The sequence below is a fragment of the Anopheles ziemanni genome, chromosome 2, assembly GCF_943734765.1.
Source record: "Anopheles ziemanni chromosome 2, idAnoZiCoDA_A2_x.2, whole genome shotgun sequence".
Classification (NCBI taxonomy): domain Eukaryota; kingdom Metazoa; phylum Arthropoda; class Insecta; order Diptera; family Culicidae; genus Anopheles; species Anopheles ziemanni.
The window spans coordinates 92,405,689-92,685,551 of record NC_080705.1 but is presented as its reverse complement, the minus strand read 5'-3'; the positions used below and the strand labels follow the sequence as shown (position 1 = coordinate 92,685,551).

The 279,863-nt window shown below is 46.3% G+C and overlaps 30 protein-coding genes and 4 non-coding genes across 34 annotated transcripts; 11 read left to right on the top strand and 23 right to left on the bottom strand.

The window, feature by feature from the left end:
* Window positions 1-18,598: 18,598 nt before the first annotated feature.
* LOC131294880 (SPARC-related modular calcium-binding protein 2) lies at window positions 18,599-42,120 on the top strand. The gene is made up of 10 exons (XM_058322933.1): window positions 18,599-18,694; window positions 38,263-38,419; window positions 38,481-38,741; window positions 38,815-39,020; window positions 39,088-39,202; window positions 39,886-40,272; window positions 41,132-41,247; window positions 41,311-41,582; window positions 41,652-41,786; window positions 41,868-42,120. Exons 1-10 carry the CDS (start codon window positions 18,599-18,601, stop codon window positions 42,118-42,120), a joined length of 1,998 nt encoding a protein of 665 aa, XP_058178916.1.
* Window positions 42,121-43,675: 1,555 nt separating this feature from the next.
* On the bottom strand, window positions 43,676-51,221 carry LOC131294763 (uncharacterized). Its single transcript, XM_058322807.1, has 6 exons — window positions 50,581-51,221; window positions 49,872-50,100; window positions 47,651-47,706; window positions 44,907-45,251; window positions 44,278-44,844; window positions 43,676-44,213 (listed from the first exon to the last, which is right to left on the bottom strand). The coding sequence occupies exons 1-6, from the start codon at window positions 51,219-51,221 to the stop codon at window positions 43,676-43,678; spliced, it is 2,376 nt and encodes a 791-aa protein (XP_058178790.1).
* Window positions 51,222-55,081: 3,860 nt separating this feature from the next.
* LOC131281140 (TM2 domain-containing protein CG10795) lies at window positions 55,082-56,099 on the bottom strand. The gene is made up of 2 exons (XM_058310395.1): window positions 55,693-56,099; window positions 55,082-55,623 (listed from the first exon to the last, which is right to left on the bottom strand). Exons 1-2 carry the CDS (start codon window positions 55,974-55,976, stop codon window positions 55,347-55,349), a joined length of 561 nt encoding a protein of 186 aa, XP_058166378.1. The 5' UTR covers window positions 55,977-56,099; the 3' UTR covers window positions 55,082-55,346.
* Window positions 56,100-56,327: 228 nt separating this feature from the next.
* Window positions 56,328-57,858, bottom strand: LOC131294762 (facilitated trehalose transporter Tret1-like). The gene is made up of 2 exons (XM_058322806.1): window positions 57,771-57,858; window positions 56,328-57,709 (listed from the first exon to the last, which is right to left on the bottom strand). The coding sequence occupies exons 1-2, from the start codon at window positions 57,856-57,858 to the stop codon at window positions 56,328-56,330; spliced, it is 1,470 nt and encodes a 489-aa protein (XP_058178789.1).
* Window positions 57,859-59,382: 1,524 nt separating this feature from the next.
* LOC131294761 (facilitated trehalose transporter Tret1-like) lies at window positions 59,383-61,012 on the top strand. Its single transcript, XM_058322805.1, has 2 exons — window positions 59,383-59,449; window positions 59,661-61,012. The coding sequence occupies exons 1-2, from the start codon at window positions 59,383-59,385 to the stop codon at window positions 61,010-61,012; spliced, it is 1,419 nt and encodes a 472-aa protein (XP_058178788.1).
* Window positions 61,013-61,133: 121 nt separating this feature from the next.
* On the bottom strand, window positions 61,134-63,778 carry LOC131286486 (RINT1-like protein). Its single transcript, XM_058315450.1, has 5 exons — window positions 63,546-63,778; window positions 62,662-63,480; window positions 62,361-62,586; window positions 61,475-62,264; window positions 61,134-61,402 (listed from the first exon to the last, which is right to left on the bottom strand). Exons 1-5 carry the CDS (start codon window positions 63,684-63,686, stop codon window positions 61,210-61,212), a joined length of 2,169 nt encoding a protein of 722 aa, XP_058171433.1. The 5' UTR covers window positions 63,687-63,778; the 3' UTR covers window positions 61,134-61,209.
* A 603-nt stretch (window positions 63,779-64,381) lies between these two features.
* LOC131281072 (chromatin accessibility complex protein 1) lies at window positions 64,382-65,556 on the bottom strand. The gene is made up of 2 exons (XM_058310325.1): window positions 65,348-65,556; window positions 64,382-65,280 (listed from the first exon to the last, which is right to left on the bottom strand). The coding sequence occupies exons 1-2, from the start codon at window positions 65,462-65,464 to the stop codon at window positions 64,840-64,842; spliced, it is 558 nt and encodes a 185-aa protein (XP_058166308.1). The 5' UTR covers window positions 65,465-65,556; the 3' UTR covers window positions 64,382-64,839.
* A 166-nt stretch (window positions 65,557-65,722) lies between these two features.
* LOC131293880 (probable cytochrome P450 308a1) lies at window positions 65,723-67,934 on the bottom strand. The gene is made up of 5 exons (XM_058321933.1): window positions 67,089-67,934; window positions 66,836-67,023; window positions 66,544-66,769; window positions 66,079-66,475; window positions 65,723-66,008 (listed from the first exon to the last, which is right to left on the bottom strand). The coding sequence occupies exons 1-5, from the start codon at window positions 67,608-67,610 to the stop codon at window positions 65,842-65,844; spliced, it is 1,500 nt and encodes a 499-aa protein (XP_058177916.1). The 5' UTR covers window positions 67,611-67,934; the 3' UTR covers window positions 65,723-65,841.
* A 461-nt stretch (window positions 67,935-68,395) lies between these two features.
* On the bottom strand, window positions 68,396-70,149 carry LOC131294416 (probable cytochrome P450 308a1). The gene is made up of 5 exons (XM_058322463.1): window positions 69,628-70,149; window positions 69,372-69,559; window positions 69,086-69,311; window positions 68,625-69,021; window positions 68,396-68,562 (listed from the first exon to the last, which is right to left on the bottom strand). The coding sequence occupies exons 1-5, from the start codon at window positions 70,147-70,149 to the stop codon at window positions 68,396-68,398; spliced, it is 1,500 nt and encodes a 499-aa protein (XP_058178446.1).
* A 521-nt stretch (window positions 70,150-70,670) lies between these two features.
* LOC131294759 (methylenetetrahydrofolate reductase (NADPH)) lies at window positions 70,671-71,618 on the top strand. Its single transcript, XM_058322804.1, has one exon. The coding sequence runs from the start codon at window positions 70,671-70,673 to the stop codon at window positions 71,616-71,618; it is 948 nt and encodes a 315-aa protein (XP_058178787.1).
* A 3,084-nt stretch (window positions 71,619-74,702) lies between these two features.
* Window positions 74,703-86,005, bottom strand: LOC131282296 (double-stranded RNA-binding protein Staufen homolog). Its single transcript, XM_058311711.1, has 6 exons — window positions 85,899-86,005; window positions 84,762-85,186; window positions 78,356-78,867; window positions 75,995-78,293; window positions 75,715-75,910; window positions 74,703-75,633 (listed from the first exon to the last, which is right to left on the bottom strand). Exons 2-6 carry the CDS (start codon window positions 84,887-84,889, stop codon window positions 75,391-75,393), a joined length of 3,378 nt encoding a protein of 1,125 aa, XP_058167694.1. The 5' UTR covers window positions 84,890-85,186; window positions 85,899-86,005; the 3' UTR covers window positions 74,703-75,390.
* A 586-nt stretch (window positions 86,006-86,591) lies between these two features.
* LOC131294898 (replication factor C subunit 2) lies at window positions 86,592-87,770 on the top strand. The gene is made up of 3 exons (XM_058322951.1): window positions 86,592-86,674; window positions 86,733-86,844; window positions 86,913-87,770. The coding sequence occupies exons 1-3, from the start codon at window positions 86,592-86,594 to the stop codon at window positions 87,744-87,746; spliced, it is 1,029 nt and encodes a 342-aa protein (XP_058178934.1). The 3' UTR covers window positions 87,747-87,770.
* Window positions 87,771-87,858: 88 nt separating this feature from the next.
* Window positions 87,859-88,672, top strand: LOC131282691 (EKC/KEOPS complex subunit bud32). The gene has a single exon (XM_058312217.1). It carries the CDS (start codon window positions 87,891-87,893, stop codon window positions 88,602-88,604), a length of 714 nt encoding a protein of 237 aa, XP_058168200.1. The 5' UTR covers window positions 87,859-87,890; the 3' UTR covers window positions 88,605-88,672.
* On the bottom strand, window positions 88,597-89,732 carry LOC131282689 (dehydrogenase/reductase SDR family member 4). Its single transcript, XM_058312216.1, has 3 exons — window positions 89,542-89,732; window positions 88,943-89,480; window positions 88,597-88,881 (listed from the first exon to the last, which is right to left on the bottom strand). The coding sequence occupies exons 1-3, from the start codon at window positions 89,676-89,678 to the stop codon at window positions 88,711-88,713; spliced, it is 846 nt and encodes a 281-aa protein (XP_058168199.1). The 5' UTR covers window positions 89,679-89,732; the 3' UTR covers window positions 88,597-88,710.
* A 48,800-nt stretch (window positions 89,733-138,532) lies between these two features.
* LOC131294218 (talin-2) lies at window positions 138,533-154,056 on the top strand. Its single transcript, XM_058322266.1, has 10 exons — window positions 138,533-139,379; window positions 139,449-139,952; window positions 140,219-140,310; window positions 140,572-140,660; window positions 141,100-141,763; window positions 141,841-145,881; window positions 145,941-146,131; window positions 149,644-150,285; window positions 150,950-152,064; window positions 153,104-154,056. Exons 1-10 carry the CDS (start codon window positions 138,568-138,570, stop codon window positions 153,762-153,764), a joined length of 8,811 nt encoding a protein of 2,936 aa, XP_058178249.1. The 5' UTR covers window positions 138,533-138,567; the 3' UTR covers window positions 153,765-154,056.
* Window positions 154,057-155,402: 1,346 nt separating this feature from the next.
* Window positions 155,403-162,827, bottom strand: LOC131294229 (protein melted). The gene is made up of 7 exons (XM_058322277.1): window positions 162,723-162,827; window positions 162,394-162,642; window positions 161,104-162,326; window positions 160,287-161,043; window positions 159,020-159,940; window positions 158,750-158,932; window positions 155,403-156,269 (listed from the first exon to the last, which is right to left on the bottom strand). Exons 1-7 carry the CDS (start codon window positions 162,825-162,827, stop codon window positions 156,195-156,197), a joined length of 3,513 nt encoding a protein of 1,170 aa, XP_058178260.1. The 3' UTR covers window positions 155,403-156,194.
* LOC131294273 (46 kDa FK506-binding nuclear protein) lies at window positions 157,013-158,686 on the top strand. Its single transcript, XM_058322322.1, has 3 exons — window positions 157,013-157,118; window positions 157,285-157,910; window positions 157,953-158,686. Exons 1-3 carry the CDS (start codon window positions 157,109-157,111, stop codon window positions 158,406-158,408), a joined length of 1,092 nt encoding a protein of 363 aa, XP_058178305.1. The 5' UTR covers window positions 157,013-157,108; the 3' UTR covers window positions 158,409-158,686.
* A 2,144-nt stretch (window positions 162,828-164,971) lies between the features above and the next one.
* Window positions 164,972-166,195, bottom strand: LOC131294758 (chaoptin-like). Its single transcript, XM_058322803.1, has one exon. The coding sequence runs from the start codon at window positions 166,193-166,195 to the stop codon at window positions 164,972-164,974; it is 1,224 nt and encodes a 407-aa protein (XP_058178786.1).
* A 2,733-nt stretch (window positions 166,196-168,928) lies between these two features.
* Window positions 168,929-170,248, bottom strand: LOC131294757 (chaoptin-like). The gene has a single exon (XM_058322802.1). It carries the CDS (start codon window positions 170,246-170,248, stop codon window positions 168,929-168,931), a length of 1,320 nt encoding a protein of 439 aa, XP_058178785.1.
* A 470-nt stretch (window positions 170,249-170,718) lies between these two features.
* On the bottom strand, window positions 170,719-171,924 carry LOC131294756 (leucine-rich repeat-containing protein 15-like). The gene is made up of 2 exons (XM_058322801.1): window positions 171,330-171,924; window positions 170,719-171,263 (listed from the first exon to the last, which is right to left on the bottom strand). The coding sequence occupies exons 1-2, from the start codon at window positions 171,922-171,924 to the stop codon at window positions 170,719-170,721; spliced, it is 1,140 nt and encodes a 379-aa protein (XP_058178784.1).
* Window positions 171,925-172,399: 475 nt separating this feature from the next.
* On the bottom strand, window positions 172,400-173,808 carry LOC131294755 (leucine-rich repeat-containing protein 15-like). The gene is made up of 2 exons (XM_058322800.1): window positions 173,784-173,808; window positions 172,400-173,715 (listed from the first exon to the last, which is right to left on the bottom strand). The coding sequence occupies exons 1-2, from the start codon at window positions 173,806-173,808 to the stop codon at window positions 172,400-172,402; spliced, it is 1,341 nt and encodes a 446-aa protein (XP_058178783.1).
* A 4,754-nt stretch (window positions 173,809-178,562) lies between these two features.
* LOC131294284 (acyl-CoA-binding protein homolog) lies at window positions 178,563-178,965 on the bottom strand. Its single transcript, XM_058322333.1, has 2 exons — window positions 178,957-178,965; window positions 178,563-178,863 (listed from the first exon to the last, which is right to left on the bottom strand). Exons 1-2 carry the CDS (start codon window positions 178,963-178,965, stop codon window positions 178,615-178,617), a joined length of 258 nt encoding a protein of 85 aa, XP_058178316.1. The 3' UTR covers window positions 178,563-178,614.
* Window positions 178,966-182,214: 3,249 nt separating this feature from the next.
* Window positions 182,215-184,541, bottom strand: LOC131294251 (Bardet-Biedl syndrome 1 protein homolog). The gene is made up of 4 exons (XM_058322300.1): window positions 184,531-184,541; window positions 184,131-184,399; window positions 182,587-184,061; window positions 182,215-182,283 (listed from the first exon to the last, which is right to left on the bottom strand). Exons 1-4 carry the CDS (start codon window positions 184,539-184,541, stop codon window positions 182,215-182,217), a joined length of 1,824 nt encoding a protein of 607 aa, XP_058178283.1.
* Window positions 184,542-191,944: 7,403 nt separating this feature from the next.
* On the bottom strand, window positions 191,945-193,176 carry LOC131294754 (E3 ubiquitin-protein ligase RNF126-like). The gene has a single exon (XM_058322799.1). It carries the CDS (start codon window positions 193,174-193,176, stop codon window positions 192,079-192,081), a length of 1,098 nt encoding a protein of 365 aa, XP_058178782.1. The 3' UTR covers window positions 191,945-192,078.
* Window positions 193,177-195,763: 2,587 nt separating this feature from the next.
* LOC131294753 (uncharacterized) lies at window positions 195,764-243,953 on the top strand. Its single transcript, XM_058322798.1, has 10 exons — window positions 195,764-195,812; window positions 214,357-215,037; window positions 215,089-217,683; window positions 217,843-218,497; window positions 218,585-218,664; window positions 240,088-241,950; window positions 242,018-242,870; window positions 242,951-243,113; window positions 243,184-243,388; window positions 243,474-243,953. The coding sequence occupies exons 2-10, from the start codon at window positions 214,395-214,397 to the stop codon at window positions 243,668-243,670; spliced, it is 7,254 nt and encodes a 2,417-aa protein (XP_058178781.1). The 5' UTR covers window positions 195,764-195,812; window positions 214,357-214,394; the 3' UTR covers window positions 243,671-243,953.
* Window positions 243,954-244,237: 284 nt separating this feature from the next.
* Window positions 244,238-245,500, bottom strand: LOC131294752 (leucine-rich repeat protein SHOC-2-like). Its single transcript, XM_058322796.1, has one exon. The coding sequence runs from the start codon at window positions 245,498-245,500 to the stop codon at window positions 244,238-244,240; it is 1,263 nt and encodes a 420-aa protein (XP_058178779.1).
* A 4,548-nt stretch (window positions 245,501-250,048) lies between these two features.
* Window positions 250,049-254,829, top strand: LOC131294262 (hairy/enhancer-of-split related with YRPW motif protein-like). Its single transcript, XM_058322311.1, has 3 exons — window positions 250,049-250,269; window positions 251,071-251,285; window positions 254,042-254,829. The coding sequence occupies exons 1-3, from the start codon at window positions 250,049-250,051 to the stop codon at window positions 254,827-254,829; spliced, it is 1,224 nt and encodes a 407-aa protein (XP_058178294.1).
* Window positions 254,830-254,885: 56 nt separating this feature from the next.
* Window positions 254,886-254,957, bottom strand: Trnae-uuc (transfer RNA glutamic acid (anticodon UUC)). Its single transcript has one exon. It is a non-coding gene; the product is annotated as a tRNA-Glu (tRNA).
* Window positions 254,958-256,373: 1,416 nt separating this feature from the next.
* Window positions 256,374-260,189, top strand: LOC131294240 (protein PAT1 homolog 1-like). The gene is made up of 2 exons (XM_058322288.1): window positions 256,374-257,338; window positions 257,416-260,189. Exons 1-2 carry the CDS (start codon window positions 256,878-256,880, stop codon window positions 259,886-259,888), a joined length of 2,934 nt encoding a protein of 977 aa, XP_058178271.1. The 5' UTR covers window positions 256,374-256,877; the 3' UTR covers window positions 259,889-260,189.
* An 889-nt stretch (window positions 260,190-261,078) lies between these two features.
* Trnay-gua (transfer RNA tyrosine (anticodon GUA)) lies at window positions 261,079-261,172 on the bottom strand. The gene is made up of 2 exons: window positions 261,136-261,172; window positions 261,079-261,114 (listed from the first exon to the last, which is right to left on the bottom strand). It is a non-coding gene; the product is annotated as a tRNA-Tyr (tRNA).
* Window positions 261,173-261,521: 349 nt separating this feature from the next.
* Window positions 261,522-261,613, bottom strand: Trnay-gua (transfer RNA tyrosine (anticodon GUA)). The gene is given in 2 exon segments: window positions 261,522-261,557; window positions 261,577-261,613. It is a non-coding gene; the product is annotated as a tRNA-Tyr (tRNA).
* Window positions 261,614-265,061: 3,448 nt separating this feature from the next.
* Window positions 265,062-270,134, bottom strand: LOC131294751 (leucine-rich repeat-containing protein 40-like). Its single transcript, XM_058322795.1, has 4 exons — window positions 269,347-270,134; window positions 269,046-269,148; window positions 267,570-267,700; window positions 265,062-266,265 (listed from the first exon to the last, which is right to left on the bottom strand). The coding sequence occupies exons 1-4, from the start codon at window positions 270,132-270,134 to the stop codon at window positions 265,062-265,064; spliced, it is 2,226 nt and encodes a 741-aa protein (XP_058178778.1).
* Window positions 270,135-272,268: 2,134 nt separating this feature from the next.
* On the bottom strand, window positions 272,269-272,341 carry Trnar-ucu (transfer RNA arginine (anticodon UCU)). The gene has a single exon. It is a non-coding gene; the product is annotated as a tRNA-Arg (tRNA).
* A 3,834-nt stretch (window positions 272,342-276,175) lies between these two features.
* Window positions 276,176-277,426, top strand: LOC131294750 (leucine-rich repeat transmembrane neuronal protein 2-like). Its single transcript, XM_058322794.1, has one exon. The coding sequence runs from the start codon at window positions 276,176-276,178 to the stop codon at window positions 277,424-277,426; it is 1,251 nt and encodes a 416-aa protein (XP_058178777.1).
* The last annotated feature ends 2,437 nt before the right edge of the window (window positions 277,427-279,863 follow it).

The following is a 279,863-nucleotide window of genomic DNA, read 5'->3' as shown; positions in this document are numbered from 1 at the left end:
ATACCCCAATCATAATGTTGAGTCGCCTGTCCCTAACCATGAAAAGGAGGTGGTGGTACATATTTACTATGCCTATCTCCGTATGTTTTATCCACCTTACCAAGGAAAAAATGGTGGTATACCCAAATAGTATCACATAGTATGTAAAACTCTTGAAAGCAATAAAAACTGCTTGAAAATGATCGAATCTCCTAACTAACCTATCCCTAACGACATGCATGGTACACTATCCCTGCCTAAGTAGCCATAATCACGCATCTCCTACACTTCATCTTGTGTCGCATCCCTGACTAACTATGCCCTATCAGTAATTTGATTGAAACGAGTCCTAACTAACCTAACCCTAACGAAATACATGGTACTCTGAGTAACTCTGCCCTATCAGTAATTTGTTTGAGACGAGACCTAACTAACCTAACCCTAACGAAATACATGGTACACTATCCCTGCTTAAGTAGCCATAATCACTTCTACACTTTATCTTGTGTCGCATCCCTGACTTACTATGCCCTATAACAGTGGTTGGCAAAGTTCGGTCCGTGGGCCAAATCCGGCCCGCCAACCGATTTTATCCGGCCCGTAATAAAATTTTGGTGTTTCATACAAATCACTTCTACACTTTATCTTGTGTCGCATCCCTGACTTACTATGCCCTATAACAGTGGTTGGCAAAGTTCGGTCCGTGGGCCAAATCCGGCCCGCCAACCGATTTTATCCGGCCCGTAATAAAATGTTGGTGTTTCATACAAAAACTTCAACCCATTTTTTATAAGATTTGTCCCCGATGTCAGGTTTGTTTTCTTCCCAAAAATGAAGATTAATATTGTTCAACGAGGTGTTCCTGTTATATGTTGAAAAAACCATCAAAATACAACGAAAATAAGAATTAAAATGTTTAAAAAATGTTTAATGATAAAAATTCGAATATTTTATCTTACCATTTGTGTAAGTCATTGTTTAAGGTACCCGGCCCGTAGTTTCGGTTTTCTATTAATCATCTGGCCCTTTGTCTGGCTGACTGGCTGGCTGGTACTGCAGACGTCCCTACGAAGTCATCTTATGTAGTGTCTCCTGGCTAGGCTGAAATAGATACTGAGTTAATGCAATTGTAAAATATAGTATAGGATTGCACGAGGATGGAGTAACAACCGTGTTTCAGCCGTGGGACGCTTCGAAGATGGGCTCAACTATAAACATTTCATAGTGTTGTTTGGGGCATTAAATTATGCAGACATAAAGAAGCCAAATTCTCAAAGGATACTTCAACAGGTCATCTAACAGACAGTCACCACTGTAGCCATGAGTACTACTGAACGTGCCAGGACTGAATATCTAAATATGTTTCTTGCAAGAAAAGACACTCCATCTGATTAAAGGAAGAAAGGAGGCACCTGATTAAAGGAAGAAAGACACCAGAGCAGCGAATGTTCATCAACAAGCCTTCGACAACTGATGGAAGTCAAGACACCAGATACCGCAGATTGCAAATCATAAAATGGCAATGGAATATTGAAGCTTGAAGTTACTGTTACTTAATACTGAACTTATTGAAAAGAAACTACGTTGGATTGAAAATGTTTAACGAATAATTCTCTAACTCTTTCGCCTCGTTGTAGGCGCTCATCTTCGGTGATAATGGGGCGCTCATCATCGGGAAATTTAACGTCTTCTAGAGTTGAAATATTATGGATAAATTCTGTTAATCAGTCTGCGCGGAAATTGCATTTACCGGCCGCAATTTAAAAGTTATGTAAAACAACACAAGTTGTTACAATGGGAATTTTTTTTTCTGCTGTTAAATTTTTGTCGCTCATTTTTATAATTCGGAATCGGTTGGTGATTTGGCCGAACGTACGCTCCACCACTTGCCGCGCCCGAGAAAGCCTCTTGTTAAACATACGCCGTTCTGGTGTGTCCTCAACTTTAAATGGGACCAGCATTTGTTCTGATCATTGGAATGCTTTGTCTCCAACAAGAACATACTTAGAAATTCCCTCTGGTCATGGCAAGTTAACAGGTGGTATTCGTTTCACAGCAGTTTCCAAACTACTGGATCGATAGACCCGACCGTCCGCCATCCGACCTGGAGCACCCACATTTGAAAACATAACTTCACAGTCTGCATTCACTAATGCTAGCCAAACAATACTACGAAAATGTTTATAATTTTCCAGCATCTTCTCTTCTCCTTTCCGGGCAGCCACTGGTACGTGTATTCCATCGATGGCTCCCACGCAGCATGGAAAGTCCCACTTTTCTTCAAACTTCGCTGCAATTGTGTCCCATTCATGTTGGGTTTGTGGGAACTGAAAAATGTGTTCCTTAATAAATTTGGCATGCAATACAACAAACTCGAAATGAGCACTTACGCGCAGAAATTTGTCCATTAAGGCCGTTTGGATTGCTTTGCAGCAGTTGGCGATAACTTTTGACAGCATGCGTCTTTCAATGAATGTGGACGTCGCCAAGTCTGGTACCGTTCGCCCGGTTATTAGATAACGCAAAGTAGCTGCTAATTGTTCCTGTGTGGACAATTGTATTCCACCTGATGTTTTTCGTGGAATATAAGGCGCGCAAAGATTGCACAGCAAGCCGAACACAGATGGCGACATCTTCAGATAGCTTAAAAATGTTTTCGGATAAAGACGAGCCGCCAGCTCCACGAACCGCATGTGGGACAGATGCGGCCGATGTTGAAATACCGTGGATTGTCCATTAACCTGAATGACACAAACGATATTATAATATTAAAAACAACGTAAGCCAAGTTATAGGCCTTAACACTTTGGTGACGGGGCCCGTGCACTCTCGGGGTAGCTTGGCTTAACGTTGTTTTTAAAGGAAAGTGCCCGTCAACCAAGCGTTAAGTCATGAACAATTTTGAATATGATAATTGTCGTCGAGGGAAGTGAAACCGTAGACGAGGCGCAGCGCCAGTAGGTCGGTCAGTAGGGATCGAAAAAAGCAGCCCACGAAGCGAAGCGGTTACCCGGGCAAAAACCGATAAACAAGTAAGTAACCTAGTTACAGGTTTATAATTTGTAAAAAAGCATATCGAACAAAAATAAAGTTAGTAATCTACAAGCGACAACTCGCCTCTTAGCTCCTACGTCGATGGAAGTGTCACCTGGGAGCGCATCGTGCGCAAATTTCTACAATAAATCATTCGCAGTGGCAGATTATCCTATGGGTGGAGTTGGCGGCCGCTAGGGGCCTCGCCGGTCAGAGAACCCCTTTAAACATACTACATAATTGAGAGTTAACCAAGATCGTGTGTGCAAACGACCGATAGAAGTGAAGAGTTCTCGCAATTTTTACTAGAAATTACCATATTGCTATGTTCAGTTTGGTAATTATTAGCGACATACAAGTTAATTAACAACTATAAAATCACGCAAAACAAGCGACTTAAATGAAGCGGTTTGAAAGTGGAGCAGTAAACCGTTGAAAATTAAAAAAGAAGAAGAATTTATTCATTTTCAAGAAAATGGTTTGGGTAAATTCATAAGATTTAAAATGGTTCGAACTTGGTTGACAATGAAAATGCAGACTCCTCAACCGTCTCTAGGAGCACCGGAGATCCTGGAGCCAGAAACAACTACCATGTCTTAAAGCCAACAAGAAACTGAAATAATTGTTTCAACTTCAAATTTTGATTTTGAAACTGTTGCAACATGAAAACTAATCTTTTCCGATGTTTTCATTGACCACATAATGAAAAAAAACCTGCAGATTGTGGCAACATAGAGAGTTCTAAAACCTCTTTATAAAGATGAGGATGACGTTTACTGCAGAAAGTTCAATACAGAACATTTTTGACGAAAAAACCAACGGAGCATCAGAAGAAAGCACTTGGTTGTTACTTTCGGAAACTACCAAAGGTGTTAATTATTACCCATGGATCAAAAGAACACATCACATCTATTTGTAATTTGTACAAAAGGTTTAGTATACCGTATTTTATCGAGTATGGTGCGCAGACGAGTATTGAGAAGTTCATCTTGGTTACTTGCTAATGGGTAACTTCCGAATATAGTGCGCAGATAGTATTTGATCGATCTTTTATTTGAGAAAAAATGCGCACTATATTCGATAAAATACGGTAAGCCAAACTAAAGACACAAAGTTAATAAATGAAAGGGGAAAGAAACACAATTATTGGAGAGAAGTACTAAGATCTTATAAAAAACTGAAAAAAAGAAGTAAAAAAAACAATAATTATGGATATTGCAAACTGTAGAGCATAGTCGTTTGACGTTGCAATATGTCTGCTAAATACTTGAGCCTTCGCGCAAGCATTAAGCGGAACAGTGCAGGTGCTATTAGTGGAATCACTCATAAAATTCAATTTTTAATTTTACAGCTACAAATTATAAGGCAGCAGTGCAATTTTTTCAGCTAAAACGCATTTTTACCTCTTCAACCCATCGTTGGAAAATTGTAACAAAAAAAATGAAAAAGGAAAACAATAATTCAATGACTCGGTAGTCAACTAAAGTCGACGCGATCTTAGCTTTAAAACCCAGGTTTGGAGAAATCAAAAATGCATTGCAAAAAATTTGTAACGCTAAAGATGAAAAAGCAATAACAATAGATGAAACAAACACGCTTCTACATCAAATGAGTAAATATGAGGTTGTTTTAATGGCCGTAATTTGGAACACGCTGCTTCAGAAAATAAATGCTACAAGCAAGACGCCTCAAACAGTTGAATGTGAACTATTGCAAGGATCAGTGTTGTTGCAATCGTTAGTAACATTCATCAAGAGTTTTCCCGCAGATTTTGCAAATGTAGGAATAACAGCTAACGAGTCATCTTATAGTTCAGTTCAGAAGAAAATCGTGTGCGTAAGCGAGACGAACACAAATTTTCTATCAATTAAGAATTTGTAATTAATACATTCTAGGTCATTTGTGATAATGTAAAATCTCTAACATTACAAAGGGCTAAGAAATACGAGTCAGTTTTAAAACCATTTAAATATTATATAGAATCTGTCCCCTGATGATAGAAAGAAAATTTTAAAACTTTTGACTTAAATTTATAAAATGTCATTAATCACAGCATGCTTTAATTGCAAAATATAACAATAATATAATCATACAGTAGATGTTTAATGCTGGTTAATATAATGTTATATACTAAGGTACCTTGTAAATTATACTACACAGGATGGGCAGCATGAACCAATGAGTTTGGCCGAAAAAATGAGTTTGAAACGGCGGCGCGCCCGCAGCGAGCGCAGCGAGCGGACTGCGCTAGGTCTACCGAAAAAGGGAGTTTGTTATAAATTTGTGAAATAAGGGGGGCCCGTGGGCCCCCCTCATACCGCACCCCTAGGTTGATGGCGTAGCCGAATTTTCATACAATCATGCAAGTTATGCATGAGGGAGTTTATGTAGTACATCCTTTCCAGTATAATCATCATCTTTAATTTAACGAGAATTCAATTCGAACGGTTCACACAACGGCATTTATTTCACCAATTGCATACCTTTAAGGTACATCCACTCACAAATGGTGTAGCCACGACAGCGAATTAGGCTGGGGGGGCTTCATTTGGGATTTTACCCTTATTTCTAACCCAAAACCGACAAACTAACTTCTACTGTCACTCTACTACCATCAAAACAGACAAACTAACTGCTACTATATATCTCCCAAAGGACGAACCCCTATATAGAAGTTTGGACAGAGTCAGTACGCCTCTGAATACGTGAAAGTGAACATAGTGTTCGAATCAACGTAAGAGGATATACCCCGAAATCGCAAAACAGAAGAAGAAGAAGAAGTATATGTGGAAGCCTTACAATTTCGTACAGCACTGCACGATTTAGATAAATGTGCGACACCTCAAATCGAGAGAAATAATATTGAATTTTAACTTTGAAGAACACGTTAAATATATAATTACGTGAGGCACACATGCAGAGGCGGATCATAGGGTAAGCAAACTAAGCAGCTGCTTAGGGCCCCAAGATATCGAGGGCCCCATCATTTACCCACCTTATTTTTTTTTAAATTTTAATGTTGAAATAATTTTATTATTTTTTAAAAAAAGTTGCATGTCTTATCAAATGTGTGATGAATTTGCGAATGAATTGGGCTTTGATTACGAAAAGGTGATCAAACGTCGCATTTTTGAGTTTTTTAAAGTTAACATAAAAAATACTGATGAACTAACATGTATAAAAGCGGACAGTGTAAAGATCATTTTGCAAAAGAGGATAATCCTCAGAATAGTTTGAAGATAATGCACATGGGCTAGCAAAAGTAATGCCCTGCCCCAAACATAGTTATCATACTTTGCATTGCACTAAGCTGTTATTTTACGAATTTTTTGATAAAAATATTCGGTATTCAAAAGACTCAATAACTAATTAGATTAAAATGTAACACATTAAATTATTCGTCAATTTTGTTAATAGAAAATACTATTTGTGAAAAATGATTCTCTTGGATAGTTCGCAAAGATGGTTTGGCGTGAAAAATGATTTTGAAAACAAGGCTTTTAGCATTTAAAACATGGGATAATATTGAGGAAAATGTTAGTTTGTAATGTAGTTGAAATATAATGTTGAATGTTGAATGCAATGTATGCTTTTGGGGCCTTCAACTTGTAGCTGTTTGAGGCTTCTAGAACACTTAATCCGCCTCTGCACACATGCCATATGACACCATCAGACCCCACGTGTACCACCGGCAGGCACCACGCGCAGGTAGCCTTTTGCTCTTCCAAAAGTTTCTGCTGCAGTATTTCCATTTGTTTCTCCTTTTCAGAAAGTTGTTTCTCCATCATTTTTATTTGTTTCTCCTGCTGTTTTTCTTTAGTGAGGCAGTGAAGCTGCTGCTTTTTAGTAGGCGAAGCCCCTTGTGCGGCCGAAGTGGGCACTCGCTCCTGCTGTACATTGGGAATTTCTGAAGACATATATTCTGAAAAGTAAAAAACATCATCAGAAATCCTCAAAGTGTCAAAACGTAAATTTAACAAGATAAATTTTAAGATGAAGCAACCTCGGGGGTTTAACAGATTTATGAAAAAAATTAAGGAAACATTATCACATCCAGATTAATAGTCAGTAAGTGTTAATGAGTGTGTAGAAGTTTTTAACAACACTAACGTAGGCTTATAGTTCATTTAACTAAATTATTCATCTCGAGGGGTTTTCATTCCATTTTAACCCTCATACTACCCAAAGAATGATTTTAAAAATATTATGTACCCAAGTAATTTTTATGTTTTATCATGGTTCTAAAGATGCCGAAACACTTAGTATAATTTTAAGAGTAAACATTCTTATTAAAAGCTATGATAAAATCTTTATAAATTGACCAAATATGGTTATTGATCCGATACAGAATAAGGAACCTGACATCACCATAAAACTTAAAAAGGGTTTTCACACTTTAGTTGGTGCAAATCAGCCCTAAAATGTTAAAAATGAAAAAAAACAAACGGAGAACCTTATTTACCAAAGAATTTAACTAATTCGTTTCTCGGTTTAGTACTTACAAACAACTTCCACGATTTGTCTCAGTTACATGCTTTTTCGAATTTTGATTCCGACAATCTTCCCGTTTAGGTATCCCGGATTATTCTCGGGCAGAGCTTTGAATGTTCATAGATAGCAAAATCGATTCAACTAATCTCAACTTGAGTAACATTAGTAACGTTTCCCAACTCATACTATGATAGAATTTCTCTTTAAATCTATCAATGAAGCTCATAATAAGTTCGTCCCATTAATGCACGCTGGTTATTATAACCAAATTCTTCTCAATGACATAAAAGCTAAAATTAAACTCAGAAACATGATAACAAGAAAATGGAAGAAACTTAGCTCCGAAAACCAGGCCAATAACTTCGCTAACAAAGTAAAAAATAGCATTCAAAATCAAGGAATCTAGCATGAACAACAAACTGGAAGAAAATGAACACTGACAAAAATAGCTGTAGAATTGTGAAGTTTATGAAAACAATCAAATACAACAACACAACTATCCCTACACTAATTTCAAATGATCGACCTCTGTTCATAGATAGCAAAAAAGTAGGACGTTTGTTAGCGCTTTAGCGGACGGACCATATGTTCGTTCGTAACCAAAACAGACAGGCGCGAACTTGAAAATTGACAAAGGAATGAAGGAACTTGCAACGCTAGCAATGTTGAAAAAGGCCAGAGAATGAGGAAAGAATCAAACTTAAACAACGAAAGAAAGTTAGAAAGTAAAACATGAACGATTCCTTAGAAGTTAGAAAGTAAACCACGCATCATGGCACAGTTCTATGTCAAATTCAACCCACGAAAACTATATATTATAGGTATATAAGCCGACGAAATTATTGAATAAATCATCATCTCAACCTCGACACTTGTGAGCATGACACTTGTAGCAATCCGAAAATTTAGCGGTCCCAATCCCCTCCTTACCCAAAGGACTTAGGAAATTTTGAGAGCGTCTCCTCCGGCGTAGGCATAGTCGCGGCACTGACCAAACAATCGGAAGATCCGCAAGTTCAATTCCCAACCCGGTTGCGATTTCTCCGTTGTCGGCGTAGTCACGGCACGGACCGATCGTACCGAAACAACCTTCCTATCCCAGTCCGAAGGACTCAGGAAAATTCTAGAGCGTCTCCTCCGGCGTCGGCATGGTCACGTCGCGGACCGAATTCTCGGTTATCTTCAAGTCCAGTTCTTAGCATCACACGTTGTTTTCTCCGACGCGGCATAGTCACAGCCCGGACCGAACACGTTGATACTAAAACCGAAGGAATTGAGTAGAGAGTAAAAGGTTTTCGCGTTGAAGACTACCGACGCATACCACAACGGACAACCAGCTCGTTACACGCGCGTAGGACGTTTTTAGGATGATATTTCCCGAGCTGCCTAGCGGGATCTTTCTATTATTCATCCTAAATTGCTGTTATAAAGTAAATTACTTTCCGGATGCATGGAGGAAAGCCAAAACAATACCTATTATACACTGTACGATATAGGTTCCCCATTGCGGAGCCCTATTTGAGAAGTGTCCAATCCTCGAAACTGCTGCTTTTTGCAATACACCGTAACGGACTTCATTGAAGCTGATATTAATGTAATTTATGCTTACCTCCGTGATTTTCCGAGATCCACTGTATATTCGCTCTTCGAATCAACGAAAAATTGCTCGATCGATCACTGGTGATGATAATTAATTATCTTCAAAGAATCTGCTCGTTGGAGGTTACTTCTGGTTTGGACAGCATTAACAATGCTTATGAATGAATTCATTGATAAACCGACGTTTCGTGGAGTTCACAAATACAATGAAGTATGTGCAACAGGATTGGAGTGTATGAAAATTCGGCTACGCCATCAACCTAGGGGTGCGGTATGAGGGGGGCCCACGGGCCCCCCTTATTTCACAAATTTATAACAAACTCCCTTTTTCGGTAGACCTAGCGCAGTCCGCTCGCTGCGCTCGCTGCGGGCGCGCCGCCGTTTCATACTCATTTTTTCACTCCAAATCATTGGTTTATGCTGTCCATCTTGCCCAGTTCAACCGATTAGTTCAAATTATTACAGCTTCTAACGGAAATTCAACGGTTCAAATATTCAAACTGAATTGATGTGCCACCTACTACATTACTGCCAGGCGCTAACATCGAAAAAATGATGACGATGCGGCGACTAGGGGGCCTCATTGGGGATTTTACCTTCAATTTAAATGAAATCTAGTACACCACGGTCTGGCAATAGCGCGTTAAGCGTTCTAATAGTCTCGTTGAACCGACAGAGCCGTTTTTGTAGGGAAACCAGGTCCCAATGGGACCGGCAGTACATTAAGGAGGCGTCGGGACATGAACAAAAAATTGACAAAAGTCATTATTTTACCACTTTTTTGCATTGTTCTGTTCAAACAAGGAATGTTTGAACATGCAAGCACTGCTCACTACTACCGTCGATGATCTATGACGAATTAACGACTTAACGGAAAGTAGTGAAAATGAACGGAGCGCTTAATGTGTTAATTCGGAATGTCCAGTTAGTTCACAACATAGATCGAAAGGCGTTAGAGGCAACCTTTGACGAGAAAAACGAATCGTTCGATTGCATGAGTCTACCAATGAGATAGCAAAACTTGTGGCCAGACCTAGTTTTAAAGCTCAATCGGCAATTGATCGATTCATCGTTACAAAAACATTCGACTATAAGCAACGAAAAGGTGGAGCCACGAGCTTTAACCACATAAAAAATGCAATACTGAGATGCAAACAAAGAATCTTATTTCAACGGTGAAATATGGTGAAAGTTCCGACATGGTTTGGAGTTGCATTAGTGCAGCAGGAGTGGGGCAGCTGCACTTAATTGATGGGATAAAGGATCACAAATCCTACGTTCAAATTTTGAAAGACAGTTGTATAAAAAGCGCCGAGAAGTTACGATTTCAAGTAAGATTCCTATTCCAACAAGATAACGAGCCTAAGCACACAGCCGTAAACAACTCCATTCGCTTCCCACAGAGTCCAGATATGAACCTGGTAAAACACCTATGGAAGATTTTAGATGATTCCCTTCGTAAACGGACAATCTCTAAACATGCATGGCAAGATGATTGGAACAGAATACAACCCACCGGCGGCACCGCGTGGCAAATTGTTAATAACTATTGATTCTTTCAACCGATTTTCACGATTGACCCCTTAAATGAAAGGTCTTTTCAAGTTAAAGTTGTTAAAAGCTGATCTATTCGAAAATCCTCCGTTTGGAATTTTAGGTTCCTGTCGTTTTTATTTAAAGTGGATTTGTGCCTATTGCGCTTCAATTGCAGCCTTTTTTCGTAGGAGGGCAGTTATTTTTTAAACAAATACTAGCTGATTAACCCGATTTCATCCGGGTAGAAAGAAATTCCAAACGAAAGAATGTTTTCATTCAGTATCTTGAGTTTTGTAATCTTAAATTTAGCGTTTTGGGGATAGTGGTATTTTTTTGTATTACCTTTAGCCGACGAAATCATGTTAATATACATTTTGCATTCGCTATCTTATTGTGCTTCCACCTTGGTTCAACCATTTAAAATTAATCAATTGAAGCAAGTATGAGAAATACCCCAGTAAAATCGTCACTCCACGATATGTACGCTTTTTTTTTAAATTCGTCGCTTCCGTAGTAATGTGGCATTATATTGTTTTACTTAATTTCTATCGTCCAGATGATAGAAAGTTATTGGCAGGAAGGAGGCATAAGAATGTTGGACATTTCACATTTGAAAAAATGTCTTTCTTATGATTATGTGTAGTATAAATTGATTAGACCGATTTAGTGTGATTGAGAATATATGTTACGTAAGAGAAGATAGAAGAAATCTGGGATGTCTGGGTTCGATTTAGTTCGAGAAAATGAGTTACACTCCAGCCAAGTTCGGCACAGATACACTTAGTAGATTTTGCGTTGCATACATGTGATAAGAATTAACACTTTTCATTTTGAGCTATGTTATTGATTTGCTGAAGATGAGGAGGGGGGTAGAGGGAGTTTGAGCTAAGATTGAACATTAATAGTGAGGTTATTCGGTTTAGAAACCATAAATACTGCGAAATTGATACCCATATTGCATTTTAACCATTTTTAAGGTAGGGGGTAGTATGGGAGCCGCCCTTTCCCTTTCTCCTAGAAAGATGAAATTTTAAACCATGGTATGTCCCTATGTGAGCAGTATGTGTACTAATTTTTGTGAAAACTCGTTCAATAATTGTTGAACTATAATTGTTTTTCATTAATTTTAGAGAGGAGGTGTTCGGGAGGGGTAGGGATATAATACACAGACAACGGTGACTTTTATATATTAGATTAATGTTTCTATTATGTAATAACGACGTGGGTCAAAAGACACATATGACCACATAGATTAATTATATACGTTTTCCAAACGTTTTTCATACAAAAAAAAAACGAAAACTTAAACATTCCACACTTACCACCGGTTCCGAGAATGTGACTGTTGGTGCATCTTGGCACAATATCCCGTCTGGCACACTGCTTTCACTATTGTTACAATTGCATTGCAAAGCATTCACCATTTGAGACATATTTACACCAATTAAACTTCACTTTGCTTTGAAAACGATTTACGTTACGAAACGTTAACGTTCGTCTGGCTACTACAATGGTTCGATTCTAAGAATGGCCTTTCAGGCGACAATTTTACGCTGTCACAGATGGTTTTGCGTTGTGCCAACGTGATAAAGTTGGTAGCTTTGTTGAATTGCCAGGCTGGTGAATCGTCATTGTCGTGAAATTCATTCAGACATTAAAGATTTCAAATTGAAACAACCAAGCTGCCTTATGAATGGCTGAAATAGCTAATTTGTAAATAACTTTTTAGTGGCTTGACCAATTTTAGCGCCAGACCCCTCAAATGAAAGGTCTTTTAAAGACTAATAATTCTGTGCAACAAAGACTATTCCGTAATTCTTAGTTTATGAAATTCTGAGGCGTAGGTGCAGAAACTTTGGTTGGTATTTTCTGCTGAAATAACCAATTTGCTAATAACTTTATAACTGCTGAACCGATTTGTACATACGACCCCTTAAATGAAAGGTCTGCTCAAGACACACAATTTTGTGTAACGATAGATCGTTCAATATTGTCTAGTTTTTGAGAAAGTTTATTTTTCGAAAAGCTTCGGAAATCTCCGGAACAACGTACTCAATATTTCGAATAGCCATTTAGGCAAAAAGTTGCCAATTTGTTAATAACTTTATAACTGCTGAACCGATTTGTACATGTGACCCCTCAAATGAAAGGTCTGCTCAAGACACACAACTTTAACGATAGTAAGATTTTCCAGGCTACTTAGTTTTTGCAAAATGATTTTGTATGGGAAAATGGCCGAAACAGCCAAATTGCCAATAACTTTTGATTCTGTGGACCGATTTTTACGACAGACCCCTCAAACGAAAGGTCTTTTGCAGACCAACAACTTTGTCGAAGTAAAGACCTATCCATCGTTTCCAGTTTTGGAGAAATTAATACGGCGACACATTGTAAACATGGCCCGGTCGACCGAAACTCTTCGAAAACCTCCAAATGTCATTTTCATATAATCCCTGGAAAACCCAGTTCGAAAGGTCCCGATGCGCAATCTCTCTCTTCGAAAGAGAGATTTTGCGATGTTGCGAGAGCATTTTCAATTCAGAGAATTGTGCGCATAGTGGTGGGTAGTTTCCTCGGAAATGAAATGAAACAGCTCCCCCTTGGAGCGGATAGCGATAGTGATCCAGATGGTCCTGGGGACCATTCAAAAGCTCGATTTAGCCTTTGGATCAATTCAACCATTGATTGTACAATTGTTAAAGTAACAAATAATATGAAAGATCGGTAAATTTGGTAGGCACGCATGATATGATGGATTGGGACTCGGATTCGAAGATCCGGATCTCAGAATGGATTTGAATCGAAAGATTCGAATCTCTGTAGGGATTCAGTTTTCCCATCACTACTGTGGACTGACATTTCGCGACTATTTGTTTAGTAAACAACATCAAATGTCAAACTTTGTTGCGCGCAACAGTATGAAACAGATGTAAAAAGCAAAATTTATTAAAAATAGATAAATTAATTTAAAATCGATTATAATTTATGAAAAACGGCTGGGATAATATGTTTTGTTTTAATTTTTACATTAGAAGTTGAGGACAAAAATTCTAACTCGTTTCAATCGACAGTGTTGTGTGAACAATAATTTTGATGCTGTGAATATGATTCTCCAAAAGTAGAGCAATGAAAATAAGAATTTGAAGTAATTTGGAAGCCAACAAAATGTTTCTTCACGTGCGCAAGGTAGGAACGCTCTCGGTTCATTTTAAACTAAAATTCACCGAGAAGCTGGGAGAGGAGCATGAATCCGCGGATTGAAGGAATCATCTTGCCCGAGGCAAGATCAAGGATGCTGCAACGGCAGCGAAGATCGTTCGGATTGCGAGACTCGTGGTCAGTTCGCTCCAGCGCTCGGTAGAGGATAGACGTGTAGCGACGTTCCGCAGTGAGCTTGCCGTTCAACGTGCATCGGTGCACCAACCCAACCAACCGTCAGCGGAGTATGTGCAAATCCAACGATCGTGAATAGATAGTGCCATCGTTGTGTCTCGAGGGTACGCGTGGACTTGGATTGAAGATCGTTGTGAGCGGAGCGTTGTTGTTGTGCTGCGCACCATATTGGTACATTTTGGAGGGAAGAACTAGCGTTAAATGCGCTTAACTGGCGGCACCGTTTCCGTTGCATAATTCCTTCATCTCGCGCAAACAGTACATGCGGCAAAAGTGCACCGATTTGGGAGTTTGCCGCACTTGCCCATATGGACAGTTGTTTTCTGCCGGTGGTGTTGTCGCTCCAGTGGCCCTGAAGTGTAACTGTTGTGTTTTGGAATAGCTGGCAATTAAAAAAAGGTCGACTTCGTCGTGAAGAGGTTTTGGACTGCAGTTTAAACTAAGCTGTATCATAGGTAAGTGCTTGATGTTCCGTTTTCATCTTGTAATGTGTTCATGAGCTCGGCCTATTCTTCATGATTATTTGCCAATAGATTCAGTCGCACTGTTTAAGTTCTAAGTTGCTTTACTTGAACGGAAAAAAGGGATTTTTAACAGATTCAAAAGAATTTTACGAATTCGTCGACTGCCTGAAAAGGTATCGATTTGCTTTTTAAAGTTTTAAATATGAGCCCCGATGACCTCGTAGCAGCCAAAGAGTTGCCAAAGGAGCAAAGCAAAGGAAAGTGTGCAACAACATTGGATGGCACAAAAAAAAAAAACGTCGAGTGTTTCACGCGAAAGAAGAAGGCGAAGGTGTGCCAGCATTAAATTTTTTAACTACATTTTCGGTGCTTTAGCGGTGCTTTCGACGATTTTTTAATGGATTATTTATCACCGTCAAGCGTCAAGAAGCGTGTGCGAAGAGCCGACGCCGAGGGAAAAGCTCGGCAGAACAAGATTTCGGAATGTACGCCCGGCGTGGCCGTGTTATTTTTCTTATGGTCCTTCCTTCTGCCCGAAGACGAGGCAAGGAAAAAATACACTTTTTGTGGCCGGCTTTTTCCCCCTCTTGAGCGTGTCTCCATGCATCCCGCAATAGAGCAAGGAATGGGGTGGCGGCCAATGGCAAGACGATAGTGTATTCGGGTGTTTCTTCGAATCTTCCTTCTTTAAGGCCAGCATCCAGAAAGGCCATGCCATGCTCACTCACTCATTGTGTGCCCTCCCCGATCCCTGTTTTCACCGATAGGTGCTTCACCAGGAAGTTCTTGTTCCTTCTTCAAGTGGTCCCGGTGCCCTTCGTCTTTCCGACCCCTTCCGTGTATCTTTCTTTGCATCTTGATTTTGCCGTCAAGATTCACGCCTCAGGACGGCGGATTTCAGAGCGACACCGTACGCGTAGCACAAGCTTTAAAAATTTGGCCATTTCGTGCGAAGATGTGTGTTTCCCTTCGTCATGTTCTGCCACAGCCTCCCCAAGCCCACAAGTGGTGTCCAAAGGCTGTGTTTTTATTCAAATTTCATATATTCCCCCAATCCAATTTTGCCCGATGTCGAGAAACGAAAGGGATAATAAAGCACACGTCAACTGGAATCCTCCGATACGGGCTTCCATCGCCTCCCGAAACGTGTCCCCCCGTCGCGGGAGTTGGTCCGTTTCATCGTTCGGAACGAATTGGCCCGTGGGCAGCGATTTGAGATGAACATTTTCACTACTAATTGGCCGTTAATAAGTTGGAAATTAAGTCATCATAAATTAGATCCCATTAGCGGGGCGATTTCATGTTTTCGTTTTTTGATCGTTGCGAATATTGCGATCGCGTATCTTGCGGGTCGATCATCATCAAGCCGAGTGAAATACTCGTATGGGGAAGGCAGATGGCCTAGAGCTATAAACTGTGTGACATTATGGGAATGGCACATCTTGATCCTCCAGCCACGAGGAGGCCACTGGAAATACTGCACCTTTTGGATGTGATACTTATTTTTCTTGCACCTCAATCTTGTCAGTTTACATTTTCCTGTAGAGTTTCATTCCAACATTTCCATGGAATACTGGGTATTTCAAGTAAATGCAAATGTTTTAAGAAAAGACACTAAGCCCACATAAGCCAACCATCGCGAGTTAATTTGTCACTTCCTTATAAAAACGGTCTCGTTTGGCTCCGGCGAGTTAATCCAGTTCATGCGTTGATGAGCTGTTCCTGTTGGCTATTAAAACCTTCGCTTTGTAGATCTTCATTGATTTATGGATGGTCTTAATTCAGGAATGTCGAGAAACTTTAGCCACACCATGTTAACTAATCCGAAGAGTCTCTGTCTCGTCGAGTGGACTAAATGCACTGGATAAAATGGTAACCTTGGCCATCTTTCATGTACACAACTATTTGCATGGCGAGGAGTTAAACTCCTGGTTTCGACCGACGCCACTAGATCCACTTGGAACCAAGGTGAAAGGAAAATACGTCCAAAAGTGGCATGAACTTTGCCGTGGTGGCAGCTTTGTGCCTGCGGAATCAACCAAAAACTGGTTCGCTGAAGTGAAATTATCAAAATACGAGCTCCGTCTTCGGAATAATGTTTGCCACATACGCCAGTCTCATTTTTATATTGTTGGCGTTTCATCTTCCCAGTTTGACTAAAGATCTAATGACGTTGCACATGACGTTGTGAATCGTGTTTCTGAACATCTTGTACTCTCTCAAACGAAGATCTGACAAGTTCCGACAACAAAAGTCATCCTAAGGTCATCTCCGTTTGGCGTGATGGTAGAGCCATACGTACACGCTAACGTTTGTATGCAATTCCATCTCCTAATGGCCCACCCGATCAGATATCCATCCATCCAGTGCACACGTTGGGTGCAGTTTTGCGTTGGAATCATATTTTCGGGGTCAATTCCGATGACCGATCGTCACCCGAATAAACCGCTGACTTCATCGTCTACTGCGTGGTCCACCTCTCCAGATCAAGATCGAACGTGGATGGGAAACCAAAATGCACCGTTAAATTGTTGCAGCTAATTGGTTTACGTTAGAAGTTTTCGATGGTCCATTGTGGTTCGTGCGGTGGTTGCACTTGTTGCATCACTCGGCGTACGAATCCCGGCCCGAGGTTGGAATTTATTAATTTGCCTTATTTTTTTTACCATGTTGAAGTGAACATACTGTGGTCAGAGTGTAGAGCTCGCGATAATTGAAGCAATTGAAATGGTTCGTTTTCATCTTTCGACGCGCTGGTGGCGATGAGCCTAACAATAACGGATGCCATGATCACCATACGGTTAGCTACACCGTTGCATGGAGCATTCGCTTCATCATGATCTGACTGCAGAGAGCAATGGCAGAACAGTATACCGTCTGATCTACATTCGTCGCCTGCACTTGGAAACACCACACTAAATCTGATCACTGAGCTTGTTGTGACTAATTAACTGCTAGAACTGCACTCAGCCTGTTGTTCATCAACTAATTTTCGATCAGTATACTAACAAGTTTCTCCTCTATTCTATTGCAGATGTTGGTGAATCGATCGTCGTCGGTTAGCTGTTCGGCGTAAACTTCCCCAAGCTGCTGCTGCTTGGTGTTTGATAGCTTTTGACGCGAGCACCGATTGCACACATAATCGCAGGCCGTAAACGGTACGGCGCGGTGCATCGCGTTATCAAATCAGGTCAATTTATATCAAAAAGCTATAACTTCTCCACTTTGCTATCAGACCAACAGCGAGCCGGTCCGTTTCGCGAGCCGCGATTGTGAGCCGCATCCGTTTGTTTCTCTCCGTTTTGCAGATAAGTGAGGTTGTGTTGTCGCAACGCAAATCGAACGGCCACAAGTGTTCATTGTTAGTGCCCAGCAAAGTGTGGTGTATTTCAGAGTTCTAGTGGATTAGTACACCTGTAAAGTGTGTGTTTGTGTTTGTACTATGTGTGTGTGAACGCTTGAGGGTATTAACGGTCACGATCGATCGCGATCGTTCAAACTTTCTTCGAACCAGACTCTTACTAATTTGAGTCCGTGGCTGTTGAAAAGAAGCAAACGAAACGGAGAAGGGTGATCGGTAAACCTGAGCTACCAATTTCCTCTCCCCACTCCTACCCCCTGCCTGTTTGCTAGACGGCGCTGGCGCCAGGCGAAAACCGCAAACGACACCACCGGAGGCACCGGCAGCAACCTGTTCCGGCGAATCCCGGCAAAGCGGTCGCGATCTTTCACACCGTAACTACCGTAAACAACAAGCTCCAGCTCTCCGGACTGTGAAACTGGACACCACGGGGCATCATTTTCACCCTTACCCCCATCCGCCCATCGGTTTCGGCACCCTGGCCGTACAAGAGGCCGTGAATCAAGGCGCATTAGAACCGACGGACACGACACGGTTCGGCGTTCGATTGGAAAACTCGATCTCCGCTTGGCTCCAGCCTGGGGCCATCCGTAGTCGTTTGCATTCGTAGAAAGTACGGCGGGTTTGTCTTTTTTCGCGTCAGTCCGCGCCCAACAACGTGTTTCGGTGTTGTCGTTTCGACGAACGGCAAAGGTTGAGGTTGTTGTAGAAACAAAAGAAAAAAGAACTCAGTAGCACAAACATGTGGATGACATCGGTCTGCTGTCTGGCGATGTGTGTCCTGCTGGCCGGCAGTTTCCAATCGGCCGCGGCCATTACACCGAAATCGGAACCTACGGTAAGTGATTCCTGGAGAACGATTCGATTTTTTTCCGGAAACGGAACACAGTTGACACAGTTTATTAACCTTTTGCAGTGTGTGTAGTTCATTGATTGGTCAAGGTTCAACTCACCGTTGAATCATATCTGTCAGTTTTAAGCTGTAGTCTATTTAAGTATCGAAATGAAACAGTTAACCGAAATCGTGGATTTTGTACATCCTCAACAGGAAATTACGCGAGGATCACCCGAACCTCATTTATACTCTGCAATTTATCCCCAAAACGAGGAACTCTTTCGGATGGATTCATTTTGGATGGATTCATGAAAAGGAAACCAAGATTCAGAGCACCATAGGGATGAAACGATCCAACCCCCCCTGAATTCGTCCGCCATGATTGATCGATCGATTTTTGCGTTTTCTCAAAAACGTTTCCGCGAGATCGATAGCTTTTTTTTCGCGGCGATCATCATCATTCCATGGACCGTTGGTACATGTGGGAAAATTAATGCAAACCGTCCTCCGTACGATCACTCGACGGGAAGGTAAGGTGCGTTTTGAAGCAGTTAAAAGCTTCGATCGAAACTTCCCTTCATCGCGCATAATGTGAAGGGGATCTTTCGCCGGTTGTTTTTTTGTTTTGTCTTGACTCTTATGCTGGTCTGGTAGTAATGTCTTGTCCGTCGATGTCGATGCTGCCCAGCGTATCGTGTTTCCTTTTTCTTCTTTTTGGCGTTAAACATGTCGTAATTTGTTGCGGCCTCAAGTGGTTTTTCGCACCTTCCGTGCATGGCTGTGTAGAATGTTCACTTTTAACACTACCTGCGTTTTCGCTTTTCGGGGTTTGTTTCGGTGTGGGACCCTTTTGGTTTTTCATTATGGCACTACAACACCGCTTCAGAAGCACCTCGATGTATGCTGGTATCCTGACCGGACGTGTCCTGCCTTGACGTATTCTTCTGTTGTTCCTCTGACTTCTTGGGAATCATTATGTTCTGTGTGCGTGTGTTTGGGCTCGAGTGTATGGGCCTTCCATTTGATGCTTCGACGCGTCAGACTGTCTGGAGAGAACTGTTACGATCTTTTCGATTTTTAGCTCGTCCGTGAAAATGGACTGACCCGGAGGAGGTGGAGGTTTTCGGGATTCCTTTTTGGTTTCCACTTATAGAACGGTGGCTTTTGGACCCGACCGACCACTCCATACATAACTCAAGTGCCGAGTTCAGTCGTCGTCATCATCATCATCATTATCATCACCGGTCGAACCGGCACACAAACCCTCCCGGCAGCCTATTTCTCTTCTTGGCCCGCGCTCGTGGCCGCTACGTTTTGCAGCTCCTTTCCTCCGACTGCCGATCCCGGCGACCCATGGTCGATTTATAATTGTTTGGCAGTGCCCGCCCCGCGGGGCTCAGCATTTGTCTAACAGGCCGTTCTTCGTTTCTAGATGATGATCTTCGGCGCGTCCGCGCACTTATGCTCCGAGGCACGAAGGCCAGCGTCGAGGAGAAACCATGCGGGGAGGGAAGAAAAAAGGTTCGACGAATGATGCACGTGAGAAGCAAATGGCAAACAGAGGTGTCCGCCTTCGGAACGAGATCACTTTCGAGGATCACTTTAAAACCCGGGATCCTCCGCTTGGTATTGGCTCAGGGCTTGAGTGGTTGGAAGTGCCGGCATCATCACGGTGCCTTCATGTCTGCAACGTTCTGTTGATTCAGGGTTTGTACAGAATCAATTACGTATGTGCCTATTGCTATACAAGTGTTGTAATGCACAAGGATTGACTGAAAGATCTTTGAAGAACCCTTTGATAGGTCAAAGTTGTTGATAAAATTAATATTTTTAATGGTTCACTAAATTCTTAGAGTAGCTAGAAATAAAACAAATCACATCCAAGGAGCCTCTGTTCTGAAAAGGTCTTCAGGAGTTGGGAGTCGCTCGGTAGAGCGTTCCAACCAAGATCGCGCGGAACATCGAGTGGTGTTAAATGGAGGCACCCTTCGGAAAAGAACATCGTACCATCCAGCTGGTGGTGGTAGGTTTGGCGGGCGGAAAGGCAAGAAGATGAAGATCTGAACTCTCCCAGCAGGGAGTGGCGACGGTTTGTCTGGTTCGGTCTGGCCGTCGGGTACGATCTCTGGTGGTCGCCGCATGAAGGGTGGGAAGAGGCGAGGGTTCCGGCGAAAGGGACTCCTCCGTGTTGCGCGCTGTTACAAATGGAGCGAAGAAAAGGGAAGATCCAGCAACAGCAACAACGAAACACAAAAAACAACATCAAAGAACATACATATTCCTCTTGATCGGTTTCGCTTCTCGATCGACCGCTCTCGATCGTTGTTATGTTGGGAAGAGCGGAAAATAAGAAAACACAAAGAGGTGGCCTACAAGAAGTGTGGAAGGAAAAGAATGGGTTTTCTCGCCCTTTTTTCCTACGGCGATCGGCACGGGAGAACGGCTCCTTAGCCCACGGGAAAGGCAACAAGCACCACCGAGTCTCCCAGAATGTGGTGCAGGCCCTTCGCGCGAGGTTTTCGATGCGAAGTTTTCGAACGCTTTGAAGTTTTGCGCTTCGCCTCGTGCACGTTCCTCCCGTTCCTCCAGCCCCGGGGGAGGGGTTTTCTCTTCAGTTTCCTTTTCGCCTGCCACAACGGCGAAAAGGCGAAGATGAATAGTTTAACACCAATTTTCTTCACGACGCCCGCTTGTTCTTGGTGGTTCCACCGTCCTGGATGTTGTGAAACGCATACAGCATACGAGCTCTAACGAGGGTTCCGGGGGACGCAGGTTGAAACCCAGGTGAAGTAGGGCGTTGGGAATCATGAATCTTTTACCTCGAAGGTTTGGTGTGGGACAGACGGTGCGCGTTCGGTTTTTGGACCGAATGAACCGAAGAGTGGCGTAAAAGATCGATTTGGTGTGGTTCGAAGGTGGACGGGGCCCACAAGGGGGGGCCCCGGAGGCAACGGTGTCAATTGGGCGGGAGTCAATGGGGGTAAACGATGCTAAGGGTTCGCCGCGCCCTGCTTTCGTGGGGATGGTTTGATTTATTTGGTCAATAATTTGTTCAATTCGTTCGGTCATTCGTTCGTTCGTTCGATTCCGGAAAATTGGAGACCCAGCAGTCGCTTGTGTTGATCTTCGCCTGCCCGTTGTCGGTGCTGTAAGGCGTGGCTAGGTGTCTCCCCCATGGAAACACTCCATTCGGGTTGGCCATAAACGGCTAGACATACTGACGACAGAATGCAATGCAGCTGAGTGGAAGCGAACGTAATATACATCGTCTGTGGATCGCTTCTGAAATGGGAAAAAATGAAAACAAATTAAACCCCGTGTTCCGATAGCAAACGAACACAAGACGAGGGATTTTTTTTGTTCGTTTGCTTTCCCAAAACCTGTAACTAGCTCCCAACGATTCCAACGATGCACGGAAGCTGCTTATGTGGTTTTACTGTTTACAAAACATATCTTGTTTTCAAGCATCTGTAAACAAGTAAATAAACAAACAAACACATGCCCGACAGGGCAAACAAATGCGCGTCGGCTTGGAGTGTGGAGGTCTCTTGAGGTAGCGAGGGGCAACAGAGGAGTAACCTCGTAGGTTCCCCAAAAGATATGTATGTCAGGACAACTGGGGGTTCCACGATCAACGCAGTCGGGGTGTGTTTGCTCTTCGGGGAGTCGTTCCCTCTTGTCCTATAGGTGGGAGACATTCTGGCACCACGGGCAAAGCGTGCATTGCATGCAGCCCAGTGGTGGGTTCCCGGTGCGTCTGTTTATAGTCCCTGCCACACACTGAACGTAGGCTTTCCGTGGATCCTCCATGTGGCTTACGGAAAGCACATGAATCAGCGTGGTGTTGGTAGCATATCTTGCAATGTTCCTTCCGATCGAAGGTCAAACATTGGGTTCATGTTGGCAGCAGTGGAAAGCATGAATGCCTACGAAAGGCGGAGACGGAGACATGATGTCTAGCATTGCCAGCTGCCCTTAGCCTGGCTACCGGGTTTCTATCCATGTGTGAAGTAACCCCTGCTGTGCGACAACACAAGGAAAAACAAAGAACGGAATCGTGTGGTTCAAACTTTGGGATGCTCTTGGGAATTCGTACTGTTTACAAACAACTGATTGACTTCGGGTTCCTGTTTCTAAAAAAAAAATAAATTAGAAAAAGTAGAATATTCACTGTACTATACAAAATACTCTTCTCCTGAACAACAATTCATTGTTTGCTTCTGCTTTGGAATGAACACAACATTTACGACGTAAGTAACACCGTCCAATTATCCCTCGCCAGGACCGTACTTATCCAGCATACGAGAATTTGCGTCTGGCAATTTCTCGTCCCATGAAGTGACCGGCCATACCGAATGCCTCAACCTCCCCGAATTCTCGAAGATTCTCGAGCTGCCCGGGGGAGTGCTGCCCAAATTGAGCAAATGAAGTGGGCAAGTCCTGGCTCAGGTCGCCGTCTGGAGCGTCCGTCGTACGTCCGTCTTTGCAATCGTCAGCCGACGCAGCTCCGGAGCAGCATGATTAAACGTTACTAAACGAAACATTTCCTTTTGTCATAAAATATTAATAAAGAACAATAACGCTGGTAATGAAGGCTTGCGAATGGATATGGTGACTTTTTCGTCCGCAAGGGAAGGACTGATGACGGACGGTCGTCTGACATACTGAAACCCTGCCCGTCCAACATCGCAAAAGATGTTTTCGGAGAGATTATCAGCGCTGCAACATGGAAGGTCTGAAGAGGTCATGAAACGAGATGAATACAAAAATACCCAAATGGACATGCACTGGAACATGTCTGGCCGTTGGAAATTGCAGACCGTTCACTTTACATTGCATTTGTCACACTGTGGCCTACGTTCGAAATTGGTTTCCCCCCGGCAAGACACCGTGGAGTGGAATGCAAAGAGGTAAAACTGAATGCTGAATATGAAGAATGGCGCCTAAATGGAACCCAACACGCGACCCCTACTCTTGCGCTCACGCGTTACAATTATTGCGCAGCGTGAAAATCGCGTACGCACGTCAACGGCCAGCCCCGGATAATCATTCTCGGTTGCGGAACCTGCACATCACCTCTTCGGCGGTGAACGGCTGGAGAAAGGCGATCATCCCTTCCTCCTCGGCTTTCGGTCAGGCTCAGATTGGATTTGATTGGAGAGAATTGAGGTTTACGATGCTGAAGTGCCATTTCGATGATGAACCCTTCCTCCAAACGAGGGTTGGGTACGGGTTGTATAACGAGTGCCCCCCCGGCCAGCCCCCGAAATAGTCTTGCTGCGTAGAGTCGAATTAGGTTGGCGAATTCTTATGAAAAGGTTACATTTTTTATGTTTCCTTTATTGCGTACACTACAACGTGCCACGTGGTTTTGCAGAGGGAATTTTTGGATAGCATGAAGTACGGATTAGAGCTGGTAACTTTTTTATATCTCTGGTGAGTCCTGGACATTCTGTAGACAATAAACCTGTTCGTACACCTTTCATAAGTGCACAAGTCCAAAGTTGTCTTTTAAGTAACTTATTTAAGACAAATATATGGTAGCAAAGAAGTGGCCAGAAGAAAAAGAATATAAAAAAAAACTAATTTCTAAAAATTAAAAATTCCGTTACTAGTTAAAAATCTAAGAAAACTACATAATACTTCGTATCACCAGACGAACCACTAAACATCTTGGCTTCGGATTGCATAAATTTGAATCCAATTATGAACCATTAGACGCCCCACAAATGAATCATAAACATCAAACGGCGATAAATTTGGCCCAAATGGGAATGGACCATATGGTGTGAAATCTTTGGCCCGCTTCGAAAGCCCCTGGAGCGACAGCTTTTCGGCTAGCTGTGGAATCCCCGAAAGTCGTCGGTTTGGTGAAGATACTGCGTCGAGTCTATCGGGTTTTGGTTTTTTTTTTGTGTGTGTGGTCGCTATAGTCAAGGACTAGGCGAACGAGAAATTTAATGGAGTGAGAGATGTGGTGAATGTGGTGAATCTTCTAGGTGGATCTTGATTTAGTGCTAGATGCGTGGAAATCCCCTTCATTTGGAGATCGAAAATCTGTAGCTGCACAGAAGATACAGCACTCAAGCCTGTCTTTTTCAGGTATTATTGAGCCGTGATTCTTGATATGTTCATCAGTGATCGTAAATTTGCAGCTAAAGAGATCCTGCGTGATTCAATCGATAGAGTAAAAGAACTCAACATCGGAAGAACGTCCTCTACCGTTCTGTTGTATCGTTCCGCATCTGTGCGATCGAGTAAACCACACCTTAAGATGTGTGATTCTTTTTGCTACGACTTAAGGGAGATGATTCTCTGATGTTAGAACGTGCACTTGTCCCTGAGAGTGTCGGGGGGCATAAATCATCATAACCACAGGAGTAGTCAGCGCTCTCCACCTAATCGCTTGTTGCCAGTTTGTCACCCTCGAGAATGTGGTGCTCGTGGTTCGCCAGTTGGTGTTGGCGGATTGGGAGACCTATTTATCATCGACCCTGTCCGCGGCTCAATGATCGAAACACGCAGAAAACTTCCTGGCGAGACAATCTCAGGTCATAGAGTGGGTGCGTCATAGAGCGAACGAAGCATCTGTATTTCAGCTTACAGTTCCTCGAACAGAATGGTGGAACCCGAGTGATTGTTGTATAGGAATAGGGTGTAAGGAATTTTGATTGATAGAGAATTGATGTACAACTCGAAATGAAGAAATCAATCATATATGATCGGATAAAAGTGTTGTTGGAGCTAGTCCAACCACCCCGATTTGGCCCGATTGATACTACGGAAGGAACTCCTGATATGTGGAGTGTCTTGAGGTGCTTGTCTATGGCAAATTTACTCAACACCAACACGCCAAAAATGAAGTTCAAAACGAAGCTTGCCCACCAGCAGGTAGCACCAGGGTTTTTGTGCATATAGCGCCGATGATCTCACTAAGGCCTGGAACTTTTAAATATTTGTTTCGGACAGCACAGCTTGCCTACTGGAGTGTGTACGAAATATGTCCACCTACCGGGGCGCGCGAGATAATCAATATTGTCTCAAATTCCACGAGACGCCAGAAAATCGGAATAAAATTGAATAATGATCTGCCATCAACACACCACGTCCAGACATCCCACTTGTCAGCTTTTGATGAAATTAAAATTGGAAAGACACCTCCCAAGGGGGAAAAAAAAGCGATAACAAACATAAAGATGGAGGCGAGAAACACCCTCCACCCAGGTGGTGGGATCCCTTCCGACCGGTTCGGGGAGCAGGAGGCAGTATGGCGAAGATGGGGGGGGGGGGGGGGGCCTAATCCTGTCGTTCAACCTCTGGGTCCCTGGGTGAACGAATCAATACTCAGAAAAATCACCATCGATCTTCAACAATGGCGCGGCGTCAAACGGTAGCGTCGTTCGCCGTTGTGTCTCCATCATTATTGGCCCGCTTTGGTGGATCCACAAAACACAACCCCCCTCCCCGTCAAGAAAAAGCCACGAGAGCAGCTTACCCATCCTCTACCCTTTTCCCCCCCACGGAGGGGGAACCAGATTTGCAAGAAGGTGAAGGCGCCACCAATGCCCCAAACTCTCTGGTACGTCGTGGTGTCGCTCCGTGGAGCTGGTAATTTTTTAACGGCGCCAATAAATCTCTCAGCCCGGCCGGAGATGACCGGCGCCGCCGGGTGGTCAAGTGCTAAACCGGTCCCGACTAAAACCGGCCATCGACACTCCGGGCCGGAACTCCCGCCCGGAGCCGGCTCTCTGTATATGTTCCCGAGGATGGAATTCCAGGGTACCACATCATCATCATCACCACACTGGCGTCTGATTTTTTTTTTTTACTCTCATCTCGCATTTTTTACTCAGCTAACTTTTTGACGGCTCGTGCTGATTGTTTTTGTCGATTTCGAGCGAAAATAACGAGGCGAAAATATTGCCACAACCCTCGTCACCCCGTCGGTGTTGTGGAAAAAAAAACCGTCGAAAACGCTGATCCAACGGGCCGGGGGGCAAGGGGGGGGGGGGGGGGGGAAATAAAGATAAATAAACCATCCCAACCTCCCTCGTCGCACCCCTATGCCAAATGCAAACACACTACTAACGATCGATCGAGACATTCAACCGACCCCAACGATGGTGTCAATGCTAATGGCCGGCGGGGTGAACATAAAAAACCGAGTTTACACCGGCGATGGCTGGTCATTTGCATGCGACAATCTTCTTAAGCTGGTTGGAGGGGGGGAAGGGATCGTGGTCGGATGGCCGAAAGATCCATAAAAGTGCGACAACTCCGCTATCAGCCGGGTTTAGGCGCTACATGGCGTTATATGGCGACAGATTTCGCTGGCATATTTTGCCTGATTATGTGTGTGTGTTTTCATCATTGCCGAATCTTTGACCGAATGTGAAGGAATGTTGTAGCAAAGAGGAGGCCCCCTGTAGCCTCTGGCTCCAGGCTCTGTGTGGAGCCGGAACTGGGACACTTTCCGGAGGCAAGTATGTGTGGCATACAATGTGTGCATTTGTGCAAGTTTGGAAAGCAAATCAGACTGCTATGCTTATGAACTCCGGGGGTGATCATCTCGGTTCCAATCTCGACTTTTCGCATTCCACCAGGGGGGTAACGTGCCACATGAGCTCCAACATAAATAACCACTAAAAGGAACTATAACACCAGAGTAAAACATAGCAGGCGTCGTGTGATCGTATTTTCTTCAGTGAAAAATGAACAATTCCCATCCAATGGTCCAGCCTTTTGCAAACCTCATGTACCTGTTACGGCAACCTGTCAAACAAAACGGCGAATCTTGCGAAATCACGCACAAGAGATACACAAAACAAGAAACACCGATCGTGTCCAGGGGATGAGGATGTACGGGATGATCGAAAACCGGCACACTAATAGCATACAGAGCTAGCGCCATCGGACTATGCATATACGTATGCAAATCTGCCCGTAAATCAAGCTTTGTGGAGGATGTGCATGCACAACCCTTAGCGAAGGAGTGGTGTAGACCGGGGGGGGGGGGGGGGGGGGGGGGGGGGGAAGGAATTAACTGCATGTTTGGACAACGGCATCTCCATTAGAGAAACTAGAGTGTGTGCACTAAATGGTCCGCGAGAAATCGAAGATCCAAGAATAGAAGGAAAGTTATCAACTCGTGCTTGAAGGAGGTGGGAGGAAGGGGGGTCCGTACAGTTCCTCGAGGTTATGTCTGGCGCCTCGCTGTTGGGTGTGGAATGTGAAAATAAAAAGTTAAGCAACGAGGGAACAACTCCTCTCGCTGGCGCAAACGTAACGTAAACAATCGCAGGAACTGTTCAGCGTTGGGTACAAACATTTTTTTTATGTTATTGCAAAAATGCAAAAAAAATGGCTCATACTACTCGGTCGATGTACACTGTGCCAATCGGTAAGTGGGACGGTCAAAAAAAGAACACTTGTCTGACTTTGCGATCAATTTTAGGGTACTTAGAATTGATAACAATGAATTTCGCTTATCACATCTTCTTTGTCTATCTTTCTACGAAGCATGTGCAAAAAAAGAGAGTAAAAATCGGTCACCAAGCGGCGCAATGATCGAAAAAGTGCAAAAAGTCATAATTTTGCCAGCCAAACGTAAAGTTGGACACTTGCTTTTCAGGTTTAATACGTGGTTTGTTGAACTATATCCAGAAGTTTTTGGTATTTAATGTTATTTCTGTTATAGTCGATGACTGTTTGTTGATGCTTGACAACAGTTTTATCTAACTTTATTGGACATTTCTGCTTAAATTTTTTCCTATTGCTGTGTTGTTACCAATTTATACTATACAGTGTTTGTAACATAGTATACTGTACAATTTTACTCAAATTGACTATTGGATTTCATACTAAAGACTCAGAAAGATTCTTCTTAACTTTGAGGCTGATTTAGAGTAGTAACTTTTGTGTTATTCGTAGCTTATAGTGAGTATAGTTAACCTGGCGGAACTCTTAATCTTGGAATAGTCAAACTATATCAACAACATCTGTCATAATTTTCTTCATCATATGAACGTTGTGATGTGTACTTATCGTACTTTAATTAAAAACAAGTTTTTCAGTTCATTCTGATCACATAAACACCTACAACATTAACAAATGACCTCCAAGGAATAGAAGTTAAAACAAATTTTTTTTTAAAACTCGTCAGCTCCGTTTTACGAAAACTGCCTGCCTTTCTAACCAAAAGTGTATATGTTTGCTTCATATGTAAGTCATACTTACTGTGACGACAATTACCACATTAAATTAATGGATTTGAGCGAGATAGGAAGAGTACCTTTCAATATAATCTAAAATCATCGTCTATATAAAGTTTTGGAAAGTAAAGGCGTTGTTTGCGGGTTCTGCGGGTATGTTCTGGAAATAGTTTGGAACCTTCTTAATGCTTTCATTATTTTATTAAATTCTTAGACATCTATAATTGAGGAAAAGTCTTCAATTCAGTTGGTTTTTTGATGAATCTCACATCATCGTCCTTTAAGTTTATTGTAAGATGACCCATTTCAAGTTATATTTTTGACAATATGGGCTTTTTTATCGTTAGTGTATCGCATTTTATAGTTAGTGTATCGCAAAACAGTAACTTTGGTTAAATTGATAAAACTCGATAACTTTTGGCATTTTTAATCGATTTATATGATAAAAAAGATAATATTTCATTCCTTGCAGTGGTGTAACATATTTCAACCACAAAGTGTAAATAATTTATCAAAACTCATCTTTTTTATACATATAACAATAATTTAGTATATCATAGATCATCAGAAAATGATTTTACGTGCCTAAGCTAGCTTCTATAACACTTCAGCCGCAGACATTCTTAGGAATCCCAAGTGTCCAACTTTACGTTTGGCTGACAAAATTTTGACTTTTTGCACTTTTTCGATCATTGCGCCGCTTGGTGACCGATTTTTACTCTCTCTTTTTGCACATGCTTCGTAGAAAGATAGACAAAAAAGATGTGATAAGCGAAATTCATTGTTATCAATTCTAAGTACCCTAAAATTGATCGCAAAGTCAGACAAGTGTTCTTTTTTTGACCGTCCCACTTACCGATTGGCACAGTGTATGTGTGTTTGCAAATTGGTCAGGAATTTCCGCACTCGAAAGAGTATCTCAATCTTCTTCTCCAAACCGAATCGAGGCTACTTCAAGAAAATAGAACTACATCAAGAAGAAGGCAGATGATTCCGTATAGCGCCAACCAAAAAAAACTAAAAAAGCGCCACACGACTCTGGTCAATGTTTCCATTCTGAGATGTGTTCGAAAAAAAAGGCAATGGAAGTTACGGGCAAAAGTGAAGTGTTAGCCACAGTCGCCTTCCGTTGCACCAGTGTGTAGAGACGGTAGAGAGAGGAGGCGGGAGGAAAAGGAAGTGGAGTCAAGATCGGCATCGTCAAATTGGCGACGTCCCGGCGTCTCTGTCGCCTGTCAAGCGACGGCGGGGGGTTCGCGGGGGCGTCGTCGTGCTGCGAAAATGAACGCATTCGAAACAAGCGAATTGATTATTGTTATTATTACTCGCTCTTGCAATTAAAAACATTACCGACAGCATGTTAAACAAACACGCTGACTCGTGGCGTCCTGCGTACGGTTTCGTGGGAGGAATAAGATGCAAAAAAACAAACCTCCCTCCCTCCCCCGGACCGGGTGGATGGGTTGGTTCTGGAGTCTGGCGTTGGAAATACGGTCACTTTTTTAACACGCTCCCCGCGACCGCAAGCAAGTGAAAGGTTGGTACCGTTGCAGTGCGAGACGCTGTCCAGATACTTAACTGTGGCACATTTAGCTACAGATGATGCCATGGCTACAGAATTCCCCTTGTACGTGTTTCTTTGTCCTCTCTTCGAAGCTGTGGGAGGAGGATAAGAAAAAGTGATATGCAAAACAGACGCATGTAGTAACCTAATTTAGTAATTATTTGAAATATTAAACATTTTTAATATGGTAAACATTGAATTTGATCTTATTGAAAGCTTTATAGAACAAATGTTGGGATGGCAATATTTTTCGTATAAAAAACAAACCAAATTTATCGTTCAGAAGAAATAATTGTAATTTGTATAACGACATTGAGCAACAATAATCAACTTGATTAGTTGAAAGCAGGTTAGACGGTTAAGAAAAAGAAATTTAAACGGTTAAGAAATTGTTATTCTTATTTCTGTTTAGCTCTTTCATAATCCTGGTTTATGCTGGTTCAAACAAATTGTGTTGTTGGTATATTTAAAAGATTAAATTGATGTTTTGTATAGCAATTGAAACACAAAAAGTTTCAATAATTTTCTTATATTTTGTTCTTTTTGAAAGGGAAATCCGCTTATTATTGTAGTTTTTGGAATACTACATATGCAGTATGATTATGAAGTTGCGCTTGTTTTTTAACCAACAATGATTTATTATATACTTACCCCGTTATGTCGTAAATGTGTAATGTGGTTTACATTATATGTTTCGTTTCACCCACCCGTTTCTCTATCCTTCCACCGGTGGGGTTGAAGATAATTTGATTTGTTCTGTTTTTATTTCCCATTCGGATACGATGCTCTCTTCCTGCCCACGATGGGCTTTCCCGGGCATCCCTTCGGCAGGAGGCCCTTTGCGGGAACTTCACTCCGTCTCACTCACGGACCAAAAGTGGCCTGGGAACCTACCCTACCGAGGTACACGTGTTCCGGTTATTGACTTTCCCCGCCGCCAGCGACTCGACCACTTTATTAGTGGAAAGGCAAATTCGGTATTCCGTTGGAGTTTTTCACGTATCTTGTGGCCTGACTGCTGGCGGCAGTGTAAGTGACTAATGGATTGAAAACTCACCCCTGCCTAGGCACAGACAATGGTAATATGTACCGCCATGTTTACGCCAGTTGCTAGGATCGCCGTGGCCTCGGTTAATCAAATACATGGCCTACTACACACGGCAATCGCCAAGGCAACCGTCCGCTAGAGGGCGCATTTGCGTTTCGTCTAGCAGTTTGTTTATTCCGCGGGCGTCCTATGGTCCCTTTTTTCTAGCGCTCAAGTTCCGCATTTGCAAGAGGAGTCCTCATTAATCCGCACGGGGAAAAAGCACAAAACTGCATGTGCTGGCGGCTGAGCATGTGGGAAAGTGGGAACAGTGAGGTTGTTGGCTTGTGGAATAAAAAAAGGAGACAACTATCACCTGATTTCCTGAAGTCTGTGCAGAGAGGGTGCAGCAGGGGGCTGCAGGTGCCCACCAGAGCGTGTTCAGCCCGTGTAGTGTGTGGCGTGTCAAAAAAGAAAACGGAACGGAGTTCCGAGAACCGGAGCTGATCAGGTATATAACGTAAGCATAATTGCTACTATGTGGCATCATTGTTTCCATTTAATGATATGAAACAATCAACCCAACCCTTTAACCCTACGTAGGACATCCATTTTGTCGCGGGGTCGTGGGGCGACGCGGTTGACCCGGAGGGTCCCCCCCTCATCGACCTCTTCTCGTCGAAGGAAGGCATAGGACTCTGCATAGGACAACGAACGCAACGACGAATCAGTTCGCCACGGGCGCATCACAAAGATGGTAGCATAAAACGGTTTCCGTGTTCTCTCCCTCGGTAGACCCTACTTTAAATCCTTCGTCTAGCTAACGCCGCGATCTAACCCGGTTAGCTTGGAAGAGTCCTTGAGCTCCAATCACTCTCCTAGGCGACATTGGTCACGGCGCACAGACTGACCTAGTGCTAATCTCAAAACCTACTTTTTATCCGTCATATCATAGTGATCCCTTTGTGTCTGTGTGTGTATGCAATTTGTGGGTGCATTTCTATCTATTTATTCTACTGGTGTTCTTTGTACTGGTGTTTTGTCTTGTTCGAACCTTAAACACCGCGCTGGTTGCAGAGCCCTAAGAAGAAAATGTCGAAGAAAGAACGCGCCCGGCTGGAGGCCGAACAGGCCGAACATCACCGGATGGAGCTGGAAAAGGAGCGTCAGCGTAAGGTGGAGGAGGAGAAGATGCGGAAGGTGCGCGAGAAGGAGGAGGCCGAGCGAAAGCAGGTCCAGGAGATCGTGGCCAACAAGCTGCGTAAGGTGCAGCTGGAGGAAAGCTACACCTATCTGGCAAGCATCCGCGATGAGGTTCGAAAGGTGCTGGCGGAAGCGAAGAAGGAACGAGAGGTAAGGGTGGCCAAGGTGTGATGGAGTACCTATGGAAGGATACATCCCGTACGTTACCTTTCCAGTGGGAGCAGTACATGCGTTGCAACGGTCTGCCGAACGCGTTCGATCCATCCGATTTGCGGAAGTATCTGCACATCTGGTGCCAAAGTATTCGGCAGGCGAACGAAGACGAACGTAACTGGCTACTGCAGACTAACGAGCAGAGCATACTGACGCAGAACGTCAACGTGGCAAACCTGTCGATGGAGAGTCTCAAACTGCAGCAGCCTCAGATTGGGAAAGCGTACGCGGAAAAGGCGGTGGAAGTGTTGGGCATCCTGGATGAAATCGATGACGCACTGCACGATTCGGATGTGCGGCCTTCCATGGCGGAGGATTTGAATGAGGTTAAGATCCGCCAAAACCCCTCCCTCCACGCTACCATGGAACTAAACTGAAAGCCTTCGTTTTGCAGCTAAAGATGGAGTTTCGCAATGTTTTGGCCGATTACATCGATGAGTTTGCGTACAAGATTTTGAGCAACATCAATCGCGATATGGAACTCAACGGACTGCTGGAGGTCTCGCACAAGTTCGAATCGGAAGTCTTCAAAGCACACCTCTTTGGGTTGCGGGACATGCCGACGCCTCAATTGTAATGCACTCTCTCGTGGAACTCTCTCGTGAAGTAGACTCTTGATTTCGTTTCCTTTCTGTTTGTGTAATCAGAAATCCTAAAGAAAGAGCCAAAGAAGACAGCAAGCACACCAGTATCGACTTTCCAAGCCTAGGGTTTCATCTCACGCTCCCAGCAGCCGTCAAGTGTCACCGCGCAGCTATTCGTGGGCTATGGATCAGCTACGATCACTTCAGTGACTACTGCCCAAGCTACGATATGCCCTACCGGCAGGAACAATTGGCTGGTATGGTGTTCAACTAATTCGGTGGCATTAGGTTTCCTACGAGTAGTAGTAACTATGGGTCCATTTTCCGATGACAGATTTGCGCATCATTAGCCGCATCGAGTGGAAAAAGCGGAAAGAAATTCTGAAGGCCGTGTACGAGGAACCGAAGGAGAAAAAAACCGACTCGGACGAGGAGGAACAAACACCGCAGGATATTGACGTAGACAAGATCTACACGGAGCATGCGGACGAGCTGATGAAGAAGGAACGCTCCAAGAAGGGCACGAAAACGCTGAATCTGGCGGAGTATGATGTGAACATGCGCAGTCATCGTATTGTGGCCGGTGTGTACGCCATCGACTACCTCGAGCAGCCGATGCAGGATATTAAAATTGCCAAGAAAACGCTCCTGAGAACAGGTATTGTTCAAATTTTGTATGCAGTGTGGGGCAATTTGATTTCATAGCAGTTACTCTCATTCCTCTTTGGCTCTTTGATAGTACCACAACCGGGAAAACTTAAGCGCAAGAAGTTTTACCAACCATATCGTCCTCCTCCGGCACCCCAGCCTGGCGTTCGTCGACTACCGGAGGAGATTGAGGCAGAAATCAAACAAATGGAGGAGAACTTGGACAAACTAGCTCTGGTGACCGTTCAGCTGCCGGAGAATGTGTTCTGGTTCGAACCACCGATCGTTTGTCGGTGGGAGCTGAAGGAGGAAACGTTAGAGTCTGATCCCGGGTTCTCTAAGTATCTCGATCGACACGAAAAAGTGCTGCAGGCCGCTAAAGAACGCAACGAACGATCCAACCTGGACCGACGCACCAAGTACGTGGAGGACTTCAACATCCTCGACGTACCGCAGCACATTCCGCTGCGTGCGATCGTGACGGACTTCATCCTACCGAAGTTACCGGACAGCTGTAGTATCAAAGTGGTGGTAGCCGAGGATAAACGGCGCGCAACGCCTTCATCCGGTGGAAAACGATCATCGAAGCAAAAGCGGCGCCTGCACAAGATGCCTTCGAGTGTGTCCTTGGGGAGCATCGTGTACGAGACTAAGATCCCGGATTTTCTATTTGCTACTCGCGTGCCACGGCGCGTGCTGAAGGTGCTGGATCGTCGAAACCGACAGTGCTATCCATACACGGCCACCTCGGACAGTGACGATCTAGACGATTACGACGAGTCGGATAACGATGTCACCCAGAATCGCTCCTCTCGCCGCAAAGTGTACATGTTTTCCAGCTTCATGAAAGATTTGGACGAATTCCTGGAGTCCAAGTCACCGAAAGTCCAGGCCAAGCTGGAGCAAGAAGCAGCGGCAGGTTCTACCCAGGGTCCGGGTGGAACCGGAAAGCAATCGCTGCAGGTAGTCCGCTCCGAGGACACACGGTCCTCGCGGGGCGATAAGGGCGAGAAGGGCAAAAAACCGGCGAAAAGTAAGTTTGACTCCGACGACGAAGAGGTCGACTATGGGAACATACTGGAGGTGGGCAACTACAGTATGGTGGAGAACGAAAAGCGCTACATTGGCAAGTGGTCGACGAGGGACGTGCATGACGTGAAGTTCAACGAGGACAAGCTGACGATACAGTTTCGCATCGGACGGTTGGGATCGTTCGCGTTCGCCGCCAATCGCTACAGCAATGTACCCTATCAGTCGTGGGAGTTGAAGCCAGACATAAAGAAGTATAACTTTCGAGTCGCAACGTTTAAGTTCTCTTGCGTTTGTAGGCTAGATGTTATAGTTTAATAGTGTTTGAAAAATTAGTAGATTAGAGAAAAAAGGTTTAATTTGATAAGGAACGATTTCGTTCCAGTCCTGGCACGGTCATCTTCTCACTGACCGCCTCGGTAGTGAGCACCGAAATGGCCATAACGGAGGCGGGCTTTCGCGTCAACTCACTGCAAGGTGGTCCAACACAAGCCCTCCAGGAAATTCTCGGCCAAACGCTGTCCCTTCGTCGGTTGGTGAAAACGTTACGTCTCGCTGCGGTCGACCTGTTTCCGGAGGATGACGCCTTCAACTACACCGAAGGTACCTGCGAGAAGAATCCTATGATGGAGTCGCACCTGTACGACTGTATGGGCCTGCTGGCGTTGACGCACAACTTTTCCTGGTCCCGCTGGAACCTGCTCTCTGGCTGTCGGATGTGTGTGCTGTTGATGCGCGAAATCGTTGAACATCGACGACTGCCGAACCACTCAACGCTGCTCGTGACGCCACTGAAGGCGAGCGTCATCGACACGGTGGAAGTGTCACCCGTTTTCAACCCGAACCCAGTCGAGGGAATGAATGTAACAAGCTCCGTCCGTTCTATCGCCAATGACTGAAACTGATATCTTGTAATGTTTCCGTACTTTACAGCACTATGCCGATCTCTACCATCTGGGACGTGATCAGTCACAGCCATCATCGAAAATCAAGCACGAAAAGATGAGTCCCATACTGCGAGACCATGTTGTCCAGCTGCTAAAGCTTGTACGACCATTAAGCTTTTCCTAGTTTCGCCAAACAATGTATTGGTATAGACCAATTAAGGATGATAATAAACCAGAAAACTCTCCAATCTTCTGTTTTACTTTGAAACTAATATTTAACTACTCCGAGTGATCATACTACCTATTTAATTAAACAAGATGATGTGAGAAATATTAGGTCCATTGAAGCTTCTTTGATCAAATCTGAAGGTCTAATCCTATCCTAGAATTCAATCGCACAGTCTTTTAATGGACTCAGATCAGCTTCAATAAACCACGAATACGACGATGCAATTATCGGCTTAAATTATTAGCCATCCTAATGTTGTGATTTGCAAACGCTGTCAGTCAATGTAGCTCATAAACGCACTAACGAGCAACAATGTTAGAACTGGTACCGCCTTTATCTTATTTAAATTGCCCTTTCTCGAGGACCCTAACAAGATACTCACTTACCCTTCGATTTCCCCATCCGTTCCAACCATCGGATAGGTCTATCGAATCAATAAACGGCGCTCAATTAATAGGACAAGATCGTAAAACCATTTGCGAGCACTTTACGGAAGCGAACGACTCCTCGACGACGGTGGGTGGGTGGTGTTGCGGGGAACAAGAGCCCTTCCCGCACCCCTTGACGCATCTCCACCTGGTGGTTGTTTTTGTTGTTATTTTTTTTGCAACTTCCACAAACACTGCACACCAATGCGTAATGCGAACACGCCAGAACAAACAAACCAAACCCCACCGGAGCGCCACCAACATCGGTGGATGCCCGGGCTGGTCAGTAATCACTTCTTATGAGCCATTACGCGGCAAAAGGGGATTTTAAATAGGTGGCGCTTACATTCGCCTCCGCATGATGGTGGAGCCCAGGGAGGAGGAGGGAGTAAGAGGGTATCAGCTGATACGGTTGTTCGTCCGGAACGCCCGGAACTCTTCCACGGTCCACAGTGTGTTGTATAGCGTTGTCGGCTGGGAGCAGCAGATTATTGAGTTGTTGTGTATAGCAAAATAAAATGGAACATAACACCAACCCGGTGCCAATTGGACGGCATTATTGCAGCCCGGCGAGTATGGCCGGAGGCGCGGGGGGGCGGTGGGGTACAACGATCGATTGAACGATCACTCGTGTGCTAGAGTTGGTTGAAAAATCACAAAAATTAACGACCATACGCCCGGGGAGTCGGTCGCGGCTCAACTCCACATCTGGGAGTCTGGGAAGGGAGGGCTGGCGGCTGAGGGTGGAGAGTAGTAGCACTTGCTAATACATATTCTCACTAATGCGGAACAACATTCGCTGGCGAACGGCTGGACCCCTCGGTTTGAACTCGCGCGCGCGTCGATAACGATGGCGCCGCCTGCTAGGTTTCTTTTTTTAGCCTACAAAATCCGCGAACGTGGACGGGCGTGTGTTTGTTTCGCTCCGCATCGTGTGAAGCGGACGGCGGCGACTTGCAAGAGAATGACGTTGGCCAACCGCCAAATGCCGCCAAGGTAAACGCCCGTTAGGTGTTAAGGTCCCGATGAAAACTTATGGAAATGGCGGGGAGAAATTAGCCTGGAGAAATGGGAGGAACGTAATAAATTGTTTATCCCGTTAGTCATCTTCCAGTTTCAGATTTGAGGCTTTCGTTCCGATGTTTGGTGTTAGATTCGCATTACTTCACTCATTAATCACCATCCTCGATCCATTATAAACTCAACATCAAACTAGGATTTATGTAAGGTTTAAAGGTGTAGCTTCTATATTCTTTACTATAAACCTTTTCCTTCCACACTCTGGATAAAACTCTCTCTGCTACAGCTCGTCGCTCCTTTTTATATCCTACCATTTCTATTTCCATGTCTACTCGATTACTTTTTCGCCCCAATCACATTTATTCCTATATTTCTTGGAAAAGGAACGAAATTGTGTCTTCCAATATTCGTCCGAAACCATGGTTAGGACTTAAAGCAAGTCAATAGAATTTTCGGTTCAGAAATCGCTTAGGAATCAAAAAGATTCACGAATTTAAATGTATTTGTTAATTTTCTCTTTGCTCACAGATATCGGAATGTGCTGCCAAAGGAGGTGAATGTGACGAGAGTAAAGGGCGACCGGTGTGTGGCAGCGATAATAAGACCTATCCGACCCGCTGCCATCTGATCCGGGCGCAATGCAGCGGGCATCAGGTCACCTTCAAGCATCGCGGATCCTGCAAGGGTAAGGGAACGTCCCAAATCGGGCCATCTGCATCGAACTCACCAGCTTTGGTTCCCCTCAGATGTGTGCATCGCTTCGCGGACCTACGCCCTGCAGCAGCGGGCAAATGCTCCCTACACGATCAAGTACGTGCCCCGCTGCCGGGAGGATGGAACCTACGCCCCGGTGCAGTGCATCGATGGCGGTGGTTGCTGGTGCGTCAACGGTCAGGGTAAGCAGCTACCGAACACGATGGTCCAGCACGGGAAACCCATTTGCGTGAAGAAGGGCAAGTCGAACCAGCGTCGCTCGTCGCCTCGCAATCCGATCAGGAACAAGCGCAGTAAGTATTGTCCTTTTCACAACACCAAGTTCTCATGTCGCTGAGTGCTTCATGGACATGTCTCTCGCTTCAGGTTGCAGTGGAATCGATCGCGCCGTGTTCAACACGAACCTTCTGAAGCTTTTCCAGAACGAGCACGTGCGCGTCAACCAGCACAACCTTACCGGGCCGATCAACGAAAGAACCGTGTTGGACTGGAAGTTCAACATGATGGACCTGAACGGGAATGACCTGCTGGACAAAACGGAATACCGCACGATGAAGCGACTCATCAAGAAGGTAGGTTAGACGAACCTCCGCATAGAGAATTGGGACTAAATGCTCTCTCACACCCCGTTTTGGGTAGGTCGTGAAACCGAAGCGCTGTGGCAGATCGTTCGGAAAGAACTGTGACGCCGACCAGGACGATCGACTGTCGCGTAACGAATGGTACAACTGTTTAGCAAAGGACGACGTCACACGTGAGTAGCGCTCCTTGTTCTTGTACGCTGTATTCTTTTTAACGCTAAATTTACGAATTGCCGGAAGGGAGTCTGCTTTCGACCTCTCCCAATTCGATTAACCTTTTGGTAACAGAAAACGGTAACTAACGTTTAATATAAAATCACACACACTGGAGGTAATTAACATCAGGTATTTAGGTTTATTTCAGATTAAATATGGAGATGAGTTAACTGGAGGTTGAACGATTGCAAAAACAATCATGAACATATTGACAAACCCTTAAAGCAAACTGGATTTTTACGAGCTAAACTTCTAGATCTTTTCGTTGAATGATTTCTCAGTTCGTGTTCCCATTAAGAAACTGTTTCTCTACCATCTTTAATATTTGTCCAAATGATCTTGCGTTTTGCAAAATTCAGCTCTCTAGCACTAGCACACCGACGAAACGTTGTTTTGTAATTAATATTATTCTAGCTGTACTTACAACGGTTGTATTTTTCTTCTCTTTGTTTTCTCCTAACCATCCACCACCTCCTTTTCACTAATGCATCAATCACGCTCTCCATTATGGCCACCGTTTTGTTTTTTTTTTAATCGGGTCCGTTAATATTGGTTCCCTTGTTACACAAAATCATCCCTTTTGCAATCCATTCCGCACCTCTCACCCCTCACGAAAAACCCACACAACATTCGTCTCTAGATCACAACCCGTCGTCACCATCATCATCATCATCACCAATCGCTAGTTCCTCTTCCGGTGGTTCTGGTGGACACTACACTGTCCCACAACATCAACAACAACATCCTCAACAACATCATCATCATCAACATCATCATCATCCTAGCACTATCGGGGGTCTGCAGGTGCGCGGCAGTGTTGGTGGTGGTGGTGGGGTCCGCGGCGGTGGTGGCCATTTTCTGCGCGCCGACGACGACGGCGACTCACAGAATCTGTCGAACGATTTCACTGACGATGACGATGACGATCATTCAGAGAATGAGTACGATTCGGACGAACTGCCCGACAGTGATAATGCACTACTGAACGGATTGCAGTTGCCCGTTAACGGATTGCAGCCATACCTGTGTATGTATATTCTTTCTCTCTTGAGCCCTTTACTCAACCCGAAATCGATCACCACCTTCCCCATATCCTGCTACATTCTCCAATTCTCCAATCCCGTATTCCCTGTCTTTCTCTCGATGTATTTCTTGATCTGCGGTGCAGATATAAATCGAACCTGTCCCTTACAACACGTGGTGGAAGTTGAAGCGGATGCTGCGGATGACATTTTGATTCTTTGATACTTACCGATATTGTATCGTTGTGTGCGCGCGTTCATGTTGATTCCCGTGTTTGTGAACCTTAGTAGTAACGTAAAGTAACATCATTCAAACTGGCAAGCGTGGAAGCACCTGGTAAGAGAAAATCGCACCAACCTGCACCAGTAAAGTAGAAGTAAATACACACATACCTTCTCTCGAAATCATACGCACAATTAGCACAATTCGCACAGCTTTTTCAGCCTTCAAACAGTCCTGCTCTCTGCCAGCGAAACGTGTCCGTAAGCGACGGGTCATCGGGCCGTCATTAATAAGTAATTCATTTTCGAACTAGATTTCGGTTTTGGCTTCGTAACACAAAATTAAACAAATATTTATGTTTCGGTTTGGACATACACACCCCAACACACACACTTTTATTTCGTAATGGTTTGGCGTTCTGTATGCGAAAAGGTGCGCCCTAAGGGTGGAAGCCTTTTCGTGGCAGTTCAAAATTAATCCCCAACAAATTCTTTACAAACAAAAAACCATTCCAAACAGCTCTTGTTTTCCGGTAAATACTACAGTCCTTTCTCCTGCTCCTTCCTTTTTTTTTTCCGAAAACCAATACCGAGCATTATCTGAGTGTAACGGGAGATTTCTTTTTTCCTCCTCCGAGACAGTGCTGCAAGGACCGACGATGGTCGACCCGAAAGGTGAAGATGATAACATCTTCAAAGATAGTGAGGCCGACTCGGACTGCTTGAGCGATCGCAAGTACGCACTGGACGAGCAGAAGGTAAGTGTGTGGGGAGGGCTCAGGGTTCGATGGTTTCGTAATTTAACTTACTTTCTTTTCCAGTACGGCACGAACGCACTGTACGTCCCAGAGTGCACGGCCGATGGGCGATACCAACGCATCCAGTGCTACCGGTCGACGGGTTACTGCTGGTGCGTCAACGAGGACACCGGCAAGAACATCCCGGGCACGTCGACGAAGGACGAGAAACCGGTCTGCGATCAGTACGCTTCGTCGGCGCGTCCGATGAAGGGATGCCCGGAGGAGAAGAAGGTCGAGTTCCTGAAGGACCTGAAGGCGTTCCTAAGCAAGCAGGTTACCACGTCCTTTGCTGGGTAAGTACGGTTCGATTTGGGGAGGCCAAACGAGATCCATCCTTCCTTATCGATCGCTTCCTATTGCAGCAAAATCATACCCGTGTGGAACACGGAAGAGGAAAAGATCGCCATCCTTAGCTTCGTTCTGCTGGACAAGAACCAGAACAAGCAGCTGGAGCGTAAAGAGTGGAAAGCTTTCCGGGAGCTTGTGACCTCCACAAGGTAAGACGCTTCCTCGAGTTTTCCCCTCAACTGCTGTGACTAACCCAAGCTCCCTTATGTTGTCCCTGTTATTCCCGCCAGGCAACTGCGCAAATGTGGCAAGAAGATGCCACGCTACTGTGACGTAAACAGTGACCGAAAGATTACGCTGTCGGAGTGGATGAGCTGCCTGGATGGCAAGCGGAACAGTTCGGTCGATGTGGCCGCGATGAGTGCGCCATTGGTGCAAGCCGAAGCGAAAGCCCCCGGCAGAAGTGGCAGCCCGGCGCCGGCCGCCACCAGCTCTAAGTTTAAGGGCCAGAATCCGTTGGAGTTTGTACTGAAAAGCGACTAGACGGGAGAGAGAGAGGCCGGAAACAGGGTGGGCAGTCAGAGCAACAAAAACCGAGAGACTTAAATCGAATCTAATCCGAATGCGCATGCGAATATCAACCTTGAAATAACGATCTTCCTGCTGGCGCTTTCTTGCTGGAGAGCGCGTTCTAATGTGCCAATGCAGCGTGGATTTCTATCTCCAACATCTTTCCACACTATACCTGTTAATCGTTCCAGTATTTTTGCGTTCCCTTCGATCCGGGAAAGCATCATGATTTTGATTTTATTTGTTCAACAGAACGTCATTTAGTTTATTTTTTTATTTTTGCCAGCAAGAATATCCAGTGATAGTCGTAGGAAGAACGATGTAGATTTGTTCAATTTCAATCATCCTCTGTCGTGATGGTGGTGTGTGTTTCGGTGGTTTGGCAAACGCAAAGCAGTCTTTTGCGGATGGCAAAGTTCAGTATTAGCAAAATCGTGATTGGTGGAGCCGAAACGAGTTCCAGCCGGAAAGGATACGATACACGGATGATCGTACACACCCTCGAAGTGTTTCGCCCCTCCGTTTCGCTCCACCGAGCAGTGACTTTCTTCTTGTGCCTAACGAAGTTTGCTAAACAAAAAGTGCGTGTGATATATGTTATTCGTTTCTAATGTGTTTATATTTAAGTAAAGCCTCATAACAGAAGAGCATACCTTATTTCTTTCATCTCAGACTACTAGCGATTTGCGCATACAAGATAACTAAAAGAAATGAGGACATGCAGTGCAGAGAGTTGAACAATTATTCTTAGTGTACAAATAACAATATCATCTAAGCAGCAGCTTAAGAATATATCAATATTTTCCCTCAAAAAAGCAAAAAAAAAGGTTGAAAGGAATGAAACGTCAACCATAGACGGTATCGCTATTTAAACGTTTCAATCTCGTAAAGTATATTCAAGTGCGGGAGCAGGTGGTCAGAGATTTACACAAAATTCTAATCTAAGAACCGAACATAAAACTCATAGGAAAGGGAAGGAATGTTGTTAGTCTTAACTGGTTGCAGGAAGTAAGGCAGTTTGTTCTTGCAAATATAAAGAACGGCTTATACAGGTTAGTTTAAACTATGTCCATCTACGCATGTTCTGATTCAGAATGAAAGAAATCGTAATTAAGGACAAACATCGGTAAAGGAGAGTAAAGCATGTCCGTTTTATAGTTTCATTTGTTGCTAATTTTATTAGTGCGTTTGTTTCTAGTGCTGCTACACTTGATGATTTCGAAATCCGTTTAAGAACCGGTTTAGCGGTCTTTGCAACACCATTGTCGATAACCAATTTTTATGTACGCACGAATATTCTTTCTCTCTTGCTCTTGCTCTATAAACCAACCAAATTTAACATGAAACATTCCATTAAACTCTGTTCAGTACCAACGAAACATAGAAGCGATAAATCACATCAAATCATTCCACACACGCACGCAGGTCCTTTCCTATCACAGTTCCTCCTAATCGCTCGAACTAGAAATTAACCGTTCGTTCGTAAAAGATTTATAAAATGCTTCGACAAGCCATTGCATGCATTGGTTTAGGAAGTGTTTTCTTCGTCTTCAGTGCCACTTTCCTTGTCATCGCACGGGTCGGGTGAGGTTGGCTGCGGTAAAAGTGGCTCATCCTGCGCCTGCGGTTGTGAGTTGCGATCGAAGTTAAGCTCCTTCAATCCTCGCAACTCTTCGAAGGTCATTCCCTCGGCACCGTTCTCCGGGGAAGACTCTTCGGGAACGCCACCACCATTTTCCTCGGCACCGTTGTTTCGCTGTTCCCGGCTTTTCTTCTTCTGCAGCACGCGAAGCTCGGTCGGTGTGAGCATCCCGCGCAGGATTGTGTCGTACGAGACGGCGAGACCCTTCTTGGACATCTTCAGGAACAGTCGGTAGCATTCCTGTTCCTTTGGCGTCTGCAGATCACCGTTGGACGCGGCCGCACTGCCGGTGGAAGTGGATTTGTTCGAATCGGGTTTGCTTGCACCGGTGCTGGACACCGATGTTGTCTGATTTTCCGCGCTCGAGTTGTCCTTGTCCTTGGTCGCTCGGTCGTGCTTTTCTTCACCGCCATCTTTTTCCGTACTAAAAGTAACATACTGTCCAGTTTAAAAGCAATCATAGGATGTGTGTTCGTTGCCATAGATACCTCTTGTCTTTGTCCTTCAGCTGGAATGCGTTCAACGTGCTCACCAGCTGCTGCGTACGGCGCAACCGGTTGGCCACCATCGGCTGGAACGTCGGTTTCCGGTAGTCCCGGTTGAGTCCGGCCGTAGCGACCGACGGTTTGAGGTCGGTCTCCTGAAACGACACCGACTTGCCCGCCTTCTTCAGCATCGGAGCGCGTCCCTTCGTAGGGAAGTGAGCCGACGGAAACTGTTGCTGCTGCTGCTGCAGCTGGCGAAACGTAGGTGGGCCTGTGGTCGGCGAAGGGCTGCCGGTTGTACCGGGGGAGGACGCTTGCGTCGCTTCCTGTTCCTTCTCGGAATCACTACCACCGGAGCTGAGCAGTGAAACAAGCGTCTCGATGTCGCAGGCTCCACCTAACACGGAACGGGATCGCATCGGCAGACCGGCTGGAAACGGTTTGCCGGCTGCGGCGGCTGCTGCTGCTGCCCCGATAAAGTTCGAAGTTCCGCCACTACCATTGCTCGTTCTGCTATCCCCCTCATCACTGAACTCGTCCTCTTCACAGATGTTGTACTCGTCTTTTTCTCTAGGGGAAGATGTAATAAGTTGGCCTGTGGTAGACTCGAACGTTGGAAGATCTTCCCTTACCTAAGTACTTTCCGTCGGCGTGGTTTCTTCTTGCCCTGCAGGAACTTTGAGGTGTCCGGGTCGGCTGGGCGAATCGGCGCGGATAACGCTCTCACCAGTGGCGGATGGCGTCGGTCGTGCGCTTCCGAGTTCTGTCGGTTCGCCTGGAACTGGGCACGGCGCTGCGCCAGCGAGGAATTACGTCCACCAGAATTACCAACGTTTCCGTTGCCGTTCGGGCCCGTACTTACGCCACCGGCTGAAGTTCCGCCGTGAGCCGTACTCGGTTGGCCGTTGTTGGAAGCGCTCGTTGAAGTACCGTTGGTGGGTTTCAATTTCCCCAAACCTGCCGTAGAGGAAACGCTTGTTTCGGTGGGCTGCAAGCAAAACGCAAACGGCACACTTTTTAATTAACCCTCAACGGCCTGTAATGGTGTTAACACATTGAGAGGATTAACTTGTTCATTGAAATTACAAAGGGTCAAATTTAAGGATTTTCATAATTCCCCCCTGTCATTAACAAACATATTGTAAACTTTGTTATATCCCCTACTGGATTAATCGAAGAGATGGACATAATGTTTCAAAATTATAAAAAAATTGGATAACCTTTTTTGGTATAACACTTTTCTATTTTCTTTAGAATTAAATTCAAGCTTTATTTGTTAACCTCGAAAAGAATATTTGAAAAAAACTCATTAAAATAACCCTTCCCTAATGCAATGACTTCATGTTGAACTGTTCACTGTAAGTGAATGTTTTGTTTCCAAAACTGTTCTTTTAAGGGTTAAATCGATCGAAAGTGAAACCAAAAGCCGGCTGTAGTTCGAAGACAACATGTAAAGTCCTACAAGGGCGAATTTCCCCACGTCGCAGAGCATTTTCACTTTTCTTGGTGTTTGGCAAAAACCCCAAATAAAACACAAACTGCATTGAAGCGCACTCTGAAAAATGCATTGACGCAATTCCGGTGTTGGAGAGGAACACTTTGCCGCACAAAGTTTGTTCCTTTCGGAAATACGGAAAGGGCCACGTGTGCAACGGCATCCAGGCGCGTTGGCGTTCGCTGTCACATGTAATGGACGTGTAATTGAACGCCTCCAGTGTGCCATGGCGTGCCGGGAATTAGTGGGAGAGTGGGTTTCCTGACTGTTTTCCGAAACGAACACCATTGTCAATCACGTTAAAACCGATCGACAGCATTCCAAGACACCGTCGATGCACCGGTGTTTAATGGAACGCTACACTTTGTAGCAATATTTCGTAAACAAATTGAACCGATGTTTAACATTCCCAAACCTGTCTACGGATTGTCCGATGGATTCGAGGCCGCGTGATTCTTTCACCCACACCCACGGGGCTTGCATTCCTGAGCGATTTCGTAACTTGTCAGTCATTTTTGGCGTATGCCGGCGATATCGCTACTGCATTCCTCAGCCGCAAAAAAACGGTCTAGGATGATGCATGCAGATTTCAAATTAATCGAACATCAAAAACCCCTTTCCAAACATTCAACTCATCCAGCGCTCTCTATCTCTCTCCCCCCCCTGCCCAGGGTGCTATCTGTTTTGAATCTTTAGGTAATTTAGTTCCAATTCCTGCTCGCTACTTCGATTTATCTCTTACGCGACTGATAAGATTTACTGTGGCAGCTTCAACAGGGACAAGTAGTAGGAAGCAAGGCATTCTTTGCCGGGGGGAGAGGAGGACTATCAAACCGGCCACTGATAATTTATCTCCTAGCTGAATTTGCATGGCCACGGAAGCCAGAAGGTAGTTGTTCCCGAAGTCGATACCCAGGAGCGTTAGTAGCTGTTCGGAAGAGGCACAGTTTGGACGTCTGGAACTACGTTAGAGACTGTGACTGTGAAATGGGTCGTGCCGGGATTTACGCTGTTGTTTTGTGCCTTTTAGTCGCCGGAGGTAAGTCATCTGTTTGTGCTTAGTTCTTTGCCAAATTCCTTGACATTCTACTTTTTCTTTTGATGCTACTCGATCTTCAGTTCAATCGCAGATGGTCTGCTACCGGTGTAATGATTGCTCCGCCTATCCTCTGGATGCCGTCATCTGTGGCCCAGGGGCATCGGGAGGTATCGGGCCCACACTCCCAACCTCTCCAGCACCGACGGTGGCTACCTCAACCTATCCTCCGTGGCTGACGACCTACAACCCTACCCTAGCCACCATTCCACCATGGCCACGGGCTTACGGATACCTGTGCTACCGCGTGGAGCGTTACCGTACGTCACGGAAGCTGTGCCTTCTACCCCCATCCGACTGATGCCCCTCCTCCTATTTGCCCTTCCATTTCCAGTTCCCTACGAGGGCCGCTATGTGCTGGATCGTGGTTGCGCCCTGCAGCTGGCAACCTACGAGACAACGTGTAACAGCGTGACCGGATATCAGGGCTACCGCAACTGCCAGTTCTGTGATTCACAGCTGTGCAACTTGTAAATCTCCTCGTGGACGACCACATCTGGAAGAAGCTGGACCCAATTCATCAATCATATTTCGAAGAACGTGACTAAGCCTCGTCTGAAGGTCGCCGTGGCGGGGATTTTTGGCAGATACTTCTTATCAGTGTTTCCCTGTGTCCCTTGGTGAATAAATCAAATCAATAACTACAAACCCTGCCGTAAATAACTTAATTGCGGCCAGTAGAGTTCGTCGACGAAGGAAAAAGTTCCAAGTGGAATTGCATTCTTGTGTATTCGGGTTCGAAGTCATAAGCACATTGTCTACAGATATTTTAAAATTGACCAAATGATAAATTAGTTGATGCTAAATCACGGAAACGAACTAGAAAACACTTTTCAGTGCACTAAGTGTATCCCATAAAGACACAATTTTAATTTCTCACCTTTTAATTACACACATTAGTTGATGTCAGAGCGCTTTACGTGTCTCGACTGAGTTATTTTTTCGATTATGTTTTCAACGCACGTGTTGTCCACGATTAACGCGATTGTTAGGCAACATTACAGCTATGCATGCACATTGCACTACCCAAAGTGAGAAATGGAATGCATTCCCGGGAACTGAAATATTTGTGTACCTTCTCCTCAGGGGGTCTTTTGTGTACCTTTAAAGTTTATCATTTACATGCATTCCGGAAGGTCCCAGGTCCGATACCCTTTTGCCGGTGAAGTCGAGTTGGGGTTACCCACCTACCGTGCGAACCGTTCCTTAAAGTATGCAAATGCACTCTGGAGTTGCGTGTGAACAACAATTGCAACACAATAACGATCAACGGGTTGCGGGGTTTGAGACGGAGGCAGTAAGCACACGTGAGGTTCCAGAAGTGACTCAAATGTTTGAGGAGCAAGAATCGTTGTTTAATTAGGTCCAACGATGCACTTTGCACAGGCCGGAACGGAATTTGGCGCGGCTTTCCTTCTACCGTAGGCCGATTGCACTTAATTTTAACATTTCTTTTAAGCTCTACTGAAAGGATCCGCAGCTTTTGGTGTCTCTATTTGTATATCTTAGAGTAGCGAATAGTTGTATAGAAAAAGGCACGCTCGTTTTCCCGTCTCTCGGTGGTCACTTGGTTCGGTGGAAAACAACAAGGCTTTTGGGGCGGGTGGTTTGCACTCACGGAACACGTGAACTCCGCTTGGTTGTGCCTTGCCTCACCGTTGGGCAGCAACTGGCACATGGTGCCGTCGGTGGATTTGGCCACGAGTACCCAGTACCGGGTTCCTGGCCTCCAAAAGCACAACTTCCTCTACTAGTATCGGGTGCTGCTGCATGCAACCTGATACTGCTATTCCACAAGAGGGCTGGCAAAGGGAACGGGAAGGGAGCTACGGTTTGCGATTGGATTCCACTCCAATTCGCCGCGAGTTCGATTTATGCTGCCTAATGAGTGCACGAGAGGCAAAAGTTGGGTGGAACAAATCGGAAGCAGTCACGAAGCGGTGTTGGAGTGCATGGCTGCACTTTTAATCAACCCACCGCCCTAGTTGTGCTTCGGGGACGAAGGATATCAGGACCGGGTCGTTGGATTTCGACTCGAACTGACAGCTCGGAAGACACAACAACCGCGCTACGAAACAATGGCCACGATTTGAAGCGGTTCAAACAGAGATCCCTAGAGGATTGATAATAGCTTAAGCGCTCCTAAAACTCCTAAAAAGATAGCCATATTCTGTAGACTATCCTTTGAAATAGATGAAGATAAGTTCCGACGACATAACAAAATCCTTAACTATATGGATTAATAGGAATGCAATACTTTTCCAAGAATCGTAAAGGACACTCAAACCTTGGCAAAAAACAACTGCAGACTGTCAACCATTGGGAAATAATCAAAATGTATTACAAGGTCTGTTCTTGTTGGTATAGAATGATTTTTCACAGTGTTTTTGAATCTTCCGAGCCAACAAAAATATAACACAAATTGAGGCTTTTCCATTTTCATTCCAATTCCTTCCCTCCTATCTCCCGGATCTACCTCAAGCCCCGACTTTGTGGAAGGCATTGGCCTAAGGCTGGTTTAATTGCGCATCGCCTTTTGAAGGGTGTTTGGAAAATCGTGTGGAAACAATCCCTTCCCCCCCATGATCAAGTTCGAACCACTGAATGGAGCCGCCTGGTGGCCCACTTTCTCGTATGGGGTGGGGAACAACCCCCATCGGCGAAGGGCGCTAACCTCATTCTGTCGGTGTTTCTTTCTTGTCTGCAGTAGGCTGGGGTTTGTTTTTGCCTTCCAGTCTGGATTCGTTCCAGTTTCGAACGAATCAATTTTTTGGCAACCAACGTTGTGCATCCAAGCAGTCCTGATTTTCCACCCGTTCGCGATCGATGGCGTCGACCCCGGGGCGTAACACCGGGTGCAGTGGAATGAATTGAAATAATTTCCCCAACCGGTGATTTGAGCTCGTGCTTTTCGGGGGGGGAAAAAGCCGTAATTTAACTTTGATGTAATCGGGAAGAAAATCCCACGCCACGTTCGTCACCTTTCGCCTGCCGGAGGATACTTACCGCGTTCGACGGAGCTGGCATTCCGGCGGGCTTCGGTCCGTGCGAAACATTGTGCTGGTGCATTGTTGGCCCGCCGGGAGTCGTGCCTTCCGTGTCACTGACGCCGGTGTCGGACGAGTCCTGCTGCTGTACCGTTTGGCCGAGGAAGATTTTAATGTTGATACGCGAATCCTTGCCACCACCGCCACCGCCAGTTTTCAGTCCCTTTTTGCATCCCGCGAGTTCGGCACTGTGGCAAGGTGAGAAAACAAAATTGGTTCAAATTGAAACGAAAACTACACTTCTGAAAAAAAACTTTCTTTTCCGAAATACTGATCAAAAGTTGGATAGCGAAAAGTGTTTTTAGAAAACCACTAAATTTTGAAACACACAGTGTGTCCTTTCGGTTTAGCAAACTATCTTTAACTGTCTTTTAAAAAGGGAAACAACTGATTCCCTTAGTTGTTTTTACACAAATTTTCGAGTGAGTATTCGGTTACTTGATATTTTGTCATACAAGTAACTATAATGCGTGCCGATGAATTTTCATCGTATTTGGAAAAATAATTAATCTATCGAATGAATAGCAAAAAAACCAACTTCGCACAAATTAGGATCAACACTACACTACACTAGAGGCAAACTCAATTGTCTTTGGACACATTTCACTTTCTACTTCCGCAAGCGAAAAGATAAAAATCACCCAACCGGAATGCAGATATATACGCACTCAGTTTTGATTCCAGCACCGACGCGTTGCTGCTGCTTCCGGTTGAAGCCGCTCCAGGCCGATCGCTCGCCAACATCACCGACCAACAGTGCCGCTTCCACGCCTTGTTCACTGCCACCACCACCACCACCGGAGGCAACGGTCGCCATGCCGGAAGCGAACGATGACTGCACCAGGATGCTCTGGTCGAGCGAAAGCTGCTTGCACAGCACTGCACCCCGGCTTCGGTCCGGCTGACTGGCCACGGCGGTCCTGGCCTGACCCACGCTGGCACTCGCCGGACGACGAAGCTGACCGCCGGCCGCGTCCGAGACGATGGTCCGCTGCCGCACCAGGGAAGCACTGCCGCCTCGTCGAGCCTGATCGTATGTGTGATAATTTTGAAAACGGTTCGTGTGAATGATCGCACCGGTGACGAGGAACTGGTGGCAGAAGTCTTCCGGCCCGGGCAGGGACGCGGTTCGCCCGAGACGCCCTGTTTGGGCACTGCTTACCGATGCCGGCGAGGCGGGCGTCGGCGCGGGGTAGTACGCTGGCGACGGGGACGACGACGGTTCGACGCTGCACGACACCTGCTTCCGGAGCGCCGGATGCCTTCCCGGTGGCGGTCGGGACCAGTTTAAGCAGCGGGCACTAGACATGATCTTGTTTTAAACGAAAAACCGCAACGACCAGAACCAGCACCGGGGGAGAGGTGTCAGGGATGGGTAGAGCCAGGTTCGGCCAACGTCGTAGTGTGTCGGTGTCGTAGTGCCACTGCGATGTTCTTGGTACCTTGACGAGCGTGGAGGAAGAAAAAAGAAACAGAAAAAATAGACAATATAAGTAAGAGTGACTAGATCGGGGTTTTTGCGGTTGCAATTGATTGAACCTTCAACCAACCACCATCACGACCACGACCGAAAAAGCGAAAACACCAACCAGATCGAGCCGATGCCGTTCGGCTTTGACCCTTTTTTTCCCAGCCTGTCACTAACTTCCCCCTTGTTGACGGTGGTCCTAAGGCCTCAAAAAACACAACCGAATGCAACCGAACGAGAACTCCCATTCTCGGGGAGAAAGCCCTTTCCTTTCTGTCACTAGGCTGGGATAAGGAGGGTGCCAGGAGAACATCTAACCGTCCATCCATCCATCCACTGAAGACCCCCCCCGGACGAAGGAGGGGTCCCGTAGCTCGGCTCCACCCTTGTATAAAGTATATATTATCGAAAACGGATTGACAGGATTCACGCACCTTCAGCTATGGAATGGTCGTAGCGTTGACACGCGACACCACGGCGTACACGCGACACACCATCCGCTGCCCGCGTTGGGTTCCTGGTCCTCCGCCTGGCAGGTGGCAGTCACGACTTCTGGAGCTGGAGCTTCGCACTGTTCTGCACACAACACTGCGCTGCGGCTGCGAAACGCCAGCCAGCCGAGTCCCAAGTGAAGCCCCAGGCGACTTCGCGAGTCGAACCTTGCGAGTGCCAATGCCCTTTTACGACTGTACCCCGCGAGCCGTGCCGAAAGGGAAGGGGGAAGGAAGCGGGTGGCTTGCACTAGGGGGGGGGGGGGGGGGGGGAGGGTAAATGGAGCTTACTACTACTACCACCACCACCACCACCAACAATACTAATACTTCGCAACTTCTTGGACTTACCGTGGGCGTTTGCTATCTTCCTCCAACGCTGAGGTTTCCCGTAAGGGAGCCCCAACAAACACCAAGCTCCAAAAAGGGTTTGGTATCCACAGGAAACGCGGTGGTACGCGGGAAGCTTGCGGTGGTTACACCTACCCCGATTCTACGCCATCGTTGCCCCCAAGAACTCCAATCCGGAGAGTAAAACCCGTTGGCAGGAGCAGCCAATAACTGGAGAGACTTAGGTTAGGGGTTTTTCCTTTTTCCTATTCACTAGCGAGTATTCATTCACGGAAACCTCAAAACTTACTCCTGAATCGTTCGGAGTGTACTCCGTGACTCGATTTCTAAAGAGGAAAAGGGATGGATCGAGAGTACGAAAGGAGATGCTCCAGTGGCAGCCGTCCTACTGCCGAAAAGTACTGACGATGTTGATGGTGGTGATGATGAGGATATGTCTACAGTATTTCATACCGATGGAAAGGAAGTTCTGGGAGTCCGCCATGACCTCCGCAAGAACTTCATAGTATGAAATCGGTGTAAGGCTATGATCATTCGTGGAACCTTATAGCTATACGAATACACTATTCATTTATCCTATCCAAGTAGACATACTACATTGGATAAACTAAACTTCCGAGGTGTGTAATGGGAATTTCCCCGAAAAGGAAGTCACAATTTCTCCAAACATGACTTATCATTTTGTTATTTAAATTTTTGTTAGCTTATTTGGAGGCTCTTTAGAGCTTGTGCAAGGTTCAGTAAATTTTAAGGAAGACGCAGGTTTCTGTTGATCATATACTTAAAGGTTATTGTGAGAGAGGTAGACGATCAACAAAATTGGTTCGGCTTCAGGTCAGGCATGTTTCCACTCCTGTTCCTCCTTCTTCTGCTGCTCTGCAGCAAACGCAGGAAAGTTTTACCGAAATGACACGCGAAAAGTGAAACGATTTAGTTTAAGGGCTCACGTTGTCCTGCCCTCCTCGCTGCCACGCGGTATTGCCCCCCTGGAACCATCTTTGAGGGACTCGCAACCACAAAGCACACTTGGCGGAGTTGTTTCGAAGGTATCACGACGGTGGCGGCATAGATACATAATTTTTGCCCACAAAGGTGGAAGCTATTGGTTTCGCCATTTTTCCTCCCAATGGCCGTAATGGGACAAATTTCGGATGGAAACGAAGGCATGGAAACAGGGAATGTTTGGCAAGTTCTTGACACACATAAATTTGTTCTTTTGCCTCTCTTCTTCTCCCATCCGGTTTGAATGCTTTGTTTATCAATACCTGGCCAGGGGAAGGATTAAACTTGGAATTTCACAACGTTACCTTTACAAGTTCACAGTTCTTTGTCGAAGGTTAGGATTTTTCAATTTATGTTCCTAACCCAGAGCAAGACATTTAATAAAAATGATTTTGGTGTGTTTTCTTGTTGTAAATTGGACCGTAGAAATATGTTCATCCATACTATCAACTCCCAAAAAGTGTTTCAAAATAAAATATGACCCATAGTCTTATTGCATACAATCATCGAATATACATTTCAATTTCATTTATTGAACCAAAGCTTCACTTGGTCTTCCTTCCACCTTCCTCTTATCCTGCCACGTTCCAGGATGATGGTGGGAAAATTAAAATATATCCGGCATTAAACATATTGCCTTTCGATGCCCTACCGAAATGTCCTTGATCGTGTTTGGTCGTAAAATGTATGAAAAATCACGGCCTGTCTATAAGTCTGTGTCCCATTTTGATTGGCAGCCAATTTCCTGCCGACGTTATTCCAGGACAGGCTTGTGCAACACCCTTCGGCTCAAGGACATTGGCATTATCCAGGGAATCATTGCAGACTTTCGATGAACAATAGGACTTAAACTCTTCTTTCCGTTCCCCAAGAAAATTACGAATAAATGGAGCATTATTGAAATGTTGTTTCCTATATCATGATTGTTCGACACCCCTGAACTAATGCGAAATGATTGAACGGTTTAACATTGCTTGTCGACATTGTGCCCTTATTCGCGGGACAGAAATTGTAATGGAATCTCATCGATTCTTTTACGGTTCGCCAAAACGCTGGTCACATTCTTTTTGGCCATCGGCGGCGTCCACCGAAAGGAGGTACACCGAGTGAAAGCGATTCGGCACATCACTCATCCATGTTTAGTTGCATTCAGTGCGCGGATAATCCACCACCTTTCCGAACCTGGCCGGTATGGATCAAACCTGGCGAGCAGTAACAGTCTGCTTTCAAAGTCATCGTAAATCGCGTCAAGCGAAGGAACAATTCGATTCTGTTTGAGGTAAAAAAAACAAAAATGCTTAAGAGAACATCGTAAATTCGATTCGCGAACAAGTTGGCAACCGCAACACGGCATCGATACACGCAGTCCTCAATTCGAGGATGGCATTTCGCGTTCGAACGGTTTTCCCCAGGAAGGCCGTATATTGAACAGTTCGCTTTTGCTTTTTTCTGATGAACGAAAAAAAAACAAACCAAAAAACCACCTTGACGAGAATCGTAAAAAGAACTGTTTCCCCGGCCGCATAAACTGATGAGATATAACCGTTACCATCCATAAAATAATAGTCGACCAGAGACTGGAGGTCCGTATTGATCCTTTTATTTGGTAACAACCTTCAGGCGAGCTTTAATTTAACACACACTTTTAACAAGCAATATTTTAGGATATCAAAAGTTCGATTTAATGCTATTCCAAGGAACACAACGAGGAAGAGAAATAAAAATGTCATATTCTTTCCTATTCATTGTTATTTTTAAATCAAGCAGTACAGTTTGTGGCATGCTTTGATGTTATCAGTCAAATTTTCCTAGTAGTTCGTTTTTCTTTGTAAAACATATATCTTAACGTTTTTCGAATATTATTTTATTTGTTTCTTTGTAACATTAGTGTTTTTTTTTCTAGCGATGTTTTGTGTAAGTTTCTACTACAAACGAAACTAAATAACTTCCATTCGTATCACATTTCCTTACTTTCCTCCACAAAGGGAAAACTAAGGTGTCTCACCAGGACAATATTCGAAAGATGGATGCTCGAACAAACTATCCACAAGGCAAGGGCATTTTGTGTAGCCTAGTTCCTCGTTCTTGGCCATCGGGGCAGCCGGAACACGTTTGCCAGCAATCACCAGTTGTCCTGCGGTAGTCGGTAGGTCCAATTGTCGCTCCGCACGACCGTAATGACGGGGCCGTAGTAGGGAATAATGTAGGCCGATCCGTCGGCTGGTCCAACGACTTGCGTCGCTATGAGAATAACGTCCACCAGCTGGCCGAGGAACATGAAGCCAAGGGTGCAGAATTTCAGTAACCCCAAAGCCGGATACCCCAGGTAAAACCGATCCGCACCGAACATGCCGAGGAACACCGACAACAGTAGGGCCGTATCGAAGTGGTAACCATTGCTGGGGAGGAGAAAAAGCGGAGGATTAACTATATATTTGAAAGAAACAAGGGTAGATTCGCGAACTTACGTCCACTTGCATGGCAATTCCCGTGTAAAACTGTTGTTCTTCGTCTCACTGCATATGATGCCCTCGGAGGCGATACACCAAACCCGGGCCTTGTTTTCCCGCGTACAACCCCGTAGTTGTTGGGTTTTGGGATCGATTTGACGCAGCGATGGATTAGGACAGATGAACTGACCCATCCGGAGGGTATTGCAATCGGTTTCATCGGAGGACGTTGGCACCAGGAGCATGAAAACCAGCACCAACAGGGTTGGCGTAAGTGGATGTGGTAACCGAACTAATGGCATTTTGTGATGAGATTATGGTGGCACTAACTACTTGGGCAATACAATTTCACTGTTCTACCAAACCGTAGGTGAAAAACGCACAATAAAACCGCTAAAGAAACAGCTGAAGAGGATCGTGTTTATGTTTACGTTTGACGCATCCGTCATTGTTGATCCGTCAAACTCGTGCGACAAACAATACGACCCATGCAACAAATAGAAAGCGCGCGGATTAAGATGAAGCTCGCGTGGATGACATGCCCGAGACCAGCACGTGGTTGATTTAAAATTTAAATCTTTGAATGAAAATTTTAAAAAATGTAGTTTTACACAATTATATTTATTGTTCTAATATCTTATAAAATGGAATACTTAACAAAGAAGAGGGCGTTTCTTGATCCGCTCATCCGGCATTATGTTCGTTCTACCGTGCTGCATTATCTCCTGAATACGCTCAAACGATTGTCCCTTCGTTTCGGGGATTATGAAATATATCAAAACCCCCGTCACGGTCGTGCAGACAGTAAAAATCCAGAACGATACGTACGTTCCAGCCCCGTCGGAGATGACTTGGAACAGCTTGACCACGGAGAACACGACCACCGAAGAGATGACGGCAAACACTGCATTTGCTGCCGCCTTGATGTGCTTCGGAAATACTTCACCCAGAATGGCAAACGGCACTGTAGCCAACCCGATGGCGAAGGAGATGATAAAAAGTAGCACTCCAGCGAATGGTACCCAACCGTGGGCCGCTCCCGGTTCCGTCGAGAGCACGTCGGAGGTGGTCTCGTCCAGGGTGAAATAAATGGCACAGGTGATCAATCCGAGCATGGATCCGGCCGTTGAGAAAAGAAGAAGAGGTCGCCGGCCAGCTCGATCGACTAGGAATGTGGGTAAAAGTACAGATGCAAGTTGAACGAGGGCGAGAACGATCGACAATTCGGCGGCACTGAGAGGAAGCGCAAGTCGGGAGAAAATGGTCTGCGAATATCCAAGGATGGCGTTGATTCCGGTCAGCTGCATGCCGAGCGAGAGGAGTAGGATGATTGCCAGACTTTTCCTATTAGATGATGCGCACAACAGTTGATTCAGTGGATTACCCTCACGTTTGCTATCCAGCAGGAGTTTGCTCATCCGGCAAAGTTCCTCCTCAACTTGAACGCCGTCCGACCGACGTAACCACTGGAGACTTTCCCGTGCGGCACGTTCGTTTCCCTGTGTGAGTAGAAAATATGGCGTCTCGGGCATCCAGAAAAACACTACACAAAACACAACCGGAAGTGCGAGCGAAATCCAGGCCAGCGCACGGAATCCAACGTACGGACCAACAACGTACTCGAACAAGAAGGCCAGTTTGGCCATCACCGTAACGAGCACACCCGTTGACCCACGGATGGCATCAGAAGATATTTCCCCGAGGTAGATTGGCGTCACGGAGTATGCAAGACCGTAGCCAATGCCGTGTAACAATCGGGCAGCATATAACATTCCGACGGACTGGGCAAACGCAATCATCAGCCATCCAGCCGCGATTGGTAGCGCACTGCTGAGCAGCACCTTTCGCCTTCCGAAGCGATCGACGAAAAGGCCACAGATGACGGGTCCAAACAGAGATCCGATCGACAGGAGCGACACTATCCAGGACCCTTCATCTGGAGACACGGGAACGGGTGAGTTTGGTCCACGAAGTGCCGGAAGAGCTGGTGAAGACCAACCGGCACAAGCCACCGAGGCTACCAATGATGAGGTCGCTGCAAACAAGAAGAGTAAGTAAGGAAATAACTCCTCCTGAACATATCTTTGTATACTCACCAGCAAATGCAGCGAAATACTCATTCCGATACTGTCCTCCTCTGAACCCCTTCGAAACGGCACTCTTGCCCACTGAGTTTTTCTTCATCGTCAATACTCTGTCTCAAGCTGACCACTGCTGGAAACGGAATGACCGTGTCTTCCGTTAGACTGGGCCCCAATTAGACGGGGAACCATTACAAAGCGTCATTCCATTGCGCTTGATATGTTTTATGATGCACCCAATTGGACAACTCAAACAAAACCCCGTACCTCATCGTGGGAAAAGTGCGGCACAGTTGCTATCACTATACTGTCTACCATAAACCATCATTTACCTGCCGTCGAAACATCGTCCTCTCTATTGCTGCGGGATGTGGCTTGGAAGATGTTGCCTTGTTCCAATCTGATTACAGAGGGTGGCCATGCTCGGGGTAAGATAGGAGCAAGATGTGGGTTTCGATTGTATAGAAGTCTACTAGGCGGTCATTGCGATGGAACCAAGCAATAGTTACAAGCAATAGTTATCGAGACATTAACAGATGAAAGAGATGTGGTTCGAAGAATAGATTTAATATCTGCGGAATCTAAATTGTTGCAAAAAGGGGTAGAAACTTTCCATCTAATTCTTAAAACAACCTGACAACGTTATCTACAGACTGGGTTCGTTGCTAAAGGCGAAAGTTATTGCGGCAATATGATACCTAGTCTAGTGAACGAATGGATTTATTATAGTTCGTTCACCTCAAATGCAATTAACATCTTTATATTACAGTTGCCATAGTTTAGATGACAACGTTTTACGTAGATTTTCTTTGCATGCTATGTTAAAAAATGAGCAGGAACTTTCTACGAACAGCAAGGTTGGCACATTAATCGGTGGTAAACGGTGTGATAATTGATAAATTATTTCATCACGTGTATTCGTTATCGGTAAACATAATCCAATCCGGACTGCAACGCATGTTATCTTCATATTCATGAGTCGATATTGGCAATAAAATTATCGAAGGCCTGATAAAGCGACTCCCTATTGCCCCCAGGATCGAATGAAGACACATACAAATGGTCCCGTAGCACTACGTCATAGCAGCGATAACCAACCTCGGTGTCGCGTGTCACACCGAAATGATCGGAGAGGATTGGAACGCCCATCCGTTACAAGGGGGTGAGGTTTATCAAGCTCGTCATCCGATGTTTAGGGGCTCTTCTTATCCGAAATACCTCTTGCCAGGGTATCGGGGACCATAAATACAGAAGGCTCGCATCCCTTCAGAGAAGATATGACGGTATCAAGCATCTTCCACACCAACACCAATTGTCCAGACGATTGAGGGGGCGGCCAGTCCGGGAGTAATCGATCACCGTCCGTCGGCATATCGTAATCAAGTTGAAAATCGTCTACCTTTATTGAGCCGGTCTGTCCTGTCCTGACCAGCGAAAAAGATGATTGCCCGCAATCGATTGCCCTGCGAAACCCTGGACGAACAGTTCACTCTCGTCTGTTGTAAAGAGTGGGAGCAAAAGTTTGTCTTAAATCGTCCGGCCGGTGTACGGGTGAAACCTTTTCGGTGTAGATTAATTACTGTCCATCGATTGTGAAACCGTCCTCCGACGTTAAAATAACAGCACGATGGGAACTTGGGATACTGTGAAAGATTTTCGAAAATATGCCAATCAATACTTGGCTGCCTTCACAGGTAAGATCAACTCACCATTGGGATAAGTAGGCTACGATCTTGCTGTTTTGCATTTGCATACTAACATGCATTAGTGCAGGCGCCCAGTCAAACTTATCTTATCGGCCGTCCAATTGTACCCCGTCATTGATTCACTCGTTGGCCATTTTTGTTTGATGAGTTCAAAAAATTGTATCACCTGTTTCGATCAACTCTTACCGTATTTTCCCAGGTACTCTTCTTATGCTCTCGGTGGCCGCATCCTACGGCTGGACGTCACCAACGCTGCCACTTTTGTTGTCCGATGACTCCCCGGTGCCAATCACGCCAGACGAAAGCTCCTGGATCGTGTCGATCCTGGTGCTAACGTCGATTGCCGGCCCTGTCGCCTCCGCTTGGCTAATAGATGGTTTCGGGCGTAAGATTGCCCTCCTGGTGGCGGTTATTCCTAGCATTGTTGGCTGGATACTTATCGGTGTTGGAGAATCTGTGGCGGTGCTGTTTGTTTCCCGTGCACTCAGTGGAATCTCGTACGGTATGGCCTACTCTTCGATGTCAGTTTATCTCGGTGAGATCGCTTCCGATGGGATACGCGGCTCGATCGGAACGCTGCTCACGGTGATGGCCAAAACGGGCATCCTGCTGGAGTACGCCATCGGCCCTTACGTGGGCTTCCGCACGCTGGCATGGATTTCGCTTGGCTTCCCGAGCGCCTTCTTCGTGCTATTCCTATGGCTTCCCGAGTCGCCTTACTTCTTGCTGTCCAAGCAGCGCCCGGAACAGGCGGAGAAGAATCTAAGATGGCTGCGCCGGTCTAGCAACGTGCAAAGCGAATTGAAGATGATGCAGGCTGCCGTTGAGCGATCGCAGCAAAATCGAGGAACTTTCCGGGATCTGTTAACGCGAGGCAATAGACGCAGTTTGATCATCATTCTGGGACTTGGTGCACTGCAGCAGCTGTGCGGAAGCCAGGCGATCATCGCTTACTCGCAGCAAATCTTCGACCAGGTCAACAGTGGGCTTAAAGCTCACGAATCGTCTATCATTATGGCCGTCATACAGCTTGTCACAGCGGCCCTCTCATCCTCGATCGTCGATCGCGTTGGACGCCGACCGTTGCTGCTCCTGTCCACCATCGGCTGCGCCGTGGGCACGTTCATCGTCGGGCTTTATTTCTTCCTCGTGCACCAAGAGGTCGATGTGGACGGAATAGGCTGGATACCACTCGTCGTCATCATGGTGTACATCGTGTTCTACACCGTGGGCCTCGCGACGGTGCCGTTCGCCATTCTGGGCGAAATTTTCCCCACCAACGTAAAGGCCGTCGCAGCGGCCATATACACGATGTTTGCCGGATCGGTGGGCTTTGGCGTGTCGAAGCTATACCAGCTCATTTCCGACGAAGCGGGCACGTATGTTTCCTTCTGGATATTTGCCGCCTGCTCGGCAGTGTTCGTTGTATTCGTGTTTGCGCTAGTGCCCGAGACAAAGGGCAAACCTCTCGATCAAATACTGATCGAAATGCACACCTCGACCAGTCGAAGCATCAACTGTTGCCGCGGGAAGAAGCAACAACCTGTCTAAGCGCTGTGTTCATTATCATTCCTAGAAGTATTATTTGTAAAATCATCTTTACTCTCACTACAAGCCGCAGAATAATGTCATCAAAACCATTGAAAACTAATGACTTGCGATTTACCTTTAATGTGCCCAACACCGAAAAAGTGAAGGAACGTTTAACGTTTGGTTTTAATGCAGAGTTTTTTCTTTTCTTTTGCTGCTCAACCATTTCTCGGCATATCCACTCGTCGGTCAAGCACTTCCAGGGCGGCAGTTTTGTTAAAAATAGTCATACCCACTTCTCGCAAGGCTTGCGTTGCATCGTCGTCATCCGTCGTTTCACGTAGAAGCGTTTCCCGTAACAGCATAGCCGATCCAATCGGTAACGTAAGCAGTATACATGCATCATTTATCCTATAGGAATTAATAAGAGAAGAGCGTTAGATTTATTCAGTATCGAAAGTCTCCTCCCATTACACTGCATACTTTTTAAAGTACACATTCGGCTTTGGCGCGTACTGCCCGAACATGCAGAACAGGTTGCGTGTCATATCGAATTGAAATTGCTGTGCACCACCGGGGGAAAACTTTGTGTTCATCACCATGTCCGCTATCATCCACTGGTCCAGCAGTGCCGCGACCATGCGCAGCACAATCGTAAACACGTTCTCCGACAGCTCGTGGTGCATGTCGTGCAGGTGGCTGATTGTCGTCTGAAACATTTCGCTTGCCGTCGGGGACATCATGAGCGTTTCCTTGGCGTCCTGCACGATCTTCATCGTTGGCCACAGGTCGTGGCGGTACGGACGCGAACGTGCCGTTATTTCGTGCACAATCCACGTCACTAGCCCGTTCACCAGCGTTCGCTGCCAGTGATCGAGCTCTTCAATCACGCCATCGAACACCGAGTTTACCTGATCGGCATCCGGATCGAAAGTGGCAACGTGCAGGTGAAGGTAGTGAACGTTTTCACCCCACTCGAGCAGCACGGAACCGAGATAATTGATGGCGTTGAGAATCTTAGTCGCATTAACACCATCGTTGTACAGTTGGACCAGGCGTCGCCGAAAGTTATCGATCAATTTTAACTGGAGATCGAGAAACTGCAACTGCTGCCTCGGTTGGGGTAGATTGCAGTAGCGTTCTTTAATTGCGTCCAACAATCGTATGAACTGATCGGCACACTTGGGAATCTTCAGTTCGTCCAGGTTCGCTGGATCTAGCAACTCGAAGGGATCATGCGTATCAAGCATGGCATCCATCTTATCAGTAGTGACTGTTAAAGAAAGGATTGTACATGCGCATAAGGAAAACGTCAATATATCAACCCGATTCAGTCAAACCGGATTAATCGGCAAGGAGTTGCACTCACATTTTTCCTCGATCGCCATCCATTTGATAAAGTAAACCGGTTGAAGCAAAACGGAGACAACGCTTGCGTAACTGTTCGGATACCCTAGCGTGGTTTTCAATTCTTGCTCGAACGTAAGCACCTCATCGATGAGATGCGCAAAAAGTGCCTCATCCGTCGCTATCTGCTCAATGTCCACAATCAACTTTTCCACCGCCAGCTGCACTACCCCCCGTACGAATTGTAGCTGCAATAAAGGAAAATATTGTTTTGTAGTGTTCTCTCGCTTTGGATCTCGCTATGGCCATTTCGCCTCTCTTACCCTCACACTGCTGTCGGATATGCCGGCCCGGAGTGCAGGTGACTGAAAGTGTTGCCCAACAAACATGTGGTTTTCCTTGGCCCAAGAAAGCACCTGTGTTAGGTACCACTCTGGTCGGTCCAAACGGTTCGTTTGCTTGTTGCCGGTAAAGTGAAACTGAAATCGCTGTCGGAATGGTTTGACGAACAACTCGACCGGTGCTGAATAGGGCGGACAGATGATCCATGGCGTTAGCTTCACGCTCAGCAGATCCTGCTCGCCGGGCAGTTTAAGCAAAAACAAGTATTCCGCCAGCACGACCAGTTTGTTGATGTGATCTTTCGATGGATTAAATTGTTCAAGCGTTTGATTTAGATTAGGCCACTTGATCGTTTTCAACAACGCCTCGAATTCGGCCGAATACTTCGCCTTCAACACGTCGTGCCAATGGAATGCGGTATTGCGTGCGTACATAGTCAGGTTCGGTGCATCGAGACCCTGTATCCGATCAAGAATACTGTTTGGGCCAGAAAGTGCAACGTACAGTGCGATTGGTTTACTATCGTCTTTTGCGTTCGTCGACGATTCCAGCTCTTGGCTGATGTTTTCGATGTCCTTTACAAGCGCCAGATAGTCTCGCACAGTCTGTAGTTCTCGAATTTTCTTCATCTTTTCACCGACCATCTCCATCAACTTATCGTGGGTTTCGATGCGGTGAGTAATTTCCTGTTCAAATTCGTCCACGCTGGCTTCCTTGGTGTCCAGTTCCACCAACTTGTTACGACTGACTTCGATCATACTTTTTACACTTGGAATACAGCCCGTTGAGGTAACTGTTATCTGTAATATCAAGCATACATTATGCATACTGTTAACTTCGACACCAATCCACTGGTGGACTATACCTTCTCTCGCAGGTCTTCCAACTCGGACCGGTAGAACTTGACTAAATCTGCACATTTGTGCATATTTTGCAAATTTGGGCCGAGCTCTCGATTAAACCGGGCGATTAGTCGCTCATCTACTTCACTTTTAGCGGAATTCATTTTGGTAAGGTGTGGACTTTTAATACACTGCGTCACTACAATTTTATATTTACATAAATCTACACATCGACTGCGGTGGATGAATTGGTAATTTTTTCAGACCACACGAAAGTCGAAGAAAACCGTACAACACATCAGCAACAACAACTTTTTCCGATGTAGTTTGTTTTGACATTTTTCGGTTAGTTGGCCCATGCGATATGACAACACGAAACACTAGGTTGATTGCCAGTTCCAGTTCGGCAGTGAATCAGAGCGGAGGTTAGCAGTGCACAAGTTTCCTGAAAGGGTTAGCGGAAAAGTAAGGTTACGGCACGACCGCGTGGTCACGCCGAGCTGGAGCTCAGGTCAGAAAAATCCTAGCTGCCGCACATCTCGTGCTGTTTGAGTCAATCAAGCGGACCACGAGTTCTTGTGTCCTGACAACGGAAGGAATTATCCCTCCCGTGGACGGCGGGTGGAAATATGGCTTTTATAGCCGATCCTAAAGGACGAGCCCCTTCATAGGAGTTCGGACAGAGTCGGTACGCCTCTGATTACGAGTAAGGGAACAAACGTTCGACTTAGCGTAGGAGGATATACCCCGACTCGCATAGCGAAAGAAGAAGAAGGTTGATTGCAATGGCCAAATTGGTCAAAATTTTGAATTTTACTTTCAGAAAAAAAAAATTGATAAAAGTTTGTTGAAATATGGAATTTAAAATGATTCACTTTATTTTTTAATCGTTTGATTGGAGGCAGGATGTTTTGTGGTCAATGTCGTTAGAGATTTGTGGGTTTCAGAACATGCGGTTTCTTATGGGGTTAATAATAAATATACCACCAGGTTCCACTGAATTCAGTACAAATAGCAGTTGATCGAGATGCATGCACCTCTCGGGGATGTAACACGAACCATACTAATCGTTTTTTCAAAATGTTGTTACCAAAAGCTTAAAGGGACCTTACACCCCTGTTGGCTTCTTCTAACCCTTGTTAATTTAAAATTTAAAAAATGTATATCATGTTTGCTATCTAAGTGGAATTATTCACTCTTAATAAAAGGTCTGCATTACACTGCTTACACTTCAAAAATGATTAGCTAACGTATCCTTACTAGCACTACTCGATAGAGTTACCCACATCGATGGCCGAATATGAGTTTGCCGCTTCTTTACGGCGAATCTCCAGTTTTGTGTTTCATTTGTAGCTTTTTGTTAGTGACGTTTTTGGAGTTTTCCTTTTCGTCCGAGCTAGAATCAATCGATATGACACTATTGCTTTCACCACTGGACGATGCGGAATCTTCACTGTCGGCATCCTCCTTCTTTTTATCATCGTCATCTTCCACTGTTATCACCTCTTCCTCCTCCTCCACCTCCGCCTCTTCGTCGCCGCCAGCCTCTTCCTCTTCTTCACTTTCCGTGTCACTATCCGGATTCCTTTTCTTGGCCATCAACTCTCGGTACTGTTTGACGGTGATCTTTACCGGAAGAATCTGTTGCAGGAACTCAAGGTTATCGTTCTTTTGCACGTACTCTGCTAAATCTTTGTAATCTAGTGATTTGCTCCCAGCCTTGTGTGATCCCTTGGCCATGTGTTCGATGAACATCTCCTAAGGATTCGCAGAGAAAGCCATTAGTGGAAGGGTCTAGTCTCCGTCACCGCCACCGGATGCTTACCGCTGAACGGCACATTAGGAACAGTGCCTCCTGGTTGATAATTCCCATGTCCGGCGATGTCTTCATCACCGTCCGTATTCTGGCCATTGGAAGTTGAGTCAAGCGTTCCTGTTCCATGGTAACAGCAATTATATAGTACCTTAATTTCAACTATTTATACACAGAACCAAAAGCAAGCGTGATCAGAAACAAAAACGACGCCGAATCAAAAGCTTGCAACCGTAAACAACGACTGACAGATGCTGCCCCCGCGCGTTTTGCTATGCCACCAAACGTCAAACCGGCAGGGCCGAACATTCCAAACACAGTTCCTTTTTTAATTTCGGCCCACGTGAAAGGATAATTTTAGAATCAATCAAACCAGTTCTGTAGCGAAATCATTTCGTAAGGATTTTATTATTTGTCAACAAGTTACTACTTGAAACATTAGAAGTGCACTATTAACTACGACAACGGGTGCGTAAAATCATATTTTGTGAAGCAGGATGTACCGTCTACTTTCTGTCTTCAAAGTTAAGCCAAATGCCCGACTTCGATTGGAGCAGGAAGGAATTTCTGGCAAACTCTAGAGGCAGCTCCTGCTTCGGCGACAGCTTGACACGATAGTTCTTAAGGAGTGTTGCAATTCCAATCTTGCTTTGATGCAATGCAAATTTCATGCCTAAAACGATCCAATGTATTTTTGTTAATATTCGATTGAATGCAACATACAATTGCTACGAAATACTCACCCACGCATATACGAGGTCCTTCCCCGAATCCGAGGAATGAGTATCGGTGGCGCGTTTTGCGATTCTCTTCCAGAAAACGATCCGGATCAAAGACGTTCGGCTTTGGATAGATTTCGGGATCGTAGTGGATCGCAAAAACTGGTATCACGACTGACGTACCACGCTGTATGGTAACTTGCTTCGTTTCATTGGGAAATTGAGGAGGAAGTTGGAAGTCCTTCGTGCAAACACGTGGCAACGTAAACACAGGACTGTGCATGCGAAGGGTTTCCATCATTGCAGCCTCCATGTACACCAGCTTGTGCAGACTTGGTTCCGTTAATTTACCATCGGTTTCTTTAAGAACCGATCTTAGCTCTTCCACAATGCGGTCTTGAATCGTGGGGTTTACTGCAAGCTTTAGTTGTGAAGAATAATAAAACATGATATAGATTTTGCATAGGTCAAACAGTTATTTAAACTTACTTCGTAGAGTAAATAGCTCATCATAGTACTGGAGGTTTCGAATCCTTCCGTAAGGAACGTAACCGAATGACCAACCACTTGGTTTTCGTTAACATCAATTGTTCCATTTTCGGACAGATTATCATATAGGGCTTGAAACAGATCTTGCCGTTTGCAATCTTTTCGCTGACGAATCACCTCTTTGACCATGTTACGGAACCATTGATCAACATATTGGGGTACAAATCTAAAAGATTATAAAATAGAACATGGTTAGTCAAACAATTTGGAAGGCCGCACCAACCCGACTTACCCCACGCGCAGGAGCTTCGCCAAACCTGGAGCAAATAAAGCCAAATGCGATCGGATTGCAGTCTTCCATGTAGGAGTAAACAAGGCATTACCCATGCGTGGAAACTCTGCATCAGGGTTCGTGAATGATTCTGCATCTAGTCCAAAGGCAACACTTGCCACAACATTAACTGTATACTTGGCACAAATCTGAAATTGAACGAAGAAACAGATTCACAAACTCTGTTCGTAATTTAAAATACTGCAATACTTACATCCTTCGCCTCGAAATGACTATTGGTCTTTCGTGTGGTGTCGATGTATTGCACAAAATCATCAGCTACCAGCTGGACCAGCGGAAATGTTGGCCGAATTCGATTGCTCGTAAAGATCGTGCTCATTTGACCGCGCCGTTCCCTCCACCGTTCACCAGATTGGGCAAACGGATTGAACGCCACCAGTGGATCGACCGTTTCATCGACATGGAAATCATTTTCGTTGAACGAAGAAAAGTTGCTCACCAGCACATCACGCACAAGGTCAAGATCACGCACGACGATCGCCGGTTGGTTGGCCATCTTGTAGAATCCGACCCAGCTGGCCTGCGGAAACGACCGGTACATCTCCTCGAAGATTTCCCCAAAGTGTTTCTGGCCGGTGAACTGTTCCAGGAGATTTCCGAACATCGGGAGTGGCTTCGGACCGGCAACATTTCCCACTCGGTGCCAATAACTTAGTCTCCATTTAAAGTACAGGCATATCGCCAGCACCGCAAGGGCCACGTACAGCCCAAACATTACGTTCTAATACACCTCGTTGCCTCAACAACTGAATGGGAACTGGTGCATCTACACCGCGACAGCGGGCACCTTTCGGTCGTCGTTGATAACGCCGTCGATACTGCCGGCTACAACCAGTTCACGAAGACAGCTTGTTGCCGAATCGGTGAAATCCAATTGAGCAGAATTGAGTGTGATTAAATACAATAGGGTTGGCGGTCGAAACTCGCGCGTCCGTAACTTCGAAAATATTAGTTCTTATCTGAAATGATACCCTACTGTGCGCACTTTACGCAACATTTGGTCGTTTTTAGACCGCACGAATACGCTTCTCGCGTAGAAAAGTTTACAAACCACTGTCAACAACTCATCGATTGCTTTGTTTGTTTATTTTCTCCAGCTATTTAAAGATGACGTCTTTAGGGTAAACGATACGTTGAAGGAAAGTGAATTTAAAACGTGCGCATTTAAAATATGATGTTCCCTCAAGATCGGTGTGATCAGTATGTTCATACTCGTTGATATTCTCCCCCATTGCATCACAAGCAAGCACATGTGAAAAAAAAAAATCTTCATCTCATGGGTATGCATAATTTTGGCACGCACCAATGTGTTTCTGACAAAGTGTGGAAATTAGTTATTCAAATGAACGTTTATTTTTATTCACAGTTTTGCCGTGGCGTCTGCTTATCTTATCATGCATTCGCAGAGCACCACAAGCACGAACCCCACTACACTTCATTAGTAAGTCAACCGCAGATAGCTGCCGGGGTTCTATTGCGCAAAATTATTACTTTCCGCCGTCATTCTCGATCTTCGAAATTTAGCCATATTCCCGACTTAGGTTGCAGAAGGAACGTATTTTTCGCAAACTCTAGTGGCAGCTCCTGCTTCGGAGAAAGCTTGACACGATAGTTGTTCAGGAGTGTCGCAATCCCAATTTTGGTCTGGTGCATTGCAAATTTCATCCCTAGAAGAAGCAATCAATGTTGTATGATGGAGAGGTTTGATGATTGAGCTTCCAATACATACCCAAACACATTCGAGGTCCTTCCCCGAATCCGAGGAATGCGTACCGGTGGCGTGTTTTGCGATTCTCCTCCAGAAAACGGTCCGGATCAAAGACGTTCGGCTTTGGATAGATTTCGGGATCGTAGTGGATCGCATGAACCGGAATCACGACGGACGTACCCGGCCGTACCGTAACTTGCTTTGTGTCGTTGGGAAACTGCGGTGGAAGTTGGAAGTCCTTCGTACAAACTCGTGGCAACGTAAAAACTGAACTGTGCATGCGAAGGGTTTCCATCATTGCAGCCTCCATGTACACCAGCTTGTGAAGACTTGCTTCCACTAATGTTCCTTCCGTTTCCTTAAGAACTGATCGCAGCTCATTCACTACTCGATCCTGAATAGTTGGATTCATTGCTAGCTGGAATTATGAAGTAGATGGATTCTGAGCAATGGATTCTGGCATTACGAATATCTAAACTTACTTGGAAGAGCAAATAACTCATCAAAGAGCTGGAGGTTTCGAATCCTTCTGTTAGAAATGTTACCGAATGGCCAACCGCGTGGTTTTCATCGATCTCGATCATTCCGTTTTCGGACAAATTATCGTACATAGCTTGAAACAAGTCTTGCCTTTTCGTATTTTTTCGTTGAAGAATTGCTTGTTTTACCATCTTACGGAACCATTGTTCAACGTAAGCGGGGACAAACCTACATTAACAAACAATAATAATAATAATTTCATCTCCATAATATGGTGATAGAACTTACGGTATACGTAGAAGCTTCGCTAAGCCTGGAGCAAACATGGCTAAATGTGTTCGCATGGCCGTTTGCCACGTTGGAGTAAATAATGCATTGCCCATTCGGGAAAACTCTGCATTGGGATTCGTGAATGATTCTCCATCGATACCGAAGGCAACTCCTGCCACTACATTGATTGTATACTTGGCGAAGATCTAAAGTCATTGAAAATAATTAAAAATTAGCGACTTTTCAATTAAGTACTGCTTCGAAACAAACTCACATCTTTTGCCTCGAAATGGTGATCGGTTTTTCGTGTGGTGTTAATGTATCGTAGAAAATCATTGGCAATTTCCTGTACTAACGGAAAGGTTGGTCTGATGCGATTCTGGGTGAGAATCATGCTCATCTGAGCACGTCGCTCCTTCCATCGATCTCCGGCTTGTACAAACGGGTTGGCCGCCATCAGTGGATCGACCGTTTCATCGACATGGAAATCGTTTTCGTTGAACGAAGAAAAGTTGCTCACCAGCACATCACGCACAAGGTCAAGATCACGCACGACGATCGCCGGTTGATTGGCCATCTTGTAGAATCCGACCCAGCTGGCCTGCGGAAACGACCGGTACATCTCCTCGAAGATTTCCCCAAAGTGTTTCTGGCCGGTGAACTGTTCCAGTAGATTTCCGAACATCGGAAGCGGCTTCGGACCGGCTATATTTCCCACTCGGTGCCAGTAACTTAACTTCCATTTAAAGTACAGGCATATCGCCAGCACCGCAAGGGCCACGTACAGCCCAAACATAATGTCCTTTTGCACCTGTGGTTGCCTCAGTTGCCAGAGAGGAACTAAATTGTCTGTCCGAAAAGCAAGCACCTTAATTATTCTTAGATTACAGTAAAGATAGGCACCCCATCAAGCATTAAACGGCTTGTTTCTATGGCGTAGCCTAACTACGATAAATAAATATAATCTTATCAAATATATTCTTCCGACTATGAACGTTAACCAAAATTGGTCCTAGTATGATTCGGTTCCTTTTGTTAGAAACCTATTTCAAGTTCAATGAATATAAGCACATTAGCTCATCAAGTTTTTTGGTTCAGATTTGATTGTGTGGGGAAGTATAGAAACAATTTGTTATTAATTTTCGCTTCTTCTCCTCTCAAGCTCTTATCTTATCGGACGTTCCCATAGCCGCGAACCGCAAACATTACTCGAGTTGAGCATCCCCGGACACATACAAGCTATCATTTCCTCCGAGAGCACGAACAATAAATTGCGTGTTCATCATCGCTCAGTCGTTCAGCACATCAGCGTTCGCGATGGCTTCACTTACACCGGCTAACGAGGCGGAAGAACAAGTCGAAAATTTGCATACTAAATTGGCGACTATTTTCGGCTCGCCGTCCGAAACTGTTTCATCCGTGTGCTATTCAATCGAAATATCGGCCAAAGATGACTTCGATATGGAACTGTTGGAGCAGCTATCGCCTCAGCCAATTTTCTGCTCCTTTCCCTGGATTTCCGACGAAACGCTACGGTACGAGGATAACTTTCCTCAGGCTCCATCCCTACGGTTGAGCAAAGAGCTCCAGAAAGCCCGATACACCGTAGTAAACCATCTGTCCTGCTACAACCTAACGGAGCAGCAGGTGGAAAAGTTTTTAGCTACGGGCGTGCGGAATCTTTTCATCATTCGCGGTGATACCGTAACGCCCGGGCAGCGGTTCCGGAACGCGGCCAACTTGGTGCAGCATCTGCGGGATCGTGAGCAAGCGAACGGCGGTGGCGTCAAACTGACGATCGGAGTTGGTGGCTATCCCTACGGCCATTCGCAGTCCCGATCGGACACGGAAGAGCTGCAATATCTTCAGGCAAAGGTTGCGATCGGAGTCGATTTTCTGCTCACCCAAACGCTGTACGACGCGGACTCCTTCTTCCGGTATCGGGAGCGTTGCCGGCAGGTCGGCATAACCATCCCGATTATTCCCGGCATCTATGTTCCTCACTCGTACCAGCACCTACAAGCCATGCTGAAGATCACGAACATAACGTTGCCGCCACTTTTACGTGCCTCCTTCGACTCACACGCCGACGACACACCGGACCAGTTCGAGGCGTTTGTGGTGGACCATTTCGTTGGGGTCGTGCGGAACTTGTTGCAACCAAACGTTGCCACGAACGAACCCGTTCGTTTAGTTCACTTTTTCACCTTCAACAAGTTAAGACTGCTTCAACAGGTTCTCTTTAAACTGAAAAATATATTGTGATAATAAAGAAAAAAGAACAGATTTTATTAGTTAAAAATCAAAGTGGGTTGAACTGAATCCATACTTATATACTTTCATATTGTTTGTAGGATAGATTCTTTATTCATTCCATAGATTTCTTTTTGCTTGTACAAATATGACGTTTACAGAGGGGTGTCTCGTTAGACTACTAGATCTACACATTTTACTTGCCTTGTTCTTTTTACGAGCACGTGGTTCGCACACGTTGTATTTTCAAATACACACATAGCTCCCTGGTGTTACATTCTCTGGGCCATCCATGTTTCTTCTTGAGCCACCTCTATTATAATAATGTTTTAACGTTGGAATTGCGTATCTTTTCTCCTTCACAGCTGTTCCAATAGCTACACACTGCGAGATAGAAACTTTTCATATTCAGGCATATAGCTAGTGTAAAACAAAAACAACAGGTCATGTGTTCACTTGGTTTGCCCCGTTGGATTTTGGGATGGTTTGAGGAGTGTGTTTCTTTTCTATTGGTTCTGGGTGATGCACTCGATCGTGATTTGATGGGTAATGAAAATATTACAAACGTTTCTTTTACTGGTCTTGGCATCCGCTCCGTTAAAATTTCCCAAAACAGTTTAACGACTTTGTTTTCTTTTCCTTTTTTAAAAATGATTATTTTTGTAGTTTCTTCCTGCCAGTAAATGTTTGCTTTCGGTCGATAATATTGGTAACAGTACTGTTAGCTTTTAGTTCTCTTTTTCTTTTGCTTCAGAGTAAGTAAACATCCCCCAAAAGACGCACAGCGTATTCTGCGGTCTACGGGTTGAAAAACAGGTTCGGAATGCAACGGCAGTGGTAAGAAAACGGATGCAATCTCGGTCCAAGTAGGATGGCAGTATCGTGTTCAGCTAGATCCAGCGTTGAAGTATCAATACGATTAAAAACTTAACAAGTTTTCAAAACATTTTAAACCTAATCCTTGTAAAGCCTATACACAACAACAGCTACACCTACCGATAGATGGGAATCGAAAATTCCATCGCAAAAATTCGTACTGAGCAACATTACTTCACTTATCAAGTTTAGCTAGTTTACCTCGTTAGTTCCCTAGGGAAAGTAATGTGAAGCAAATGAATTATTAAAACCGCATCTATAGGAGACGTTCAAATAAACGTTGAATGACGATAAATAAATAAGTGAATTCCAACAAAAAAATTACAAACTGCCGGAGAAATTATACAAATCAAATACGACACGACACAAGCAGTTACATCGGTGGTACGTTCCATCATACTATGGGAGAGATAAACCCCGTTTCCTATCGCTACCAACTGTTGCATTACCGAATTCCTGCATTATTTTATCTTTATCACGAGCAACAATAATAAATTATTTATCTTTTTCTTCCACAAAAACGGCTTTCAAATCTATCTGGAGTTTTCTTCCGTTGCACCACCATTAATTACCATATGCCTAATGGGAGTTTTTGCTTTTTCCGTCGTAGGCTTTTTCCGCTCCGTTGGCCACTACCATAACTCATCATGCTGCCGGGGGTGTAATACGTTTATGTTCTAGTGAAGCCATACGTGCGCTTACTAGCTTTTACATCGACGACGGACTTAAATAAAATGTGTTTCCGAACAGTTCCTTCCTTCCGCTCTCTCTCTCTTCAGTGACACTTCTTTATCCTTCGGTTCTTCCTACTAGTACTGGGAAAGAATGTATTTTTTGTTTTGTTTTGCCGGATCGTGAAACGGTGATTAGCAGTTGAAGGCTATTGAATGGATGCAACATGAAGCTGCACTGACGTGGCTATTGTTATGTCCTTATGCAATAGGAATGTTTCCTGATTGCATGAGATTGTGTGTGTGTGAGTATGGTTGAATGGGATGGAGTTTAAACTACTGATTCTATGCCATACGATGTTAAATCCTGGCCCGTGTTTTAATAGCGAAAAAATACATTATTTCTTACAGTTATATACGTGTACATGAACACTAGCAGAAACACACTTAAATTTATCAATGCATGGGCGGCTGCCACCCCACGAATCTCTGAACGACATTTGCAAAAATGGCTCGAGTCTCCAACAAGGTGGTGCCACACACTGTGCATTGTAAGTAATTGATATTCCTTAACACGTTTGCGCTCAATATCGACTCCTTTCCAAACGACGTTCTTTACTGGAGCGATATAGTTAATATTGAACTCGAACGCGCTCGTCGGTAAGCGTTGGAACATAGTAAAATCTCGATGCGCCTTGCTTTTACTTAACCAACCGACCACACACCTCTAGTCTGGCCAGTCGGGATTTTACTGCATTCCTCGGCCTTTTTCCGCACATTGAAAAGTAGATTGATGAAGGTTATCAAACGAAATACATGGACTACAAATACTACTCGCCGATGCCCGATGGAGTGTTGCCTCCCGGACAGCGTAGGGTAGATGCTATTGATCAGCTGACTCACTCCTCTGCATTGTCCCCAGTCAGCGATCAAGAATCTCCGGTCTACGACGAAATATTTTTACACTAAGATCCAACACACAGAGGTCCACAATAATAGACGCTTTCCTCTCATCAGCGATGGTCGTGTGTGTGTGTGTTGGCACAGCTGCTATTTAATATGCTTGCAATTTACTCGTGATTCAAGAACCTTCAAACACTCTTCTTTAAATCGATTCTTCGCTCGATATCCACGGGTAATCGGATCAAACGTAAAGTGTTGCTTTTGACCGTTTGTCTGTATGATGAAACTCTTCACTTAGGTAAATGGTAATCAATTCTGCCGTCGCCAGCTCGAACGACGCAGTGCTGTAGCGAGTTGCACGATCTCTTTAACCTTTTTCTTGCTCTGCCATAATGCCACATCCTGTTCCGCTATTCGGCTCGGTACGACGGAGCACACTTCGATCACGAGTATGCACCACAAACACTCACATACGGCTAGTACTGCAGCTTTTTCAAATTATCCTGTGAAACGTGAGTAGAATTCTAACGCATCCTGCCTATCCTACAATGTCTTTAAAGCTTTTTTTGTTTTTGTATCAGTTGTAGAGGAATCTAAATCCTTTCCAAAACACTTTTTTTCCCTGTTGCTCTATCTTTTCTCCCTTCAGCACATTTGATAGATACATGTCCACACATCTATCTAACCACCGGGAAGTTGGACCATCGCGTTGTCCTTCTTTCGAACGGTCACATTACATAGCACTTGATAAAAGGGCAAGCTTCCAGCACTCTGTATCGTATTGGTGGTACAATCGTGTCATCGCGTCCGTTCGTCCAGTACGAACGCGCTTTGTGGTTGGCATACACATCAAAGTAGGCAAATGTTCCGATGGAAACTCAAACAAAACGTAACAAATGTGGGGCCGTGGGAAAATTGATATCCCTGGCCCTGTTGGGTGAGAGTTGTAGAAGCTCTCGTTGGCGCGTGTTTTCACACCGATTACGGTATTTTTTTTTTCTTTTTTACAGTAGATTGCCGCCGGTCGACCTAGTTTGCCGGAAAAGTTTGTTGTTATTTAGGCGCTGCTGTCCTCCTATCGTTTTTGTTTGTTCTCTCTAAATTGTCTAATGCTTCCGGGGGTCACGCTTTTCTCAACCTTCCACCTGGCTTTCTTTTAACTTTCGCTTTTGTTTGTTACAGTTGCAATCCGGTTGCATCAATGCATTTAGTTAACATAAAGAACGTTTTAACTCACACGCACACACAAACACATACGCGCCCCCTGCTCTTGATGGCCCTTCACCACCAAAAGTCTTGTTACACACACACACAGCTGGTAATACTTTTGTGCTCTATTTACCACCCGCCACATCCGTCGTGTCCGTTGCGGTGTTGCTGCTCGGTGTCGCCGCCTTGGGTTTCACGTTGTCCAGCCCAATTTTGGACAGTATTTCCAAGGCGCCACGTGCCGCCTCATCGTGGGACTCTTTTAGGCTGGCGCCGCTGCCGTGGCACAGTTGCGGTGGTTCGGTGGAAAGGATCACCAGCGTAAGGTATTCGCCGTGGTTGCCCTTTGGAAAGTCGGAAAATTGTACCTGCGGGAAAGAGAGCGCGAGAGGGTTAGACCATGTGAGAGAGGGGGGGACACAAAGTGATATAAGGAGTGCACAACAAACCTCGAATTTCAACAGTTGGGCCAAGTACAGCAGTTGCTCCTTCTTGCGGCCTATGTCCGGATTCGACGGGGCACTTGGAGATGATGATACGGTGGTTAATGCTGGGACCGAGGAGGCACTGGAGACGCCGGAGCTGTTGGTGGCCATGCTATCGTTCGATGCCGTGCTGTCATTCATCGCGTCCCTGGATGTATCACTTTTCGCGTGATGTGGTGCGGCTGCGAAAAAAAGTGTTGGCAACAAAATTCATCCGTAAGTATCGGGGTTTACGCCCACCCACCCCCGCCGTAACTTACCTTGATTTGCACCACCTAAAGGTGACCGTGAATCCGTTCCGTTGGTTGTTGTTTTTAACGCAACATTTTCTGACCCTTCGGTGAACGTTACCTTCCGACCGCCGCTTGCCATCGCCACCGTCGGTGCCTCGTTAGCCGCTCCGGATTGGTTTTCTTTGTTTGCCGTTCCATTCGCGGCGGCCGGCGATTTTGTGGCCGTTGGCATCGTCGTCGTCGCGGTGGCGTATCCAAGATCCACCAGCAACGCTTCCGCCGCATTCCATTTGGCTGCCTTTTTCGTCATCCCGACCCCGGTGGCTTTCTTGCCGGCGGCATAGACCTCGATCGTGAACTGACGGCGCCGCCCGACGTTTGGCCGCTCGTTCTCGACCACCACGTATACCGGTTGCTTCTCCTTGCGCGCCTGCTGGATCTGCATTAGCCGCGAGATGGGGTTTTCTTTTTCTCCCGCCACATCGCCACCGGTCACCGACTTCTCCTTGATCAGATTGCGTGCCTTCTTTTTGGCCGTGACGACGCCCGCTTCTAACTGGGATGCGTTAGCCGCCGCCGCAGCCGCAGCCGACGACTTGGAGTGGGTCTTTCGTTTCTCACAGGCGCCATCCCCTCCGCCCCAACCCGCACTAGAGTGCTGCTGTTCGGCCTTCTGCAGCTTGCGCAGTTCCTCGAGCATCTTTTCGGCGGCGCGCTTCTTCGACGGCTTCTTGCCCGTCCCTTCGCCCTCGGTAACGATCGTGCCGACCTTGCACTGCGTTACGAACACGGTCATGTGTGGCGGGCCTTTTTCGCTGATCACCTCAAACACGACCGGCACGTTGCGCTGCACGGCCATCTCGTGTACGAGCGATATTGGTGACTTTAGTTCCGCGTTCGGGTCACCATCGCTTCCTGCATCGTCCCCATTCGCCTCACCGTCACCACCACCGGCGATCGTCGCTTTGCCTTTGCCATCGTTGGCCGCTGCCTCGGCCGTCAGCGGCTTTAGTACCTCCAACGCTCGGGCTGCTGCATCGTGTCTGGCCGCTTGCGGTGAATGTCCTTCCCCGAGGAACGTACGCTCACCAACGCGCAGCGTTGCCATGTAGAACTCCTGCGCCGGCATAACACTGCTGCCGCCGCCCGGCGGATGACCGCCGGCCGGACCTTCATGATGATGGTGCGCATGATGATGCAGCTGATTTGGGTGAAGGCGGACAAGGTAGAGTCCGTGATGTTGTTCATCTGATCCACCAGCAGTGCGCGGATGATGCGGCGGATGCTGTTGCTGCTGATGTCCCGGATGAAATCCACCCATACCTCCGCGTCCGCCAACACCAGCAACAACTCCGACCATACCTCCAGGAGCTCCACGGCCCCAATCGCCACCACCGTTCGGGTGAACGTGTCTACCACCATAGCCCACGCCTAACCCCTGCGCGGCCTGTGGTGGTAGTTTATCGGGACGGCGTCCTGGCCCTCCCGCCACCACACCCGTCCCCGGCATTCCGCCGGGATTGGCGGAAGGATACTTCGGCATCGGCAACGGTACCGCCTTCACCTGGTACACGGTCGGTTCGCCGCGCTTCATGGCCAGTGCGTTCAGCTCAACCGTCGGCGTGAAGCTGCTCACGTTGCCCCGCGGCCCCGTCTTCGCGCGTGGTTTAGTCCGAGCCGGCGGATGCTTGTACTTCGTCTCGGCGATCGCATCACCGGCCGCCTTGTGCTGCGCCTTCTTGATGCTCGCCCCCTCGGCCGTGTACTCCTCGTCGCCGAGCTTCAGTGTGACGGTGAAGCGCTTCTTATGCGCCGGCCCGGACTCGCCCGTCAGCCGGTACTGGTGTTGGATCTTGTTGTAACGCGCCAGCTCGTTAACTAAACACATTGTCGTTTTCTCTTTAATGTTTGCCAAGGTTTCTAGAGAGTTGGATGATGAAAGTGTGGTTGGATGTGTGGCCGACGCCGCCGTGCCATCCACTCCCTGTGGTGTCGTAGGTGTCGTCGTCGCACCGTTCGTTGATACACTTGTAGTGGTCGCAGCTGATGCTGTAGCACCAACCTCTACCGAAGGAGTCGACGGAACTGGGGCTGCCGTTGTCACATCCTTCGCCGGGTGTGCAGAATCCGTTGCCTTTAACATCTGCTGGCTACTCGGGTGTGCCTGCTGTTGCTGGTGTCTATTGCTTCCCACTTTGGGCTTATCCATCGGCTGATGGTGCATCATGGTACCCTTTGAACCTGGGCCACTACTTCCGCCTCCTCCATTCGACTGCATCGAGTGTTGACTCGAGTGATGGTGGATTTTATCTTGAAGTAACAAGAGAGAACAATTAGCCGGTGAACTTATGTCTGTTCTGCGCGATACCTACGGTCCGTACTCGAAGGTATGTGGCGTGTCTTCGTGCCAGCCGGGGTCGCCGCAGACACCACGGGTATTGGTGCTTGTACAGGTGGGGCCATCGCAACCGAATGATGCACGGAAACCGGCGGTTGATGTGGTGGTTGCTGTTGCTGCTGCTGCTGCTGCTGCATTGGCTTCCCTCCTCCGTGCGGTCCCATACCACCCATCCCATACGGTAGCTTTCCACCAACCACCGACTGCAGGGGCATCGGGCCAGACGGATGTGGCTGCGGCTGGCCAACGCTCATGCCGGGTGGAGGCGGAGGTGGCGGATGCATGTGGGCCGCCGTCATGGGCAGCGGTTTGGGTAGCCCCCCACCGTGGATGCCCCCGTTCGCGTAATATGTTGGACCCGGCGGCTTCCTAGGGTTCTGTGATTGATGGGGCGGTGGTGGCACTTGCATCGGAAGGTGCGGTGCCATGCCGCCGGCCGTCTGATGGTCTACGCCGCGCGGATGATGATGCCGGGCGGTATTCAGTCTGAAAGCAAACGAAAACAACGGAGCACAGTAAGTTCCTGGATGCAAGAATGAGTAACTTTTGTGACAGTGAAGGAAATATTTGAACGATCTGATGGATCGTTCCGGGGACAAATGGTGTCGAATGGTGGTTGTCGTCTTCACTGCTTTCCGCGTATATCTGCTGTCCTGTAGCATGATGGAGTGGCCCACGGGCAAAAGTTGGCCACACGTTCACGCACCGAACTGATCCGAAACACCGTTAGCGACGGACTAAGCCAAACTAAAGGACGTACATTGTATTTTCGAGAGCAAGTGTGCTTACACACATACAGAAACTTGAACGTACAAGCGATGTGTGGTCCAACAATCCGCGGTCTAATGCTTTTCAGTCGGTCAACATTGCTTTTGATTGCCCTTCAAAACCAAACGCACACACACACACACACACGCACATAGTTGGTTACGAGACAGGACACTCGATTTCGGTGCCAAGCCAAGTCAAAGGGATATGCGGTGAGTATGGGATCGAGTAACCGCAATCTGATTTACCCTATTTACACACTGTGTCATATATTATTAACATGTACAGCACTGTCTTTCCCAGCGCCGACCTGTTGCTGCATGTCTGCATGGGGTGATTTTCAATTCGTCCTTTTTCTGCTCGTCTTCCTTTCTTTCTAGCCTTTCTTGACATTGGCATATTTCCTCTTGCGACCGTTTGAAAGTGAATGCTGTCCATTCCAGTGGATGTCTCTTCCCCTTTTTTCGGTCCGCAAAATGCAGAACGGCAAAGTTAACCCATTCCTCAACGATTCGAGGTGCGTGTGCGTGTTTGAAAGGACTCTACTGCGCTTGGTGACAGAATGCCGAAGAGTGGCATCACTCGGCGGGCAGTGGGTTTTATTGGCCGGGAAGGATGCTCGTGCGAGCCACCGGTTTTCCGATGTTACCATCACCGGATTACGGAAAGAAGGATGCGCTGCTGCTATGGTAACCAACTCTGCTTCGCCGTGTGTTTTGCCATCGGGTGCATATATTTAAAGGCTGCCATCGTTGGGGAGGGGGGTTTCCATTCCTGGATCAACTTGACAGTGTAAAGCGGACACTTCTCCTTCTCCTCGCCCTGACGACATCCTGACACACGGCGAGGTGAGAAAAGGATTTACGACCATTTACCGAATAAAACAAATAAATAATGCTAGCATTTGGAAGATGCCGCCTGCTGTGATGCTTCTGTACGGTCTTGCCCGAAAGTATTTGACCGTTTCCATACTTATTATGAGAAGGAAAATGTCAACGGGAAATATTTTGGCATCTGCCGTTTCGGGCAAAAAGAAATACTTTCAAAACGAAACAGCTTTGTGCCAAGAGACGCAAAATACCCAAAATTATCTTAACTAACTAACTACCGAAGTCGTCAAAGTTAAACGATCGTTAACAGATAAATAACTCGGTGATGCATTGCACAAACGATTCTCATGAACGAACCTGCAAGCTGTCAAATTAATTGTAATGTGAATTTTTATCAATCGTGTGATTTGATTACAAGCCAGTAAGTACAAAACGTAGAACCGTGTCGAGCTTGTCAATTTAAAATATGTTTCCGGGTTGGAATTCGTATTTAACCGTGAATACAATGACGCAAGTGATATGTATGCTGTGAGCTTGTGCGGAGTTACCTGGAATTGAACATTAGGTATAATAAAAAAAAATGAAATAGAAATCTAATGAAATTGTTTTGAATTCTCGTAATTTAATAATTAATTCTTATCTTTAATTATACATTCGCAATGCAATACATAATTAGTACATTATGTTGTCGAAGATAATTATTGTTTTTTCAAATATTCCAAAATTGCACCATGAAAACTTTTTGTTTCCTCCACATGCTTTTTGGCGCTGTCGGCTATGTCACTTAAGAATTTTATAATTGCATCATTTTGGCGGATCAATATTTCCATTTTATCGTCATCATGATGCTGAGCTGATGTTGATTGGCTAGCTTGCTTTATATCCTGTTGGTTTGTAGCTTCGGTATTCGATGGCCCTTCTTCCTCTTTATCGTTTAAACCTTTGGTGTTCGATGGCTCTCCTTCCTCTTTCCTTGAATCGATTGAATCTTCGGTGTCAGATGACTCTGTTTCCTTTTCAAGTTTGACTGCTATTTGTTCAGCTTGTACATAAATGCATTCCGGTACTCCTATTGCGTTTTTCAGATGGGTAACCGATAATACGCGCTCATCGATATCATCTAATAACATCTCTTTCGCTATTCCACCACCGCCACCCATCTTATTCATCTTTTTTTTGTTAAAGCTCATTTTTCTTTTAGCGTTATATTTCTTCTCTATCCAAACCTAAAAAAAAAGGTTAATTGGAATTAATATTCATGTTGGTTTTACGAAATATTTAAATGTAAACTTACTCTCCTCCATGAAGTAGGTTCTTTGTATGGCGGACCTATCGAATTGAGTTTCTTGGTCACCTCCTTCCAAAATCCGATTTGGTTTTTCCTAAGACCGCATGCAACGTCAGGGTTTTGCTCCATTAATTCAACCATCATCTTTTGCTGTCGTTTTGTTGTGCGAGTGCCGCTAAAAAAATATTTTTGATTACTTTATGCACACACGTAAAAGCAAACACTGAAATGAGTTGTTTTATGCAGTTACCCTTGTACTCACACTTTTTTTTTATCCATCATTTATAATAAAATTTTTGCTTAAAACTTCACTAATCAATTTGATGCGTTACCCTATCCGGGTTCACACGTATTACAATGCGTTTTCGGATTTGCGTTATCGACTAGTTCTTGCCGCGATAAATTAACGATCGTCATCACTGCTATTACGCTTATGTGATACCAAACTATCGTAAAGTCAACTCCACGAAAAATTTACTTACAAATGACAAGACTTAAACTACTGAATTGACGACGATTGGATTCTTGTTGTATCAGTGTTAATTTTTTTCAGAAGCTCTAGTGTTCTCGTCTGTTGGCTTCTTTGTATTTCATGTTCGTCGTAAAAGATAATTTTAAATTTATCCCCTAAATAATTAAATTCTTTTCTAGTAGAGCGTGTATTGCCCATTGTTTTATATTAGCATTTAGTAATTCTGTATTTTATAAGGTTCCAGAATGTTCCGTAATGTGGCGTTCCATATGAAAAACATGGAAGAAAATCGGCAAATATAAAATCGAAGCAAATCGAAGAAGTTGAAATCGATATGGTGCGTAATGTTCTTAGCACCTCTCTGTTTTGCAGCTCATGAAAGTAAAGGGTACATCCGGGCTAATTAATAAGCTCCCTGCACGCTGCAACAGACCTGCTTGCATTTTCAAACGTTTTTCTTCTTCGTGTACGGAACCTTTTGTGCAGCATAGTATAATTATTGGTGGGATAAAATGCAGTTGAATGTTGCTGCAGCTGAATGGTGAACATGTTTAAAACGAGAATTCATCGTTTTAACAAGACCGCTAGCTAGGGCACTGGTATAAAAAGCAGTAGCAGCAGGATGCAGTATAATCCTCTCTTAACTTTGACTGTGTTTATGCAAATAATTGCATCAATGAATGCACATCCTACCGTGACTGACGTGGAATACCATTCCTTAAGTCCGCACTTTTCCGTGCCATTCGTTCGCCAGTTTTCATTGGTTTTTCCCCTCGCTTAAACTGCCATTCATCCAATCGAATTGGCCAGCGAAGAAACGGTGATGATGGAATCGATCTTTTTGCATAATTATAAAAGAGTGCACCGATTTCTTCCCCTCCCTTCTTTGCTTGAGAACTAGAAACCCTCCAGACTGTGGTGCATATTATTCTGCTCGTTCTTTTTTTCCATTCCATAACGCGCGCCGCATGGGATGCAATTGATCTTTCTATTTTTTTTTTTTCGTTTTGTTTGGGCTACGTTACTCTGCTACAAAATGTGCATTTTATTGCACTTTTTATTGGTCACCATTCCGCACACATAAGGTGTTCTCTACATAATATGCTTGGCAGAGGACCATTTTCCCTGGACGTGTGCGAATGTGCAATTTATTTTATACGTTCATCAAGTCTGGTGAACATTGTGCATCACTCTATTTCGCTCTGGGTTCTCCCTTTCGGTCCAATGACACCTAATTTGCAATTCGCTTTTCACCCTATGTTTATTCTTTTGGCTGCCCATGCTGGTCCCTGCTGCTCCTGCTGCTGTCCTTAATGTTTTTGAATAAAGGAGCATTCTACACCGACCCACAAAGATTTCCCCTATGGGGGGAACTGTGAATGCGAAAACCCTGCAGAAGAATAAAAAGAATACTTCTTAGGGAGGGAACGGCGAGCAGCATCCGGGATTCAACCCGTTAGGACCAAAGCATTCGGATATTTAAAGAGCTCTCATTGCTTCCTCCTTGGCCTTTCGTATCGGTTCCGGTAGCAGCTTCTTCTAAGCCAAGGCTTAATTCTTAAAAATGAAATATACAAAAAAAAAATCCTTCAAAACACTTAAACAGATCATTCGTTTCAACTAAACATTTCGCATTGGAACATATCATTACTTTCTTTGTACAATAAAATATGTTATCCATGGACGAAATAATGTAATAGTGTTAAAAAAATCCAGACAGACATAAGGAATGCAGTTTGTTGCATTTTTTTTACCGAGTATGGATGGCAAGACAGTTATCGAGATTTTTATGTGCACCATGTTTCATCGAACCCTGTCTGTTTGACGTCAATGCCGTGGAAATGGTAACAAATTGAAAATCAAATCTGTTGCTGTCCGGACATAGTGGAGGCTCACGTGTGGATTATATTTTTCCGTCGTGCATGACTTATTCTCAAAGGAATCGTTAAAAAGATCCGATATCCACTGTAAAGGAATAAAACTGAAGCTTTTCTGTACTTTGGGAAGTAACGCCGGGCTCGTAACTGTATTTTCCAATTGTATTGAAAAAAAAGAGCAACCAAACGAACCAGCGTGTTGCATTTTCCAGTTGGTGAAATTATCGATTTCTCTCCCCCACGCGGCTGCATTTAAGCAAGCGTAATCAAGCTGCTTTAGGGGACTTTATGTATTTATTTTTGCTATCGTCATATCCTGCAACAATCGTGTGTTTGGATGCATAACATGCGACACGCATCATTTTCATCTGTCAGCCCATCGTTGCCTCAACATGTTAAGCCAGACAAAACATGCTTGATGACGGAGAGAGATTGGAACTGGCGATCATGGCCCGGGGAATTTCAAAGTAAAAAGTATGTTGTGCCCTGTAAAAGGGTGAAGGGAGGAAGAGCGCGCAGCCTAAATCCACAGAAGAGGAATGTAATATGGCGAAGAGTGCACTTCTACTATCCGTTCTACCATCAGTTCTCTCGGAGCCGTGCTTCTTCTACCGTTGTTTGTCGGCCATGCAATTCGTTTTTATGTGACACACTACGCAGATGACGTTCTATGCTCTTTTACCTAAGCTTTCACCCGATCCCGACTGCCCACAAACCACCGAACGGGTGTGGAGGTGGAACATATATTCCGGGGATGACATAAAGTTCCACTTGCGAGGCCGATTACGGGGGAGAAAGGTGTATGGCCCGCAGTTATTTATTTATTTCTCTTCCGCTACCCCTCAATGGGTTTATCCCACTTTTCTCCTATTTATAGAGTTGTTTAATTACGCCAATTTCAACTACAATCGATTGCACCGCGCCATAGATAGGGGGTTTAGCAAATCGAAATGTGTTGTAAACACAGATGAATCTTTTCCACCTGAACTCACACTTTTCTCTCATTCGTAGGAAAAACGTTTCATATTTTCAATTCAAAGCGTGTTAATTAATTTACACAAATTGATAATGTTCGTTCAGAAACGATAATATATGGCAAAGATAATAAAAAGGCATATAATTCCTGAAATAATAAATGGTCTTACCGGCTTGCATGATGCTCGCGCGGGATGCTGTGGGGCGGTAGGTTGGCTAGATGCGTCAAATGCGGAGGTGGCTGATGGTGACTGGCCGGATGCATCCCCGGATGCTGTTGTGGCAAGTGTCCGTGCATTGTGTCGTAAAGGATCGTTGGTTTTTTGGGGGGATGTTGAACGAGGAATAAAACAGTGAATCTTCAACGGCGCTCGCAGAAGAAAATGCACAATATTTTCACGCGCCAATGATACGCTTGACGCGCACACACACACAGACACACAACACCCGTAGGTCGGTCACAAGTTTCACACCGGAGATTGCACGTGACGGCACGGGAAGATGTTACACCAAGCACTTTTTCTTTATCAACGTGCGTTTTGATAGGACTGGAGTTTTAGATGTGGGCGTCTTCTTGTAAAGGCGGTGGAATTATCTGCAAAAAAATAAGGATACAACGGTAAATTATTACGTTCTGCATATATATTTAATTAAATTGTGTGGTACGAAACGATCATCCAACAAAAATTGAGTCTCTGTACCGAAAACAATTAAAAGGCCAACAGAAGGGTAATCAGCTGTTCGTAAGAATACAGCTCTGTTTTTTTGCTAGGCATTCTTGGATTGAAAGGAGCGCATCGGGCATGTGCAACAAGCTGCGAGGCTACTCGTAAGGAAGGTTCTCCGGCCCTTCGGTATGAATGAAATAACGATCGATCGAACGACCGAAGGGAAAGTTGTTGCGTCTTCGCTGACGTCGGCGACGGTCGAGTCCTTCTGCGTCGTGCAGACACATCTGTCTCCCTATGGGAGGGGAAAGAGAGAGACTCCAGAGGGCTTCAGAGGCATTTGCCTGCTTCATGACATCTTTTTCCCTTTTTTCACGCTTGTTTCTGTTGATTTTTCCGCCTGTCTTATTGTTCGCATTTTACATCCTCTGGCGTTTTTCCCTCAATTGCAGGACGAAGGAAACTCAAACCAAAAAAGGTATCCATTTGGGTGCATCAAATCGGAGTGCCTTTGCTGTGGCGATATATTAATGGCGCTTATGTCATTTCCAACTCAATGCAGATGGAAAATGCAACCAGATGGACGCACGTTTCTTTTACCGCTCGAAAGCAGGATGCCTATTTTTGTGTTACATTTACCTTTTCCGGACAGCTTTTGATGGTACAATTCTTCGACAACCAAGCAAAGGACCATAGATGTCCTGTGTTTTGTTGGTTCGATACAATATTGCGCTCCTGCTGTAATCGGCGATTGTGATCAAACGATGATTTTCGTTGCCACTAGCTAGTCAAACCTTGCTTTGTCACCAAATTTCAACCCAGCAACTCCATACTTTTCCTCGGCACACAGTGACCAAAACGGAGGGACACAGAAAAATCACATACGCACTAGCGCTTCGAGCACTTTTTCCCTTCGTCGGTCCGAACTGCGGAGCACTTTTATGGCTTTGTTTTGACCCGTCTCGCAACACCACTTACAACTTAAAACATTTCGGCGTCACTACGTGATCAGAATCGTCGGCAAACAGTAAAGAAAAAGGTTTTCTTTACGGTGGATTTTCCGGAGAGGAAAACTTTCGGAAATTATCTAAACATTTGCCTGCCTGCTTGCTACTGCTGTGGGCTAAGAAGAAAACTGAAGCATCTCGAAGACAGCTCGGTGCTTGTTCGATCTTTTATCTCGCTCTATCCCGCGATGTCTATTTTTGACAACTCGATGACAGTACAGTTGTCAAGTTGTCGGCGCGAAATACGGCTGGTGTTTTTGTTTGATGCCGGAACACACCGGAGAAATTTATTTTGCAGTTAAATTGTATCAAAATTTCGCTTAAAATGCCGGAAGAAGTAGCATCGACGTCCTCTGCTTCCGCTCGGAAGGATGCCCCTGCTGAGAATAAGAAGAAAAATCTGCCATGGTAGGTAGAACATCCATGGTCCATGTAGAACACCATTGTATTGTTGTGTTTCTTGTAGGATCGAAAAATATCGACCGCAGCGGTTCGAAGAAATCGTCGGCAACGAAGAAACCGTAGCGCGACTAGGTATATTTGCGTCGCAGGGAAATGCCCCCAACATTATTATTGCGGTAAGCTTTTCCGTAAAAAGGGTTTCGACCGAAGAGTGCATCGTTCAACTTATCGTTCCTTTCGATAGGGTCCTCCGGGTGTGGGTAAGACAACAACCATCCTTTGCTTGGCTCGAATTCTCCTGGGGTCAAACTTTCGCGAAGCAGTCCTAGAATTGAATGCTTCCAACGAGCGTGGCATTGATGTGGTACGTAACAAGATAAAGATGTTTGCCCAGCAAAAGGTTACGCTGCCTCGTGGACGCCACAAGATTGTAATCCTCGACGAGGCGGATAGTATGACCGAAGGAGCCCAGCAAGCCCTTCGCAGAACGATGGAAATCTATAGCAACACAACTCGATTCGCTTTGGCGTGTAATACCAGCGAGAAGATCATCGAACCTATCCAGTCGCGTTGTGCGATGCTACGCTTTTCAAAACTCTCTGACGCACAGGTTCTTGCAAAAGTGGTTGAAGTGTGCCAGCGAGAAAATCTCAACTATGAAGAGGACGGCTTGGAGGCGATCGTCTTCACTGCACAGGGTGATATGCGTCAAGCGCTGAACAATCTACAATCCACTGCCAACGGTTTCGGGCACATCAGTGGTGTGAACGTTTTCAAGGTTTGCGACGAACCCCACCCATTGCTCGTGCAGGATATGCTTCAATATTGCATCAAAGGGGACATTCACAAGGCGTACAAGATTATGAACAAACTGTGGAGGCTGGGATACGCAGCGGAAGATATCATAGGGAACATATTCCGCGTCTGCCGCCGAATGGACATGAATGAAAAGCTGAAGCTATATTTTATACGCGAGATCGGCGAAACTCATATGAAAATTGTCGATGGGCTCAATTCGCTGTTGCAAATGTCCGGACTGTTGGCTCGCATGTGCGAAGCATCATATGAACATGCATAATTTAATTTGTTCTTTTCATGGAAAATAAACTAAAATATTTTTAAAAGTAGAGCTTGGTTTGGCAACACTGCTCCGAATGTCAACATACATTATTATCAAAACAATTGCCGAATTGTGACAGTGCCGGCGGAGTAAAATTGTAAAATGGGAGGTGAAAATGAAGGCAAAGTAAAGGAAAATCTATTAAAACAGGGAGCTGAAGGTAAACTTTATATCGGCACCTACAAGGATAAGCAGTGTTTGGTGAAGGAACGGTTCGAAAAGAAATACCGGCATCCGGCACTCGATCGGCAGCTTACGCGCCAGCGGATCAAGGCGGAACAGAAAGCATTTCAGCGATGTGCCACGGCCGGCGTCGTAACTCCCGCTTTATACGGGGTCGATTTGGAGCAAAGAAAGATCTACATGGAATATCTCGATAAGGCGAAAACTGCGAAGGATTTCATCGATGAACTGACCGGTTCACCGGGTTCGGGGGCAGAAGAATCACCACAATTGAAAAAGCTCGCCGAACAGATTGGCCAGATGGTGGGTGTTTTGCACAAGAACAACATTGTGCACGGTGATTTGACCACGTCGAACATGCTGCTAGATCCGGTAGATACTGAGGATACGCTGCCATATCGTCTGGTGACGATCGACTTTGGATTATCCCACTCGAGCGACAACACCGAAAATAAAGGTGTGGATCTGTACGTGCTTGAGCGAGCCATTCTAAGCGCCCACAGTCAGCTTCCGAAACTTTTTGGGATGATTTTGAAAACTTATTGTGAACATAATACGAATCGTTGTGATGAAACCATTGCCAAATATGAAGAAGTTCGGGCACGTGGTAGAAAACGTACTATGGTTGGATGAACAAGAACACTTTATTTATAGAAAATAAGTTGAAATAAAGGTACATAACCACCAACAGAATAACAACATGTTTATGGAAGACAGAAGATTGCGCTTATTCAGCTAATTACAAACGCGAAGGCATTCCACCGGAAGCCACTATTGTTTCACCCGTAATGTAACTGGCATCGTCCGACACCAGGAATGCACAAACTCCAGATATTTCCTTAGGCTGTGCAATCCGTCCCATCGGAATCCGTGAAAGAGTCTCCTCTTTAGCCGCATCTGATTCTTGCAACTGTGGGGGAAAAGGGCATTATTATTCTGGCTTCATTCGATTATGAATCAGTGTTACTTACAGCTCCGGCAAACTTTGTCTGCACAACACCTGGAGCAATGCAATTGACGCGAATATTCTCCGCAGCCAGATCTTGGCTTGCGGCTTTTGTAAGTCCGAACAACGCAGTCTTGCTAACCGAGTAAGCACCGAGCAGTTGGAATGGTTGAAAGCCGGCAATGGATGAAATGAATACAATGCTTCCTCCCTTGCGTTGCCGAATGAAAGGAAGTACTTCTTTGGCCAGAAGATAGGAGCACTTTAGGTTGACGTCGAAAATTTTATCCCACGCCGATTCGCTGCACTCCAGCACACCTCCCACTTCCGGGTTCACCGCTGCGTTCGAGACCAGAATATCGATACCACCGAACTTTTGAGCGGCATGGTCAAAGAGCGCCTTCCGGTCAGTGGCGTTGGCAACGTGACACTTGATCCCGGTCACTTCCAGGCCTCCCTTCCGTAGGTCATCGACAGCACGGTCAACATTCTGCTGCTTACGACTGCTTATCACCACTTTGGCACCTTCCTGTCCTAATCGTTGCGCAATGGCATAGCCAATTCTATGTGAACGGGATGAACACGTTAGGGTTGGATAAAACTAGATGAAATTAGTATATTTACCCTTCCGTTGAAGCGGTTACCACGGCCACCTTTCCGGTAAGTCTTTTAGCGGCCACTTCCGAGCTGCTGCACAAATTTCGTTCCATCGTAACACGCGCTGTTTGCAAGAATGTGCGACCGCCGAACATTCGCAACATTTTCGACTGTGATAGCTGGACTTTGAATCTGGGGTCGATGATAACAAAACTGTTTTGTCATGGCGTCTGTTGTTTGTTTACTATGTTGACAGAATCGGGATTCGGAGGACTCCTAAAATAACTAATTTGTTAATAACCATTGATTCTTTCCATCGATTTTCACGATTGACCCTTTAAATGAAAGGTCTTTTCAAGACACACAATTTTGTAAAAGTTAATATTTTTATATCCTTTTTAATTTTTGGAAATTTATTTCAATACGTTTGGACAAATATTCCTGTTAGTGAAATGTTTCAATTATGCTGTGGAATATTACATTCCATATTCTAGACATGAAATATTACACGCTTTCAATTGTTTAAAATCCCGTTATATTCAACCGTTACTGTATTGTAGTCATTAGCTCATGTCTTGCCTTTTGTAAAAATAAGAATGTAATAGTTGAGCATAAACAGTTTTTTCTCTGAACAAAGAATAGAATTAGGTGTCTTTGAATCAAATGACGGTCAGTTGAGTAAATGTGAACTCAACATAATTCTATTTCAATTTTGATGTAGGTAAACATAATGGAATAAAGTATTGAGTATCGTAACACTAGTATACTCTCAAACGCTGTTACCAAATTCCGAATACTTAAGCGACCATCATGGACTAGAAAAGATTCAAGGCTGTTCAGAATGAATCATTCAGTATTACAAAGATCTTTTAAATCGTACGTACTTAATCATTCGTTCCATGCTTTGATAACAAGCGTCACATGTTTCAATCAACATTGTTCGTCGTTCAGAATCACTGAGCCATAGAAAGCTATGATACTTTATCGTTCATCTTTTCGTTACCCACCTAAAATGTAAATAAGCAGTGCACGTTCGTAATGAACTGCTATTTTTGGGACTTTATCAAGAGGAAATAAATAAAGCTATTCATCTTTTTCAGTAATTGCACTTTCGCAGCGATACAAGACTCTAAATTGACGAAATCTACCCAACAATTACTTTGTTGCTCGTGTGGCTCGTAATCAACTGGCAAGATCACCGGGCTAGAACCTACGAGATGAATTACATCATACAAAAACCAATACACCACAATGACATGACAATGTGGCACTCGATTCAACACAATTGCACTTCATTAGGAAGGATCCCCTCGCGTGCAGAAGATACTGTCGGAGACGATCCTTTCTTGAGGACCAGATCGGGCAGAAAAGATTAGAGCATCCTGGCAAACAAACAATTTAATCCCGTGCCAAGCCATTTGAGGCGGGCAAGGACAACCCATAGCCGTCCACCGGCTTGCTGGCAATAAAGTCAATTTATTTAGTCTGTTATGGGATGCTTGCACGTCGCGGTCGTCCTGAAGACGCACAAGGATGAGCAACAGAAGTGTATAATTATTTCAACCCACGGTAATTGCACCCCTCGCTGGGTGTTGTTTCCCGTTTCCAGCTGAGAGGGGTCAGAAATCAACACCACGAAAGTAACCGGGAAATTCTGGCTTCTGAAGTGCTCAAAAGGGATAGGTTTTCCCTTCTGCACTCGGTCAAATAGAAGAGGCGCAACGATTTACGCCAATGTAATTTGGTTTTAAGTCGTTTCAAATTAATTGTTAATCGGAGAGCAGGGACGAGAACATTTACTGCGCCGGCCTCAGGACCACAGTTCGATATGAAAATTGGTCCCCAGAGGGAATGATGAAACGGCACCCCGTGTTCTAGCAGGTTGCATAAGTTGAATGGGCGGATTTTATTTCACCAAAAAGGATGGGAAATGAAGTGGTCGAACTTTGTCGAACCGGTCGCACGAGTCGATCGTGTGTTTGACGGAAAAACTGGCAATCAGTGGTCAGTTTAGTATCAGGTTGAAGATTTATGAATGTACGAACTGGATCAGATCAGATTATGGAAAGTTGTTTAATTTTCTCTATTGCCTGTTACATTTGCGAAAGAATTTTAGTGGAAGTTTCAAACCAATTACATTTATCAAAAAAGTTTCCCGTTCATTCCTATAACAAGGCGTAAATAGGTTTATGAGTTTATGCGGGGTACTTTATTAAATCGTCCTTTCCATCTACACTCAACAACCCTCTAAGGAGACATTTTCCTAAAACATTAACCCTCCCTCGGTCATTGACGGACGGATTGACCACCATTTGCATCTGTCATCTCGAATTTTCACTATACTAGGTGCAATATTTTTAATTCAAAACAGTTTGCCACGCGATTGAAGCGATAATGTCTCATATTTTTATAGGGTTTTCCCGAAAAAACAAAAAAACGCTTGTCGGACCGATCTGATAAAGCAATCTCGTTGCGTCAATTTATCGGTGTGCTGTTTTAGTTTTCCTTTTTTTCCGTTACCATAGATAACCATCGGGATGTTCGGTTCCCCTAATGTTGCTGTTTTTCTCATTGCTTGGTCGGGATTTCGGTGGAAATTGTTAAAAGTTACTCTATTCCGTATGGAGGGGGAAACTGCGCACGAAAGAAGAACACACTTCGAGATGATAAACGGCCACAGGAAGAATAACAAATCTGGGAAAACGGATTTTTTTTCTTTCGTCCCACCGTTTCCTACCATTTCGGCAGTAAGTGAAACCGATGAGTAAACATTTTAGCAACATTCGAGAAGAAAAGGCCTCCTTTGGCAGGCGGAAGTAAAACAGGCAAAACAAAACGGAAAAACTACTCCTCCTACTGCTGAGGTTTGCTGTAAAGTGAAGGGAAAGTCGGAAGTAAAAGTCGACCCAGGGTGACACGGACATGGACCGGGGTACACGGGGCAGGGGCATGAAGTATGTTTATGCGATTGTTCTGTTTACGCCCGTTGACATCCTTGAGCCCCGCGTGTCCGCCGTTGACTCGTGTCCTTTCGATTGAGCTCACGTGGCGCACTGTCTGAGCTTCCTGAACACATCGGGAGGTGAAGGAATTGATCAGCGGAAATTCGACCCGTACACACACTTACATGCTCTGCTGTTTGCCAGCCCACGAAACGGGCCTTCGACTTGAGAAGAGAGTTGAAAACACACGTTTTGATCGTTTCGAGTTTCGTAAGATTAATGGTAATATTGGCTCGATGGGGGACCAACATTGTTCAAGAGTTCAATCTGAGCAATGTTTAAACGAACAAATTCTTCCCATGATCTGTGTACTTGCTAAGTTAGCACTAGGTTGTTCCTTTGTAACACTAAACTCAAAAAGAGCTAAAGGCGAATGTGAAGAAGAATTAACTATTAACATCTTAAAACATTCCAAGTTCATTAAATTTGAAAAGATTTGAGGGAGTTTTATGTGTAATTAAAATAAATTAAGTTTAAATGTGTTCCCCACAAAAAAAGGTATGGCAAAGTTCTTGAACATACGTTTTCCTAATGGTCACGAATACATATGCCTTACTTTCTCAGCAAACTGGCTCATTTGAAATAATTTGTAAGCTATATGCTAAAGAGTACATCGCAATGTCAAGAACCTCCCAAATCTTCCCCTTAGTCACAAGCGTCTCTGCCTTCCCGAGCAATTCCCGATGATTAGTTGCGTTGCTCATTACATAATGAACAAACATTTGTCGCAAGTGCTGCCATTTCCTGACTCGGAGAAACCTTAGCAAATCGCTCCTCTTAACCAGCAACCCTAAATCCCCCTGGGAATCAACACTGAGGAGGGCTCTGGGTGTTCTCGAGTGTTGAGAAAGTAAGGCTACTTCCAGAATCCATTTATCAGATGAAGTTCGTCCACCAGGGGAAGCTGAACTCCACGCTGGCTAAATGGTTATCAAGACTAAAGACATACAAAGTGGAGACAAATGTGTATGATTGAGCCATGGGGATTTGTGATGTGTCATTCGTAGATGCTTTTCAGGTCGAGAAGATTCTTTTCTTGTAATATACGAAAGAGTGACACGAAGTACAATTGTGGTGAAAAAGCGCAAAATTCATAGGAATCGAAGTTTCTCTTCGACGGTTCAAGAACCGAAGCAATCCAAAACGGGCAGTTCAACACAAAAGAAGCTGGTCCCAAAGTCCCGGATGACGCTGTGGATCTACAAGGGAAGATGGGACAGTCCTCGGTAACGTTGGAAAACTTTGCCGCCATCTTGGCGCCAGTTTTATGTGCAAACAGTTTTATTCTCTGTTCTTGCTTCGTCTCAGACTTCCTCGGAGATGCTACCTCGCACTTTCCTTCCGTTCTAAGACACATTTCTTATATAGTTTCTCCTGGTTTTTTCCTTCGACGTCAGGAAAACGTTCTTCCACTTGCTCACTGTCTTTTCTGAGGAGGCTTCGTTTGATTCCAGCAACCTGGGAAATAGCTTTTAGCTGGTTGTGTTGGCCCACCGCCCATATCACTGTGCCTTTTACTGTTTATGTAACTTTTCGTCCCGTTATTCCCTAGAAATGATTCTGAGTTAACCTTTGTTATGCTTAACAGGAGGCTTGGATACTCATGGAAAGGCAGCGGCTAAGCACAACCATTTGGGCCTGATTGTGGAAACGGAGGGCATCCAGGGCTCGCTTTACGTAGGGTCAAAGAACATTCTAAAGAAGAAATCAGAATGAAAAGACAAATGTCCTTAGAAGCATTAGATCGGCGGTGGGAATCTTTTATGGACGATGATAACTATTGATATCGATGCTTGCCACGCATGACTAAAGAATGCATAAAGTAAGCTGTAATGGCAATTGCAAACGTTCACTGACTGGAACGGGATGTGATTTATTACAGGAGCACTAAAATAAGCGCCCAATCTACATCGAGTACAAAAATAAGTAGTAAATTTATTCTGAAAGTTTTTAAATGCATGCTAAAACTTTTAAATTTGATTATATGGAAGCATAAAAATATATTTTTATTTCGTGGAGTTATTACTCAATCATGATTTTTCTTTTTTTCTTCTGAAGGTAACAAATTTACCAATGTTTTAATAACTTCCTCTGATTTTTTGTTCGGTCCATTAGTATGATGTACCCAGATCAAAAGACACAGACAAGAGACACATGCCATGACTAATGGAAAAGCAAAGTAAATTGTCTTCCTTTATGAGCGTTTGCGGGGTTTTCTAACAATAGACGCAAAGATGTCCACAAGTTTGCAAATAAATATTTTCGTCAATTTGTTTTCCGCTTTCCGACCGACAACTTTATCCATTAGGCTATTTGGCACGTGGTGGCAACCTTATTCACGTTCGTTCCGGCAATGCCTTCCCGGATATCGGGATTGGTAGTTCAGTGAAATATTTCTGACCGATCAATTGCTCCGCTTCGCCCCCCTCCCACGTTTGCCCGGGGTGGATCGATTCGTCACACACCGGAAGCAGCGTGACCGTTCGGCAACCGGCACCGGAACCGATGCGCTGAAAGACAGCAACGTCACACATCAATTTTTATTACCATCGGAACAGGACCTCCGCGCTCTTCGGATTGCCCTCCCGATCCGATAATGCACAGATTTATTTCCATCTACACGGAATTCCCGACTCTTGGCACTTCCGGTGTGCCGAACCGAGAGGGCGTTAGAGCGGATGTATCGCAGGAAGATGGTAGACCGGTAGCCGTCTTTAAAACCTTATCGAACAGATCGAAGATTCGAATAACTCCCTGCGTATCGAATCGAAACACAACAGCCATAAATAAAAACAAATCAATTGTTCTCTTCGACTTTTCCGTGTTTTCCCTTCCATTTTGCCCCGTGTGACCACACTTTCGATACGGTTTTACTCGTCGACCTCTTTTGGTTTCCAATCTCTGGGAAAATGTCCTGCAACTCTCTACTAGTGTCCGAATTAGTTTCGCCGATTGATCTCTACTAGTGAAGCCAAATAAATCTTTGCGCTCTCTTCGGAAAGGAGGGGCAAAGGCAAGTTAAATCAACCGTACTACAACAAGGGTGACAACAAAATTTATACAAATGGCGATGGGCTGAAACGGATCCTTAGTTTACTCCCAGAACAACCACGAGGACTTATCACTTTGCGATCGAGGAAACAAACTAGAGGTTGTTTCTTTTATCTCTTAGTTTTTCGTCCAAATCGACATGGTTGGAAAGATTCCGAAACGATTTAACATATGACACGCTGTGGGGAGTCCTCTCCGTTACATTTATTTTGATCAGTAAAATTCAAATGTTCATTTTCATGCTATGCCTTGGAAAACGGGACACTCTTACCCGAGAGTGACAGTTATGTTTTCCAACCCATCATTTCATGTCGCCATGGGGAAGAAGAGGGAGAGATTTTCCACTGCCTTAAAAGGGTAGATAGTTGTTTCTGCTCCATCTGTCTGTGACTTTGGTCGATGCCGAAGAAAAAAAGACCGCTCAGACTATGACTCATCTCGTGGCAAATGGAGATTTATTATCCTCGATAGTTCAGCAACGCTCCGATACGATAATCGTTCGGTTCGTTCGAGGAGGCGGTATGTGCACGTGGTAGAATTTTTATGTTATGCTTGCCGTTTCGCTCCCTTTACGAATCACTCCGAATGTAGGGAATAGAAAATTGCAGTAAATGTACCGTGAATGTACTTCGAGATTGCAGGGAGACGGCGTTGAGCTCGACAGAGCAATCATGAATTGGAGACAGAGTTGGGAAATATTTTTAATTGCATCCCAAAATCTCTAGCATATCCGTATGAATAAAAACTATCGAAAAGGGGTGCTCTTTATCAATAAAAACATAAACACTTGAGATGCTACGGAAGCCAAAACAGACACTTCGAAATTACAGCATTTATTTATGCAGTTGCGCCCGAAATTCGCCACGAGTCCCGTTGCTGATTGTCATCATCTCTTCCGGGTCATAAAAATCAACCCAACCCGAATCCCCCTCGAATCGAGGCCGTAACCAACCCTCCCGCGATGTTCTCATGCATATTTATTGTGTTCATTTGCAGGCCGAAGCACTCGGGGGGGTTGAAAAATGATGAAACTTCATGCCACTTTTTTCCTCCAGTGCTCATTGACAAGATGATGACAAGACACTCCGCAGATGCATTGGATCACTGGAGCTAAAGAAGAGGATTTTCAACGACTCAACGCAAAGTAAAGCTAACCTTCGTCTTTTCATGTTTTCTACGCCTCTGAAGAGTCCGATCGGCACCGAAGCAGATTAATTCGAGCTGATTTCGCAGGCGTCATTAACTCGTAATTTAACGATTTTTTACGACCCTCCCAATGTTAGTTTCCGTGGTTTAATGATAGTTTCCTTTCGACGGGCCAACTTCCCCTTCTAAGGATCATCGCTTTTTTCTACTGGTTTTGTGCACTGTGAAGCGATGTTAAAACAGGGAAAATTTAATTGTCACCAACGAAGGACAGTTTGCCAGAAGTAAAGAAGGAGCAAGTAGAAGCGCGTTCACATCTGCACCACTTTCCGGCACAAGGAAACATCCATGCAAATGGAAAACGTTTGAAAGAGAATGATAAAATCCATCCTGAAGGGAGGAAACTCGCGTCCAGTTTAGTTTTTGGGGAACGAAGTGTTGCCTTTAAAAAGATCTAATCAACTGTTTTGTTACACTTTTTTGTGAAACCACAAAACCATTTGAAGAATCGATAAGGATAACAATTATAGCTAAAACAAACAACAATAAAGCAGTGACATCTTCAATAGCCCTAGGACGTTAAGATGACTCCACGGTGTCGCAGGGAAAACGATCGAAAGGATTGGATTTTACTTCCGCCCAACGAAGGATAAAAGCGGAACATAAAAATAAACGCATGACAGAGCTCTGTGTCTTGGAGGTTGTTGTTCCGAAGAATTCACCGTTCCATTGGAGTGTCATAAATCAATTTCCACCGATCCACCCCGACTTCTCTGCCTTCCGTTCGCGGAAGTCAAGGCCCGGAAGTTGTCCATAATGGCAGCGTTACTGAAACCGATTTTAGCCGGAGACTGTGGAAAACTTGCTTGTGCATCCGGAGTGAGGGCACACAATTCGTCCGAACGTTTCGGATGATACTTTTTTTTTGCTGTTTTCCTGTCCTTCCCTACCGTTTGAAATGCTGCCAAGGCGGAGTCTCGCAAGGGCGATATGAATATTATTCGCCTTTTCCGCGGAAGGCGAGCCGCTTGAAGGCTTTCTGAAATAATGTTATTACAGTAATGCATTGCAGGATGCCAACGTTTGTGCTGGATTTGTTTGCATGACGTGGAAAGTGATATTTATTTATCTCCTTACTTCAGGGAGGGTGACAAAAAGGTCCTTCCTACCCTTCTCTTTGGTTGACAATGTTCAGTTTTGAGAATAAGAAGAGGAAAACCGTGCCGGCAACTCATTTACTGGCAAATCACCTGCACGTGACCGTTTATTTGGCCTTTCTGCATGAAATTCTGTTCAATCTGACAAAGAAATTAATTAATCATGCAACTTGAAATGTTGTTAACATGCTTAACATAAGGTGAGAAGAGCGTTTATTATAATAAAATTCTTAAAAACTTACCTAACAACAGATGCAATAAAACCAAAATGAACCAAACCGTAGAGCCATTTAAGTCGAACTAAATTATGAGTAACGTTCACCGAAGAATTTTTATGTTGCTTAACCATTTCAGAACAACCTTCTCTTCTAATTCTTAAATGCGTCCTTTTCGAGCCCTCTTATACTTCATCCTTCCTTTACGACTTATTTATGCGAATCAACGAAAGTGCAATAAACACCAACGTTCGAGCGCGCCAGGAAGGGAGGATAAAGTTGAACTCTAAACACCGACAAACACAACACATCCTTTCGGGTGGCGCTAGGATTGCGGAGATCGGAGCCCGTGCAGCTTAAAAGTTGGTCGGAATTTAATCAAATTAATTGAAAACATTACCATTACGCTCACGCAATCCCGGGCGGGCAGCTGTCATAATCCGTGTCCGGGGACCCTTGTCCGGGATTTTTGCACTTTGCAGAACGAGTCCAGGCCATAATGTGTGCAGACCATAATCGACTAGCTTATTCCGCACACTACTTGACATGTGGACGATTCGGCACAAATGGTTGTGCGCGCGTTTTTCCACGTTGTTATTCCTTTTGAACCAAAAATTTTAACATTATCATCATGGAGTACAGAGTTTCTTGCGTAAAATGAAGATTCATCGATAAATCTCGGTGCGATTTCAAACGCACCACATTGATGGGCCGAAACGTACAATGCGTAAGTGAACCAAATCGGACGGGGTGTTAAGGGAAAATCAAGGGAGAAAACGATATCTCGTGGAACTTGATTCAATTAATCGGGATGGTAATGAAAATTTATGGCCCAATTTGCTGCGTGCCTGTTGACAGGCAGGTTGCGAAAAGTGGCCAGAGGGATATAAATACATTTATTAAATGAAAGTACTTCATGAGTACCAACCGATTGCCGATTCGCACAATTTCGTGTACTCCAGAGATGTGCGTTATGAGCGTTCTTTTCCCTTTCTGTCGACTGTAGGATGTCCTGTTGCAAACCTCAGTATTCTTTATTCATCTACAACTTTGCAAACTAACAGCTCAGAAAAAAAACCCTACAGAAATGTAGTATGTAGGTAATATTTCTTCCATTTTAATACTGCGGTATTGTTGTCCAATTTCAAATTTGCCTTGGAATCTTCGTCAATGTCTTACTATTTACAACTACTTCATGGACTCCAGAAGAACAATTAAATGTAGAGAAAACACGGATTCATAGTGGCTTCTTCTCATGTTCATGTGTTTCAGCTTCAATGCCTCAGTTTGTTTTATTTTAATGCTCCGACACGGGGGTTTTCCTCTTCGTCAGTAACAACTGGGTTTGGTGGCTGCTGGGAGGGAAAAATTTCGCAATTGGTGGCGCCATTCAGTCGCCAAGCTTAACTTTTCCTTTTTCGCAGCATATTCCCATTCCCATCGTTGCGTTGAACCTGGTGCGAAAGAAAGAAATGCAGAATGCGCAGGCTATTCTCGTCGAAAGGGGGAACAAAACCATCACGAGCTACTAACTGACAAAACCCGCTAGTGTTATGTGCATCGTGTGAAAGAATAAAATGGCGGGTTGCGCAGAGACTCGGTGGCCCCATCTCGTAAATAGATACTACCGATTTTTCCTGCAGTGGGCAGAACAAACTCTATCGGGAAAAAATGATGATACTGCTAGAAACGAACCATATAGGCTTAGGAACAAGAGCAGAATGAAGAATTTGGTGGTAGAACGGATTTCCGGGTAGGATAATGACATAAAGCTGGCGCCAACAAGACTGCCCGCAGATTTTTGCCCCATGGTTGGAACATTGACGCAACCGAGGGAAAACGCCCAGTAAACTGATTTTTATCTTTTCTGCAGTGGAAACTTTAGTTTGTTACTGACAAGATAACCAGTTTACTTTAGCTGGCATCCAAATTGATTCATTCATGTTGCAGACATTTTGTTTTGTAGATGCACATGTTTTAGAATGATTCTGCGAGTGGAAAACGTACTACCTTTCTTTTCTTTTATTTTCTAGCTCCGAACAATACATCTACGCCATTTTGTTTCTCTTTTTCCTTTCAGAAGTCATTGTCCGTTTATATACTTTATCTACCTGCTCCAGCACAAGATAGATTGGTAAGAAGAAAAGAGCGGAAAGAATACGGGCTGTTTTCTATTCTTCCGAGAAACGGTAGACCCCACACTCTTGTACTTCTAACGTCGTGCGCAAAGACAGTTTGCGACGGGGAGACCCGACAAGTCGTTCCTTTTTATGGCAAGGAAAATATCAAACAACCAGTAGCGAAACAGCATCATGGTAGCAGCCATCAGCAATTTTCCCGGACCGCTCGAGGTGTGGGTGGATCCATGCGGCAACGGAAAACTGCGCAAAGGACCGTTTTCTTAGATGTTGTGCGCGAGTTTTCTTTGCTGCACGAGCCAATGAACTTACGGTCGTGATTTAGGATTGGGGGTCGTTAGACTAGCTATCTTTTAGAGCAAAATCTCCATTTGCTGGAAAGATGGATTCAGCATTATTGTATATAAATGGCAAAATAGAGTTAGGAATGTTTACTGTGCATAATATAAGGCCATGTGGTTCATTGAGTCATTCAAAGGATATTCATCTCGTTTCCTAGTTTCAAAAATAGTTAGGACCATGCCACATTCCTAGCCGTAGTAGCACCTCAATATTTATTTTGAGAATTAAAATACATAGAGAAGATGTTTATTTTATGTTCGTTTGATAATTTAAATGCATCTTGCATAACGCTGTGCGTCTTCACGATTTTACATAAAAGCCAGACTACCAACAAATTTTTATTTTATAGTATTTTTATCGAGTTATTGCAAACTAGTTGAAAAATATTAGAATTGTGATTTGGAGCTTCGTCATATGCAAACGCTTTGAAACACGGGTTGTCCTCGGGGACATATTCCTTGAAGTCCATAGTGCGAAGAATGGGAAATAGTTGTTAGTTATTTGAACTACTAAACTTAAAAAAATAGTTAAATAAATTAAAGTTAAACTGTTCAATTAAAATTAAGTATCTTGGCAAGAAATAGGTTAGGACTAGATACCTTGGTAAATCGGTTTAAAAACCGGTTGAACCGGTTCACAAAGATCTTCTATCTCTTTTTGTTGTTCTTTATCTCTTTCTGTCGCTTGTCTGTCATCGCAAAACGGTGTATCAGAAAAAAGTAAACATCTTGGACGTTTTAGTTTGTGCCGCGGTATTTTCCGTGCTTTTCCGCAGTGAAAAACATCCCCAAACCTCCCAAAACAGGTATGTTCGTTTAATTAAATCGTTCTGAAGTGCGTGGGTGCTGTAATCCGGCTGATTGGCGTTGTGCAAGTGCCGGAAATTGTGTTCATAATCTGCATCTGGTTGGTCACGCAGAATTCACCGAAAAGCTAGCTCAGCTCTGGTTGAATGGTGTTTCGCAGTTAAACTAGCAGAAATGCAGTCTGTTAACTATGGGAAATGAAGAAATATGCTGGTGCCGCCACTTTACTGTACGGTTTTGTTGAAACAAACGAGTTATTACCATTAAATTATGGATTTTCCTTCCGTGCTTAACCATCCGGAGCCGCCATTTTTTCCACCCATCGATCCGCTGTGTCAACACTAATCCTGTGGTGCTTCGAGGAGATGCAAAATGGGTTTTCTGTGCCTGTTGTGGGTGGCTTTTCGAGACTGCTCCACCCTAATAGAACGAAACGCCCGAAGTCCATTCTTTATGAGAATAAAAAAAGGAGGACGTGTCGTTATGATTCATGTCGCTTCAACGCGGTACGATAAGAACGCTGGATTTGCTCGGAAACGCTATACAAGGAGACCTTCACCAATTGCCGAGCAGACTGATAAGGAAATGCAACGAACGGTGGCAACAGTCTGCTACTATCATCTCGCACCAGCACATTGTTCCATGTAGTTGGAATGTGATTTCCTGCTTTCCGAACGACTTCTTCACATAACGTACCAGTCAACTGGGAAAAGTCTCCGTTCATTGCACACGATTTAAAACCCATCCTGGTCAGCGGCACCCGCGTCAGCGAGAACCAGTGATGCTTCAATGGACGGTAGAACGGTTTATTTTACGTGATCTAAAAATAACTGCATATGAAATCATCGAGCGTTATTTTTGGCTTCGAAAACAGTGAACTACCACGCCGGAGGGAAGGAGAAGGAGATCGCAGGGCAGGGAAGCTAGAGGGGGGCGTTCTTTTGCGGTGGACAGGTCGAAAGGTAAAATGTTCAACTGCGTTTGAAATGGTACAGTTGAATGTAGTTTACCCAACCACCCATTGGTATTCCCCAATGGAAAGTGGATCTCGTGGTCTCCAAAAGAAAACGAATTCCCGCGTCGGGTTAAAACGGAAATCGGACACCTATACATTGCTTCCCCGAGGGACAACTTGTTTCTCGGCTCGACACACCCGACTCCACGGTGGAATGCTGTCAATCAATCAGCATGCCGAGATGAGTCTGTGATCTACATGAGAGTCTATGGAACTCGTTTGATTGGGGATCAATGGGTTTGCTAGCTGGCATTTGTGACCCGTAATCGGTTACCGAACATAATCTCCCGAACTGACATAAATGTTTAGATTAATTATTGGATAACGGACAAAACAGCTAAACATAAGTATAGGCTCCTAATCCAACTTTATTTAAGGTAAATCATGTGAATTAAATGCAGCTAGCATGTGCAAAGAGTTTACCGATGCGTTAGATGGTAATAATTACACAACGATGGTGCGCTTGGTATGTGCAATCATAACCTACAATTTTCTCTTTCCAGTATCTACGGTCTAGGGATCGTTTAATCTCGTACCATGATAGATTTGCGAGTCCGAATGGTCGATTGCCACTAATCATGCCGACCTTCGCCGATGTTGCCGTTGATTTGGGTGGCTTCGTCCGTGATGGATATCTAACAGGCAAGTCGGACAAGTCGCTCCCGCGAAAGGGAGCCACTGTTGTCCGCGTCGACAACCGAGATTGTTGCCACCGATACCGGTTTGCCTTGAGGATGGGCAGAGCATGGGGTGAGCTACAGTCGGAACCGGGATCAGTGCTGGGATCTGCACGATGTTGGCTTCCCCAACACCCCAGACTGCTGGACAGCGGTTTCCATTGAGTGCCATTTTCACCCCGTTGTTTGGTGCAGTTATGAATGGCAGGTTTTGTAGACCAGCATACCGACGCTAACGCGAACCGGTGCGGTTTTATACACGGTTTTCTGGAGAAGAATATGCACACACACACAAAGACACACTTACCCACCAACTAGTTCACGCAATTGCACTTGCACTTGATGCACACTTGCAGCTGTGTGTACGGAGACGGATCGATGAAATGAAGCAACACCCACTCTCGTGTCTCTGGTCCGCGCTGGCACGTAGGTGCTTGTTGTGGAGCAGCTTGCTGATATCATTGCTGAACTATTTTTACACAAGTTTTCCGTTTGTGGTGCTTTGCATGGCACGATATTCACATTCAAGCAAGCTTCGGATGGAGAAGTAGGAGCACCAGCAGGAGCCTCCTTGGATACATTTGTGGAGCCTTTTGTGTGAAGCAGAGCTGACCGACAACGTTGTTCGCCATCGTCTTCTTCGTTCAACTTTTCGCCCTGACGCCTTCGCATATTCGCGCCCAATTGGCCATAACTCCGGAGCACAGGCCGGGGGCGGACGATTGGTTTTCGAATCGGCGTACGGTTGCGTGTGGCGTAACCTGCAACACGGGCTGCGACGCCAAAACCGAAAGGAAACAAATCCTACGCATTACTCCCCGGCCATGCGGGCGATCGCTGTCGCTAATCTAACACTGTTCTAAGGTTGGATGAATGAATTGATTCTCTCGCTCCAATTCTCTACCGCTCGCACTCTACGCCATTCAAGGTGTTTAAGTAGTTGATCGAATAAATGTCACTACAAAGTATAAGTAGTGGGACGGATTTGGATGAAATATGGAAGGGAAGTGGACCTTTACGATGGATCCAGTTATTCGTCACTCGCTGGACGTTGACAGATTTTATGAATGGCAAGAGAAGGCAAGCAATTTCATGGTTGGGATTAACATTATTCAGGCCGTTATTTGGTAACATTTCTAGTTTTTTTTGTATTTAATTTTTAAACCCTTTTTAGAATGTATTTCAAATTTTTGCGAAACACCATTTGATGTTCATCCGATTTCCCCTGGAGAAAGTAGCAACCGTTGGGAGACAGTTGGGTGTAGTAGGCCCATCAGCGCTGGTCAAAGGGGCTAAACAAGTGCCATGTACCATGCTCGGTGACTTGGCACCCCCTTTTTTGGCACGTAACGGCAAGTGAATCGTTGACAGGTGCCGCGCAAAGGGAAGAAACTCAGCCTTCGACTCTGAAAGTGTCATTTCTCGTTGAAACCGGGTTGGATTGCGGCGGACCCGCTTTTCACCGGACTGTGGTTTTCTTCGGACCAGTAGTCGTTTTCTCCCGTTCAAACTGGTCCCTTTGGGTTCACATTCCACAGCTTCTTGTTGAAAAATATGCAAGATGCTCGTGGAACATCCCAAACCGTTTGATTTGATGATTCAAACATGCATTCTTCCGAATAATCTCCAAATTTCTATCGCAAAGGTTGTGAGTGTTCTGTCTGCCAGAGCGCACACGTAAAGTTTTCCTAAGTTATGGAGCAGAACCGCGAGAGCGTTCGCGCAAGAAATGCCTATATGTGTAATCAAATAATTACCAAGCTTTGCCTTCCTCCGTGGTGGAGTCTATTGATTTTATGGCATACCAGAAGCGGATCCTCATCGATCGCGCGAAACCGCCCCAGCATCTTCAGGGCACTCTTTTGGCTCGTGAGTTTTTCTCGCGAACGCGGTCGCGGTTTTCGCGCTGTTGATGTGGTTGCACGAACGGTCGGGGGGTTTGTCACGATCATGCTCGCGGCACCGTCTTCAGTACGTACGATCAGGTTGTCGGTGCCGGTTCGCTTTCGGTTCAGTACAGTGCGGTTCTCCACGAACGGTGGGTGTGGGGACAGGATCCCTGAAGAGTCCGAGCAAAGGTAAAGGTTTGCGCGCGCGCGCACTCACAAGCCGTTTCTTTCTCACCCCCTCCGTCCGTTATTCCCGTGGTGCTGATCTTGCTTTTTTAGGTAAGGTGCTACGCCAGCACCAGAATTATTGTGTGGAGTTGTGCAAATATGTTTGTGTGTTATATTTTCATAAAAAGCTAGTCAACGTTGCTAGTAGCTACAACGTACATAGAGGTTGATATATAATGTTAATTTTTTTAAAGGAAAAGTTATAACTTGGTGACAGTAGTGAAAAAAAATCAACTGCAAATCGTTTCTTTTACAATGTTATGCGTAGCGTTGAGAAATCGAACGTGGTGAAAGAAACGTGAAGGAATTTACCAAACAACAGATTGTGATCAACATCATGTGATGTTTGCGGTGCTGTGCGTACAAGAAACATTTGGAAAGGGGGGGTGAACCTTTATCTCCGTTTTCAACCTTTCCCACTCCCCCCCGCCCCCCCCCTCATTTTTTCTGCCAACAATCCTTTCCATACTTCACCGCTAATTAGTTTAGCGAATGATCCGCTTAATTCAATTACTACATCCTGCAACTTTTTGGCTCTGCTTTGTGTCCGTTCGAGTTACAATTTTTGCCAGCAAAGACGGTGGTCTTTAAACTGTGTCTTTAGCTAGGGGCGTGTTCAGTTTACGTTTCTTATGTTTCTTGTCCCACTGGGATGGTAACTGTTTTGGATGGGATGCACCGGAAATTAGTTATCAAACGTGTGTGAAAATTCTGTGCTTTTGGAGCGTTGCGAACGTTAGCAAAAAGTGATCAACTATTCTACCCAAAAAGAGCGAGAGTTAACAAAGCTCAAACAAGCTCGGAGTGTATTCGGAAAGACGAAGTTAGAAATGAAAATATTAGTAAACATCCCCTAGGGTGCGCCACCCCCAGCCGAGTTTCGCTGTGAGGCAACATAAGAATTAAGTGTATTTTTATAACATAAAAATGTGGTTTCGAGAGTTTCGCTCGAAAACTCGGCCGATCAGCGTGTGTAACGTGAAGCATAATTTCGCCCACCCATCTGCAAAACAGCTTTGGCGTCGAGTGTGTGTTACTACCTACCTATCGTGGCCGTGTGTATTGCTCCCCGTTGAGTCCCACTACTCTCTAGTAAGACAACCGGCGCCTCCACACTGATCGAAATAACCTCGAAATGTGTACAGCACGTCGGTGTAAGAGGGTTCGTCCCACATCCGGACAGAATCGGAGATCGCAGCGGCAAAGGGTGTGTTGTATGTGAGCGGCGTGTCTACAAATGGCCTACGATTTCTGAAATCCGTCAATAGCTTGAGAGAGCCTCAGGGTTGCTCGCAACCCTTAAACACGTTTCAAATTCACATTAAAATATGTTGTTAAAAATGTTTAGATTCCTCATAGGTTCGGTGATCGATAAGCCTGAACATGAACAGCTGCGCCATTGTTCCTACACGTAATTGTGTGAAACTGCTGTGAGGTTGTGATAGGTTAATTGGAAAACGTGGGGGACGCCCAACTGAAGGTTAACCATGATCAGTGTTGGATGTTGATGACGTGCTATTTAGCTGAGCAAAGATTTATCGGAGCAGAACTGAAGCCAATGGTACTCATTTTGTGAATCATCCGGATGGTACTCCGTGATCTTCGGGGATCTGGCCAAAAATAAGTCAGTTCTTTTATAGCGCACTCTGTTCACTACTGCATAACATTGGTGAAATGTTAAATGGGTTGTAAACATTGTTGGTATTCCGTCTTTAAGACTATAGAAGATGAGGATTGATTGGTTTCCTCGGAAACTTAGTGACGGCAATCCAACATCCATTATTGCAGGAGGAAACCACCTAACGTTAGTAACCAATTGGTTCCGAGAAAACCGTCGTGAGTCAGTGACGAAATTTTCTTGAATTAGCTCGCGTCTGAGTAATACACTTTTCACCTCATGGCCACATCTGTGCACTCGTGGCGGCGGCGGTAGCACGCCACGTCACACACACACACCGCGACCGAAACCGGGGGAGAGAAACTTGCCCACCACAACTGCTCCGATATCGCCGGGATCGGACGTCGGTTCGCATCCGGTTAACCAGTTTTTTTTGCCGTCTCCTGGCGCTCTCCCGCCCCGTCTGGTGGTGATTTTATCTCTGGCCCCGCGTCCCAATATAAGTCGGTTTTATGAGATCACAGGTGTGCGTTGTTGTTGATAGTTGTTGTTTTTCTGCCATGTTGTGCCCGATGCCTTTTTTTTTGCTGGGCTCGAGGAGGAACTTGTTTTCAGAGCACTCCGTTGGGGGGACTGCTCGTCCTTCGCTCATTACGTCAAGGAGACGGACCCAGCGGTTCGCTCATTCGCGATCTCCGCCTATCTCAGTGTGTCCCGCCTATGTTGGCTAAAATCCAGCCGTCAACTTTCTTTAATAACTCTTTTTCGACATTCTGTTTTCCTCCAAAAAATCCGCGATAGTGTCGTGCCAACGTGCCGCAATGCAATCGACATCTGCACGACTCGTTTTCCCAACCCGTCTCTTCCTTTCCCAGTTGCAACATCCTGCCGGTGTGTGTCCGAAAATCTGAAATCTCCCATCCAGTATCCAGAGTTTTTTGGGGATTTGTGGCATGTGTCCGCGCGCTGGATAATTCGGTCGTGTTTCGTCCACGCCTCTCGCCTGTGATGTGGCGAGCGGGTTATAAATAGTTTTCGATCGTGTTCGAACAACAACCACCACCGCACGTAAATGTTGTCCCGCTTTTGCTATATTGCAAGATGTTTTCTGGCGTTTTACTTGCAACATCTGGTGTAATGAAAATAAGATTTCTTTTCCACCAAATTAGCCCTATATTAGGTTAGAGGATCGCTCTGTTAATGCTTATCACATTAGGAATATCTTGTAGAAGGACAATCCCCAGAATGTCTGTAAACTCAACCCCAGTATTCAAAATATTTTACAACCTATGAAATCTCATAAAACATAGCGTTACAAACTATCATCCAAACAGACCATGTGGGATTGTCAACACTGACGCAATCGACCAACGATCGTGGCTCGCCCAATGAACCCAAACGGTCCGTAATGACGATACCGTCTGTCACTCAGTTGATCATTCATCCGGATCTTCGGCGAACCAAAAAAAAAAGAAACCGTCAGCTGATGTAAACCATGGGAAGGAAGAAAATGCGTATAGTATAAGATCCGAGATTTTCCTCCCCACCCCCACCCCATTCAGCTTGTTTTATGGCATGTCATATTTCCACCATAATGCAGACGCGACTGGCTGGCTTGGCGTGTGCCGAATTTGTTTGGCAATCCATCCGCGCGTCGATGGCAAAGTGGCTGAGGGGGGTTTAAATTTAGAACTTAAATATTTCTTGCACGCTCCGTAGCTCGATGCTCTCGACTTTTCGGGTGTGTTAATGAGGGGGTGAGAGGGTGAGAGGACAATGGTTTTAGCAGAGATGTTTTACAGATCATTTATTACCGCTCATGTGTTTCCAAAAGTTCATCCAGAAAAGTGGATCGCCTCTGCGGTTTGTTTACTAGATAAATATTGGACTTCACCTCGTTTTCCTTTTTTATCGAAACAATCATAAAGATAACAACATTAGTCTCCCATACGGGTGATACCTTCTGGCGATAGGTAGGAAAAGAATGTCGAGAGATAAGCCACTCTGTAAGGCCACTTTGTTAGGAGACCGGTTTAGCAGAACAGGTTGCTCACCTGTTGTTATCCAGGGGGGTTTTGTTGTGCTTTCAGTTCCTCCGTATGGTCGGTGTTTAGCATAAATGCCAACCCCTTAAACAACACCCCTTTGGTTGGAGTCGATTTAAAGTCTTTGCCCTCTACGCCAAAATAAGGCGTATTGGTTTCCGGCAGCCAGTTCGAGTGGTCAAACGAATGACGACGCCGACGACGTAGGACGTCAATTAGCGTTCATTGTCAGTGGAGTCGGTGGTAAGACGAGCCGCCCGACACTAACTGGTCATTGATATGGCCGTAGTCAACGGGGACGTGCATTACCTCATCGATGATGATGGCAGAGGCAGGCCATCGCTTAGAGGTCGCCATCTACTGGTCGTATCTACTGGCAAACCATGGAACTGTACTGGTAGATCTCGACGCCGCTAATTGAGGAGGTTAATTCCGCGCGAAGTCTCTCGCTGCTCAATCGTCTCAAAGATCATGACGTCATTTTTTTTCCAACAGCTTGCAAATGGCCGTCCTTGTTGTCGATTTGTGTTGTGATGTAGGAAGCGGGTGGAAAAAATTCGAATTCTGCACACCCATTTGGGGGGTGGTGTGTTGGTCCGAACCGCGAGTAATCGTCGGACGTTTGTTTGAGTGTGTGTTAAATATTTGCTACTCCAGCGACTTCCTTCCGCTCGCTCATGCGACCGAGAGGGGTTTTAATATTCGTATTCGATCGTCGGTTCGATTTAGCTTGGTGGGCGCCATTTATGGTGAGGTGCCTCACCATCAACGGAATCGCTTAGATTCTTCCTGGGCCCGACGATCGTTGAGTTGAGGGGACAGAATGCTACTGCGACTCCCGAAGCTATAGTTGTGGCCGGTAAAGGCATTCGAGATTGTGACTTGCAGTCCAACGTGGGTCAGTCAGGACGAGAGGGATGGGTTGGAATGTTGGTAAGAATAATAAACATAACCTAAATTTATCTCCGCGAGGCTGCAGAGACACAAAACGTACCTCTTCCAAGCAAGACGCAGCGAAACGAAGCATATGTCGTTGAATGAACGATGGCAGAACATAGCATATAAACTGTGGAACGAAGCGTACACAATCGAATGCTGATGCCCAAAAAGGTCGATCAACCAACAGATTGTCGGCCTTCGGAGGGGCCAGCAAACACCAACCAAGCAGTTTGCTACATTATGGAGTTTGACTTAGAGCCAGTACTCTCTTGGGGAACTTCCAGTCTTTCCAAACCCCAAACACGCGTATCGACGGACATCTTCTCTTGCGTGTTGGCTCGAAGATGGTTTGCATGCGGTACGCAAATGCAAGTATGTTTCGCTTTCGGCACGATTTAGGTGCGTTTGTTTTGGCGTTTCATTCCGAGCCGGTTTAAATAAACAATTCGGGGGTTTGTTAATTAAATTAGCTGCTTAGCTTATACCACAACCCCAATGCTGGCCAAAGGGAAAACGATCTCCGAAGAATAGTCCGTGGTTTTAGCAACCGATTTTGTCCGATGCCAGTTTTAGCGCTGCTTTAAAGCTCGGTGGGGGGATTAGTGGGAAGTGTGGTGTAGTGGTCAACTTATGGCTAGACAAGTTGCGGTCGTAACTTGGCTTAGGAAATGTCATGTGAATATTTTATGATTATTCTGGCGCCGCATCGCGTGAAGGTGATCGAGCGTGTGGAATCGAGGAAGCACCATGTTCGTAAAGTGTGAAGCAATCGGTGGCGTGCGCCCCTTTTTCGGATTAGTGATTCTTGGGCGACGGTTTTCCCTCTGTATGGCATACACTAACAACCCAATCAATGTTCATTAGGACCCTTTGCATGTTTGTCTTTCGATGTAAAACAATTTAAACATTCATTTTCGATTCTGCATTTTATGTCTTAAATTTCTCTTTTCCACAGCATCAGAGGTTACTTTGATGTCTCAATGCTCCTTTCTACTGTTTCTCCAAAGAAAGTCTGGACATGGCCGTCTGCTGTTCAACACCTAAGTATGATCGATTGATCTAATGGTGGCCAATTGACGCTGGAATTGTGAAACGCACCCCAGAGTTCGAGCGGGTTTCAGTAACTTGGCCCTGGATGGACACTCGTGAATACTTAATTTATGATCGCACTGATTGTGGCCATCGGAACACTGGTTGTCTTTGAGGCTGTGGTATTCGGTTCGGTTCGTGGAGTGCATTTCAAGGGCCGTACTGCGCAATCAAAAATAGTCTTATTTATGTGCGTCTGATTTTCCGGATGTCCCTGGTGCAAGTGTCTTACGATGGAGCTCGGTTTGCAGCTACTACATATCGTTCAAGCGGAGAGGGCGCCTTTGCACATTTATTTAGCCATGTCAGCATAGCACGCGCGGGTTCAAGTTACGCAGCTTTGAATAGCACAAGTTTGTTTTACGGGGTGAAGACTCAAACTACGAGCTGTAAGCTATGGGCGTTGTATACGTTTCTTCCCGTTATTTTCTTGTCATCGACATCAGTCATCAGTTTCTCGGTGGTTGTCGTGAACGTTCGATGATATGAAGGGTTCTCCCTGGTAGGTATTTTATCTACTGTCATTGGATGAGGAGTAATGTTCTTTTAACTCCCTATGGAAAGGTGTGTTGGTTGGTTTGCTGGGCGTGTTATCTCGCTTGAACAGTGTTTGTAGAACTAACACTCATCCTTCCCGTCTTATCGTACGCGCAAAGTAACTCATGGAGGCGACGACAAACTCCTTCCGCTCGATGATCTTCAGTCGACGAGAAACGGCGCGTCAACCGGATTGATTTGTGTGTGGTTTTCTCAGACCGGGTGTGTGCATTAGTTTTGCCCTCGCCCTCCCCTTCAAGTGGGGGTTTGCGAGGCCATCGCGAGCTATCAATCTTTCCTTGCTTGGGACATCGACACCGACCACCGACAGCTGCTGACCGTGGAAAAAAGTGCTGTGCCTGTGAGGCTCTCTTGCGGGAGCGTCGGCAAAGGTGGCATGGGTGCCCTCGACCCTGGACACCATCGTTCCCTCGCTGCAGTTTCCCAAAGGTGCAACGGGGTTTAATAGAAGGGAAAATCTGACTTCACCGCGCCCCAAGAGAGGACCACGAGTGTTGAATTTTGACGCAGCGATGGCGCAACTTCTGCTGACGGTGCGCACTAAAAATAAGCATCGCACGCAAAAAGAGCTGGCGCCGCCGTCGCCGTAATGTATGTTATGCTTTATGGCGACGCGGTGTGTTGGGTACATAAATTTTCGCTCCACCGCGAGGATCGTGTTTGCCATTTCATAGTTGGCCAAAATCGACAGCTGAAGGTGAAGCGTCAATCAAGGCGATCCTCTAGATCTACACGGCTTCACGATTAGAGCTCGGTGTGTTGGAGAAGTTTAATTAGAATTTTGATTTACGGTTATTTGCGAAGAAAGTGTGTATTTTTTATCTCATTTGAAACATTTTCTATCTTAGCCTAATTTTGAAATTAGTTCCGTCTGGTAAAATTCGCAGAGCATATAGCTTATTTCACCGTTCCTTCAAACATATGGCGCTGGATCAGCTTCCGTCGCGTTTGTGGGGGAGGGTAAACAAAATCGTTCCATTTCCCATGTTTCGCAATCCGTTGGAGGGGAACGAACACGAATCGTGATCTTGTTATGGTGGCCTGAAGATCATCTTGGTTTGCCTACTGATTTACGTTGAAATAACAAAGTCAAACCCCCAGGGAACGAAACGGAAAGTGAAGAAAACATCCGTAAGATGTGTAGGTGTTTTGATGCGTCTTCGTATCCGATCCGGAGACAGATGTCGGGGTTTTTGAGGTGTAATTTACGACCTGAAAAAGAAAGCAAAGCAAACACCTCTACCACGAGAACAGGAGGATCGAACCTGGCTGATGTTTTGGGGGTCTTCTCGTCTTTCGCCTCGCAGAGCCGCGAAATCGAAGATTATGTCGCCTCGAACTGATCGTGGTTTAGTGACAATTTGCTTGTTCAAATATTCAAAGTAGCGTCAACGATGCACAGCGTGGGCTGCCGAAGATCGTCGTATAGGAAAGTGGAAATAAATTCCACCCGTGTAAAATCGATCGATTGGTTTCACCTCACCTGGGAACTGAGGGAAAGCGCAGAGAAATAAGACAAAAACATTCCAATTCCGTTCGATTTGATGACAAAACAGAGCAGAGATTGAGAGCAGGACAATCCCTCTTTGCCAGATTTATTATGCACGCCCAAGATGCAGAGGGGTTTCCATAAATAAGTCCTCGCTTTCAGTCCCTTTTTTCGATCCTCACGATCGTGATCGTCGTAGCTGTCCTCATTCGTTCGTGTGCCACTTCCGGTCGCAAGAAAAAGAAAACAAACGTCACTCGACGAGCGAAGCGCGGGGATATATTTACCCGAGAGTCGTTGGCGTCGAAAGGTGAATATCAATGATTTGGCAATCGTAACGCACATTCGACGAATGCACATTCGAAACGACTGTCTGTGGTTGGCTTTGTTCATGTGTCCCATTTGGCGTTGTGTAAGGGCTAGAGGCTTGGCAGAGGGCGGGGTGCTCCTGTGTGGGGTTTTCCCCGACCGACTTACAGATGAATCACTTTCGTGTCTCGACTGGGGATCGACGGAAGTTGTGCCAAAACGTATTTTTTTGGTCTTAGTCGGAGGAGATCCTACGACTGACGTAGAGCCGAATGTCGTTGGACGACGGCGAGTTTCGGGTCATTAGAGAAAACAACTGTAAACTGTGGTGTGCTACAAAACGACGTGTTCACCTTTATTCTCTTGAAAAGATCGTCTCGCCTACCACCAACCAGGTTCTTCACGAAGATCATCAAAAATCCCGTGGCGGATTTTGGCGATCGTACAATTACTCTCTTGTTCGTATGAGAAGTAGACGTGTATTACTCATCGCCAACAGTTGCGGCCTTTTCTGTGGGACTCACAAGCCTTTTTCTAACTTAAAAGCGATTGCCGAGGTCTTCTGTTTTTATGATTATGCTGATAGGCGTTGTTGAATAAGCTCACGTACTCGTGTTGTATACGTAGGACTTTTATGGGTTGGTTATTGGTGCCTTTTTTGCAGCTGTTTTTTAATGTTATGTTTAAGTTTATTATTTTTTCATTCTTGTTTGTGATATTTTTATATTGGAAACACAATTGTTTGTCAACGATTGTTCAGCTTGTTTAATGCACACATTTTTCAATATTCTTACTAGCAAATAGAGAATGTTATCGCATAAACGGCACTGTTTATATTAGAGTACCATTTGCTTAAAAATAAAACTGCTTATCCATTTGTTTGCAATTGCAAAGATCACAAATCCTGAAAGGAAACACATTCGTCGGTGTGTTTGTTTGTTTGTTTGTTTTTAAGCATCGATAAAATCGCTATTTGCACTGGAATTGGTGCCAGCCGTCTCGGCGTTGATTGGCGTCACGAAATGTGTCTCAATCTCGAAGTGGGCCGGGTTGTGGAAGCTCGAGGATCGACCGAGTTGACTCTCGGGAGCACATGAGTAAACCCTTTCGGGGTTTCGAGATCGCGCTCCAAAGGCGCGCGGAAAAGATTACGAAAAGCCAGACAACGGAATTGTGTAAATATTATTAGAATGCAGCCACTCCTGCAACATGCAGAACGGGGTGGACCGTAAGTGCAGCTGCAGTCATCGGTCCATCGCGGTGATGCACCACACTTTTAAAGAGAGTGTTTGGTGTTGGATGGTTGGCGTTGAAAAGTTTGCCATTTCTTCGAAGAAAGGAAGTGGCATCGGGTGGGGCACCAAAAGATAGCAGCGTCTCAGTCATTCATTCCGTTTTCCCTCTGACTATAAAAACGCCTTGAATGGGGCGCGAACCGAGGCACTTCTTCGCTCTATCTCCTCGGGCAGGCGTGTGACGCACCGATGACCCGAAGAAGCGGACCTCAAACATTCCCTTACCTTCCGCTCTGCAGCGGATGCATCTTCCATCCGTCCTTTCTAGTATTTGTTTTAATTTTATTTTCGAGACGATTTTCCATTCCCCTCCGATGCGTTACCCTCTTAATCACCTCATCTCGGCACTCTCCTTCGAAAGGTTGGGCAACTGGCGAGCTTCGTTTCGCATTACCGTCACCGATGGAAGGCAAAACACATGTGTGGAGTGTGTTGATTGTTTTTCCGCACCCTGGCGACAAACGGATGGATGTGTGAAAATGTATCGCTTGCTCCTCAAGATGCGAACTGCTTTCGTTCGACCGCATCCGGCCTCGTTAGCCTCGTCATCATCGAGAGTTACAGTTTGTAGCAAATCTGGGAAATCCATTCGACACCAACAAAAAAACCCTGTTCGGTCTAGAAGAAATATCGAATTAAATTTTAGAAAAATATATGTTCGATAGTGTGTTTATTTTTAGTTTATTTATAGTTATCGATATCGGAATTACTTTTCATCGCTGTACTTTCCAACTTTAATAGCTCCACAACAAAGTCAAGCGTGCATACATTGTGGCAAAACTAATTTTAGCTTGTTTCATGCACATTTGTGCATGTTTAGCAGATGCATTTCGCCGTCACAAAAGTGCGTCGTAAAAATGACATCGGGTGATTTATTACATGACGCTTTTTAAATGTAAACGGGGAAGATAGATTTACATCATTACATGTTAAGGAAGCTACCTCCACTTCTTGTACTGCCTTTTCGTGTGAAATTTGCCGCTTCGGAAAGTTGTAACAATTCACACATTCACTTTAGTTGAAAATTGAAGGTGCACGCTAAAACTTGCACGTCATTGAACCATATTTTTCATATTTGTTTGTGTGTATTCTTTCTATTCTGGCTGTTTATTAGATACTCCAGCTTTGTGATGATTTATTTGAACATCTTCATCTCAACAAGTGCATTTAATTCGTGTGTCACGTTGTGATAGACACATTTTTCTTTCCCACCCAGCCACCTTCCGCGAAATGATTTTCCCATTTTCCGATATCCGAACCGACCACCGTTGGTTGGTAACGCGAGGTAATAAATAATATTTCGCGCACCGCAGGACCTCTCTGTGTGTGTGTGTGATTGGAGTAATAATGCATGTTTGAGTGGATTGTGTGAGACGCACTCGACGGTCGAAGACGAGCAGTCATCTTACGAGAAGAAGAAAATCATAGTAACCTTCGATAACATGATGCTGTTCTAGCAATGATGGAATGAAAAGTGTGCGGAAAAACCAGTACGGAAAATTATGTGAATTATGAGGAAACGGTTTCGGGTCGGGACAGGACAGTACCAGTACGCCGACGTTACTCCCCAGCGCCGTCTCGCGGACAACCCAAAGCGCGGGGCCCACAAAATGGACGTGACGTCCACTTACGCGAAGCACCGGCGAGAGGACGACGTGCCATAATCGGTCCATTGACATTTCGACGACATTCGAGCCGACCCTCTTTGGTGGGGCTATTAGAGGAGGGCGGGGAGGGGGTAGGATAGGAAGGAAGTCTTTTTTTCCAGCGGGGCGAAAGGAAGCCAAAGCAAAGGTAACGGAAGTTGTTGACGACAAGTGATGTTGCCTGGAGATTTTTCCGACCCGCCCTGGGGGCTTCTTCTGTTTCTTGTTTTTTTTTTCCATCGTACAATTGCCCACCATTCTCACCACTCTTCTCTACCTTTCCCATTCGACCGCAGGGTTGACTTGTTTCCCTGCGTTGTATCGAGGAGCATCCTGTGAGGCTCGACGTCCTGCGAGAAAAACAAGCGAACCCGCGTCGTCCGATGATAAAAGCTGCGGATAATTTCCCGCAACCCGGAGAGAAGGATGATATACATCTCGTCCTCAGTTTTTCCCGTTCCCTTTCCCCCCATCATCGATCCTTCCTTGCGATATACACTGAGCTCGCTTTGGAGAGGGAAGGAAAGGAAGGGGCCGTAGGGTGGAAATCAGGATGCTGTGGGGCGGGGAAAATCTTTGGCGCCCGCCAGTCGGACGCCAGCTCGATTTTTGTCGATCGTACGGTTTTGTTGTTTGTACGCTTGCCCCGGCTTCGTTCCTTTTCCTCCGTGGGGTTTTGTGCGAAGGAAAAAGCACATCCTCGCAAAGTCGTCCTTGCGTCGGCATGTACTCCTCTTTTTTTCCTTTCTCTTTGGTAGCATGTGTGGTGTTACGTTTTTTTTCTACGCGCGAAAGCATATTTTCACAGCATACGAACGTTGGTGCACTTTTTGACTGCATCGGTGGATTGCAAGCTCTTTTATCTTCGTGGAGATTAATTATACGACGATTAATTACCATATCATTAAACGTTTCTTAGAATTACCTTTCCTTAGGTGTAACTTCATTGTTTTATGATTTTATAAAATTATTCCATGGAAAGTTATGAAGACTATATGACATATATTATGAATAAGTTTTTAACATTTGAATTTATCCCGCATAAAAGCCGATGAAATAATTTTTTATTCTTTCTTATCATCTTTGTTCACTTGCAGAAATTACAACACCGATCCCAAGCAATACCGATCCAGCAATATTACGCTCTACGCACGGAGAATTATCGGAACCGAGGAACAAGTTACACTGCACCGAGCGATAATTGGGTTAAACGACGTTAACAACACATACGAAACGACTGAAGCGGCATCGTGCAAGCAATAATTAAGAAAGTATAATCGCGCACCGCTTCGATAAAGCAACCTAACGTGCCTTTTTTTTCGGAAGGAAGTGTGTCCGTGTCCGTGTGTGTTTTGTGTCTCTGTATTATCTTTTAAGATTTTTGTTCGTTTTATTACCAAGTGGCTTTGGTTTAAGAACCAATTAATAATACCGTTCCGTGCGTCGTGCCACAACAACGCACAAGTGCCGAAGTCAAATCGATATCTTCCCGGTATAACATCAACCTAATCTAACCATCCAACAACATTAACGTATGCGAGGAGGATTGATTTCAATCGAAGCTAATTCACTGGACAACTACTAACGGTAAGTGTTTTATTAAAACCCTGTTTTTGTTTTTGGTTTTCATTGTAGATTGTTAGTAGCAGCGTGCAAAAACTCTCTTATCACATGCTGAACTCTACTCCTTGGGGAAAATTTCCATTTTGCTCGTCTTCTCGATGTGATGATTGTTTTCGAGCCTCCCCGGTTAGTTCCCATCGATCGCCCGTTGCATTGTGCGGAAAGTTTCCATCGGGAGAAAGGAAAAAACAAGTACACGAGTTCATCGCTCGTGGTAACGCCAGTCCTGGCTTCTCGTCCATCGGCACGCGCCTTCTGCGAATCTATCGGGGCGCCAATCGGTCGCGCCATCCTGGATGGCTGCTCCCGGGCTGCAGGAAAATTGGTGCCCACACATCATCACATCATCCCGCCTCCACCATCGTCGTCACAAGATGGGACGGGGTGGCGGGCGACGTTAGTGTGATCCTTGGTAGCAGCGGCTACCGTTGCTACTGGCCACCACCACCCGGGTGGGATGATGTTGTTCTTTTCGTCCTTCCAGGCGGATCGATTCATCCCCGTGGCGAGCGCCTTCGAGATCTCACCTCTGCCGCGCGGGTATCGCTTGTTGTGGATACCTGCTGTGCCACGCCAAGAAAATTGCTGGCGCTTTTCGCAGGCCATGAATTCGTTGAGCTGCTTTGGTAGGAAAAGAAATGGAAGGAAAAGTTTTCAGCAGCATTCAGATGAAATTAAACTAAGACATACCCTAAGCCGGTGGAATGCAATGCATACGGCCTTACCGTCTGTGAATGGAGAATACGGTACTTCGTCTATGGTGATTAGAAGGATAAAAAATGGGGTTTAGGATAAGGATAACATAAGTATCTTCTGCCTTTAGTCAGTCCACGTGCAAATGCCTCTTAGCGGAATGTACGATTCGAACGTGTTGAAACACTTAAAAGTCTTTCTTTGCTATTGTTTTTAGGAGTAAGTGTATCGAATTCGGTGAGCTAAACACACACACACACACACATACGCCAACAAAAGATGCAGAAGTTAGTTTTCCGAAAGACAAAATTATACCGTTACGATTTATTATCCGTTCAATTGTGGGTTTTCACACGGAAAATCTGGTGCGGAAAGGGCTCGGATGCAGCAGCTATCAAGCGTGTGTGGATGGTTCGCTTGTGTTAGGGCTTGGGACAAAGGTGCAAAAAGGACGAACGAAGGGAGGGAATCATGCTGCCTATGTAATGGAAGTGTATTACATAGCCACGTGTCCCTCCGGGGGTTTTACGGGACGCCCGAGACGGTAGAAAGAGATACCGAAAGCAAGTTTGGTTTGGTTGTCGTCGTGTAGTTTGCATCACACTTTTGTGCTAGGATGTGTTTGTGGCGAACCGTTCACCATTACCACGGTGCACGAAGAGGCGGCTTTTTCACACGCACACACACACCGTTTTCGCGTTTTTCCCCTCGCGGATGGAAAATCTGCAGCCGAAACCGCGCTTGGGATATGGGGTGTTTCGATGTTTTTCATTGCGCCTGTGTACGATGTGATGCCCCGACGTAGGGCCACCACCACTACGAACGCCAGCGAGCCGGGGCACCCCATGGTACGACCACAAAGGACGCTCGGGAAAAACCTTCCTGGCGTGTGTGCTAGTGTTTGCGCTTGCGTTCACGTTCGGATGTTGCACCAGCGGCGGCAACGTTCATCAAATGCACAAGTGTTCAACTCGATGCTGGGTGATCCTAACTGCTGCCGCTCGTCCCTCGCCCATCGGTTCCGGTGGATGTGGATAAGGATTCGGAGTTTTCCCTCTTCTTCACCCCGGTTCGGTTCGGTTCGGCTTGGTCCTCGTTGCGGGAGATTCTGCTTTCTCGTTTTGCTCGAGTTCCTCCTGAAATTCACCCTCGCCGATGTGTGTAGTGGCTAAGTAAATAACGGAGTGGAATATCTCGTGGCCGTGGCGCCAAGGCTTAGGCATCCCCTTGCTTCCAACCGTTTGGGATATATCATCCGCGGCTCGCCTGTCCTCCTCGTCATAGTCGAAGGAAGGACGCTAGTACCGGCGGCGCAAAGTCCGGATATTCGCGCTGCAGAGAGGAGAAGAACCTTACGTCGGCATCCCCCGGCAGTGCGCTAACGTCATTCTAGGCCTAACCGTTGGCACGACAGCACGCGACCGTCTTCGCAAGCTCCGGGCGAACTCCGGGCGAAGTCACTGGTATGGCCGTGGTTGTGGGGTGTTGTGGCCGTCGAACGAGTTGGACCTACCTCGAGGTGGACACTTGCAACAGTTCGTAGTCGTGCTCCGGACGTGCCACCGGCAAGTCGTCGCCTCACGGTTCCCAGAGAGAGAGACCTCTTGGAAGTTTGGGAGGAAGTTCTGGAGTGACTATGTGTGTACCACCGAAGCTGACAGCCGGAGGATCCGGCTCGAGGAATCAGTGTTTTTGGTGAACAGTGGCTAGGAACACTTCGAGACCTTACTTAGTGCTGCATGGCTACGATTCCTTAGAGTCCCTACGATGGGATTCCTCGATCCCCCGATCGTTGCCGGGAGAGTTTCCAACGACAAAACCTTTCACAAAGTGCCTCCCCAGTTGTTGAAAGTGTGTTCACGAAACGAGTGTGCCTCAGAAACGCGACAATAATAAGACCCGGGCGGTGCCCGTCCCGATGCAACCGATGCCTTCAGAAGACACTGTTAAGTTAAGTTTTGCACCGTTTTTGCAATCTCCGAGAGGTTGAGTTTATTCTTCATTTCCAATTGTCCTTCCGGCCGAAGTCGGGTAAAAGTTCAAGTCTCTACTAGTTTCGCCATAAGTGTACCTTAAATCCACTACTCTTCGCCTAGCGTAGAGTACGCGCGCGCCCCCCGGCGAGCCAGTTGTTATAAAGTCAAACAGTTTTACTTCTTCTGTTGAGTTCGAATTCATACGCGCCGTTTGCTACCGCGAAAAACGTTCGGCAAAAACTTTGGCAAACTTTTGTGCCAAAGCCAAATCTCGCGGAAGTCTCGCGCGCACGAAGCCGTGGTGGAACCCGGTGCCGATTTGGAAACCCTTTACGGAACCGTTGCTGGCGTTGAAACGTGAGTGTACTCATTTCCCATTCCTTTCGGGAGGATCCCCATTTTCCATTTTTTCCTTCTCGTTTTTTTGGTCTTTTGTTTTCCCTTTTTTCATTTTGGAGAATAGTTTGCCCGTCCCGAAATGAAATGAGGCAACATTTTTCTACCCGAAAAATCCTTATCTTCTTCGCCGTATGTGTTCATGTCGTTGAACTTTTCTGGATCGTGCATATCCTTGCTTGGAGTGGGTCTTTATTTTGTTTGATTTTATACTCGGTTTAAAATTGGGTTTTCAAAAGTCGGTCTGGAATTATATTCAATTTTCGGTACCGATACGAACTGTGTGGTTTTTGGTAGAAACGGTAACATAAAAATTGGAAAAATGTTATAAAATGAACCGTTAGAATGTTTCAAATGCCATTCGCAATTAGTTTGATACTTTGACGTGCATAACCAATTACACACATTCAATGCTGACCTCAATGAATGAACATTCTCACCCAATATGCATTCCCATCAATCAGGAATCTGTATGTGCTCCTGTCTCTCACTCTCTGTCCCGCATATTTCCCTTTTACCACATGGGTTTGGGAAACTTCGTGTGCTTGATGAAATCAGTCTGTCACGTGGGGGGAAATCCCAAAATTGAGGACCCGTTCCCGTTCGCCCCTTTTCGCCAGCAGAAAGCAGCTCGCTCGGCAGCGATTGGGGCAAAGTTTTTCCGATTTACAATTCACAAACACGCGTGGAAACGGTCGGATGGGTGCTTTTTTTTTGTTGGCGAATTCCATTACTTGGAATGCCGACCAACGAGTTGCGATGTGAACGATGAGTTCCTCTTTTTTTTCTCCCCACTGGTCGAGCGAAAAAGTTTGAAAAATCATCCCCTCTAGATTCGTGTCTGTGTGTGTGTGTGGGGGTTTTTCTTTTATTTTTTGGGGGGGATGAAAGCCAAACTGTTGTTCATCCCGATAGCTGGTAGCGCTGGCCACAGCTGGCCAGCTCTCCACTTTGGTCCACATCGGTTTGCGGAAAGCTGTAAAGTTTTCCGCAGCTGGCAACTTTTCCGAGGTGGAAGTTTAACCAGCTGGAAGTCGATTGTTCTCTTGATTGTGCAACTCTTCGGTTATGTCCTCGGATGATATGTAAAAAAATGTGACAGTGCTTCTATTTAAAGCATTTTTTTTAACTGATGATTTTTCAGTATTTATATTCAATATATTTATCCTAAGGTTTTATAATATTTTTGTATGCAAAATGCATTGTGCTGACCTTTTCAAGACTCTCCATATGGTTTACTGATTTTTACCGACTCTCTTTAAAGGATGTGGATTTCCCTACCATATTCCGATATGTGTACATTTTCCCGTTTTTTTGTGCTACGTTCACGTTCAAGATATTCTCATTTACATGAGCGCCCCAAATGCTATTCTTTTGGTGGATTTTTTTTCTGTCGATAGGACACAAAAGAGAGAAAAAGAGAGAGGGACAGAGAAGGGAATAGTTTTAAATTGGAAAAAGTATGCAATTGGTCCTCGGTGGTGTGTATCACACGGGGAAGCTAAAAAGGTGCTGTAGAGAGCACACAGGCAATATATTTTGTGTTGAATTTGAATATTGGCCTCCCCATAAAAAAAAGAAGGAACAAAACCCAAACATTCTATGTGCCCCGAATGTCGGTAGTGAGTGTGTGTGTTTTGTGTTTTGTTCGTTCTGCCTAAAGTCCCGACCGAGAAACTAATTTACGAAATTTAATAAAACTTCTCAAGGCTAGATTGCCTGCAAAATGCGAGATGCTTATCCTTGGACGCATCGAGCTTGTTTTAGAACCGGCTACACACAACCTGTAAATGTAGATATTTCTCACTTTTAGCTGAAAAGGTATGCATGTTGTTTGTGGAGGCCTATTGGTAAACCCCAGCGGAACGGAGAATGTTTAGAACAATGCCTTTACGATCGGGCTGGGTATTTTTGTCACAGTAGGCGTGGCGCGTGTAATGCGAGTAGCAACAAACTCGTACGGCGAAGAAGATCCTCAAATTCCTCCTTTTAGTTTCCTCCTCCTTCAACTCCTGGATGCTTTTTCTCGCACACTTTCGCCGCTATCAATTCGTTTGTTCTTTCTCTTTAAACTTTTTAACTTCAAACTACACCACCACCGAACGTCACCAACATCACGACCGTCGACGACGACCTATAACTATGGCGCGCAGTGTAGCAGCAGTATTACGGAAGAAGCCGCACAGATGCACGCCGCCGCCGTCTGCGATGAAATGGAATCCCGATGCCCCGTGTGTGTGTGTGCATACATGTGCATTGAACTTTCACCGCTGAAATGAAATGTTTCGCACGCGGTAGTTAGTCACGACAACGTAACGGGGAGCGAGAAAGTAGTGCCTTGACTGACGTCCAAAGTTCCATTTGCTTCCTGACGTTAAGGTCCTAGTGCTCAGGACCTTCCTGGCGAAGCAAGACACGTAACGTGCACTGATACACAGAACACGCACCTCTACACGCTGCCGTCGCCTACTCCTTCTCCTCCACCCTGTGTGCCTTTTATTGAGCAGTATTGTTTTTGAGCATTTGTTATCTCAGTATCACTCGCTCCACTCTCTCTCTTTTTAACTCGGTCAGTCCAGTGGGACGAGCGGGTGCCCGCGCGTGTGTGTGTGTGTGTGGGTGCAGGCGGTCTTTCCCTTCCAGACGAAGCCACCTCCCACCCCACCACCGACCGCCAAACCCCCGCCCCACGCCAGGACACGGCCAGGCAAGACGTTCCCGGTTTGTGCCTTTCGTCTCTTTGGGTCGCCTCTAAGTTTGTGTGGTTCAGAGTTCGGGTCCTTGTCCGGCGGGACTTTCTTACCCCGCCAACACACCCCCACCCCCACCCCACTCTTTGCTCGCGCCCTCCAGAGCGCGTGTCTTTCGTTTTCGTGTGTGTGTGCGCTTGTGTATAGTCGTAGAGTATTTCCCTTGAAAAAGTAATAAGACAAACGAAAAAAAAAATCCATCCAGCGAGTCAAAGTCGTCCTCGCCAAACGCCGCGCCATCATGGATCATCTGGTGCCAAATGTCGACGCCGAGGGGTAAGTCAAGCACGAACGTAGTTGTCTTTGGTTGCTGTGTAGCTTCTAAAATATTATTTGAGTCTTAAATTGAACCAAGAACTATTACAGTTTTCACTTTACCATTATGTCTCAAACTATTCAACCTTGCCCGTGGATGATTAATTCTCCTATGAAGATGAAGTTTTGCTCGCCTGGAGTTGCGAAAGACTAAACTAAAAACAAAGGAACATTTAATTTATCACTTGCTCCACCAGCCGCAAACGAGGTTAACCGCACATAACCGCCAAGTGTAAATTTTGCAGAATCCACACATTGCTCCCGAACGGCGAAACCATTAATATCAAGTTCTGACGGACGGTCCCCGGGTTCGTGTGGATGAGTGTGTCGTTGGCCACCGGCCTCTCAGGCGGTGTAAATGTCGAGCAGTTCGTGCGCAACAACCTCCGGATTTAAGTGGGCCCCCGGCCACTTTTCGGTGACATACCCGGCGCGCGAAAGTAACAGATAAAACAGACCGGAATGAGTTTCGGAGGTGCGAGAAATATCGACAAAAGTCTGACCTGGCGCGCTCTACTCCAAAATCCGACGGAGTTCTGGGGCAGGTACAGCTGGAACGAAAGGCGAACGCCACGAACAGAGCTGGCGAGATAACGATAAGAGATGGAATGTTAAGCCGCGGTAACCTTTCGCTAAACGAATTCTCGTCCTCATTTTACTAATGGGTCGGTGACGACGGGGGCAGTCCTAGGGCTCAAAGGGTTCGGTGATAATTTAGCAAACCGTTTTCCAAATCAGCCAAAACGTGGTCGATGGTGTGGCTGAAGTTTTCCCTACCTGCGGTACCGTGTTTCGCTTGCTTGGATGGGTGAGGATGGTCTTATTGTTGGCGAGCAGAGTGTTCTCCAAATTCCAAACCCAAAAACCCCGCTCGGGTTGTAATGTGAGCGCCTTGTGGCGTGGCGCCGGTCGGTGGAGGTGGAGGAACCGACTTTGCGTCGAAGCGCCGACGGTCGGTGGTGATGCGGTTACACAACATGTGCGCACGAAATGTACGACCTTTCATGTCCCGGGAGTCCTAGACCTCGGTAACGGCAGTGAATGTGAGGACGCCAACGATGCTCCGAAAAGTAAGCCAAGTCAACGGGGAGTCCCCATCGCTCGATATGGCACGGCTGGAATGCTCCTGGTATTTCACCGCTTTTTTGACAGTTCTACTGGAGCTCCCGGTAAACACACAGTGGTGGCATGTTGAAGTTTCGCTCTCCTCGCCTGGCCACTCGCAGACACTCACCACCATCCACCTCCGTTACGTTGAGTTTGAACGACTTTAAAAATCGATTTCTACTCCTCCTATCGAACCAGGTCGAAAACTCATTCCCGGTAAAAGTTCGGGGTAGGGTTTCCTTGCTACTTCCCTTTTTAACTGCAGCGTTCCCAAGTCCGCGTTTTGCGTGCTCTTCTCATCCTGACGACTACTGACACTAACGAAATGCAATAGTAGTGTGGTTGTGAAAGTGCACCGAGTTTGTGACCAGAACTTTGTCACCGTCTCTTGTTGCCTTATAGAACAAAACTTAGTGTCTTAGGGTCATCACTCGATTTGACAAAATTAGGTTATTACTTAAGGCTCTGGGTTGGACATGGAACTACGAACTGACGTAATTAGCAGCTTATTTCAAGGAGATGAAATTTCTTTTTTGGGAGACATTCGTATTTTTATCTCAGATATTTTCACTCGTTGGGGGAAGGACTCCACATTTATCCCAGAATTCCTCCCGGCTCAGCTTTAAGCGCAACTCCAGAGTGGTAATATCCGTTCCAAATGGGAAGCAGCAAGCTGTTCTGGCTGTGACAGAACTTGCCATAAACGATAAATGATCACCTCGGGCCAACGAGGGCCGGGAAGCTAGAGGTTCATTGGTCTCTCTCACTATTCGTGTTCCTCACCAGTTCCCAGTTCTCCCCACCACAGTACTTGACGCTCGGTGTTGCTTCCTATCCATGTGGACATTCTTCGGGTTTTATGGTGCAGTCATGTTGCTCCGGGACCCCGGATCAAAGTTGTCCAGTTGTGCCATTGTGATGTTCGAACATTAATACCAGAGAATAGTGATCGGGGTCGGGCTGACCGCGGTTTCCACAAACATATATGAAACGCTGCACTCAACAGATGCAGCGGTACTAACTAATTATGTGCATGCGGCGGAGAAGCGGCTTCATTGGTATCTGCTTTTATTTTCGCCCTTTCCATGGGGTTTTTGTTTGTCTGTGGATTTCATGGTACTGGTTGGTTGGTATTGTTTTTTTTTTTGTAACAGTGCATGTGCCCGAGAAACGTCGCGCCAAGGAGAAAGTGATAATAATAATTTCCACCCTCCCCTCTTCCCCCCAGCGCCATTTAGCTGAGCGCAATTTGACCAACGTTGCAACTTATTTGCGAACCAAAGCGACCGCCCGAGGCGCTCGGAAAATGAATAAAATGAAAAGGAGACACAACAACAACGAAAAAAAAAAGGATCCACCTCCGGTTTATATTGGCTGTTGGAGTTAATTGGAATTTTTCGACCACAATTTCATTTCGGTTCGGAGTTCCCAGCCCCGATGGCCGAAAGGGATATAATAAAAGGCGTTAACTGGTGTCAATCGGGTGGCAATAAAACCCGGAACTCCGAGGACCGGCGCGCCGATAGAAGTATCGAAAGCGAGATCGACTTTCCAATGGACAAAGTGACAGAAAAGCAAGGATTTGGTGGTACCCCGGATTGTTGTTGAGGAGACGATAATTCTTGCAGGAGGAATCGCCTCCCACACTTCACTGGCGCTGGTGCGGGGAACCCGAAACATTCCGGTTGTTGTTTGAGTGGAACTTGACTTGTCTGGTCCGAATTTATAGACCATCGAATTGGTGGCTGCCTTTGAAGGAAAGAATGTTCCCTGTGAGCTTCAATGGGAAAGTCCCCTGTTCGGATAAGTAAGACCAGCTGTACCTAATGCCCTATGTACGCAATTCGCATCTATTTTATTGGTGCTTTGAAGTGGGTATTACGTTTGTTTTAGGAGCGAACTTTTATCATTTGAGGATTGTTTAACTCTTAACTCCTTGTCCTACTCAGGCTTGCGTTTTTCATTATCTTCCAATTATTTGTGTTGTCGCTTACACATGCATTGATAAGACCAAACGTTGCCGACATCAAACTTTTGCCATTCCTTCCTTCCCTTTCAATATGGATTTTATGATTTCACGCCCAAAGCGGTCGGAAAAACAAACCGTACCCAAGCAAGACCAGGCGTCTCCATCTCCGAATCGTTTGACCAGTTCTGGTTAATTCGTCACAATGGAATCCAGTTTCATCTCTGCTTGCCGGGGACCAAAGGGGACACCATATTGGGCTATTTTTATACGCTGCATTCATCCGCCGGAACACCACCCGTCACACCTCTTCACCACGTCCTTACAGAGGCATGCTGTTTGTCATCGTAACTCATTAGACGATGACACAAATGAACCTTCCCGGTCACTTTCCTCCCCATGGCGACGGGGTTGGGGGGGGGGGGGGGGGGGGGGTAATTGTGTTTTTCGTTGTTTCTCCTTCCAATGCCTCTCAATCCACAACGGATATCCTGCCGAAATCTCCCAACGATGAGCGTCTTTTCACGACGTTTCAACGTTCTTTTCGTCGTGCGGGATGTCATAATTCAATAAAGCAACCCAACATTTATCCACAACGCCCAACACCGACCACCACTTGGCCCGCCAAAAGTGAAACCAATCAATGCATCGTACCGTTCGCTCGGGCCCGCCCAATTAGGAGGGAAACGTAAGACATTTTCTTATCCATTTCGGGCTGGAGCTTCGATTTCGTCGTTTTTGGCGATTGCGCCGCTCCTCCGTCGCTTTGCGTAACGCGAACCCGAACGATATCGGAAAAGTATTTTCGATTGTTTGTGTGTAAACAGTTTTCCGTGGGCCGGCAGAAGGGTGATTTATTTTTACACACACTGTGAGACATCTTTATGTCCTATCGAATTCAATTCTCCGATCATCCATTCGCTGCGAACCAATATCGGACGGTCGTTTCCTCGCCGGTTCCCTTCTGATCATAACCTTTCAATCACCGAACGGGGGGAAAGAGGGCATGGGTGGGTGGAAGGGAAGGCGGCATTGGCTCTAATTAGGATGATTGAGCGGTGTGCTGGACCCTTTCTGTTCCTCTTCTCACTTGCAGCACCTTTTTTCTTTTTACTTTAGCAGGGGTTCCATTTTCGTGTGGGTGGGAAAATACCGGGTGGGAGGTGAATTGACTTGCGCTTGACCGGCAACAGGGAGGCTTGCGGATCAAATGTCCCCCCCCGGGATTGGCACAGTACGTGACGAAAAAAGGCGTAAAAGCAGGTCATCTATCGGTCCGAAGTGATTTGACAGCTGGAGAGGGGAGGGAAAATTCATCCAGTCCTCGTTCGTCATTAATGCTGCAGTAACCATAGAAACCATTTGTGGCTGGGGAAATGATTCCTATGCCCTGCCGTGAAGAAAAGTGACACGATCCACGCGCCGAGAAATACACAAAAGTTTCACGATTTCAGCTGCATAATGCACACAACAATGGCCGTCTCCTACATTTGTACGTGAAAAGAGATACATCATATGATTGACATGTGGTAGGTTTTGTTCTGCTAACCTGTCAACGTGCAGCCCTACCCTCCCCATCCAGCCTCATTCGCGTAAAATTAGAACTGAGAAAATTTGTTCGTCGCCTTTTTGTATTTTCCGTCTAGCAAAATCCCTTTCGACATACAACCACCTTCTAATGAATGTTGCCCATCGCATCGTGGTAAAGGAACCGGATGAAACAAATCCAATAAAAGTTTTTCCGCGTATGTTCCGCTTGCCGGCGTTCTTGTTTCGAAGGAAACTTTCAAGACATTTCGCCAGAACGGCGAAACAAAAATTAGAATTAAATGAACCATACCGCTTCGGAAATGAGGAAAACGCTAGCGGGAAAATGGGATAGAATTATTCAATTATTTTGTCTCCACTTGGCTTCTCTCTATCGCGTGTCAGCGGGAAGCAGATGAAAGGAATCCGGCCTCGGGACGAACGTTTCGATACTTTCTCGAGTTAATTTTCATGCTGAGTTGGGAACAACCGAGGGGAATTGTTTCTTGACCGAATTTCCGGGGGAAAAAAATGTTCGACCAGATAAGAATACGTTTCTCTCTGCAGGAGGGCTCCAATTATCTTGTTATAAGTTAGAAACACCTACCGTTGATTGACATGAATCGTTCGAATATCATATCCTCATTAGCACCAGCGCTCCCAAGGAAAAGTTGCCGTTTCGTGTGGCTTCAAAAAAATACATCCCTTCCTTAACGTAGCCCAGAAAAATTATCTACTAATTCGAAGGGGACAAAGGAATTCCATCACTAGAACAGGGCAATGCACGGTTTGAAAATGGAAGCGAAACATAACGACGGAAAGCAACGGAACTAACCTGAACTGATTTTAAAAGGATTATTTTTCCATTAAGTTCAGCTTAAAATTGAATTCATTTTAATCAATGGAAAACCCCCTTCGTATTGCGCACCACGAGGGGATGATTTGTCCATCCCACCCTGGGGATTGACGCCACGCCGGATTCCGGTGTGTCCCTTTTCGGGCGGTCGATGATTTTTCGTTTCCGTTGTCGCGTTTTTTTTCTTTCTTTCTCTCTTCCTATTTTCGTTGCCACACTGTTCCACTTTCTATTTGATCTTCGGAGTGTGCCATCGATGTTGGGGCCGGTGTTTCCGTTGGCAGAAAATGTACGTTGATGATATTGCAAAACCCGGGCCAACCCCGGACGGACGGCGTAAAGAGACAAAAACCCATATTGGGAGGCAAGTGGAAAATTTTAAATCGGCAGGCAAAAAGTATCACGACGAAAATGTGTCAATAATTATCAGTCAAACTTTCAAACAGGCCGAAGTTTTTTTTTGCTCCTAGAACGAGAGAAGGAAGCGACGAGGGCTTAATAAGGGGATTTCATAAGTGCCGGGGTTTTTTTTCGCGTATTTTCCGGGCTGTGAGAGTCATTGCAGAATCGGGTCAGTTACCGAGAGAAGCCAAAATGGTGGATGAAAAGCTCATTATGAATTTTCTAACTGGTAATTGAATAATACCATGATTATTTTTTCTTTGAATTATTAAAGAGACTTCGATGGAAGGTTTGACAAATTAAAGAGCTAAAACTAATTTAAAACTATCGCCTTTAAAGAACGAAAACTGAAGATGAATTGTTAGAAGAAGAAAAAAACAAATTCCAATATGCAAACAACAGATTCATCCTCCCTAATCTTCGAATGGAGACGCCCCGTCATTTACAGACAAATCTCTTGGCAATAAATTGGGTGGAAACGACGGTCCATGAACCCCAAGCGAGAGTCGGCAAACGACCATCAAATTAATCATTTACACACCAAACGTTTTGGGCAGCGTGTGGCCCGTAAAACTTGTGCAAGTTTTCCCATGTGACTTTTCTCTCTTCATTTTTGGAAGTTCATACTGTAAGGAAAGAAGAATGCCTACTGCAAAGGCATTTGTTATGTTTCTGGTAGTTTAAATCACCAATAAAAAGGATTGATCAAGTCCGAGAATAGGAAAAATGCTTATGAGAGGCTGTGGATTTATTTAACATCGATATTTAAACTATTGTAAGATAAAAAAATATAATCATCTTTATTCTTTCAATGTCTGAACAACGGCAATAAGGGATTTCGGCATTTCTAAACACCTTGCTCCACTTCACACGATTGACGTGAAAAACTCCCCTCAAACACCAATCAATCAAGTTCTTGATAAAACAAGTACACGAGTGTTGGTGGGCAAGCGCTGAAGCTATATTTTGTCTCATTATCGATCCCTACTTTTTAGCCACAATATTGGTTTAATTTTTAAAACACCAGGGTGTTTTTCTTCGGCGTCTTTTGCTCTCTACCGATTTATGCCGCAGCAAAAAGTGCGTCGCTGCAGGAGAAAAAAACAACACACCATGAAAAAGCTCCTTTCGATTGATTGCTTTGCTCTGAACGCGCTTGCACGGTGGATTATTTTCCTTTCGCGTGTTGCGAAGTAGGCGACGACGACGACGACGACGACGACGAACGAACGAACGAACGAAGATGGCGATGGTGTTGATAATCCATTTTGGCGCGCGCGTGTCACATAAACTTTCGCTGTTGCTGCAGCAGCAAACGAGAAAACACCGTCGCCGTTGGTAAGAAAAAGGACATTGTGGATGCTACGAAATGGAACGTGACGATGAATGGGTTTCGTTTGTTTTTTTTTTTTGTTGTTGCCTGCGACTCGGTCGTCAGGTTGCCGTAACGTAACGTTTCGATATTCGAACAAAGATGGATGAAGAGGAGGTTCTGTTTTTTTTTGATTCCCAATCATTGATTCAAGATTCTTTTTTGGCGTAAACCTCTATCGATGGATACTGCGGGAGGAGAAAGGGGAAGCTTAAATCCATCAACCGGTCGATTTTTGTTGCAAACCGCTGCAGTTGTTGTCGTGTCTTCTTTTCTTGTTTGTTTTCTGCCTAGACTCATCCGTGTCCCCTTAAATGTCAGACGTTACAAAGCACACACATATGGCACACCGTGCAATCGCACGGTAAAGAAAGGAATTTTAATCCTTCTTAAAGCAGCAGCACTCTCCTGAGTTACCGCCCTCCTGCCGGCAGACTGAGACAGACGAGGAGCGTCTCCGTGAAGATCAGAAAGAATTCAAATCAACATTGACAATACCCGAGACGCATACACACGTACATCCAAGCAAGCCGGGTTGCAAAGATTTTCCAATTTTCCTAAGACGTCGCCCTTTTATATGCTGTGGTAAGAATGTAGTATGCGCGTGTGTGTTTGTGTGTGTGTGGGCATCGAAAAGGGGGATGTGGGTGCCATTGTTCCTTCGGCAACGTTGCTCCACTTTATGTAACAGGGAAAACGGTGTTTTCGGTGTTTTCCTCACCGGAAAGGTGCGAAGATCTGTGGCGAACAAGCCTTTCTACCCTCTCGGGGAAAGACAAAACGGAAAACCTGGCTTTCGGGGGGTGGGGTGCGTTGGTGTGCGAAACGATGGCCACGCTTGTCCCTGCTTGTTGTACGGGTTTTGGGATAAACGTTCGTTCGTGACGGGTTTTCCCGTGTCGTTGTTGCCCGCCTGCCTGTGTGTGTGTTGGTGCTGACAAGTGACACACACGTGCGCGATACTGCGCAGAAGTCATCCCGTCGCACACATTTGCTGTGTAGGATTTCTTCGAGGGATGTGTCGAGGAGGGGTGTTGCATTTTCCACCCCTTCGGCAGTCCGTCGCGCGTAGCGAGACGCTTTCCCAATCGGAGGGTGATGTGTGTGTGTGTGTGTTGGTGAAGTTGAAATATGAGTTGAATGGTGAGACGAGGGTTTCAGACGGTGGTTTGGATTCGGGTTTTCATGCCCAACGCGTTCAGTTGATGCTGTGCCATCGCTGGAATAACAGCGATTTTCGTTTGCTTCCGACTAGAACACCACCAGAGTTTGTGAGTGTGTGTGTATGGAGAACCGTTTGTTTAATGGTGTTTAAAGTGATAAGAAGCATCAGTTTTACATAAAAGAGATCCAGTTTGTCTTCATGAAATCTTTAATCAATTGACTGATGAAAATTGTGTTATCCTTGAGTTTGAGTGTGTGTGTGTATTGTGACGATTCAAGTGAATTCACCCGAGAGAAGGGACGCTTGTAGTATTTAACGTAAATTAGCGCACCGAAGAAAGGAAACTTTATCAACATCCCAGTTGCTGGTGGTCGTATGGTGGTGTTGGTGTGTCGGTCGGGTGTGTCGTATTTTGGTGTGGTGTTTTCCGTCCATGCGACTCCGGTACCAACACACACTCACTCTAAATACGGGTTTGAAAAGGAGGTGGAAATTTTCGGAAAAGCGTGTTTTTCACCGCTTACTGAAAATACTCCCTCGGAGAGGTTTAGAGTTTCCTATAAAAAAACGGGAAGTGACATGGATTGGCCGAATTGGAATAGAAATTTAATAAGAATGAACTTAAGTTAAGAATGAACTGACGGAATTGTGGAGATATTAGGATATTATATTACAAACATCTTCACTTCGTGAAAAGGAAAAAGGGGAAGAAAGATATGGCAATGTCTTCCTTCAAGCGGTAAGTTTAACGCATACAGTTTTCAGTTTGTTCGGAGTCGATCAGAAGTATAGTTGTACTATCTTTCATTTTATTATTTGGATGCTTCAATAGCCAAAGGTTTGGTAAAATTCTTTAAAATACGTTATTCACTCCTCTTACTTCTACGATTCCGATTCGCTTGTGATAAATAAAATTACGGCAGCGGCATTGGAAGTTACCTCTTATCCTGCATCCGGTTAAGCGAAAAAAAACCGCCCAACCGTAACCACTACAACAACTGGTCGTGTGTGAGAAATTGGGCAGAAGGCGCTCCCCGCACCAATCAATTTACCGCAATTTGCATGGCACGGTCGAGGGTGAGAATCTCCCGCCCTCCTCCTCCAGGCGTTTAGGGAATCGGACCCCACTTCGTACCGGAAGTTAATCAGGCATAACAGCTAAACGATCCTTCCGGCAGCTCTGAGCATCTCTACAGCTTATCGTGATCCTTCTTCGGTGGCTACTGATAGCATTATTCCGATCCAACCCCTTTCTGGAGGGGATGAAACGGTCGGACCTTCATTAAGTTCACATTTATCGATAAATCTGAGTTCGAGCTAAAGCGTTTTGGACAAATTGCTTCACAGTAAAGTATGAACAGTGCGTTTTCTCCTGTTGTTAAAAATTCAGAAAAAGTAGTTGAAAGATATATTGAGTTCGCTTCGCCTTTGTTGTTTATTTTCTCGGACATTTTCTTCCTTCAGCTTAAAACACCCTTATTTTCTTTCATCCTTTCATCGGGTTTGAGTGACTCTTTTGTAATATTTTTCTTTCTTGCGTTTCGATTCCCCACGATTAAGATTCCATGGAAATGTTTACTTTCGATGCAACTGAAACTTCCGTAATGTTGCTTCAGAGACTCTTTTCCATTTGTTTCAAAATCTTATTCTTTTTTTACATGATCTTTTTCGACGTTTTTCTAACAAGGTGTATTTTAATCATTTTGAGTTAAGCTGACCTTAAAATCTCATTTGACATTTCCTGTTTCCATTTCTAGAACTTAAACTATATTTGATTTTTTTAAATCTCTGGCCAGAAACTAATGTGCAGAATACAAATAATTTCTGTGAAACACAATTTATGCTGCTTTATAGCGTTTTCCACCTACCTTTTAACCCCAGCTGCATTTCGTCGTTGCACATTCGTTTGTAGGTTTAGCTTTAGCTATGTGAATTCCGCTTGTGCATCCGACTGCTAGAGCTACCCAAAGGATTGCTCGTCGCACCTGGATAAGCAATGCGATTGATAAAATTAAATTCCTTGCCATTATTCACAACTGCCACTGCAGCGCAGATAGGATGCTTTCCAAACACAACAACACCGCAACACACCCGGCGCAAAGTCCCCGGCGGTAGGCAAATAAATTATTGACAGGTCGGTTTCGGTTCGGTTTGTCGGAAGCATCGGGAACAACCAACACACAAACGTCGAGGCGTCCGATGGCGCTTAGGACTCTCAGGTGGTATTTGAGGTACACACAGCGAGCTTCAGTTGAGTTCACTCAACAGGTTGTTCATTGATCGATGCATGGACATTCGATAAGGATAGTCGAGTATAAATACCATTTATCGTTCGTCCCGAGTTGACCGACAAATTTTCCCAACCCTGTGATCGTGTCGTCACACTCTTTCATTGCTCAAAACCTTCTCCTCAGGAACAGATACGTTATTTAAATCTTAACCGATGCAATCGATACGATGCAGCTTTGTTGTTGGTACTCCAAACAGAAGGATTTCCTCGGCTGCTCACCTAAGCAGACAATCGAACGCTCCTCATTTGACTCTCCAACCACCCACCCACAACGTTTGCAAACAAAGCCCATCCACTGTGGGGGGAAGCGCGGGGGGAAGCTGGAACGAAGCATAATGCTTCCGTTATGTGCGCTGCTATCGTAACGACGGCTCCGATAAATGCTGCCTTTCCTGCCAATCGATGAATCCTGGCTGTCGAGACCGTATTGAGCGCAGTGGAAAATGTATTGAATTACACACCTTGGCGTGGAGTGTAACGTGTTTGAGATTTTCCACCTCCCAGTGCGCTGCAAACGGTATAAACTGTGCTGACTGTGCACAGAAGCCGTTGGGGAAAAAACATAAAAGCTGGAAGACAATTTAGCGTCGTTGTTTGATGTCCTTTTAGCTTTGCTTCGTTCGCATCGATTTCTACTGGCATCTTTTATCTCCGGTGGAAATCTCAACACTACACACACCGAGCGTCTTTTTAGTATTTTTCAACAAGCTTACCGAACCTTGTGCCTTTCAAAATGCCACTCGTTGTCGCCTCTCCGCGTTACGGCATCGTCCTCGTCGGGTCATGGCATCCTTGATCCTGTGCAAACCGGAAGCAGTAGGACGAAAACTTCCCCTCGTCAAGCGGAAAACATCGGCAGTTATCTTTCACACAATTGCAGGATTATTATCCCTCACTTCTTTGCTCTCCCCCCGGCCGGTTGTGTACTACTTTTCTCGTGTCATCAAAGTTCACGCCGTCGGTCGCCATGTGTTTTTGGTTCATGGAAAACCCCCTCCCATGCCGCCCGCTCTCTTCAAAAAATGAGATGGTGGCGATTTTTCCAACAGAGTGGGCAGGGGTTTTCATCCTATTTGAGTTTCTTTGAGTTCCGTTTCTGCGGAATAGGAAAAAAGGCCGTCAGACTTCATGTAATCTTTGGCCTGTGTGCAACTGTGTATTTGATGGTGTTTGATGGACATCTTAAAAGAAACCCAGCGAACGGAGGATAAGGGCACATTGTGCACAAAACTCCACAAAGTACAACTGTGGCCGACGGTTCTGCAGTGTTCGCCTTTGTTCCCGAAGCAATTCCCTACCTTGAACAGCAGTTGGTATAAAAATTGAATTTTATTATATTTCTCTTGCTCGAAAATGAATGATTCGACACCTTCGCAACGCCTCCTTGACGTGAGAGCTTCCGATTTAAAGGAGCTTCTTGTATGAAGGTATGTGGAAAGTAGGTCTTCCGTCATTGTATGCGCAGGCGTCTTTTTTTGTTGTTATGGAGACAACTTTGATGAAGGCTTTGTGAGGTAGGGTTTGCGAACCGATGGAAAGAGAGCAAGCCGCTCTCGGGGACCTTGTTGTATCGACTGTGAAGCGAAGCAGTTTGTTTTAATTAATTTCTACTGGCGCACGAGAAAGTTTGACACTTCTCAAGCGAAATATCCATTTATCCGTCGCCGGCCGTTGCTAGGAGTGAAATGTGGTTCTGGGAGAAATTACGAGGCCCAGAACTTCGAGGCTCGAACGAAAAGCTAACTCCTGGAAATGCCTCTGGTTGTTGTTCAAGGATGACGCCACCGCTATCCTTGGGAGCATTGTCTAGTGTCGACTCCGGCTGCCGAAAAGTGAATAATCACATTAATCCTACCTCTGCGGTGTCAGATTAGGAAAATAAAATTAATGAACGGTCGGCTCCGCCGTGGTATCGGGGTGCTCTTCTTTTCCCAGCCGTACCATCGAGAGCCTTCCCAAATTCCTACTAAGGCTTTAGAATGATTCGAGCTAGCTTTTTTGGCGAAGATATTCCCTGGAAGCACATAAGGGCAAATCCAATCGGCATAGTAATGGTGAACCATTTTTCAACAACCTTTAGACGATAATGAGCAGCACAAGCGTACGCCCCCTCACGAGAGGTACTTTCAATCAACCTGGGAGGGGGGGCCGAGGGCGGACAAGGGAAAGCCCACCTCGCGTTTCGTTATCGATTATTGGAACGACTTGCGGATGTGGACAGAGCACGCGTGAGAGGTTGAATTTATGGGCCTTTTTCGATGGCAACATATTTTAATGTAACGACTAATTTTCCACTCGACTTGGTCAGAGGGAGCTTAAGGATCCATCGTCTCGCCGTAGCCCTTCGGCGTCGGGTCCTAGAACTATAGCCTGCTTAGATGCTGGAGGTGGTAGCGGAGAACGGTTTAGTAATCGACTCGAATGCGGAAGTGTGCCTTTTTTCCTCTACCGCTACCGGAAGCAGCAGAGCACCCATGATGAGGAACTGCCGAGAGTTCTTCTGGGCCGGCTCATGCAGCCAAGTGCTTGCTTATCGTACCGCCGACCGGGAGGAAGGAAAACAAAATCGTCCGTGAACGTGACTGCGATATCGCTGCGTGACTTATGGCGATGCGTCGAGAGGACATTCCGCGGGAATTTCCGTTTTTCACGAGGACGACAACGAGACGGGAACGAGAATGATGGAAAGGCGAAAAAAAGAGGGGACATCTCTGTTTCGTCACAAAAATGCAAGAAGAGGTGATGTGACCCCTTTTGGCTCGATAAGAAGAAGGCTGCTGGTTGAAGTGTTCGTTGGTAAAACTCAACGATGATGCGCTTTTTATCGCACCGTGTTGCGGCTGGCGAATGTTTCCAACTGGTTCCCGTGTTGTTTTCTATCGATTGATTTCCATCAGTCACTTCCAAACCTCTGCTTCTGTGTCTTCCTGACGTTCCCTTTTTTAGCCTTACCCATTTCACTCGAATGCCGATTTATCACCCGTTTGCTCTTCACCTATTGCACAGTGGTTCGTTAAGAGGTGTTTGGTGGGAATAAAATGTTTTGAAAAATTCATCTATATTCAATTATTACATTAAATCCTATGCGATTTTTTTATTGTTTACTATTATTTTTACGCTTCCATGAGATACTGATGTTTTTTTTTAATTCGTTCAAACAAAAGTACACTTCTATAGCCTACTGTTGACTGCTTGACTGGATTTGGAGCGTTCATTATCCTCCGTACGTTTGCGTATGTGTGTGTTCGGAAGAGTAGTGTGTGGTTTTTCGAGTGGTTTACCAGCCGCTAATGTGCAAGCTCTCGGCTACCTCTGCCGAGGGGTAAAAAGAAAAAGTGGAAAACTCGCAAAAACCCACCTTCTACTCCTTCTTCCAACGCCGAATCGCTTCGCGTACCATCGATGACAGCTTTTCCTCGCTTTCCTCAACTTCCGTCGACCACAAAACCGCATTTCATCACAGTTGGCGATGGTGACGGTGTTGCTGGTGGTGGGTAGTGGACAATAAAATTTGATTTATGACAATTTCGACGTCATCCGGAGTGGCGCCAGCACGGAACCATGTGTGAGCTCGTTGTCCTTTCAGCGGCACACGGACGCGAGCGGTGTCCTGGTTCGGAGGCGGGAAGAGGAAAGGTTGATGATAGGAGATCTCTTGTGGTCAATTTATGTACGAACACTGCTGGTGTCGAAATGTGTTTGTGGCATTTGTTGAGTTGAGAGTTGCTGAAAAGATGGGATGGTCGAAGGGTTTAGTGACGCGCAATGTGATAAGAGATAAACAACAGCAGAACCATTCCATTGCCCATAACTCCTAACTCTGAACGATGAAGGAAGGATATGCCGTTAAACTAATGTGTTCACTTTTCTCTCTCTCTCTCTTTAGTGTCGTTAAGGCGACAACCAGATCTGTTGCAATCGTCGAAGAAGACATAGCCGGCAGTGGTCGAGGGGCAGGAAAATGTCCACACTTTCGCTGCGGATCAGCCTCGAGGGAGGCCGGGTGACAAAGACGATCCAGTTCGACCCGAACACGACCGTGTTCGATGCCTGCCGTATCATTAAGGACAAGTTCGCGGAGGCGGTGCAGGGCCAGGCGCAAGAGTTCGGCCTGTTCCTAGCGGACGATGACACACGCCAGGGCGTTTGGTTGGAGCCTGCCCGCAACCTCGGCTACTACATGCTGCACAATCACGACGTGCTCGAGTACCGGCAGAAGCACCGAACGCTGCGCGTCCGAATGTTGGACGGTGCGGTCAAGACGATCCTGGTGGACGACTCGCAGCCGGTCTCGCAGCTGATGGTGGTCATTTGCACGAAGATTGGCATCACCAACCACGAGGAGTATGGGCTGGTGCGGGAGGATCCCGAGTCACAGAACGAGAACCAGCCCGACAACCGGTCCAACACGAGCACGCTGACGTTGCGCCGAAAGGCGCAGGAAAAGGAGCGTGACACGAAGATGGAAAGCTTGCGGAAGAAGCTGCGCACAGACGACGAAATCAACTGGGTGGACGTGGGGAAGACGCTGCGCGAGCAGGGCATTGACGAGCAGGAGACGGTTTTGCTGCGGCGCAAGTTCTTCTACTCCGACCAGAACATCGATTCGCGCGACCCGGTACAGCTGAATCTGTTGTATGTGCAGGCGCGCGATGCCATTCTGGACGGAACGCATCCCGTCACGCAGGACAAGGCGTGTGAGTTCGCGGGCATCCAGGTTCAGATACAGTTTGGCGACCACAATGAAGCGAAACACAAAGCTGGCTTTTTAGAGTAAGTACCTTCCCAATAAGTCCGTCTCTATTGTTGCTCTAACTTGTCCTGTAACCTTTTCTCTTGTAGCTTACGTGAATTCCTTCCCTCGTCGTACGTACGCACGAAGAACATTGAGCGGAAGATCTTTGCCGAGCATCGCAAACACATCGGCCTGTCGGACCTGGATGCGAAGTACCGCTACACCAAGACGGCCCGCGAGCTTCCGACGTACGGAGTGACGTTTTTCCTGGTGAAGGAAAAGATGACCGGCAAGAACAAGCTCGTACCACGGTTGCTGGGCGTCACGAAGGACTCCGTGTTGCGGTTGGATGAGTTGACGAAGGAAATTCTAAAATCCTGGCCCCTCACCACCGTGCGCCGATGGGGTGCTTCGCCGAACACGTTCACGCTCGATTTTGGAGACTACGCCGACTCGTACTACTCCGTACAGACGACGGAAGCGGAGCAGATCGTGCAGCTGATTGCCGGCTACATCGATATCATTCTCAAGAAGAAGCAAGCGAAGGACCATTTCGGCATCGAAGGTGACGAAGGATCGACCATGGTGGAGGAAAGTGTTGCACCATCGAAGTGAGTAAAAGAAACGCTGAGCACCGGGTCATCCGGTGCAGCCTAAACGTTGACCATATCAAGGTGTATGAACGATGGATAGAAAATGTTTGTCGTAGCAATTGTTTCCGTTAGACGGTGATTAAATTTAAGTGTCTTTAAACGGGGGACTTTTTCTTTTCATGACGAACATAACTGTCACACTTCATCACCCATCATAATGGTCAACAACTAACGCCAATGACCGACCATCGGCACAATCTAACTTCTGCCTTGTTCTTTTTTAGAGCCACCTTCCTGCAACACGAGGAAACGAACAAGTCCGGCAAGGTGGAAACCCATTCCATTGCCAAGCCAGCCGTTATGCGGGGAACTGACGGTAAGTTTCGCCTTTACCGGACACATTATAGAGTCTTTTCAGTTTTACGTCCATATATTTACTATTTCCATACGTTATCTTCATATGCTTGAATAATTTTTAATTTTATCCTTTTTTTTATCTCTTTTCTATATTTTTACGTTTCGTTCATCACCCTTTTTCCGTTCCGTTACAATGGTCGTTCTGTTGATGCCCCATCCCTTATGATTGTGTGCGCATTTGTGTATGTGTGTGTGTGTGCGTGTGTGTGTGTGAAAGTAGGCGAACGATCGTACGGTACTGGTGAGATGCAATCGATACAGTACGGTGCCATCGTTGGACAGGTCAATCTGGCTCATCAGCCGCCAATGGTGAGAGTTATCCTTTATTTTTGCTATATAATTTCTAATTCTGTACGTTTACCATCAGCTAACAATTAATTTCTTAGAAAATGTTCCATTGATCGTATCATCAGCCTGTTGTTTCTTGTTCTCCATTTCGTTTCACGCTGCGTAATATTGTTGTCTAACCCCAAACTCTAACCGAATCGAACTTGAATCAATACAAACTTCCAGACGTAGGTGAATTACGATTTTGTTTCAATATGTTAAAGTAGATAACATCACTAACGTGAAACAGTACACTTCATGCACCAACATCTAACAATGAGAAACACATACACACACTCACACAAACCCCATAACATTACTACATGTTTATACAACTAAGAAAAATGGTTATCGCAAACTAATTTCGTTTTCCCCCTATCGGACATATGTTTATATTTTCTTGCCACTTCATCATCTACAGTTACAACAAACTCGCATCAGTTCGGTTCTGTCGGAGCCACAGCGTGCTCTGCTCGGGTACATTTCCGCCGGGCAGGATGCGCTCAACCAGGCCGAGAAGGATCTGGAAACGAAGGTCCAGCTGCCACCGCTCGGTACCGATCCCGGATCGTTGCAGTGGCGTGAGGAAACGCTCGACACCTCGAAGCAGACGGTCACGACGCATCTGGCGACGATGAATGCGGCCACGGCGCAGGTGGTAACGGCCTCGCAGCCGGACGAGATCGACCACGAAGCGGTCGGTGCGGCGGTATCGCAAATCACCCAGAGCATCCCGGAGGTAACGAAGGAGGTGCGCCTGATTGCGGCGCTCATGGACGACGATTGCACCGGCGATAAGTTGCTCGAGGCGACCCGGAAGTTGTGCAATGCGTTCAGCGATCTGCTGAAGTCGGCCGAACCGGAGAGCAAGGAACCGCGCCAGAATCTGCTGAATGCGGCGACGCGTGTTGGTGAGGCGAGCGGTCAGGTATTGAGCACGATCGGGGAGGAGAGTATCGAGAGCCGTGAGCTGCACGACATGCTGCTGAGCTTGGCCAAGGCCGTTGCCAACACGACCGCTGCGTTGGTGCTGAAAGCGAAATCGATTGCGGCCGTTACGGAAGACGAGGCGACCAGAAATAAAGGTATGTACTGAGTTGTTTCCGGATCGAATAATTCTTCAAAAATTAATTTAATTTATTTTCCTTCCAATACATCGTAGTGATTGGAGCTGCTAGCCAGTGCGCTTTGGCCACCAGTCAGTTGGTTGCGTGTGCCCGTGTCGTTGCACCGACGATCCAGAGTCCGGCCTGTCGCGAGCAGCTCGAAGCAGCCGCTCGAGAAGTGGCCAAAGCGGTCGCCCATCTGGCCGAAGTCTGCAACGAAGCGACGGACAATCAACAGTTGCGTGGTGATCTTACGGCCGCGGCCAAAGACGTCTCGAAGTCCCTCACCGATCTGTTGGAGCACATCAAGCTAAGTGCACGTGAGAAGGCACGACGGGTGGAGAATGAAAACCCGGTCGACAACGTGCTGGTAGCGACGGACATTCTCGTCTCCTCGTCGGACCCACAGGAGATGATCCGCCAGGCGCAGCAGCTGGGCAAAGCGACGGCGCAGCTGATCCAGAGCATCAAAGGCGAGGCGGAAAGCCAGAATGATTCCAACATGCAGAGGAAGCTGCTCGAGGCGGCAAAGCAGCTGGCGGACGCAACGGCCCGGATGGTCGAGGCGGCTCGATTGTGCGCCGGCAATCCGCACGATTCTGGCCACCAGGAAACGCTTCGTGCGGCAGCGGAGGAATTGCGTGTCATTACCACGACGACGGCGAACACACCCGCGATAAAGCGGCAGCTGATTGGTCGGTTGGAGCAGTGCGCAAAGCAGGCAGCATCATCCGCCACGCAGTGCATTACGGCCGCTCAGAACTCGCTCATCCACAGCAATGACGTGCAGACGAAGGAGATTCTGCTGCAGGACTGCCAGGCGGTGGCGGATCAAATCCCGCGGCTTGTGGCCGGAGTAAAGAGCACCCTATCGCGCCCGGACGATCCGAATGCACAGCTGGGTCTTATCGACGCCTCAGAGATGTTCCTCGAGCCGGGTGCACAGATGGCTGCGTCGGCACGAGAGCTCCAACCGACGGTGATGGATCAGGCGGCTTCACAACAGCTTGGCCGGTGTTCCGTCAATCTCACGCATGCCATTCACGATCTTCGTCTGGCGGCACATCGTGCCCGGGAGGCTTGCGGTGGAAACGAACTGGACGCAGCACTGGAAGCCGTGCGTAACCTTCGCAATGTGCTGAACGACACGCGCCGTGCTGCGCAGGAAGGTAGCCTTCGGCCGCTCCCGGGTGAGACGGCCGACAGCTGCTTCAAGCAGTTGGCCGCCGCCAGCAACTCGGTGGATGTATCGATGCACCAGTTGGCGACGGCTGCACAGCAGGGCAATAGGACGTACGCCGGAGTGGCCGGTCGGGATACTGCGCTCGCGCTCGGTGACTACACCAAGAGCGTTCGGGGCGTGCTGGTGACGACGAAGAATCCGGCCGTGGTCGACTGTGCCGATGAGGTGATCGTGGATTCGCTCCGCGTGATCGAGGAAGCACAGCGAACGCTGCAGAATCTGGACAACCAGGAGGCGCTGCTGATTGCGATCAAGCGTACGAAACATTCGCTCGGTCGCACGATCGATTGCTTGCCGGGTGTGAAGGACATCAACGAAGCGTTCGAGACGATCAGCGATTTGCGCAGCATCCTTGACACGGGCGAATATCCACCTTCCGATCGAGCGTACGGTCAGCTGCAAAACGAACTGAAGTCGGCTGCTGATCAGTTGAACGTGGCTGGAGGGCAGGTGGCTCAGTCGTACGATAGTTCCATCAAGTTGGCCAACACGAGTCAAGAGTTCTGTCAGGCGTATAAGGAACTGCTCACCGTGACGCTAGAGATGGCTGGACAAACCGGTGAGGTGCGAGCTCGCGAGGAGATTGTCAACTCACTTCGGGGTGTATCGAATCAATCGATCAGTTTGCTCGGAACGGCCCGCTACGTGGCCGGTGATCCGGATCGTCCGAATGCCAAGAATGAACTCTCTTCGGCGGCACGTATGGTCACCGAAAGCATCAACCGGCTGGTGGATGTCTGCACTCAGGCAGCTCCGGGTCAGAAGGAGTGCGATAGTGCAATCCGTAGCATCGAGTCGCTCCGACCGTTGCTCGAATCGCCCCAGGAGTCACTGACCGACCAGGGATACTTCGATTGTCTCGATACGGTGCTGGAAAAATCGCGCGCCCTTGGTGACGGAATGACAGGCATTGCGAACAACGCAAAGAACTCGAAGCACGTCGAGTTTGGCCATTCGGTTAACTCGGTTTCGGAATCGATCCGGGGATTGATTGAGTCGGCGGCCCAGGCTGCTTACCTCGTCGGTGTTTCGAACCCGACCAGCGTTGGTGGGCGCCCGGGAATCGTCGATCAAGCGCAGTATGCCCGCGCCTCGCAAGCGATTCGCCAGAGTTGCGACATCCTGCGCGGTCAATCATCGTCGCAGCAGCAAGTTCTTTCCGCGGCGACCATCATTGCGAAGCACACGTCGGCCTTGTGCAACGCTTGCCGTAACGCTAGCTCAACCACCACCAACCCCGTCGCAAAGCGTCATTTCGTACAAGCGGCCAAAGAGGTTGCCAACTCGACCGCCACGTTGGTACGCGAAATTAAAGCGCTCGATCAAGATTACAGCCCCGCCTCGCGTCAACGTTGTGCGGCGGCTACCGAACCACTGCTGGAAGCCGTCTCGTCTCTGTGTCACTTTGCGTCGTCTCCGGAGTTCATCTCGATTCCGGCACGTATCTCCACCGAGGGACGTAAGGCGCAGGAACCGATCCTATCGGCTGGTCGCGGTATCCTGGATGGTGCCGTCGATATGGTACGCACGGCGAAGGTGCTTGCCCTCACGCCAACGGACCCACCCGTTTGGCAGCAGCTGGCCATCCACAGCCGCAACGTGTCGGATAGCATTAAAATGCTCGCCACCAGCATCCGCGAGAAGGCCCCCGGACAGATGCAGTGCGATCAGGTGCTGGAGGTGCTGAAGGATTGTTCGCGCGAGCTCAACTCGGCCGCGCTGGCCGTCGGTGTTGATGGGTTGCCGCAGCGCAAGGACAGCAACCTGCAGGGCTTCACGAACCAATCGTTGAATGCGGCCTCCGAACTGATCGATCGCCTCGAGCCGGTCAAGTCGTCGGCAAAGAAGAACGCCGAAAGTCTTGGCCACGCCGTCAATCAAATCGCGAAGCATATCGTCCCACTGACGAACGGTGTGATCGGTGCGTGCTCGCAGCTTGTCCACTCCGGCCAGCAGACGGTGCTCATTAACCAGGTCAAGTCGGTCGTGGAATGCTGCGCGCAGCTCGTCCAGACGGCCAAAAGTGCGGGAGGTAATCCACGGGCGAACCAACTCCACCCGGAGCTGGATGAAGCGGTCGAGTCGACGCGGGAGGCCATCCAAGAGCTGAACGCTACGGTGGAACGACTCTCGACGGAAAACGGTGTCGTGACGGGACTGATGGAGCAAATATCTCGCTCGATGTCGCGCATCTCGGACAAGCGCCAGTCGTTCCTCGGAGCGTCACTTAACGACACCTACGTCGACTACCAGACGCGTATGGTCCAGAGTGCGAAGGAGATCGCTCGGTATGCGAACGAAATCAACGCGAAGGCCGCCATCGACCCGTCGAAGTTGGCTCAGCTGTGCGTTGAGATGACGCACCATTACACGCAGCTGGCACAGGATGCGATCGGCGCTTCGGCCCTCACCACCACGCCGGATGTGGCCATACGCATTCGCAACACGGTGCAGGACCTGGGTCGCTCGGTCAACGTACTTATCCAGTCGACGACGGGCATCCGGAAGGATGACAGCAGCGGATTGGTGGAAATTTCGCGCGGTGCCCGCGACGTCTCGGAGAAGGTCGCCCAGGTGCTGGCCGCCCTGCAGGCCGGGTCTCGCGGCACCCAAGCGTGCATCAACGCATCGAGCACGGTTTCGGCGATCATCAGCGACCTCGACACGACGATCATGTTCGCCACGGCCGGAACTCTGCAATCGAGCGACGAGGACGGCAAGTTCTCCGATCACCGTGAGCACATCCTCAAAACGGCCAAGGCACTCGTCGAGGACACCAAGATTCTCGTGGCCGGAGCTGCCGGTACACAGGACCAACTGGCTGCCGCAGCCCAGAACGCAGTAACAACCATTCGTAAGTTGATTCTCATCGTGATGGAAGCGATATACTGACACTCCTCTCCGATTTTTTAGTGCAACTAGCCGACGCCGTCAAGCATGGTGCCGCCTCGCTCGGTTCCGGACAGCCCGACTCGCAAGTGATGGTGATAAACGCGGTCAAAGACGTTGCCGCTGCACTCGGTGAGCTAATAAACGCTACTAAACTCGCCTCCGGCAAGCCCATTAACGATCCAGCTATGAATGATTTGAAAGATAGCGCTAAGGTATGTTCGTTTTGTTCAGTTTTTGTTTTCTTTTGTTTATATTTTTTCTCATTCCCTCCCTCCAACCCCCTGTCACACTTCACTGCCCCATTTTTGTTTTTCGTTTCGCCCAACCCCATCATCCCCGCAGCCTTTGCATCGACACACCACTTTCCTCCAGAATGCCTCGTTTCGTTTGGTTTTATTCCAAATTCCCATCCCAATACCAAAGTGCATGCGCGCAGTTTCGATGTCTTTGCTCGCAATCAATGTGCAAGCCCCCTCTTTAAACGCGTGTACGCACCCTCCTCGTTTCCGGCCAACGGTTGTCTTATGTGTCCTTTGCAATACACAAACACAAACTTTGTTCTGCATTGTGCAAGATTACTCTATTGGCTTTTCCTAAACCGAAACTCTCGTGATTAACCGTTACTTCGAAGCACGTTGCGTCCGATTGGGCACTTAGAGAGAGTCACTTTCGTTTGGTTCGGTCGCTATCGCAATCGCTGCCAAGTTATGTGTCTAAATTTAAAATTATCAATACAATTAACCTAACATGTTTTAGACAAAAATACAACTTAAAACAATGCAACACTATTACTAAGCTTCACTGTCCCCGTTCAAATCGTACACCCCGAAAACGTTGCTTCGCCTGATCTAATCAAACACTTAACACCCAAGTCCGAGACACTCGGGACAATCTGTATATATATATTTATGTTAATATCGTTCTAATCGAAAGCAATAACCGACAAATATTTGTTTTTTAATATTTTGGTCTTTTGACTCAAACACAACATTCTTAAAAAGAGACAACCAGCCCCCCTTCAAACGAAACCGTCATTTTCAAATGCGTCGCGCATTCCATATCATCCCACATCCTAACTCAAGCCAAGCACACGTCCGTTATAGAGCCCCATTAATTAGCATAATCAACACGGACATAGTTTTACAGTTTCGCTACGATTTCTTTCGATTCGTATGATCGTCCTTTTGTAGTACCTCGTTCTCGTTCCACATAAACACACACACACACGCACACCACGGCACATGTACATTCGTGTGTCCTCGGAATATTGTGGAATCAACAAGAGTGTCGCATTTCGTCGAAGGGAAGGAAAGTGTCTCCGCTTCAGAGATCACAATCTGCGTGCGTGGTTTAATGTCCGTTGTGCATGCAGTGCGGGATCTATTTCGTCTCTTCTTCTCTCTATCACTATCTCCCTCCTACTGTTTCTTCTCTTTCACACACGCACCTGTCCCCTTATTTTCATCGTTTAAGTTCCCGTCGCATCTTTGTATCAACTCTGCTTGGAAATCGATGGAATGAGGTTATACTGCTCGTGACGTCTTGTGGAATGCCAAGGGAATGTAGTTGACTGAAAATACCCCGTCTTGTTTTGCTCGTCCTGCATGTTATAGTAGAAGGCGTAGAGTACCGACCAGTGGAGTCGCCACCGAACCACTTACCTACTTAGAATCGAATGGAAATTGTACTGCTCGTACTTAACCGCATCCCCATATTATTTGGAAACGTAAATCGTGGTTGGAGGATTAAACAAATTGATCGATTGCCGTAACAAGCGGCTTTGTTCTAGGGGTAAACTACGTAGAAGTTGGAATGACCGTTTCGTAGTATTTGGAATGCTCTAACGATATGCTCGATAGATAAAAGTAGTGTTGAGGGTATGGAACTAATATTGGTTGCATCCCCACGGATAAAGGCCTACTTAGGTGCTATACCACTGAGAATACCACTTGATGGAATCCTCCGACCATAAGGATTTCACTAAGAATATGTTTCAAACTCTGTGGCCAAAAACGGATCGAAGAATGATTTCCCTTTTCCACAATGAAAAAACATCCTACGCTGTGGGGTTTCCTTCCGAATCCAACCACCATTCCTCAATGCCTTGGGTTTGGTGTTTTAAGGGTACTGCGCCATTATCGTCTCGCCGCCTGTGACTTGCATTCCGTTCCATTCCATTCCATTTCCACAGATGATACGGGAACTGTGCCTCACCGAGACGAGCATGTCCGTGCTGGCCGGGTATCGTCCGGAGGAGGAGAATGTTGGCCAACAGTACATTTACCACCACACCCACCACCACCACACTCAGAGCAAACACACGTCCGCACGAGCCGCTCGTACCGTGCAACCCTAACCCGATTGCGTACATCCTTTAATACCCTCGAGCTTTAGTCGGCATCGTCTCGTGTAGTTGTAGTTGCTATGTGAACGTATCTCTAGTAGGCGAGTGCAATCGTTGTGCCTACTATGCATCTGCGTTGTTGTACGCTTTGTGGAATGATGAAATGGCTACTCTACTGTCACCCTTTTGAGATTTCCCAGATCTCAATCTCTCCTCCAAACTCTTCACGCTATTTCCACCCATTCCCCCGAAAAGAAAAATTGTAGAGAACTGTTCCACCTATTGGTTCTGTGTCCCCATTTTTTTCTCTCTTTCTTTCTTTCATTCCAACTGCACCCCCTCATCCGCTACACCACTGCTGTCTGCCCACACATTCATCAACACAACCAACCCAACCCAATCCGTCGGTTACTTTTTGCAAACAGCAGCAACTGGGCGTCGAATCGCAGTTGGCCGCCGCCTGGTGGCTTTGCGATCAGGAGGAAGAACTGTTGCGCCTTCTGTCCACCGTACCGACCCTGTTCGATGGCGTGTTCTGAGCGATTTCCCCCCAAACACATACTTGTTGTTTGCCCCTTCGATCGCTGGTTTAAGTGTCATTCAAAAAAAGAACTAGTATTTATTATTAGAAGAACAATTCCCCCAAGGGATCCCGCTTTTACTCTATGGCCGTTCAATGTGGTGTTTTTTTATGTTTCGGAAATAAATGTATTCTATGTATTTATCAACACCCCCCGCCCAAGTGCAGCCGTTACTTGTGTTCCTCTTTGTGCCCCTCTCGAGAGTTATTCGCACCGCTTTTCTCCAAAATGCTGATTTTGAACCGGACTCTGCCCTTTCCTTCCTGGCCGACGTTTGATTTCCGCCTCTCTCCATTATGCTGTGTGAATGTATGTCCCCGTGTGTGTGATGTGTGTGTGTATGTGTCGGCCGACAGGAATCGAGGAAATTTGCATAAAATGAAACACTGCGGGATTAGAACAGAAAAACACAGAAATGAAATCGAGCGCAACTGTAGGTAATATGTTTCCGTTTATATAAACTTTTGATGAAGGGAAAAATATGCTATCGCCACGTAGAGATGTGATAGTGTGTTGTCCCTAATCAAAGGGATGAAATATCTTGATGAAAGAATTGCAATCACAGGGGTAAATAAATGTGCCTAAAAGAACCAAATTAAAACATAGTCAATTAACGTCAAAAGAAAACAACAGAGTTTCCCAGTTTCTCAAAATATTTCATCCAATCTCGCTTGTTTAATATTTCATCTAACCGCTGCTGTGTTTATTTTCTCACTAACGACTGTTCATTCCGCGCCGGACGACATCCAATTTTTAATATCGATTTCTATCTTCCTCTACACCTCTTCCGTGAGCTTAGGTTATGGTGATGAATGTCACCTCGCTGCTTAAGACGGTGAAGGCCGTCGAAGACGAACACACGCGCGGCACACGCGCCATGGAAGCCACGGTGGACGCCATTTCGCAGGAGCTCCGCTCGATGCAGTTCGCCCCGGAGATGATGCGCTCGAGCATGCAGCAGTTGTCGCGCCCGGAAGACCTGATCAACGTCACCAAGCACGTGACGGCGGCCACGGCCAAGGCGGTGTCGGCCGGTGCCTCCAATCTGCAGGCGGACATCGCCGCCGCCGCCAACCTCGGTCGCAAAACGATCTCGGACATGCTGATCGTGTGCAAGTCGGTCGCTTGGTCGTGCGCGGATACGGCGGAACTGCGCCAGCGCACGCTCGACGCCGGCTCGGCCGTGGCCATCGCGTACCGTGATCTGCTCGAGGGCATCCTGAATCACTGTACGGCCGACGAGCGGATGCAGCTTTCGCGACGCGTTGCCATGTGCGTGACGGATCTGGTCGGAATGGCGCAGCTGCTCAAGGGTTCGGACTGGGTCGATCCGGACGATCCGACGGTGATTGCGGAGAACGAACTGCTGGGTGCGGCTGCATCGATCGAAGCGGCCGCCAAGAAGCTGGCCAACCTGCGCCCACGACGACAGGAGGTGAAGGTAAGTCGAATAATATCGATCGCACGTGCCAAAGTGTCCGTTAACTAACATCTCAGACTCGTAAGAGTGTGCTTCTCGTAGGATTTTTTAACCACTTTATCCCTTCCAATACCTTCCCACCCGTTCTCCATAACCCCAATTCGTCTCCTTCTAACAAAACTTCGCTGGTGGAGGTTTACTAAGGTTGGATAGTTTACGGTGAGATATGTTTGATATTCTTGGTTGTTAAGTTTTCTACTATCACCCAGGAATCAAACATATTATTACTGTGATTATCGTTGGTCATCGGAAAATCAGTTGTGAAACAAAGTTAACACTTCCCGTGAAGTGTTTGTGCTATCAAAAATAAAATCAACGGAGTGAAAGTACTCTTTCTGGTAAAAGATATTTGGTTGTGAAATAACAATATAAATAAAGCGTTTCATTTTTCTTGCGAATTTAAATTTAATAATTTTTGTTTCACTTGTTTTAAAACAAGCAAATTTTATTTTCCTCATTCAATTGGTTGATTCCATTTGGCTTTTGTTTTGTTTCATTTCTTCAATCGTTTTGGTTTTTCTTCTCAGCTTGTATGCGTTGTTTTACTAACTTTAGACTTATTTAATCATCCCTTTCTTGAGTGCTTGTACTTACCTCCCTTTCTATTATATCTGTGCTTTTTTAGGAGGCGGATGAAAATCTAAACTTTGATGAAATGATTCTGGAGGCGGCCAAGAGCATTATGGCGGCATCGTCGTCGCTGGTCCGCGCTGCCAATGCGGCCCAGCGTGAGCTGATCGACCAAGGCAAGGTGGCCAAGCGCCCGCTGACATCGTCGGACGATGGCCAGTGGTCGGAGGGACTTATATCGGCTGCCCGGTTGGTTGCTGCGGCCACCCACAGTCTCGTCGAGGCGGCCCAGAACCTCGTCCAGGGAGTTGGCACGGAGGAGATGCTCATTTCCTCGGCCAAACAGGTGGCCAGCTCGACCGCCCAGCTGTTGATTGCGTGCAAGGTGAAGTCGGATCCCAACTCGGAGACGGGACGGCGACTGCAGGCGGCCGGTAATGCGGTGATCAAGTCGACTGACAAGCTGGTTCAAGCCGCCCAGCAAGCGATCGAGGGAGAGGAGGAGCATACGCTGCGCTTGAACCGGAACATGGTGGACGGCATGGCGCAAGAAATCAATGCCCGCTCGGAGATCCTAATGCGCGAACGACAGCTGGAGGAAGCGAAGAACAAACTGATCGCCATCCGGCACGCGAAGTACCGGCAGAAGCTGGGAGGTGGCTTCACAACCGACGAGAGTGACGAGGGTGGCATTGCACCGCCACCGTTCGCTGGCTACGGCCAGTCCACTTCACCGAAGCCACCGCAAACACTACCGAAACCGGGAACGTACTCCTCCCCGGCCGGTGGTATTGGTGGGTCTCCCGGTGGTGCGAGCACCATGCCTCGTCTTCACGGAACCGTTTCACCGGGAAGTCCCAGCCTGCAGCGAGCTCAGGGAAGTCAGCTGCTCACAGCCAACGCCGTCCCGAAACCGTACCAATCGGACGCGCTAAAGTCCCCTTCGGCGCTGGTTTCACCCTCGATGCTGAACCGTGCGTACGACACGACACGCGTCGAAAACGCTAACCTCAGTGCATCCAAGTTCAACCGGACGCAATTCGATGCCGCCATACAAGACCTCCAGAACAAGGTGCAACCGATGAGTACGTTCCGCTCGTCCCCAACGCAGCAGCATCCGCACACCAATGGTGGTAGCGCCCCGCAAACGTACGAAGGATTCACCACAAGGTAAGCTCTCCCACAGCGCTGAACATAGTAGGCTTTTCCCCTTTGGGAAATGTATTTCTTTCCTTTTTCGTCACATAAACGTCTACATTTCTTTATTTCTTCGGTAAGAAGAAACAGGAAAAGCTGACAATTTTCCCTATGCCATCCTTATCTAAAAGTAGTTAATCTTCGTATATTTCTCTTTTTAAACCTCACAAAAACCGCATGGTACGATTATAATTTTATATCAGCTGTGACTGACTTCATTGGCCACAAATGTTCTTTTACGGCTGGATTGTAAAATAAGCAAATGGTGGTGATGGTGGTGGTGATAATAATAATCCATGCTATGAAGTAAAGAACCAATAATACTTTCTAAACAAACTTACAGCGTTTTACATCTCAGTTAACAAACCCGGCAGTGTACGTAGAACATCCAACAATGCTAGCCTACTGTAAAGTTTTGGATGTTGAATCGTCAAACCTCCAAATGGCAACGCAAACGGATCAAGTAGGCAATTCGTCGCTTTCTAGGATCTACCGCAATGATAGTTGACTACCAGTCGAGGGGTACAGGTAAAAGTAGTGGAAAATTGACTCGTTTGTGTTCCAATTTGAAGGAGGTTTGATGATTCAACATCAATTACAGTAGGCTAGCATTGTTTGATGTTCTACGCATACTGCCGGGTTTGCTAACTGAGATGTAAAACGCTGGTGTCACTTTGTGACATATTTTTCGTCTCTTTCCCTGGCCTAATCTCACTCAATTTCCCCAATTTCTGTATAGTTCTCAAGCATCATGAAACCTTTCACCCTTGTAATTGTAATAGTCATCATCATCCAATTTAATACCTGATTCTCTCAACTATTCTTAGTCGTAATCGCATAATCGCAACCCTAACCTAAACCAACCAATGTTTTTTTTTCGTTTCTTTTTTCTCTTCCACTCTTTCGTGCTCCGTTTGATCCCTTATCGCCTGTGATTGTTACCCCCCCACCCTACCCTGTTTGCCTTTCCCCACCCCTGCTCGCGCGCGCCAAAACGTAACAACGGCAACAGATACGAAACCCGTGTCTTCCAGAATGCCAACAGTACTACTAATCCCAACCCGCTAACCACCGTGGAGCAGAAGTTTGCCAAGCTTAACCTAGATCAGCACGATCTACGACAAGAGCAGCAACAGCAGCAGCAGCAACAGCAACAGTATCAGCAACAGCCAAGGTTTGCCGGCACGCCACCGCACAACAATAACAACGTTGGCACGCCAACATCCGCAAGTTCGAATAGTAGCTTTAATCCTGCTACCGCCGCCACTACTAGTGCCTCCTTTAACGCCGCTAGCACTCAACCGTACCATCATCAGCATCAGCAGCAACATCAGCAGCAACATCAGCAGCATCAGCAGCAACACTTCCTTCGCACCACCACCTCAACCACCAACCCGGGGGGTTCACCTTCCGTACATCCGATTAAAAATGGAAACGTTAGTCTCTTTGACAGTGGCGCACCGACCGATGCCACCATGCTCAACCGGACAATGATGGAGCAACGTGCGTCATCGTCAACCGTCAGCAGCCAACAACAGCAGCACCAGCAGCAGCAAATCGTCCAGACCAAAAAGATCCAGATGATGACCACCTCCTCCTCTCATCACCATTCGACGTCCTCCTCCACGACCATGAAATCGTCCGGCGGTGGTGGCGGTACGGAATGGAAGTAAACATCGACAATGGTCTCCCACGTGGCTTCCTTGCCCTCCCCCCCATGTCTAAATTCGTGCGTGTGTAAAGTTGTGTTTTTGCACTAATTATTGTAATTCGAACCGGTTTATTCGAGCGGTTTTATTTGTGTGTAATTTTTTCGTACCAATTCCGCCGCCCGATTCTTGTTGACCCCTTGTTGTAGTCCGTAAGTGTGTACGATAGTGTGTAGTTATGGTAGCGTGTAACTAAATTTTACTAAACAAAGCGAATTATTAAACTTAAGCCTTTTCGTTTTCGGGTACCATTTGCTGCCCGGTTCCTCCTTTTTTCCCCCCCTCCGATGTAAACATGTAACCAACACGAAATGTGCCACACTTTTCTAACACAACCTTTTAATTCGTTTGAGGAAGGAAAATTTGTATCTAACGAGAGAAAAAGTAAAAACACCTCCTAATTCTAAGTCAACAAACCGTGTGTGTGGTTTTTATGTATTTTTTTGTGTTTGTGGCACACTGTTGTTCGAACACGATAAACGAAACACGAGCGAAACTCACGAATGTGCCTCGAGGGATTTTTTAATCACAATTTGCCTTCACGAAACGTGACGCGACGGATATAATACACGAGAAGTGCGCCTTAGCCAGTATTTTTGCAGATTTAAAGAGATTTATTGTAACGCTGCTTCCTTTTTCGGGTAAAAACAAAAGTAATTGTAGCTAAAAAGATGCCAACGTTTGCCAAACAAGGAAATCTACATGCCTTACCTTAAAACCAAGCGCACAAGAAGTGTAAATTGTGTGCAATGAAACGAAACGCACAACGGAGAACGAGTAGTAAATTAAAACGCCGCCACGTGCCATTGGTTTAGAGCCAGTCCCCAGATTTAGAGCTTCCAAGCGTCTTGTGTAAGGGTAACAAGGTAGAAAATCGAACACTTAGTCAACTAATCAAACGAACGCTACGGGGGAGTTGGCGGAGTTAGGGAAGATTCCGCACATATTTTTTTTTCAACTTAAAAGGACACATGGTTATACTAAAAAACGGATCGGAATAGGAATAGATTTTAACGAGGGTGTCGGGGGGGAGCGTCAACGATTTCGACGCTCTCGGCGACGGCCCAGTTTTGTTTCTACTTCTCGAGCGCCATCCACTTTTTGTTTGAAGCGTGCCCGCATCCAAGCAAATAACAGTCGAGCAGGAATACTTAATAACGTGCTTTAGTCATTAGTAGCAAACAAAAAAATGGCATATTTTCGATAGCGTGTTTTCATAACACCGTATTTTTGATTTTTAATTTCAAACCTTATTCCGTAACTGGTAGTGTTTCTAACGAAAATGATTATTTTAAAAAATGATAAAATCAAACCAGATTTAGTAGCGATACACGGTTTACCGACACGCTTTTCTTTTCGGGGGTCACACACGCCCGCGCACCGGTGAAGGGAAAATTCGGTTCGAATCGGGAAAATGTTGGCCCGGAACCGGAAAACCAAACACCACTCTGGGTGGAGCGATAAAGGAAACGTGAGAAGGAAAAATGTGGAAGGTAAACGATGAAAAATAAATGGAAACTAAGTTTAACACCAAACCCCATCTCGCGTTGATGGACTTTACAGCGCGTGAACCGAAAGAAATAAATATCACAATAAAACCCATTAGATGTAGCAGTCCGGTTTTATTTGCTTTTGATTTAGGACGATGTATAACGAACGAACGTGAATAAATTATCTACTAAACTCGTTACTTTCAGCTGCGCGCGTCCGGCTGGATGTAACCTCTATCTAGCTTATGGTCTAAATTCTGTAAAAAAGTCAACGTTATACGTCTGTAGAATGTAAGTACGAAGCACAGAGCTCCTCTTGCAGCTGAACACAAAACGAGAAAACCTTCGTTCGCTAGAGGTTGATTGTTCGCAATAAATCGTGTGTCGGATGAATGTCTCACACGGCGGGAAAAAACATGTTCCGCTTCGGATCCGCTGCCTCTGCCTATGTTTTCTTCTTTCACACGCCATCGCTCTCACTAAACGTCTCAAATATTATTTAAAAAATTTACTTAGAAATGTATCGTAAAGATGACAGCCATAGGTTTGATTGATTCCCGCACATCTTTCATTCGTTGATGCTACCTACGCTTCTTATGCGGGATGAAATCTCTTCGTTTTAAGTTACGGTAATAAGATGTAGAAAACGATCTAGGTGTCTTACAAAAGTATAAATGCGCTTAAAACAACTCTATTTCCTATCGCTAACCGCTTAACGCCGGAGTAAATTGATAAGAAATTGCAATGCATGCTGCACTACCCTTTGCCGTTTGTTCCCCACAAAGCTCGTATTTAAGTACTTTTGTTGGCTGCGAAATGTCTTTTTGATACGTGATACTGCAAGTAGCAATATATTAACTCTGATTAAGTATCTCGAATTCTTCTGTTTCTTGTGCGTAACGTACTAGAAAACCGTTCTGCTGTTGCCAATGCTTCTTGCCGGCAGGCTGTTCGTGCGCGTTGTTGGACTATCACGGGCCTATAAAGAAAGATAAAAATAAACAGTTGAACATGTGGACATATTCAGGAATTTTACTGCAACACCAGGCACAAAAGGACGCATATTTCAAATGAAATTGTTCTAAAAATTCACAAACAGGAAATTCACTTTCCGTTGCACGAAATTTCGAATTTTCACGGTACCAAGGTTTATACATTTACGCTTCACAGAAGAGCTGTCAGTAGCAACACCCAAGGTACAAGAGGTGAGCTCATAGGATCGTTGTGACTTTGACAATCGATCTGAGTTTTACATTATTTTTCTTAAGTGTGATTCCAAGATTGCAGCTAGAAATTAGAAAGAACTAGCAAGTGCCATATTTAGGCTAACAATTCGTGCTACATTCTGGTAACAGTGCACTGGCAACATTACCGCACTACAACGTCACATTCTATAACTTACTTTGGCACCCATGAGATGTTGGTTTTTTGTTATTGAACTGTTTCGTTAGTAAGTAATGGCAGCATTCTACTTTGCCTTAGGGTATCCGTTGCAAAGTAGCAGTTGCAACATGATAATTTCATCATACAAAGTCCATTGCAATATGGCTGCCACAACGATGCAATGGACCCACCTCTCAAAAGGCCAACCTTGAGTTTGTGTCAAACTGTCAACCGCCAAACCGGGTGTTTGCCGCTCTTCTAAAGTCATTCGTTCAATAGCTGTCAGATAGAGCAACACGCTTGTCCGTCGTACCTCGTTTCAACTCTTTCAGTGTTCATAGTCTTTGTCCGCAAGTTTCCGGGAAAACGTGCGCTAACAGCGAATCTATTTTATCGTCGTTCATAAAAGCGTGTAACAGTTAAAAAAGTCACAAAATGTTCTGGGGTAAGTCGTTTTCGCAAACTTTTGTACCGACCGAGCTGTTGGTGTTGCTTTTCCTTCTTGGAACTGAATACATGCGGTTTCCTCCGGGGGGTCGAATCGATACATTTGTCTGCCATAGGGGGCTCATTGTAGACTCAAAGTAACATTCGCGTTACTTTTTCCGCAGGATTGATCGTCAAACAGGGAAAGAAGTACTCCAAAGTTGTGGAGCAGGATTTCCAGTTGACCCACGCCGCGCTGGATTTGACAGCTTCCTCCGGCGATGTACAGGTTATGCTGACGACGGATAACATCACATACCTGCTGTGTACGCTCAACAAGAGTATCCCGCAAGTCCGTTTGGACCAGCAGTTCGCCGCTGGTGACAACATTAGCTTCGCCACCAAAGGCCAGGGTGTGGTGCACCTCACCGGAAATGTGCTCCCGGACGAATTCGGAGACATGGACGACGACGACGAGGTTGATGACGAAGAGATGGAGGAGGAGGAAGTGAATGGTGATGCCGGTAAGGTGCGTAGTGCCAAGCAAGCGGCTAAGGTCAAGGTCGCCAAAGAAATAGCTTCCGGCGAGGTGCCGTCCGACAGTGATGAGGAAGATGCTACGTTCTCCGAGTCGATGCTTGAGGATAGCGTTACCAATGGCGCTGACGAGGATGATGACGACGACGACGAGGACGACGATGATGACGACGACGAGGACGACGATGATGACGACGACGACGAGGACGACGATGATGAGGACGATGAGGACGATGAAGATGACGACGATGAGGAGGAGGAGGAAGAGAAGCCGGCCCCGCAGCAGCAGAAAAAGGCCGCTCCCCAGAATCAGAAGCAGGCAAAGCAGGGAAAGGAATTGAAGCAAGCTAACGATTCCAAGGGCTCGCAGAACGGAAACGCTAGTCCGAAAGATTCGGCCAAGGACGCGCCCAAGAAGCAGGAGGTAAAATCGGTACGCACCCTGCAGGACGGTCTGGTGGTTGAGGACCTTAAAGTCGGCACTGGACCCGAGGCCAAGCCGGGCAAGAAGGTTATGGTGTACTATGAGGGGCGGCTGAAGTCGAACAACAAAGTGTTCGACAGCACCAACAAAGGTCCGGGCCTGAAGTTCGCCCTCGGCAGAGGAGAAGTTATCAAGGGATGGGACCTTGGTGTGGCCGGTATGAAGGTGGGCGGCAAGCGCAAGCTGATCATCCCGCACAAGCTGGCCTACGGACAGAAGGGTGCCCCGCCGACGATCCCACCGAACAGCACACTTGTGTTCGAGGTGGAATTGCGGAAGGTGTTGTAAGCGTATTTTCGTATTCTTTTCTTATTTTCTCTTTAAAACATCGCATTTGAACTCATGTTTTCCAGTAATACATTTCCAATCAGTTCTCAGAATCGAAGAAAACTGTCTTCTTTTTTTGAAGATACTACGTTCTCTTTTTCCAAATCAAAACCAGCGGGTCTATCAAAATGTTGAAAAAAAAAACTACGAACTACAAATAGACGTTAAGCCCTTTATACTTGTAATAATCCACTGTAAAACAATAAACTAGCGCAGCAGAGAACTTAGCTGTGGCCATACTCAAACTAAACGCAATGCTTTGGGAATGCGGGAAGGAAAATGATGACAATCCATCCACCTACCTGCGAATGCGCGAGAACGATGCTCAAACATTGCACCCACTCTTCCGCCTTGTTACCGTCCTTGGGTTTCAGGATGAGCGTTTGGTCGCCGGTGAAGATTTCGAACGCCTTCGGTATGTTGCGGGCACCCCGGGACACCTTCACCGAGCGGATCTGGTTTACGTCGATACTTTCCCCACCGGCCTTATGGGAAAAGAAAATAAGTAGAATGGAGGCATGATCGACGTGAACCTGTTTGCATAGCATTAGTTTTGGTGTTGAACTACTAACCTCACTCACAGAACCCTTGCACGAAAGATGTGCCCCGGAGAGGGTAAAGTAACGCGTTCGCCAACGACGGAAGAGGCGCCATTTCCCCTTCTTCTCCTTCAGCTGACCCTCGATGACTGGCTGATTGTTGCCGTGCAGGAAACCCATCGCCTTCTCCGGATGGTGGCACAGGAAGCAACCCCACTGGAGCATTTCCAGATCCTCGGTGCTGTCGCCGGTTGAGGCCGCACCAGCGCCACCTCCGGCTGAAGTTGCTCCAACGCCGGCACTGCCGGATGCCGCTTTGCCCTGTGGTTCACCCGACGACGACGCTTCCATGGTGCCACTGGGATCAACCGCCACGGGACCCATTTCGAACACATCGAAGAACCCGGCATGGCGCAGCTCGTTGACCAGTGCGTCCTGTTCCTTGCCGTTCGGAAATGCGCTGGTGACTAGCGTGATGAACGTCCGGTTCTCGCACTTGAGCGTGTCCCAGCAGTGCTTCAGGCGGCTCACGCTCGGATCCCAGCTGCTCAGGGCGTTCTTGCCGGCCCGCGCTTGTAGATCCAGGAACATCAAGTGGATCCAAGTGCGCGGGTTGCGCGTCCGCATCGTGAACATGGTGCGCGAGTAGAGACAGTGCGGACCGCGCACCTGGCAGGCAAAGTGTAGCTTCGCCATCTTCTTCGCCCGCCGCTCCTCAATGATGCACTTGGCCGGGGGAGGGATCTGTTGTGCCACCGCCTCCGTGTACGCTTTGATCTTGTCCAGGTGCTTCTCGCAGAAATGCTGTATAGTGTCGCGCATCGGGTATGGTTCGAACACGCTCATGCGCTGGTTGACGGAGGTTGCCGTGCCGGAGGATGCGTTCAGGATCGTGACGCTGCGATTATCGCTTCGGGGACGCGTTGTGACCGTCGCTGGACCGGAAACGATTACCTGACAAAAAACATTTCATCACAAATCCTTCAATCTTATTTGCTGGGTGAAACTTATTTAATATGTAACGTTTTTGTTTTGTGTACCAATAATCAACACTAGATGCTGCTTTCGTGGCAACTATTTAAAATAATTTAGCTATAGTTTGGTGGGAAATCGCATGTTGCCATGGAGTTTTCTTCATATGCCTTAAAATCAGCAATTCGTTGCTATAGGAGATTTCTTTGGTTACTTATTTGTAGATAAAGTTAAAGCTAGCATAAATTCCCATAAGGTAAGATTTTACAACATAGCCCAAGTTTTCGGTTCTAGTGATTCAAAACAAGTGTCAGTGGTTTTGCATTACCTGATTGCCAGGATCTTCACTCGAATGCAACGATAGTGTGGTTGTAAGCTGTGGAGACGTTTGCTGCGAGTGGTTGTTGAACATCGTTGGCGAGGCCGGTGACGCATGGTGTACCTGTATGCCGATCGAACCCGTCGACTGGTTGAGTCCACCGAGTGAACTCTTTCCCCCGAGCGCACCGGCCGATCCCATCGGTGTGTTGGTGTTGGGACCGTGCGAGTATGGCCGGGGTGCACGTGTCGGAGACGTCGTCACCGTGACTCCACAGGACGTGATCTTGGTTTGCGGAATACCCCACTTGTTTTCACCCGTTATGGTCACATGTTGGCTAAGGGGCGGTGGCACGGAAGTACCGAGTAGCAACCCTCCAACACCACTCCCACTGCTGCTTGCCATTCCCTTGATGGCCATGTTTCCGCTCGAGTGATGACTGTTGTGCATCATGATTCCATGCGGCCCATCGGTCGTGTTTGTGGCTGTCGCTGGAGGGCCATGGCCATTGGTTGTTCCGCTAGCGACAGGAATTGCGTTCGGTCCGATTGCAGGTGTCGCAGTTTTTTCCGGGTCAATCGACGCTCCGGCACTCATTTCGCCGTTGAACTGGTTAATGAGTTGCGACGAGCCGAGGCGAGATTTGTGCAAGCCTCCCATCGAACCGCCCGCGTTGTTAAGACGGGTCGTGCTCTTGTTGGCACCGCCGGAGTGCAATCGACCAGTACTGCGTGAATCACCCAATTTTGGACGGTTTCGAGTGTACCTACGGGATGTGAAAGATAAGTTAATATGAGAAAGTATGAGAGGTTTCCCAAAAACTAACCCTGTGTGATGTGGCGTCGGTGAGACAACTGTACCACCTGCTGCCCCTCCAGAACCGTTCACCGCGCCCGAATTCGAGATCCCATTGGCCGAATTGATGAAGTTGGTAAGCAGCGCCGGGTGAATGGTGGAGCTGGTCCCGTTGGAAGTGTTGATGACCGTCGTCGATATCATAGGAGTTGCGCTAGCATTGTGCGTTCCGCCATTGCTGATTACGGCCACGTTGGGTGTTTTGGAAATAATCGGTCGTCCATGGTCTAGCAGCAGTCCTTGGTGTTGACCAAAGCCAGACGGCACACCGCCAATGCCAGCGCCTCCCAGAATGCCACCCGAAGTGGCCGCACTGCCATTGGCGGTGGAGCCATTTCCCGTGGAACCATGGAGCCCATTCCCCGAAGCGACCGGGTGCGTTACACTGGTGTTTGTCGGTGTCGGCAGGGTGGCGGAAGAGTTCAGGTTCACGATAGTGACCCCGCCCGAAGTGGTCTGCTTGATCTGGCTGTTGTTGTTGCTGAGCTGACGCTGCCGTACAACGGAGGTCACCTTGTCGGTGAACAGGACCGGGTACTTGGTGCACAGTTTGGTCGCTTCGTTTAGCAGGATCGTCTGCAGGGGTCGATCCGCCCGTGGTAGATGTTCCAGCACGAAATCGAGCGCAACCTGTGCCCGGTCCTTACCGGAGCGACCGATGGCGGAGAGAATTTGTGCCGCGAAGCCCACCGTCTGGGGGACGCCGTGGGCGATCAACTTGAACGCTTCCGTGTACTCGGCCAGTTTGATCGGCTTTGCTTCGGCAAGCTTCAGCAAAACAAGCAGTGCGGCGGCCGATAGCGGTGGCCTTGTGGTTGCCAACTCGAGCAGCGAAGGAATGCTTTCGGTTAGACATGAAGGGCGTAGCTTCGCGATCGTCACCAGCAGCTGCAGGATGACGAGCTGCTCCTGCAGCTCACAGCGGGGTACAATCTCGACAAACTTGGGACCGGCCGCATTGATTGGATCGGGGGTGGCTTCGTAGATTTGCGACAGCACGTGACACAGCCCGTAGTTTCCGCCCAGCAGCGACTCGAGAATGACGTGCACGTGCGGCGACAGCAGATACGAGTACTCGATTGCAGCCGACGAAAGGTAGCTGGCCAGATTTCGGGACAGCTCCAGGTTGCCCTGGTTCAAAAACTTAACCGCGACCGGTAGCGTCACTTCCATCACGACTTTTTTGTTGTAATTCTGCAAAACATTAGTAAAAACAGGTGAACATATTGTCCATACGAAACGTGTTTGCAACATCCCATACCAGGAAAATGCTGGAGATGATGTCAGAGGAAATTTTGGCATGCGGCGGATCCACATCCTTCCCGGACGGCTGCAGGTTATACCTTAGGCAGGTTTCGAGCAGGTTCACCAAACCCGCGCAGTGCTTCTCGATCGTGTTCGTCTTCTTGATGCAGGACGTGACACGATTGATGCAGATCTCGATCACCGACTGATCGTTGCTGTTCTGCAGGTAGTCTTCGTGGGAAATGATGGAGGAAATTTCCTCCAACTGAAGCAGGCGAACGAAACCCGACCAAGCCGTGAGCGATACATTTGATTGTATGGTATATTTCATTTCGTTATACTCACCACCTCGGTTAAATCGTTAACAATCTCATAGTCCGCGATGGAAAACAGTTCCCCGGCGCGGGACAGATCCCTCTTGGAGAGGACGGTCGTGAAGAGATCGTGCATTGTGGTTGGATGGAAGGATTCGTACCCTGTCTACCAGTGTTTCCTACATGCAGTTGGCACATGGACGGGACATGGAGCCTCGAATGTGTTTTAAGCTCTCTCTTTTTTTTTGCTAAAGCAACATTAGGTCGGTTTTTATTTTAACAATATCACTACAGAAACAGGTTCACACCAACCCTATTCACATTTGACACACATTTTGTTGAGCAAACAAATCCCTGGGAGGAAAGAAAAGAGTACAGTTTAAATGGTCCTGTTGAATGTAAACGCATTAAAGCAACCCGCTTCCAAGGCAGGGCGTTTTAAAAGAATAAACCGTTTAAACGCTTCATGAAATGTTAATGAAGGCAAGACTGGGGACAACTTCGTTGGAAGAAGCTATCCAGTGTGTTGCAGACTTGGGGATGAAATTAAACCGTGTCATTAGAAAGTGTTCCGTCCGAAGAGGTGTTCTGTAAAAAAAAAGGGAAAAACAAAAAAACATTTAAAAAAAACAGGAAAATGTATTTTTTTATGTATTTTTAATTAAATGTATACGTAACGTATATATAACTTGTTAGCAATTCTGACTAAGAAACACTAACTGAGAAATCGACTACCCTGTGTGCCACAATGCACGTTCATTGACCCACAACGACCACTGCACCGGTCTGGTGGCAGATTTATGTATAGACCACTTCGCCTCAGTTCCGGCCACCAAAAGTATGCCACCACACGCTGCTGCTCACCGTCCTGAAGCAATAAACACATATTTACCCTGGACCACATTAGCCTACCGGAGGGCGGGACACCGAACCTGTCGGGCGTAATGTTTCGGGGATTGTGCCCGAGGCGAGAAATAGCATAACATGTGAACGCATTCCGATGCGAATTCCTCTCGAGGCGGAAAGACACACGAAGGAATTATTAATAGAAAATGATTATGAGGATTACTCCGGAGGGGATGACAAGTGGCCAGGGAAGGGGGTGTGGTGCGGTCGGCCGAAAACGGGTTGTTCCACTATACGGCGTTGTTCGGTGTCGCAGCTGTCGGTCTGCGATGACACCCGGGTTGTTGGTGTGTGAAATTCGTTTCGGGATCCTCTGTCCCGGTGAAAGCAACTGCGACCAAACAAAAACACAACGCCACACTTCCCTCTTGGTGTTAACTATGGGCTTTCTGCGGTCGAGACATGAAATTCACGAGTTTGTTTTCATTTTTGTTTTTGCAGCTCAAAACCGAAGATCGGAGCAACATCGGTCTACCGGTCTAGCGGTGCACACAATCCCATGTCAGAACAGTTATGATGACGGAGTTCAACGACTCCATCGCTCGGAGCAATCTTCACCAACAACATCGACGCTTTCCGCTTGAACCGTGCCGGCTCCGACATTCGCAAATACACTCCTCCCTCGTCTTTCTGCTCTCCGGCAGCGGCAGTCGCTCCACGGTATTGGTTTTTTTAATTCACACCGACCCAGGAGAAGATGTTGGGGCACTTCTTGAGACTCTCCTCACTGAACGGGGGAGCCAAAATAATTACCGCCTCCTCCGATGATAGTGAGCAATCGATTGCATCATCATTATCCGCCCGTGTGCGCCAGTGGAATCGAAGCCCAGTCCCAGAGCTTCGGGTTTCTGCGCTCATCAACAGGAAGATTCTAATTATCCCGCCGGCGAACGAGAAGCTGGATCGCGAGCATCTGCGCGCATCTTTGACGATGGAATCGATTCGAAAAATGAAGTATACTGCATAAACTATCAATGACAAAGGATCAGATGCATCATCTTCTTCGGTCACACTTCGATTAAGAGCTTACTAGACTTTTTCCCTTGGTGCTCGTGGATAGTCAGTCCCTTTCGTACAGGGGAGAGACCGGTCTCGGTTGGGATTCGAACCCATGCCGTCGACGGACCGCCTCGGTGCTCGTGGGCTGATTTTCTAACCGGTGTAACCGGCCTAAAATATATTTAAACCAATTGTTGAACTTCTTCTTTATCATATGAATCTTTTACATTATAGAAAATGTGTCGGTAAATGATTTCGATTTACAAAATAAAACTTAATCGAAAAAAACACCACATGCACAAATGCCTAAGGAGGCCGTGCAAACCCGTTAATTTATTTTTTATTTTTTTTAAGCATCATAAACAACGCAAATGATTAGTTGAAACAACAAGCTTTATTTTTGTTATTGTAGGGAATCGAGCCGTTTGTGGGGCATTGGTCTGTGATCCGAATGGTGTTTATGATGAGACGTGCCTCGGTAAGTCGGTTTTTCAGCGACAGAAGGGTGCTGCATTTAAGGGGATTGCCATCCAGAGACAGCTGCACGTTTGGGAAACGCTGGAAAAGCGTTGGAACGGTTCTAAACAAATTGTTGGACAGCCCGATTGCGCTGATATTGGGGAGTTCACATCCAGTCAGGTTGATCGTCGTTAACCGGTTTTCCTCGAGTACCAACAGCTTCAGCCGGGGCATTGTGATTGGGGTGCTGGCGTGGACAAATTCGATTTCATTGCTCGAAAAGAAGACTTGCTCTAGCGTCGAGCTTATAGGGCGCAGCATGCTTAGATCAACCCGTTTAAGTTTGTTCTGTGCGAGCGACAGCACGAGCCGGTTGGGAAATTTGCCCAATTGAGTCGGCACATTCGTAAGAGCGTTCTCGTCCAGGTTGACCAAGGACAACTCAGAGAATGTAACGTTTGCTAGATTAACCGAAGAGATTTTGTTGTAACTCACTAAAAGACTCGTTAGACTGGGAAAGATTATAGGAGCGGAAGCTCCGAGCTGAGTGATTCCGTTGTTGCGAAGATTGAGCCGTTTCAGCTCCGTCAGAGAAGCAAATACCGCCATATCGAGCAGTTCGATTTGGTTATTCGCAAGGTTTATTGTCGCAACGGTCAACTCGGCAGTATCCTTGTTAGCGGTCAACGGAAAGAGCTGCCGAATCTTGTTCTCGGCCAGATCGACATCCCTCAGATTGCGATTTGCGGCCAGCATGTCCATTCGCAACCCGGTCAGAAGGCATTTGTTGATAGCCAGACGCTGCAAACTAACCATATTTCCCAGAGTTGGCGGGAGTCGATCGAACAGACAGTCTGCAATGGACAGTCGCTCTAGGGCACCGTTCTGGCCGGCGGTGAATGTTCGCAGAGCTCCACTGCCACCGATGTAGAGTTGGGTGATGGTGCTTCCGGAAGGCAGCTGGAACACCGTGTCTCGATATTGGACGTACGAGATGGAGTCAGAGTATGCTCCGATGCGCAAAAGGAACGGCCCCGATGCTGAGCTGCTGACGATCAACTTCTCGATGCGAATCGACGCGAAGTACTGGTCCTCGTCGTCTATGATCCGGCGTAGTTTCGCCCCACCGTCCGAGGTCATGTTCAATTTTGTGAAGATGCATACCAGAAAACCTGTCGAATCGCACTGGGCCAGACAAGGAAGAGCCAGACTTTGGAAGCAGATGAAAAACACTAGCACCTGTACTGGAAGCAAGCTTAGTTTTCTTCGATGAAGGGGCGAGCGACCCATTCTAGACCTCGACAACGGTTTGTACTTCACTAATACTGGAAAAGAATCGTCTAGCTCATATATATTATACTTTTTTAACAACACTCAAATTTCAATCAAAATTAAATGTGATTTAAGGATCACAATTACAATAATTTACATTTAGTACGCCATTAGTTTCACGACTGTCCACCTGTGTTAAAAAAAAAACAAACTGTGAAAAGTGTGTTTTATATTACTACGTTTCTTTTTGTATTTTTACAAAAATTATTAACTGGTTCAATTGATGCTCCTTCTCTTCTAACTGAAATCTTCGTCTATGCACCAAGTTGAGCCCACCGGCCCAGATCTATATTAAGCGCTTCTTTTCGTCGTAATGTTTTGTGTTCTCGTGATCCATTGCTTCCGATGGCTACCGCTTGTAATGCGTCTGTTCCAGCTTTGGATCTAAACCCTCTTCTTCTTGGCATAACGACCATATATCTTGGTCATGCCTGCCCGTTAAGGGTTTGCAAGACTGTTTCCCTTTGTGTACGTGGATAGTTAGTCCTCTCGTATAGGGGTCTGGTCTCGGTTGGGATGCGAACCCATGCCTCGTCGCTCGTGGGCCAATTTTCTAACCTGCAGAACCGACCTGATAAATATTTAAAACCAATTGTTGAACATCTTCTATGAACTATGTATAAGTAACGCGTTAATTGCTTATTCCCAAAAGCAAGAGTATGATCAGAGGTAACTGTGTTGGTAGCTGGTTCGGATTTACAAAATAAAACTTAATCGGAGAAAACTTCACACGCTCAAATGCCTAAGGAGGCCGTGAAAACCCATTAATTTTTATTTTATGTGTTCGAGAATCATGATTAGCTGTAACAACAACCTCTGTTATACTCATCGTAGGGAATCGAGCCGTTTGTGGGGCATTGGTCTGTGATCCGAATAGTGTTTATGATGAGACGTGCCTCGGTAAGTCGATTTTTCAGCGGCAGCAGGGTGCTGCATTTAAGGGGATTGCCATCCAGAGACAGCTGCACGTTTGGGAAACGCTGGAACAGGGTTGGAACGGTCCTAAACAAATTGTTGGACAGCCCGATTGCACTGATATTGGGGAGTTCACATCCAGTCAGGTTGATCGACGCTAACCGGTTATCCTCGAGTACCAACAGCTCCAACTGGGGCATTGCGATTGGGGTGCTGGCGTGGACAAATTCGATTTCATTGCTAGAAAAGTAGACTTGCTCTAGCGTGGAACTAATAGGGCGCAGCATGCTTAGATCAACCCGTTTAAGTTTGTTCTTTACGAGCGACAGCACGCGCGCGCTGGGAAATTTGCCTAATTGAGTCGGCACATTCGTAAGAGCGTTCTCGTCCAAGCTCACCAAGTACAACTTAGAGAATGTAACGTTTGCTAGATTAACCGAAGAGATTTTGTTGTAGTCCACTGAAAATCTTGTTAGACTGGGAAGGATTATTGGAGCGGAAGCTCCGAGCTGAGTGATTCCGTTGTTGCGAAGATTGAGCCATCTCAGTTCCGTCAGAGAGGCAAATACCGCCATATCGAGCAGTTCGATTTGGTTATTCGCAAGGTTTATTGTCGCAACGGTCAACTCGGCAGTATCCTTGTTAGCGGTCAACGGAAAGAGCTGCCGAATCTTGTTATCAGCCAAATCGACATCCTCCAGATTACGATTTGCGGCCAGCATGTCCATTCGCAACCCGGTCAGAAGGCATTTGTTGATAGCCAGACGCTGCAAACTAACCATATTTCCCAGAGTTGGCGGGAGTCGATCGAACAGACAGTCTGCAATGGACAGTCGCTCTAGGGCACCGTTCTGTCCGGCGGTGAATGTTCGCAGAGCTCCACTGCCACCAATGTAGAGTTGGGTGATGGTGCTTCCGGAAGGCAGCTGGAACACCGTGTCTCGATATTGGACGTACGAGATGGAGTCAGAGTAGGCTCCGATGCGCAAAAGGAACGGCCCCGATGCTGAGCTGCTGACGATCAACTTCTCGATGCGAATCGACGCGAAGTACTGGTCCTCGTCGTCGATGATCCGGCGTAGTTTCGCCCCACCGTCCGAGGTCATGTTCACTTTTGTGAAAATGCATACCAGAAAACCTATCGAATCGCACTGGGCCAGACAAGGAAGGGCCAGACTTTGGAAGCAGATTAAAAGCACTAGCACTTGTACTGGAAGCAAGCTTAGTTTTCTTCGATGAAGGGGCGAGCGACCCATTCCAGACCTCGACAACGTTTTGTACTTCACTAAACCTGGAATGAACCGTCTAGCTCATATATATTATACTTTTTTAACAACTCCAATCAACATTAAATTTGATTTAACGTTCATAATTACAATTGGAACACATTTAGAATGCGATTAGCTTCACGACAGTTCCCCTGTGTTGCAAAAAAAAAAAATTAAAAAAGTGTTTTTGTATCCCTTATGTAAGGCTTATTCGTAAGGGATAAATACTATTCGAGACACTAATCTGGGATTCGAACATTTTTATATTTTCGACACTACTACATCTGAAAGTTTATGTCAATATACTCTTAGATGGATATACATGTTCACGTTATCTCCTTTTTAGAGCTAAATTCCACTAACCAACGCAACAGTAATTATAACCACCATAAGTGATGAACAAATCCGGACATCTATCGTCTTCCCAGGCGTAAACGCTAATGATTTGAAACGATTCCAGGTGTAAATGGTGCGCCTTGAAGTTATCGCATTTAATCGGATTTACTTCCACCGACAGGCGCAGGTTCGGGTACTTCCTGAAGACTGTTGGCACGGAAGTAAACTGGTTATGAGCCAACGTAAGGTAGGAGAGTTGCGGAAAATCGGTACCATTGAGATCTATCCGATTCAGGGTGTTATTGGCAAGGTAGATCCATTTCAGCTGCGGTAGATGAACAACGGGATTGCTTACGGTTACACTGTGGATGTGGTTGGATTCAAGCAGGATGGTGCCCAAAGAAGTCAACGAACGCAATGAACCGAAATCGAACGATGTAATATAGTTGTTGTTGATGGATATATAGGATAGAGCTTCCTTTTTGCCCCAGCTAGACGGCACCTCGGTAAAGTTATTATCGTTCAGTGATATTGTTTGCAGTTGGGGTAAGGTAAGGTGCCTCATGTCGATCGTCTTCAGGTGGTTCGAGTCGAGATACAACGTAGTGAGATTGTCTAACGTAAATGAGTGCTGTGTGTCTAGTACCAGCAGGCGATTATGGCTAAGATTGATCCTAATCAGCGCTTTAAACGGAGCCCAGCTAGACATGTCCAGGTGCTCGATAAGGTTTTCGGACAGGTCTATCTCTCTCAGCTTCAACTCGGTGTTGGCATTTTTCAGAGGCAGTACCCTGGCGATACGACTATTCGTGAATGTCGCATACATGAGCTCAGCATTGCTGGCAAGCACCTCGAGGGACAACATCTCTATATGGCTGTACCTTATCTGAATAAGTCGCAACTGGCGCAGCTTGCCAAGTGTCGATGGAACACGATCAAGCAGGCTGTGGTCGATCACCAACTCCTTCATATGATCGTTCGTTCCGTCGACTACAAATCCGTGCAGGTTTTGTGCCCTGTTCAAAGTAATGGACTGCAAGGTGTTGTCGCTGAGTAGCTGCATGACCGGTTCGTGATACACATCGAAACTGATCTGATTGACCATCAAAGCGACTCGCTGCAGAAAGGCCCCGGAAGGAGGGTTGACCACGATAAGTTTTTCAATGTAGTATGATCGAAACGGTGCGCTTAACATTTCCGCTTGCAGCTTCACCAGACCACCAGCAGATATGTTGACTTTGGGAATAAAGCAACTGAACTCATCGTCGTTGGAGCACTGGGCCTTGCAAAAGCTTATAGAAAATACACAAAGCAGGAATGCTAGGACTAAATCGGAATGCATAGTTAAAACTCGCGACTTTATGGATGTCCTTTGAATGTGATGAAAGTACTACAGAATTAATGCGATACGGAGCAGCATTTTATCTCTCTTCTCCTTGTTCAGTGAAAAAAGATCATTAGCATATGATAAACCAATGTATCACTGACGTCCAGACGTCCTAGTTAAATTATGATTAAAAAATAACCATCGGTGAAAACAGATGCTTCACTATTCATACAATACCAATTCCTCGAATGATCTATTTCCTATGAATTCGAAATCATTTACTAATGCCTTTTTAATAGTTTTCGTTTTATATGGATATCTATTGTTCAGCAAGCCTTTTCAGCTCTATGATCCTCCACTACACCAGGTTCATAATTTAGATCTGTTTCTCAGGACCAAGGTTATGAAAAATGTCCAAACACCAAGACTGTTTTAAGTGGTCCACAAAATAAATTGTCTTATACTTTCCTTTAATAACTTCCACATCAGGTTTGTTTTTGTAGCTCTTTGGCGATACAGCAAACGAAGTTACCCTGGTCGTTATAGATAAAGTTCCCAGCAGAGCATAAATCCTTAGCTGTTCTGTCGAGCATCAAACGGCCACTAGCGATCGCTGTCTTGTAGGCCTGAAGCATGTCGCACTGTATTGGATTATCGATCAAGTTCATGCGCAGCTCAGGATAGCGTATAATAACACCCGGCACCACCCTCAGCTGGTTACTGTAAAGAGCTATGGACTTAATGCTAGGTAGTTCGCAACCGGTCAGGTTGAAACGGCGCACGTTATTTTGAAACAACGCCAACGAGGCTAAACTGGGTAGGACTAGTGGCACAACGCTGCTGTAGACGCGCTCGGTGTTACAGTTGTCGATGTCAATCGTGTTCAACATTGGTAAGCGGGCTAGAGGAGCTAGATCGACGTCTTTGATGGAGTTATTGCCCAACGTGATCCACCATAGACTCTTGAGCTTCCCCAATTGTGTCGGAATCGAACTCAGTCGATTAAAGTGCAGTAGAAGCCTAGTGAGCTCTGGCAATGTCACCCGTGTTAGGTCGATTTTTTATATATTACAGTACGGAGATTAGAGTTTATTACGGGCAGGCAACGTCACGAGAGAGCTGCTATCGATGGATTGAATTGGGTTCTCTCTCAAATTTATCTCAACCAAATTTGGTAACGATCGAAACACTGCCATGTCAACATGCACGAGTCGGTTGCCGGCCAGTGAAAGGTATGCGATAGGCAGGATCGCGTCCTTGCCACTGGTTGGAGAAAGCTCGGTAATGCGACCTTCATCGATGTAGAGATACTGTAAGGCACGATTGTTCAGGAACGCATCGAAGTTCACTCTGCCAACGTTGCTCTGATAAATGCTTAGTGCTTGTAGAGCTCGTATATTACCGATTGTTGTTGGGATCCGATCGAGTGACGTTTCTACCAGATCCAGTGAAGTAAGCCAATTATTGATGCCGTTTACCACGAACGAACGAAGCCCTTTGCCCTGGATACTTATTTCGAGAAAATCCGTTCCTTCGAGTATCTGAAACACCGGATCTTTGTATCCTAGTAGATACAGTGAATCTGCGAACTGGGCCAAACGCAACAAAACTGATCCGGATGGTGCTGAGGATAGGATCAACTTGTTGATTTCTATTGTCGACGCGTTAGAAGAGCTCCGCAATACTGCCATGCCATTCTTGGTTAAATCAACCAATTCTAGGATACAATAACTGCCCGGTATGCAGGAATCGTTAGATGAGCCGATTCCGACCAGTGTCACAAAAGTGACAAAAGTGAAGAAATACGATGCACCCCCGGCTATGGATGGAGGAAGGAATTAAAGAATAAATAAAGAAAATGGCCCGTCCGCTATTAACTATGTACGTACACTTCATAGCTACTGCCTTAAACACACTACACACGTTTGATAGTCTTCTGCCTAGTCTAGTCTAGATACTAGATAAAACGTAGTGCGAGCCTTGTGCCAATGGAAGTGGTATGCTCAGTACCAACAGTTGGGTTGATCTTTAAAAAAACATTACAACTTCTTGTTGTTATTCTGAGTAACAAGTCAATAGTGATAATTGATGGACTAACCAGTGAAAATAAGATAACAAAATGGACTAATGCATGGGATATTTAAATTGCCATTATATCTAACGGCCTTATGCCTCACAGCATATCGTTTGATTTATTTCCGAAATTCGAAGCAAAGTGTTGGAACATGTTTTCCCCGAGTTCGCCTGTTCGAATGCCGGTCGAAGCTTCCGCGCGACAAGTTGAACGCGAAACTGTTCTAAGCTGGAACATTTGAGGGGATTGTTTCTGATGGCTAAGGAAAGGACAGGATTTTGCTGAAAGATCCCCGGGGGAATCCGTTGGAGCAAGTTGTCATGCAGGACCAGCGTGAAGAGATTCGACATTTGACAGCCGGTGAGATTCAGCTTTGAGATACGATTGTTGGAAAGGTTGAGTAATTTCAACGATGGCCACCGAAAGGCCGGCCCACTCGAATAAACAGTTTCTAGCTGGTTCTTTAGCAGATAGATTTGTTCCACGGATTTGAGCGATCTAAACCAGCTTATGTCCAGTGTCCTCAGTCGGTTTCCTTGCAATCCGAGGGTGATCAGTTTCGGTAACGTGTTCCAAGTGATTGGCAGTTGCGTTATGGCATTATCAGTGAGCATGAGGACTTTCAACTGCGACAGAACGAGCTGGTTGATCCAGGACAAATCGGTTATATTGTTCCGCTCGAGAGTGAGTGCTTTCAAGGCAGGAAAGTTGGTGGTTTTGGTCGATGCTAGCTGCTTCAACCGATTGCCCGTCAGCGTGAGGCGATCGAGTCGCACGAACGGTACGAACAGGCTCATGTCCAGGATCTCCAGCCGATTCCCTTCCAGGTTTAACTCTACGAGCGAGCTGTTGCCACGAGTGTTACTGAGAGTAAGTCGGGTAATTTGATTGAAGGCAACGTTCACGAGCATCAGTTCGGAAGCATTTAAGAACGCATCCAACTTAAGCTCGGTGAGTAGACTGTATGTTAACCAGATGATTCTGAGGCCACGCACTTTGTCCACCATCTGTGGGATATGATCGAGGGAGGACTGTTCAATGACAAGTAGTCTTAGCCGACATTCACCACCGATGATGAACGACTTTAAGGAAGAAGCGTTTCTCAGCGTAAGTTCCGTAATGTCTACGTTCGCAGGAAAAAGAAATACGCTATCGCGGTACACATCGTAGATAATACTCTTTGCTAAGAGTGCCAAACGTAGCAAGAACGGCCCAGAAATCAAATTCGGTACAAGAAGACGCCGGATTCTAACCACCTGTGATGGTTTTATACTGTTTACAGCCGCCCGGAGCTTATAGAAACCATCGTTTCCGAAGTCAATTGTAGCCAACTCGCAGACATAGCCTTTGCTGAAGTTACAGTTTCCTTTGCAGCATCTCACCAACATTAGAAGAAAAAATGGCAGCTCTAAAATGTGAAGAAAAATGTGCACTTAATGTATTCCAGAATCTTCCAAAAGCCGTATTCGTACTGACCTGGTAGATACTTCGGCAAACGCATTTTTTTAATGCCTACTTCGATACACCTTCAAGTTCTGTTTGGGGTGATGTTGTAGTTGAGAGGTGTTTATATCGGGTTGGTAGTCTAATTCACCCATTAAAAGCCGATCAGTACGCTAACCGATTCAAAAGATTGGATGTACCGTACATTCTAGAAATCTTTTCAAAGCGTATCCCGAACCAAATTATCAGAACCTTTATTGAACACAAAAAGTACGTTGTAATGGTAAGCACGTGATTACATTCAAATGTCAATGCATTCCAAAGGGTACAACAGTAAATGGAATATTATTGACCAAACTGCGCTCCAGAGAATCAGTTTCACAATTTAACTCGAATGAAAATGAGAGTAACAAAAACTTTCCGTTTAAACATATCCATCGTTAATAGAAACACGCCATGGATTGTGACACTGATGGCATCTATTTTGTTAGCAAATTTGTGTAAGTCTTAGCTTAAAGAATTTTAGGTTATCCCACTCTCACTAAATCTGCTTTCTTCATGTGACATTTCGGTTACAAACAGATGGGAGTTGTGCTATAGCATGTGCACAAATCAGGATAACATGGAATAAAGTGTGTGACATGGATTCGTACCGCGAAGTGTTGACGTACAAAGGAGTGACATCTTTCGAGACATCGGAATGGAATCAGACCTCCTTTACCATCTTAAGTTCCGCTTCGTTTGATATGTACTTCTTGTTCAAAGCACCAGTGCTGCGGAATATTTATATCCAACACAATCGGAAAACATTTCAGCTGCTTATCGACCACTGCGCCCTGATGGAAATTCCGAGGACAATAGGTTTGCTTTCCGTACTTCGAAGGTTGATCATACGGTTTTGCCTGCTGCGGTATCTCCATTTGAACGATTTCCTCAGCGTCCCACTATTAAAGACGGTGGACCTTAGTCACAACCAAATACTGACCATCTTCGAGCTACCCATCGCTGGGGCTCAACTGCCCATCAGAGAGTTGTCCCTGGTTAACAATAGTCTGCACTACGTCAACATGAGTTGGTTCGGCGCGATGAACGAACTGAAATGCCTACATTTGGACTGGAACCAACTGGAGGACATTGACGTTACTGTCCCGATGCCAATCCTGCAGGAACTTTCAGTATCGCACAACCAACTGCGAACGCTCAATTTAACACGCTGGAGTTTTCTACCGATGCTGAGAAATATCAATGGAAGCCACAATCGTCTTTCGTCTGCCCCGGCGGGCTGGAACTCGTTGATACGACTCGAAACGATAGAGCTATCCTTCAACCATATCGGAAGTTTCAACATGGATGACCTGTACCTCACACAGGTACGCGGTCTCAACTTGGCGGCAAACGAGCTGACCAACGTATCCACCTCGATGCTTCATCTGCGTGTTCCACTCGAGAAGCTCCAGATGTCCCACAACCGGCTCACCGTGCTGAACGTTTCCCGCTGGGGAATGCCGAACCTGTGGAAGCTGGACGTAAGTCACAATCGTCTTACCGAGTTGGGCGACGTGTGCACCCGCTTTTCGCATCTGACGAGTTTTCTGAACTTATGCGAAAATAACTGGTCCTGCCAATGGTTTAGGCGCATCCATCCGGAGGACTTAAAGAGGTTACAATACGGCAAGCTGTTAACGAATGAATCTTGTCCAGATCAAAAGTATATTATAACGAAACAAGAAGGGATCTGCTGTAGCGATTCTAATGTATGATTCCGTTATTTTCCAGCTGTATGGCTTATACATTAATCCCCAATAAACGAGCTACAACATGTGCTGTGTATCGGTAAAATACCTATCTAAAAATTTACTCTATGGGAACAGATAGTCCAAAAAGCAGTTCGATACGACACCTGACCCCTGATACGGTAGGTGTGATTTTCCTGCTTCTTCTGCGGATAGAATGGAGGAAAACATTGTGTAGCGGAGGCCTGAAAGAAACAAGTTCTTGCGCTGGACGTCGCAGGGGGGGAAAGATGCTGGGATGTGGGTGGGATGGACATGCATGATCGAAGCGACCGTTTCGAATGGCAGTCGTGGGGCGAAGTAGCGGATTTTAGTGACCCACTTTCGGGCTACGATCGGAGCTGAGCGAAGGAGCTCGAAGCCCAACCTCAGCTGAACTAGCCGCAAAAGCCTGCACGGAGTGCAAAGCTCTGACTACCAGTTTGACTATTTCTTAAACTTGCTTGCTCTGTAAGATATCACACACAACACGTAGATAATATGAACTGTTTATTGTCTCATCTGAAGGGCCAACATGTTTTAGAAAAATTTGTATTGTAAACCAGACGCCTGAACTAACCAACAACAAAACCCCCAGCGATCATTACGTAGATAGTACACACGATCATATGATAATCGGGCAATATTCCAAACGAAGAAGCAACGTAGGCACTTGCATTATTTTTAAAACACCTTTTTACTTTATGTGTGGCATCGAAAATGTATTCTTTACCTGTTGCTGTAGCGCTTGTATCCGTGTGAAAATTACGAAAACTATGTAAATAAATATCTCCAAATAACTGTTTCGGAAACACTTTGCACTTCGCGGAGGGGAGTGTCGGGGTTGGGGGGGCGCTGTGTTTTCATTCCACTGTTTTCACCGCGTTTACACACCACTTCTTAAGCACAGTTTTGCATGAACTTGTTAACAAACTGAACATGATCCTGGGTCGTCCGGTGATCGCACTGATAAGCAATGGAAAGCGTTTTCACTGAAGAAAACGGAAAAACTCCTCCACAACAACACGAAACGATGCAATAATACACGGTACCGACAACTGAATTCCACGACGGCTGTTTGACAACTGACAGTTTCTGAAGAAGCGAGATGTCAGTTTTCTTACTCGGGGTACACACTACAGCGCGACGTCCCGTCACGAAACGCGACGTCGCCTGACAGGCGGCCGAACTCCATACAAAAAAAATGTCGCACAAATCGCGCTAGTGTAGAAACAGCGAAAAACGCGACGTCGCGCTAGCTCTTGTCAAATGTCATTTCGAAACGTAGACAAACCGACAGCTGGACAAAACGTAAACAAACCGAAACACAAACGCGAATAAAACGAGCAATACAGTCTGTTCCCGAGTTACGCGGATTATGGGGACCAGAGAAATCCGCGTATCTCGAATTTCCGCGTATCTCGAATATTGCTTGACACATAGTTTATACTAGGAGTTAAGAGATCGAGCTCTTGTGTACATGCATCATAGAATATTCAAAAATTTTCTTTGTTCATTAATATGAATGCAATGCAAGCGTATTCAAACAACATAAATTGCAGCAAACGAAATAAAAAGCGTAAGTTATGCAAATGTGTAATTTACATATTTATTCGTGTGGTTGTACATCTCAGGAATTTAAATCGATGTAATAAACCCAATCTACTGTCAAACTTTGAAAACCGCGTATCTCCGAATCCGCGTAAGTCGAGAACCGCGTAACTCGAGAACAGACTGTATTCTCCACGAAACATCGGATTCTTAGTTTTATTGCTTATTTCTAGCCTTTACAAATGTAATTCAGTTATGAAACTTCGCTTTAATTGATTTTTTTACCAAATTTTTTTCGGGTGCCGAAGCGTAAACAAACTGCTCTTCAATAAGTAGGAGATGACGGAGAAATATATACCTCCTACGGTGGGGCAAAATATCGTCGATGTTTGTTTTTGTTTCTTTTCTCAGTGAATTTCAAATGTAGAAGCGCCAAACTCACTCAGGGTGCATAAAATACGTAGCTAAACAAATATCATGCATTACTACGTCAAAATTCAACAAAAAATTTAGCTGAGTTTGTGCCCCAATGAGATACATATTTCCACATACTCTCCTACCTCTGTCGCGCTTGGCTTGCGCGATTGTTCTGCCGAAACTGGGCTACTTTTGAAACGGGACGTCGCGCTGCAGTGTGGAGCCCGAGTTACAAAACCCCGCTAGGCGATTCCGAGCAAATCGTCCTAATAAACGTTCTTAGTGAAACATCGAGCAGGTTTGCATGGTGAGTAGTACGAAGTAGAACCTGTTCGAAAACATCCTACATTTATTGCATCCCCATACAAAAAAGTAGAACGTTTCTTCGTGAACGTTTTCAGGACGATATTTCGAGCTGCGGGGCTGGCGAAGGGCTAAGGGCTAGATTAATCGTGTTGTTTGAACTTAGTTAGAAGAATAATGTCAAATATGCTGATATTCTTACGTAAATCATTCAATGAATTAAACAAATCTCATGAAAAATCGGCAAGTTAGATCTCGGACTCGTAGATCCGGATCTCAGAATGGATTTGAATCGAAAGATTCGAATTCCTGCTGGGATTCAGTTTCCCCATCACTATCAGTTTTCTTAAAAATGTTTACCTTTCGACCAAGGTTACTTGGTTGCATACACCTAGGCATTCAAAAACACGTTTTACAACCGTTATAATCTGCTTACAGTTTTACGACGAAATAATTTTTGTCCTAACTATTTTTCAAACCGATACCTACATTCCCTTGTTTCTTTCATTATTTTTTATTGTTGACTGCAAATTGGTCTGATATGTTTTCGAGTTGAATTTGGTTTCGCCGTACACATTTATTAAGCCCTGTATTTGTGATTTTTTGGTTAAATTTCCCCCAACGTCCGAGTTTTAATGTTTTCTAGCATCGTGAGCTATCAGCTGATAGTTCCAACAACTTATTCGCCAGTCGTTTTCTTAGCTAAAAGCAAGGACATACTCAACATCGATGAAAACACTTCCTCGGTTATGGCCCCATGTAACAGTAATAGCTTTAAAAAAAAGTCCTTTATATCAGCTAAGGATTGCATTTCATGACACTTAAAGATACTTCGCCGACAGCTCGTCGACCAGCTTCACGTACGCCTCCATCGCCGCATCCTTCGAGGTGCCGTTCCGGTCGGCCCAGGCTTGCCACTTTGCCTTTCCCTTTAGGTCGAACATGCCGGGCTTTTCCGTATCGTTGTCTCCGACGGTGGCTTGCTTGAAGAGCGCGTACAGTTCCAGCAGCTCGGAGTCGCTTGGTCGCTTCGTGAAGGTTTTCACCTTTTCGGCAGCTTCGTTGAATTTCTAACCAGACACAAAACGAACAAATCCGTTAGAGCAAGCGTGTTGCAACCGCTCCGAGGGCAGTCTTTCTTATCAGCACACCGAAACACCTACCTGCTCCATGGTGCTATCAAGTGATGTAATATCTGACTAGGGCTGGCTGGAAAATGGGCTACGAAAGGGGAAGCAGAAAGGCATGAGGTTTACGATAATCATTATCGATGGGGTAAAATCAACAAGTTTGCATGGGTAAAAGAAAAAGAAAACTTCCAATCGAACAAACATCTAATGAACTTTGTACCATATTGGTTGCTTATATCCTGTCCATCATAAAAAAAGCCCGGTGTTAATAATGTTCCGCGGCGTGGTCGGTGCTTGGATTTATCGCCGAATTGCTCTGGGAAGGTGGTTTGGGGTTGGTAAAGTGAAACGAGGTCGCTAACAGCAATGGCACTTCTCACGTACGTGTCGCGTTTATAATAAATCCCCCCCAATTATCGTAGTCGATAAACAATAAAATTCAAGCACTACCTTTGGCTCGACCGTCGCTGGCTTAACCTTAAACTTGCCGAGGAAGAAGAACAAACAGAAAAAACAAATGCACCTGATGGTAGCATGTACTCAAGTTGCTAGAGAGCGCACAGCTGAACATTGTCCATAAAGGTTACCATAACAAGGTTGGGTGGTTGAAGTTGATGGACGAAGCCGATGGAGCATTAAAATTTCACCTCACTTCCTCCCATTACTATACAAATAAGACCAGCACGAGCAGCACCAACTAAACAAAAAATGATGATTCAAACGAAAATAAAAAAAAAGGCAAAACGGTTTCCATGCTGGAAGGAAGAAAAGGGCGGGCAAGAGGGATCACTTTGCGTCAGCAACACTTATGAGACATCTAAATAAAGCTAAACAAAAACTCAAGAATATAAGCTCTCTTCTTGTGGTTTCTCAGGAAAGGTAGTGTGTGGTGGCATTTTTTTTAATTTTGCCATCTCAGGGACCTTTTTTTATTTATCTCGTTTAATTTTTTTTGTGTGCATTTACCCCACAATGAATTGCGTAAAATAATTACGCAATTTCAATTGCGAAGTTGTTTCAAGTTTATTCCTCTTCTTACATGTGCTTAACATACATTGGTCATTTGCGCGGAAAGACAAAAAAAAGCACGATGACGCAAGTAGATCCGCTTGGTCGCTAAACCATTCAAAACCTACCGTTGCACCATTCACCGAAAAGTGCAACTCAAATTGCAACGCGGCCCGCAACGTATCTGTTGCACCTTTTCGGCGTGTGTGTGTGAATGTATGAATTTTACTTTTCATTCGTTTTTAGTTTGTTTCCGTGCCGTTTACCAAGATGTGCAAACCAAAGTCTGTGAAAGGTGGTTTAAGTTCATCCACTGGCGCATGATCATGCTGCGATCGTGTGAATCGTTTGATAAGCCCTTAAATGTCTAGACAAACATGTTTTGTGAGGATGTTAAATACACCGTTCATTCAACAAATTTATCGGTCTACTGGGCGCTGTTTATAACCTGTTTTCGATTATTCGAACCAACGACACCCGTTGGGACTGTTGGGACTTCTTCAGTTCAACCAGAGAGGCGTATGCAAATTTTGGGATATAAAATAGCAACGGGAGAAATCCTCTCATTTCGACCATTCGTACGGCTAATCGATCTTCAGAAAGATAGATACACAGTGTTGGCAAGAAAGGTTAGTTCCCACTAGTCACGTTTCCTTTCAAAGGGAAAAAGATTGATGGGGATCATTTTGGAAGTGGACGCCAACCGACTCAGTTTAAGATTTTGTTTATGAATATTCGAAGACATTTTTCACTGCGTGCGTTGATTCTCATGTGGGTTTAATGTTTGTTTTTAAAATAATTTATCAACCCGAATTACGAATTTAGACATTTCAATCATATTCATTGAAAGGTTGAAACTTCTTGACATCAAAGAAAACCGATCGTGTACTAAGAAGATTTCGCAACAGAACACCGACCAAAGTAACTTATAATAAACGACTCCGCAGCGGATGTTAGAATGCAGCACAACGCACAAACCGGTGGTCTTGAGGCGAAAAAGAATATGTGCAACCAAACATGCACCAGAGTGTGTCCATTCGTGACCGTTTCAGTAATCGCAATTAATAATCATACGACGAAACATGGCACTGTGCGGTGCGCCAGAAAGAATGGCCTGTCTGAAGTCCACCGTGGCCAACTAAGGTTGCAAACTGTGTGTGCCGCATATGCGAAGCATGTTGTCTGCACAATGTAGTCCGTGCTAATGTGCCTTATGAGGGCCGGAGTCGCCGGACGCCTTATTACCTCACCGTTCGAAGGAAAACGCGTCCCACGGTTGCTAACGATACGAGCACGGAACACCACCGAGGCCGATAAAAATGGACCTGCAATGAAGAACTGCTACTGAATTGAAACCTTCCCTTAATACCTTCAACTGACCTTCACTAAAAACTTTGTAAACGATCGCGGTTCGATTGTGGGATCATATGAATTTTAAACACTCTGCACTTGAACGCGAATGTCAAACGGCCAAACGGTCAAATGAAACTGATAAGCAACGCGGTGACCTGATCGAACGATGAATGAACTCCCCAGTTCTACATATATTTAGTGAAGCGAACCCCTCGGTAATACGCACCTCTTTCTCAAGCGCTGGTTCGACGGTGACTGATCGCGATTCCGCGGGTAAAGTATGCGCTATGTGTCGGCGATGATTGTGGTCGTTGCGTTCCCTACTCGACGTAGTACATGTTCTCAGCGGCTCGCCGTGTGGGTGGCACGGGTGGGGGGTAGCTGGTGAGGGTCACATCATCAGCATTCGCGGGGTATGCTGCACACAAACTTGAACGAAATCATCCAACCTGACTTTCTTGGTAACCGATAACGATATTTATGACACCCTGGTTAGGATTAGTGTGCGTTTGTGGGATTGTGCAGCGCGGTAGTGATAACAGGAAACCGTCCCCGATTAGTCCGGGATGAGAGATACTTCAGATATGACTTGAGTGGACATCCATAAGTCATTGAGATTACAGACTCTGTTGGCTTTCTGTCTACCAAACCCTTCAGATTTCTTTAGAGTTGTTAAGAACTGTGCATGTGTTTTAATTTTGTTTGAGAATGAGAACGAAAGAGACGTGAAAAATAAATTGTTACAATGAGCTGCGGAAAGTTTCAAATCAAATTACATAACAACCTGATCTGGGAAACATTCAACCAATTTCTATTCCACACATTCCACGGACACACCCACATAGATCAAGCGAGCTCTAATAAAGTGTACTTTCGGCCGATGCTTTCGTGACATAATCTGGCGTCGGTCTGCACCGATTGCTCATCCCTCTAGAACGAGTTTATTATTTGCGGCTCCGGCTGCGGCATAACGACCGTCGACGCGATGAGGGGTTTGGCCTGGAATGTAGGAATGGGAAAGTGGTTATAAAGCTGTTAGACATGTAGTGTTAGACATTAGAAAATGAAGAAAATGCTTAAGTCATAAGTTTTCTTAAATGTATGCATTGCCACAGTTTTGAAATTTAAAAATGTTAAAAATTTGTAAAATTTTCTGAAAGCATAGAACTGTTGAACCAACGACCTTTTTAAACGGAGAGTCGTGATTGGTCGGCCCGAACCGGTCGAAACCGGTTCTCCGAAACGGTTCTCGTGAGTTTACAGTGTTTGTCAAGTGATTTTGAAATTGTTTCGTTTTCTTACCTGTCCCGTTTTGAAAACCAACACTTTAATGCACGAATTTTCCGGCGTCAAATCAACCGGTGGTAAACCGTCCGCCGGCTCCACCGTCACGGTCACGCGGAAATCCAATCGAATCGGTGCGCCGGGCACAAGCATCGGCAACCGTTGGTACGGTCGCTCCACGATGTAGTGACGATGATCGGCCTGTATTAGCACGTTCAAACCCGTTGCCTCCTTTCGGGTGGAAATGTTTTCAAGTATCAGAAACAGCTTAAACACTGGCCCGAGACCGAGCACTTCCGCCGCCAGCTTGAGCGGGGCCAGACCAACGTCCACCGTCGACATGTTGCTATCGGCCGAGTTGATCACATCCACCGTGGCGCGGGCCGTCGTGAGCCGCATTCGCCAAAGCTCCGACTGAAAGGAATTGTGAATGGTGGCCGCGTGTTCCTTCTCGCGGAGTGTTTGCTCCACAAAAATTTTGGTCTTCTTCGGTATTTGCAGGTTTCCGGGTGGCTCATCAGCCTCTTCGGTTGCGCTCTTCGTGTCGTAGATGTTCTCGGTCGTCACGAACGCGGCCGTCCGTTTGAGGATCTTTACTATTAGTGAACCATCGATGGTGACCAGTATGAGCACGTGCTCCTCCTGCCCGAGTCGGCCGAACGTTAGCGCCGAGACGGACTCCGGTGCGTAGAACTGATCCACGAGCTTCTTCTGGCTGTAGAACTGCACCAGTCCACCCTTCAACCCCACGCACACGAGGTTGATACCGAGATGCGGTAGACACACCGGTGTCATGCAGACGGCCGGCTGTGGCAGCCTCACCGTCCACAGCTTCTTTCCCTTCTTCGAGTAGCACAGCAGCGACTGGTTCATACAAACGACGACGATCGTCTGATCGATCGGAAGCAGTGAAAGACCGGCTGCCGGTGCCTCGAGCTTCACGATATGTTGCCCTGCGAGCCACCCTTTGCGCAGTAAGTACAGCGAACCCTCGCGGGTTGCTATCACCACCCGATAGTCGACGTCGTATTGACCGCTGGCGGAGATCATGCTGGGCGTGCCCTGGAATGGGCCAACTTTCGCCTGCGCCAGCACGACAAAGGCTTGCGTGTCGAGGAGGAGCAGCTCGCCGGACTCGGTGGCCAGTATGAGACAGGATGCGGCTTTCGGATCGGTCGACGCCTTCTTGATGCTCGTCATGGCGGTGACGATGGAGAGCCGTTCCAGCTTCCGCTCGGCGTTCGCCTTTATGTAGCCACCGCGTTCACTCTCCGGCAGACCTAGCAGTTCCTGCGTCTGCAGTGTCATTTGCGTGGGTTCGATGGAGCGTAAACTGTCGATCAGTGCGTCGAGCGCATCCCCTCGCTCGATCGGAAGCTTCTTCCACACGTCAATCTCCAGCGGTTCCACGGTCATGCTTGGGATGGTGTACTTGTAGTAAGGCTTCATATTGCGATAGAAGAGAACGGACGACTCCACCGCCACGGCAATTACTGAAAATGGAAGCGAAGTGTCTTTGAGCAAAACATCGTCGGGAGATTCCCGCAAACTACAAAACTTACTAGGTGTACGGGGCTCCTGATCGTTGATGTAGAGACTCTCGACGGCACAGGGAATGCCCGGAAGGTGTTGCTCGCTGACCAGATTAGTTCCCTTGTACACCTTCAGCTTCGGTTTGACATCAAAATCGAACATCGGCACATCGACGATGACCAGCTGGTAGTAGTGATCGTTCTTCAGATCGCACAGCGTCATACAGGCCGGAAGGGTATGCAAGGCTGCCGTGCCGTCGCACTGGGCGTCCAGCCACTTGTCGGTGGGTTTCGTTTTGCTGAGGATGAAAACCCAGATGGAAAGTGTTTATTAAAAATTACCCCAATCGGATCGGGTGAGGAGGATGCGGTTGTTATAGCATTACCAATCCCGAACCCCTAGGGGATGGGCTTTTCGCCGACAACTTACCAGAGAAACATCCCGACCGGAACCGATTCGATCAGTGCCAATCTAAATAAAACCACAACTTAGCGACTACCGAAACCAATAGAATTGACCTCAAAACACCTCCGACCGACAACTGGCGGATTTTTCCGAGTAAGCTGATTGTTTGTGGTTGGGAGGAAACCATTCCGTTGCTAGGGACAATGCCGTCAACATACACCTCAGGTTGACCGTTTTACCGACACCTGTTGATGCGGCTTGGAGTATGGAATTTCCGCGGTTATATTTCGATCAACGCAGGCGCAGTAATTTCCCGGTTACCATTGGCAACGGAACATGGTCAACGGAAACAACACACGTGACTTTGCGGAGCATCGCTGGCGCAGGCGCTACAGTTACGTTTTCCCGCGGTGGAGGTGATGATGGCCTTCCCCAACAAAAGTTCGTCACGGAACCAACGTAATGTACCGTTTTTCGGAGTGAACGATCTTCAACCGTGTTTCGGATTCCCGATTCGCCACACTTTTTGATCCTCGTGGTTCCCCATCCGGCCATCTGGTTTCTTGGTATCGGTTGACTCCCCGGGGCTGGTGATGGGAATGCAAACGAAAAGAAAATTTCCTTCAAGGTACGTCCCGGTGTTATTAGCTAGCACAGCGTGGAATAAGGGATACGTCCCGCTAATGGTCGATTATTTATGCTTATGGCAGAGTCGAACCCTTTCGCCGGCGTGAACAACCGATCGATTAATCAATGGTTCAAGCCAATGCAAACCCACCACCAGCGTGCAAGTCAACTTTCAGTCGCGCGGAGACAGGTTTTCCATTTCCTCCTCCTCCGGGAAATCTCGGTCAGTAGTGGATGTCGCAGTGTCGAGTGTCGCGATTGCGCCCACCAGATCAGTAGGTAGGTGGAAAGTGTGAAAGCCCTGTTCGAAGGTGGAAAATGTGGAAATAGTCGCGTTCGACATGCCCCGCGCGAGGGGATGGAAATATTATTTTTAAAACACGAAAGCGAAAAGCCAACCGGAGTCGGGCTCGAGCCCGTGAAGTTTGCTCAGTTGATTTGCAAGTTTGCAAGTGTACATTTTGCCACACTTTTACCTCAACAATCCGTCACTCGATGGAGGATGTTCGCTGTTCGCTCCTCTATCGCAGCAGCTTTCGGTCGATGTGGATGGTATATTTTCCTACCTCGATGTTATTAGCCATGCAGCGGATAATTAAAAGCCGTTCCTCACGGGAAGACGGGTATTCGATCGATGGAAAAGCTAGTTTATGATATCTCGGTGAGATTGGGTCGACAAGGCTGTCGTACATGTGATGACACATATTAGCCGCTAATGAAAGATGGTGTACCGTGGTGAGATCCATGCAAACAACCTTCCTCGTTTAGCTAGTGTCGTAGGAACAGACCGGAAAAACGTTTTACGGTCGTTGCACTTGTTGTAAATGGCGCCCGTATACATATTTGCTCAAGTAAATTGTTTTGGTTCGATACATTATAAGTACAAAGGATTAATACATCAAAACTCGAGAGAGACTACCTCAAATCAGTATCCAGATAGTGCAGCTTACGAGGAAGAAAATCTCGAGAGTTCATGAGATAAGCGTTTGCACCGTCTATTGCCGTTAGACACCCCTTTGGTCCGGGATAAGGCTTCATCCAAACGGTGGCTTTTAACCTTCTCAAGTGTCTGACCTTGTGGCGAACAGTTGGCATTGGGAGGGGGGGGGGGGGGGGGGAAACCACTCCAACTGAAGAAAGCGGCATGGGACACACCTTCCATTAAATCGCCGCCCTTCCCTGGCCGGTTCCCGCCAAGGAAGTACCGGAAGATAGTGAAAGTGGCAAGGGCTTCTTCGGCATGACTGCGTGAGTTGTGAAACGGGTTATTCCTTCTTTCTCTAGTTCATTGTTACTTGCGACTGTGCAGCGGGAAACGGTAATTTTTCGGTAGACCTCACTTATAACTGCCACCGCATTATTATTGGGTAGCTTGGGTGCCATTTAGCAACGCTTCATTAAGTCTGGGAGGTCTTTGGTCGCATCGCCCGGTGGTCAAGGGTTGATCGCGATACACAACGATCCCAAAAGGAATTGCAGTCGGTTGGAGGTAGTTTCGCTTAAGACTAATTAACGGACAGTTTTCCACCAAACCCCAAAGTATGTGTTGAATAATCTTCAAGGGGTGCGTCCGTCTTTAAGTTCGTTTCGACTCTCTACTACGTGACGTAGTTCGCGTTCAGATGAACCATTTCATTTCTTACTCGATCGTTGAGATCATTCCGCAGATCTCCGTTAGAGATTGGTGGAACCTTATGTACCACTTCTTAGTGTCTCCGCTCCATTGGTTCTTAGTTGGTGGTAGTGGTGGTGTGGAGTCAACGTCCTTCGAGATTGCCGCCACAAGAGAAAGGGAGGCAGCGACGAGAACGTGAGATTTCTATTCAAATTAATACACACCCCGGATACCCCACCCCCCTGCACCTTTCTACTCCACAGTTCCGGTTGTGGTCCTCAAGATCGAGACGCAAATTGCGTCCCACTTTAGCACGTCCGCGTTGGCGAGGGTTTGTTTGCCCCTTCCCGGGGTAGCAAGGGTGGGGTGGGGGGAAACGGGTGACTCCTATTGCGCACCCCCACCAAAGAAAAAAAAAACCATCAGCAAGCAGAAAAGGAGAGACACGCGCGGGGGTGGATCTAGCGACTCGGTGATCCATTCGACGGGTTTACCCGTGTGGCAAGCGGGTCTTTTTCGGGGGTTTGGCGTTTTTAATTTGGATTTTTATTTTCTTATTTTCATTCGCGATCTCTGTAGTGTTCGAGATTTATGGGTGAAGTCTGTTCTCGAAGACACACTGCCACAGTATTACACTGTAAAAGATATAGACGCTGAAGATGGTCAAAAATTATTTGGAAGAGGTTCCTGACCGTTTGGGGGGCTCCATTCTCACGAGGCTTATTGAGGTTGACATCAGTTGGTTACAGTTTTCGACAGCTTGAAGTTCAGGTTAGGTTTGGCTGATGCTAAATTACGGACATCTAAGTTTTTTTTTTAATTTTCTAGCTATCAGACAATGAGTAGACCTATAATTTAATTTCTTTTTATAACAGAATACTTAAAGTTAAATATAACTTTAGCATAAATTTCTGGTTGTACTATTATCCAAACAGTTGATCGATAGTGCGGTGCTAAGAAAGTTTCCTCTTAGAATACCAACTTGGACGTCCTGTTCGACGTTGTAGAATGTAGTTACCATGCATACCAAGACCAACGACGGCAAGTTTGCCGCAAGGTCAACCTAGACCTAGAGTTGTCGAAGTGGTTCGGTGCAAGCTGGCTCTCCATTCAGCCGTAGTTTCCGACCTCTTGCAGCCTCCAACACTCGATCGTGTCGATCCGACAGCATTCCGTTTCGCTGCCGTCTCCCGCTGCTTTCCCTCCTCGCAGACGTTGATCGTTGTTGTCGAAGCCCAAACAATGCGTGGTTCCGCTGGTTCTGAGCCTGTGGGGTTTTTTGTCTCCATTTTGAACTCGCTAACTGCATCTTGCAAGAAAAGGTGGTCATCAAAGAAAGATAGACAGGGAGCCGTCGCAAGAAAGAGAAGCGAAAACCCGCCAGCACGCGCAATAAGCTCCGCGGCATGCGGCGCAAACGCCTCAGCTCGCCAGTTTGTTGGAACACGCGAAACCGCTCGGATCGATTAATCGTTACGACCGGTAAGGAGGAAGTTTAATGTTTATATAGTTTTTTTTTTCGTTCTTACGGTGAGCCAACACGTTTGTGCGTAAAGTTTGTGCTTTGTGTATAATGCTACTGATAAAAAATGTGACGATGCCAGATAAAGGTGGTTAGAGCAAACGATTTCTATTCCAATTCAAATCATGCTGTGAGCAATGTTTAACCAAGAGCAGCGTGAAAAGGGGGGCTTTGAGCGTGGAGAGAGTGGATACCCTAAAACGTTGTGAAAATCGACTTTAAAGGGAAAGGTCGTTCAGGCAAGCAGTGATACCTACAACCACCATCCAACCATGGATCGAAAATAATGTTTACCTTTAAAACTACAGCTTAAATAACTGTTGATTTTTGTTCAACCATTCATTTATAAACTGTTTTTGAATATTTTTTGAGCAATGATCACATCGTATCGAAGACGAAATAAGACTGGAAAGTGCACAGTTGAAGCTTCGAACGACTGACGATGGAGTACGCCAAAAAGTTCGGCTTGGGAAAGTCATATCCAGTTTCGGCATCAGAGGGTTTTTTTCCTTTTTCTCGATGGTCCGAAAACTTCGAAACCAGGAAAGAGGAATAATCCCAAAGGAAAGAAATAAAACAATAATGTGGGATGCACGATGGGTGAGAAACTGCTTATGCTGTGGCCATTATAGTCAACCACGGAGAAAAGAAGTTATGGTTCGGAAAAGTGAGCTTCGTTTATGCATTTCAACTTTCAGTCCAGTCGAATGATTCCGCCGACGACAGTGCACCAAGAGGTTTTCTGTTCCGTTTCCCGCTTCTCGAATCGGTCAATAACACGAGGTAGCTTCGAGGTTCCCATAAAAATTCCTATCGAAAACAAATGACCCCCCCCTCGGACAGAGTTCGGCTGACCGCAGTATTTTAGGTTAGAATCAGCTGAAACCTGTGCATGTTTGTGGTATAACGGTTAGCAACCACGTGGTTCGGTGCTCTACCTTCCAGTTTATCAACTCCAAACGAATGTCCCACGGACGAAATTGTGTCTCAAAATGCTTGGTGATGTTTTACAAAATTGTTAAAGCTCGAATGTTGGAGTATGATCAACGGTAAACAACAGTAACGTAGTGAAAAAGAGAAACGTTGAAATGCCATCGTCGCGATAAGCGTGTGAAATTGTTGATCATACTATGCCGTAGTTACATTGTTTGCTAAAGTCATCTTCTTGGCACGCTGCTCATTACTAACCGAGTGCAAAGGGCCCTACACCACTTTGGCGCATTGCCGTAAGGCACGTCGTTACTTTGATGGTAAGGAACTTTAACATTTTTATTTGGAAGTTGAAATACTCAGTATTGCTAAATGAAGAAACATGATTTGAATTCTTGCTAACATAAATACAGGCTGGCGCTATCTTATCTCATGCAAAAACGAGTTACTTTCGACATGCTATGCAAACGTTCGTCTTGAGAATGTGATCGATATTTTATTATCAAGAACAAACAATGCAATAAAATCCCGAGTTTGTAGCAATGTGTTTTGTTACTTTTCAGCAAAGCGGTAATTCGCTAGCTTTCTTCATATTCAATTCCACAGACATTATGGCTTTTGCCAATGTCTGCCCTTTTAACTGGTTCCCATTTGTGGGGGATTTCACCTCAGATCGGTCACCGTATGCTAGGATGTACACGTTGGTTACGATCATCACTTGCCAAGAGGACGGTGAGTCATCAGTCTCCAACTGGACGATGGTTGTTTAAAAGCTTTCTTTATGACGCACCTTTAGAATGCACACGCTGGACTTCCGATGCAACCGGCCCCGACAAGGTACAAAGAAAACCGATAAGAAGATCAAACCAGTTCCACTGAGCGAATGGACCGACGATGGTATATTTTTCTTTCCGGAACGTCCCTCATCCCGTCAACTGTGCTTTGGACGATGGTTCTAGTGGAGGGAAAAAGGAGTTTAGCATGAATCAATCGTGATCTTGGACGGTGTGCGAAGCTGTGATCGTGGCTGTGATTCTATATCTTTTCGTAATGCGGTAGGAATGCACAGCCCTCTTCGATGTACGTGCAGTATCGTGTGTTATCCGTACCGGCATGTGTAGCCCAAACACGCGGCTCATATGAAGCACAGTTGTAGATGAATCAAGTTGTAACGAGGCGGTTGTCCGAGCGGGCGCGAAGGTGAACCCGACCGAGTGCGTCGTCGTTTCTCACGCGAGAATTTTCGCCGGATTTGGAAGTCCGTCGATTTCGCGTATCAACGTGTTCGGCCCGTGTTGTGACGTGCCAACAACGGTGCAAACAACGTGTGATACGGAGATCTGAAGTTAGGGCAAGTCGAGAACCCGGTCCGCAGCGTGACGTGCCGCTGAACGGAGAGGTGTTCCGCGAGTTATCCTAACTCTTTTGGACGAGGAATTGGGGTGCCTTAGTATGACCGGTCCGAGTCGTGACGTGCCGACAACGGAGAGGACCACGCAGAAAGCGGGAAACTTGTCGAATTTTCCAAAGTTCCGTCCGAGCCGTGACGTGCCGACATCGGAGAGAAGCCTTCGGAGTTTTCTCTAAGTTTTTTAGGAAGGTTCTTACGAGAAGCCGGTCTGCAGCGTGACGTGCCGCTGAACAGAGCAGAATCTAGCGTAAGCTTGGAAGGGTTTCAGGGTATTTCGGATTTTCGGTGCTTGGAGTAAAGAATTTCGGGTACTTTACTCGTAGGTGTCCTGGTGAAAATAACTCGTTTATTCAAAGTTTTGAGCGTTTATATACTAAAATGCTCCTTATATTCTAATGAACGTAAGCGAGATAGAGGATCTCGCTCTAACATGCGAGATTTCCTGGTACGGTTCGATCCTCGTTACGCGATCTTCTATTCTGCTCTTTCCGCGTGGAAAGCGTGACCTAGATTTTATCTTGTTTACTTAGGTCTTTCTAGAATCCTTGCGAGTTTCGATGTTTATGATCTTAGTTTGATCTCGCTTTCGAACGCATCGTTGCGTGGGTCTTATCTTCGTTTCATTTCGTTAGTCGACCACACGCATCGCCTAAACCTCTTGGTACCGACGCGTCGTGTCCTTTCATTATTGTGTTTATTTAGGATCACGATCGCGAACGTACCGAGAGTTTACATAAAGGATCTAAGCCTAGCGAAGTTTACGGGCGGTCCCGTTGGTACCGCGTTATCGGCTATCGCCGGTTATCCTTATTCTCGTATCCTTCGCGCTGTCCTAAACTAACGGGCGTTGGAAATACGATCTTTATCGTTGTAGATTTTAGTTAAGCGCGCAAGTTCTTCCGAAGGTTCCCTATCGTAAAACATAAAAAATATGTTTCCGGCGCGATTTTCTGCGCCTGGCGATCTCGTCGCACTTTAAAGGGGGTATTCTACCTACATTCCTTCAAATTTAATTTCTTGCATAATTCGGTTAAGCGAAATCCTAAAAAATGAACGAAACATATCGTCCGTTCGTAACACAAGTGATCCGAAGGTTGATACTCTGCGGCTGATAGATTACTACCATTCCTCTTTCTCAAACGCACGGACTGCCTCGCGGTGAGCTATAAACAAGAACGCAATTTTACGCACGGAAATCTTTCGTTGTTGAAAAATTAGAAAATGAAAACATATAGATTATTAAGTTACGTCATCAAGTTTATTATTTTATTCGTCTACTCTTTACTAGAGTCTTGAGCGTCTTTGATCACATTCAAAAGATTAGATTACATTAGATTCGATAACTTGATACATTTTTCCATTGTTGCATTACTTATAACATACTAAGTTCATAAGATGTGTAATAATAGTTCATATAAATACATACAAAATTAATGCTTAACTGGCACATAAATGGCTTTTTTGATACTACGATTCGTTAAGTGGCAGGTAGAGCGGGTGCGTCTGATTAGCTCTTGTGATACTACGGTTGCAGATGGGACATTTTTTTGACATCCTCAGAGCAGTGCGGAGACAAAGCTCACAAAAGACGTGCCCGCAAATGGTGGATAGCAGCTTACGTTGAAACAGAGATTCATAGCAAATAGGACATGCAACTTTTGTGTCGTCTGAATTCACGCTGGAAGGTTGAGGCTGATTTGTACTTTTTGAAGGATCTGGAGGTGGAGGATTCCATAATCGAATACGGCCATTCAGCCGACTTCGCACAACTGGACGTGTGTTCCCCGGAGAATCCAATGTGTGTATCGTTCCGGAATTGGATGTTTGAGTAAAAGGGGCATTTCTATTTCTAACAGAAGATGTTCGCAAATCGATTACTATGTTTGTGCTCTGCGAAGGCGGACGCGATGTGGAAGTGCTGTAAGTTATGTGCATCAGTGGCTGTGCTGCTACAGTAGAGCGGCTGGTGGATGGACTTTCTTCATCCGACGATAATTCAATGATATCCGCAGTAGGAAATCGATTAGAGTACGTTGGTAGACTATCGGAAAGGTCGATCACTTCTTCCGACCGTAGTTGGCGAGGCAGAGGTACAATTTCCGGCAAGATCACAGATTGAGTGCCAAGGTCTTCAACTGACACCACCTCGTCTGAGTCACCGGTCGCATTATCGCTTGTAGACGGCTGTCCTGCAGCGTAATCTTCCGACCGTAGTTGGCGAGGGAGGGGACCATTTTCTGGCACAGTGACGGATTGGCTGCTAAGCTCTTCTACTGACACCGCCTCGTCGGCGCTTCCGCTTGTAGATAGCTGCCCTGCAGCATAATCGATGTCCAATTCAATCGTAGCGTCGCTGCTATTATCACTTTGCATCCCATCGCGGGATTGCTCTGCATTCGCTTCGTGTACTGGCGACACCATGTTGCTGCTGTTTCGACTTCTGGCCGAGTTTGTGCTGGAGCGACGAACAAGGATTCGCTCGAGGCAAGAGTCCACCTCTTCAATAACGTTCAGCATGCTCGCCTCTAGATTCCCTGGAATGTCCGGCCCGAGAGAACCTTCCATTTCTAGCAAACAGTTAATATTTCACGGCACAAAACAATCACGTAGCGGCGCTTTGAGGCACAATGGTCAAATAAATTGCGAACCATATTTACTTGACGTTTGTTTTGACAATTGTTGACATCAACAAGCTTCACAAACCTTGGGCACAATTTGAAATAATGGGAGAAACAGTTAATTTGATAAAAACTTTTTAGTGTCGCGGTAAAATTTTAGCAAAATATCCCTCAAATGAAAGGCAAACAATTCCAACAAAGTTTTTTCCTCAATTCTTAGTGTTTGAAACAAATATTTGAATGGTACGTGGGTACAGAAACCTTGGTTGTTATGTTCCGTTGAAATAACATATTTGTTAATAACATTGTGATCGCTGAACCGATTTGAACATGAGACCCCTCAAATGAAAGGTCTTTCGAAGACGCGCAACTTTGTGCAACAAAAGATCGTTTCGTTTGTTTCCAGTTTTTGAGAAAATTATTTATGTGCACTAGGCACAAGAAACAACAGGTTCGTTCCATTTTGATAAAAGAACCTGTACCGTTCGGACCTAGTTCCTTTCCCCAGTGAACCCATCCGGTTTTGTTTTCACAGTTGAGGTTGTGATTTGATGAAGCAATTGTAAATAAAATAAAACCGAAATTGCAACGGTTGTTTTGGTAGTAGGTTCTTTTTGGTAAGGTGTTTATCATAATTTCCAACATTTAACACACATTTCACACATTTTCTTCATTGCATTAGTAGATTACACAACATCGCCCTGGCCGGTAGTTGTATGAGTCATTCTGTTGGTCAACATCGCCAAATGAGCTGACGAGTAAATGTGGAAACCGGAGCTTCAATTTACCATTTTTTCTGCCAACGATTGCATAAACGCAGCTGGAATGAGGAATTCCACGCCGCTCCAGACGACATAGCTAACGGACACAATCTCATCGCTCTGACGACCATTTGGGGAAATAAAACGAGTTTGAAAAATCTTGTGAGTTGAAATGCACGCTCCGCGTAGTGCACAGCACATCGCGATTGATCACTATCTTGTTAATGGTGAAAATCAAGAGGAAAATTGTTAAACTTTTCCCGCCCAATTTCTCTCGCTCTTCCCACTGGCGACGTTGTTCTGGTTCCGTTCGGGAAAACTGCAACTGGAAAATCACCCCTTGTGGACGTTGTTTCCATGGTATGTGTAACCACTCTGCACATTGTTGTTCGAAAACAGAAGATAAACAATTGCGGGAAACTACCCCATACGGCTGTAGCAAACAATGAAAATGCACAAAAACCGGCGGGACATTATGCTTTCGCATGGTGTCTTGAGTTAGCGTGAAGTGAAACTAACTCGAAGGTTGCTGGCAGTTTGGTGAGCCATACATGGTTGTATGTGAGCTCACATTGTCTTTAATTTACCCCGAAAAATCGTCCGTCGTTTGAATGGATGCTGTAGTTTGAGAACAACATTTTTAATTTTATTTCACTTCGAACTCTTTCTCAATTTCTTTGGTAATATCTGCAACTGTTCTACCTTGCAGATTTTAAAATAAACCAGCGACCGTTTTTTCGCTTTTCGGGTACTCGCAAACCAGGAAGCGGATTTGAGATCTGTTTGTCTATTTTTTCAATCACCACATTAACGTATTGTGGCAAACGAATCAATTATTGCTTATGCTGCTCCTTTTGGATGAAGAACAATTATTATAATTATAATAAATTATAAATTCAAAGCAGCGCAAAGAGACTATTCGCAATCAACTTGTTTTGACATAATTAAATCAACATACTTTTCAGATTATGCGATTCAAGTAACTTCGATAATATTAAATTGTGGATAAAATAAAATGTCAAATTCCGATAGAAATCAGCTGGAATATTCTTATTCTTAACACGATCTATATGTTTCTCTCCTCATCCACTATTGCAGGGGGTAGCTCGCCTCGCCAGCTTTGGCAGATCGCAAAACCCGCGGTACGATCTTGGACGTCGTCATCATTTTCATCGCGACCGTCGCCGACACCGGTCCTGAACATGAGGAGGTAGTTTTCTTGGCCTTTTTCAGCGATCCTCTCTCTTTCTTGCTCGCCAAATTGCCAAAAACCAGTTTGTGGACGTGTTTATTCAAATCATAAGTTTTTAGTGAAACTAGTCCGCTCAAAAAAGTGACAAAAGGAAGAAGATTCATACCTTCGTTGCTTCGAAGAGTGTGCGGTGTGTTCTAGAGTGCAAATTTTGGGTATCATAAAAAAACGTGTGTGCTACTTGTTTGCCGGTGAATACAAAAAATATTACGAAATCAAATGTCGGCTTGCGTTGGCCGAGTGAAAATTCCAAACAAGTGTTATAATATTAGTGCAAGTGCAACCAGGAGAGCATGGTAGAACTGTTCTACCAGACTGTGATGTGTGATGTGATGAAGTGAAGTGATCTTTAAATTGTTTACCTATTTTTCTTTCTTATTCAGTGACTAAACTAAACAAATATAATATCTGCTAAGTGAAGCAATGTATTTATAATTGATACTGTTTAAAAGTGAACATACATCAACGTCAAAAGTGTAGTGAGAAACTGCTGTGTGCTAAATCATCCGAAAATTAGATACGAAAAATTGATCAACATCATAACACCGAAAATTTCAAACTCAAAATGGGGTAAGTATGTTTATCTAATTTTCATCACACCAATTGATTGTCTGGAAATTGATGATCAAGTGGTTCTCTGGTTGAAATGGAAAGAAACTATTGGGTTCTTTTCTGAAAACTTTGCTGACAAATGTGTCGCTATCTTTCAACTCTCAATGCATCGAAAGAGGTAATCTTAAATGGAAAGAGTGAAGGCTATGTGTCGAAGCGGTTGTGTTGCCTGCAGCATTCGGAAAAAATCTACAGCATATCTTTAAAGGCTATGTTTCCCTCCCATATCGATACAAGTTGTTCCCAAACGCGTTGACGATCAACCTTCAAATAAATCGACTGTGAGTCGGTGATTGACACGACTTTGAGCTAGATTACGATTAGAGTAATAGCCTCTGTTCGCTCGATAGTGTTTTTATATGGATTCTGATTTTAGTTTCACGAGACGCCCCAGAAAATGGCTTGGATAATTATTCTTGAGCACCTTGACAGCCAAAGCAATAGAAGTCGCTACGAATGGAATAGTTTCTTCTCGAGTGACTCAGAAGGTTACTGGCATGGCTAATGGAGCCTCGAGAATATTTTCAATTTGGGCTGATATTTGAACATCGTGTTCAATGAATCCGGTGTTTGATCGGTGCTGAGAATACTAAAACGTAACCTACTTCTTGAGGTACGATCGTCTTACGTAAATAACGCAACGGGTTTGTCTTCTTTCTCAGACAACTTTCTATGCAAATTAGTGCGATCTTCTTTCCTACTTCTGCAACCTGAAAAAGAATGACACTGTTGTGTATAAAACACGAAGATCTGTAGAATTACGGAAATTAGAAACGACCAACTTGCTTCTACGAGAGTCTGGAAAGATTGTCCACGCGCTCTAATGGAGAAATTCGACGATCGCTTGCTTCCTACCACGATCGAGGCCCACCTACGACTTTGTGCTAATAAGACGGCACCACCAAAATAAACCTGTTTCTCCAAAACGGATTCGGGGCACGTCCCCCACCGGGATGGTCGGACGGTTTGCTGGAAATTCCGTTAGCTATCGATAGCAATTGGTCCACAGGTCCGCGCCTTGTCTCGGGGGTCACGCCTGAAATCCTGTATTGGATCGTTATCGAATAGGACTTTTCGAGCCTTTTTTCAAAATGTTATCTAGCTTCTTTGTCCACAAACAGGACTTTACCGAAATGCAGGCCACATCGAACGGAAGGCTGGAGTATGGTCGAAATTTTGTTGTAGGAAAAAAATCGATCGATCGGTGGTCTACCTTCATGGCAGTGACTAAGCCCGGCCCTCATTTCAATTCGAAACTTGGTCGGCATTTCTTTCGCGGCCGACGACTTTGACCTTCTTCCGAAAGACACACAGGTAAACGGACGTTCGCTCGAGAAAATTATCGTCGAGTACAATTCCCGACAGGGCAGGGAACTGAAACCGGATTGTTGAATTTCGTGTTGTGTCACATGAAGTTTTACGTGGTATTCGATGTGTATACGACAATATACCGTCACCAGTGGAACACTGAAAATGCACTATACTTGATGGCACGATGATGCATTCGGGCTGCTGCACTTCGAGAGTCGTGACTGGCATTGCTCACGGTATAGAGGTTGGTTTAGGTTTAGCTGAAGGCTCCGCACAACTTGTAACAGTTTGCGTTTTGTTTATGTGCATCTTGAATTACAGTGATTTTTATCAACTTAATATTCAGTTTTTGTATGCTTTTATAGAAGTATTTGCATACTTGGGTTTGTGAAAAGAAAGAGGAAAATAATCACTAATGGATGTATCTGCTGTAAACTTTTGGGTCTCATTCGGATACTTTACACATCAAGGTTGTCCACATAAAATTTTCTTATGCGACCCTTCATCTGCTCTTCTCGTTATGGAAAAGACCCTTTAATTTCGAGAGCAATTACAGCCGGCTTTTCACTGAAATCGATGACCTTTGCATTTGTTTTGGCCACTAATGGTAAAATCAATGTTGAGTCATAATAAACCTTGAATGTTTCGTACATACATGGAAGGTTTTCGGGCTCCAAATTGTGCCTCCTTCTTGAAGTCGAGTTGTGGTCGTCTATTTCGCGCGCTCACATGTGAGATTTTCTTGCAAAATCGTACAGTTTGTTGCCATTATGGAGATACATAAGTGGACTTTAGGAAACCGATTCTCCACCACCACAAAAAGAAACACACCCCAATGGCAATAACTGAAGCAATTGATCTTTCGTTTAGAGTTCTTCTCCTTTTCGCTCTAAAAAACGTAAATAAACTTTATTTTAATTGAGTATTGAAGTAAGTAAGAAGGTTGAATTGAACAACGAGGCCATTTCGAAGTCATCACAATTGATTTTTTCTTAAAAGAACTATACAAGTTGTATATTGTATGCATTTAGGCAATGATATGCCATTTCAAACACATAAACATATCAATTTGTATTCAAAGAACAGAAGATGAGACGTTTCACGGCTCATGAAGGTGAAACTCTCTACAAAAAGTGAAATTGCACACGTGATCAAACCGGCAGTGGCGCCTCGCAAAAAAAAAAACCCTGCAGTCGTGATGTTATTCAAACGAACGTGGTATGATTCGTAAAAATTACGCAGATTCAATTGAAAAATGGCAACGGTTTGTTTGTTGCTGCAAAGGGTGAGAAAACCTTTTGAAATTATATCTAATGTTGATAAATATGGTACGGAGGTGTTGTTAACCTGTGAATGAAAGGATCCACACACTTGTCTTGTTACTTGTTTCCTTTTTTGTGCAGGGATGCAAAATCTGGACGTGCAAATATAACACACCTTCCAAACAAACTCGTTGCTGGTTTTCTTCCGTTTTCTGTGTTCATTTCCGGACGCCGGGTGAAGAAAATTGGACAAAGTTCAGCTTTGTACAGCAACGTGCCTTCCAAAATTATGGCGTTTATTTTTCTTTTTTCACAACGGTTAAAGGGTGCATTCCCGACGATTTCGAGATACATGTTTCGTTGATTAGCTGATCGTATTTTTTATAACTTTCTTCTAGCTCTTTGGTGTGCTCCCTGAATCGCCTTTCACCAAAGTAAACGATCGCGACCGATTTGTCAGATGCAAAGTAATGACTAACCGGTGATCATTCGACGTGTTTGGCTCAAACACAGCTTCACACTTTCGCAGCGAATCACTTTTAACACTCATACTCTCTTGGCCGTAAGGGAGGGAGCAGAGTGAGGTGCTTCGCGGAACATTGGCCAACAAGGTGGCGCGCGCGTTGTAGCTGACGAAACAGCTTCCGATTTCCGGACACCATGGTTTGTTGCTGTGTCATAGCCCAATCCAGTCACGATTGTCCACAACACAGGGAATGGACAAAATGGATAAAAAATGTCCAAATTACGAAGGCCGCTTCGGTTCCGTCAATCATTTGTGGCGGTTGTAAGGGTTTGGGACTCTCGCCAGGAAACGGTTGTACGGAGGGAATCAAGGGGAAAAACAATCGTTAATCTTTTGCCGGCAAAAGAAATCCTCCCTTCGGATGATTGAATTGCGAAAAGAAAAGAAAATGTAATGCTCTCACAGCTTTCAAAACAACTCACAGCATCGAAAGTAAGCGCTTTGCGCCTAAATGGCGGCATTCGGGGTGTATGCAACTATTATTCTGCTATCTCGGAAAGCAGCTCATGGAAACAGCGGCTTTTATCTTGATAATATATTATCATGTAACTTCTTACACTCTACGAAATCAATTAAACCCTAACCTAGTGATATGGTTAAGTGTAATTTTGTAGATAAATTAAAAATAATCAATGCATAACATAAACATCCCACTGGTGGGAGTGATAATCATGGACCAATGAAAGGTTCGATCGTTTCCACCACAACATTTCTTCTGTATAAATTGAATTATGTACAGTTATTATTACATGCTGGTAGACTTCCAACCAAAAGACTATAGCTCGCTGTAAATATAATTGTAGTGGGCAACTTCGAGACGGGCGTAGGGTTCGTCTCATGCATACGGAAGTGAGCATCGAAGTCGTTTGATTGTGAATTTTTGTGAAGCGAATAAAACGGTTGAATACACTACCACTACCTACCCTGGCACAATGCTTCGATTTAGTTTTTTTTTTGTAGCAAAGTTTCGGCGGTATCTTTCAAACGAGCATAAATTATGCAAATAAACACACTGGAGGCAAAAAAAAAAATTTGTGTGTTGCCGATCTGTGTCGATCGCCCTGCGAGTGTGGGTCTCGATTATGCGCCGAACTGGGCTCGTCATGGGTGATCGCGCGTACTCGGCATCCTATCAGCAACAGCCACCTAATCAGGCACGCGTAATCTACGACCGATGGAGGTTCGTTGCTGCTGGCCTGATGCAGCATCAGGTCTCGGTGGAAGCTGGGCGATGGTGAGCGATTCGGGAATGCAGAAGATTCAATGATGTAATCGTCATCTTTGACAGCCCTCGCGTTAGAGGCGTCGGAAATGCTTTTTCACCAACCATGACGAAAGACGTGGTAATGAAATGTAAACCCCACATGCGAGGTGATATGTGTCAGCGCTAGGGTAGAGCCGGAATAATCGATACGAAAGGATATCCGTGTGTCAGTACGGAACAAAAACTCTTCAATGGATTGTAATGCATAATTATTGTATAAGTAAAATAACAAACTGTTGGATCTAATTGACTACTATAATAAACCTGACTGACTGTAATACAGCGAACAATTTAATGTATATAAAAATGCTTTCCTTATATAATGTTACAAGTTTGTGTGATGATCGTTTATTATCACGTCTTTTCTTGGCCTATTTTTGTCTCCGAACATATTCAAAATTACTCGTGCGGTACTGTTCACCCGCAATGGAGAAGCGAAGATAAGTTCCTCTTCCGATTCTTCGACGTTCGATCGATTGGTTAACGCCTGCTTAAAAAGTTCCGCAGCTTGTGAACTGCTAGTTTGTCGGCTTTTCCAGCGCCGGTACAAACGAACCGGCACGACACATTTTGCTTCCTGTTTGTTTCACCACTTTCCCCCCATTTCCTGCCTTCGCCAGATTTGGCCAACGGCTTGCCGGTTACACTGCGCGGTGTAAAGTTTGTCGTGAAGTCAAGCCACCATATCTCGCCAAAAGCACTTGTTAAATCGTTTTCTCTTTTCCGACGCTATTTTCCATAAGCTTCGGGTCAACGCGAGGGAAAACTCTTACAAGCTGCGTGTCAACGGATGAGCATGATTTATCGTCGTTCACGTAAGTGGAAAACGTGATTTTGCTGAAATCGAAAACAATTTGCAAAAGGCAATGTGCATATAGAGAACAATATACGGCAGCTTCTGTTTCATTGCATGAATATGTTAAAAAATATTTCCCTTAAAGCCGGTAGTACCGGCTGCAACATAGTGTTTACCATGTGGTATTTCTTGTTGACATCTGGTATTTTATAAAAACATTCTTCCACTGACAATGTTGACATTTCCCAGGAGTGTTTTTCGACTTCTTGACATTTACTAGCCACACGAAATCTTCACGGCCATTGATCGACTAAACATTTGTCCAAGAGCATTTCCTCTGCACGTGGAGAAAATCACAGCCCGCGATTGCATTCACAAACAGGTTTATAACAATTCAATTCATTAGCCTCGTTGATCAAACGGTGGTGTCTGGCGGAAACAAGGGAATCATAGGCTGGGGCGCGTCACTTAATCTCTCTTTTCAACGGATATGTATGCTCTCTAACGATTTTCCTGTAGCAAAGACGATGCAACTACTTTCCGGGAGAGTTTTCTCCACCGAACGGGAAAGTATTTTCCAATAAAAACGAAGTAAATCAATACGGAATCGAGTAAAGTTGATCTAAAAACCCATTTTTGTTTTGTGTTATTGTTCTCTGTATTCAAGTCTTATTTATTATCAATTTCGAAAGGAATCCCAATTTTTAGATAAACCCAGCTAACTTTTTATACACAATAATCTTGGAAGAAGAAAAAGAATCTTTGAGGCTTTATAAACGGTCCGATTCAAATCGAAAATACCACCGTCATCTAACTATTCGCTGCAAAGCGTAAATGAGACACCGATGAGGTGATGTACCGATGAGTTGTGAAGTCAGTCTTCCTTATGACATCATGTCAAGAATAGCTCATCTTCCACATTGCAAAATATTGCACAGATGCCCTCCAGTTTTTGCGCAACCTCTACTATACTAAAAAGGTTTCCTTTAAGTTTCGATGGATATTTTCGATATCGATATTGCTCATGCTTGTGTACCCTAACCACGAAGTGATTATTTCATCAGCTGTTTGCCCCGTCATCAACCGGTAAGATTTGTGTACGGATGGGCCTGCGAAGAGCAGTACAAATTGGAATTATCATCACGTACTAGTGGAATTCGTTGTGCTCGAAAATATTGCTTAGGCTTTATAGCACAGTTGTGATTTGAATGGAACTAAAGTTTCTCTTCCATAGGAAAGCAAAAACTATGCAAATTTCAAATTTCGCCGCTATTTATCTACCAGGTCACATCGTCAAAAATAATCCTTTCCAGTTGGTAAGATTGGATACCTCTCTCCGGTGGAGTTTGTTTACACTTTTCCTCACCACGTGTACGATCAGAGATCGACAATAGGAGGGCCATTGTGAGTTTGCAGGAATTATTGGAAGTATTTTTAGAATGCGTTATATCAACACGTTATTTAACACATTTCTTTGCATGCATCATCTCACTAACTTGTTTATTTTTAAGGGTTCTTTCGAGCAAAACGCTCCACCTTACAAATCTGTAAAGTTCAAATGAAAAAGTTTCTCAGAACAAAACAACTTTATTTTGCATCTGTAAAACTACACGCGTAGTTCTCTACGTTCCCCCCAGTGGGGGGCTGTTATCTTCCTCCGACCAAGAGAGCAGAGAGTCCCCATTATTGGGGGGAATTTCTCTCACTGGAAAAATAGCTGGCTCCATACAGCGCTCCCTGTCCCTCTAAGGCACCACAAGGCGTCACTTCCATCGCTCGCCAATTTGATCTTTGCTTTGCTGGAGCCGCTCATGGGGGCTCCATCTCTCTGTAGCCCCAAGTGGCACGTTTAGTCCATCGTGTCGTTTCGTAGGGATCGGTCTTCGCGTTCAACAGTCCACGCTTGTTGTGTGAAGCTGTACTAATTCCGTCTGTGGTTTATAGTTTTTTTTCTTGCTCTCGTGTGCTTTCTGTTGGGCATTTGCCTTTGCGATGTCCATTTGGTTTCTTTTGGTTTGATTTTCGGCGTGTGTGTTGTGAGTGCGTGTGCGATTGAACCCAAACGCGACTATCTACGGTTGGAGAAAATTTCCTTAGATTCCATCCGCAGATTCCGAAGAGATCACGTAGGAAGTGTTTTTGTGAATAGAGCTTTGTTGTGTCTTTTCTCCGTTTTTGACTCTGTGTTTGGCGCGTGTGAGCTTCTGCAAAGCACGAGCAAAGGAAGATGGCGCGTTCGGTCACTGCTCTGATCTGATAGATCTGACAGAAGAATCGCCACAGCAAGAGCACATTTGATCCGGATCGATCCTGTTTCAATCAAACGACGGGATGTAGCGGATACCAACAGGCAAACCGACCAGCTATCGATCGAGTGGCTTTGTGAGATAAAGGTTAGCAAAAGTGATGAGTTATAGATTTGTTTATGAAACATCCTTCAATATCCTACGATCATTGAAGCAGCAGAAGAAACAAACAAACAAACAGAATGCATGTGATAAAGAACTGTTTATGGTGAAGCTGAAAGGATGTGTGTAATTTGTTTCAGTGTTTGCGAACAGTGTGGAATGTCCTGCTAAACGTACGGTACTGGCGATACTGACGACATGAAAAGAGCTTCTGCTTATCGTGGATGCATGTTTTTCAGTGATTACTTGCAGCCCTTGACAGCATTTGCACAAACGGGTGTTTCTGTAGATGATGTGAATGTGTGTGCTTAACCCTTTGGAGACACATGTCACGAACTAATCTTCCCATGATTGGAGATGCGGTATTGTTTTAGCTAAATTACATCATTGTTTAGATAGTCCAGCAACAACAAAGACAACTCTATCGGTAGATGCCTTTCTTTCGAGTGTGTGCGTTTGGGCACATCTCGGCATCAGTGAATCCACCAACAACGCGACTAAATAGGCAACTACATCGAAAGATGACTGTAATTCACTGAACATCGAGTTCGATTTTATCATTGGTTCTGTGAAATCGAAACCTCATTTCTTCACGACTTCCTCAAAACGGCATGTTCGGATTTAGCTTCGGGCGACGTCAACAAACCTTTTTGGTTGTGGACTGGTATGGAAATCAGACGACAATGAAAACGATATCCCGGTATCATTAAAATCATGTGCGATCGTTCACGCTCATGCCGGACTCGAATTATGGTGATGGTTCGTTGCTCAATCTTACCGCTTTTTTGGAAGGGAACGAACATAACAGTAGTCAATGTGTGTGTGTTACCAAACTGAATAACAATATTTACTAAACTCTTACAAGCCCTCCTACCGTGCGTGTTGTCTGTACAGTTCGTAAACAAAATCCTAAGGCACACTTTCTCAGAATTGCAAGATTAGATAACGTTTGCCGAAATACATATGTCAATATGTGCTAAACATATTGATCGTGTCATGGCTAGCGGCACGAGCTTAATCAATCCTTTATCATACCGTTCTCGGTTCATAGTGGAAACGATTCAACAAATGCAGCTTCTTTATCGCTGATTGAGTTATTTACTTTTGTAGATTCGCCGAGAAAGTAAACTGCATGTCATATCTCGACTTAGGTAACCTGATTGAGTTAAAGAAATCATAATCATTCCTCCGCCTAATGATGTCTAAATGCCTTACGCAACACGCGACCCCATGACGTGTAGATCATAAAGCATCATAATCCAATATCCAAGAGAAAACTATAAACTGCAGCGGACGCATATAAATATCTTAACCGTTTTTTCTTGAGCGTGAGAGAAAATCGTTCACCTTTGGCGTTGGTTTTTTCCCACTGCCGTTAGAGATATTTTCATAAATAAAACAGCACAGTTTAGGGAAGTCCAGCCCTGTCACCAACCTCCCTGCTGTTGAAGGGAGACTTTTGGTGGTCGTAAAACGATCCTGATTTCCAACATTTTCCTATAATGCTCACGTTAGACGGTCCCATTCGATGCTCATTTGTGTGTAAATGATGCCGCATCGTGGACGGTGCATTTCCGATTATAAACAACACACGTCAAACATAACATACTCCAAAGGCAACGACGTGGAGATGGAGCCAGGCCAGCGCAGGTGCGTGATATTTCACACGTGGCGCAGCGAGCCGTGAAAGTTTCGATTAAACGGTGGAGAAATTCGTCGGACAGATGTTTGACGGGCAAGGAAGATGCCTTTTAAACGGTCGTTCATTTCGACGTAACCGATCCCGATTGTGTCTTCGAGTCAGTAGCAAAGTTTGTAATACTTTAAAGAGTTTTTTGCACGAGTTTTTTGGCCGTGTATTTAGGGATACTTCCTTTCACCAAATTAGACAATTGATGGTATTTGAAGGGCGCTATTGGAGCCGGTTTGTGCTTTGTTTTTACTTGGCCTAGATAGAAGTTGCTCGATAGATGACCGTCTCATAAATTGAGTCTAACGATGGTAAACATAGCATAAGTCTAAGCATATTCTTCAGAGGAAGGCACCCTTCCCTAGATTATTTGAGTGTTAAAAAAGAAAGCACGGTTGTTAAATTAACACCAAGCTGTGAACACGCTCATTTCTTAGGGCCGGCAGGTGAAAGCATTACGATGATGCCCTTTGGTAAGAATGTGGCACCGGTTGTAGTTGAGAATGGAAAGCACGTGTTGATATTCCCCGGCGACTTAGCGCACCACATTAAAATAGGTTAGTTGACAACGTTGACTGTAGAGGAAAGGCATGTAACGACTCGTGAAGAGAATGACTCCATGAAGACGACGCTTCGCTGGACGTGCCCGAACGTGCTCCGAAAGCATGTTCCACAAGCAAGTTGAAACATATAAACAAAGTATTTTGTGACCTCTGCCAGGGTTGATATTTGTCACAACAGTGTGGCAATTCCTTCCACACTTCTGCAACTCAACTCAACCCTGTAGCCTTCGGTGAGGCATGTGCGTGATTAAAATGGCCTACAGCGAACGGGATGAAGTATTTCTCCGACGCCTGCAAAAAGTGGTTCCTTTCCGTAGAATTGGCGCCTCACTTGAAGTAAACCCCCGGCGTTCGGTGGATGTCTCGATTTCTCAACCTCGAACCCCCGAGCCATGGAAAATAGATCGCCTGTCAACGCCCTCAACGCCGCCGAAGAGGAGAACTACCCGACTCCTAATGGTTGTGGTGGGTGTAATAACGATAATTGCTATTGGAAGGTTACGTGAACTGTGGCCACAACACCGGGTGGGATAGCCAGGAAGGCACCAAAGTCGCGCAGCGATTACTCGGTGGGAGTCTTCCCGTTACATCTTATTTCACTCGCGCACCGAACAGGTGCTGATCTTACCTCGATCGAATTGCCCCAAGGGAGACATTGAAGGTACAGCTATATGCTGCGTTATGCTACGACTTCTCACACCGTTGGTGTCCCCTTCCCCGGTACTCGATTGCACTGCGACGAGCCACCTGCAGCTGCATCGATGGTGAATTATACGTTAAGTACAAGGTTGCAATGCATCTGCCAGCGTTGCAGCAAACAATCGGCCGACACGCAGCCGTCGACGGCAGGAGAAACGGTGATGGAGGCCCGTTACATCGACACCGGTGAGATTTAGTGTGGCTGTTTTTCCAGCGATGCTGTCGGTTGACACGCTGCATGAGTTATGCCTCGTTTCCACACTCTCCATTGTTAGGTGTGAAAATGATCGCGCTAGGGTATCTTCTTCATGGCTATCACGCTTTTCACGGAATCGAAGTCAAGAAAATGGAGTCTAGATAACCGATAGCCTGATTCCCTTTACTTTACTCTGGCGTAAGACGATTATGGAAAATCAATTCGAGTAAATCGCATGACTATCGAGACGGGCGAGGCGTTTGAAAATGTGTCTAAACTTTATAATCTCGCTTGAAGACGAATACTGTAATTACAATCTTCTAAATGAAGGCACGAAGAGGTTTGGAACGAGTTGTGGCGATGATTGAATAATAAACAATCAAACATGTGTATGCAACACGAGTTATAGCAGTCTCTGCATGGTTAACACCCTCCCTGCATGGTCCGGAAATGTGTTAGTGGTATGCAAACATTTGCCTTCCACTTTGCCTCCCTCCCTCTCTCACACTACTAGGCAATACTTAAAAACACGGCAATGTTTGCTCCGGAAACAATAATTTTGCTGACGAAGTTGCTGTTAGGCAACTGACCGCTCGATCTCCGAGAGGATGTTTTGCGTTCTTCATGAATTAATTACTGAAAGGTCAGCACCACACATTCAACGCCACGAACGACGCGTTATAGGAATGTTTCTTACGCAAGAAAACCTTACTCTGGTAGAACTCCGGAGGTCGCTCGGAAAAACTGCATCGCCTCGCGTCGACGTCCGATAAGAAAAACAAACCGGTTCCGGATGATGATGAATGGGATGCATTCGCGGGAAGAGATGGAGGAGATGGTGCAAGAAAATTAATGCGTAAAAGTCAATGGTCCGTGCGAGAAGAATGCGGGAAATGCATCACCAGCGTTGGTCCATTCTGACCACTTTCAGATCGTTGATCGTTACGATGGTTTGTTCGTTCTGCCTCTTTGCTGATGGTTTGTTTTAGTGTCGTGCAAAGCAATACGGTTTGCTGCATTGGGTGGCCAAGAGACGAGCTACCTTCTGCCGTTCGTTTCTTTGTAGGCGGAAGCGCATCTTCGACGCGCACGCGAAACATTGCATGGAATGTGGAAACGAGCGAAATGGCTCGCCGAGTCGAAAATAATAACAATCATGTTCATTTATTGTTCATGCCTCCCAACCACGCAAAACCCAACCCCTAAGAGCGATGGCGAAAACTGCAGGCGAAGGAAAAAGAAGCTGCATTTTGCCGCGATCCACTCAATTTCCGACATCCACTGCGGATGGGTTATGTGTTTTGCTTCAACGCGTGTTCTCCGGACGCGTTCGGAAGCCTTCAGGCTTTGGGCACGATCTCATGATTTCGTCGCAATTGCCTGAGTCGCCTGCATCCCAGCTTTGTGTGCCCCGTTTTGACTCACATTAAATTTAATTTGTTGCGCTCGAAGCGTTTGCGACTACTCTCTTCGATAGGCCCAAAGTCAAGCATCGGTTTAACTAACCGTGCACTCGACTGCACCATTGAAAAATTGGCCCTTCTTTGCCCTTGATTCGATCCGTTTTTTACTGCAACGACACTATCTAACTCCCATGTGTTCCTGTTCCGTTTGCTTCGCTTATCTCTCGAGTGGATTGTCTTTAAATGTGAAAAAGTGGAGCAATATCGTCCGGTCTCAAGTGGTTGCACTCCTTTTTCAAGTTCAACTGCGTTCCATGGTGTCACTCATCGGATTTGGTTGAAAAAGAATCTTATTTTCCAAGCTTACATTGTGGCCAGTGTTATTGCCTTGAAACCATTCCACCAACAACACAGTTCGTAACATTTTTCGGACTGGATTAATTAGCCAACTTAAAGACGATCTTAAGATATCCTATTACCGAGCCGTAAAAGAAAACCATTATCCATGTTGTTACATGTTCGTGGATAATGTTGAAGGAAAAGAAATCTAGTTGACAACATGTTACATGCATGGTTTTACCGTTTTTTTTTCCTGACGCTTCTGCCCCGACAAAAACTGCGACTCAGCGTTGACACGTTCCGAAATTCTAGGACAGGAAGCATTCGGTAAAACTTTCGGACATTCCGGGGTAATGAACACTGGCGAAGACGATGGGTTGGGTAAGTTTTTGAGTGACCAATTGAAATTACAATTTATGGCACTCCGCACCATAACGACGCTGGGAATTTTTCTGGTCGTTTGCCAATCAAGGTTGACGTCAAAGAGGAGCTGTGTTTTGTTTTTTTTTTATCCAACCCCCAGTCGATGGAGATACCTAAAATTTTCAATGGAGTTTTACAACACCCATCAACAACCGGGTGCATCGGGGAAAACGTCTTGCAATTGTATTCCACACAGCGAAGAAACTGGACGAAGTAATGAGCCCTAACACACCTCAAGACTCACTTAACTCGTTCCTACTAGAGAACCACTCTGTCTCGAGGCCGGGACGGGTTTTCATCGGTTTGACGTGGGATTAGAACGTTAGACGTTAGAAGAAAAACCATCGTCCACGAGAGAGGAAAAGTGTCAATTTTATTAATCATTCAACCTACGACATTTGTGTGACCCCGCAACACAGCGCCTCATTTCAAACCCGAACGGCATTGGGGAGGGGGGGTTGGGCAAAGGTCACTGCGGGAAAAACCCACACCGGAGCGGGTGAAAGTTTTTCATGCCGACTGCCATTTTTCCGGCGTCCGAAAAGTGACCGAACGGGTCATCGAAATGCGTTTGCCGCTTTCACGCATCTCACACCACTCATTTTCTCACCTACCTTCGGTGGAGCTTGTTCTGCATTATGCTGCTTTTCAGCTGCCCACTATTAGAGCAATTAATTCTAATGAACTCACTACCCGAACGCGGGGTGGTCTGTCTGGGGAGCGGGTTTCTTTTCCAATGCAAAGAGACGACATCGGCAGCCACACACATATACCCACACTTTCCATTTCATCGATCGAATTTGCAGCTTCCGGCGCGGCCATTGACCAGTGCGGGGGTTGTTGGATCTTGATTTGAGAGGAAAACAAAATGTAATAATTGTTCAATTTTTCTCTCCCTCGCTGCATTATTTTCCGTCTCCATCGCATTGGAAGAGGAAAAGTGTTTCGGAAACGTTATTAAATTTGCGTATTCCTTAAGCTTTTTCGTTATGGATCGTTCTTACTTACTCACTAAGAGTCACTAAGTCGTTGAGCAAATAAAGCAAGACAAATTTTAAATAGTCATCTCATTAGTATCCGGTTTGGAGCTGAGATTTTAAACCACACACCTCTATAGAACGCTCACAAATGAAGCCACCCAGATTCGTCCACTAATGGACCGGCGCAAACAAATTAAACATGCCAAACCTTGCCAAAAACCCGCTCCCTCCATCGCTCCATCGGAGTTCAACCCCCCGCCGACGGCGGCCTTATTGTGGGTGTTCGGTTGTTGCATACTAATTTGCGCGTCTCCGTGGTCTGCGGCATGCAAAACGTCTATCGATCGGGCAGCGGCCAAGAATCGCGGTATTTCCAGCCAAACGGCCGTGAAAGAACACGCCACAGTTGACTGACTGTGTGACGCGGTTTGGTGAAGGTATCGTCTTTCAAAGGTGCTTCTGCTGTTGTTGTGCCTTTTGTTCGCGCTTTATGCGACGAACGTTTCACCTTTCCTTGGTAGTTAGATCGTAAAGTATTGGCCCCGCTTGAGATATACGATGCCTGAGCGAGTCCGCGCGATGAATGCAGCATAAATCAGTCAGTGTTTATTCCGGAGAAGTTGTCGGACCTTCGTCGGTGAGTCAGGTGTGTGAGCTATATTTGAGACGCGACCTACGTTGGACATGGGAGGAAACCACAGCCACGCGACGACCTAAGGGTTTGCCGGTTGACATAATTTCACTTGCTCGGAAATAGTGCAAAGGAATTGGTTTCTTATGTGTCGCTTCCTGGTTGTACTCTCCTGGTTGAAATCGAAATGAGAAAACTTTGCCGCCGGGAGGGGGGACCGGATCGTATGATCGACACCTGATCATCCCTCTAACGTCTCGGGTGAGGCGCATCGTAACTGAAACATCCTAACGAAACGAAAAGTACTACGCTTGTTGCCTGGCGTGCAGATAAGTCCTTCAGTTATCGTCATGAATGTGCATGAATGAACGGTCCCCGTCTCGAGTAAGTTTCTCCGGATTGACAAGATTCGAACGCACCCAACGCCCCGTTGTTGTAGCCAATGAAAACGATCAACCTCCTTTCTGCCCTTGTTGGGGAATCGGGGGAACGATCCAAAATATCGGATCCCCGCGCGAAGGTGCACGCGCGGGTATTTCTCCAATAGCAGGAATGCCTACCTTTCCCGTTTGTGATATCCACAAGGCCCGTAAGGCCTCCGTTCGTGTGCGTGACATACAAAAAACCTTCCACGTACAGGGACGTCTTCTGAACCCCTGGGATTGGAACTTTCCACGCACGTCGCCGACTTTGCACAGTCCTTGCGTCTTTCGCGCCCTCTCTCGCCATCCAAGAGATCACGGGTTGTTTGGGTTTTGATTTCGCTTTTGCCATGGCCTACCCTTTCTTCCGACATTCTTCCTTTGGAACCTTGGGACGTTCGGAGAGAGGCAGCGAGAAGGTGTTGGAGGACTTGGAAAACGGGATCTTGCGGTACTCCTGAACGCTGATTTTTTTTCGCCTATGCTCTTTGTTCATAGTACGTTGGATCTGCGTGCCTTTCTTCTTCCCTTACTACCAAAGCTTCTGGAAACTGAACCGGACTTGAAGGAAGTTGTTGGCACTTTGTTTGCCCGTGTCCTCGAATGCTGGAGCAGGTATAAAGCCACCACCGACTCGTGGTAGCCTCTTGGTTTGGTTCCATCACCCCAACGAGACAAAAACGGGTTTCTACCGAGAAGTTCTCCGCTCTAATGAAGCACTCCCAAACAGACACATCCACAACGAACGATTGCTAAACGAGAGGTAAACATCTGTATGACGCGAAACACTACAACACACAGCAAGATACCCAACACATTCCCTTTTGAATCTTTGGGTGTCCGATCTTAGAGCGCCGTGGCCACCCCTACCACCGTGGTTTTGCAGACCTCCGACATTCTCATAAGCTACAGGTTCGTCCGGTTCCGAAGAGGGGCCGGTTTGACTACTTCCACTGTCGATCTTCGCTGGCGAACGGGTTCTTCTTCGCCTTCCCGGTTACATGCCACAGCATTTAACATTTTCAGCAGCGAAAGCTCGCCATCAGCAGCTTTATTTCCTCCTCCTTCCTTCTCCGTTTTTTTTTGCCAATTCCAGCTGGGTCAAGATTCCACAATTCCCTCCAAAATCGCTTACTATTGGGCTAACGGTACGGATGTGTTGGTTGGAGTGCGCGTGGTTGGAGAACGTCTTGGATATCTCGGGGTGGAAGATGGCATCTTAATTTAGGCCAACATCGTCCGAGGCGCAGGCAGGAAGCAGGGTGTTAGACGATAAGCTAGGAAACGGTAATAAAAACGATTCTGATTCAATCTCCGTAAAAAGTACGGCATGAAGAACAACTTTATTGCATTCCGTTCCAAGCTTCACGCCACGATTCTACACAATTAGGAAAACATCGAAACGGTTATTCCGGCAAGGAATGGCCATTATCTGATTACATCTCAACCCGGTGGGGCGCATCATTTGGTGTTCATTCTTTCGATGGGATTAGACTCGACTAGATTTGTCTGTACCGTTTCGGTATCGAGGATGTGTAACTCAGAAATGGCTGTTGGAATTGGGTTACCTATCAGCAAATTTACGACCAACTTGGTTTCATTTTGTGGAACACTGCAGCAGCAGATGGCATACTGCAGGATGACATGCTTTCTCTTTTACAATTGCATTTAATGATGAAGATCACTTCACGAAAGCGATATTTATGGTTTGATGAATTTGTTCTCCAACCTGTCGCATCTTCTCACACATGATTGTGCTACATATCTTATCAAATTATATCACCGAAATATGATGTCATCGGTGGATCGGTGTCCCCGCGATCAGGATCGCTTACGCACGTCGCGAATTCGCCCGAAGCCTCGAACGTAATCCTTGGAAAAGGTTACGACGCAAAGTGCTCCGGAGCCTTCCTCCGTGGGCTCGTCTTTTGATATGCAAAAATCCAGCTTGAGGCGAGACACTTTTGACCGCCTTCCTTTGCCGTATGCAAAACATTAATACATATATTTCACTGTTGTCCATTTTGGATGGAAATGTAGCTGTGACACTTTTCTTTGCATAACCTTGTTTCCTCTGCGATGTTTCTGGCTTTCTCTGGCTCATCCATACGGGTCATATTAGGAGTATTGTTGTTCGTGGTGCATTGAAGGTTTTTAAAAATGCCCTCGCAGTAGTTGTCGCTGCACATCACGCAATGCAAAGTTAATACATTGAGCCCTATTTTATGCACCTCGTTTTTTGCCAACCGGACCGGCACGTGCATCGCATCGGATCAGAGTATCAGGGATTATCAGGGCCCCTCGGAACCATCGTTCCTCATGGCCAGGTTGGGTCTCAATCAGACCAAACCCCGGCAAAAGACAGCCCAGATTGTGGCCCAGGACATATACAGCTCACCATTCCGCACGCACGCTCCGGCCTTATTGAGTGGACATCAAACAAACGGCGACAGTTTAGCTTTTTCCCCCCCTTTGCTCCGATACTACCCTTGCCCCCGAACCATCCATTGATTTATCTTCCTGGTTGGGGCAAAATGGATGTATGTGCGCGCAGGCTTCCCTTTGCCATCGCGGTTACGCAAGAGAAAAGCACCTGTCGGGCACGTCTTCGACGCAGCGCGCGTTTTTTTCCTTCATACCAATTTTTTGTTGCCGTTATTATTTGCTAGGGTTTCCCCCCGTCGGTCGATTTCCAATTTTTGCCGCCCCGTGGGGCTGAAAGTGGCTCTTCCTAGCTTCCTCTTGGCCAGGCTGCTACTTGGTGGCATATTTGTTGCATTTTCATACAAAACTCACCCCCGGTGCGGGGTGGTGGCCATCTTTCCATATTTTTTTTTGTAATTATTCAGTTATACAATGCTTTGTCCGCGACGGACATTCCACTTCTTGTCGCTGCCACCGGTTCGAATGGAGGGAATCAATCGATATAACTTCCGACGACAGATTTGTGTTCCGACGATTCCGACATGCGGTATGCCAAACACGTGTCGAAGTGAAAATTACCAGACATATTTCAGCCAATTTTAAGACACACATTTGTTGCATATCCAATTAGTTCAGTCTAGCCTTTCGAGCTGCAACGGATTGGAATCTTTAATCACCAATATTCGCCTTAAAAAAGCAGTTAGCACTTCCGTTTGAATGCAAAACTGTTCGCTGCTTCTTCCATTAGATTCGCTGGAAGAGCACACAAATGAAACATAACAAAAGAGAGTAAAAGTGCATCTTGAGGCTATTTTTGGTGGTGCGCCATCAAACCGGTTGGTTTCTGGTGGTTTGCAAAACGAATAGTTGAGCCGAGAGTTGCTTACGAGTCCGAACGAGGCGTCCAAAAACCGCAATGGCAAACAAACCGTCGACCCTGAATGGATGTATCGCGTTCCCCTGACCGTGACTTTGTGTGAGCAGTGTGCAACTTTGTTGGAAAAAAAAAGAAAACCACACACCTGAATAGCTTTCACCCCGGTGGAGGATTATAAGATATGAACTTCGCGATACTAAACGTGTACCACGAACGATTTTGAGCGGTCTAGCATCCGATAAAAACGTGTTTCCATAAAACTAAAAGGTGATTTCCTTTTCATTTTAGGTCAGCGGTGGTGAGAGTTTCCACTGCCTCGGTGGGTCATGATGCATGTGCAAAGCAACCACACCACGCCGGTGGCTGGTGAGAAGCGTCCGAAGCCCTTGAAGAAGGACCCCCCGCAACCGGCGGCCGACACCCGGAAGGTGGCAAGCTTCATCCAAAGGTTCTACCTGTTCGGGACGAACGCTGGCACAACGCCCGGAACGGACAAGAGCGACGGCCCCGACTACGGACAGCCGAAGGTGAAGAAGGCAAAGGCTGAAGGCGACATCGAGTCCAGGCGGGAATCGCCTCCTTCGAGCGCCATCGAGAGCAACGGCACGCAATCGTCATCATCACCGGACTCGTCACCGGTGCAGTATCCATCGTACAGCGTGCAGCGTTTGCGCCAGTTCTGGAACAGCCGGTTGCTCTCGAGTGCCAGCACACCGCCAGCTGGTGGAACTGCCATAGATACGCTGGTGAGGAAGGCGAAAAGTGCTACCATCGGTACACCGACCGGAGCGGCCAGTCGGTGTGCAACCTGGAAGTCCGCCTCACCTAAGGCCGGTTCGCGCTTTCAGCGAAACGGCTCAATCCGTCGATCGGCAAAACGGACCTCTAATGCGGCTCTTCTTAGCCCCGACAGAGACACACAGAAGGTGGAGAAACGACAGTGCATTAGCACTGGTGGTGGTGGTGGTGGTGGTGGTGGAGGGCTAGCGGCGTTAGCTGTTCCCAGCTCGACTCCCGCAGGAACCACGGTACGCGATTCCTTTCCGCTGGTAACTTCCACTCCCTCGGGGAACCAGATACACTGGGCTCGCCGGAAGGAACTACTTGGAATTCGTGCACTGACGCAGGACGAAAAGCAAGGCAAAATGCCGATACGGGTGGAGAACTACGTCAACAACTTTATTGGAGTCGATATTCAGAATATCACCGGGCCGGAAGATGTTTTGGAGACTTCGGTGTGCACCATAACCGCGTCAAATGTCGACGACAAAGAAGAAACTACAGCAGAAATGGATGTTCAACAAAATTCGATCGAAGAAACTGTCGACGATGGGTGTATGCCAAATACGTGCGCTTTATCTCCGGAACCGGCGCAACCGAGTACTTCGTCGCTTGGGCGTAAAGGAAACACTCCGACGCGAAAGATAAGCTTCATGAACAACATTTCACCGTACAACCGACGGCTGTTGGCCGGAAATGGCACCAAAGTTGCCGCACTGACCAATAAGTTCAACCAAATGATCCAACAGGATGCGGGATTGTTGGAGCAGGTGAAGAAGCGTGGCGGGTACATCCACAAGTGCGGTAACGTGGCGTATAAGGTCGTGGAGGATACGGGTAGATCGGTTGGAGCCGATGCGTACGGATTCACAGCGGCCAGCCGGAACGGTAGTGGAAGGGCGAGTTTACGTAAGAAGAACTCTTCCAACGCTGGAGGCAGTGGCAGTAGTAGCACCGCCGGTAGTGCGTGTCGGACGGATGAAAGCTCGGATGACATATCGTCGGCGTCCAGCAAGAGCTCGTCGGTTCGGAAAGCGGGTGTCAAGAAGCGTCCGAGCTTGAGGAAAAATATCTACCGACGCCCGGAGTGGGGTGAAATGGGTCGAAGCTCACTCGGCGTGCGAAAGGTACTGGAGATATTCGAACCGAACGTACAGCACACTACTCCCCGCGGCCGGAAGAGCGATGGAGCGGGAGCATCTAGTCACGGTGATACGGGTAAGCCTCCACCGGGACGCAGTAAACCGAAGGTGCCGGACAAAAGTGAACAGCTGCTCCAAAAGACAAAAGGTATTAAGTCGAAGATGGTCCGGCCGGTGTCTAGCAGCGAGGAAGTAGATACGATACTCGATGGAACACTTGGGAAAGAGGATTGCAGTGTCGCAGTGTCGAGAACTGAACTTCACACCCCTGAGATACCGGAAGACACGAATAGCCAAAGTACCGTAACTACGGAAACGAGTGTTATAACAATAGAATCTAGTGGACAGAGCACAGCGTCCGGCGAAGAGAATCCATCTAAGGAAGCAAACATTGTCGAGCCCTCGGTGGAAAGTGTGATAAACATTGAAGGCAAAGAAAAAGCTATTCCATCGAAAGAAACAAAAGAGAAGAAGAAAAGCAAAAGCACGGTTTCGAAAATATACGAGCGACTAACGTTCCGATCATCGAAAAAAATACAAATCGATACTACCAGGCCGCCGGACGCACCTGTGGAAGTGGTTCTGCGTGACGATCCCGGCGAAAAGACGGCAACCGGATCTACTCGACGATCGTTCATCTCTTCTATCGAAATACCGACGATACAAATTGATGAACCACAATCGGAGCAAGCGATAGAATCGGAACGATTCGGCCAACAGATGGAAGTTTCCGAGAAGAAAATTCTGGAAGCAATCTCTGCCGCCAGCCATAGAATCGATAATCTGTCGAAAAGTTTCAACGACCTGACACTCAATGATCCCGACGAGGCCAGAGGGACGAAAGAGGGAGAAGGTCAACAGCCAAGTGGTGACAATTTGCCGGTGCGTCCGAATGCGTCCTTTCTGTTTCGTGGCGCTGGGTCAGGTTCGCTATCTTATGGTGACACAAATACCAGCCAGATGAACATTGTTGAAGCGGTCAATACTATTGTTATCAACAAGGCGGTCTCGATGGATGACCATCATTTTCCTTGCTCTCGTGGAACGGTGGAAAGAATGAGTCTTAACGAACGGCGGGATCGCTTGCAGCGGGATCTGGAGGACGATTATGAGCCCGTGACGAAACCGGAGGAAATACAACAAATGGGTACGCAGTTAACGGGGATCAGTGAGAAGCAATCGGTACCCAGCTCAAGTCCAGTGGTATCGATCGATCTGACTGAGCTCACAAGCAAGATTGAATCGTTTATTCACAAATCCAAGCGGGAGTCAGAAAATATCTACCAGAGCATTTCCAGAACGAACAGTAGACGTGAAGATGCCCCAGCAACTCATCTCATCCCCGAAGATACGATCAGCATCAACAGCTATGAGTCCTTTGAAAATTACGAGTCGATCGAGCTTGAACTCGGCGCAAATCCACAAGGAAAGAATGCATCTGCTGACGCTGTAGCGAAGGAAGAGGATACGTATGAGATTTGCAGCCCCCCACCGGATCTTCCACCGGCCAGGGATGATACCCGCAACGATCTAACACTGCCACAACCAAAGCGCAATCTTTCGTCCTCACCAAAAACGCTTCCGAAGCACCTGCAGGTGACCTATCAGTCGAACTATGAGATGATCAAGTATAGCAAGATTCCACCAAGGCCACCAAAGCCCGAGGAGGTTCCCCTGCCTCCTAGGAATAACTGCAGCGTCGCATCCAACGACACAACCAGCTCGACTGCCGAAAGTGATCGACTAAACATCACATTTGAGAGCATATCATCCGGTGACCTTCCAAAGCCAGAGGGGGTTCCCCTACCACCAAGGAATAATCTAATCGGCGCATCCAGCACCAACACCAGAGCATTAGGTGATGTCACCAGCCCGACTTTGGTCAGTGATCGATTAAACCTCACACTTGAGAGCATATCATCTACTGAACTTCCACTGAGTCCGGGTGGCGATTTGCTGGACAAATCGCCCCACGGATCGCAGAAGTACGGGCAGGCACAGCAGGAGAATATCTACGAAGAGAATATTTACGACTTCATTCGTAGCGCCGATGGTGTTGACTACGATGATCCGGCGTGCGGTGGATCAGCTGAAATGGAACTTCCTGTGCCAGACCGTCGTTTGTACGAGCAGCAACAGGAGAAGCAGATGCTGCAACCGGTGCGTTTGCGGACGCAGCCTCCATCGCCACCAGGAGATAACGTTTCATTGGTATCGTCGAATTGCTACGAATCGATAGGCTCGCGACTAGAGTTTGTACGCAACATGGCACTTAATCGGCGAAACATTGGCGGCTCCACGACGACGCTGGCGTCGGAAAATATCACCAACAGTCTGTACGGTACCACGGCAGGGCTGGCCAGCTTAACACCACCAAGTGAACGTGGTAGTGATACAAGCAACAGCGCCGATTGGACCGACATCTCCGACGAGGATGAGGCTGGTGACCGATCCGACGGCATGGTTTCCTCTGGGACGACGGCATCTAAGCGGCCGAACTTTATCGTGTAAGTTCCCATTCCCCCGGGGAAGCTTTCCACTAAGCAGGCTTGACACTACATTGTATTTGTTTTATACAATTTTCTCTCTTTTAGTGTGCGCGAACGTAAACGAACCCACCAGACGCCGTTAAGGTCGCGGAAACTGCCTCGCATCACACACCCGAAGACAGACGGTAAGTGGCACACGATGATCGTCTGCTTATGCAAATCATTTCTCCCCCTTTACTGGTTCGATCAGTACCCTTACAACTAGTTTCCCGTTACTAGAACGGTATTCCATCGGCCTAATGAAGTGTGCTGTGGTTTTAATCACTTCCCGCTGGTCATTTACGCTACATTCCTAATATTATTTATGATTAAACTTCATTACCGATTTTTGAAAAGAAAAAAATATTATTGGTTAAGAAAACGAATATGCCATACAACTTTGTTGTTGTAGAAACCTGATCAGTGTTTTATGAATAGCGAGTAGCATTGTATTATGTACTCTTTCGTCCACAATCTTGAGAAACTCAATGCAATAGTTCAACATCTCGTTTTTTCAAGATTTTTCGTATATTCCCAACATTTTTCGTCCGTTTTTCGTTTTCGCACGAAATTCGTAATGTTACGCCTAAATGTATGCAACAGTATAAACACCGTAACGGCTACGTTAGTAACGGTAACGGTAGCAGAACAAATAGGGTTTCAGAGAGCAGTCTACTAGATTGAAGAAATACTGCTCAATCGCATCATAAAATTGTTCTTTTTAGGTGAAATGAAGTGCCTGTAATTAAACAAGGCTTAATTACATTGCTAGAGCATTTTTTCTATTATCTATCTTTAATGCGATATTGTGGAGATTAAAGCTGATTATTTTCTTAGCGGAGATAGTTTTCGCATTATGGTAAAGATGATGATTAGCTTGATTATTGTTTCGTTTGCTTTACGCAACGCATAGTATTGCATGCGTTGGCGGGTTTTGTTGAACATCGCAACACGATGTTTATGATTATTTCACGCTTTATTTGTCATTGTTATCGTCTGCCGCCACGTTGTTTGATCTCTTTTCCATTGCATCTAGCACGCTACCACTGTGTGAACATGTGCACTGGGCTAGATTGCGACCAGCTGAGAAAACGGTGAAAGATTCGTTGGTGAAATGCCGTTTTTCTGCCCGTAATGCTCGCCTTCAACAATTGAACCACGGAGCTCACGGACTTACGCCCCCATATGTGTGCCTGTGGCCGACGGGGGTGTGAAAGTAAATCAATAGTAAACCTGTTTACATAAGAAGATGTTCGGGCAGTAGCAACATGCTACTCTCGGGCACGTTGGGAACTAAGAGAGTTCCAAGCGCCATTCAACGCCGTCATCATTGCCACAAAATTAATCGAATCTAAGTACCAGCAGCGACAGTCACTACCACGACACCATCGGTTGCACCACTGCTGGGACTGCACTTGCTCGAATGCATCAGCAGAGACGGTGCTTTCGTATCATCGTGTTGGCACTACAAAATGCACAGCACTATTAATCGCACTATTGTTCTGTGTGCGAGCAGGCACCCCATCGTATGAGTTAAATTAGGTGGACTCGGAGCAATTGACTCAACGGAGACATTGTACCAGCTTCCCAGGGCGGCTGAGAACACTGTCTCGATTGACAAACGGGCCTCAATCGATTACGCCCGAATGGTCCTTCGGTGCGGAGATTTCCCGGGAGATTCCAAGGATCGCCGTGGTGGAGCGGGAGATTTCTCACGTACGTGGGTGTATCTATGTGGCTTTTTAATTGACCCGGCTGATTGATCTCCAGTTGCACAAGTCTTCATCCACTGCGAGCCACTTTTACGCATTCTGAAACGATCTCGTCGATCTCGGATGAGCTGGGATGGACAATGGCGTTCAGTGAACTACTCACGAAGGGTCATCGTGCCTTGGGCCTCTCTTGCGAGCTTCAAGTAACGCTGCACAAGATCGCCAAAAAAAGACGAACGCCAAGATGATCATGAAGGCCATTTTTCACCTTAAAATGTCAATCTAATCAAGCTGTGGAAGGTGCCGGGTGCATGTGATGCACATACATCCCCATCACACACCCGTCTTCTTCAATCTCATCGGGTACGATTTGCATCACCTAATGGCATTGGCAATGCTTTCGCAGCTGGCTTCCTACGGACTGAAATTAGAAGCGTTCGAAATACCGGACCATTGATGCTCGGACGATGATGCTTATTAAAAGACTCTCCAACCCCACTGCAATCCGATTCTCTCCATGTGTCCATTGTTCGGCCATCGTGAAGCGGTCTCCGAGAGGGTGTGAAATTTCACAGCATGAGTCGTCCGCAGCATCAGCAAGATCTCTCGATGCACAACCTTGGGTATTTGAAGTTTCAAGAAGCTGCGTTTCATAACGATTCCAAACGCAATTTAGGCAATTATTGGCAGCTCTAGTTCACCTGTCAAATCTGGTCAGTGCCGGAATTTCAGCATTCAATAGGACCGGGGTGAATTCTTGGCTTTAGCTCGTCTTCTGGTGCAGCAGATAAACGGTGTGATCATTTGCATTCCGCTTGATGCGAAGCAGAAAATTAACATAAACCATCAGTATAAAACTTGCGCCTGGTTCAGTGATGCTCTATTTTTCTTCCATTAACAATCAGTCATCTTTAACTCAACACACACACACACCGATAAAGTCAATTGGTAGCCTTTAGTTTGCTTGATCACAAATATCTCCCCGGCTTTGGGGAAGATGTGGAATCCCCCCTTCCATCGGGCATCCGTTTGACACACGGCAAATGTCGCATAACACCGATGCTGCGGAGAGAAGTGCAACCAAAGAGAGCACGATCCCTCTCTACCGCTCTCCAAGAATCGCGACTAAGCGATCGCGGCTCCACGATGGGGGTCCGGGGTTTAGGCGCCACCAGCGAAAACGCTCGCGAGGCTCACGATCGCTGGAAAAACGGAGGGTTTAGTAAGCTTTCGTGCATGAGAGTGTACGCACGCGTCAATATCGGTCCGGGGTTTCAGTTCTCGTCGCCCTCATCCGCTGCACGCTGTTGTGGCGTCGATCGTGATTCAGTTGGCCAGTCGGTGGGGCTTTGGAATATTCAACGTAAGCATGCCACTCATGTTGGCTGTCCCTGTGTGTGTGTTGTGTGTGTGTGTTGCACTGAAAACATAAAACCAAGCGTGACCCTCAGACGGCTCGTTGTTCGAGTAAATGCTGAAGGAAAAGGTTTTTTTCTGGTCGCCAGTGGCTCGTAACATTTATGTCCCAGTTTGTGTGCTACTTCACCGATGTATGTGTGTGTGTGTGTTTATGTGCCCCTAAGGTATGCGCGAATTTGTTCCCTCCGTTTGTTGTGTGGTCCACGGTGAGGTCATGTAATGCGTTCCAAAAGGATTTCTTACGCCGTAGCACCCACGAGTCCGTCCGTCAAGGGGATTAATCTTCGCGTGGGACGTGCCTAAATTGATCGAGAGTTTGTTCCGTGTTCTGTCGATTGTTCGTTGAAGAGTTCTGTGTATGAAAAAAAAAGTAAAATAAATCCCCTGGCGCAAACCGCACGAAGTTCTCGCATTTAACACCGGAAAAGAGCCCTGAAATGAGGCGTAAACAGCCTTGTTTAGTGTATTTGTGGTGTATGTGTGCCGTTCGAAGGGATACCACTTTCCACAACAGCGCTTTTCGGTGCCATCCGCCTGCAGTTTGATGGTTATGATCGGCTACGAGCATGTTTTCGAAACTCCGCACATCTGAACCCAAGCGGAACGAATGCAACGAAGAGTCATGCTCCATCAATGGATATGGACGTAGGAAAGGGTGGCGCAGAAAAATGCTGGAGATCGAGGAGGGAGTTGAGGATCAAAGCATGCACACAAAAATGTGACCAAATGCAACAAAACGACACGCCACGGTGAACGAGGTTGCGGCAGCATACTGAAACATTTCCGATAAATACCAACCAGAAATACCGGATTCGATCAAATGCAGCCGATTGCACAAACGATCGACGAAACGCAGTGACATAATAAACGCGAATCCTTTCTCTAGATGCTCGTTGGACGTATTCAAAAACGTCGTCATTTGTTCCTCGACTAAGTTTTTTTCAATAACAACTTCTTTAACATGTGTAGTGGAAATTTGTTGAATGAAATTTCTTGTGTTATTTATCATGTGATCGATGTGTATCTTCATCAACATACCGTCGTAGTGCAAAAGTCCCCCTTGAATATGTGTTAATTTTTAGCTTTTTTTTTCGCAAATCCACGTTTGCTTTTGTTACGCAAGTAAAGAGTAATAATTCGTGGACTGTGACGACTCGTTGTGAAAATTCCGAACCGAACGGCAAGGTGTCGTGTGCGATAGAGAAAGTGTTACCGCCGTGTAGTGAATTATGTGGAGGTGTTGGAAATTTAAATAGCTGGGCATTGGCAACTGGAAACACTTGTTTTACAAAATGGTCGATTCCTGCATTCAGTGTTTCACTCAGTAATTCAGTTGAACATTGGAGTCACCATTATCCATGCTTCACTTCGATTGTTCCAAAGTTTTTGAATGCTTTCGAATCGAATTCATCATTCAGGGAGTGGTCCGGACAAATTATTTTACGTTACTTCTGGAGTCGTATAAAACCGAGCGGAATGGAATAGAACGGAATTCGAGGAGTGTTTCAGGCTGACCTCATTAACTTAACTAGAGTCATTTCAAATTATATTGATTGATATATCCGGTCGGGCGTGATCGGGCGACCCTTGTCAGTATTTAAACCAACTCCATTTATGCCCAGACATCGGCATCACAAATTGTTTCCAATGCCTCAAATCTTGTTTGTTGAATTATGTAGCTGATGAGATGTTTAACTTCTACGGTTTGTTTCCACAGCTGAAGCCAGAGCTGCTAATTGGCATCCATTTGTATCTTGCGAAGGTCAACATTTTCCTTCCCAAATTCGAACTCACTAACGGTGCATGGTGTGTTCCTAGTTCCTGAAGCAATTAACGCCAGCTTGGAACCAAACCAGTGGTGGATTTCTTATTTCTCATTTTACTGCCTTGTGTGCGGTCCCGAAACGCTTAATCGCAAGCACCGTATGTCATGATGCAGGGTGTCGCAGGCTGTAATTAGGTCTGACGAGTGTCCGGCCTATTTAACAGCCTAAGACTTCCGTTGGATCTCCTGCAACGAGTTCGTCCGGATTCGTGAAACGCTCGATCGTTGCCAACCTTTTTGTTTTGTCGAACCATGGTGCACCATTTTTCGGAGCAGCCAACATGGCCGGAAGTTGTGTCATGTCGTTCGTTTAAATGGTGGTAAAGCTCGGGAATGAAGCTGCTCGAAGAGAGTGAGTTGTATTTCCTGCTTTGGAGCTTCTATCCCCCAAAATACGCGGCCTTCGTATACCACGTAAGCGAAGATTAATCAAGCGAAAGTAAAAACCTACTGGATTAAATGCTGCGTCGTCTAAATAACTGTCTAAATAACCGCGCTCTCGCCTCATCTTTTTAATTAAATCGAACCTCCGACTACCCACGATCCCACCCAAGAGCATCTAGAGATGCTGGTAATTGCGTTTGGAGATCGTCGACCGCGAAAGTTGGTGACCTACGTCTGGGGTGGGTTTTGTAGAATGCGCTGAAGACTTGCGGCGAACGATTTTCGTATCCTGTCCGTGAACAGCAATGGAGTATGGAGAAGGAGCTGCACAAACCGGGCGCTTCAAGGCAAGCCGCAACAGCTATACGAAAAACTTGTTCTGCAGCACATTGCGGACACGCAAAGCGATCACAAATACTTGCTTGCATTGTGTACGGTACGGAAAAAAGCTAATAAAACAGTATTACGTATTGCTGGTGTCCCTCGTATGAGATCAGCAATATACCGTGCAAGAGTGTTCTTCTACAAAGTGATCGTCCGATTCGATGAACGCATCAAACAACGCGATAGAAAGGTCATAAGTCAACGTATATTTCAACAGCTTGGTCTCTTATCATGTTGTACGGAATCAGTAATGGTAATTGGTGAGATTTTGAGCATTTCTTGCGTTTGAAATGAATTCCAAGAAAAGTTGTTGTTTTAGAACCGGAAATTCCCTCTTGATTAAGCTTCATGGGATTCAATTGAAAATATTGGTCAGCGATGCAAATAACTTCCAACGCGATTAATCATACGTTGCGAGTAAAGCCAGTCAGCGTAGGCTCGATCGATGGACGAAAGTGCATGCTACGGGGCGACTTCTGAGCAATCCTCTGTCCTCGCCGAGGGATGGTGTGCTGTGACTGCTCCCAGTGGGCGGAATACTCAGGAATTACGCTTCACTGGAGTGGAATGATAGACCTCTCCCTTCGATCGAGCGACTCTGGTTGACCCTTGGCCCTGCGTCATCCTCAACGAAGGCCTCCTCGTTCACGATTGCTTTACTTTCCCAAAGTCGGATCGAGGCAAATTGAAGATGAAAACCAGTCTTTGTTACATCATCCAATGGAAGTTGGATCCCTTGTCCCAATTGCGGCTTTCTTGGAGCTGTTTGTGTGGCATGATAATTTACACAGTGATAACAAAGTGTTTGGTGCCAACAGAGACGCCATCGAGGTTGGCTAATATTCCGCAAACCGGCAACGAAGGCCAGGCCGTGCCATGAATGGTGGAACACGAGTTCTGAAAAGCAACTGCGGCTAGTTATGAGTCATCTCGGCATTTGGATCAAGTTTCCTTTAACAGATGATCCCCCAAAACCGGTTCAGGTTCAGTGTGTCGGTTCCAATTTGACTACAGTTTCGGTGTTTGAACACCTTTATATTTCGCTGGCACACACTCCTTGGTCTCAGTGTTACGTGTCGGACGAAGTTTAACTTGCCCCGGGACTGGTTTTTAGCGGACTATAGTGAAACAAGGAAACAAGCGTTATTGACGCACTTGAACGTTCTCTGATAGCTCCAGTTCTTTGCTGTCGTAGTAGTCGCTCCTGGGCGTAAAACATTATCTTTAGGTTTCGAGACTTCCAAACTGCTCTTCGGGCTTAATCCAGCTCACGACGGGAGCAACTCTTTTCTGCGTCATTCCGTTGGATCGTACGATCGCACGGTAGGCAAACGAAGATGCCAAAAAGAGTTCGGAGCTTTTGTGGGCCCCACCATCTGGCAACATCGGCAAACGGGCTGTAATAATGCGGCCTCATCATCGCACGCCATGCTAATGGTCGGCTGAAGCGTTCAAGGCTATTCTCAATCGACCGGAGCCTGCCGTGAGCGCCGGAAGGCCGTTAGGACGCACCTCGGGGGTTGGCATTTGATTCTATTTTAATTGACGGCTAACATCTATCGCGACCGTGGACCAACATCGTCGTAGATCCGTATCCGTTCGATCACAATGGATAATCCAAATTTGTACCCCCGGGTGACAGCGCGAAGAAGATGATTATGAGCCCTGATGTTGATGGTGATGACGATTGTCCCTCCGTGTGGTGGAATTATAAAACGATAAATCCTCCAAACCGAGCCTCCTACGGTTGAAATTTCCCACCCCGAAAAGCGCTGATGGGAAAAAAGGAAGTAGTCTAATCATCCGTGGTTGGATCCGCAAACTTCCTTTGCTCTCAACGTTACAATGGTCTATTCTAATAGAATTCAGAGTCATTTGAAGCAAGGACGTTGTCACACAAGCGTGTTGTAGTTAGGGGGTTTCCTTCTCTAACTCGAACAACGAACAAACCAGCGTAAGCTTTAGAAAAAATGTGTTCATAATGGAAACAATTCAAAATTGTGCCTAAACAAGCTCCATGAAATCTAGTCCACAAGCAAGCGATCAGCAATATGATTTTAATTCTTGCAATGATTGTTTAATCTTTGAAACATCAATCGAATCATAATCCAATTTTCTTTTTTTTTCCCCTCTTTATCGTTCGCCTTCACTGAGCTGATCTTCAAAGTGAATTTTCCGAGCTACGTCATTCGCTGCCAATTCGATCGAACCGTTTCTCATCGGTTTATCAATAATTGCTCAATTGGGACCACGCGAATGAAATGAAAAAAAGAGCTGATCGAAACTGGATTCGTCTTCGCGATGATGAAAAGGATTTCCTTTTGAAATTTCGATCCATTTTCGTGTGTCAAAAATTACAAACAACTGCTGCGCAAACAATCCATTTATTCCCATTTTCGTCCGTTTGTAAAGCGTGATAATCGATGAAAAGCACCTCTTCGAAGATTATTGCACGAAATGCAGTTTTTCCGCTGCACTTTGGCTCCATTGTTGTTTCGCTGTGGCTAATATTTTGATTTTGGTTTTCCCGAACCATCATGTAACGGAAAATTGGCCACTTTGCTTGGAGCGAAGGAAAAATGCTCGCACCAATCAACCTCGTGGCTCACTGCGAAAAGGGTGATCAACATAATGTGACGCGTTTTTGCTTTCTTTCTGCTTCTGTTGTTGTTTCTTTGGTTCGTGTCGTTGGTAGACCTTTTCTTAAAAAAAGGCATGGATGAGTACTCGGTGTCAGTGCTTGTTACAGCCTTTTACCATGTTTTCCCCAAAGGCTGTCCGCCGTTTTTCGTTGTTGTTAGATCTAGATTCCTCGCGAACCTAATGCTGCTGGCTTGGCGTTATGCAATAACTACCAAGTGGATCGTTAGTGAAGAAGAATCGGTGTTCGACGCGCGACTTTCGATTGACGAAACCGAGAGCCGTTGCAAATGCATTGCTTGGTGTGTGCGTGAGTTATGAGGCATCCGACACCCAACCAAGCGGCCTTAAACTGGGGTGTGGAGTTCCACCTGCCTCGTAGTGCCAGGGAAAGGGTTTCCGTGGAAAGTTTCACCCACCCGAGCGTTTCAACGTTCGAATGCACTTAGGTGCGCTCAGGTGCACCGACGTGTAGGTGTGTAGGTTAGGTAACAATGCACGCGATTACACCGTGGTTATGGTATTATCTGTGAGACTTGGTTCTAATCTGCTAGACACCCGCCGGCTCCACACTTCAACCCGACAAACACACATAACCAAACGATATAAATTTATTCCAGCACACCAGTGAGTTTGTGTTGAAGTAGCCGCCTCTAGTATGCATCCATCCACCACCACCTCATCCTCCTCCTCCTCTTCAGTGCAGGCTTGAGATCGCTGGTACTGTATGCAAAATCAGCCTGACCTTGGCGGCTCCCCATAATCGCCCCATACGCCCACTTAAGCGCTCCACTCACGCACAATTCCCGTCCGAACGGTCATCTAACTGTCATCAGCGTTTTGTGCCATTGTGAAATCGGTTTTGTTCACTATCTCTATCTTGTCTGTGTCTGCGCTCCCAATCGGCCACGAATGCGTGTGACACTAGCGTTAGAATTGGTGTACGTCAATGGGTCCGCGGAATTATAGTTGTGTTGACTCCAAACCACCGGATGTACTTAGGCTTAGGGAAAGCGATTAGCTGTGGTTCAGTAAATCGTCACGGATAGTTGGCAACAGCAATCATATGAGGAAACACTATTTGTGTTGGTTTGTGGTCCATAAATGTAGCTCATATTTTCAACCCTGTTATAAAAACTACCATTCCCAGATAATGCCACAATCTGATTTGAAATAATATAATCTACAACCCGTTGCTTTCCAAAGAGCAAATATTTGAAAACAAACAAATCACTTAATATTTTGGGTAAGAATATTTAGAATCTGAGAAACGCTTTCGGCACTTTCTCTAAAACTATTTCCATCCAGTAACCAGGGTGGTTTTGCTTTTGTTATACTTTCAAATGCTCCACTTTGCCGGCAAGTTGGCGTCACACTTTTACGGTGACCATTCAATGTTAAGTAGACACATCTCGGCCATTAATCCGGCGCGCTAGTTGGGTCCATTCTCTTCGCTCCAGAATGCAACCGAGCCGCGTGACGCTTGTATCTTGATCACGGGCTCGGGAGTCGAGTTGCACACGGCGCCACATTTAACCTCCTCCATAAAACATGCATGGACCACTGTGAGGCTGCACTGTTTGCTTGAACCCCGGGGCTCCGGATATAATCTTCGTTGGGTGGAAACAAGAAAAAAGTAAAGAAGTTAATTAAGAAATTCCCTCCAACAAAACCCACGGTAGGAAGCGGGGCCGTTTTCGTAAAACATAATCTCCTACAAAACCAACAATCCAACGGAGTTGCGCAGTGCTTTAATCGAAAATTCAAATCCCCAAAAAGGCCTCCCTCTCTCTGTTGTCTCAAACGGTTTGCCTTCGTGCCTCCATACCCCGTTTATGGGGCGTTTGTCGACGCGCGAAAATGAGCAAGAGGTTCAAACAAAGATTCACTTTTGTGAGTTTTTGCTTCTCTGCGCCGGAGGCTTCACCACCTGACCTTCGCCAGCCGGTGTCAAAATAGAAAATGTTTTCGTAACTGATGAATTCAATGCAAAACCATGCTGGCTCGTTGAGGCTGAAGCTGGTTTGGCGTTGATTGTGTGAATGATGCCTCGCCGGAGCGAAGAACTACTTTTCCCAAATGTAAGTGTAAACGCCTCATCACGTCGTTCAAAGCCAAAACAAAGACGGAAGCACCAAAGTGCGGCCGTCAATTATTGATCGCGACCTCCGGTGGAATTTAATTTCGTTTTTACACTTTCCCACCACCACCACTAACAGTCCGTTGTTTCGGAAGCGGTTGACAAAATATATAAGTTGTGCCTCTTTGGGTGCTACGAAAACCCAGTGGCCAGTGGAAAACCCCCTGTGCTCGAGCCGAAACGGAGCGCTTCAATCGCTCCGATCATTATGTGATCTCGCGGTGGCCCCGTAATAATCGAATGATTGCCTTTAAATTGAAGCCGCGTTTTTGTTTCCGCCGGTGTAGTAGCGCAAATGGCCTTTTCCGCGGTGGCTCGGAAAAGCGACGCACCGCAAAGGTGTAACGAACCGCTGCTCGCGCCGGTGTTATGCAAGGCGGCCCAACGATTAGCAATGGCCGTCGCGGGGAAAAACGGATACGATTCGGAACTATAATTTCCCTTTCATAAACTCGCGAAGAAGTCGCTGCAGTTCATCAAAGCTATTTAGGGAGGTTTTTAAAGGTGTGTGTGTTTTCTTTTCGTGGTCTAAACCAATTTGACTATCTGAAGAGAGCACGAAACAAATAACATATGATTAAAAAAAAATCATCCAATTGTTGTTGATTGATGAATTTGAAACCGCTTCCAATGGAACTCGCGTGGTTTGCTCTAAGCGAGTTTTCTCCGCTATTTCGGGCAGCTTAGTGAGCAATCGGCAACGGAAAAGGTAGTACCGATCAAATTGAATCAATAAAATCGTTATGTATGCATTTGGACGAGCATATGACGGACCAAACCGCAAACAAACTGCAACCTTAATTGAGGGCCGGTGAAAGTATTTATGACTCAGCGCGTCCATAAAATCATTCGGCCGCAAAGGAAACACAAGCCAATACCTTTGGAGATGTGCGATGGATGATGGAAACAGTGTGTCTACTACGCTGCACTCCTCAAAACCCTAAAGAATTAAAAAGCAATCACTTTCGCCGCGTACTACGATTGAAAAGCGATGACTGTGGATGAACCCGTTTCGACACCTTAAATCCACCCCATTTTGACAGGTTTAAAATTTGTACCAAGCCAAACATGGCCACGCGTGTGGAATTGTTGGTGGAATCGATTTTTGCAACCATTAGTAACCGGGCCCATGGTCGTTCCCAAGCGCCGACTTTCGCCGACTTGCCAAATTGATGATCGCGCAAGCGGAAGACATGAGCCGTTCCCACGAGACGGACGGAAAGCGAGGCCGGGGTGAGGTTCAAAGTTCACTGTTTTCTGCTTTTGCCGGATACCGTACAGGATTGGAGCGAAGGGGCAGATTGAGATGGTAAAGGTTACCGGCGGAAATTGATGGACCGGATCAATTTCAAACTCACCCCCGCAACGTAATGGCAAAGTCGATGGACTCCTTTCATCACCCTTTTCATCGATGGTCAATCAAGCGAGGCTTTGTTTTGGTGAAGATTTCTCCATTTTGTTCTTATTTACATTAAGTTTCACTGTCAACAAGTTTACGCATTCCAATGAGTTCCATTCCGTTCTGTTTTGTACTACTAGAAAACATCTAAAGATGTCCTAAATAAGTAAATCTTTTAGCTAGTTTCCAATCCAAACCCAACAATTCAGTTCTAGTGCTGTGAAAAGCTTCCACGCTTCTTGGACTTACTTGTATAATAGTGTCACAACAATGAGCGGCCTGCGATGGCGCTGCCAATCGGCCGAAGTGAACACGGACACGGCGCTAGGATGGTGTTAGGTGGTGTGAACCCGAACCTTCCGCCGCCTCCACCGGTTTGCAACGGAACAGTGCCAAGAAAACGACGCCCGCGTGCCGTCGGCGAAGTTTCCGTGTCCTCCACCTCCAGTGTCTACCTGTACGATCGCAATGATCCTCCGCGAGCGGAAGAACCTCCGCCGAACGCGGACGAACCGGAGCGCCTCCAGCGAACCGGACCAAGGGTTTCGTTCTCCTCGGATCATGTGTATGAAAACTTTGCCACCGGGCGCCCGCGAAAACCGGCCCCCACGGCGTCCCTCCTTACGACGGTTCGGGTGCGCCATCCAGACCCTCGGGCGGGAGTGACGGAAAGCTCCGAACCGCCTTGCATTCCACCGAAACCTCCGAATGTACCTCCGAGGAGGAAACACGCGGCAAAGGGACCGTCGCTTCCTGTGATAGACATCGATCGCAAACCCGAACAGACTGAAGGCGGCCACGGACCCTTACAGGACGGCAAGGAGAAGTGGAAGGTGGTCGCGAACAACCCGCTGCCGGACGCCGACAGGGATCGATTCGAAGTGCAATCGATTTCCACCTTTCTTGGTGAGTGGTATTAATGACAAATGATATCAACAGAGCTTTATCATCAACTCGTCACGGTTCGTCCGCGAATGGTGACCTTTGCGAATGTTTCCGTAATCATTGGAATAACGTTGCTGATAACAGCATCTCGAAGTGATCGGTCGACGAGATGTCAGAGTAGGAATAGAAGCTATTCGACACACAAACTTCCTCGTGAACACTGGTTGGTCTTCGCGAGTTTGTGAAGTGATCAGTTTGTTAGCTGTGTTTAGCTTGAAGTTGTTAGCAATGTCGAAGTTAGTGCTTCTTACGCCCATGGTGACACTTCTGATGTTCATCATACCTAGTGTTTTCCCCTACAATTGTGTGAAACCTGTGAAAGATTTCTGCGTGGTTGAAAATGTAACCAAGCCCTTAGAAGGAGCAGAGTTTCCGATTGGAGAGAAAGCCTTGTGGATCATCAATAGCACCATTCCCACGTTCAATCGCGAGCTGTTCGAGAGGCTAAAGACGGTGGAAAATCTTAGGATACACCAACTCCAAATAGAACACCTCGCTCTCGAGGGGTGCGAATCATTGCATATCCTGTTTGCACCCGACAACGTTATTACAAGCGTTGAGGCTTCCGAAGGGCTCCCACTCAAACAGCTGCATCTCTATCAGAATCGTCTGACCGACGTCAGCGGACTGCGAGTACTCACCGCAATAGAGCAGCTTTATCTGCACGACAATCTACTCGAAACGCTTCGCCTCGACGACTTTGCGGCACTCGGGCGGTTGAAAATCCTAACACTCCAACGGAACCGCTTGCGCACGATCACCACGCATCCCAACAGCGCCACCCGGACACTGTCTCTGCCACGCCTGGAGCAACTTTTCCTGCAGTTCAACCAGCTCCCGGTGCTCGATACCACCCTTTGGCGGATGGAGCGAATGCGCGTACTCGACCTCAGCCACAATCGGCTCGGCTACCTGCTAACCTTTCTCGAGGAACTGCCGGCCCTACGGACGGTGGAACTGCATCACAACCCCTGGAACTGTGGCTGGCTGTTCGGGATGCTGGAGCGGCTAGAATCGCGCGAGATGGACTCGTTCACCACCGAGGACGAAGCAGACTGTCAGCCTGGATTGCTGCTGGAGAATTAACTATGTTGCAGTGAAAACGCTACCACGCCGGATCCAGTGCTGCTGCTCGTAAGCCGTACCGGGATTGTAGACGAGCTGCAGCATCAGGTTCGTGGGGCCAAGAAGCAAATAGACGCACTGGAAGAGACACAACGCAAGCACGCACATCAGTTCCGGGAGATGGCCAAAAGGTTCGAGAAGTTAGAGGCACTTTGCGCACGCCCACCGACGCAAGATAGTCAAGAGGAAGAAACGTCCACTAACTCGGAGTGATTAGAGACATGTTAATAAACGATATAGCTGTAGAGTAATGATACTCGTCGTTTAGATAATTTTATTCGCTTGAATAATGAAAAGTTTTTGGTGCACTAGTTTTAGAGTTTCCTTCAGATATCATTCGACCCTGTTTGTTTTCACTCCCACTTTAGCTCGTTGAAACCCGTTTCAACTAGATCGGACAGAGAAGTTAAGTCGTTAGTCTTTTCTTCAACGAGGTTATATGCCACTGCAACGTCGCGCTCGATGTGTTTGACCCGTTCGCTAAGCTGTCGATAATCGCTCGCCTGCTCCAACAGTGATTTGTCGATCGAAGCAATCTGTTTGTCGAGCTGCAGAATTTTTCTATCGTACGCAATAATCTCGGACACGTACTCACGAATGCTGTTGTGCAGCGGTACGATGTTCTTCTCGATTCGAGCAATGCTGTCCGTCAGCGACTCCTGGACGACGGCATTGAACGTCGGTTTTGGTTGCGTCGCCCGCTGGTAGATATCTTCGATTAGCTGACGAACTTCGGTCACGGAGCGATCGATTCGGGTGGTTAGATCTTCCATGCGCGCTGTTTCGATGTCCAGCGCCGAACGTAACCGGCGTAAACCCGCTTCGATCGCTTCCTGGCCACTCGCTGGCTCGGAAAGGTTCGCTCGAAAGCTGTGAGTACGTTCAACGATCGAGTTCATGTCTGCTGCCTCCGCTTTGTCGTAGCCGAACTTCACCAAATCGTAACGGCGCTGTAGTTCGTATAGCTGCTCCCAGCGATCCCCGAACAGATCCAGCGAGAAATCTTTTGAGGCCGGCTCGTAACAGCACATCCCTCTGAGGGTCATGAGTTTTTCCCGCTCGCACCTTCCGCTCGCTTCAGCATCGGTGACCGAGATCTTATTCTCCACGAGGTGCAGCTGCATTGCACTAAGCCACTCGCAATTCCAATCATTCCCGGCATATCGGACTTCCTTTAAGGCACGGAAATGACCGAGATTTGGCACGTCCATTTGGTACAGATCGTTTCCGGATAGATCCAGTGTTTCGAGTGATTCCATCTGCCACCCGGTGACGTGCAACTCCAGCAATCGATTGCTGGCTAACGAGAGATGCATCAGTTTCACCAGCTGTACACTCGATAGACTTTCCGCCCCGGTCGTCACCTGAATCAGCCGGTTCCTGGCGATCGAAAGCGTTTGCAGTTGGCCGAGATTAGCGAAGCTGTTCATAGACACGCTCTCCAGTAGATTATCGTCGAGTAGCAGCACCTTGAGATGCTTGAGACGCCTTCCGAACGATGGCACACGCTTGAGAGCGTTGTTTTGAAGGTGCAGCGTTAGAAGCTGGCAGTGATCAACATCTGTCAAACCCCCCAACAAATCGGCCCCAGCAAAGGTAACCGTGGTGATACTATTGTTTTGGGCGGAAAGATGCTTCCAGGTAGGCCATACTACCAACTCTCGGATGCCCATGCCATCCACGGTAACGTCCGTTACAGCGGATAGTTTTCGTGCTAATGTAAGCGAAAAGTTTGTAACATTTCCTTTGATAAGCTTGACTGGACCGTTCGCAATATCGTCAGGAAAAGAGGCATTACTGATATCCCCTGGAGATAGTAGCGTAACACCTTCAAGAACACATGTGCCTTTTACTTCCTTTACATCAGGTTGTTCGCAGTTGTAACTAACACCGACCGCACTTCCAACCAGAAGTCCCAATAGGGGTAGCAATATCCTGTTGTGGAAGAGAAAAGACACTGAAACGAATCCTCCTCGAAACCAAACCGAGTGAACTGTGCTTACCGAAAGCCAATCATCTTCCTAGCGAAAGTACGTAACTACTGGCGCGTTCCGTATTCGAATGAAAACTAACTCATCTCCCGCAGCGAAGAAACTGATGTACCTTCAAAATGATCGAAATCAGATAAGACTACATTGTTTGTAACGACTGCGAGCGATAACCCTACCGCAAATAAACAAACATGAACTCTGGGGATACTGGGTCTATGATCACCACAGTGAGGGATCTTTATTAAACCAACTTGTTTAGCTCACTCGCTATGTAATCTTTCAGCATTTTTAGCTTCGTGTTCACCTCTTTTACTTTCTCCTCACCGCGCTTAACCATCGTACGAAACTCGTGGCGGTTCAATGCCGCCAACGATTGCAGATAGGGTTGATTAGTTAGCGCGTTCGTCACCTTACGATCGCTCTCTTCGAGCTTAGCTGTCAGAGCATTCAGATCGGCTTTAATATTGTCCAATTCCTTCTTGGGGCAGATGCATTCTTTATCAGATGATTCACAGGGCTCTTTCTCCAGCTTCTCTACTGCTTTACCGTCTGTAATGGTAGGATCGGTACTTGGAGTCGATTCACCACCATCGTTATCAGGTAAAGGAGCAGGCGTACCAGGAGCAGGATCGCTGCCAGATGATGTTGCTGTACCTTTAACATTCTCCTCCTTACAACCAGTTCGAGACTTTTCTGTCAAACTTGCGAACTGCGGTGTACTTTTTTTTTCGTCGATTTTCTTTTTGAATTCCTCTATAGCACTTGCAAAATAAAGTTTTTGGAGGTTGATATTCTTCTCCAGCGTCGAATTAGCTTCTATGTAACGTTTTTCTAGCTCCGAGTACTTTTTCAACTCATCCAGAAGCGTATGCTCTGACTGGTTGGCCTCGACCGTACAACATATGCTTGTGTTACGAACACCATCGCAATTGCGATCGCCGTCTCGAACCGTAACAGCACTCGACTCCAACGACTCCAGCATGTGTTCTAACGCAAAACATTCCCAATTATTTCCGGCGAGCGTCACCTCGTTCAGTGTGGGTAACTGTTTGAAACCACGAACGTAGGTGATATTGTTGGAGGCAAGCTCGAGCGTCTCCAGTGATTCCATGTTCCACTGCTGCACGTTCAGTCCCGTCAGCGAGTTGTTCGCCAGCCCAAAGAAGCTAAGCTTTGGCAGAGCAATCATCCCGTCCGTGATCTTATTGAGCCGGTTGTTGTTCAACCGAAGTTCCTCCAGGTTCGTCATCTCAGTGAAATCGGCCATGTCTAACGTTGTCAGGGCGTTACGCTCCAGATGGAGTTGCTTCAGCGCAACAAAATGCTTGATTACCCCCATTGCCTGGCTGTCGAGTTTATTGTTGTTCAGTTTCAAAATTTCGATACGGAATTCTCCGTCATCGGCGACGTTCGCATGCAATGTTCGGATGTTATTATTTTCTGCAGACACTTCCCGGAACGACTTCGCAACGCACAGTTCACCCAGGCCGGTCGGGCCGATAGTGATCTTCTCGAACGATCGAAGAGTTTCACATTGCTTGTTCATTAAGGCAACAATGTTGCCTCCTTTGATGTTTAGCTGGGTTTTATCTTTCGAATCGTGCAGTTGAAATGTTTGTGAAGAATCCTCGAACTTCATCACTGGGATGACACATACCGATCCGATCTTAGAAACACATTTATACACTAGTTGAGGATCGGGGGCGGTCTGCGCAAATCTAGCCAGGTACGCCAACGAACTGGAAGAGTAAGCATATAACCACTTTTATCCAGGGTACCCTCGAACAAAAAGACTAATAACTCCTGTTACACTTACCCTAATACAAAGTAGTGCACAAACATGGCTAACGGAGCACGGACACTAAGCTTCAAGGCTGATGGAAATAGACTGATGATGAATTGAAACATACTATACTGATCATCCCTGTAAACTGTTTACTTCTCAAAGAGTAACATTCTATCACATAGATGAATCAGGAAAAGCAGGACCACGATAAGATCCTCTACTCCATTGACAAAACACGTCTTGTTGTTGAGCAGATTTGACCTCGCGGTTATCGCAACTGATCGGCGTGCTGATACGAGCTCTTTGCGATACTTTGTTGCAGTTTTATTGGGTCATGTCGAGAGGGAGATCGTTCGATGGGAGGAAATCCTTTATTCAGTGTTCAGGTTCAGTTCTTGAAGGAACGTTGTGGTTACAACACGGTTCATCACAATGGTTAGCCAGCTGAGTCTGTAAGTAGCTTGATAAAGTTATTGTTAGTGTTCCAAGACATTTAATTTGTCTCTAAACTCATGTTTCCATCTGTAGCTTTCGCTGTGCAGCACTTTTGATACAAATCTCTAGTATTGCCTTTGCCGGGAAAACCTACCGATGTTCGTCGTTGCATGAGATGTGCAGATTGGCGCAGGTCACGCTAGAAACAGATAGCGACATTGAGTACGCAAGTTTCGATGATCTTCACAATCGGCTGGTAATTGAGTCCGGTCGGATTCCGAACTTTTCGGAAACGCTGGCCAGCAAGCTATCCGATGTGACCGATCTCAGACTGGATGGACTCGGCATCGTGAAACTGTACATTCGAGCGGATTATAAATATCTGTTTGCCACCAAAAATGAGATCGATGAGCTGCAGCTGGACGAAGCAGGTGATGAGCCGTACAGTTTGCAATTCCTAAAGCTATCGCACAACAAGCTGACAGCGTTGCCTTCGCTCGAGCGGTTTGTGGAGCTGTACTTGCTGGAGCTGGACCACAATCTGTTGACCACTCTGGACATGAGTGCGTTCAGCAAACTGTCCGTATTGGGAATGTTGTCGCTTGCCCACAACCGCCTGCACACGGTGACTTCTCAGGTGCAGCTCAAACGTTTGGTGACGCTTTCGTTCGCCGGGAATCAGCTGACCACGCTCGATATGCACGCCTGGGAGATGGATGCGCTGGAAACGTTCAGCGTTGCCTCGAACAACCTCAATCGGATCGAGGGCAATCTTACGCAGTTCGCTGCGTTGAAATCGTTGGCTGTGGCTGGAAATCGACTGTACTGTGACTGGCTGATAGCGGAGCCGGTGTTCGCTAGCCTCAAACCGTCGCTTCAGATTGATTCAGACAAGGCGGACCGCTGTGAGGAAGAAAACATGATTCGCTATATGGACCACTGCTGTACCCATCGTGGTAAGGACAGTGTCAGCCTTCTCGACGTGTACCAGGACAAGTGGGACCAGCTGCAGCGACTTACGCAGTTAATCGGTACGCTGAACGCGTCGATCGCCAATGGATCGACCACCGTTAAGCCTCTGCTAGAAAGCCAACACGAAGCACTGTCCACACGACTGGATGAACTTCTCAAAAAGCAGGAAGAGCACTCGAAGGACCTTGAGAAACTGGAAGAGAGCCTCGGCATACATCGAGACGGCTTGGACACGCTCGAAACGGACTTGTCCTCCCGCATGGGAGATCTTCGCACCGAGCTCGATGCCAAGTGGAACGAAACCCTCTCGGCAATCGAGGCGGACGGTACAAGTAGCAACGGATCCTCGCTCTTCTCCAACTGGACCCAGGTTACGGCGCAACATGAAACTGCCCTGAGCAAACTTCGCGAGGAGCTGGAAAATATGAGGAGCAAGCTCAACTTCTACACGGGAAAAGGTTACGATCAGCGTATCAAACTTAAGGACCAATCCGATCGTATTGGAGGTTTAGAGAAGGAACTGTCCACTGGCCGGGATCTATTCCAGGAGCTCAAAAATAAGTACGATAAGCTGGAGAATACAGTGAGTGCAACGTACGAGTACTATAGAAAAACATGCAGTCAAATATCGGGAGAACTTGCTGAAGACTTCTAAGCATCCATTATAAAACGCTCGAGGATTAAAAAAAGGAAACACAATAAAGTAATAGTACGGTTTCAATTACAGTTTTTATATATTCGTACGAAAAAGTTTGTAGCCTAATTAGTTTTTGGCCAAGTGTGCCTTCAGTTGTTGATCGAAAGAAGCCTTCTCCTGTTCCACAAGGTCTAATATCTTGTCCGCATCGATTGCTTGACCGACAAGCTTATTCTTCATATCGACCATGAAGTGTAGCAACCGTTTCTGTTCCTTATCAGCTTCCAGGAATTTTTCCGCCAACTTCTCATGCTCAGCCACCTTCTCGGTCATCTCTTCCATAGCCTCGCGGAGGTGCAACACATGCTCCAAAGTAACCACCTGTGGTTCGCCGCTTTGAACCAGTTCAGTCAGCTTGTCTATCTGCTCGCGAACGTGTTTGGCAAATTCGGTGACCTTTTCCGCACCATATTTGAGGTACTCGTCATGTAGCTTGTCGATGCGCATAGTCATCTCCCGTGCATTTTCGACTTCTGGATCGAACAGTTGCTTCGTTCCCGCATCTTCGGCCACGTTGAACTGACAGCAAATGCCGGCCACTTTCTCGAACGTACAGCTCTGCTGATTTTCGCCTGCCGGATCGCGAACTATCTGCACACCCTGCCCGGGTTTTGTGACATTCTGCAAGGCATGTACAAGCCATGCGCAGCTCCAACGGTTTCTGGCCAGTGCAAGTTTTTCCAGGCTGTAGAACCGATCAAAACCATCCAGTTCTGATAGCTGCACTAGTTGGTTATCGTTCAGCAAAAGATCCTTCAGGGACGGTAACTGCCAGCGCATCATCTGGATCTCCTGAAGTTGGTTAAAGGCGAGGGACAGAGTCTCCAGATTGGGTAAAACGAACTCCCCACTACCCGTAGGTGTCACCACCTTCGTCAGGTTGTTCCGGGCTACCGAGAGTACGCGGAGATTCTCCATTCCTTCGAACATCCCCATAGGCAGCTCTCTGATGAAGTTATCGTCGAGATTGAGTTCTTCTAGCTTCGTGAAAGCTGCCAACTGGGAGACGTTTTTGAACTGGTTTCGGCTCAAGTCAAGAACCTTTAGTGCGAACGAACTTTCACCAGATGGCAACACGATCGTCGACAGTCGGTTGTTACGCAGCCGGACTTCCTCGAAGTTGGGCAACAAGTAGACACTTTCCATACCGAGTCCATCCAAATGCACCGTGCGTAACTGCGACCCGGTCGGAGCGATCATCGCTTGCGTGAGGTTCTTCAGCGTTCCTTCTTTTATGCTTAGCTTAGTTCGACGGCTTAGATCAGGAAGCGTGATGTCCATCCCTGCCGGTAGCTTCGCTATATGGCATACCGTGGCCTTCGGTTTCTCACACGATAGGTTAACCGTAGCCCCGATGGTCACTCCACACAGACACAATCTGCAAATCGAGAGAAAATATTGTTCAATTAGGAAAAATTATGTTAATATTTTTAATCTCTACTTACATGGCGAGTGATAGCAGGTTGATCATGGTGATCATAGTGAGAACTCTTTCTATACAACCTCCGTCTTTGATCGTTGTTACAATGGTACTGATAAGTGCACTGATCGCTGCTCAACACATGCCACTATTGCCGTTTTACGGTGTTATGAAAGATTGGCATCAATCGGGTCACTACAATGTAGTCGCGGTTTCTCTTACCTCTTATCAGTAGATGCAATCCTTATCAATAGACATCTAATCGTAACATTTTCTATTTTTCATTTTTTTTCAGACGATTCCGACCATCACTATGAGTCACTGTACTCGATCGGAGCGAATGACTGTTACCGGAATGGAAGTGAACGATCGCGGGCTTCCTCTACAGTGGAACAGCAACATCTGCAGCAGGAGCAGCAACAGGCACCATTTTCCGGCGGAAGTTTCCACGAGCACCGGTCCGACCTCGCGGTCACCCCTGACGATGAGTTCGATTCGTTCGACAGCGACGACACGGAGGAGGACGAGGAGGACGAGCAGCGATGTCGGCACCGCACGGACAGTGGGGTCTACATCCGGAACGCAAAGCTGCCCGATCCACCACCGTCCAGCAGCCAGGTTTACGTGCTGGTGCAGAAGATCAAGAACCTCGGAACGCTCTCCAAGTCGGAGATAGCGAAAGGCTTCCACAAGTTGTCGAAAAAGAAGTCTCCCAAAGCGAGCGGTGCTGGTGGTGGTGGTGATGGGGGTCGCGGTGCTGTGACGTACGAAAACTCCCCCACCGTGTTACCGCCGAAACCGTCCTCAAAGACATCGTCGAAGTCCTCAGGGCGCGCCTTTAAACTGCCGATCCCTTTAGGTGGAGCGGGTGGTGTTCCGAAGCCGCCACCCGAGGACTACGAAAATGCGCCGTTTGGGAAAGGTGGGCCCTCACCACTGCCGCCGGTCTCGCCCTTGCCTTTGCAGCAGTCCTCACCCTTGGTGGGACCTCCGCCGTCGCCTCCAGCCGGTAGCATCACGCTCATCTCTAGTCCCTCGACCTCGGAGCAGGCCCTTGCCGTCAGTCTACCGCGGAGCACCAGCGAATCGAGCAACGTCAGTGGCAACCGGCCGCTCGGAGAACCCCTCGCCGAGGCCACCCGCAAAAAGTCCAAGAGCTCCAAGTCTCTGCGTTCGAAGCTGCGCAAAAGTCTCGTGTCGGACACGGCCACCCACACCATGGGCAGCTCGTTCCATGGGTCGCGCAGCACCTTCTACGTGTCCACGTCGGCGGTGGACGTAGATTCGGGTATTTTCAACGGCACGGATCCATCGTGTCAGGTGTCCACGGAACCGCCGCCAAGCAACGATGCGTTAAAGCTCGGCGACGTCCGTCGGAAATCGATCGCACTCGGCACGACCGCGGGAAGCAATCGGCCGTCGATTCCTCCACCACCTCCCCCGGCCGAGGCTGGCCTCGTCAGCCGGAAGGGAACGGGATCCAGCAAGTCTAACGGTTCCACCACCCGCAAACTAGGCGCCACCTCTTGGTACGCGGAGTGCGCCGTGTTCAAGCAACCACACTCGTTTGGCACCGACAGTGACCAATCGTCGCTGGCCAAGGGTGCCGGTGGCAGTAGTCCCCGTTCCCCGCTGCCACCGAAGGACATCGGTAGTGTGCAGGGAGGGGTAGGCGGGAATGGTACGACGGCAGCGACCGGCGCGTCTTCGTGGTACGCCGACATTTACCAAACCAGTGGCGCGTCGGTGGCGAGTTCGAGCGAGAGTTCGGGCGTATCGACGGGTGGAGAGGGTGGTCCGGGGGATGACCACTCGCACAGTATGTTCGTCAACGAACCGCTCTACCAGATCTATAACGCGGCCAAGCTGGAGTCGATCACGCGCGATATCGACGCGGAGATTAGTGGCCAAACCATGGAGGAACTGTACGATGATGGGTACGAGAAGATTTCCGAGCGCAACCGACGCCGGGCGGAGGAGCAGCACGATGGTGGTTCGAGCTGTGGTGGATCCGATGGAGACGACCGGAGCGAAACCTCGTCGTTGCATCTGCGCAAACCCTCCCGACCGACGGCGTTGGAGTTGATTGAGCCGCACGTCGGCAAGCTCCGTACGCTCTGGTGCGAGGTACCGGAAGTACGGAACTCGGAAATATTAGGTAACATACTCTTCGAGACAGTCTCTTAGCACGGAACTAAAGTTCTTTATTTTTTATTTAATTTTAGCCACCTTAACACCGACCGAGAAGCGGTTGCAAGAGGCCAAGTTTGAGATTCTCACCTCGGAGGCGTCGTACCTGAAGTCGCTCAACCTGCTGCGGACACACTTTGTCAACCATCCGGCCTTCCGCGACCAGCGCATCCTCAGTGCCACCGACCGGAAGACACTCTTCTCGTCCATCATCCCGGTGCAGGAGTGCTCCGATCGGCTGCTGTGCGACCTGGAGAACTGCTGGCAGGACAACATCATGCTGCTCGGCCTGAGCCACAGTATCTACAAGCACGCCGAGAAGCACTTCCACGTGTACGTGTCGTACTGCGAGCATCAGGCGAAGATCGACCGCACGCTCAAGACGCTCCGGGCGAACCGGCCCGACTTTGCGCGCACGCTGGCCGAACTCGAGACCGATCCCGTCTGCTGCAGCCTGAGCCTTTCCTCGTTCCTGATGCTTCCGATGCAGCGCATCACCCGTATGCGCCTGCTGCTGGACGCGGTCCTGCAGCGCTGCCATCCGGAGAACGACGACGAGTTCGGTAGCTGGGAGAAAACGTTCGTGCTGATCAACCGCATCCTGACGCAGTGCAACGATGCGGCGCACCGAAGCGAGCAGATGTACGAGATGGAGCGCTTGTCGCGGCAGATCGAGTTTCCGACGCACGTGCGGCCGCTCGCGATCGTACCGTGCGGCATCGGGGCGGCCCCTAGTAGCATGCACCGGAAGCTGGAGAAGCGGGGCGAGCTGATGCACCTGCTGTGGCGCGGAGACGACGCCAAGCTGACCTTCGGCAAGAAGTTTTCCAAGAGCAACTTGTACGCCTTTCTCTTTACCGATCTGCTCGTGTTGACCAAAAAGAAAAGGTACCAAACGCACAGCGTCAACGTCTTTTGTGCGGAAAACGTTTGTACTTACACTTTCTCTCCATTCTTCTTTCCTTCAGCGACGAAAGCTTTCTTGTGACGGACTACTGTCAACGAGCACTGCTGACCGTCAGCTCGGGGGACGTTGTGCCCGGGCTGCCGGCGAAGGAGATGCAAACGATCGGTAAAAATCTCATCATCATGACGCTTCTGGAGAACCACGAGGGAAAGACGGTCGAAATGGTAAGCGCGGGGGAAAATAATGCCAAAGAATTGATGAAACCGTCATTAAACCGTCTTGTTGTTTCCGCAGATTCTCAGCTGCCCATCGGAAACGGAGCGTGAACGCTGGCTAACGGTGACGGAACCGCCCGCGTCGGAGAATCCGGACGAGAAGATCTACGAGCAGTGGAACTGTCCGCAGGTGATCGCCGTCCATCCGTACCAGGCCCTGCAGCCCGATGAGCTCGATCTCGACATTAAGGACGTGGTGAACGTGCATCGCAAAATGGCCGACGGTATGAGAGAGAGAAAGAAAGGGGGTCTTCAATAACACTCCCACCGAAATTCGCTAACCATACGGTGTTTCTTTCCGATTTTCAGGATGGTATGAGGGGGAACGCATCCGGGACGGGGCCGTCGGTTGGTTCCCGAGCAATTACACCAAGGAAATACCGTCGCCACACATCCGCGCGAAGCACATCAAGCAGCGGCACATGCTGCTGACGTACACCTCCAAGTACATCGACACCACCGGCAAAGGCCATCACCACTATCAAAATCACTATGGCAAGAAGTGACCTCCCCTTTTCCTCGTCACACTTTCGTTCTCTTGCCCCCCGTCGTAGTCAGTTTTTATTTCTAAAGCAAATGAATTACTTATCGATTATGCCAGGATGGGGGTGGTGGGTTTCCTCATCCAGTAGGGGATAGAAAATTCTAGTTGATAAGATTCCATCGAAGCTGTGCAGTTGTACAACGACCACTTCCGGTTGTACTTACCCCTAAGAAAGCATTTGTAATTTTTCCACCCTTTTTTGTTGCGTGCCGAAGTGCAAGTGTAAAAATTTATTATTCGCATTAGGATCCGCAGCTCGGCAGGAAGCAAGAAAGCAGCAGGCCAGTCAAGGTGGTAGGCCTTGCAACTGCGTAACTGCGTGTACGGCAACACAACTTTTGTTCAAGTGTAATATTTTGTAGATATTCGTTCCACTTATGCCAAGATTCATTCTATCTATACATATCGGTTTATGATTTAAAGTGAATTAAAATGTTATGAAATTACAGTTACGAAAGTTGCGCTCTATTTTCATGTGCAAACGGTAGGAAAGAAAATTTCGTTTCATTTCGTTTTATTCCAAATCGTTTTAGCGAGGGTTACAATATACACAATCATCCCTTGGCATCCTGATGCAGTCCCGGTTGGTTTTATTTGGCCCCACTTGATCGATCTGCATATTTGGTTCCGCTTGAAGGTGGCTCCGTTGGAGCTCGATCCATTCGCATTCGATGTCCGGACAGAAGCAGTAAAAGTAGCGTAGTTTCGGGCACCGTTGGAACAGCTCGGCCGGAATGTACCGCAGTGGGTTCATATCGACACGGATCAGTTCCAGCGAAGGTATCTGCCAGCGTTCCAGCTCCAGCGCTTCCAGGTGATTCTCGTACAGGAAGAGATCCTTTAAGATCGGCAGCTCCACTAGTGCCGTAGTGTCGTTGTGGTCGCTTGAATCGCTCGGATGAAGGCTGCTGATGGCGTTCTTCTCCAGCATCAACGATTGGAGATTTCGATGCTGCCCCAGCGCGGTGTAGTTCACCATCTCAAGCTGATTATAGCCTAGCGCTAGACATTTTACCCCTCGGGAGGACGAAGCAAACATTGGCCAGCTGGTCAGGTTGTTTCTGGAAAACTGCATCTGGTTCAACGCCTGACAATCACAACCCCGCAGGTCCACCTGCGTTAAACGATTGAATTGAAGGTCCAAGGTGGCCAACTTGGGTAGCTGCACTTCTCCCACCAAGCTTATCAGTCGGTTGCGGCTGAGGACAAGCTCCATGATTGCCGTAAACGGTTCCATAACGCCCAGGTCGAAGTGCTCAAGTGCGTTGGCAGAGAGGTCTAGGAACTTCAACGGTAGCGATTGGTTGGCGTACGCTGGTTCCGGTGTACGAACGACCCACTCGAAGCGATTCATCTCCAGGTTGAGCGAAGTAAGGGATGGCGTAAGGAAGAGCAACGACAAATCGAGTGTGCCATTCATCTGGCAGGACACTAGCTTTAAAATTCTGATGGCGGGCAACTGAGCGAGTGAGTCCTCCAGGCGCTCCAGAACACACCCGCTAATGAGGAGTGCTTGGAGATTTTGTGTCCCGCTGATTTCTCGAAGCCTTGGCGCGTACAAGATGTTCAGATGTCGGAGTGGGCTCTGCCAGTCGATCACCATCCGGCTTTCGTCAGTATAAGCCACATCCGCTGCGTCCGTTATTGTAGCCTTCGGTTGAGGAACATCGATGCGCCGTTCTTCCGGAAACGCTGAAGAGCCGCACGCAACGAGAAGAAGTCCCAGGAAAACCCTCACCGCTACACCTGAGGTCACTTCCGATTCGCCACTACATTGCACACAGGGCCACATTGTTAGTTCCGAAGGTCACACGAACCCGAATGCATCTGAATCCAGTTTCGTCTGATGTGGATTTAAAAAGCCTTCCACCGGGGCGGCTAATGTGAAGATTATTATTTTCACACCTCGAATGTCATTCCAAATGAGTGTTGCGGAAGGCCACAATGTGTGTGTGATGTCATTTCGTGTTTCAAGCGCAACAATAGGTTACGCTTTATTCATTATAAACTAATTCGCCAGACAAAGCAAATGACAAGTGTTTTTGTACACGAAAAAAATGGTTTTTATGGTGACACTGACCACGACCATTAATGGTCAGACACTTTTGTCTACTTTTTTATTTAAAAGATGTACTTGTACCTGTTCATAACGAACTGATAGTGACCAATTACAGCTTTTGTTGAATTTCAAATTACTTCATGCATTTAAATTACAAATGCACTATTTTGCTTTTCCTGTTTAGCTCTCTTTTTCAGGGTTTTACTTGAGAATGTGAAAATACTTCTTCCTCGTCCTTGTTCCGTCGGGCTAGAAGCAAAGAAAGTCAAACAAGCAGACGCCGACGGTGATGGCACACAACACGCGCCACCGGACAAGAGATGAAGAGTGCAAGCGGATCCTTTAGGAAACCCAGGAAGGAGTACCCCAACCCCGGGAAGGGTCCGGGTCTCGTGCGGGAAATGGTTTTACGAGAGCCGCTGCTGCTGATGGGTCGTGATGAAAATCGTGGGAAATCAAATAGAGGCTCGGTTCACACACGAGACCGGCACGCGTGAGCGCAAAAGGAAGCAAAAGAGAAGACGATCAGAATGGCAACAGGGCGTTGGAAAGGGAAACACGACATACACTAAGGACATTGCACCCCTCTGTTCGAGGCCTAAACTCGTGAGGGGTTCTGTTTGTAGCAAAACTCTCATCGTAGGGAGTCCAAACGAAAAACCAAGCGTAAAAAAAGCCCTCCCTTCCTAGAGATGCTAGATGAAAACGGCACCGGGAGGCCCTTTATCGGAACCGGCAAGAGGCAAAACCCTCCACACCCCGGACAAGGGATGGGAGGAGTTTACGGTTTGTGCTCGGTTCGGGACTTTCATTGGACATCCCACAAGGACGACGCAAAGTGCAGGACTACGAGGGTGGCTTGAGGCCGTAACCGAAAGAGAAAGAGGGAGAGAGAAATACGAAAACTCTCGAAAAAAAGGAAATAAAAACAATTGTGTGAAAAGGTTCATGGAACACGGAGCGGGAGCACTTTCCCACGATCGGCTCGCACCTGCAGGACAAACAGGACGAAAAGGACGAATGCGAATCGCAGACGAGGTGCAGATTAACGATGGAAGATTATCTTTGGCAATAAAAATGTGCACTGGTTCTATTTCTAGCAAAGCACCGTTGTGGGAAAGCAAAACGGAATTCATTTAAATGTACGCAATGACGTAATCAAAGACTGAAAGGACCAACAAATAATCCTTCGAATCAAGGGTCATTGAATGGAACCTATTTAACGATGAGTCTTAGCTATCGATTTTTCTAACAAATCGAAGAAAATCACCGTAATCCACCAACAGTAATTTGTAAATAAAAGTGTAGTGGAATTAATTGACTCTTCCGTGTACTAAAGTGATTTCCCTCGCATGCACAACATACATTTTTTATTGAAGCAATAAAAAGATAAATGGTCAGTTATTCTGAAATATTGCTGATTAGAAAACGATGCACAAAAATACAGATAAAATTACTCCTGCATTAGTATTTATTTATGGATAAGTCGATATCCTTGACTATAGGCTCTCCAATGTCTTTTACAAATTTCTTTATTCACACTCTTCATCATGTTGCTCTTCAAAAGCTTAGCTATTTGAGCTAATTGCTGGTGATCGATGGCTAATAAAATGTAAGTTTTGCGCATTATTGGTACCGTAGAAGCACCATACTTGGCGCGGGTCCAAACTTGGCGCACTTTCTAATATTTTCTTCGATATTAGACTATTTCCAAATCATTTCAGCCTAAAATATGCAGTAAAATATTTGTTTATGTTTGTACAATACATCCGCATCAAAACATGTTATTGGTTTTTAGTTATTGAATGTAAATTTAATTAAATGAAAAAATCCATCTCACAAGTGCGCCATTTTTTACCCGCGTTAGCAACGCTGCTAAGGAGTGGGTTCAACTGTTTCCAATAATTTATACGCAAAGGAAAAATTATTAGGGATTTTATTTATCAGAAACTATCAAAAAGTAAGTATTTTCAATGAATCGTGGTTAAATTCGGCGCTTTTTGAGATTTTTATGCTAATTTTGAAGCGAACGATTTTGCGCCAAGTTTGGCTCACAGTGTTCCTAATTATTCACCGTGGAGAATATGGCTGTTTGCGCTGCTAGATATTTTTGAATCATAGAAGGCTTTGATGAATGAGATTATAAAAGTTAGCGATGAGATAGTTTTATTTTCACGAGAGAAGCCAAAATCCCGCTGCAAAAAAAGCTAAATTGTTTTTTAAATTGCTGTTGAAAAGTGTTTCTATTGTTTTAAGTTGACTTTTGAATATAGCTGTTGAATTCAATGAACTACATCCATTTTGTTTTAAGTGCGCCAAATTAGGAACACATCGCGCCAAGTAAGGAACATTGCAAAAACTATGCGCCAAGTTAGGAACATAATGTGCCACACAAAGAGTTTCTGAAACTTGAAGAAATAACAATATAAGAGTTTCTCACTTATTTTTCTTATATTCTATGGTAGTTAGGCTAGCACTGTGCAAAAAATGGTATGATTTGACCGAACATTGATTTTGTTACTAAACTTTTTATGCAGAATTTCCTTAACTGCGCCAAATATGGTACATCTACGGTATCTCGTTTTAAAATATTTCTATAGCTGCACTGCGAAGAAGGAGATGAAATAAATGAGAAAATATTAACACGTTGAATGCCATGGGTATCATTTTTGATAGCCAGCTGTCATTAGTTCTAAAAAGTTTTTGGCCCATACATAATTGAAAATGCAACATAAAAATTATAGTAATATTTAATATCAATTCTTTGGGAAGCTTAGTCTTTGTTTAGCCGTCAAAAACCGTTGGTTTAATAAATGTTATAAACAAATTTTATTAAAAAAGATAGTTCTAAAAAAGTGTGCTAAAAACGCTTAGCAGTCAACGTGTTAAACGAGCAGAAAGGAGTTTAACACACAAATTTAACGGTGTGGTTTATCGGTTGCAGGAATACTTATGTTAAGTTATTATGTCCTCTGAAGCCAGCAGTTTGGCACGGCAGATCAGCTGACATCGTCACGCCCGATGCTGCCCTTATTCTGATCGATCCGTACATCGCCATCGTCAGCATGGCAGACCTAATTGCGCCCAGCTGAGCCAAGGTCAAGTGTTTCCGGCGGGCGGCAGCATCCGGCCATCAGCAACAAGTGCATGTGTGTGTAACCAGGGCAGACGCCAACATTGTGGGAGCACGCTCGTCGCGGACGCTTAGAGGAAACGCGTGCCACGCGGGCATTTGGGGCCGCATGCCGGTCCACGTGGCCAGTCGCCGGTCGCCGCCGGTGGATGGACCGAGACGCTCGGGGGTTGGGATGAGGTTTTTCCACCACACCTACCCCCCCCTGCACCTACCGCCGAGGGGATGCAACTCGGGAGCAGCGAATTGTGTGTTCGCGTTTCGTTCGCGTGTCATCTCCGCGTGTGCCCGTCCGTCGTGCGTCCTTTCATCGGCCATGCTTCGTTCGTGTGTGTGTGTGCGTGTGTAGAAGCAGGACGTATATATCCAGCCCTTCCTCTTTAGATGAACCAGAGGTGAATGATTCATCTTACAAAGCGGCGTGGTGGGGGAACCAAGAATGAACGTTTCGTAGAACAGAACGCTTCCCCCACCACCGGAAAGTCGTCCAGAAACGCAAAAGAGAATGAACGAAACGGGCATGAGGTGGAAACGATTGTGCCCTTCACCAGCGGGAAGGGAAGGAAGTCCCTTTCGCTCGCCCTTCTCGGCCAATCCGAGGCCGCCCTCGGTCCGACCCGGGGGCAGCAAAGTGCGAGGGTCGCGTGGCGTTCGTGCGTATCTTTTCCCGGCGTGCGGCGCATGAACCAACCAACCGAACGCCGGCGAACCAGGCGAGGGGGTCGTGTGCACGAGGGGTGCGGTGGGCTGTGTGTGCGGCATCATGCATTGCATGCGCTCGGCGTACGCTCATTAAATCAGTCGGACGCCGTTTGCGCACATGACAAGTCACGTGTGAGGAGTCGTCCTCGTCCTCGTCGTCGTCGTCACCGGAAGACGGACCACCGAAAAAGTGAGCCGCACGACTTGTCGCAAGCTCGCTGCGGCCAAGTGCCAAGTTCTACGCCAAGTGCATCCGCATCTGCATCAAGTGTGCCTGTGTCTGTCTTTACGGCCGAATCCGGAAGTGTCTTACAAGATTCAAATCGACCGTTGCCGTCGGGAAAGTGAAAACAACTTCAATAAGATTGCGTGTGTGGTGTGTGTGTGGAAAAGCAGTGATAAACAGTGAAACACAGGGTGAACGGGGAGGAAACTTACAAACGAAAATGGAACATCACCTACCTCATCACCATGCCGCCCATCATCACCACAGTACGCCGCTGCACTGGGGTTACTCCACGACCGCGGCAACAACGCCAAGTGCAACTTCCACGCCGACGCACGCCGGTCACAATACGTGGACGCCGCCGTCCTCCAAGGGCCACAAGCGGACGCTGTCCGAGAGTGACTGCGAGGATCTCTACTCAGAGGAATCGTCCAAGGAGCAGTGAGTATTTTGTTACCTCACGTCTGTGGAGAGATATGAGAAAAGAATGCTATCAGAGTGTTTACGGTGAAGTTCTCAAATAGAATCAACATTGGAGTGGTTCCTGGTGTCAGATAAAGTGTTCCTTGCGCTTTTAGTTTTAACGATCCTCCAAACAACGAGTTATACCAAGATGCATTTATATTAAAAATGCACATTTAGAGAAGTTTGTTTTTTAATTTAAATAAGTGGCTCCCCTGTACGACTGACTATCCACGTACAACAGGGAAACAAGTCTCGTAAGCCCTTAAAAGGCAGGCATGACCAAGAAGTCGTTACGCCAAGAAGAAGAAGAAGAAGAAGAAGTGGTGGTAACAAGTACAAGATTCAGGAAAAAATTGTTTTTTGTTTTATCAAATGCGATCTCAATAGTCTTGATATTGTCGTTTTATCGTCATAAATATACTATGATAGTAGAAAATTGTTTTGGATCTATTTGATAACAAGACTTACTTCTAATGTTATCATAATCTCCATAAATTCATGTTCTGTTCGGTAACAATAAACAGTTAAAGACTTCCGATCTCACGTAGTCCCACCAATCTTAGAACCCTCCGTTCCCACGCTTTTTCGAAACCCGGAAATAACAGCAAACCCTCGTCGTTCCCTTGCGGCAAACAAATTATTTAATACGGTGTGTGTGTGTTCCTTTTTTTTCTTTCTCACGTCTCGTCGATCAATTCGCACGATCTCGCAATATCATCATCATGGTCGTCGTCGTCGTCGTCGTCGAACCCTTCTCCCCGGTGGCCCGCCTTGCAGTACATCACCGGGCGAATCTGACAGCTGTCAACTGTTGAGTCGCAAAAGGCGCCGCGGCGTGATCGAGAAGAAACGCCGGGACCGGATCAACTCCTCGCTGACCGAGCTGAAGCGGCTGGTGCCGAGCGCGTACGAGAAGCAGGGCTCGGCCAAGCTGGAGAAGGCCGAAATCCTGCAACTGACGGTTGACCATCTGAAGGCGCTACACGCACGAGGTAAGACTGCTTTACGGGTGCTTCCTTTCACGTATACTCTTTTTGTTTCGGGATGCTGCGAAAGAAATTGGAGAACCGCTCCTCGGCTGTGTCGACGTTGACTTCCTGTCTCGGACACAAGACGTATTGACGTTTGGGTTAGACGGGCAGAAAGGTGATCCTTCCGATGCCTAACCGTTCCAGCGGAACCCGTTCGTCCAATGTCCCGAGCGAAGATCGGGACCCGCATTGGTATGAGATTTGTGTAAGACGATCGGCTCATTACAGCGAACGCAGGGACGTGCCCGTTTTGGTGTTTAATTAACCGTAGTCACTCGGTACGATCCCGGTCCCGAAAGCGGGCCTTTATTTCTTAGGCTCATATATTTTGCTTCCGACAGCAATATCCGGTCGTCCGGACCGACTTCGCCTTCGACGTGGTGTCCTTTTCCCTTGTGCTTAACGCCTGAGAACCGCTTTTACCTTACGCTTCCCTAACGTTCCCCGTACGTTCAACGTTGAAGAGGGTCCCGCTAGGGACCGAGTTTCTATTCCGAGGTCCTTTTGCCGTGAGGAGGCCCCGAGTCCCTTTTTGCAGTTGTGTTTCCCACGGCTGTTTCCTAGACCCTAGCGGTCTTTCTTTCCCAGTTATTATTTTCCTTCCATTTCCCCCCGAGCACCCTCCTTTGTGCTTTGAAGTGGAAAACAACATGCCTATAGTGGCGGTCCGTGTTTGGCTCTGGAACTTCCACAAACACCGCGTGTGTAGGGTCAAGTTTTCAGAAGTTAAACGATATTCGCAAACGATACTTTGTGCGTCAACTGAAGCGAAACGGAACGAAACATGCCGTTGATCTTGCCCATGGAAGGGAAGGGAAGGTGATTATGTTTTTTCTCATAAAAAAAAACCTGATGGCGGTTTTTTCCTAACAGATCTTGTGATCCACTTGCCTTGTGATGCGTTCTAACTTCTACAGCCTATTGCGTCTAGAATTGCATTCAAAGAACAATGGAAGAAACCTAATGAACAGTATCCGATTCCCAACTAATAAATAAACCTCTGGGAGGCCTGAGGTGTTTTTAAGGCCTATCGCCCGCTTCCTCACTTTTCTAACTCCAAATTGACACTCGTCTCCATTTCGGGCATATCGCGCGGCACGAGTAAGTCATCACTCTCATGTGGATGTGAGAAACAAAAAACTAAATAACACCAAATTCACCCCACAATAGTCACAACGAGGAAGCGCGGTCCCAATTACGCGATAAATATCAATTTATCGGCGTGCTCTGCACCAGCTCCTACTATTAAGGTAGGTTGGTGCAATATGCACCGCGGGGGCCATGTGTAATTTTATGGTTTAGTGTGACAGCTGATTCCAAACATACGCATCACAGGTCTAAGCAAACTTTGGTTTTAAATAACTTTACCTTTGGTTTGTTTTAAGCAATCTATGGCTCCTCAGAGTAAATGTTGACATTTATTTCGAACTTGAGACAAATGTTTGTTTATCTTCAACGAATCCATACTGCCCCGTATCACCCTACATGACTGTGGCCCCGGCGCAAGGGAATGCAACTCCGGTATGGTGCTGAAACAAAGCATAATTTGATTCCGGCAGCATCAACTCGCCCAATCCCATTTTCTCTAATCGCAAGGGGTCTGTAGTGTTTTTATTTTCGTCCATTTCTCCCCTTCCTCTTTCACCCATTCGGTACAATCATTAGTGTCCGAAGGAGCGCAAAGCTGCCCGGGAAATGGCGCGTAGAACTTTCCCACGCCATTAAGGATCCCTCCCTCCTCCCCCTCCTTCACTGTTTCCCCCTGCGTGTGGCCTGAACAAGTCAATGCGGTGCATACTTTCCCTCCGGGGAGGGGAGCCGATAGTGTTTCCTACCGAACCGTGAGCACAACGCACTGGCTGCATTCGAAATGGAAACGAAACCGAAAGGGTTCACACACACACACAGGCGGATGATTTAATCCCCTTTCGCAATGAGGTCCGCCGATAGTACCAGCAAAACTGGGAAGATTAATAAAAGTTTGAATAAAAAAAACTCACGCCAGCTCGTAGGGGAGAAACGGCGTATGTTGGCGGTAATGTTTTAGAATGATGATGATTCCATATGGAGGGTGAAAGAGGGTGGAGAGTACATGTAATTTCCCACACACACACACACGAAGGCACCTCCCTTGACACCCGCGGGAACCCGTCGATCCGGAACCATGCAGGGGGAAACGGATCCGGCGAACCGTGCGATACGAACACGTACACGAATTGGAATACCGCAGCAATTGCTGTGGTCCCTCGATGTTGAGCAACGCAAAGGATCTGCGTATGCGCGAGTTCTACGCCACTGGAGAAATAGGTCCGGTGCGCGAACCGTGAGAGAGTTCGTTCCTGGCCGGTTACACGCCGGCTTTAGCACAGGATACAACAAGGAAGGGGAGTTTGTTTGATGGGCGGGTGTTGGTGAGGGAGGGATAGAAGTGGCGTCAATGATTGTGTGTTGACTTATTGACGCCTTTCGTAGTGGAAGAGGGTTTATGTTTTTTTTCCAATAGTTTGTATAATGAGGGTCCTTAGCCGAGCAGCATTAAACGATAAGATTGGCGTTACATCATCGGTTTACCATAGCAACGTGTTTTCTATTGAAAAGCGTTACTACTGTTGAACGTTACGGTAACGCCAATACCATTGCATAATTCTGTAGGTGTTAATCCTTGCTCTTTCTGACATCGAACTCATGTTTCTCCATTTTTTCTCTTTGCCCTACAGGACTCGATGATGCCAGCTACGATCCGCAACGGTTCGCGATGGACTATCACATCATTGGCTTCCGGGAGTGTGTCGCCGAAGTGGCCCGTTACCTGGTCACGATCGAAGGGATGGACGTGCAGGATCCCCTTCGATTGCGGCTAATGTCTCACCTGCAGTGCTTCGCAACCCAGCGCGAACTGTCCTCGAAAGCGAATGCCGCCTCCGCTACCAGCCCGGCATGGTCCCACGGGAGTACCACGGCATATCCGGTGGCGGCCGCCGCCGTTGCCTACCCTTCAACACACCATGGCACGAGCGGATACTACCATCCTCACCAGAACTACGGACCACACCAGAGTGCGACCGCTCCGTACATTCCTCAGGTGGCCACCATACCACCGCCCCACGAACACCTCCACCACCAGCAACAGCAGCAGCAACAGCAGCAACAACAGCAACAGCTGACCGGTGGGCATCAATCGACCGCTTCTTCGGCAGCGACCGCGGCCATTTACGCGTCCAGTGCGCCGCTGCATGAGCTATACAGCAGCCAGCACGATTCGGCCGCTAATGGGCAACAACAGCAGCAGCAGCAGCAACAACAGCAACAAGCTGACCAACAGCAACAAGCCGGTGCCGGGTCGGCCAACAACGGCGCCCCTACCTACACGGAGCTGTCCAACCACAACCCCAACCGTGGGCTATCGGCGTACGGTAACCCGCAGTACCCCGTGAGCACATCAACTCACGGCTACAATACGGCCGCCAAGCCTTATCGTCCTTGGGGCGCCGAAATGGCCTGTTAGAACCAAAAACAAAAAAGTGATACGAATGAGTCGCAGCCGTAAACAAAAAAGTATCTTTCCCATACCGGGAATCGAACCCGGGCCTTCTGGGTGAAAGCCAGATATCCTAGCCACTAGACCATATGGGATGGTTAGGAACACCAAGCTCCAAACACAAACAGCTTCGGCCAAAGCATATCTCTCCCAGCGATTGTAATGAAAGAATTCCGATATTGCCAAAGAATTACTGCCATTTTTGAAAGGATGAGATTTCAGCAAGCATTCGACAGCAACTTTACCAAATCCTTTTATCATAAGAAGCAAACCATAACGTATCACGATGTAGAATATGACGATCAATTTTCTAAAATTTACACAGTCTTCAAAAAGGCATATCAAACCAATCAGGAGGCGAATCAGAAAACCAGTATTCCTCAGCTTTAACAAAAGATAGAGAGACAGTGGATGGAGATGTTGAAACTTGAATAGAGAAAGTGTCTTTATGATGCGTGTTTATTCCAAGATAAGTGTGTGGCGTTGCGTACAGCGTTGGAACTATCATAAGAAAGATTATTATTTATTGACCGCATCACATGGGTGAATTCCACCACAAGGGCATCCCACACTGATAACCCATAGGGGCGCAGCGTAGATGCAGATTTCGTGGCCGAGTACGCCGTGGCGTTTCGACTTTCTTTAGTAAACTAAGTGAAACCAAATCGAGTCAATTAGTGAGTAAGGATACTTTTACAGAGCTAGAACTAAACAAGTTTGTCGTTGGGAAACGTATATTTAAACCAAATAGAATGCCAGATGTGATTTGTGAGACCATTTATTAGAAACAGTCGCAACTGAAAGTACCGGAGTTTTTGAAAACACCAAGAGAGCAGATAAAAATATCGCCATCGCTTTAAGTATACAGAAAAATGGGAATATTTCGTATTTTTATACACATTTCAAACGAAACCATGATTCCGCATCGGAAAATAAAATGAAACCGTGTTTGAGTACAAGATTGGATGATACTGTTTTTTATTGCTTGCAAAGATCCGCAAACTCTTTCAAAATGCATTATCGGACAACGGAATTTGATAAGCGCGCGCTGCAATACGTGCATCGATGCAGAAAGGATCCTTCCTTCGTCAGCTGCATCTTCTAAGTGCGAGATCAGGATGCTGTAGTTCGTTTATAATCTTGTGGTAAACTCCGAAGATCCATCGCAAGTGCAGCAAAAGCATCCCAAATAAAGAGATTTTATATTGAAAATCGTACTGAACGAACGATGATGAGTAATGTCCCTCGGGTACTCTTTTTACCATCATTAATACACACTTGTTCAGCAAAAATTAAAAACAGTATTTTACCCGTTTTCAGGCAGATGCGAGCAAAACTCTTTGCAAGTAATGTTGCCCGCTGCAGCACTCGATCCGGAGGTATAATCGCGCTGTCATAGATATCGAGTGCCGCTCGATAGACGTCAAACCGCGCAGTGCTGTCAGAAAAACGTCCGTCGCATTGTCTGCTGTCGTGTGATTTGGTCCTTTTTTTGTACTCCACGGAGATTGCCGTCCTCACCGTTTGTGGCAATTTCACAACCCAGCAAACAATAGCCGCATCGGAATTGTGACGGAAAACGGCGGAAATCTCCAAGCAGCGCGCCATCGAACCAGTTGCCGCAGCTGAGTGTGTGTATCGTTCGCCACCGGGCGCGGTGGTAAACGGCGGAAGGCCGTGCGGTGTGGTGGCAGCAGCAGCAGCAGCCTCGTTGTTTATCGCTCGCCTCGGGTACCTGCAGCCAAAGTGGATCAATCCGTCGGTGATACGGTCGCTGAAGTGCCCCCGGGTGGACACGGTGCTGTTGTTGCCAGGTGTTATTGCGCGCGGGTCGTCGTACTGAGTGAGGAGGTAGGAGGTGTTCGAGGATCGATTCCTGCCTTCCGTCGACGTCGCCGACGTCGTCCACTTGGGAGCGACAGGTGACCGAAGGTTGTGTCGTTGTAAGGTCCCGCCCCAGTGCAGCCGATTGACGAATCACTGGCTGGCAAGTTGGCGAGGCGAAGGTAGCGAAGATGTCGGACTCATTCTTTGGCTTTGACGCGGCTCTACCCGGGGAAGATGACGACGGTGGAGGTGGTAGGGCCGGTCGCAATCGTGGAGTGCTCGGTGGAGGTGCCGGCAGTGGAGGCCGTGGTTCCGACTCGGAGGAGGAGTATGATGCACTCAACGACGAAACGTTCGGGCAGGCACGGGAGGACGATTGGGAGAATTTGCACGAGGATCTCGTGCGAATGGACCAGCGCGAAGGAGGGGACGGTGATTCCGGGGCAGATTCCGACCTGGACATCAACTTTTCGTCGGTCGGGATCGACAACTTCGAGCTGGACAATGATACGGAACCGGAGGCCCGGCTGCAGCTCGACCCGAGCGTGTGGACGATGCCCAGCAAACCGGAAACACCACGCCACACTGTACCCCCGGTCTCTGTTCCATTGCAATCATCGGTCATCGGATCATCAACCCCTGTGCCGGCAGGATCAGCAGCTGGTGGTAAGTAAAAGATGGCCGTCGGCTTTCAGAGAAACATTCAATCACAAGGATTATTCCTTTTCCAGACCGCTTCGGAGCACCCTTGGGACGGTATCCTTTGCCAAATCCGAGCCAGATTCGTATCTGCTCGTTGGAGGAAATCGAGCAAAACATGATCAAACAGCAGCAAGAGCAGATGCGACGAGGAATGACACCACTGCCTCGTCCACCGCCCGGCTTCGCGCCTCCAAGCTCCAGCCAGTCGCAACCGATGCCCCCGGGACCCAATCCGATGCTTCATCGTCCCGTTCCTGTCCCGTTGGCCTTTGCCTCACCCGCCCTACTCGGTGGAGCAGGAGGGGTTCAATCGCCCCTCGGGTTTCCCCCGACGAACATGCCACCACCACCCCCGGTAGCTGGACAGCAGCAACAGCAGCAGGGAGGAGTTGGCGGCGGTGGGCCGTTTCCCTTTCCGATAACCTTCCAGCCACCTCCGCCGAACAATAGTAACAACAGCACTAATAACAATAACAACAACAACAACAATGCCAGCTTCAGCCAGCGTCTGGTGGAGGAGATCCAGCAGAATCATCCCATGTTGCCGCACTATCGTCAGCCGCCGCCCACCGGAGGTCTGGGGCAACCTCCGCTGCCGCTGGGTGTGCCACCGGGTGCCCCGGGCCCCGGTCCGGTGCTTCCCCCGATGCCACCGCCCCACGGAAACTTTAAGCACCATCCGTTTATGACGCCGCCGCCGCCGCACCACCATCCTCATCCTCCGTTTCCGGCGCCCAACTGGAATGGTCCACCGCATCACCACAACAATATGGCGCACCATCATCACCATGGCCACCATAATCACCCGGGGCATCATCATTTCCCCCAGCAGCAGATGCAGCACCATCATCCCGGTGGTGGCCACCATCCTCACCATATGCAGCAACAGCACCACCAACATCACGGCGGCAACATGCAGCAGCAGCAACAGCAACAGCAACAGCAGCAGCAGCAGGGCCGCGGCGATCGACTGCAAAATGGAAAGCTGAACCGTCACTTCGAGTACGACGAGTACGCGAACATGATGAGCGACCGCGCGAAACACTGGCTGCTCGGCATCCAGCTGTCGCAGCTGAACAAGGAGACGGCGTACTACAACGACTACTACTTCTGCGTGTTCCGCGACCGCAAGGAGCGCGAGCGTGGTGCGGAGCGAGAAAGCAAAGCGCATAAGGACAACACGTTCTACCATCCGTTCTCGCAGCAGATGCTGCACCGGAACGGGCTGATCCGCGAGCGGCGCAATTCGGACAACTCGTCCTCGGCGAAGGACAACATCAAAGAGATTCAGCCGCGTCGCTACAAGCCGGTACAGTTCGAGAACTCGCTCGGCAAGCTGCAGTGCGGCAGTGTGATTGCGCCGAGAAAAATCATCGATCAGGATGTCGTGGTCGATCGTTCGGTGGCGGAGGGCGGAGCGGCAGGCGGTGCGAGTGCCGGTGGAAGTGGCTCCGGAAGCGGCAACAACAGCTCCTCCGACACGGCCGCCAATCAGCGCCGCTCGCGCCAGGTGCTGCTGCATGTGGAGAACCTCTACCGCTTGGTGCTGCGCCTCGAGGACATGTCGAACCCGCTGGCCATCGAAGCGAAGCAGCAGATGAAGGAAAAGCGCGCCAAAGAGCGACTGCTCGCTCAGCAGGAAAATCGGGCCACCGACGAGCAGAACAATGTTGCCGGTGGCGGTGGCGGCGGCGGTCCGTCGAAGCAGCAGCATGCCGCGGCTGGTAACGTGTCGGAGGTCGAGCAGGACACGATCGAGAATCTGCTCGAGCGAATACTGCCCGGCTTGAATGCGGAGGGCATACTGCGTCTCCTTTCGGTTCGCAAGGGCAAGCTGCTGCTGAAGCGCATCCAGAAGGCACTCAGCGGCCATCCGGCCCGGTGGACGGTCTGGTGTACGATCCTCGCGACGCTCGTCGCACTGCCGAAGCGCGATCGGGAGGACGCCGAGGATCAGCTGAGTCCGCTCTTTGCCCAGCTCGAGCTGCACGTGAAGTACGCGAGTGCGGCGGAACTGCTGCCACTGTTCGAGACGCTGCTCAACACGGACCTGCTGCTCGGGCTCGTGCTGAAGTGCAAGTTTCTGCTGCTCACCGTGCTGACGCTGATCGCACAGATGGAACAACTGATGACGACCGGTGGCCTTGGTGGTGGTGGCGGCGCAGGTGTGGAGTCGATTAACGGCAACGGAGTCGAGGGAAACGACAACAGTCCGCAGGAAGTGATCCTGGCCCGCTGGATGACACTTCTGCGAGAGGTGGTGCGCGTCCTAGACACGGCGGCACCTGCCACCGGGGCAAAGGCGCAGAAGGTGCTGCTCAAGCTGGACTCATCGTGCGGCATCGTGAAGCAACTGCGCGCGCATCTAAGACGCCACCAGGAGCTCGATCTGGAGCGTAAGCTTGGTGCACTCGTTGCGATCATCGAAAGCTCACCGGCTCCGTCGGCCAAGTCGACACCGGCGACCGAACTGCCAGAGTCCGGTGGCAACAAGTAATGGAGCGTGCAAGCAAAAGAGATCAACGATCGACGGAAGAAAACTCACGACGACAGGTCGCGCAACCATTGGACAGGAAGCTTTCGATTCGCCATCGAGGTGACCTCTGCTTGTTAGGTTTCTCTTAGTAGCTCATCATTTTTATTTACATTTAATGTGCATATTTTTTTTTTCCTTTACGCTTCGGTTACTTATCTTTGTTTCTTTTTTTCCGTTTTCTCTTTGCAATCATGTATCGAAAGCATCAAGCCTGGAACCGATATTTAACGAGGGGTATGCGTGGGTGTACCAGGCAAAAAAAAACATTAAAAAAACAGCAATTGTAATCAGTACTCAAAAACAGAAAATAATGTCGTGATGAAAGGTGTAAAGATTATCCAATTTTTAATAATAGTATGTATGCAGAACTTTGGATAATGGAAGTTTCTTCTCGTCGCGAAGAAATGGCGTAAGGGAGTTCGCCCCCCGGAAGGAGGAAGAAAAATTGTTAATAGCACCTAAACTCTCTCAACCAGCGGACGGCAGTGTTATGACGCTTAGCACGATAGTTTATCCTTGACGATGTTTGATTTTTAAATGTATCCCCCGTTGCATCTAGAGTAGTTTTTAAAAAGTGATGAAAAAAAATCACTGCGCAGTGGTGTTTCTACTGGACTTTATTTGTACTTTTTAACTTTGTCTTTGTTTTATATTTTTTCTATTGTACTACCATTATGACCCTTATTTGAAGTTTGGCCAGTCGGTCGAAATTCGATTGCTAGGCAGATGTTTGGCTAGGAAGAACGTAACGCAAGGTCCGCAGAATGTTGCGCAAAATGACAGCGCAAAGGTCAAAACATAACGAAGAACAATATAAAAGTGGACCGGTAATTGATTATAACTAATAATGAACATAAATTAGGAGGTTGTTGAGCAAAAGGAGCTGGGAAGTTGATATCGTTTTCGAAAAGTTCGGCAATCCCCTGCATGCGGTTGCAACAACACACAGCGTAAAATTATATCCATAAGCTAATAAAACAAATGTAAGCACATGTCAGCAAAATGTACAGTCGTTTTAAATTAGCATAGTAGCATTCACGTGCACAAAAATTGCAATACCGATCGATCGAACGTAGTGTCATAATAAACATTTGCGAAAGTTAAAAGTAAAAAGTTGAAAACTGAACGTCAACAAAAAAAAGTATCAACCATCCTTCGAACCGGATTTGAACCAGTGACCTATGGATTACTATTGCTAAGAGATGCCTCTACAGTCCACCGCTCTACCAACTGAGCTATCGAAGGTGATGAACAGAGGTCGCTCAAATGCGCACATCAAACACGCATAAAGAACTTGTTTTGGCTTTTATACTGTGTTTTCTTGTTTCAAAAGGCATGCGCTGTTCAAACTATGTATTTGCCGGTTACTATGTTACTACGATCATCTGTCAAAAACCACGTGCATATTTTTCTTATAAATGAAAAATAATCATTCGAGAGAAAACCATAGTGAATTTGAAGCTGCATGTGCAGCAACAAAACCAATCCTATTAAAATAAATTATTATAAACATATAAAATAAATAATATAACTAAACTAAAAGGTTTTTGTCAAATCATTAAAAAAATGAAATCGAAAAAAGTTTTTAAATCTCTCCTTCGAACCGGATTTGAACCAGTGACCTATGGATTTCTATCAACTCATTGCTTCTACAGTCCACCGCTCTACCAACTGAGCTATCGAAGGTCGTGAATGCCTCGGCTCCATATTATCAATTTAAAAAGAGACCGACAACCTAACGCGCTGAAAATTGTATGCTGAATACGGAATTACAAGTATTTGATCGTCACTTTTTAACCCACTTTTGGCCTTCGCCAATTTTATTTACGTTTTTCTATCAAGTAAAAATACATCAAATTTAATGATAACTTTCCTGTTGCAGCAAATAATTTCCCTGAGCGAAGCGAACTTAAAACTGAATGGCACGCGCATGAGAATATTTCCGGCCATGAATATTGTTGTTGTCGGGAAGAAAATTTGCAAGCGCCAACGCAGAGCCGATTAAAAATCCACTTGATATTATTCAAACCCAGGCAGACCACTTGACTGCCGTCGCTGAGACGCGTACAATAACCGACTTTGCCCCGAAGCCTTTCGATCGTAGAGACCGCAAGAGCCGTGTGGTTGCCACTGTTTAAGAGTCAACAATTTCTCGTCGAGCTTTTCTCGACGCTCCCAGGGGCTTACGGGGGTTGCCTGTGGAAAGCCGTTCGCTGGTGACCGAAGAGTTCAGCAAACGGAAAATCGTTCATCAAGTGTCCTGCTTGAGTTGCGAATTCTATTTATTTTGCATTGTCTCGTGCCAACGACAGCAGCAGCATCGGGCGGCTCCGGCAGCAGGCAAGCTGAGAATGGAAGCACATCGCCAGGACGTCGTCGCCAAGGCGATTTGCTCGCTGTGCATCCTTAGGCATACATACAATTTTCCCGCTTGCATTATCACCCAGCCTGCTCTATCGTGCCTCTCGTCCATCGCAGCAACCCATTCTTGGGCCCAATATCCCACGAGCATTTGAGGGGTACATGCGAACCCCGATGTAAATAAATGGCTTGGACAACCGAAGAATGTCGAATCAAATTCGACATCACGAGACGATGCCAACCCCACGGTCGGGGTAGGTTGTGCCAGCTTCATATAAAAAGGCACCAAATGTAAATACGAAAATGCTCCTTCAAGACGCAAGAAAGCTCCTTAAAGCAGGCCTTCTTTGCTTCAGTTCTTTTTGGTTAGCAGGCACACCGAAGTTTACTCTGCTTCCCGTTTATTAACATCAGCGGGAAAAATTCGAGAGAATTTCGTTGCCACTTCGTTACCTCTGACTTCCGGGTAGCGCTGTCAAGTGCACAATTTAACGTAAGATTATAATAAGTAATATTTTCCTAGTGATTCCTAGACGCCAGAAGGGGTCCAACCGTTCGTGAGATTTGCATCACGTGGCATATGGATCAGCTTTTGCGGGTGCGTTACTTTTGGCCAAATGTTCAAATTGAATCCAATTACCCAAGCGCCCAACATTCAGAATAGCAATGAAAATCTGAAAATATGAAAGACGCGTGTTTTACATCCCCAAATTTTCTACAACTTTATTTCCTATCCCGACTACGTGCTACATAGTAACGGACAACGCTTCACAAAATTTATGTTCTGTCACAGAGAAGAGACGGTTTTATGTCGAACACTTTAACAAAAACAATTCAGAACAGTAGAAGAAAAATGGGTTCTCGTAACAAAGGTTGCTACGATGGGCCCGTCAATGAACATAAACATTTGGCGTACGAGAACATTGGCAACCCAGTCCCAATTGGTTGTTGTGGCCGTCCTCAGTTGGGGTAGAGTTGATTTACATAAATTATCCTACCGCAATCGAGGATCAAAGGCTCGTTTAAACGGCGACTTTCACAGAAACAGAAACTAATCACCTTCCCATATTGACCGATTTTCCTCCCCGTTTCCACTCGGTTCGTGCGAGGGATTTTTTATTTGGTGAAAACGTGGGTTTTCCATCCGATTTCTTGCTCGTCTGTTCGACTTCGGTCCGGTCCTTCGCGGAGGGTTCAATCGTCCCTTCACTTGCGGTTAGTAACTCTCGCATACCATTCGAGGTTTTCCCTGTTGGCTTGCATTGATTACCATTTTATGACTTTCCCGTTGTTGATATCGGTGGATCCCTCCGGTGACGGGGCGCGCATTTGTTTCGATAATAGTTTTGCGACAAATTTCAAACACAAACACACACACATAGGGTGGTTTCATGACCGCGGAAACTCGCCAGAAAGGTCACCGGAAGCAACATTCCGCAGTACCGTCGGTATTGCTCGTTATTGGGTTAACTTTTTTTGCCATGTGTATATATTTACCTTTCCCATTCGTCCTCGTCCTGCGCGAAAACCCCGAACCAGAATAAAAAGAAAAAAACTCACGCGTAGTTGTACCGGGAAAAGGGAAAACGACCCTCCCGGCACGCCAGGACAAGCTACTAAAAACGAATTACTATCAGAAAAAGAACTACGGTGGACCTTTGCGTGTAACCCATTAACATCGACCAAACAAACCGTGCGCTTCAGGGTCGTTTTCCCTGCGTTTTCCCACTTTGCCGTGATGTTTTTAACGGTTACATTGGCCGCGACACCCGCATAGAATAATTAAGATTTTCTTTTCTCCGCAGCGACGATTGAGAGTTCTACCGAATGTAATTTGTTTGCCAATGTTTCCTCATTTCCGCAATCGTTGAAAGACGATTTGATGATTAAAAACAACTAAAATTTTCAAAAAACTATCAAATAAACAAAGTTTAAATTACATGTAAAGTATCTCTTCCGTAAAATAAAAGTACTTAAAACAAACTAGCTCATTTACGAAAGCGCTTGAAAATTCAATCTAACTAAGTAACGCTCGAAAAGCGAAGAGATCGATACTTTTCCTATACCATGGCGATGTCATCAAAATGTTCACCTCTAGAACCTGCAGCAAAATGTGTCGGGTTAGCCGTTTTCTTTATGGGACACACCCCGAAATGGCAACATGGAGGGACTCGAGGGCACGCAAAAAAAAAAGCAACAAAACACAACCTCCTATTAGCGACACATTTTGTTGTATCCTTTCGGTGTGCTTTGCGTTAGGTTAGGGAATGGTGGAGCAAATATGTTGTCCGAGTGTCCCAGGACTTGAAATATCCATTTCTATTTGCCCGGATGGGCGCGTTTTCAGATTATTCGGTGAATGATGGCGTCAGTTTCGTGCCGTGGTGGGAAACACTCCGCTTCGGTCACCGACACCTCGCCAAAGCGATGGTTCTGTGGAACTATTTTAGCGGGGTCGAGCCTATTTCTGACTGATAACTTCCATTAGTGTCGACACGCAACCGAGCGCCATTCGGCAACGAGGTAACTTTGGAATACATAATTACCACCTGCGCGTGTCTAGCCACTATTGATTGTGTCCGTTTTTCGCAAAAAACACAGGGTTTGGCTTCAGGTTTGAAATGGTTCAGTACACACGCCAGCAGTTAAGCACCTATAAATCCCTCTAGTTCGGAGGCGCGATCATAGACGGGTCAAAGTAAACGACATCGACAAGCTTACCCAGCCATCCATGGTGTCCGCTCGGAAGCTTCTTTTTATTTCCACCATATCATCAAGGTGCACAGCAGGCACGACGTTTTTCGTTGAGTACAAACAGTTGCCCGGTGGAGCACAGCTCCGCCTCCGTCAGGAGCCACTTGGGAATCAGTATCTCCTTTGCGATGTAGGACCGGTGCGTTTCCAGCGTGGCACACGTCAACGGGTTGCCCACGACGGCGACTACCTGCAGAAGCTTGAAGTCCTGGTCGAACACCGTCGGGACGTCCGTTAGCAGGTTAAAGCTGACATCCAGCTGGATGAGGCGGGGCAGGGAAAGTTTGTCCAGGTTAACGCTTTGCAGCCGATTGCCGGACAACTTTAGCAGCACGAGCCGGGGCAGCTGTAAGGCGGTGGTGGCGTCTAATGTTTGCAAGCGATTTTTATCCATCTCCAGATGCGCCAGATGGCCGAGACCTCGGAAATCCACGAACCTGACCGACGACAGTGCGTTGCCGCTGAGCGCTAGGGTGACCAGCTTGGGAAACCTCTGCAATGGTCCCGGGACGGTGGTAAGCTCGTTGGACGATAGCTGCAGGCTCTCCAAGTTGGGGGCTCTCAACTGCACGAACGAGAGATTCTGAAGAACGTTGTTGGACAGATCAAGCGTACTTAGTCGAGGAAAGTTTACAATGCCTTGGTTTCCAAAGTGAACGTGAACTAGCAGATTATTATCGATGGCAAGGGTGCGCATTCGCTGCAGACCCAACAATGCACTCATATTGAGCTGTCTGAGCTGATTATGGGATAGAATCAGCGAGTCAAAGTTCTCCATGATCGAAGGCTGCGCTGGATAAATGCTGCTGATTTGATTCCACATGAACATGGCGGTTTCCAATTGTTTGAGCTGGACGAGCAGGGCCAGATTCAATATCCTGATAGCGCAATGTTTTACAGAGATGTCTTTTAATTTTACTAGATTACGCACAGACGGTGGAATGATGGTCATCGCACATCTATCTATTTCAAGCCTTTCCAGGTACGAGTTCATCCCGGCAGTAAAATCCCCCAACGCGACTGCATCATGTAAGATTAATTCCTTCAGTGTGAGTGCACTGGGCAGTAGTAGCGTATTTTCGCGAAACTTTTTGAACATCAGCAATTCGGCGACCTGGGAGGCGCCCACTATCAGGTCGGCCACTGCAACGGAGCCGACCAGTAGTCGTTGAATCTGGATGAACAAGTATTTGGTGGACGGTTGCTGCTCGAGTACGCTCAAGCTGTTGCCAGGGATGGATTGGAGGTCCAACTCGGTAATACGACATACCGTACCAACGCCACAGAGATTTCCACTGGATCTGGTTACAAACAGCCATGCTAATGTCGTTCCGATTAACAAATGCATTGTCAAGAACAAACAGAAACCATTAATAGACGTTCACCACCTATACCTGAATTGCTTCTTACTGCAACTCCAATCTCGTTATTTAACCGTATTTATAGAAATCAAATCATTCACACCAATGTAGGTAATAATTTTTGCTACAATATTTTTCATTCTGAACCTTGCGTTTATTTGCGTTGGTTGAGGTTGTAGAACTGTTTGAGACACCAAATGGGTTTCTAATTTGCCCCCAAACTGCCTGCAAAACAGTTCAATTTAAATTCCATTACACTTCATTATGAAAACGTTTGATTACCTGAATCTAGAAACTTCTATTCCAGTACAAAATGGCTAATCTATCGGGTTTCTAAGCAGCAGGCTTTCTTTGACTTCGTGATTTGAATGTGCGCCCCTGTGGAGCATACATTACTTCCCCACGCGGTATCAACCTCTAACCGTAGGTTATAAATTTCACTCGTATAGCTAGACAAATCACTGCAAGACATATTGGTTTCTGTTACGTACAGCGATACTTTTGGAAACTGTATGAATATGTTAGGAAGCACCGTGGTAATTTGGTTATTAGCTAAATTTATGTATCTTAATTTGGGAAAGCTACACCCGGTAAAGTTAACCGTTCTGAGCCTGTTAGAGCTGAAATGCAGCTGTTCTATAGCCTCATGCTGGAGAGCGCTTTTAGTTGTGATGGATGCAAGCTGGTTTCTTTCTATGTCTAGTATCACTAGATTTGGGAAGTTGCCTAAAACAGCCAAATCTAAAAAAGTTAAATTATTGCGATACAGATTGATGGACCTCAACATCGGAAATTTGCTAAGGCTCGTCGGGAATGTTGTGAGATTGTTATTTCCTACAAAAAAGAAAGCCAACTTTGGAATTTTCACTAATTTTAGCTGAATTGATGCCAAATGGTTTTTCTCAATGGCCAAGTATGACAACGCAGGCAACAGAACAGCTTCCGAGCTCCAAATTTGAACAATTTGATTGAATCTGACATCTAAACGCGTGAGATTCCTAATCTGCGTTAAAAGGGCCATGTTCAACGTGGCCAGTCGGTTTTCACTGATCGACAGAAATTCTATGTATACTGTTCGGTTTGGGACCACTATGTCGCGTATCATGTTGTTGTTCACGGTGACTTCTTTCAACATTTGTGACTCGGAAAAAATATTCAAGTTCAACTTCGTTAGCTGCGTATAGCGTACGTTCAATACCTTCAGATTTCTAATGTCTCGTATGGTCGGTGGAAGGTACTTGATCGAGCCGTTGTAAACAATCAGCTCAGCTAAATAATCGTTAGACTCCAAGGCCAGCTGCTCCAAGAAGGGGCAGTTGTTAATGTTCAGAGAAGTCAACTGAGTTTGACGAGTCAACACCACTACCTTCTCATGGTAAAGCTTAAATTCCAAAGACTTAGAAAGATTTCCCCCAATCTGGATGAAAGAAGGAAGTGCTTTTGGAGAAGCTGGTATTAATAGTTTGTTCACAATTATTATTGGATACGATGCTGTCCGTATTGATGATGCCCAACCATTTTTAGTCGTAGAGATTTGGGAGAATGTGCACGCGCCATTAAAGGTAGGAACACACTCCTGGCCGGTGGTTGGAGCATCTAAATAGATGATCATCCAGAATATGCACCAACACAGAACTGGAACAATACCGTTTTTACACTATCAGCCTTAGGAAAGACGGAAAAAGATTCGTATATGTTACTTACTTGATGTCATGATTGTTGACCAAGGAATACTTTGTAAGTAACAAACAACCACAGCTTTATATTTAAATCGCAATCGTTGGATTGAATAAAAATGGCTTTCTAATTGGATGATGGGTAGTTCAGTAGGAGAAAACAATTACATCATATTAACAAAAAGTGTACAATTCTCAATTGTAAAACTTTGTTTTTTACCCCAAGATAAGATTCAGCTCACCACTTGCCAAACTTGCAAATATTCACCAGCTTAAGCTGATCTGTGCTGCTTACTGTAATATCAATCTTATTTATCAGCAATATTTATATAGAAGCATGGGTACGCAACTAATGTATTTTGACTTTTTTTTTCATTCTGAGTCTACCGTTTTAATTTGTATTAGTTATGGTTAGGGACCCGCAGTATTCAAAATTGGATTCTAATAAGTCCTCAAACTGCTTCCAAAATAATTCAATGGGAATTAGATTACACTCGTTCATGAATACGTTTGAATTACCTATATCTAGAAACTTTTATTCTAGTACGACATTATTGTTAATTTTTTGTTTTATTTTCTTATTTTATTTATGCTAATTAATCCTTAACCAAACGAGTTTCTAAGCAGCAGACATTTTGCGAATTTGTGATTTCAATGTGCGCTCTTGTGGGTCACACACTAGGCTCCAAGCCAATGGAGTTTGACGGACCTACAGGAAGGCTTTTTCGCAGTAAAACATAAACTCAAATGTACTGGTAAGGCTACTCATAAGCTGGATATAAGCAGGAAGTACTTGTTGAGAGGATGGTACAATAGGATGTTGACAACGGGATTAAATAAAGTTCTTTGGGTTGCACCTTCTCTTTTTATTCTTTTGATATTCATATGTCTTGATTTCGATATGAACCCTCATATAACATTCCAATATCACAACTTCATACAGCACGCATAATTAGAAACCGCTACTTGTACGGATCCAGTAAAGTTTGCAAGTGTACAGTTTTCGAACATCGTAACATACAATATTTGACCTGGAAACTTTAAAAATACCGTGTGCTTCTTCAACGAACTGCAATGGATCGGGTTGGATCGCATACTCAAACGCAGGGTAACACCGTTCCGAAGGATTTGCGTTGGTACTTGGTCGAATAGGTTGCGGTCCAAAATGATATTTGCCAAATTTTTAAAGTCCCAATTTTGCGTACTCAACATTAAGAGGCGATTCCCTCCCAGATCTAATTGATTGAGTGTAGGCAGATGGACAGGCCTGCTGGCATAAACGGACGTCAGAAGGTTTTCGCTCAGATCCAGGTGCGCCAGCTGCTGCAGCTCTTCGAAATTCGCTAGATCGACCGTGCTCAGCTGATTCCCTTTAAGTGTTAAGACCTGTAGGTTGGGCACACTTGTATTGCTAAATTTTGGCACCGGATTTAGCCGATTGTTAGTTAGGTCGATTGCTGAACACTCTGGAAGGAAAAGTTGATCGATGTCGAAGAAGCTCAACCTGGTCCCCATCAGTGACAAGAGCGACAGATGGATCAATGTAATGCCGGTGGAAGTGAACACGGAAAAGATCCCATTTCCGTCGAATATCAGTCGTGTGAGATCAGCAAATGGCACGAAGGTGGCCAGGTTTAGGTTAGTGAGATGATTATTTTTCAGATCTAAGTCTTTCAGCGAAGAGGCGCAATTTTGGGGATCAGCAGGAAGCAACAGGCTGATCCGGTTGTCGACAAACTGCAACGAACGCAGATGAGGTAGCGTACAGAATAGATTGAGGTCAAGCACTTGCAGCAGCGCCTTGTCTATGACGAGGAACTGTAGCTTCCTCAGGTTAGCCACCGTTTTCGGGACGCTTTCGATGGCACTGTCGACGATTTGCAGTCGCTCCAGATACTCGTTGGGGGCGAGCTGAAGGTGCTTCAATTTAGTTGCATGATCTATTGCAACGGCACTGTACGTGACTATGTGCGTAATCGGCAAGATGCGCTCGTGATAGTGTTGAAACTTGCACTCATCAAAATACACCGCCGTCGCTTCCAAAAACCGTTCCATCTGGAAATGTACGGGCAGGTAAACTCGCTTGACTACCACATTTCGATATTGCGCGCCGATCGCCTCTAGGAACGATGTTTGCCAATTTTGCTGATGGAAAGAAATTTCGGCCAGCGTGCAAAATCCCGGATAGTCCCGTAAACACGGGGCACCATCGACCACCGCGTTGTAGGAGTCCTGAGAACGGAGCAGCAGTACTGTCCAAATGAGAGGAAGAAAACTATCACATAAACCTATCGGCTGTGGTCTACTTCACGTTACACAGTTTACCAACCGACGGGGAACACGGGATAGGAGATTGTTCGACATCTCTCTCGTGGCGTACTGATCCTAATGAGGGATTGTATAGCAAACGTCATAAACGTAAGATTAAAGCTGATGCTAATACCATACCTGGTTAATGTTAAATGACAAATAAGAGAGATGATTTACGGTATGTCACTACGCTGTAATGTGTTTTTTTCCTTTAGAAAAGCAATATTCTATATTTCGGGTGACTATTACGACGCCATATGAATGCATGGAGCTTTTTTGAACCATAATTACATTCCTTTAAATAGTTGGTTGCTACTGTGATTGATTTCGATTTCGTGCGTGAGCAAAACTTCCTATTTGAAACAAGAGAAATCGATACCCAACCATCCACTTGGGTTTTATCGATTGTTCAAATCATACTGGGGAGAAGCTATAAAACCTGCACGTTAGTGCCCTTGCGCTATTACCTCGTCCGCATAGCCTTAGTTTGAGATCAACATTGAATGTGAGATCTTCGGCAAGCTGTATCGCGTAACCACGCTACGGAGCCATCAGAAAGCCATGGCGTGTATTCACCTGAGCTCCTGACGGAAGTGGATTATAGAGCTCTTCGTCCAAAGTTCCTACGCCGTGTTCTGCTTCGACAAAAAGCTTTCGATGCGACACTGAGGCTTAAGCTTACCGGTGAAGCAGTAGCCGAAGGAAGAGGAACACTGCTTCCGGTCACGTAACTTGCCACGTTCGTTGTCGTCCCTTGTGCGCGAAGGTGTGTCTTACTTCAGGAAAGTTTAACCTCACTTCCTTCAAACGAGCCACGCAAACACACACGACCACAAACGGGTAAATCGCACTCCAAGCCCGCAGTGACGGACGGATCCGTTTCCCTTATTCCCGTCTTCACGCCACCATTCCCTCAACTGTCTGCAAGGTTACCTTTCGTGCCGTGTGTCGCAGCGGCCCAATCGTTAACAGTAATCATACCCCAGGAAGTGGTCGTAACTGAACGTTCTGAGTCACATCCTTTCCGTGCTGCGTCACCAAGTCTAGCGCAGGGCTCGCCGGCCTTTGCCAAAGCTCCGTCCAGGAGTGTTTCGGGGATGGAGCGTGGGTGGGCTTCCGGTGCGTTTCAGGACCGGAGGATTATCGATTGCAGTGCGGCAAGCCGAAATCAATGTGTGCCAGGCGTAAGTGGAGCGCCTTTAAGGTTGCCAACATTTTCTTTTTTGTTGCCCTTTGTTTTTATTATCCAAAAATGAGCTTGTGGAAGGGCGGTAGGAATGATTGTCGGAAGGAGAGAACAGGAGAAGGGATATGATGATATCCACGTGCAATCAAAGAAAACCAAGCAGGACACCGACAACAGAAAAGAAGGTTGCCTTTCTCGCGTATATTATGATCGTTCGTTCATCCTGGCAATGATTTTATGATACTCTTTCATTTATTTCTATCCTTCCTTTCTCTCCTACCCGAGAACGATAAGGAATATATCTTCTTTTTTTGTATTGTCCTTGTATCCATGTAGTAAAATTTGGACTAATTTATTTTCCATATTCTACGCATTCATTATAAAATGTGTGATAACATGTGTTGTTTCCAAACTAGTATGATTTTCACAAAGAAATAAAAACTTAACCATTCCAAAAAATAAAGATTACGGGTTCTTCACACAAATTGCCTTTGAATATTAATTGAATAAAGAACTTGAAGAAAAGTACTTGAAAGCAGATTATTGAATCATCAAATTCATACATACATTTTGAGAGAGAGAAGAGAACACAATCTCAACATCTTTATCTCGAGCACAAATGATAAAGAAATTATGTATCATTCTACCATAAATTTTACAATAGTGTATATTATAATAATTATCATCAAACATCATCCCTCGTGGGGATCGAACCCACGACCTTTGGATTAGAAGTCCAACGCGCTATCCGCTGCGCCAGAGGGACTGTTGAGAAGGGTTTCTCTTTCGCAGGTATCGGCCGATATCGCCCGATTTTTTCCGGCCCCGCACGGGCAAGGACGTTCGTTATTCTTAGCACACCCACAGCGAGGGAAAAAGTGACACAAATGGAGTGGGGTCGTTGTGTGGAAAACGGAGTTTTCTTGAGTCATCCGCTTTGCCCCGCATTGCCAACGGTTGGCGCGACGGAAAACCGATTCCAGCGTGTGTTTTTGGAGCGAGAGAGAATGTTTATGCTGGAGAGAAAATGGATAACCAGCTGTAAAGCATGTTTTCTATTCCAGTGCCGGCTTTTCTCCTGCCGGCTGCGCATCCTGTGGCGACCGCATGACCACCAAGCCGTGACTAATGCACGTGCCGGAAATGGAACCAGTTGCCGGGTGGCTCGAGGACGCCGCTAATTAGACAACATAGGGTTCGTGCGGAAAACGGTATTGGTCATCGTTCGATCGGTTACAAGTCGATCGGAGGCTAGGAACGGGCGCGTTTCGCTCAACTGCACCCGGAACCGGTCGATGACCACCGGTCAGCCTTCTCATCCTTTTTACAAGGCCGAGGAGTGCTAATTGGTGCATGGCGGATCATTCAGCCGTCCACAGTGGGCGCATGCCTTCATCGGAATGAAAAGGATTTACATAATTTAGAGTTCCCGCTACCGACGTCAACACTCGGGGGGAAGGAACTCGGATGGGGACACTCGGATGGGAAAACACCGTTTGTTACCGGTTCCTTTTACGAATCATTATGCATGCGAGGGCAGCCTGGGCTTAGTCTCGGCGAATGCCGGAACCGAAAGGATTATTATGTCGCCATTTTCCCCCGCCGTAGGATGTTGCACCACCATCAGAAGTGCACTGAGGTCTTGCAACAGTAACGATGTTTTTATCTAACAGCAGCTTAGGAGTTGTTTTTCCATATATTTTCCAATTAAAAAGAACAAGGTTTCTACGAGAACTCACTAGAAAAGATGTTGCAACAGAGCCACTCATCATGTAGGGAAAGTATACAATTTAAACGGAGTTGGAAAATGGTCTTAAATTTAAAAAAAAACATGAAGCAATCTATCCTGTGGCACAAAATGATTGAAAATATGTCAGTTCCAAAGTTATTTAACTAGTCGTTTCTTCCGCGAGGATCGCCAGTATGATATGAGTTCATCGATGCGATGAATTAATATGCAAACAACTCCATTTTGCTTCCAAGGCATCCCGCTTTCGTTCCACTTTCGGGCACATTCCAACGCTGGAAAGTGGGCCCCGTTTTTCGCGCGTAGAATTATCCCATGCCAAACGCGGACACAATATAGCAGCAGCCTGTTGTCGTCCACTGTCGTTGGCCAATGTGGGGAAGGCAATAGATGCAAGAATAGTTGTAATTTTCCTGCCACGCGAACCCTGAACTTTGGTGACGGCGGTCCTGCTGTTGGTGCCGCTGCCATTGTTCCGCAGTGCACTCCATCGGGAAAGGATTTTCCTAGGACCACGCCCGTCTTTTCGAAGTGCGATGCACAGCACCATTAGCGATGGGAAAATTTATTCGCCTGTAATGAACCCTTTCGTCCGGGAGAGGACAAGCAAACGGTTTTACCCACGTAAATGAGTGGAAATGGAGGGAAATTCTTTGGGCACCTTCCCGTGCGGCACTGATAGGAGCCTTCGCGCGATGGTGGTCTTTCAGTGAAAGCATTTTCCAACCCCTTCTTTGCATACCTTAAGCTCTATTTTTTGCACCCATAATGATGAAGTTTTTCTTGTGTCGCTTTTCCTTGCATAGTACCATTTCAGCGAAACTGATACGGTTTCGCTAGATTTCGTGTTTGGTCTTTTGTTTCGTTTTGGTTTGTACTTCATAATGTATATTCGTAACCAAATTCCGTTGGGGGAAAACACACCTGCACCTGCACGGCTTGTTCCCGGTTTCGCTTTCAAACTCTCTGAAGTTGATGGACGATGTTCTATTCTCGTAGGGGTCAGACTTTTCCGGACATCAAGGACCACAACACGGCGAGCATTTCCGTACGGTTAACAACGGAACTTTCCTTGCAATCTCGTACAACTCTCTGCAGTACCCCGGCGTGTTTCTGTACACTTGCGGTATCCGGAGCAAGGACTTCGTCCTTATGCAAATTTTAATCACTAGTTCGCGTGCTCGGTGCACGTTTAAAACCACGCCTGATGTTGCGGCTTGAAGGTCCTCTGACGGCTTTGGTCTGATACACGTTTACACCCATTCGGAATCCTAGGACCGATTTTGTTGACCGACTCCTCTGATGAAAATGAAGCAACAACGGTCAAAGCAACCTTTGGATTTCTTTCCTCTGGAAGGAATAGGATCAAAGAGTCACACTTCGATCGATCCGAGAAGGAGTTCAATAACGGCGCACATGCTGACAATGTTAATAATTACGTCGGTTGCCTTTAAATAACAAATAAAGAGTTTTTGTTATTAAGGCATCTAGGATTTCCTTTCTTTATCATATTGGAACGTGGAGTGCAATGTATGTATTCAAAACAGAAACGTCATTACATTAAACTGACCTGAAGAGGAAATAAAAGCAACCATGCTGTCTCTCACAGCATACCATACGTCATTGCATTCAACGTTCCTCGACGAAACGTCCTTGAAGGTGTCACGTCGCTCCCGCATCGCCTCCATTAGAGGAATCTTGCACGGACGCGGAATAAAATTATGGCACACGGAACAATTTTCAATAGCATTCCTGCTTTCCGGCGGAAGGAGCGGCTACAAAAGCGAGAGCAATCGTCGCCAGAACCGTTTCTCACGGTTTTCAGTTACATTCCACCGCGTGGAAGGGCGGAAGTAGTTTAACATAAGAATTCATTCACTAGAGCAAATGCAGAAAAAAAACGAGAAGAAAAACCAGTACCGAGAGGGAATGAGTAGAGAACGCAATCGAACAAAGGCTCCGACAATCCTGGCAAACGGCAGATGGAGGCGCATCTTTGTGCGTGAAAGCATCCGTATTTGTAACCCTTTTGTTTCCTGGTTCTTTTTTTTCTTGAAAATTTCCATTGGTATTCTGTCACTGACACATTAACCCCCTATTCTGAAATGTGCAATCGTGTATTTTCTTTTCTACATACATAATTTCCATTTCCTGGATTGTTGCTGAGGACAATTTTTTTCTCCATACAGTCATATTCTCCCTATGGCATATTTTTTTATTAATAATTAAAACATTTAACACCCGCTTATTAAGCTCCTAAGTAGGCATGACACTTTCCAACTCCGGAAGTGTATTTAGAACTTCCGGTAAACGAAAGCCCCACGTGCGCTCGTTTTTAATCCACTCGAAATCTATTTGTAATCGTTTCATTTGGACATGTGTTTCAAAGATTGTATAACGTTTTAAAGGAGATACATTTATAAGCTACAATAAATTAGCTTAAAACATGTCATTCATTCGTGGAGGTAATCGTTTGTTATTTTCTAGACATGGCCGTTTCCTTCATCAGCTACCGATTAGCAACTCGGCTTCGGTCTCGTGAACACTGCTGCGATTAATGATCTTTTGATTGATTGTAACAGGACAAAGTCTGGGCGATGCAAAAGGAGGATTTATTTTAACGGCCAACCTGCGCGCTTACCATTAGTTGCGTTTTGCTTTTGTTGCTGTCATCTAGTAAGAGTGTCGCCAAAAAATAATACACATCGGGAAACATGTGGCAGTACCAGGGTAAATTTGGTAATAACAAATTGTTCACAACTATGCTGACGAGGGACGTGGATTTCAGGTGCACTCTTGGTGGCCATTTTGATCTCATCTTGGGTGGTGCTGCCTTGCAGTGGGCAGTGTATAATGGGTATGGCGAATACCTGCATGCTGGCCAGCCTCAACATGTCCTCGGACGGAATAGCGACGTTGCGCAAGATCCCACCGGGAGTGTTCTATGCGATCAGCGTCGAACTGGTCCGGATGCCGGAAAACCCATCCGGGGTGTTCCTTCAGCGTATGGCCGAGTTTGTCAACAAGATTGAGATTTACAAGTACAACGAGCAAGTGTTTCAGATATTGCCCGGTACTAGCTTGAATGTGATTTCTGTCTATACCGCACCGTCACTGAACCAGGTGGTGATTGCGCCTAGCTTAAATATATCTGAGCTGTACATTGGCGTCTGTCCGTTGGTTCACATTCCACCGACGATCCGTAACCTGGAACTATTGGAAGATTTCACTATAACGCGGTGTACGGTAAAGGAGTTTTCATTTGATCTTTTCACCAACAATCTCAAGCTTGATACGCTCGATTTGAGTTTCAACGAGATTCGCTCGATTGTGCCTACGACCATCAAAACACCGTTCACGTTAGCCATCGAGAACTTGTACCTGCACAATAACCTACTAGAGGCACTTGATATGACCGCGTTCGTCTCTCTGGGAGCGTTACGTGGGCTCGATCTAGGCTACAACAACCTGCTAACCATCGCCGCTCAAAGCACCGTAACCTGGCCGGCCGTCGACTTTTTGAACCTACAGAACAACAATCTGACAACGCTCGATTTACAGTGGCTATCGGCACCGAACCTGCAGCGACTCCTTCTCGACAACAACAAGTTCCAGGCTATACCGCAGCGCTTGCGACGCTTCCCCAGCCTGCAGCTGGTGGCGATGTCGAACAATCTGCTCAAAAGCATAGACCTCGCTCCGTTCAATGGCCTGCCCAATCTGAACTCGATCGACCTCTCGTACAACAAGGAGGCCCGCGGCATTCGAGCGTCGCGTCCCGTCAGCCTACCGATGTTGACCACACTGTACGCCGAGAACTGTGCGCTCGCGCGCTTCAACACGTCCGGTTTGGATCTGCCGGCCATTAACTACATCAGCTTATCGCACAACAATTTCACGACCGTACCAAGGCTGGTCGCGGCATTCCCTGCGCTCGGTTCGTTCGGTTTGGAGTACAATCCGCTACCGTGTACCACCGTACAGGCATTGACGGAGAACATCATGGCGGGTAGGCTCATTTTAGGACTACCGCAGGACCCGGAGGATTGCACTAGCGGGTATGTCACTCTGAAAGGATCGCTAACGTTGTGCTGTAAGAAATAAACTACACCAGAATCAGCAATAAAAAACACCAGGCGAAAATACATCAACAACTGATTCTTTATTTTCCACCAGCATAAGATATAAGACATGTTATCATGTTGATTTCAATCTAGGGCAGAACACTTTAGGTTTACTCGAAGCAACAGATAACCCTTCCAGTAGAAACTGTAAAGGATGAGTTCGTTACACAGGGTTGACCGTAAGCCGTTGTATCGACTGTGAGTTTGTTCTCCGCAAGATACGACGGTAGCTGTCGGAGACTTTTGCATTGGAATGGATTCCCGAAGGCAACCGATTTCTGAAGCTTGGGGAAGAGTTTGAACAGATCTGGAAGATGCTCCAGTCGATTGAAAGCGAGCGTTAGCGAGCGAAGCATCGGCATATTCCAACGAGTGAAATCGATCTGAGAGATTTGGTTTTGGGCAAGATTTATCATTTGGAGACGGCGCAGAGAGACCTGACCCTGCTGTGAGACTCGTACCGCTTTTAGAAGGTTGCCGGTGACGTCAATCGTTTGAAGTTTAGGATACCCTTCCAAACGGCGAAGATCAATGGTAGATAGTTTGTTGTATGATAGTTGAAGTCCGATCAGATTCGGGAGCCTCTCCAATCCTACTGGTAGCTGAGTCAAGTTGTTGATACTCATGAAAAGTTCCTCTAGCTTTGGTGCTCGCCAGTTGGATACATTTAAGTGGGTCATCTGGTTATTTTCTAAGTGACAAATTGTCAATCGAGGGAAACTGACGATCGGTCCGTCGATTCGTTGGAGTCGGTTACCTTCCAGGGTAAAGTAGGCAAGATGCTTCAGTGGGGTAAAAAACGCACCGTCGATGTACTCAATCAGATTGTCTGCCAGTGAAAAGTCCTGTATTGGGAGGACCAAGTCGCGATTGTTGCTGACTACGAGTTGGTTCACACGGTTGGCGCCCAGCATGAGCACGGTAAGATTTGAGCTGTTGACGAGCGGATCTAGGCTGACCGTTTGCAACACACCCTCCTGCAACAACAGTGTTCTAATACCCACTAGGTTCCGGAACGAATCGGGAAGGCTTACCATCCCGGTGCTGAATAAAGAAAGTGTAAGCAATTGATCATTTGGTGCGGCAACGGCTACCGTCTGCAACTGCGGTGCGTTTCTAATTGTAATATCTGACAGTTTACAGCCGGCTGGAATTCGAAAAAAACGCTCATAGTACTTCCAGTATTGAACTGTGTTGACGTATTCGTCGAACAGCAGCAAAAGCACCCCGTCCGGGTAGGGGGTGATAAGCTGGTTTACTTGTACCGTAAACACATCCTGCATAATGGTAGCGGATGCCCGTAGACGTTGCCGACCGTCGGCGGAGAAGTTCAGCTTATCGTAATTACACATGGCCAATTCGCGAACACACGGTCTAGGTTCAGCATTTCCCACGGAAGAAGTAACAGACCATAGCCATACATTTGCTAGCGAAAGAAGGTAAGGAAGATGCAGTTTCTTTAGGCTCAGGTGATGCTACACTATCGGTTAGACTTTTCGCACGTACCGACCACAAACGCGATGGTTATACAGTTTGGTATTGTTTCCACCATTGTTAACTCGCAACTAAATATCACTGCCCTCTTTAGGCCTGACTAATGTTCAAAAATCGAAGTGAAGAGGAAATAAAGGCAGGTAATTGTGCACTAATACTCTTAAATACGACCCTTTCCGAATTCCGGTCATTAACTTAATCTGATCATCGCGCAATAGCTTCACAACTGAAGCGATCGCGCTATCCTTGTTCTGTAGGTCTGAGTCGGGGCGAAGACAGGAATAAACCGTACCAGATGAATGTACCCCAATGAATGTAGTTTTATTTTCCATCAGCATAAGAGATAAGGCAGATTACAAGGTTCAATTCAATAAGAGGCGGCAATGCATAGGTGTTATTCCATACAACAGATAACCGCTCCAGTGGAAACTTTAAAGGATGAGTTCGTTACACAGGGTTGACCGTATGCCGTTGTATCGACGATGAGCTTGTTCTCCGCAAGGTACGACTGTAGCTGTCGGAGACTGTTGCATCGGAGTGGATTACTGTAGGCAGTCGACTCTTGAAGCTTGGGGAATAGTTTGAACAGATCTGGAAGACGCTCCAGTCGATTGAAAGCGAGCCGCAGCGAGCGAAGCATCGGCATATTCCAGCGAGTGAAATCAATCTGAGAGATTTGGTTTAGGCCAAGACTAACTGTTTTGACTAGGGGCAGAGTGACCTGACCCTGCTGTGAAACTAGCACCGTTTGTAGAAGGTTGTCGGAGATGTCAATCGTTTGAAGTTTAGGATACCCTTCCAGACGGCGAAGATCAATGGTAGATAGTTTGTTATCGTATAGAAAAAGTATGGTTAAGTTCGGGAGCCTTTCCAATTCTACTGGTAGCTGAGTCAAGTTGTTGATGTTTATATAAAGTTCCTCT

Coding starts and splice junctions, on each gene's coding strand:
- LOC131294880 (XM_058322933.1), top strand. CDS start 18,599: ATGTGGATGACATCGGTCTGCTGTCTGGCGATGTGTGTCCTGCTGGCC. Junction 41,583..41,651: donor GTTACCACGTCCTTTGCTGG/GTAAGTACGGTT, acceptor TTCCTATTGCAG/CAAAATCATACCCGTGTGGA. Junction 41,787..41,867: donor GAGCTTGTGACCTCCACAAG/GTAAGACGCTTC, acceptor TATTCCCGCCAG/GCAACTGCGCAAATGTGGCA.
- LOC131281140 (XM_058310395.1), bottom strand. CDS start 55,976: ATGCCATTAGTTCGGTTACCACATCCACTTACGCCAACCCTGTTGGTG. Junction 55,624..55,692: donor GAATTGCCATGCAAGTGGAC/GTAAGTTCGCGA, acceptor TCTCCTCCCCAG/CAATGGTTACCACTTCGATA.
- LOC131294754 (XM_058322799.1), bottom strand. CDS start 193,176: ATGGAAGGTTCTCTCGGGCCGGACATTCCAGGGAATCTAGAGGCGAGC.
- LOC131286486 (XM_058315450.1), bottom strand. CDS start 63,686: ATGAATTCCGCTAAAAGTGAAGTAGATGAGCGACTAATCGCCCGGTTT. Junction 62,265..62,360: donor GATGGCGATCGAGGAAAAAT/GTGAGTGCAACT, acceptor TTTCTTTAACAG/TCACTACTGATAAGATGGAT. Junction 61,403..61,474: donor CCGAATGTGTACTTTAAAAA/GTATGCAGTGTA, acceptor TAATTCCTATAG/GATAAATGATGCATGTATAC.
- LOC131293880 (XM_058321933.1), bottom strand. CDS start 67,610: ATGTTTGGGCTGTACGTGGCCCTTGCGGTGCTGGCGATATGCCTGTAC. Junction 66,770..66,835: donor GCGAAGCTCCTGCGCGTGGG/GTAAGTCGGGTT, acceptor ATAATCTTTTAG/ATTTGTACCCCAATATGTTG. Junction 66,009..66,078: donor AGGACCTCGTATATGCGTGG/GTGAGTATTTCG, acceptor GGATCGTTTTAG/GCATGAAATTTGCATTGCAT.
- LOC131294756 (XM_058322801.1), bottom strand. CDS start 171,924: ATGGCAGTATTGCGGAGCTCTTCTAACGCGTCGACAATAGAAATCAAC. Junction 171,264..171,329: donor TCTCGTGACGTTGCCTGCCC/GTAATAAACTCT, acceptor TGACATTGCCAG/AGCTCACTAGGCTTCTACTG.
- LOC131294750 (XM_058322794.1), top strand. CDS start 276,176: ATGGGTATGGCGAATACCTGCATGCTGGCCAGCCTCAACATGTCCTCG.
- LOC131281072 (XM_058310325.1), bottom strand. CDS start 65,464: ATGGAACAGGAACGCTTGACTCAACTTCCAATGGCCAGAATACGGACG. Junction 65,281..65,347: donor TCCTAATGTGCCGTTCAGCG/GTAAGCATCCGG, acceptor GCGAATCCTTAG/GAGATGTTCATCGAACACAT.
- LOC131294262 (XM_058322311.1), top strand. CDS start 250,049: ATGGAACATCACCTACCTCATCACCATGCCGCCCATCATCACCACAGT. Junction 250,270..251,070: donor GAGGAATCGTCCAAGGAGCA/GTGAGTATTTTG, acceptor CCCGCCTTGCAG/TACATCACCGGGCGAATCTG. Junction 251,286..254,041: donor GAAGGCGCTACACGCACGAG/GTAAGACTGCTT, acceptor TTTGCCCTACAG/GACTCGATGATGCCAGCTAC.
- LOC131282296 (XM_058311711.1), bottom strand. CDS start 84,889: ATGCACGGACACTTGCCACAACAGCATCCGGGGATGCATCCGGCCAGT. Junction 78,294..78,355: donor CATACCTTCGAGTACGGACC/GTAGGTATCGCG, acceptor TGTTACTTCAAG/ATAAAATCCACCATCACTCG. Junction 75,634..75,714: donor CCCAACTGTTGAAATTCGAG/GTTTGTTGTGCA, acceptor TCTTTCCCGCAG/GTACAATTTTCCGACTTTCC.
- LOC131294757 (XM_058322802.1), bottom strand. CDS start 170,248: ATGCATTCCGATTTAGTCCTAGCATTCCTGCTTTGTGTATTTTCTATA.
- LOC131294761 (XM_058322805.1), top strand. CDS start 59,383: ATGGGAACTTGGGATACTGTGAAAGATTTTCGAAAATATGCCAATCAA. Junction 59,450..59,660: donor ATACTTGGCTGCCTTCACAG/GTAAGATCAACT, acceptor GTATTTTCCCAG/GTACTCTTCTTATGCTCTCG.
- LOC131294416 (XM_058322463.1), bottom strand. CDS start 70,149: ATGTTTGGGCTGTACGTGGCCCTTGCGGTGCTGGCGATATGCCTGTAC. Junction 69,560..69,627: donor ACCATTTCGAGGCAAAAGAT/GTGAGTTTGTTT, acceptor CAATGACTTTAG/ATCTTCGCCAAGTATACAAT. Junction 68,563..68,624: donor AGGACCTCGAATGTGTTTGG/GTATGTATTGGA, acceptor TGCTTCTTCTAG/GGATGAAATTTGCAATGCAC.
- LOC131294758 (XM_058322803.1), bottom strand. CDS start 166,195: ATGACCTCGGACGGTGGGGCGAAACTACGCCGGATCATAGACGACGAG.
- LOC131294763 (XM_058322807.1), bottom strand. CDS start 51,221: ATGTCTAGTGCCCGCTGCTTAAACTGGTCCCGACCGCCACCGGGAAGG. Junction 50,101..50,580: donor GGTGCTGGAATCAAAACTGA/GTGCGTATATAT, acceptor ACCTTGCCACAG/TGCCGAACTCGCGGGATGCA. Junction 44,214..44,277: donor CTGAAGGACAAAGACAAGAG/GTATCTATGGCA, acceptor TGTTACTTTTAG/TACGGAAAAAGATGGCGGTG.
- LOC131294898 (XM_058322951.1), top strand. CDS start 86,592: ATGCCGGAAGAAGTAGCATCGACGTCCTCTGCTTCCGCTCGGAAGGAT. Junction 86,675..86,732: donor AAGAAGAAAAATCTGCCATG/GTAGGTAGAACA, acceptor TGTTTCTTGTAG/GATCGAAAAATATCGACCGC. Junction 86,845..86,912: donor CCCCCAACATTATTATTGCG/GTAAGCTTTTCC, acceptor TCCTTTCGATAG/GGTCCTCCGGGTGTGGGTAA.
- LOC131294762 (XM_058322806.1), bottom strand. CDS start 57,858: ATGAAGAAAAACTCAGTGGGCAAGAGTGCCGTTTCGAAGGGGTTCAGA. Junction 57,710..57,770: donor GTATTTCGCTGCATTTGCTG/GTGAGTATACAA, acceptor TCTTGTTTGCAG/CGACCTCATCATTGGTAGCC.
- LOC131294752 (XM_058322796.1), bottom strand. CDS start 245,500: ATGTGGCCCTGTGTGCAATGTAGTGGCGAATCGGAAGTGACCTCAGGT.
- LOC131294273 (XM_058322322.1), top strand. Junction 157,911..157,952: donor AGGAGGAGGAAGAGAAGCCG/GCCCCGCAGCAG, acceptor CAGAATCAGAAG/CAGGCAAAGCAGGGAAAGGA.
- LOC131294229 (XM_058322277.1), bottom strand. CDS start 162,827: ATGCACGATCTCTTCACGACCGTCCTCTCCAAGAGGGATCTGTCCCGC. Junction 162,643..162,722: donor TTAACGATTTAACCGAGGTG/GTGAGTATAACG, acceptor CGCCTGCTTCAG/TTGGAGGAAATTTCCTCCAT. Junction 158,933..159,019: donor GCAAGGGTTCTGTGAGTGAG/GTTAGTAGTTCA, acceptor TTTTCCCATAAG/GCCGGTGGGGAAAGTATCGA.
- LOC131294251 (XM_058322300.1), bottom strand. Junction 184,062..184,130: donor TCAGGAGCCCCGTACACCTA/GTAAGTTTTGTA, acceptor TTCCATTTTCAG/TAATTGCCGTGGCGGTGGAG. Junction 182,284..182,586: donor TGGTTTTCAAAACGGGACAG/GTAAGAAAACGA, acceptor CCTACATTCCAG/GCCAAACCCCTCATCGCGTC.
- LOC131282689 (XM_058312216.1), bottom strand. CDS start 89,678: ATGTTGCGAATGTTCGGCGGTCGCACATTCTTGCAAACAGCGCGTGTT. Junction 89,481..89,541: donor GTAACCGCTTCAACGGAAGG/GTAAATATACTA, acceptor CCGTTCACATAG/AATTGGCTATGCCATTGCGC. Junction 88,882..88,942: donor AGACAAAGTTTGCCGGAGCT/GTAAGTAACACT, acceptor TTTCCCCCACAG/TTGCAAGAATCAGATGCGGC.
- LOC131294751 (XM_058322795.1), bottom strand. CDS start 270,134: ATGGAACGGTTTTTGGAAGCGACGGCGGTGTATTTTGATGAGTGCAAG. Junction 267,701..269,045: donor ACTTTACTGGATCCGTACAA/GTAGCGGTTTCT, acceptor TTCTTGGAGCAG/CTGGCCTTGGAGTCTAACGA. Junction 266,266..267,569: donor CGCTATACGCAGCTAACGAA/GTTGAACTTGAA, acceptor CCCTGGCAACAG/CTTGAGCGTACTCGAGCAGC.
- LOC131294759 (XM_058322804.1), top strand. CDS start 70,671: ATGGCTTCACTTACACCGGCTAACGAGGCGGAAGAACAAGTCGAAAAT.
- LOC131294753 (XM_058322798.1), top strand. CDS start 214,395: ATGATGCATGTGCAAAGCAACCACACCACGCCGGTGGCTGGTGAGAAG. Junction 215,038..215,088: donor CACTGGTGGTGGTGGTGGTG/GTGGTGGTGGAG, acceptor CGACTCCCGCAG/GAACCACGGTACGCGATTCC. Junction 217,684..217,842: donor CCTGCCTCCTAGGAATAACT/GCAGCGTCGCAT, acceptor CCAACACCAGAG/CATTAGGTGATGTCACCAGC.
- LOC131294218 (XM_058322266.1), top strand. CDS start 138,568: ATGTCCACACTTTCGCTGCGGATCAGCCTCGAGGGAGGCCGGGTGACA. Junction 140,311..140,571: donor CGTTATGCGGGGAACTGACG/GTAAGTTTCGCC, acceptor GTGTGAAAGTAG/GCGAACGATCGTACGGTACT. Junction 152,065..153,103: donor TACGAAGGATTCACCACAAG/GTAAGCTCTCCC, acceptor CAACGGCAACAG/ATACGAAACCCGTGTCTTCC.
- LOC131294240 (XM_058322288.1), top strand. CDS start 256,878: ATGTCGGACTCATTCTTTGGCTTTGACGCGGCTCTACCCGGGGAAGAT. Junction 257,339..257,415: donor TCATCAACCCCTGTGCCGGC/AGGATCAGCAGC, acceptor GATTATTCCTTT/TCCAGACCGCTTCGGAGCAC.
- LOC131294755 (XM_058322800.1), bottom strand. CDS start 173,808: ATGCGTTTGCCGAAGTATCTACCAG. Junction 173,716..173,783: donor TTTGCCGAAGTATCTACCAG/GTCAGTACGAAT, acceptor TTCACATTTTAG/AGCTGCCATTTTTTCTTCTA.
- LOC131282691 (XM_058312217.1), top strand. CDS start 87,891: ATGGGAGGTGAAAATGAAGGCAAAGTAAAGGAAAATCTATTAAAACAG.